Source organism: Phacochoerus africanus, chromosome 2, assembly GCF_016906955.1.
Source record: "Phacochoerus africanus isolate WHEZ1 chromosome 2, ROS_Pafr_v1, whole genome shotgun sequence".
Lineage (NCBI taxonomy): Eukaryota > Metazoa > Chordata > Mammalia > Artiodactyla > Suidae > Phacochoerus > Phacochoerus africanus.
In genome coordinates, this window is record NC_062545.1 from 256,432,030 (window position 1) to 256,715,867 (window position 283,838).

The 283,838-nt window shown below is 49.4% G+C and overlaps 3 protein-coding genes and 1 long non-coding RNA gene across 17 annotated transcripts; 2 read left to right on the plus strand and 2 right to left on the minus strand.

Annotated features, from left to right (window-relative positions):
• Positions 1 to 16,017: 16,017 nt before the first annotated feature.
• ZNF618 (zinc finger protein 618) lies at positions 16,018 to 215,345 on the plus strand. Of its 9 annotated transcripts, XM_047768221.1 has the most exons (17): positions 16,054 to 16,143; positions 118,980 to 119,023; positions 126,383 to 126,644; positions 137,992 to 138,251; positions 147,696 to 147,791; positions 151,529 to 151,606; positions 152,231 to 152,269; positions 157,384 to 157,473; positions 158,365 to 158,400; positions 158,494 to 158,571; positions 167,357 to 167,416; positions 167,939 to 168,028; positions 182,865 to 183,104; positions 186,985 to 187,068; positions 190,180 to 190,257; positions 206,657 to 206,758; positions 207,441 to 215,345. In XM_047768221.1, exons 3-17 carry the CDS (start codon positions 126,622 to 126,624, stop codon positions 208,955 to 208,957), a joined length of 2,871 nt encoding a protein of 956 aa, XP_047624177.1. In that variant the 5' UTR covers positions 16,054 to 16,143; positions 118,980 to 119,023; positions 126,383 to 126,621; the 3' UTR covers positions 208,958 to 215,345. The 9 variants fall into 9 exon arrangements, with proteins under 9 accessions (XP_047624178.1, XP_047624184.1, XP_047624176.1 ...); XM_047768228.1 differs by lacking the exon at positions 126,383 to 126,644 and having other exon boundaries at positions 16,037 to 16,143; XM_047768220.1 differs by lacking the exon at positions 126,383 to 126,644 and having other exon boundaries at positions 16,044 to 16,143; positions 186,988 to 187,068.
• A 4,713-nt stretch (positions 215,346 to 220,058) lies between these two features.
• Positions 220,059 to 234,819, minus strand: AMBP (alpha-1-microglobulin/bikunin precursor). Its single transcript, XM_047769585.1, has 10 exons — positions 234,098 to 234,819; positions 232,757 to 232,899; positions 230,916 to 230,992; positions 229,688 to 229,804; positions 228,807 to 228,908; positions 228,016 to 228,062; positions 222,820 to 222,901; positions 221,646 to 221,813; positions 221,220 to 221,393; positions 220,059 to 220,161 (listed from the first exon to the last, which is right to left on the minus strand). Exons 1-10 carry the CDS (start codon positions 234,212 to 234,214, stop codon positions 220,130 to 220,132), a joined length of 1,059 nt encoding a protein of 352 aa, XP_047625541.1. The 5' UTR covers positions 234,215 to 234,819; the 3' UTR covers positions 220,059 to 220,129.
• A 13,034-nt stretch (positions 234,820 to 247,853) lies between these two features.
• KIF12 (kinesin family member 12) lies at positions 247,854 to 256,106 on the minus strand. Of its 6 annotated transcripts, XM_047768232.1 has the most exons (20): positions 255,771 to 256,106; positions 255,551 to 255,579; positions 255,414 to 255,479; positions 255,237 to 255,315; positions 254,979 to 255,106; positions 254,800 to 254,875; positions 254,029 to 254,163; positions 253,729 to 253,864; positions 252,811 to 252,902; positions 252,472 to 252,643; positions 251,681 to 251,799; positions 251,494 to 251,598; positions 250,819 to 250,921; positions 250,645 to 250,735; positions 250,374 to 250,460; positions 249,908 to 249,998; positions 249,732 to 249,836; positions 248,783 to 248,883; positions 248,570 to 248,688; positions 247,854 to 248,250 (listed from the first exon to the last, which is right to left on the minus strand). In XM_047768232.1, the coding sequence occupies exons 2-20, from the start codon at positions 255,574 to 255,576 to the stop codon at positions 248,111 to 248,113; spliced, it is 1,971 nt and encodes a 656-aa protein (XP_047624188.1). In that variant the 5' UTR covers positions 255,577 to 255,579; positions 255,771 to 256,106; the 3' UTR covers positions 247,854 to 248,110. The 6 variants fall into 6 exon arrangements, with proteins under 6 accessions (XP_047624188.1, XP_047624191.1, XP_047624190.1 ...); XM_047768235.1 differs by lacking the exon at positions 255,551 to 255,579 and having other exon boundaries at positions 255,771 to 256,096; XM_047768234.1 differs by lacking the exon at positions 255,551 to 255,579 and having other exon boundaries at positions 255,237 to 255,479; positions 255,771 to 256,096.
• A 3,393-nt stretch (positions 256,107 to 259,499) lies between these two features.
• LOC125121342 (uncharacterized) lies at positions 259,500 to 261,165 on the plus strand. The gene is made up of 2 exons (XR_007133439.1): positions 259,500 to 259,649; positions 260,893 to 261,165. It is a non-coding gene; the product is annotated as an uncharacterized LOC125121342 (long non-coding RNA).
• The last annotated feature ends 22,673 nt before the right edge of the window (positions 261,166 to 283,838 follow it).

Sequence of the window (283,838 nt, forward strand, 5' to 3'; positions counted from 1 at the left end):
CCCCCACCCATGGTTATCCACCCAGGGCAAGGCCCCCTCATAAGATTTGGATGGATAAGGGATGCACCTTTATTTTGTCAAAGAGGAGAAGGGCAACCAAGACAGGGAAAGTGGGAAAGGAGAACCAGGTTCATGCCTTCACATTGAAGGTGAAGGCAGGTCAGTTGTAGGAAATCATCACCCAGATGGCGGTTGAGAATCTAAACATCGATTCTCTTAAACCCTCTCGGTCAACTATTCCTTGGAAGTCGGACCTCAGTGGATGTGCCACCTACTTTAAAGGGCATCCCTGAATGGGAGCTTTTACAGAGTTTATAGTTTAAGAGGCCAGTTCTGGAGTCAGACAGCCTCAGCACCCATGTACTGTGTGACATGGGCAACCTCTGTTACTGATGCTTCAGGCCTCAGTTTCCTCGTCTCTAAAATGGGGGTGTGCACAGCTCTACCTCATAGGGATTCTTCAAGAATTAATTGACGGGAGTTCTCTGATGGCCTAGCAGGTTAAGGCTCCTGTGTCTTCACTGCTGTGACTCGGGTCACTGCTGTGGCACAGAATTGATCCTTGGCCCAGGAACTTCCACATGCTCTGGGCGTGGCAAAAAAGAAGGAAGGAAGGAAGGAAGGAAGGAAGGAAGGAAGGAAGGAAGGAAGGAAGGAAGGAAAGAAAGAGAAAGAAAGAGAGAAAGAAAGAAAGAAAGAAAGAAAGAAAGAAAGAAAGAAAAGAAAGAAAGAAAGAAAGAAAGGAAGGAAGGAAGGAAGGAAGGAAGGAAGGAAGGAAGGAAGGAAGGAAGAAAGAAAAGAAAAACAGAGAGAGGAGAGAGAGAGAACCTGAAATAAATGTTTCAACTCTCATTAAAAAAAAATTAATTGAGGTGATAAGTGTAAAGCAGGTGGAATATGGCAAATGGTCTATCAGAGAAGAGTCAGAGGATGGTGGAACTTCCTCTCAGTTCTGACATAGTCTGCGAAGGGGCCTGGGACCCACTGAGTGTGATCTGTTCTCTTCTGCTGAACCTCCAACTTTACATAAACAAGCTGCCATTGTAAGTGTCCTGACGTCCCCGAATGAAAAGCAGAATACTCCAGGCTTGTTAGTTCTGCTTTTGGGGTAACTTTTACTATGGACTGAGCCTTTTCCAGTATTTCCAAAAAAGCATCAGTCAATCTTTACCCCAGAGCTCCCATTGTGGCTCAGCAGTAATGAACCTGACTAGTATCCCTGAGGACTCAGGTTTGATCCCTGGCCTCCCTCAGTGGGTTAGGGAAGGATCTGGCATTGCCATGAGCTGTGGTGTAGGTCACAGATGAGGCTCAGATCCCGAGTTGCTGTGGCTGTGGCATAGGCTAGCAGCTACAGCTCCAATTCGACCCCTAGCCTGGGAACCTCCATATGCCACAGGTGTGACCCTAAAAACAACAACAACAACAAAAAAAAAACCCCAAAAAATTATACCTTATGCTTTGACCTTTGCCATCCCAGGGAGGGTGAGATTTCCAGTGCATTCTCACAGTGGAAGAAAGGGCCATTGGGCTGTAGATTTACATGCTCCCCTATTTCTCCAAGAAATAATCATAATCAGGCTATATGCAGGTGTGCAAGCCCAGAAAATGCCAGCTGCTCCTGCTTTCCAAGAGCGGTATAAAGTATGCTCTTGCTTGTACCCCCCTAGAGAAACTGGGGTCACTCAGGGGGCCAGTTTTTTGAATCAGACCAGCCAATATTTGAGCTTTCTCTGCCAGAGAAAGAGAAAGAGACATTGATATGCTAAATAGTTGCTAACTGAGTCAGTTTTGCTGTCACCTGCTCTGATGTGACTTTTGTGCAACATTATTGCTCAGACACCAGGCCTGCACAATGCTCCCCTGCTGACTGCCACTTTGCCACGAGAATGCGCCCCCCAGCACCCACCTCACACACACATCAGCAGGCCGAGTTCTGAATTCTCAGTTTCACTTCCCACTGATACAGAGCAATGCTGCTATTTTCCCTTTAGAAAGAAACCATTTGTGCCTGTTGCCCCTGGTATGGTTTCCTTCTTCACCATCTCTCAGAGCCCAGCTTTAATTTATGGAGTCTTGGGCAGCTTTCTCTAAATGAAGTTTTATTCTGAAATTTAATTGTGTCCTGACATTTTTTTTTTTTTTGAGAAGAAAGAAAATTGGTGATAAGGGTGGGAGATTGATGGCATTAATGGCCCTAGTTCACCGTGTGCCGCGTGACTGACTGTGCAGTATTCTGCTGCTGAGACCCTGGGCCCAGCTGTGTGACTTGCTTTGGCTAATGGGATGCTCACAGATGTGACTCAAGCAGAGGCTTGTAAGGTGCTTACACGGTTGGGCTGGTCTGCATTTCCCCTCTGCCATTACCAAATGAAAGTGCCTGGGCTAGCCTGCTAGAGGATGAGAAACCTGTGGAGCCGAACCACGTGGCCCTCGTTGTCCCAGCTATGGCCACCATGGAACAGCCAGGAGCCAGCCAACCCCAGCCAGGTGGACAAGGCCAGCCAAGATCAGAAGAACCTTTCAACTGACCAGCAGATTCATGAATTAAATCCATGCCAATTATCTGAAACCACTGGGTCTCGGGCTGTTTGTTAGGCAGCATTGCTATGGCAATAGATAGCTGATAGAATAAGCATATTGGCAGACTTGCCCTCCAGGAACAATATTCAAGGGAACACTGAGCCCACAGGCAACACGTCTCAGGGACTCTGGAAATTGTGAGAATTAGAAGAAAGGAATCTGACCAGGGAGACTCAAATGCTCCTACCATACAGGTGGGGACCTACATCAGTGAGATTCTGGACAGCAAAGTGCCTATGAGTACAGGATCCCTGGTTCCCAAACCCAGATACACTTAGGAGCTCTGTGTCCTTGGGCAAGTTGCTCTACCTCTTTGTGCCTCAGTCTCCTCCTTTATCAAATAGAAAGGATAATAAACAGTCCCTACCTCATCAAGTTGTTACGAGGATTGACGGTTCTAATGCACTTAGAACAGCTCTTTGCTAGCCCTAGGTAAGTCTTTGTTAAATAAATAAATACATGTGACCTCATTTATACCCACAGGCTAGTAAGGCCTGGGAGTCTTCTGGATTACATTTGTCTTTTGGTAGGAAGGATACATTTAGATCATGGAAGGGCTGTTTCTCATTTCACATAGTCAAACATTGACCTGTGAAGAGCTGAATGCATACTCAACGGCTCTCAAAAATCTGGGGGAAAAAAAAATGTTTTCCTTTAGAAAATTCACTCTATTGTGTGAATATCCTCAGCTCAGTTAATTCACCTTACCAAGTTCTGGGGCAGTGCTCCACTTGAGGTTTTAGGAAGGATGGCAGAAATGGAGCGATCCATTGTTTAAAAGGCTGGGAAGGATTTTCGTTACAAATCATTGAAATACAAGTTTTGGTGCATAAACAAGGAATCCTCAACATATGTTTATTATCTCACAGTTTCTGTGGTTCAGGAATCTGCTTTTGGGTCTCGCGTAAGGCTGCAAGCAACAGCTGGCATCTCATTGACGGCTGAACTGGGGAAGGATCTGCTTCCAAGCTGGCTTAGCTGGTTGTCCAAAGGACTCAGTTCCTTCTGGGTTGTTGGACTAAGTACTGAGTTCATCAGTGGAATTGGCCAGAAACTGTTCCCAGTTCCTTGGTGCCTGAACCTCCCCTATGTGGCAGTAAGCCCTGGTCTACCAGACAGAAAGAAGTTATAGTCTTATGTAACATAATCATGGAGGTGATAACCCATAATTTGCAGTATTCTACTGATTAGAAGCAAGTTTCACCCTTACTCAACTGGAAAGGGTTATGCCAGGGCATAAATTCCAGGAGGTGGGGATAGCTGGGATCCATCTTAGACTCTGTCCACCTGGCTGCCCACCCAAGTGGTTGCATGTAGCTTCTCAATGAATCTTAGCTTCCTCACAATATGGCAGCCTCAAGGAAGTTGGGATTCTTACATGACAGCTCAGGGACTCTGGAAATTGTGGTCAGATTCCTTTCTTCTAATTCCAAGTATGAGCATTCTAATGAAAAAATGGAAGCTGTTCTGTCTTTCATGCTTCAGTCTAGGAAGTCACTCAGCATCATTTGCATGGTGGTTTGAAGCAGTCACAAGTTCCCCAGATTCAAAGTGAAGAGAATTAGATTCCAGCTCTTGAGGCAGAGAGGTAAAGTCACACTGTAGAAGGGCACATGGGATTGGAGATGTCACTGTAGCCATCTGTGAGCTCTGTCATACATCCTTTTGTGTGTGTGTGTGTGTGTGTGTGTGTGTGTGTGTGTTTTAGTGCTGTACCTGCGGCATATGGAGGTTCCTGGGCTAGGGGTTGAATCAGAGCTACAGCTGCAGGCCTACACCACAGCTACAGCAACACCAAATCCAAGCCATGTCTGCGACCTACACCACAACTCACAGCAATGATGGATCCTTAACCCACTGAGCAAGGCCAGGGATCAAACCTGCAACCTTGTGGTTCCTACACGGATTTGTTTCTGCTGCGCCACCATGGGAACTCCTGTCATATATCTTATGTTGTTATTTCAACCCTTTGGTAAAGTGTGAAAGTAATGTTCAGCTTGATGTAGGGGGGTAGTGGAGAATCAAGGGATAGCATAATACGGAGTTCCTGGTGTGGCACAGCGGAAACGAATCCAACTAGGAACCATGAGGTTGCGGGTTCGATCCCTGGCCTTGCTCAGTGGGTTAAGGATCCAGCATTGTAGACACAGGTTGGATCCCTGTGTTCCTGGGGCTGTGGCACAGGCTGGCAGCTGCAGCTCCTATCCAACCCCTAGCCTAGGAACTTTCATATGCCGCAAGTGCGGCATGAAAAAAAAAAAAAAAGCGCATGCACGCACACACACACACAAGTAATCATTCTGTGATGACAGGCATAAATCAGAACTGTTAGGAGTTCCCATGGTGGCTCAGTAGGTTAAGAACTCAACTACTATCCACAAGGATGTGAGTTCAATCCACAAGGATGTGGGTTCAATCTCTGGCCTCACTCAGTGGGTTAAGGATCCAGCTTTGCTGCAAGCTGTGGCATAGGTCACAGATGAGGCTTGGATCTGGTGTTAATGTGGCTGTGGCTTAGGCCTACATCTGCAGCTCTGATTCAACCCCTAGCCCAGGAACTTCCATATGCCACAGGTGTGGCCCTAAAAAAAGAATAAAAAAACAAAAAACAAACAAAAAAGAACGGTTCAGGGCAAAGTTTGACACTTGGTCAGCCCAGTCCTGCCCTCATTCTCCCTGCTCCTAGAGTCTGTATGGAAGAATAATCATCCTAATGGGTAGACTTTTCCTGAGTGTCTCAGGTGGTGACTGGCAGTGATAAACACAGTGGCTCTTCACAGCAGTGGGGCTAAGAACATTGTAGAGGAACCCATGATGATTAGGAACAAAGTGGTCAGAAAGGTGACCCTGGAGGAATGCAACACAAATCTTTTTTTTTTTTTTTCAGTTACAAAACCAACCCCTAAAATGGGTATAATAAAACCAAGCCCTAGAAAGGGTATAATTGACACATATAATGAAAAATTCAACGATATGTATAGCTTCAGGTCTGGCTGGATCTAGGGGTTCCAACTCTGTCATTAGGACAGTTTCTTCCCACCTCTGGGCTCTGTTTTCCCCTGTTAGGTATCTGGAGGCAAGCTTTTTCTTCATGGTAATTCCTGGATCCTCTAGACTTGAACTGCATCTCTTCAGTAATCTCAATGGAAAGGGAAACTTTGCATTCATATTCTTGAAAGTGAACCACATTGGCTTAGCCTACCATGTGACCATTCCTGAACCAATTTGGGGCCACAGGGGTAGAATACATTGATTGGCCAGACTTGGAACATGTGCTGCTGGCACTCAGGGGTGAGTAGAGAAACTTCACCCAGAATACATATATTAAGCATGGTGGGGGTCTTGTTCTCCAAGGAACATTGAGATTCTGTCACTAGAATTAGGGGAAATGGAGAACAAATGTCTTTTAGCCCCCTTTCAACTGTAAACTAGAGGAGGGTAACCTTTAAGAGAGAAGAGAGAAATAAGCCTTTAGATTATAACTTCCATAGTTGCCAGACCTGGACAATTCTGGCATTTACTTCTCGTAACAGCTCTGTAAAGTCAGTGAAATCAGTGGTCTCACCCTTTGAGAGATGTGGAAACTGCAGAAGATTGACAGAGGAAGGAAAATGTATCAGTTGTCTGTTGCCACCATAATACTGTATAACAAACCACCCCCAAAACTCAGTGTTTGCATTGAAAATTGCAAAAATTTGAAAAAAAATTCTACATGGTAGGAAAAAAGCAACAGGAAATAAGGCTGACAAAGACTAAAACTGTACACGTTAAAGGTTGTTATTGACTAAAAATTGATGGAAGACCCGAAATCTTCCTGACAAAATTTAGATCACAAAATTTGCTTGGGAAACTGGAACGTGGTAGGAATAACAGTCACAAAAGAAACCCTATGTTGGTAGAAGAAAAATTAGCAATTTTTTGATGTGGACACACCACTGATCAATGAATCAAATTTTGTTGTCAAACATACATTGAAATGAGATCATTCTTATTACAGAAATGTCAGCATAGACTGCTCTCTTTTCTGGTAATTACAGATACATTAATTATTTTAATTTTTTATTTTGAATTTCAAAGTTATCTGGACGAGTTGACAGAATAGTACAAATAACCCTTACGCTTGTTTTATCATTGTGTATTTTTAAGTTTTATTGGCATAGAGTTGACTTACAAAGTTGTGTTCATTTCAGGCACACAGCAAAGAAAATCAGTTATACATACCCATCTATCCATTCCTTTTCAGATTCTTTTCCCATCTAGGTTATTACACAGTATTGAGTAAACTTCCCTGTGCTCTACCCAGATTCGTAATTGCTAACATGCAGTCACATACTATTGCTTTAATTTCATATATATGTGATATATTACACATATAGGCATATGTGTAGGTATATATGTGCATATTATAAAAGATGTATTCTCGAATCATTTGAAAATTGCTGACATCATGTTCATTTACATCAAAAGTGTGTACATTGTAAGGCAAGAAATCATTTTACACAACCACAGAATACCTATCAAGTCAGAAACTTAACATGAATGAATCCTATTATCTGACATCTTACTATATTCAGATTTCACCAATTGTCCCCATATTGTCTTTTATAGCAATGTTTTTTTCCCCTCTGATCTAGGGTCCAATTCTAGATCGCACTTTGCTTTTATTGGTCATATTGCTTCCGTCTCCTCTAATTTGAAACAGTTCCTTAGCCCTTCTTTGTCATAACATTGACATTTTTGAAGACCATAGGCCAGTTGTTTTGTAGAATGCCTCTTCCTCTGGCTTGGTCTGATGTTTCCTCATGATTAGATTTGAGCTATGCGTTTTTGGCAGAAATTCTATGTGAATGCTGTTGGTTCTTGGAGCCTCACATAAGGAGGTCCTTCATGGTCATTTGTCCTTTTACTGGTGAAATATAGATTCCGTTTTACCTTCTGTGTCTCACTCTCCTCACCTGTCCCTGGAGATAACTCAGGAGCAAAACAGTGCCATGGCTGAGCTGTGGTTTCAGACATGCTCCACCCACTGGACAGTTTTGCAATTACAAGCCATTGAGGTCATGTCATGATTGGTTACGATCATCCCTGACATCTACGGTAGCTACTTGTGCTGTCATACATCTTTTTTCTAAGCTTCATGTGAAATATGAAGGTATGTATTATTATTCCCATTTAACGGTTAAGGAAACTGAGGCTCAGAGACAGTAGTGCGATGTGCTCTGGTTCTCGTGGCTGGAAACGGGCTGAGCTGGGATTTGAGCCCACTTTGGTCTGGTCTGGAACCTGAGTCCCACACAATGCCACACTGTCAACTAACCCCAGTCACAAGTGTACCTCAGGGTAGAAAGGATAGATTAAAGCCTCTTTTGGGGACCTCCAGATGGCATAAGAAAAAAAGCAGATGGACCAGCTCCTGCCATCTTTGTCCTTCTTCCTCCTTCCCTAGGCCTAGGTCCTCCTTCCTTCTGAGATCCAGCAGAATTAAAGTCAGGATTACTGCCAGAGGTGGAGGGCATAGTCTGCTGTCTGATAGGAGACGGCTGCCTCTCCAAAGCTGGCTCTGTTTCCTTCTTGGCCTGATAACGCTGCTCAAATGAGGTGACCCCGTCCTGCCCCTGCCCCCAGCAAACAGAATTTCCTTATGTATGTTAAGGTGGAAATGAGCTGGGACTAGTAATACTAACTACTGTGTGTTGGGTATAACATGAATTGATGCTTTCAATAACCCTGTATGTTAGAAACCTCATTTTGCCCATTTTGCAGATGAGGAAACTGAGGATGTTATGGTGGCTCCATTCAGTGAGTACAGAGCAGGGATTCCAACACAGGTCTAACTACAGAGACGGAATGAGATCTTCGCCAAGATGGTAGACTTTCTCTAGGCTTTACAGGACAGCAGGCCCATGGAATAAATTTTGAAACCCACAGTCCATTCCACTGTATTTGCTGTTGAATCCATGGATGCGCTACTCAGATTTGGCCTTAATTCTGATTCTTGGTCTAGGCCATGAGCTTGAGCTCTCTGTTTTGATTTGCCAGGCTTGTGTCCTGGGTCTCTCTTCTTTCCGGCTTTTCCTCCTGGACTCACCTCCCCAGAGGACTGCAAAAGCCTCAAGTACTGCCTCTCTGGAGGCTTCACCATGACTCCCAAGGACCTCTCTTCAGGAAATAAATTGATGCCACGTCTTCCTACCTTCTTCCTTTGTGGGGGAGGGGAGGAAGAGGTATGAAAGGAAGGAAAAGAAGAAAATTCCAGAGTCAAAACAAGATGATTTAATGAATCTGTTGATTTTGATCCCAATCACCAGAAATTTCTATGGGACAGCTGAAGCACCATGGGCAGACCACTGCATGAGAGTCAGACTGGGCTGCTACTTGCTGGTTTGGCCAAGGCCTTGAACCTCAAATTCCTCATCTTTATTATTTATTTATTTATTTATTTATTATTAATGATTTTTATTCTTTTCTGTTATAGCTGGTTTACAGTGTTCTGCCAATTTTCTACTGTGCAGCAAGGTGACCCAGTCACACATACATGTATACATTCTTTTCCTCACATTATCATGCTCCATCACAAGTGACTAGATATAGTTCCCAACGCTATACAGCAGGATCTCATTGCTTATCCATTCCAAAAGCAATAGTTTGCATATATTAACCCCAAATTCCCAGTCCATCCCATTCCCTCTCCGGCCCCATTGGCAACCATAAGTCTGTTCTCCAAGTCCATGATTTTCTTTTCTGCGGAAACTTTCATTTGTGCCGTCTATTAGATTCCAGATATAAGTGATATCATATGGTATTTGTCTTTCTCTTTCTGACTTACTTCACTCAGTATGAGACTCTCTAGTTCCATCCATGTTGCTGCAAATGGCATTTTGTCATTCTTTTTGATGGCTGAGGAGTAGTCCATTGTGTATATATACCACATCTTCCTAATCCAATCATCTGTCAATGGACATTTGGGTTGTTTCCACATCTTGGCTGTTGTGAATAGTGCTGCAATGGACATGTGTGTGCATGTGTCTTTTTCAAGGAAAGTTTTGTTCAGATATATGCCCAAGAGTGGGTTTGCTGGGTCATACGCTGTTCTATATACAGTTTTCCATACTGTTCTCCACTGTGGTTGTACCAATTTACATTCCCACCAACAGTGCAGGAGGGTTCCCTTTTCTCCACACCCCCTCCAGCATTTGCTATTTGTGGACTTATTAATAATGGCCATTCTGACTGGTGTGAGTGGTATCTCATGGTAGTTTTGATTTGCATTTCTCTAATAATCAGTGATGCTGAGCATTTTTTCATGTACTTGTTAGCCATCTGTATATCTTCTTTGGAGAAATGTCTATTCAGGTCTTTTGCCCATTTTTCAATTGGGTTGTTGGCTCTTTGCTCTTGAGTTGTATAAGTTGTTTGTATATTTTAGAGATTAAACCCTTGTCAGTTGCATCATTTGAAACTATCTTCTCCCATTCTGTAAATTGTCTTTTGGGTTTTTTTTTTTTTTATGGTTTCCTCTGCTGTGCAAAAACTTTTCAGTTTTATTAGATCCCATTTGTTTATTTTTGCTTTTATTTCTGTTGCCTTGGGAGACTGACCTGAGAAAACATTTGTAAGGTTGATGTCAGAGTATGTTTTGCCTATGTTCTCTTCTAGGAGTTTGATGGTGTCTTGTCTTATATTTAAGTCTTTAAGCCATTGTGAGTTTATTTGTGCGCAAAATTCCTCATCTTTAAAATGGGGGTGGGAGTAGGGTACGGATCTAGTATTGTCACTGCTTGGGTCACTGCTGTGGTGCAGGTTTGATCCCTGGCTCAGGAACTTCCACATGCCCTGGGCAAAATAAAATAATATGGGGGCAACCATACCTTCTCTACCCACCTCAGAGAAGTAGTGGATCAAATACAAAAAGCCTGCCGTCTTGTTTGGTAAATTGCTAAGAGGTTATAAGACTGGATTCTGCAGTTCTCTCTCGTTGTGTAGAAACTTAGGTTAGCCCAAGTTTCCCTGACAGGGGTTTTACAAAGGAGAATTATTTAGACTTGAAAAAGAAACCCAGGAGTTCCTGTTGTGGCTCAGTGGGTTAAGAACCCGACGGGCATCCATGATGATGTGGATTCGATTCTTGATTCTTGGCCTCGCTCAGTGGGTTAAGGATCCGACATTGCCATAAGCTGCGGCGTAGGTTGCAGATGCAGTTGGAATCTGGTGTTGCTGTGGCTGTGGTGTCGGCTGGCAGCTGCAGTTCCAGTTCAACCCATATGCCACAGGTGAAAGCATAAAAAGAAAAAAATTTTAAATAATAACACAAATCAAAAAGAAACCCAGCCTGAGAAGGGAGACACCATTTTGTGAAATCCCTGCCTTCATTCTGTTCCACACCCCTGAGAACCTACTGTTCCACTCTAAAGGCATCTTCCACACCAAGATCTACCCACAAGATTTTAGCCAAGACTCAGTTTCTGTTTCAGATCATTTCTGGGGCAATTCCTGTCTCCTTGTTCCCCTCACTTGCCTGTGACAGAAGCTTGACATCTACCTGGCATGCCCCACTGGACAAAAATCTCACCATTCTCAATCCCTTGTTACCTTGAAATCTTCAGACTCCACCAGGAGGAAATATACCTTTCGGTGTGTTTTTGTGTCAGCCCTGGGCAGAGCCCTTGAGACCCCAAGTCTCAGCAAACAATCACCATCCTCAACAAGGTTCAATATTTGAGGGATCTGCCCAGACCGCCATGCCCCCTTCCCTCAGAGGGGGGTCCCCAAAGTCTCTGTGCCTTATGCGACCGTGTTCCCCTTGCTCATCAGTGATTGGCTCCTGGTGGCGTTTGGGTCAAGCTTGGCCAACTGCGTTCTCTGACCTGAGAGTCTGGATTGCAGCACAGAGAGGCCAACCCAGCACCTGTTGGGGCTGAGGCCATTTGACTGTGTGTCCAGAGAGGAAAAAGAACCTACCTGGAGAGAGATGGGAAAAGCTGGGGGTGGGGGCGGAGAGAGAGACAAGGAGAATGAATTCGGGCTGAGATGTTGAGAGAGCTGTGGCGCAGAATGATGGCGAGCGTAAGCCGGGTTCCTGATTTTCTAGTTCCTGACTCCAAATCTCTGGAGGCTTCATTTCATTTCCTGCCCTTGGTACCATGATTTAATTTAATAAAATAACACCTTCCTTTTTTTTTTTTTTTTATAAGTTTAGCATGATTTCGTTCCTACTGGTTACATCTAAAAGAGTGTTGATAAGACTGGTAGGTTTTCGGATCCTCATGTTACAGAGGCAGAAACTAAAGCGTAGAGATGAAGCCACGAGCCCAGGGGCACAGAGCTAGTCAGTGGCAAAGGCAGGAAACATATCTCTGAGAGTCCAATGGCTGATGTGCATGGGGTGCTTTCTTTATATGAGGCACTTTCTAAAAGCTTTATATGTATTATCCCATTTCACCCTCAAAACACCCCTAATTGCCAACACCATTTGAAGGATAGGGAAATAGAGGCAAGGGGGAGATTGGGTTGTCTGCTCAAGATCAGGGAGCATTCAAGGGCCAGAGCCAGGTTTGGCTCCCAGGAGGTTGACTCCACAGCCTGGGTTCCTAGTAGTTAATGCAGCACTGGTTTTGGAAGCAGTGGGGTGGGGATAAGAAGGGTGAGAGGTTTCTAGAATTTGATAAACACAGGCATGTTAAACTGAGTCATGGACTCTTAAAAGTATGGGCCATCCCTTGGCGGTCCCTACCGGACTCTGTGTCTACTTAGTGACAGTGCCTGTTCTCAGCAGCTCCGATCGATGGTCATTGGCACCTGTTCCATCACTGAGCAGGTCTTGTCACTAAATACTCCCTGTCCTCCCACCTCTCATCCCTGCTTGTAGTGAGCCTCCTCTTGGGTAACTCCTGAAAGGGATAAATAAATCATAGCTCTGGGTGACTGTGTCATTTGGGGTGTGTGCATGTCCATTTAGAAAGCGGATTTTGTCGGGAAGACTTCAAATTCAGCCTTCATCCTCTGAGCTAATACCCTCCGTGATCCAGGGGGGATGGAGTGAAGAAGGGACAGACCTTCCAAGGGCCAGACCCCCGGGGGAGGACAGTTCCACCTCCCACCCCCCTGGCCGGGTGGTGTTGAATGCACTCTGTGCTCTCAGTTGGGATGTGCTGACAGAAGAGAAGGCCTAGTTCCTGTGGCCCTGGGTGGTAGTGAAGCAGAAAGGGCTTGCAGTGATTCCAGAAAGAGAAGAGGTGCCTGGAAACAGGCTGTAGGTCATTCCAGGTAGGGGTCACTGACTCTTTTGTGAAGTCCATAAAAGCCAGAGATTTTTCTCTCCCAAAAAGCACATGTAGAGATATACTTATTTAAGACATAAAATTTTGGAGTTCCTGTCGTGGCTCAGTGGTTAACAAATCCTACTAGGAACCATGAGGTTGTGGGTTCGATCCCTGGCCTCACTCAGTGGGTTAAGGATCCGGTGTTGCCGTGTGCTGTGGTGTAGGTTGCAGATGCGGCTCGGATCCTGCGTTGCTGTCTCTGGTGTAGGCTGGCAGCTACAGCTCCAATTTGACCCCTAGCCTGGGAATCTCCATATGCCACAGGTGAGGCCTTAGAAATGGCAAAAAGATAAAAAAACAAAAACAAAAACAAAACCAAAGACATAAAATTTCTTAGTTCATGGTTCCCCAGACCTACCTACAGACACTTGAAGCATCCTTCATCTAGAGAGATCCTAGATTAATCTTTTTTTTTTTTTTTTAACGATGCACCTGTACCATATGGAAGTTCCCAGGCCAGGAGTTGAATCAGAGCTGCAGGTGCTGGCCTATGCCACAGCCACAGCAACTCAGGATCCAAGGCACATCTGCGACCTATGTGGCATTTTGTGGCAACATGGGATCTTTAACTCACTGAGCAAGGCCCCGCATCCTCATGGAGATGACTTTGGGTCCTTAACCCTCTGAGCCACAAGAGGAACTCCCCTAGATTAATTTTAATCACCTGATGAAGACCCAGAGAGGAAGGATGCTTCTACCCCACCTTCCCGAAGGATGTTACTCCTCTAAGAATCTTCACCAAACCTCTCAGGGTGGGGTTGGGCCCTTTCTCTTTCTCTTGTGCCCGTGCATTTTGCTGTTGGCGTGGTATTACAATGATCTTGAACATGTGGTCCTCAGATCAGCAGCGTCAGCATTACCTGGGAATTAGAAATGTGAATTCTTGGTCCCTATCCCTGACCCCTGACCAGTTGAATCAGAAGTCCGGGTAGGACTCAGCAGTCAATGTTGGAACAGGCCCTCCCCCTGATCCTGAAGATCGTGCAAGTTTGAGAAGGGCTGCCTCAAGCAATCCTCTTCTGACTGTTGTGGCTGCACTACACACAACATGCCTGGCACATAGTAAGTGCTCACTGAGTATTTATTGTATCACGTTTTCCTGACTTCCCAGGCAGGGTACCCTGCCCCCCTCCCCCCCCCCCCCCCCCGCCGGTACCCTATATCTCTGAGCTATGATGACTGCGACCCAGTGTTACTTTGGATTCACTTTTTTTTTCTACTCCAGAGTCTAAGGTCAGGCTTGCATCCATTAAGCAGAGGAGGGGGCTTGGTTTTGAGACAGGTGCCCAGAAACCTTCACACAGAGATGGAGCCACAGAGACATCAAATATAGAGCATTCTCTGGGTAACAGGGCCTCAGGCGTCCAGTGGATGAGGAGCAGGTGGGCAGGGGGCTGCCTGGCCTGCACACATGCCCGGCTCATGGGAGCCCGACACTGCTAAACTCCACCAGAAGCCCTGCTCCTTTTTTGGCGCCTGCCCTACACCAGCTTTGGCAAAAGCTGCCAAACCTTTGCCTGGGACATACTTGCCAGGCTGGCAGGGAGAAAAATGGCCACCTTTTCATTTCAATGACTCTCCAACTTTTGGGGTGGTGGGGAATGGTTCAAAGATCCCTCTTAATCGTGTATGTGTGCCTGGCCTGGAGAAGATTGTCTCAATTCTCTGCTTCCTACATTGGGCTAACTTGTCACATTTTCATTCTTGAGGGTGAAACAGTGTCTTCTGCACAATCCTTAAGTTTCCGGACATTTAAAAAAGAACTTTTCTAGGAGGTGCAGGGAAAAACTTTCTGTAACCCTTCCTGTTTCATGTTGACCCAACTCCTTAAATATTAATTTTTCTTTTTCTTTTTTAAGGTAGTTTCAGAGAAAAGATACTTGTTTACCCTTAATTTCCAATGCTTTTATTTTTAAAAAAGTATTCTTCTCCTTTTTCTCTTGGGGAGGGGTGAGGAAAGATTTTCTCCATCTCATGTATGTGCAGTTCTTCAAATTCTTATTCTAAAAATCAATCGTGGGCCATGTAGCATGGCTCCACTGATCCCTTTAGTCTCCCATGGGGCACATCCTTCACACTTAATTTTTAAAAAAATCTGCAGGATAAAAATATTCTTGTTTATCATTTATTTCACACAGAAACAGTTTCACAAATTTTTTTAAAAATCAATTTGATTTCGCGGGCGTGGGGGCAATCTAACCCCCCTTAACCTTTAACCCCTCTTGTTTGACATGGGGCCAGTTCTTCAAACTTTTATTTTTAAAATAAATGTTCTTTTCAAAAAAAAAAAAATTGACAGAGGTAGAGAGAAACATTCTCTTAATGCCGCATTTCACATAGAAGCAGCCCAAGTATTTATTTTTAAAATCAATCTGATTGGGGGGCTAGAAAGAGGCCCCTCAGTCCCTGCCATCTGGCACAGGGCTAGTTCTTCAAACTTTTATTTTTCAATTACATTAGATTTTTTTGGAGGGGTGGCGGGGGCAATAGGAATATACCCATTGAGCCTTCCCATTCTTCCGTAAGGCCAGCTCTTCAAACTTTATTAAAAAAAAAAAATCAATCTGATTTGGGGGGGGGGTGAGGGGGGAGCCGAAGAGCTCCCATTAACCCCTTGTGTTCCGTCCAGAGGCAGCTCCCCAAACTTTTTTTCCAACGTGAAAATGACCTTTCCGAGGGGCTGGAGAGCGGGGGGAGAGCAGGAGGGCGCCGGGGCGCGGGTGCGGGGGGCGCGGGGAGCGCGGGGCGCGACAAGGGAAAGTTTGGGGGGCGGGTGCGCCGCGGCCCGGTGCAGGCGGGCGGGCGGGAGCGGCGCGCCCGGGGGCCAGCCGGCTTTGTGTGCGGCGCGGAGGCCGGCGGCGCGGAGGCCGAGGCCGAGGCCCGGAGCTCGCGGGGACGATGCGGCGAGGCCGCCGGGGCGGGAAGGGCGCGGGGGGCGGACTCGTCCCCGCGAGTGGGGAGGAGGCGGAGGGCGGACGGAGGACGGCGGCGGCGGCGGCGGCGGCGGGGGTGCGGGCCGGGGGTGGGGGCGAGGGCCGGGCGCCCCCCCCCCGCGCGCCCCCAGCGCCCCCGCCCCCCCGGCCTGAGCGGGGCGGGCGGAGGAGGGAGCGGCGGCGGCGGCGGCGGCGGCGGCGGCATTGTGCGCGCACCAGCAGCCCGGCCCGGGAGGAGCAGGACGCGCCGGGGCCGCCTCCTCCCGCACGGACCCATGAACCAGCCGGGCGGCGCGGCGGCTCCGCAGGTACGACGGGGGGCCGGGGGCATGCACCGCGCGGGGGACCCCGGGGGGCCGGGGCCCGGGGCGCTGCGCCACTTCATTGCAAGATTTGCAAAATGCAAAGTGCCTGAGCACGTTTGCGGGGTTTTTGTGGGCGCAAACCGGAGGGTCGGGGTCTGGAGAGCCCCCCCGGACGCCGCGGGGTGTGAGGAAGGTGAGGGTGACGCGGGGGTCTTTTTGGGCCCCCACCCGGCGCCCCCTCCAGCCCCGAGCTCGGACCGGAGCCCAGAAAACAAAGCGGCGAGAGAACAGAGCAGCCATTTCAGTTTGGACAATTCACATTTTGCAAAAATGCAACCCCTTCCAGCTCTCCCCCCTCCCCCCCAAATTTACAATTTCCCCCTGACCCTCAGTGCGCTTGGGGTCCCTGATGACCCCCCGGGAGGTCTTTTGCTCCTAGTCCCCTGTCTTTGCAACAGTCTTTTTTTTTTTAAGGCCATATTTCCCTTTCTCAATTTTTTTTTTCTAATTTTTCTTCAAACGGTAGTTTTTTCCCATTAAAACGACGCCACCTAGAGGATACTATTTTGTAAATAAAAAAAGAAATTAAAATTGAAAAGAAATATTTTTTATTTCTTATTTTTTCAAAAGTTTGCTCTATAAGGCAGTGGAGGGGAAAGAGATTCTTTTTTTTTCTTTTTGGGGGTGACAGTTTTCACTTTGATCTTTCCAGAGGCATGGAGACAATTTTTATTTCTGAAGCCAAATCCAGATAATATGTAAATGAAAATTAAGCTGAAATTTGAATGAATTCAGTTTTTGAAGGGAAGACAGCAAAATGCCTTCTAAAACCAAAGTCAGTTTGGCTGTCCAACTCATTTTAGTTTGAGAAAAAAACTAATTGGGATGAAGAAAGGAGGGAAATTGTTGAGTTTAGGGGAAACTGGGAGAATTGGCTTTATTGAAGCAATTAGAAATTGTACTTCATTGTAATTTGGAACTTGTTTAGCTCATCGGGCAAAAAAGACTAATTTCGCCATTTGGCGATCTTTAAAGTTTTTCTGTTTTCAAGAAGGAAGGATTTCAAAGAGAAAATAGACCCTAAAATGTTGGCTTTGGACACACCCAAAAATTGTAGGTTTTTTTTTTTTTTAAATTTTCATTTACATTTTACTGCATTTAAATCCCAAGGTTCTAAAGAAAAACAGAAACTGGAAAAGTTAGAGGAAAATACTGCCTTTTTTTCCCTGCATTTGTTGGGTTTTGTGGGTTTTTTTTTGTTTTGATGGAATAATTAAGACTGTTTTCTGATTTTGTTTCCTGAAACATCTAAGCATTTCTTTTTTTGTTGTTGTTTTATCCAGAAAATGTCAGGACCCTTTTCTGAGCAATATTCATTGGGAAAAAATGTAAATTCATTACATTATATAAATTGAGTAGCCCACAGATTTGTAGGAGAGACCGCCATTAAAATAAGATATGCATAATTAACATTATTATGAAAAAACTAACAGTGGATTCACAGAAGCTCATTTTTTATGACATGCTACTGAATCAGTTGATAAAGACAAGGGTTGAAGAATCCTTGGTAGGAAGAAAATTTTCCTTTCTGTGTGTTTGCTCAATCTTCTTCCAATCTGAAAATTTTATTATTTAAAAAAAAAATCCAGATTGGTTTCAGGCCTCTTTGATTGTGATGTGGGGTTGGTAGTTTATTAACATTTGATATTTTTCACAAATTTGATTACTTTCAAAGGGGGAAAAAAAATCCACTAACCTTGATCATTTGTGTGGGGGGGGCATCTGTGATTTTTTTTTTTTTTTTTTTAAAGCACAAATTTTACTGACTTGAAGGATAAAAGAGGAAAGGACAGAAAGGAGATGAGAATTCTGATTTTTATCCATCTCATCTAGTGGAATACTTACTTTGCTGGAAAAATGAGGTAAAACACCAATTCAGCTGATTCTAGCATCAAAATTTATTTTTTTTTTTTAAAGAAAAAAATCAATATAAACAAAAGCCAAACCCAAAGGTGCTTGTCTTTGGAACATGAAAGCACATGTGCAAACAGTATTTGATGTAGTTTTTTGGCCTTCAAAAGAATCGAGTAAGATGAAACCCAAAAAAAAATTTTTTTTTGGGGGGGGAAGACAAATATTGACTGAATTGAAATTTAGCAGAGGAAAATAAGGAACCCACCCAAAGTTGAAGGGTTATTTATGATAAATTAGTATCTGAACTTGCTGGGGATTTTGCACCAAAAAAAAAAAAAAAAAAGTTCTGATTTTTCTGTCCGAAATGAAGGGACAGAAATGTTAGCATTTGTAGGATGGGATCTTGTAGGACCTGATGGTGGCACATTGCCACAGGGCTAGGACAGGAAACCCTGAGCCCCTTTGGACAGTGATCAGCTGGTGTTGGAAGAGATGATGGTCCCAGTCCATGGATTCACAACCCCTGTTTTGTGGAAATTCAGGTTTCTAAGGGGACACGAATTCTGTGAAATATTTTTGACAGGGGCAGAGATTCGACATTTCCCATCATCGCCATTGCATTTGGGAGATTTTTTACTTTTTTAGTAACAAAATCCTTCAGGGCTGACTGGCCACATTCTGACATATTTGGAATGAGCTTTTTTTTTTTTTTTTTTTTTTAAGTAGCATAATTAAATTTTTTTTTTTTCTGTTGAATTATTTAGGCCGATGCCTAGGACAGTCAAAGAATTTATAATTTCCAAGGGCTCTGGAGGCCTCTTGAGACAGTCAGGCCAGTTTAGCAAGTGATGAAGGAAAGCTTACCCTGGACTGGGGAGGAGAGGGTGGGCACCCCTCCCTGGCATCTGAGAAAAAGTCAGGGTTGTAGATAACAGGTTATTTCTGGTGCAAGGAAGGAAAATATTGCAGCACGGTCCCTTTGTGTGTCCTAGATCTCCTGACACACCTGCTGAAATTTTGTTGTGTTGTCTACAATTTAAAGGGAACCCCTGGGTAGAAATTGAAAATCATCTCTGTTTTGTGGACCTGTTTTTTCTTTTTCTTTTCTTTTTTTTTTTTTTTTAATTGGCTATTCTGATCATGTTGGTTGTAAAGGAAATAGAGGTGCATGATGGTACTGATGGGGGCGGGGTCAGTTTTCTTTTGTTTCTATTGGCATCTCTAAGGATTGAGACCTGACCTGGGTCTTGCCTCTCGCGCACCACCTATCATGGATGGAAGTGTGACCAGAAATGGATATCTCAGCTAATTTTTATTAGCCCCTGTCTGTTCACCAAACCCTCTTATAATATTGAGCAAAAAAATCTGGCAAATTGGACTTGAGGGGTGGTAATTTGATGATGGGCTGAGTTATTTTGGTGAAAGATCATTTATGCTCAGTTTCACAGAGGAGACTCTTATTACTTAATGTTTTGCTTTTCTGCCTAAGGAGTTTTTTTTTTTTTTTTTCTAATTAGGTTTGAAATTTCAAGGGCTTGCTTTATAGCTTGACTTTGGACCAAGCTAAGAAAAAGGGTTTGCTTATACTTTCAGCCCCGCAAAGAGGTGAACTTGAACAAGGGCTCTTGTTTTTGCAGAAGGAAAGCAACAAAGATGGCTGGTCAGTATAAGGGTGACCTCTCCCTGGTCCTCGAAAAGAAACAGCCGATGATTTGTTTCGTTCAAGAAACAGAGTTTAAAAACTCCTCCATTGTCAGATACAGTTTTTTCCCCTACCTTTGACTCAGCTCTTGGCCTGCTGCTTCCTCTGACCTCAGAATCCTCCTGTCTTCTTCTTGGTGGGGTGATAAGAACTTCCTTGTGTGTTTCACCGGCTGCATAAGCTGCGTTTTCATGGTCATGGTGAAATTTTGAAATTTTTCCATGTTCTTGTGATGTTTCATGTCAGTTGTGTCTCCTCCCTGGTGATGGAAAGTGAAGTGGCTTTATGGGTACATAGGAACCCTAGCTCTCCTAAGGTCTTACTGTATGACCTTGGACAAGCCACTTTTTCCTTTGGAGCCTCGGTTTTTGCATTTGTAAAATGAGAGCTTTGAATCAAAACAAGGATATTAAGGAATAATTTTCTCCTCTGATTCTGACTCCAGGTAGCTGCCTGGATCACTGGGTTTGAGAAGGAGTCTGAGCTTACACGTTGTGTTGTGTTGTCTACGATTTAAAGGGAACCCCTGGGTAGAAATTGAAAATCATCTCTGTTTTGTGGGCCTGTTTTTTCTATATGGAACTCATACTCTAGAGGGTGGGGTGCAGTGGTCAAATAGCAGTACCCATCACAGAATGGGGGGTGAACTTCTTATTCATCACACCCAGGCTAGGCTGTGAATCATGGTCATGATCGGCATGATAAAAAAAGAATAGGAGTTCCCGTTGTGGCTCAGTGGTTAACGAACCCTACTAGCATCCACGAGGACGCAGGTTCGCTCCCTGGCCTCGCTCAGTGGGTTAAGGATCCAGTGTTGCCGTGAGCTGTGGTGTAGGTTGAAGACGTGGCTCCGATCCTGCGTGTCTGTGGCATAGATCAGCGGCTACAGGAACGATTTGATCCCTAGGCTGGGAGCCTCCAGATGCCCTGGTGAGGGCCTAAAAAGACCAAAAAAAAAAAAAACCAAAAAAAAAAAAACACAGAAGCGGAGGCACAGCTGTATATCGAAGGTTAAGTGCTGTCTTGTGCAAATTAACTTTACTTAGATGTGCCCATGTATGTGCACGATAAAGCCAAGTCCTACCACGAGTCCCGGTTAAAAGAGTTTGCTAGGCTCTGGATTAGGTGATCCACCATGACATACTCCAAGAACTGCTTATACTTTGTTATTTATTATCCCAGTCGATTGTCTCGTGCACCCTGTGGGGTGAGCATCCTAGGCCACTGGTTTTGTCCCCTGGTTGAGCCTTCCTGAAGGGCCGGCTGTGAAGAAGTCTCAGCTGCGTAGCAGTCAGGCACACCCCCAGCTTATTGGCCTTGGATGAGACTGGAGGGACAGGTGTCCTTCCTGAGCGAAGCAGCATCTTGGCCAGGTTCTCTGGCTGGAAAGGAGAGTTTAGGTAGGCTGGGGTCCCTGTCTTGGTGGTGGGTGGGCAAGCAGCCCCAGTTCCTTTTCTTCCTCACTTGCCCTTCAGGTTGCCCAAAGAGTTTTTGTGGAGTTAGAGAGCTCCTGTTTGTGCTATATTTATACTCCAATCAGACTCTTGAGTGAATTCTGTATTTTCGCGTACATGCACTGCCGAAGAACTTCAGGACTGCTGTCTTGGTCTCCTCATCTTTTAAATGTGTCAGACCGGTGCTGTCCAATCAAACTATAATCCAAGCCACAAATGCAAGCCACATATGTTGTTTTAAACTTTCTGGTAATACTTTTAACAAACGAAAAAGAAGCAGGTGAAATTCATTTTAATGATATAGTTTATGTAACCCAGTATATCCATGAGACTGTATCATTTCAGTATTCATTAATGTAGAAATTATGAATGGGCTAGTTTACATTCTTTCTTGGGGGGGGGTATTAAGTCTTTTCTGACTAGCCACATTTCATGTGCTCAGTAGCCACACGTGGCTATACACGTGGCTTCTGTATCGGACAGCGCAGGGCCAGACCCTTGTTCCATCTAGTTGTTACTGGGTGGCCTCAGAAGGTTAGTGACACATCTTTGAAAGCTCTTGGTTTTGTTGATGGGACTTCCTTCCTGAGCCCTCTGTTCTGAGGCATTTCAGCCTATAGTGGTGATGCATTCCATCCATTTGGCCTTTTCTGGCTAAAGTGGCCTTTTCTGGCTATTAAATAAAGGCTATGCCTTTATTTAATAACTTGTCCCAAAGCAGTCTTCTGCCAAGGTTAGGCCAGAACACTTTAGTGAAAAGTAACAAATGGTGGCTAGAAACTCCAGGGTGCTGTGTCTTAGCATTGAATGCCATTGAAGTTGAGAAGTGCAGGAGGCTGTCGTAAGAGGGCTTTAAATAAAGTATTGCCTGAAAGAAGGATGGAGATGGAAGATGACAGCAGGTGGGTAGGACCAGGGCTGGAGTCCAAGGGCTGGGAAGGGATTTGGGGGCAAAGACAGTCTGTCAGTGAAATCCATTTCCGAACCCCACGTGGAACCACCAAGAAATTCCTCCAGGATAGGCCTGAGGTCCGGAGTATAGAAAATTTCTGACATCTACCCAATTGGTGAAATAGGAAGCTGGGTTTGAGGTCAGCCAGACCCGAGTGTGAAATCCAGCACCACTGCATGGTTTGCTTTGTGTTATTGGTTTTGGAACCTTAGCTTCTGTATCTGGAAAAGGGAGGGTACTAATGTTGACCTTGAAGGGTGGTCCTGTGATGAAATGAAGCAACACGTGTGTTCCATCCAGCCAGTCCTTAGAAGGTGGTCACCATATGTTAGTAATCTCCTGACCATTTGGGGAGATGGAGTCCCAGTGACAACAGTTTTGGTAGTTCTGGAGACTTGGTGACTCATCTTTAATAGGCAGAGTTGAGTAACAACAGAAAAATGTACACTTTTTTGGGGGGGATTTTAGGATGAGACATCCCCTAGACCTTACACGTCTTTCTTGTCAAAAGTGTCCTCAGTGCTTTCATTGCAAGGATGTTGTGGCTCCTCTGAATATTCCTGGATTTGTCTCAGAGCCTGTGGCAGAGTGTTTAAAAACATGCATCTTAATTCCCGGTGAACTGTCTACCTCTGAGCTTCTGCTCACCCTGGGCCTTCTGCCTCTGGTACTCTTTCCCTCTTTGGGCTCTGTTCTTTGAGGACCGCCCCCCCCGCCCCACCTTGAGACCTACCTGCCTGTTCTCTGTGGACCTCCCCAGCCTACAGTACTTTCCAGATACTCTGGGGCCACAGATGAGAGTTGGTTGTTCACATTTCTGTTTCGCCAGCCAGATCGGGAAGTCCTGGAGGGCAGAGATCATGGGTTATTCATTGTAGGGTCTAGAACAGAGTAGCAGCTCAATAAAGGTTTGATGGCTTAATTTGATTTTTCTTTTGGAAAAAGCTCAGGTCATTGGGATTTGGATGGAGTGAAGAGTAGGTGACCGATTTGGGTCTGGCCATGTGGTCAAAACCAGTGTTTTGTTAGGGAGCCATAAATAGATTTTCTTAGACCCAGCTCTGAAGCCCTTGGCTCCCTTGGAACAATAAATCAGAGAGGGCTCCTTGGATGGGGATAGTTCTTGGACTTTACATGATCTGGGGAATTTTTCAAAAGCTCCCCATCCCCCTTCACTCCTTCGTATAAACCATTTCCTTAACATGGCTGGGGAGGGGGAGCCTCTAGGGTTATGGTCCAGATTTGCAGGTGTGGTGAATGGGACCCAGCGTGTCTAAGGAGGGGGGAAAGGAAGGGACCTGACAGCACCCCATGTTGTCGTAGGAGCCGATCTGGGCCATGGGCCCTAGATCTGGACGTCAGGGGATTGTTTGCAGGACGCCAGCTCATTTGGGCCCCTTAAACGTGAAGCAGCTAAACATGAGATTTGATGTTCAGCCAGACCCTGTCTTTGGTGGGACTCTCATTTGTCCATGCCGGAGATTCAGGGAAGGTTTATGGGAGAAAACTGAGAACATTCTGTGTATTTGTTTAATTTTTTTTCCCTGTAAGGTTTAGAAGACACTGTCAATTTTAACACTTTGTGGCCCCGCTCGGCAGATGGGCACAGGATCCCATATTTCCTCAATGGTCACGTTCTCACATTTTCACATTTCTGAGATTGGGATGTGTCTTAACCGTGGATGTGTTCTGTTAGCGCACTGATTCTTGCTTTCTTTTCTTCTCAAAAAGCTGTTATACAACTGATGGTGTGGGAGCACCCTTGTGGTACAGCAGGTTAAGCATCCACCAGCATTGTCACTGCCACGGCCTGGGTCCCTGCATGGCATGGGTTTGATCCTTGGCCGCAGAGCTTCTGTGTGCTGCAGGTGCAGCCAAAAATAAATAAATAAATAAAAATGAAATGGATGCTGTATATAATAGTTTCAGGCACCTTGGACTTGAGGATGTAGTGTCCTTTTCCTGGTGGGGTGGACTGTGACATTAGGGACTTCCTATTCTGCTCTTTTTTTTAACCTCACTTATCTCCGGGCTTGGCTTCACCCGTATAGTGAGGACCGAACTTCACCTTGGGAAGAGGCATCTAGAACTGTGAATTAACACCTCTTTCCTTCCATGTCTTACCGTGGCCCCTGCTCTAAAAGGCGGAAGTAGCCAGCGGGAGGGAGGCAGAGCCTTGCGAATGGGTGGTCCCTTCGGTACGGCCACATGGCTGAGCTCGCCTCCCAGTGGCAGAACACCAGCTCGGACATTTGCACAGGGAGAACAAACAGATGGAAATGGAAGGGACAGGGTTCGGCTCTCTTCTCTGCTCCACTACTTAATCATCTTTGTGAACTTGGCCAAAGGATTTCACTTCCCTGCAGTGTGTTTTCCAGTCTGTAAAGGGGTGCTCACCATGGTGATCACAACGATAAAAGCGTGGCACGGGCTTCTTGTAAAAAGTTCCAAGGGAGGTGAGAAAACTTCGTGAGGGCAAAGTGCTTTTCACTTGCAGTATGTTTTGTACATCGCATCCAGGGCTGGTAAATGATATACATGCCCTCACTCCCCATTTTTAAGCCTGTGGCAGACATTGCTAATCGATCACAACAGTCTTTTCCATGGAGTCTGTCCAGTGGCCTCTGAGTCCTTCTCAGTATGATGCCATGAAGCCAGCTTGGCATTTCTGATCTAGTGATAGGCGCAGACACACACAAACACACAGGCCTGGGAAGAGAGGTAGAGATAGTTGCCCCAAACCTCAGTGACTAGGCAGAGCCACTTCAAGCCTCAGCTTTCTTAACTCCTCAACTCACTGCTTTCCCTACTCTTTGCACATACACTGTGTCAAAAGGAATTAGAGTTAATTTGGTCTTGAGAAATAGTGAGAGGTTCCTGACTCTCCCTTCCCTGTTATAATTAGATACCTTTGGGGTTGTCATCAAAGCAGGGCTGGATGACCTGCTTCTCTGATGCCCAAGTGATCAGGTTTCAAAGGGGAGATGGTGGTGGCTGGGCCACTGGACTGGGTGGTGTTGCTGCTTGCTCACGCCTGTGGTATAGATGCCATGGCAGAGGAACAGGGCAGGTCCTGGGGTTCCTGGGTGACGACCTAGGGGTATGATGATGACTTTGCTGTTTACAGGCTCTAGGACCACATGCTAGTTCCTCAGTCCCTCGGAATCTTCATTTCTCCATCTGGGACCTGGGGTGGAAATAGTCCTTCACAGGAATGACATGAGATAGCATATTTGAGAAAAATATACCTTTAAAACTCTGAAGCCCTACAGATGGATTATTTTTGTTTTTGTTTTATGCATGTTAATTTTTATAACCAGCACCAGTCACTGATTCTTGGTGTCCTGTTGGGGGAATTGTATAAACCCAGAGTCACAGGTGAAAGTCCACAGATTGAATTGGTCCCTTGTTTTTTATTTGATTTGCTAGCCTAAGGTTTAAGACGTTGAGAACTTTTAGGCTTTTGCATTGTATGTGTTCTGTTTGAGTCAGTTCCTCCCCTCCTCTCATTTCAATCCTGTATGTGACCTGCTGGCCCTGGAAGGCCCCTGGGTCTGGACACTGCCTGCTACCCCCGGCGCAGCCTCTGTTTGTTGATCCCCTGAGTGGGAGAACAGCCCATTCTGCTACCTCTGATGGACTTCCCGCAAGCATCCCACGAGTTAGTGGACTCAGCAGTGCTTCCTAAACAGGGAAGCCACTGGAGAAACATGTTGGCGACAACTCCTTTCTTTGCTGAAAAAGGAAAGGAGGGAGGCTGAGGTGAGGGTGGTATTGAGTCGACAGAAAAATGATAAAAATATTTCGGCTGACGAAGCAGAAGGAGGCTTCACATATAAGCTAAAGAGAAAAAAATGGAGTCAGGTGATGTGCCGCTTCCCCGGTCTGCTCTGGAAAACACAGGGACACTTGGCATTCTAGGGAAGCCAGTTCTGTGCCCGCGGTGGGATCGCCAGGTCCAAGGAGGGACCCAGGGAGAAAGGAAATCTGCCATCTCTCCCATGGGTGGAAATGACTTCTGCCAAGCAGAGGAGGTCCAAGTGTCCCTTGGCAAGCCCCCTGGCTTGCGGTTTGCTGGTAATGTTCAAAGTCAGAAGCTGTTTTGGCTCCCTTTCTGGCTGTGTTATTGTCCAAGACAGCACGCCCAAGGGGCTAGCCATTCTGCTTCTCAGCTTTGAGCCTCTGCCTGGATGAATTCCCACCAGCCCCAACATTCTTGTAGAGAATTGAGGATGGGAATTTTTATGGGGAGAAATTTGGGGGAGAACGTAGATCTTGTTGTATTTGGGGCTCAGAGTTTTACCTGACATGTGGACATAGCCAGGGCCCTTGGAATACCCAGAGAGAATGGAGAAAGATGGTTTTGGAGGCTGGAGATTTTTTTTTTTTTTTGGTTTTAATTTCATCAGCTGGGAAAAAATACCTATAAAAACTTAAGTGCATTTCTGTGGGTGTTTCTTCTAATGTATGCTGGAAAGGCAGAAAGTGAAACTGATCTGAAATAAAACTGAAACTGGCCTGAAATGAGGCCTCAGGGAAGGCAGGCTTCCCTGGGGTGCTGCTAGCTGAGGTGGTGGAATGTGTGGTGAAGCTAGTCTTTCTGGATCAGAGGGCTCTAGTGCTAAAAAGGTTCATGGGGATTATCCAAGTCTGTGCCATCCCCTATGTGTTGGTAACCACTAGCCACATGTGGCTGTTGAGCAGTTAAAATGCGTGGCCTGAATTAAGATGCACTGTGAGTGTAAAATTCACACTGGGTTTTGTTAAGTTAAATTAATTAATTAATTGATGGAACTATAATTTTCTCTTCTCTAGGTCTGGATCTTAAAGACTTACTAGGTAAAAGTATAGACGATCACAGTCCTTTTTTAAAATACGGGTTGACATGATAGCATTTTATATATTGAGTTATATATACAAATATATTGATATATTGATGGCATTTTATATATTGAGTTAAAGGAGATGGATTGTGAAAAGTAATTTTGTGTGTTTTTTAACTTTCATTTTTTGACAGTGTGGCTCCTAGAAAATCTGATATTGCCCATGGGGCCCATGATATTTCCATTGGACAGTGCTGATTTAAGGCCACCTGCATGCTCCAGAGAGCGGAGTAGCTGGCTCAGGGTCACAGGGCAGCTTCATCTGGTCACTGGATAGACCACAAGGCTCAGAGTTTGGGATCGAGCAGGAAGGATGATGTTGCAATGTAGGCATCAGCATAACTAAATGGTTAAATGGAGGCTTAATGGGAACTTGAGAGGGGGATGGACAGACAGAGAGAAAGACATATTAGTAATTCGGGGGAAAAAATTACCCACTTTGCTTATCCATTGTCCTAAACACGAGTTAAACACTCTGGAAGAAAGCAGACCTAACAAGATGAACAAAAACAAATCGAAAAGATTACCCCTGACAATTACTCTGCTTGCCGAAAACAATTTCAGTCTGCTCAGTCTTTAACTAGGGTCCTTTTGAATCAGAGCACAGTTCAGGGCTGGTTCGGCATAGAAACCCAGGTCGCATTAAGGGCTATGGGTCTGGGGTCCCAGAGGGCTGGAAGCCATTCTCTTGTAAGTCGTGTCTACTCCTTGTAATGATTTGGGAGGCATGCCTTCTAGAAAACCCAGAGGGCATCTAGCCATAGTGGACAGAGCTGGCAGGTGGGGAGGTCAGCCAGCTGCCCTGGCGTAGAGACCTGGAGGAGGGTGACTAACCTTAGGGAGAGCTGCAAAGTTAAGCTTGAATCCGGGTCTGACTTTCCAGCCTGGTTCTCTTGCTTAGTGTTTTGAAAGGATTTTGAGCGGTGTGTTGGAAATTCAACCGTACACATTTTTGTTCTTTAATCAGGAACTTTTTTCCATCAGAAGGCTCGAGTTTAGCATTCCTATTTATCTCACTTGATTTTTTTACAAAGTAGAATTTGTCTGCCTTGAACTATAATCATTGCACAGTTGTGGGCTTACTATATGTCAGGCACTGGGCTAAGCATTTAACATCTGTTATCTCATTTAATACAATCACCCTGGAAGGTAGAGATTTTTCTTTTCTTTCCTCTTTTTTTTTTAATACGCGAGAACTGAAATTCAGAGGTGAATGGGATTGCCCAAGGGCACACAGCTGGTAGGGGGCAGTTGGATTCAAATTCAGATGGACATCGAATTCCAGGCTCACCCGCAGCCTCAGCAGCCGCTTTGAGGTGAGGAGTCATAACCATTCTTGTTTGACATTTGAGGAAGGTAAACTTGCCCAAGACGTGGAATTGGTGATTGACTGGGACCTGACCCCAGCTCCTATAGATGCTCTGCTCATGCCCTAAACTTCGCCGTGGTGTCAAGGGAGGTTGCCCTCCCCACTGGGGGGCTTGGGTATGGTGCTGGCCGCCTCCGTTCCCCAGCTCCCTGCTCGCCTTGGTGGACCCGGGCTGTGTGTTTCATGCACACAGAGCCTGTAACACCACGTTTGAAAACAGTTGCAGAAGGTTTGCTGTAATTAATTACATTTGACATACTTGGAATCGGGGCCTCCTGGATTCAGAATGCAAATTTATGCCCAGACAGATGTAAGGTATGCTTGGAGCCAAGAGCTCTGGCACGTCCCAGCTACAGGGCTTGCAGCATCACTCGCTGCCCTGATGGGACCGCCGTCATAGCATGGAGTGGTGGAGGCAGGACTCAGACTTGGGGGATACCTGGAGCCCACAGGTTGTTGGGGATCAAACAGCCCTGGGCTTCAGGGCAGGACCTGTGGTCTCTAGTCTGAGCCCTGCTCCTAACTTAGCCATGCTCAGCCCTCTTTGGGCCTCAGTTTCCCCTGCTATTCAATGTAAATACTTAGTCTGGGTGGTCCCCTAGGTGGTCTCAGAAAGCATGTGCTATTAGTTCGTTCAAGGGCAGGAGAGCAGTTAAGCAGAGAGTCAGAGCTTGGAGTGCTGGCTTTTGGAAGCACGAACAGTCCAGGTGAGAAAGGCTTATGAATACATAGGTAAGCAGGAGGCTGTTGGAACAGAGAGGGATACAAGACAAGGCCTGATATCTAGCACAAGATGTTGCTAATTTCCAGGGCTCCACACAGAGAAGTTATTTATTCTGCAGTCCTCCTCCTACCCACGTATACGCATCTCACCATCTGTATTAGATATCTATTGCTGTATAACAAGTCACGCCAAAACTTAGCGGCTTAAAACAACAATGAGCATTTATTGTCTCTCATGGTTTCTGTGGGTTGGGGATTTGGGAGAGGCTCACTTGTCAGTCTGGTTCAGGTCTCTTTGTGGTTGTGGCCAGGTGGTGGCCTGGGTGGGGGTCATCTTAAAGGCTGCTCCACTCTCATGTTTGGTGCCAGGGCTTGGAAGACTCGAAAAGCTGGCGCTCCTGGAGTATCCATCCTTCGTCTCTCCACCTGCTCGGCTATCTCTCTATCCGTCTGTCTGCCTCGATCCAATCGCTCTGTCCATCTGTGGATGTAATCTCTATCTAATCTGTTTAATCCATCTATCTGTTTTTGCACTTATCTCCCTCCAGCCTAGAGATGCTTGGCTGGACTTCCGCATGGCACCTCGAGGTCCTGAAGACATGTGTCCTAGGCAGAGAGAGAGCCAAGCAGATGCATTGAGTGATTTAGCCTCCTTGAATGATTTAGCCTCCGAAATCATGCCTCATGCTTTCCACGTCAGTCTCTTGGTTGAGGCAGTTATAAAAGTGTGCCCCAGTTCCAGGGGAGAGACATAAACTCCACCTCTCTGTGGAGTTGTGTCACTGTCCCATTGAGCATGTAGGATGGGATAGATATTGATGTGATCATTTTGGGAAAACAAGGCTGCCATTCCATCTGTCTGCTAAAATCCATCTGTCTAGCTAGCTAGTCACCTGTTCCTTCTTCTCTCTCCTGACCCACTCATCCACCCATTTCATTTTTCCATCATTCAGACATGTCTTTCTTTATCCATTGATCCCATTCCATCACCCAACACATTTTGAGTACCGCATGTGAGCCAGGGACATCCAGGTGCTTTCAGTAACGAACAGAAAGGGAAAATGAAACTCATGTTTGTTGAGACTGTACTCACTGTTAGTCTCTGTATCCTCAAAATCACTCCGTAATGTAGAATTACTATCGTCTTTATTTGTCGGTGAGGAAACCAAGGCACAAAGAAGTAACTTGTCCAAGGTTGTTCCGCCAATTAGTGTCAGAGCCAGAATATAAACTCAGGACTTGCTGACCGCACTGTCCCAGGCTGCCTCCATTCTGTTTCGGAGTATGAAATGGCCATCCAAGAGTTGGTTCCATACTTCTGTTTTTTTTTCTAAATGAAAATAAGGGTTTTTTTCCTCCTGATTTTAAAAGTAAATTACAAAAACATTCAAATGATTTCTCTTTAAGAAATCACCTCAAATCCTACCACTGTTCACATTAAACATATATACATTTTTTTTTTTTGGCCACTCTTGCAGCATGTGGAAGTTCCCAGGCCAGGGATTGAACCTGAGCCACAGTGGTGACAATGCCAAATCCTTAACCGCTAGGCCACCAGGAAACTCCACCACTGTTCACATTTTGATGAACGTTATTCAAGTTATCTCACTGCATATTTAAATGTTAGTGTTTATAGAAATGGGATTATAGTCATGCTGTTCAGTAGCCTGCTTTCTTTTCTTTTTTTTTAAACTCATTGATAGCTTTTTAAAAATCAATTAGTTATTTTACTGACTGCACTGTATTTCCATTGTGTGTATGTCCTCAAATTCGGTGCCTGTAGGATTTGGGTTCTTTCTAATCCTTTTACATGTGATGTTTCATTTGTATGGTAATCTCCTTGGTATCACACACTGAAAGACTGAGCACTGAATCATAGCCTGTTCACATTCTACAAGTGGTATACAGTTCACTTTGTGTGTGTGTGTGTGTGTGTGTGTGTGTGTGTGTGTGTTTGTCTTTTTGTCTTTTAGGGCCGCACTCACGGGGTTTGGAGGTTCCCAGGCCAGGGGTCAAATTGGACCTGTAGCCACTGCCTACACCACAGCCACAGCAACTCGGGATCCGAGCCGCATCTGCAACCTACACCACAGCTCACAGCAATGCCAGATCCTTAACCTATGGAGCAAAGCCAGGGATCAAACCCACACCTCATGGTTCCTAGTTGGATTCATCTCCACTGCGCCACGATGGGAGCTAACAGTTCACTTTCTACCAGGAGATTGTGAGTGCTTATTTATTTATTTTTTTTATGGGAAGGTATGAAATTTCTTTAATTAAAAAAATCATAAGCAGTCATTTATCAATTTGTCTTTCACCTTATTTTGAAGTCGTAATTTACAAAGTAAAACAGTAAGCCCACAAAGCTAAAATTAGAGAAAAAATTATTCCTACAACCCTATCATTATACCAAATATAAGTTTTACATATTCTTTTCCAAGCTTTTTACATATTCATGTGGAAAATATGTGAGTGCTTATTTTATGCATTGTGGCCATCACCTTGTATTGCCAATATTTTTAATCTTTGATGTCCTGATGGGGAAACGAATGAGGATAAACATTTGTAGGGATATTTTTATTATTTGCTCGTGTTTCTTTTTTTATGCATTGCCTGTTCAAGCATTTTGCCCCTTTTTCTCTTTAGGTATTTATTTTTTCCCTTATTTTTTTTTTTAAAGCTGTTTGGATTTTAGAGATACTGGCTCTTTGCTATTTAGATTCCAAGTATTTCATTTTCCTTTTTCAAGAAAATACTATTTAGTGGCAGTTAAATAAAATGTTTACTTGTAATGTTTACATTTTGGCGTTTTGGGTTCTATTTTCTGTGTGTGTCACTCTGGAAAAGACTTCCCCACCTTAAGAATTTATAGTGAAAAGGCAGCCTGTGGCCTAGGAGGAAATATTTACAAATTCTGCATCTCATAAGGGATGAGTTTCCAGATTATGTAAAGAACTCCTACAACTCAACAACAACAACAAAATACAATTTAAAAAAGTGGGTAAAGGACTTGTAGACACTTCTCCCGGGAAGATATGCGAATGGCCAACAAGCCATTGAGCATATGAAAATATGCTCAACCTCACCAGTCATGAGAGAAATGCAGTATAGAACCACGATGAGTATCATCTTACACCCGTTAGGATGGCCTTTATCAAAAAACCAAAAAAAACATGCTGGTGAGAATGTTGAGAACTTGGAACCATCATTTACTCTTGGGGCAGCTGCTACGAAAAATGGTATGGCCGTTCCGCAGAAAGTAAAAATAGAGTTACCATGTGATCTGACACTCCTGCTCCTGAGTCTATATCTAAAGGAATTCAAAGCAGGATCTCATAGAGGCATTTGTAATCCATTTGTGGCAGCGTTATTCACAATAGCCAAGTGGTGGAAGTAACTTCTCTGTTCTTTAATGAATGGATAAACAAAATGTGATTTCAACAGAAGATGGAATATCATTCAGCCTTAAAAAAAAGACAGAAATCCTGGTCATCTGCTACCTCGGTGAACCTCGAGAACACTATGTGAAAGGAAATAAGCTGATCTCCAAAAAACCCAAATATTGTATGATTCCACGCATGTAGGGTATCTAAGGTAGTGGAGTTCGCAGAAACAGAAAGTAGGGTGGTGGTTGACAGGGGTGGGGGCGGGGGGAGGGGGAAAGGGGGAGGTGATGGTTAGGGGGTATAGAGTTTCAGTTTTGCAAGTTGAGAAGGTTCTAGAGATCTGTCGCACACCACTGGCAATGTACTTAGCACTGTTGAACTGCACACTTAAACATTTATTTAACTGCATAGATCATCCGTTTGTCTTGTAGGAACATACGTACAAGAAGTACTTGTGCCTGTGTACCAATGGAAATACGCACACGTGCTCATAATAGAATTGTTTATAATATTAAATACCTGAAAACAACAACAAAGAGTTTATAGAAATAGTCACCCCTGTTTCTTCTATTATTTTCTATGGGTTTTGTTTTCTTACATTTCAATTGTTTATCCATGGAGAATGTATTTGCTTTAAAGGAGGAGCATAGGGATCAGGCTCTATTTTTTTTCCAGATGGTGAGCTGCATTTTGTAATGTCAGTAATTGAATGATCCATCTTTTCCTCCTGGATTTGAAATGCCATTTTAATCTTATATTACATTTCCGTAGACTTAAGTCTATTTCCGGACTCTGTTACTTTTTCTGTGTATACAGGTATAATACTGTTTTAATTTGATCACTTTAAAAATAGGAGTTCCCATTGTGGCTCAGCAGGTTAAGAACCTGACATAGTGTTGGTGAGGATGTTGGTTTGATTCCTGGCCTCACTCAGTGGGTTAAGGATCCAGCATCGCCATAAGTTGCAGCGTAGGTCACAGATGCGGCTTGGATTTGGTGTTGCTGCAGCTATAGCTCCGATTTGACCCCTATCCTAGGAACTTCAATGCACTTAAGGTGCGGCCTTAAAAAGGAAAACAGACAGACAAAAAAAAAAACCCTTTCATCATGTCTTGAGAACAGACTTATAAACTAGGATATAACATTGCCACCTGCAGTGCTTACCAAGTTGGGGCAGTTTTCTGGTGGGTGTCTTCATTGGACACACTCTCCTTGGCACCCATACTGTCATCAGTGCTGTTATAGATATGGAAACCGAGGTTCATTGAGGTTTAGTACCTTGCCATAGGTAGGTAATTGGTGCTCTCATTCACATCTGGGAAGTGGCAGAGGGGAGATTGCAGCCTGGGTCTGAACAACCTCAAATACACACATTGACCCCCATCGTATCTGGCATAGGGTGGTGCTAACAGGTGCTTCCTCAATTGGAAGGGAAGCAAATGTCCTGTCTTATCTAAAACAGATATGAAATGGATTATTCCCTGGCTGCAGTTAGATGTATGCTGACATTTGTTTTAATAAGTTAATTTTTAAATAATTAAAGTAACCTAATGATATTACAGAGAAATCAGACAATAGAGAAATAAAATTTGTGTTAAATCTATTCTAGCCTCCTTCTATTCACTATTCTGGTGCATTTCCTTCTAGTGATTGGATAAACATATTTTTGTTGTTTAAATCATAACGTGTGGGTTTTGTCTCGTGTCTTTTCCTTGTCTTTGTCTTCATCATCTTTCAAGATTGCAGAGTGTTCACAGAAAAGAATGAACATAGTTTGTTTATTTCACCCATGCTCTGTTGCTGAACATTTAGGTTGGTCCTGATTTTTCTTTTATAAAATGACACTGCAGCGAACATCCTCATATATTAAAAATTCTGATATTTTAAAGCCATCCCCTTTGGATATATTCCCCAAGAGAGAGAACTGGGTCAAAGGTAGATAGTAGGTTTGGGCATTTATTGTTACTAAGCTCTGTTGATTTGGAAAAGAACTATTTAGTAAATTCTTTAAAAATGTTTTACTGACTTTTGGAGTTCCCGTCATGGCGCAGTGGTTAACGAATCCGACTAGGAACCATGAGGTTGCAGGTTCGATACCTGGCCTTGCTCAGTGGGTTAAAGGATCCGGCGTTGCCGTGAGCTGTGGTGTAGGTTGCAGATGCGGCTCGGATCCTATGTGGCTGTGGATCTGGTGTAGGTCGGCGGCTACAGCTCTGATTAGACCCCTAGCCTGGGAACCTCCATATGCTGCAGGTGCAGCCCTAGAAAAGGCAAAAAGACCAAAAAAAAAAAAAGTTTTACTGACTTTATTATTATGAAAGGAATTTATGTTCACGAGGGAGCCTGGAATATGTATGAAAAAAAAAAAAAAGATTCCGTAATTCCACCTTTTCCCAAGATGATCTCAGGTAATTTTGTTTCTATCCTGGTATTATTTATTTATACAAATATTTATTTTTCAGTAAATTATTTCAAATTTCATTTTTATCAGCCAGAATTCTCTAATAATTCATTTTTCTGCATATGTTGTAAATCCATTTTTGGATGAAGATCCTTTGAGTTTCGAGATGCTCAGTACGTTTTGCATTTATCCATTCATCAACCATCCATTAAATATTTTTCCCATCTGTGGGTGACAACCTTTGATAATTGCCAGGGTACTGAATCAGTATGGGTTCTGTTCACAGCCGTCTATAATGCACTGTAGAATGTGTTGGGTGCTCTAAGACTGCTTGCCAAGGGTGTTTAATGGAGGAAAAGATGAATCCTGGTAAAGAAAATCCAGGGCAACTTCCTGGAAGAAGTGGCATTGGAGCTTAGCTTTGAAGGACATGTAGGATTTAAGGGTCTAAAGAAGGGCCTGTGAGGGGAAGGGGATGGAGCAGTGCATTTTGGATCTATGATAGAGCATGAATCATCAAAGAGAGATGAACTTCAGTGAATTTTTAGTGTCAAGTATATCTTATTGTAAATCTTAAAATCTTAATTCTTTCAAAGCTGATGAGTTGTAGAATTCTGCCCAAATGTGGGTGGGCTCACAAGTTTTTTTTTTTTTTTTTTTTGCTTTTTAGGGCCACACCCGTGGCATATGGAAGTTGCCAGGCTAGGGGGCAAATCGGGGCTGCAGCTGCTGTCCTACACCGCAGCCACAGCACCTCAGGATCCAAGCCCGGTATGCAACTTATACCACAGCTCACAGCAACGCCGGATCCCTGACCCACTGAGTGAGGCCAGAGGTTGAACCTGCATCCTCATGGGTACTAGTCAGATTCATTTCCACTGTGCCACAATGGGAACTCCTGGGATGTTCATTCAATCAGTACTCTTGTCTGAGGGGGTGGGGTCAGTGGGGGCAAGAAAGGAAGAAAGCCAGTCTTTGGTAGACTGGCCTCAGATCAGAATAGTATTTTAACTTTGCAGAGTTCTTTTGGAAATACAGTCTCATTTTTTCCGTCCTGATATCATGACAGGACGGACCTCTGCAAGCCTGCGACTTGTTCAGAGTCTCAGAGCTAGGGAGGAGCTGTGCTGAGCAGTGGCCCTCAAATGTTCATGACTGACCCTCAGGAAGAAATATATTTTATATCACCACTGTATACACATAGGCGTACACATATAAATAAAGCAAAAGCAGAGAACGGTGCTTACACTTAACCACTTTCAGTGCATTGTGATACTTCCTATTTTCTTCTGTTGTTTTTTTATTATTATTATTATTTTTAATGCTGGCTGTGACCCATTAAATTGATTTCAAGACCCAACAATGGGAGTTCCCATCGTGGCTCAGTGGTTAACAAATCTGACTAGGAACCATGAGGTTGCAGCTTCGGTTCCTGGCCTTGCTCAGTGGGTTAAGGATCCGGCGTTGCCGTGAGCTGTGGTGTAGGTCGCAGATGCCGCTCGGATCCCGAGTTGCTGTGGTTCTGGCGTAGGCCAGCGGTTATAGCTCCAGTTAGACCCTTAGCCTGGGAACCTCCATATGCTGCAGGTGCGGCCCTAGAAAAGACAAAAACAAAACAAAACAAAACAAACCCAACAATGGGTCATGACCTGCTGTTTGAAAACCGCCAGCCTAGAGGTCCCTGAAGCCTGTCAGGACTTCCTAGCTGTCTGGAGCAGGTAGAACCCAGAGTCCATTTCCTCCTCTTGTCCAGCAGCTAAGAAAGAGATCAGGTATGTTCTGCCTGCATGGCTCCCCCATCCTTGTGATAAATATTGATCTTCTTCGCTTCCCTTTGAAGATGTGAGTGCGTGAGACAGGCTGCTGTGGAGCTCTGGAATTGGTGAGCTGAGTTTGAAGATGAGCTTGGACCAGTTTCCCACAGGTGATGAAAGGGGTTCCAGTGAGACACAAGGAACAAAATCATGATCGGAGATTATCTATGGTATAGGATTATATGCTTTTTCCCCCCTCTTTTGGATCTATATTGTAAGTTTCCTTCATTAAACTTGAACCTTTTCCATGGTAATGAAGTGAGTCAACAAAACACTTTTTGAAGAATGTAGTGTGTTTTTCCAAACCAACAGAGCTTCCCAAAGCTTAGTACCAATAAATGCTTATGTGGGGAATGACCAAAACTCTGTATGTCTCTGTGTGTGTGTACGTGTGTGTGTGTGTCTTATGGACATGTGTTAAACTAATATCTATCCTTGACCCAGTAACCCCTCTTTGGGAATACATCCAAAGGAGAGGATTTTAAAATGTCAAAATAGGATATTTTGGGTATAAAGATGCTCATCACAGTGTGATTGTACAAAAGCCAAGCATGAGGTCTGGTAGAATGTGCGGTGTGGGACCAAGTGCTGGGGCTCCTGGGGCTGCTCTGGCCCGAGAGAACCTTACCTTAGGTGCCTGCTCTGAGAAGCAGTACAGCAGAGTGACCGAAGGATATACACACTTTGTAGTCAGACTCCCTGGACTTAAGTCCCAGATCTGCCTCTTCCAGACCACACGATTCTGGAAAGATGACTTAACCTCTCTTTACATCAGTTTCCTCATCTGTGAAGTAGGATACAGTGAGAATTACATGGGGAAATATTAAAAGTGCTAGAACAGTGCTTGAGATAGAGGAAGTCCTATGTAAGGATTAGCTGGCTGAAATTTTTTTCTTTTTTTCTTGCACAGAAGATGGCAACTTGGTGTAGGCCCACTTGTCATGTCCATTTGGGGTATAGGACATAGAGAGTGGAAGCTCCATAGGGTTGGAATTGAGATACGTAGGGTTGAGGGCTCTGGCCCTTATTAGGCCTTAGCTGAGTTGGGGGTGTTATTTTTTCCCCCTCGGAAGCATTGTCTAGAATATGAGATAATAAGGTTTTTTTGTTTGGTTTGGTTTTTTTCTGCTTTGCCTTGCAGAATTGTCATGAGGGTAAAAAACACATTCATCCATAAAAAGAAAGGATTGGATTTTAGAGATGTCTGAGTGGTTTTATTATGAATTCCATCTGTGGTTGGTTATGGATTCTGAGGATAGGCCATAGTGGGAAAGAGTTGCTGAGACTGATTAGTGATGTCTGCCACTGAAAGGCAATGTGGTCGTAGCCTAGCTCCCCTTTGCACCTCAGGCATATGTGGCTTCATGAGCCCCGTCTAATCCATGGCTAGGGGTTCTAAGGTTATAAAAGGATTAAGGAATTGATTGGGTAGTACCATGACCAGAAGTAATGGGTGGTCATATTTTCCAAATAGATATGTTAAAATATCTTAAAGTTACACTAATTAAAAGTGGGTGGAAATTCTATATTTAGTTTTCTGAGGTACCTCCACACTGCTTTTCATAGTGGCTGTACCAATGTACATTCCCACCAGCAGTGTAGGAGGGTTCCCTTTTCTCCACACCTTCTCCAGCATTTGTTGCTTGTAGACTTACTAAGGATGGCCATTCTGACTGGTGTCAAGTGGTACCTCATTGTAGTTTTGATTTGCATTTCTCTAGTAATTAGTGATGTTGAGCATTTTTTTCATGTGCTCGTTGGCCATCTGTATATTTCTTTGGAGAAATGTCTATTCAGGTCTTCTGCTCATTTTTCAATTAGGTTGTTTTTTTTTGCTGTTGAGTTGTATGAGTTCTTTTTATATTTTGGAGATTAAGCCCTTGTCAATTGCATCTTTTTTTTTTTTAATAGTTTCCTTTGCTGTGCAAAAGCTTGTAAGTTTGCTTAGGTCCCATTGGTTTTTTTTTTTTGTTTTGTTCTTAATTTTTTTTTTCTATTACTTTGGGAGATTGATCTAAAGGAAAACATTTGTATGGTTGATGCCAGAGAATGTTTTGCCTGTGTTCTCTTCTAGTTTTATGGTGTCTTGTCTTATATTTAAGTATTTAAGCCATTTTGAGTTTATTTTTGTGCATGGTGTGAGGGTGTGTTCTGGTTTCATTGATTTACATGCAGCTGTCCAGTTTTCCCAGCACCACTTGCTGGAGAGACTTTTCCCCATTTTATATTCTTGCCTCATTTGTTGAAGATTAATTGACCATTGGTGTCTGGGTTTATTTCTGGGTTCCCTGTTCTGTGCCATTGGTCTGTATGTCTTTTTTTTTTTTTTTTAACAGTACCGCAGTCTTGATTACTCTAAGCTCCAGAAGTCCCACTCCTGACAGAAATTATAAACCAACTATAATAAAATTTTTTTTAAAGAGTGGGTGGACCTGGCTGGCATAGGTATGGACAGGCAGACATATGGAGTAGATTACAGTCCAGAAATAGACCCAACAGACCCTGCTATGTATTAACTTTAGTTCTAGTTCCAACCAGTTTTGGTTAATGTTGCTTTTGAGATATTTTAATATTTGGTAAACAGCTCTCCTGATTGTTTTATTTCAAAATCCTCATTAGTCTTGCTCATCTATTGCCTTGTGGTTTTAATCGTATTAAATAGATGTATGCATTGAATCGAGTAGGAAGGATGTACTCACGATACTGTGTTTTTTTACCCAGTAACGTGGTTTGTCTATTCATTCACATTCCCTTATACGACCTACAGTAACATTCTGTACTTTGCTGCTCAAGTTTTGGACATTTCTTTCTTTCTTTCTCTTTTGGCTTTTTAGGGCCGAACCCGTGGCATATGGAGGTTCCCAGGCTAGGGATCTAATCGGAGCCACAGCTGCCGGCTTACAGCTCAGCCACAGCAATGCAGGATCCAAGCCACGTCTGCAACCTACACCACAGCTCATGGCAATGTCGGATCCTTAACCCACTGAGCGAGGCCAGGGATTGAACCTGCAATCTCATGGTTCCTAGTTGGATCCGTTTCTGTTGCGCCACAGTGCGAACTCCCTGGACATTTATTTCTAAATAGATTCCTAAGTATTTGATGTTTTTGACTGCAATTATAAGTGGGATAATTTCCCTCATTGTATATTTTGCCTAATTAATGCAAGTACATAGAAGAGCTACCAGTTTTTATGTGTTGATTTGTTGTTGTTGTTGTTAGCGGATAACCTACTATATTGTCTTCTTAGTTCCAGTAGTTTCTTGTGGTTTTTAGGTAGGCAGTAGTATATGCAAACAGTAGTCATTCCCCTTCTTTTGCAGCATTGTCCTCCCCCCCTCATGTTGTGGGTTGGCTAGACTGTCTAGAGCAATTTAAATAATAGCAGGGATAACCAGTATTCTTCTATTGTCTTATTTCATACTTTAGTGGGAAGCAATCTAGAGTTTTATAATCAAGTATGAAGTTTTATTTTGGTTTCTGATATGTATTTTTTTTATCATTAAGTATCTTTCTGAGTCACTAAGAGTGTCTTTTTAAAGAAATTTATCAAAATGGAGGTGAATGGTATGATTTAGGGTGATTTTTACTTTTTCTGTATTTGAATTTTTCTTTTGCAGTGGAGCATGAATCATTCCCTCCCCCACTATGGAGCTGTGTAGTAATAAGAGGGGGGAGGATGATGAATTTTTAACAAATGCCTTTTCATTACATACCCAGATGGCCATATGGTTTTCTTACTTTGATCTGCTGATGCGATGAATGATATTAATAGATTTCCTAATATTAAACCATTCTAGAAGGAACCGATTTTGTTCCTGGTGTTTCATTATTTTAATACATCCTGAGTCCATTTTGCTGGGTTTTGTGTCTGTATGCATTAGTGAGATTGTCCTGCAGTTTTATTTACAGTGTGCTGTTTTTGTCATCTTTTTTATGGGGGTCTTGCCAGCACAATGGGTTGTCAGTTGGACAGCTTTCCATTGTCTTTAGTGATCTGGAACAGGAGGGTAAATACATCTCAGATTGAGTCCCTGTTGGTGGTGGTGGCTGCAGAGATCACTGTGTTGAGAAGGATTCTGAGGCCTTGTCATGTGTAAACAATTTAGTGTTTTGTAAGAGTGTCGGAAATGAGAGTTTAAGCATGCATGCCAGATGTTTATTTGTGGTCCCTGCCAGGAATGATTTATATTACATAGGAATTATCTATCTTTTGAAAGATTAAAAGGACTTGCCTTTAAAACTCTATCTTTTTAGACTTTTGGAGATGATTTTTTTTTTTCCAATTGTAATCCTTCCTTTAATAATTTTTTGGCTTTTGCTCTTGGTGATATAGTCTTAGTCATTTATATTTTCTTAGAAATGAATTTATTTCATCAAGAATTTGAATTGTATTTGGAGAGAACAGAATACATATATATTTTAAAATGTCTTCTGTTTGGTTTTATTTCCTAATCTGATTTTTTTGTGTGTTCATCTTTTTATTTTTTGGTTGAATACTAGTATCTAGGCCTATTTTTATTTTTACATCTCACCTCTTAAAATTGTATTTATCAATTCTAACTACTTAGTGCATTTCTAAAATATATATATGTTAAAGCCACACTGCTGCGTTCTTCAGATTTTTAAAAATCTGTATCCTTAGCTCTCTTTTTTTTTTCTGTTTAGCAATAAACAATGTTTAATCAATGAATTTTCCTCAGAGTACCTTTTTGGTCACATCCCATAAATCTTACTGTGAAGTATTGTTACTCTTTTCTCCCCTAAAAATTTCCACAATTTTAGTTTTGATGCTCTGTTTAGCCTAAAGATTATTTAAATTTATAATTTAAATTCTTATGTGATTCTTTTTTTTTTTAACATTAGTGTTTCTGTTTATTCATTGCTAGTTTATTGCAAGAGGAGGTTGCCAGTGATAGTTCTGCTTTTGGCAATTTATAGACATTTTGGGGTTCCTTTTAAAATATTAGTTTGTGTAAATGTTTCATTTTGCTTGCAAAAGAAGTAATTTCTGCTTTTAGGGTTTATTGTTTGCTATATACACATACTTCTCAATATTATATATCATCAGCAGTATTAATTACATTTTTCAGACTCCCCGTAGGGCCTTCGTCATATTGCTTTTCCATTTTTTATTTCAAGAATTGGAGAATGTGTTAATGTCTTCCCAATACTATGTTTCTTTTGATTTTACCTTTTCTTTATATTTTACTTTATATATTTTATTGCTAGGTTATTTAACAGAAATTTACCTGCCTACTACATTTTATTATAGGCTGTACTCTTTATCTGTAAAAATAGGCCCTCCTTGACCTATTTTGTGCTTTCTACTTTCAGGTCTAGTTTTTCTTATTTTTATAATGCATTTTCTGCTTTCACCTTTAATTCCAGGGATTTTTATAAAGCACTTCCTACTTTGTGTTTTTGGATTTTACCTGATAAAATTTTATGTGTTTATTTTACTTCTAACCTTTGTGTGCCCTTTAAAAAATGGCTCTTTCAGATAGCATGTTGTTTTTTATATTGAAAAACTCAGAGCCTCTCGGTCTTTTAATACAGAACATACCCCGTTTATATTTATTATGATAGCGAATTTTTTCTAACGTCTTTCATCTAGTTTTCGTTTTCTTTTTTTAAAGTACTTGTGTAACTAAGAAAATATTTTTGATTCATTCTTATGAAAATGGAAACTTGGATGACTAGAGCATTAGGGGTTCCATGTCTTATCTCTCAATACCCTATAGATGTTCTGTAGTCTTAGGTTGTTAACACTGCAGAAGATAATTCAGCCACCACATGGTGTTTGACTTCTGTGGTTGATTCCTGTGCCCTGCTCCCAGCCTTTCTGAATGCCTGTCATAGTCCTTTTTTTTACTCTTGGAGATCCAGGGTTATTCCAGTCAATATCTGCCTTCGGCGCCTCTTAATTCATTTGCCGGGTGGATGGTATGTGCTTTCCATCTACAGGTTTAGCTCTTAGTAACAGGAACATTTTAGTTCCATATGTTCCACTGATCTCATCTCTATTTGGAATGGCATTTTATGCATTTATATCCAAATATCCCTCTTGTTTGTTTTCCACAATTATCTCTTCTCTTGATTATTTTAATCCCTTTTTTAAAAATTTTCTCTGCATTTTACGAGTGCTTCTCAAGCTTATTCTTCGTGTCGCCTACTCAGTTTTCTGTGCTGACAGTCGTGCTGTTTACTGCTTCAGATGCTGGTTTTACTTTCTCCAGTGGTGGTATATGATTCCTTGCTCTCTCTTCTTAATTCCTTGAGTTTCCTTTTCATTTCATTCTGCTCTTGGTTAATTTTATTGAGGGGGCAGAGGAGAGTGTGTCCAAAATTTATTTCAGCTTCCTAGAGTTAAAACTATGTTTCTTAAGTCCCTTCTCTACGTCTTGAGTGGAAGGCTTATCTCCTTGTTTTGCTGCACAGTTTTGTTTCATTTGCCCTTCCCTCATTTGTATCATTTACTCATTCTAAATAAGGCAAGGTGTGTTTTGGTCTGATATATACCTTAAAATGATATCAGTGCTGCATCCTCAGATCTTGAGTTGAAAGAGCAAGGCCAGATAGCAGGCGTTTTAAGACAGGTGAGGGATGCAGCAGCCCGAAGTCGATGGGGCTGGAGGTTTTCTCCATCAGTGGGGGTTCCCTTGTTGGGTTTTGTGGAGCTATGCTGGGTTGCGTCCAGATTGTGGGCTGTTTCCAGATTCTTTCCTGATGGATTGGGGGTTAAGCTGAGAAGCTCTACCTGGGAGAAGCTTAGCTGCCACTGGGATTTCCGTGTGGAAATACCATGAAGGAGGGGTCCCAGGAGGTCCCGTCACACCCTCTCCCTGACTCCACAGCTGCTTTTGGTTTTCATCTTAGCAGTTCTGTGATGGAGTCTCGAGGAGGGTGGCTGTGAAATGATCCACTCTGATGCCCTTTGATTTGTCCCCCTGCCCTTCACATCTAGCATAGTCTTCCGTGGGTGGCTTGTATATATATGCAACTCTCTTCTGATTTTTAGGACACTCTTTCAATTTTTAGTTGTGGTGAAATATACATAATATAAAATTTATCATCTCCACCGTTTTTACATGTACAGTTCAGAAGAGTTAAGTACATTCATGCTACTGTGCTGTCAATCTCTAGAACTTTCTCATCTTGCAAAACTGAAACTTCTATTCATTAAACAACTCCCCCATCACCCACTTCCCTTAGCCCCTGGCAACCACCACTGTACTTTCTGTCTATGAGTCTGACTGTTCTAAGTATCTCATATGAAAGGAATCCTACAGTATTGGTCTTTTTGTGACTGGCTTATTTCAGTTAGCAAAATGTCCTCCAAGTGCATTTATGTTGTAGCATGTGTCAGAATTTCTGTCCATTTTAAGGCTGAATAATACTTCATTGTCTGTCTGTACCAAATTTTGTTTATTTGTTTATCTGTCATTGGACACTTGGCTTGTTTCCACACTTTTTTTTTTTTTTTGTCCTCTCGTGGTCAAACCCATGGCATGTGGACATTCCTGGACTCGGGGTCGAATTGGAGCTACAGCTGCCAGCCTACACCACCAGCCACAGCACTGCTAGATCTGAGCTGCATCTGCGACCTACACCACAGCTCATGGCAATGCCAGTGATCCCACTGAACGAGGCCAGGGATCGAACCCGGGTCCTCAGGGATATCAGTTGGTTCTTAACCTGCTGAGCCACAACAGGAACTCCCTGCTTCCACACTTGGGCTATCATGAATAATGCTTCAGTGAACATGAGTGTACTATTATCTCTCCTTCGAGATTCTGCTTTCAATTCCTTGGGGTCTATACCCAGAAGTGGAATTGCTGGATCATGGAGTAATTCCGTGTTTCATTTTTTGAGAAAACGCCATGCTCTTTTTCCTCCCCTTTAAGAAAATGACTATGGAAAATTTCAAAAGCAGGCAGAGTAAACAGTGGCACCACAACGCCGCATGTCCCCTGGTCCAGCTTCAGCAGTCCTCCACGTGTTGCCACTCATTTATCATCTCCCCCTCCACCTAAGCTCCCCACTCAATGGTGGTGATGGTGGTTGTGATTTGATTACAGCTGTTGGAGGAAAACCTTTCATTAAGTAAAATAGACAATCATCACTCAAGGTTTGATCAATGGATCTATCCATCGATAACTCATGCGACTCCTGCGGTGTAGACCATTTCCGCCTCCCAGAACATCTCCTTGTGTCCTTTGTCACTTGCCCCCTGTCCAGGCTGTTCTGGTTGTCTTCATGTTAGGCTAGTTCACCTGGTCTACATATACAGTTTATATAAATAGTGCCTCCTGTTTTTATATTCCTGTGGTCCATCTCTTGAGGGCGTTGACGGTCCTTGTGCCACCTGCCTTGCAGGGCTCTCCTCTTTCACCCTGTGGCGGGTCTGGGGGTCCATGTCAGATTGGGTCACCACTGCCTTTGGTCTTTGTTTTTATTCTGTCCTGCTAGTGTTGGAACTTTGGAACCCAAAGAAGATGCCTCAGCATTTCCCCAACATTTAAAACTCATTGTAGGGAGTTCCTGTCGTGGCTCAGTGGTTAACGAACCCAGCTAGCATCCATGAGGACGGGGGTTCGATCCCTGGCCTCATTCAGTGGGTTAAGGATCTGGCGTTGCCATGAGCTGTGGCAAAGGTCGCAGACGCAGTTCAGATCCTGCATTGTTGTGGCTGTGGTGCAGGCCGGCAGCTGTAGCTTCGATTGGACCCCTAGCCTGGGAACCTCCATATGCCTTGGGTGCGGCCCTAAAAAAAAGAAAAAAGACCAAAAAAATAGAATAAAACTCATTGTATTTAACCCCTCTTTTTGTTGCAAAAGCAGTTATTTATTAAGACTTTGAAATATAGAAAATTAAAGGAAAATAAATCCATCATTGTGATGTCACTTCATAGTCATGATGAGGGGTTCTCTCTGTTAAAGTTTGTCTTTTTTCTAGGTGTCCTTTTTTCCTTTGTTTAATGTAATATCATTGTAGTGCAATCTTTTTTTTTTTTTAGGGCCACACCCACAGCAAATGCAAGTTCCCAGGCTAGGGGTTGAATTAGAGCTGTAGTCGCCGGCCTGCACCACAGCCATAGCAATGCAGGATCCAAGCCGTGTCTGCTACCTACACCGCAGCTCATGGCAGTGCTGGATCCTTCAACCCACTGAGCAAGGCCAGGCATCAAACCTGCATCCTCACGGATCCTAGCCAAGTTGTTACCACTGAGCCACAATGGGAACTCCCACAGTGCAGTGTTATATCTTGCTTTTTTCACTTAATGCTGAAACGTCAGTATTTTTCTAGCTAGCTGCATGAACGTGGCAGTGGTTATTTTCTGTTGGCTTCGTAGTTGCCTTGGAGGGGCTGTCATTTGAGCACTTACACTGCGTCTTACACTGTTTTCAGTCTTATTACCTCACTGAATCCTCACGTCATACCTGTGAGGTATGTCCTGTGCCTCCCATTTTACAGATGGAGAAATTGAGGCCAAGTTAAATGAGTCACCCGTTTGGTGAGCAGGAAAGCTGGGAACCAAACCCAAGCATTCTGGGCTCCTCTCCCCAACACTTAGGTACAGTAAATAACTTCATCATTCCTTTGAGTGGGTTGTACTGGCGTCTTTTACTCCGTTTTATGGATGAGTACACTGAGGCACAGAGAGGGAGAGTGACTTATCTGAAGTGAGGCAGCAAGGAAGTGATAGACCTGAGGCATCTGCTGGAACCCAGGCATCTGCTTCCTAGCACCATCCTCTCTCACTGCTTCCGGAGGTCCTTTGTTCTCCCTGGGGGCGTCCTGCCTTGGTTCCAGTTCTGCTGCAGGGTAGACTCTCTCCTCCACCCCTTTTCTTCCAAGCTTCTGGTTTCCCTTTCAGTCTCATTCCTTGTCATCCTTCCAGCAGCCCCTAGGTCCCCTCGCCTCTCTGGGCCTCAGTCTCTTCATCTTTAAAATGGGCATCTCCTTTCTCCCACACTCTGTTCTGGGCTGGCTGTCGCTTCAGCCCTACTCTCCTGGGCCTGGCCAACCCGGCGCTTTTCCAGACACTTGCGGGGAGCTGTACTTGCGACTGAGCTAGCATCTGCTTCCCCATCTGGTCCCAACTTTTTCCTTAATTACCCACTGAATTGGCTCTAACAAAATGCTGACAACTTGAATGAGACATTAGCTGATACATCAGCACCCGTGCCAGGGCCTCACGGGCTTTTCCAGGATGTGACGAACCCAGGCCCAGCAAAGCCCCTTGTTCCCTGGTCAGGGTCCCCCCTTGCAGCTGAGAGACAGGCCTTGCCAAGGTGCAGGGTCCTCATGGGGCCTTGGTGCTCATAAATGCCACCTTGCAAGGGCTGGACCCCAGGCTTTCCTATTGTCTTTGCGGCTGGGTCACAGGCCTGGAGGCACATTTTTGTCCTCTGTCCTGTCTCTCCCTAGTCCTTCATGTCTTTTGTTCCAGGTTACTATTTTTCAGACCATTTTCATTTGTTTTCTTCTCAGCGTTTCCGAGCAGTCTTATAACAGTGGGACTAAGTGTGCCATGGAGGGAGGGACCTTGTCTGGGTTTTCCCAGCCTCAGGGTGCATCCCGCATGCTCTTTTTTGGCACCTGTGTTTGCATTTAGAGAAGGGATCCAATGAGGTGTAATGTAGGCTCGAATTCTAACTTTCCTGTGCTTCTGAGAAGACAAGCCAGAGCTTCCGTTTTCTCATTGAAAGGAGGGTAGGTAGAGTCTGTGGCTGCCTAGGTGAGGGGTGAAGAGTGCGGGTTCCGGGGCCAGCCAGCCTGGATTCAAGTCTTGTAGCTTCTTCCTTCCTTCCTGTGCAACCTTGGGCAACCTGCTGAACCTCTCTGTGTCTCAGTTGCCTCTTTATAAACTGGAATCCGAGAACTCCATGAGAGTTGCTTATGAAGATTAAATGAGTTAATACCTACAAAGCACAGGCACATAATGAGCACTCAAATGTTACCCGTTTTCACCCCCTCCTTTTGAAGCTCATGTGCAGCAGGTAAAGTTCATTATACTCAGTTTAGGGTGCTTCATCAGTTTTGACTCATTGCAGCTCTTTCATGCTCTGTTTAGTTATTTCTTTGTATCCTGTTGCTCCCCTCTCCTTCTCCTTTATCTCCAAGCCACTTATTCTGCATATTTAACATGTTTTATTGGGGGGGGATGTTATATGTGTTCTTACAAAAATACATGCTTTCGTTTCATGCACATGTTTGAAAAATTGACATCAGTGCTTTAGTGTCTGGATCTCATTCTGTTTCTCAGGAGCTTTTGTCCCTCAGCTCCTAGTTCTTGAAATGCGTCACATTACTTCTAGCTTCTGGGAGCAGGTGCCACATTTTACCAATCCCCCTTTCAGTGGTGGACAACCAAGTTGCCTTAACTTCCCCCAGGGCCCAGATAAAGCTGCAGTGAGCCTCCCTGTGCATGGTCCCATGCGGGTCTTCTGTAAGACCTTTGTTAGGATGTGTCCCCAGGGTGGGATTTAGTATAGAATGAAATGGAATTTTTTTTTTTTTTGCTACACCTAAGGCATGCAGAAGTTCCTTAGGGGCCAGGGGAAATAGAGAATTTTTGAAGGAAGCAAAAGGTAGGGTCTTTTCATGCCCTGAATTGAGTAAATCATAAATAGCAATTGGCCACTTAAGAAGCTGACTCTCTGTTGGGCTTGCTTTGACTCCTACCTAAGGATTTAAAAATTTTTAAATTTAAAATCAGATGAATGTATGTTCTTTGAAAACAATTCAGATGAATTGTCATAGAAGTAAGTAGAGGAAAGACTAAAAGTGGAAAGGGCCCCTTCACATTGCTCTGCATCCTCCTAAGTCCCTTTTCCAGGAATTGAGCATTGGTGACAGTGGAATAGCTTCTGCTGGGTCTCTTCTTATATATTTACAGGCGCAAATGTGAACCTCTCGTACTGCTTTACAGCTTGGCTTTTCTCATTTAATAGGATGTTGTGTGTTAGCTCCAACAGCTCTGTCTCAGTTTTTATCAGTGCTCCGTATTCTGAGGATCTGTCATAGTTTATGTCATTAGTCCTCTTCCGATGGGCATTTTGAATATCACCAGTTTTCTGGCCATATTGTGACAGAACCAGCACTTCTTGTGATATTGGTCTGCTAATGATGAATTCCTTTAGCTTTTGTACATCTTTATTTGTGAAAGCTCTTTTTGCTAGGTATTGAATTCCAGGTTGACGGTTTTCCTTTTTTTTTTCTTTCAGCAGCTTAAAGATGTTGTTCCACTGTCTTCTGTTTTAATTTGTTTCTGATGAGACGTTGGCTGTAATCCTTATCTTTGTTCCTCTGTACCTTATGTCTTTTAAAATTTCTGACTACTTTTTATTTTTTGTCTTTTTAGGGCCACACCCAAGATTCCCAGGCTAGGGGTCAAATCGGAGCTGTAGCCACTGGCTTGTACCACAGCCACAGCAACGCCAGATCTGAGCTGGTCTGTGACCTGCACCACAGCTCATGGCAATGCTGGATCCTTAACCCACTGAGCAAGGGATCAAACCTGCATCCTCATGGATTCTAGTCAGATTTGTTTCTGCTGAGCCACAATGGAAACTCCTCTGAGTACTTTTTAGAAGTTCTCTTCATCTCTGGTTTTAAGCAATTTGATTGTGATATACTTGAGAGTAGTTTCCTTTGTATTTCTTCTGCTTGTGAACTTCTGGGTTCTGGGGGTTTATAGTAGTTTGCACCAAATTGGAAACTTTTGGCTGTTATTTATTCAAATATTTTTTCTCTCTTCACCCCACACCATGTGGATGCCTTGGTTATTTCTGTCCATCTTTGTTTCTGTGTTTTATTATTATTAGTTTCTGTGGTCGGGTCTTCAGGTTTATCAGACTTTTTCTTCTTTAATCCATTCTTCATGCCAGGCATTGTATTCTGCATCTCTAGAAATATGATTTGGGTCTTTTTTTCTTCTTTTTTCTTTTTAGGTCTGTACCCACATGCAGCATATGGAAGTTCTCAGGCTAGGGGTCAAATTGGAGCTGCAGCTGCGGGCCTATGCCACAGCCACACCAGATCCAAGCCACATCTGCAACCTGCACTGCAGCTTGCTTCAGTGCTGGATCCTTAACCCACTGAGCAAGACCAGGGATTGAACCCTCATCCTCATGGATACTAGTCAGGTTCTTAACCTGCTGAGCCGCAATAGAAACTCCAATGTGGGTCTTTTAAAATGCTGCCCTAGTCTTTCTCTAACATGCTCCTGTTTTTCCTTACTTTCTCGACTTTATGGAGTGCATTTAGGATAGCTCTTTCAATGCCCATAAAGTCGTCATCTCTGTTATTTCTGGATCTCTTCCTATTAATCAAATTTTTTCTGCTTCTTTCATGTCTAGTAATTTTTGATTGACAGGTATGGTGAATTTTACATTGTTAAGTGATGGATGTGTTGGCATTCCTTTAAATTGCTTTTGTATTAGGTTATTATTGCTACTGTAACAAATTATCACAGACTTAGTGGATGACAGCCACACAAATTTATTTTCTTATAGTTCTGGGGATTACAAGTTCAAGATGGGTTTCACTGGGCTAAAATCAAGGTGTTAGTAGGGCTGTGTTCCTTCTGGAAGCTCAAAGGGAGAATCTGTTTCCTTTTCCATCTTCTAGAGGCTGTCTGCATTCCTAGGCCTGTGGCTCCATTTCTCCATCTTTGAAGCCAGCAATGTTGGACAGAGTTGGGCAGTGTTGGGCTGCCATCTCTCTAGTTCTCTCTCTTCTGCCTCCCAGTTCTACTTAGACGGACACTTGCACTGGGCCAACCCAGACAATCCAGGATCTCTCTATCTCAAGGTCATCTGATTAGCAAGCTTAATTTCTTTTACCCATATTCCAGCCTATTCACAGGTTCTGGGGTTAGGGTTAGCATCTTTGGGAGGCTCCTCTTCTGCCTACCACAGCAGTTAAATTGTTGTGTAGCACCAGAACTGTCTTTAGAGCAGAGTTTGGCTGACTTACAGTAAGTCCATGGGGCAAATCTAGCCTACCCCTTGTTTTTGCAAATAAAATTTTATTGGGACACAGCTGTGCTCATTTGTTTACATATGGTCTATGGCTGCTTTCATTCTGCAGTGACCCACAAAGTCTGAAAAGTTGACTTTCTGTCCTTTTATAGAAAAGGTGTTCTTAGAGTTCCCGTCGTGGTATGGTGGTTAACAAATCCGACTAGGAACCATGAGGTTGTGGGTTCGATCCCCAGCCTTGCTCAGTAGGTTAAGGATCCGGCATTGCTGTGAGCTGTGGTGTAGGTCACAGACGTGGCTCGGATCCTGCGTTGCTGTGGTTCTGGCATAGGCTGGTGGCTACAGCTCTGATTAGACCCCTAGCCTGGAAACCTCCCCATGCCACGGGAAGTGGCCCTAGAAAAGGAAAAAAGCCAAAAAGAAAAAAAAAAAAAGAGAGAGAGAGAGAAAAGGTGTTCTGACCCCTGCTCTAGGGCTCAGTTTTCCCCACTACTGAAGCCATACCTTTCTGAGTACCCTCCCCGATGCCCTTGTGTATTAGGAGATTGTTCCACTTTTGGCAAGTGGGAACATGAACTCTTCTGAGCCCTGTGTGAGCCCAGAGAATTGTTCTTCTGGGTTCTCTCTGGTTCTTGTTCCAGCCTCAGGTGGTTTCTTTATATGCATGTGCTGCCAGCACTTCAGCAGCTGGAGAAATTGGACCTCATTCTCTGGGCACCCCTCTCTGCCCCGATTCTCTACCTTGCGTAGTCTAGCTTCCTTGTCCTCCCTAGTTCTAAACTCAGCTCAGGGGCACGCACCCCTGAACTCTGCTTGGGCTCCCCGCCCCTGCACTGCAGCTTAGAAATTCTCCAAACAGTCACCTGGGACAGTCGTGGGACCCGGCTTCTCTTATGGATTCCTGTCCCGTGCTGCCTGTTGCCCAGTGTATAGAACTAGTTGTTTCATCTGTTTCATCCAGTTTCTTGGTTGTTTAAGGTGGGTGGTACATCTGGCCCCTCTTAACTCCTCCATAACTGAAAGCCACTGGCACTTCTTATATCAGTATTATTTTATATTTATGAGGGTACTTTGAGAAGATAACAAACTGGAAGAGGCATCGTGGGGTCAGAGAATGTGCATTTTTATGATACTACCAAATTGGCCTTTGAAAAGGCTGTGCCACTTTATACTCTGAGAGTCTCATTCTAATCACAGAGGTTGTGGAGACAGATGATGATATGACACTGCTTTGAGCTCCGTAAAGTGCTGGGAACTTGCCAGAGGTTATGGTTCTTAAGAAATGGCTTCTCCTAGCTGTTTTCTCTTTCGACTTGGGTCCCTGGTGGCCATTTTGCCCTGCCAAGCCATCTTCCAGCTGGGCCTTGTAGGACTAATATTATTTCCTTAGTAAGTGGGGGTGCCTGGGGAGGGGGAGATTTTCTGTTAGGCTGCTGCTTTCTTTCCTGACATCTGTTGAGCAACTACAGATGCTAAGTAATGTCACAAGTGCTTCATGTAGTCATTGTGATATAATTTAAAGCTCTATCGCAACCTTGGGGGCTTGGGAAAAAACAGAAACCTAGAGAGGTGGCATGGCTTGCCCAGGGTCACACAGCTGATTCCCAGGAGAGCAACGATTCTTTCTGCCTTTAAGCCAAATCTGCCGGTTCATACAACTGACTCTCCACTTTAGTCAAGACTCCTTAGGCTGGCATTCCTGTTGTGGCGCAGTGGTTAACGAATTCGACTAGGAACCATGAGGTTGCATGTTCAATCCCTGGCCTTGCTCAGTGGGTTGGGGATCCAGCGTTGCCATGAGCTGTGGTGTAGGTCGCAGATGCGGCTTAGATCCCACGTTGCCGTGGCTCTGGTGTAGGCTGGTGGCCACGGCTCTGAGTCGACCCCTAGCCTAGGAACCTCCATATGCCACAGCAGCAGCCCAAGAAATGGCAAAAAGACCAAAAAAAAGAAAAGAAAAGAAAAAAAGACTCCTTAGGCTGCAAGTGACAGAAAATCATCTCAAACTTGCTTAGACCAAACATCTATTGAGGTACCTACTGAAAAGTTTATGGCCAGGCTGGTCACTTAAATGAGGTTGTCAGAAATTGCCGTCTAGGAGTTCCCACGATGGCACAGTGGGTTAAGAATCTGACATAGCAGCTCTGGTTGCGTGGAGGCATGGGTTCAGTCCCTGGCCCAGCACAGTGGGTTAAAGGATCTGGCGTTGCTGCAGCTGTGGCATAGGTCGTAGCTATGGCTCGGATTCAGTCTCTCAGCACTTATTTGCTTGTGTTGACTTATCCTTCATGTAGGCCCTCCCCAAGTGGTGGCAGAAATGATGGTAGCATCTCCAGGCTTATTTCTTACCCCAGTGGAATAGTCCCAGCGGAAAGAGAGAGGCTGTTTTCCAAGGGTTTCAGCCAAAGTCCCAGGGAAGGCTCCTATTGGCCCAGCTTGGGTCATAGGCTTATCTCTGAGCCAATCACAGTATAGGAAGGAGTGTTGTTCTGATTTTATGGATGTGGGTTATTTGATTCTCCTGGAGTTGGGGGCTAGGACTGTGGGTTCCTGAAAAGACAAGATAGCCTTTATTGGAAGAGGGGATGCTGAATAGGCAGAAACAAAGTGTGTATGCCCCCCTCTGGCTCTCAAAGCTCCATCACCCATGGTGCTCCTTCACCTATTTGGCACCTGCAGAGTGACTTCTCTTGTCTGGCTTTGATTCGACAGTGGCATTCCACCAGTGCAGGTTCTGACCATCAGTTGTTCTCTCTGGCCACTTCGAGCAGGTGAGGCTTCCTGGCTGTTACTCCCACTTGGGCAGAGTTGACTCAAGCCCAGAACTGTATCATGTTGTCACTGGGCAGATTAGGGGAGATGCAAGACCTCAACTTTTGAGTGCTGGAGCCCTCATTCTTCAGTCCCAGGATGGGGATGAGCCATTCCCAGGGAAGGTAACACCAGGAGAGCAGAGGAATTGCGTGTTGTGTGTATGTGGGGGGCGGGGGGTGGGAGTGCATGTTGAGAGAAGCCCACTACACTGTGCCCATTCCACTCTGAGGCTACTCAACAAGAGGCCCTGTGGGGCCGAGCCTTACCCCTCCATTGGCACCAAGAAACAAGCCCCCTTTCATCATTAGTAGACGAGCACTTTCCCAAGGGCAGTCTGGGACTTCCTGCAGTAAAGAAAGCAGCTGGCAGGTTCCACTTCCCCCTCCTGCTTCTGAATCTCCATGGGGGTGGGGGATGGAGCATCTGAGATTTTTGACAAGCTCCCCACGTGGGGCTTTCATACACTGCAGGTTGAGGTCCCCAGCTAGATGATCATTTTTGAATTGGCCGAGTTTTATCTGGCTTAGATTTTCCTCAAAAGGATTCTCCTTTCTCCGGATGTGACTGTTCACCTAGTTTACCCGTTTGAAGGATTTCCCTCCTTCAGATTTGAACTGCCCCTTTCCGAGCTGTCCGTCTTTGTTCTTGGGAGAAAGTTCCCAATGTGAGATCCCTTTCTGACGAGATCAGCATCTACTACTTTCTGAGTCTCAAGACATGCATTGGAAATAGCACGTAAAGAGAGAATGACGCACAGCGAGCCTACATTCTTTTTAAGAAATGCTGACATCTAAAGCCAGTGACACATCAGGACTGGTCAGGGGAACTGGGAGGCACAGATGTGTCAGAGGAATGGAGCCTTTGGCCTGGAAAAGCTTAGTGACCAATATGACACCATGTTTCATTGGTTTATAAGTTAAGACCCTAACACTTGGTCAAGTGAAGCATTCTTTTTATTCACTTGGAGATTTCAAAAGTCTTTTTAGCCCAAGAACCCTTTCACAAATGAAGTCCTTCAGAGGAGCTCAGAATATTAAATAGATAAAAGCGATTTTTAAAAAAGTGGGGCAAGAGGGCCACATTATCACATTGACAGGCCCCGGGTACTTCATGGGCTCCTTCCTTCATAAAAAATACTAAAAATTACATTTTATGACTGTCTTGGTATAAAAATGAGCGTATTGATATGATTTGGTAAACATTTTTCTGACTTAAATGTTCAGTCCCTATATTCTGATTTTAAAGAAATTAAAGCATTTGGTGGGTCCTGGGCACTGTGACTCCTTTGCCTGATGGGGAAGCCAGCCCTAAGGGAACAGGTCCTGGCCTGGTCACCCGCTAGGTGGCCCCTGAAGCAGGCTGGAGAAGAGGCACTCAGTTGGAAGACCATTGCACAGACTTATCACTTGCACCTTATCAGACACTGTTCTGCCTTACTGGGGAGGAATCATAAGCTATTACAATAAGGACAGGATGTCAAAGTCATTCTCTTCCTCCTTGCAAAACACCCAGATCTTGGAGTTCCATCGTGGCGCAGTGGTTAACGAATCCGACTAGGAACCATGAGGTTGCAGGTTCGATCCCTGGCCTTGTTCAGTGGGTTAAGGATCCGGCGTTGCCCTGAGCTGTGGTGTAGGTCACAGATGTGGCTCAAATCCCGCATTGCCATGGCTCTGGTGTAGGCTGGCGGCTACAGCTCTGATTTGACCCCTAGCCTGGGAACCTCCATATGCCACGAGAGCAGCCCTAGAAAAGGCAAAAAGACAAAAACAAAAAACAAAATACCCAGGTCTTGTCCTTCAATCTCTTAAGCATCATTCCTACCAGTCAGAACCCTCAGTCTTCAGCCCCAGGATGGGGGTGAAGTGAATTCCTCCAAGGGATCATCTCTCTAGCCTCTGCTTGAATCCCTCTGGGGACAGGGAGCTCATTCCTGTGAGTTCTTTCTGGTCCACTTCTGTAGGACTTCCTGATAATCTAGCAAGCCCCTGGCTGGGTCAGCATTCATCCCCCAAGCCAGTGACTTCTGTCACACCCATGCCACTGTGGAGCTGGGGTAGAAGTCAGGAGTCTGGGGTCCAGGGTGCAGCTCTGCCCCTCCGTTCTGTGCGCCAAGCGGGACACTTCCTCTTGGAGCCCGAGGTGCCTCATTTGGGAAGGGCGTGGGTTGGACATAACATCCTTTCTTGTATCGCTGTTGTGTGATGCTCAACACACCTGGCTCGTCCTGGGCAAGTGTTGCCTGCAGCCCAGAGTCTTTGGGGATATACAGGGCTTGTTGGCTCTTGCTCGGAAGTCAAGGGTTGTGTGTGTCCCTGTCCCCCGTGGTCCAAGCAGGGCACTCTTACACAACAGGTGTAGAGAAAATTTGGGGAGGACGTGGGAAGGCTCAGGATGACCGCTCCACTCCTGGTCCCCCCGTCAGCTGCTGATTGACCTTTTCCTGAGATTTAGGAACATTGGCCACCCCAGAGCCCAGTGGGCAGCCGTCCAGAGCCTTATGGCGCCCTCTGCTTGCCCACTCAGGCTGATGTGATGTGCTCTCCCCACCCCGGGGCTTGCTTAGGAGCGAGCTGTAGCTCTGAAGGGTGGGAACGTTCCTTCTCTCCCCTGCTCCGTCCAGCCTCTCCCAGCCCCTGGTGTTTGGAAGAGGGATGCTCCCATCCCATCCCGTGCCACCCACCTCCACCCGTGGCCCAGCCCCTCTTCATGACCACGCCTCCTCCATGCCACCCCTCGTCCCTGCCACACTGAGTGGGTCTCCTGGACACACACATGGTTTCTCACCTCCATGCTTGGCTCCCTCTGTCTCTCCTGCCAGGGCAGTTGGTGCAGGGGCTTCCCAGCCCTCAGAGAGTGGGGTGCAGGGTGAGTCTCCATCCCGGCCTCTAAGGGAGGGAGCATCCTGCCGGCTCAGCTTCTCATCCACGCCTGGTGTTTGCTCACCTGGCTCCTGCTCAGCACTTTGTAATTATTGATTCCTGCCGCGTCCACTTACCGTGAGCCAGCTGGGGCGGACTTGTCCTCGAGCTTAGAAGTTCCTGGAAACAGTGACTTATTACTTGCTTAATGAGCGTGTCTTCCAGCCAGGTGTGTCCAGGAGAACGCGCGAGTGTGTGAGGTGCTGGGCAGGACATCTTCCTGGACACTGGGTGAATTTTCCTTTCTCTGGGATTTGGCTCTTCAGGGCTGTTTTCTCTCCAGCCATTGCATTTGTGCTTAAATAACTCAGCGCGTTGTATGCCAAGGGAAAAGTCAGTTTCATAGGGCGGTTCATCTGAAACCATTTTTCTCCATCCATCCGTCCCTCCCTCCCTTCACACCTGGTGTGAGCAGGGCCCATCCTCCTGTCCTCCTGTCCTCCTGTCCTCCTGTCTTCCTCTCCCAGCCGGCAGGGAGCTCACGGTCCAGTGGGAGAGGGAGGAAGTCCACTGCTGTGTGAATTCCACATTCGGGCAGAGCATCCTGGTCCCCGAGCATGTTTCTCCCAGGATCTTTCTGGTTTGTTTAAAACAAAGTTTGTTTGACTTCGTTATAAAAAGTAGCAAATGTTCTTTGTAGAAAAAGTTGGAAAGGGAGTTCCCATTGTGGCTCAGCGGTTTAAGAATAGAATCCGACTAGTATCCATGAGGTTGCAGGTTCAATCCCTGGCCTCGCTCAGTGGGTTAAGGATCTGGCGTTGCTGCTTGTGGTGTAGGTCGCAGACATGGCTTGGCTCTCGCATGGGTGTAGGCTGGCAGCTGCAGCTCCTATTCGACCACTAGCCTGGGAATTTTCATATGCCGCGGGCACTGCCCTAAAAAGCAGGAAAAAAAAATTTTTTTGAAAACACAGAAAAAGTCTGAGGAAGAAAGAAAAATCACCTATAGATCCTTGCCAGGTGCTTCCACCTTTGACACTTTGAGCATTTTCCTTCTTTTTTTTCCTTTTTTTTTTTTTTTAAACCAATGGGTGCAATAGATACAATTTCTTTCCTACTTAGAAGAAAAAAGCTCAGTTTGTAAGATTGGCATTTCCCAACTGTACGGTAAACCCCTCGGTTTCGGCTGTACGCTCTTCCACGAAGTGGCTGTATCCTAGTTTATCCAACAGTGTCCTGTTTGGGGGATATTTTGCTGTTTCTGGTCTTCCCCTGCTATAAACAATGCCATGAAGAATATCTTGTAAGTGAATTGGTTTTCGTGTTTTGGATTGTTTCCCAGACTTTGTCATCTAGAAAGAATCTTAGAGATCACCCCGACCCCTTCTCCAGCTTTAGAGTGTGTTAGCATCACCTGGAGGGCTTGTTAAAACACAGTTCCCGGGACCTCACCCTCCGAGATGCTGGTTCAGTGCATGAGGGTGGTGCCAGAGAGTCTGCATTCCTGCAAGCTCCCCGGCGGTGCTGATGCTGCCGGTACCTGGACCACACTCCGGGTGGCATCCATCCACCTCTCCTGGGCAGTGAGGGAAGTTGAGGCCAAGGAGAGGGACAAGTGGGATGGGTGGGTGGCCACTGCCCAGACCAAGCTAGTGTGTGGTTCCCAAGCTGGGCCACTGACCCCAACCAAGTCCCCACGGCCTGGGGACCGTGGGGAAGAAGGCAGCGTTCATCCTCTTGAGGGATCTCCTCCCTCAGAGTGTTTCAGCCCCTCTGGGTAGGCAGATGCCAGCCAGGCTCAGATGTGTTGGCATACAGGCGGGGCCAGGGTAAGAGCTAGTATAGGAAAGAAACCGGCAAAGACTCTGGTGAATCGTCTTGAGCGAGAGTGAGTGACAGCCCCTCTAGGATGCGAGGGGTTAAACAGGCGGCTGGCACAGCCTCCCCGGAGCCAAAGGGGGAACTCAGGAGTGAGTCGTGACTGCCTAATTAATTCAATTAAACTACTTTATAAGCTCCACTGGTGTCAGTAAATTGTTAAAGTCTATTAAAAAATCAGTGGAACGTGATGAGGGTTTGGGGACGCTGCGTCACCTTCTTAGAGTTCTTCCTTGGTCTTCCTCCCCCGCTGTGGATGCGGGCAACCTGTCTGGCATCCTTGCCCACCTACCGTGTGTGCTGAGGCAGGTCCCGCCTGCCTTGGGCCTTGGTTTCTCCGTCTGCACCGTTGAGTGATGGACTGGCCCTCGATCACCGCTTCAGCACCAGAGTTATTAAGATTTTCCAGGCCCTTTGGTCGGAGGCCATGATTACTACAGATGCACTGGGCAGTTTCTGGGGTGCCTGTGAGGACAGGTGACTCAAAGGGGAGCTGTGAGCTCTGGAGAGAGAGAAGTGAGCAGAGGGGGTCTCACCAAGCCCCTCAGCCCTGCTCCAGCAGGGTCGGGGGCTGCTGGCAGGTTCTCATTCAGCACCCCCTCCCAAAGCTGGGAGTTTTACAGGGAGGCGACGGAGGCTCCCAGGAATCAAAATGACCTACCCAGGAGTACCTGGGGGAGTTGAGATTTGAACTCAGGGCTGCCGTGGCTGACTGCTTTCCTCTGCAGACTTATGAAAATAAACCTGCACCCATCCCCCCAGCCAGACCCTACAAGGTGCAACATTTGCAGTCACGGGAAGGAAAACGCCAGAAATGTTCTTTTTCTCCGGCTAGCATCCAGACATGAGGGATCAAGAAAAGGGAGTGACATTCCTGTCTGGAGGTATGTAAGCAGTGGATGGCTGACTGCTTAGGCCTCTTAGAACCAAGATCATGCAACCCTGGGCCCGTTTGTCTTACATTTTTTGAGCATTTTGTTAAGGACAGGCTGGGAATTCAGCAGGAATTGCTCCCTCGTGCATGGGCACTGGGGTTCCTATCTTGTCGTCTGTCAGATCAGATCTTGTTTAGCCACTAGGGCAGGCAGTGCTGGTCTCAAGGATGACTCTGGTCCTAGGTTTGAGGGGAGCCTTTGTCTTTAATTAACCAGGTATGGCTCTTGGGCATGTCCTTTCCTCTCCTAATCCTAGAAGTTGAGGGTTTTTCCCCTTGTCTCTGAAAGGGTGGTCCATGGGGAGAGGGGGATGAGGAGGAGGAGGAGTTTAGGGCCAGGCATACCTGTGAATGGAGCATGCTCGATTTTAGAGGGTCATGGCAGCCATTGGACCTTTAAAGGCTCTGAAAAGTCCCGCAGTAAAGTCTGGAGATGCATTTTGTTTACCAAGCCTCCCCCAACCTGGCCATTCTTTCTCTCTCCAAGCACACCCTTAGTTTAATGACCCGAACAGACATGAAGACTTAAATATTACCCTAGAGAGAGCGCGGCTTTTTAAGATGATCCTTTTTTGTTGTGAGAACACCCTGCCTATAAACTGTATAAACCAGTCCTGGGCAAGGTGGTGTCTAACTCCCCTAAATTGGATTTTCTTAAACCAAAGTCCATGTTTATTCTAGGATCCTGGAGGCCTGCCAAGTTCTAGGAGCTTCTCTTGTTTCCAGGAGCCCTTGAGTGGCCAGGCCCTGAAGATCTGGACTATACCCTGCTCGGGGTTCCTTTGGTGAGCGAGTAGCTGTTGGACTTGGCATGGAGGGGGAACCCCTCTGCCTTCGTTCTTCACACCACAAGGCAGAGGAACCCTTTGGGGGAGGGGGCTCGGGAGTTGCCCAGACGTGTGCTACAAAATCCCAGCCACTCGGAGCTGCCAGTTTTAAGAATTTGTGAACTGCAGCTGACCTTTCCAAAAGAAGGTTTGTGAAGGAAAATGCTCGTGTAAACAAGATCTTCAAGGGAAGGACTGTAAGGTGTGTAAGGAATCAGTCTATTTTTAAGCCTTTTGAAAGCTCCCATTGGAACATAAACACTACACTAATTATAAAAACACCTTTTCTGTTCAAAACTGGCGTAAACAAGAGGGGGGCTGGGTGGAGGAGGGGAGGAGGGTTTGAACAGAGGTTAAACACCAGAGATTAAACCGAGGTCTAATTGGCACAGCAGTGTACATCAACGATAAGAAAACAAGAAAGAAAAGAGAAAAACAAACCACAGTCTGGCCACACTGCTTGATTTCGTTGCTTATCTTTAAAAATGCAGACTCCCACTTGTTTTGACAACCTGGATACCCAGGCAGCCGTGGACATGTGCTCCTCCTGGCCAGCGGTCAGCAGGAGCGGGTGCGAGTGGCCTCCTGATCTTCCCCCAGCTTGGCTCGCTTGTGGGAGTTCCCTGCACTGCCCTGACCCCTGGAAATGTACACCCCCGCCTTTCTAACAATTTCCCCCAATATTTTAAGAGCAAAGTTAGCATATCATTACTCATTTCCTCTCCATTGCCCATAGAGGAAGTCTTCTGCCTTGTTCAGCAAAACTTTCAAAGATAAACAGTTTCAAGAACAACCAAGCACTTTTTTTTTTTAATTGAGCATCTACTATGTATCGGGCTGTGTGCATGGTGCTGGAATTTGGGATTGCGGAAATAAACATCCCCCAGCCCCGCCTCTCCAGAGCCTGCTGGCCATGGCATCGGGCACTGGAGGATGCTGTGCAGCCCCCGGCCAGGTGTCACCCAGAGCTTCTGCCGTGCATGCCCTGAATGGGGGCAGAGGACTCTCAAACGGTGGGTGAGCTCCTTGCCCTTGTCCTGTCTTTGTCAGAGAGATGAGGCGAAGGGCGAGGGGGACCCCCGAGACGTCAGGCTGTGGGCTCCCTTTGAGCTTTGGGGATGTGAGGTGGGAGGGGGGACAGGTGAGGGGACACCTGCTGCAGGGGGTGTGGTGTGGTTGACATCGAGATGGGCAGAGGGGAAAGAAGAGACCATCCCGGGCTGTGATGAAGAGAGAGATTATAATTAGCAGAGGCTTTATGTGCGAATGGTATTTGAAAATGCTTAAAAATATCTTTTGAGGAAGGCTGAAAATAGCAGGTGGTCTACTTGAACAGAGTGTATTTGAGGCGTGGTAAATGGGTTGGGGGGCTGAGGAGGGGGAAGAAAGAGAGGTAGATGGGTGGATGGACAGATGGATTGATCAGGAGTCCTGGTGTAGGACCCTGAAAACCCATTGAAGAATTTTGCTAACTAAGGAAACGTATATAACAAATCGTGTGTGTGTGTGTGTGTTATGGTGTTGGGAGGAAACACGGGGACACCAGAAAGATTTTTTGTTGTTGTTACAGCACTGTGAAATATTGATCAATCTGATTCCATTGTATGACCCAGGGACAATTTTACTAGCAGAAAATATGACCGTGTTATATGGCTACAATAAAAAAATCACAGCCACGAGCCCAGGCCCAGAAAACGAAGCAAGCTGACAGTGGAGGCAGGACTCATTGACTCCATGTCTTTCTGCAGACGTGTTCGTTTGTTCTTCCTGTCTCCCCGGTGCCCGTGATGAGCTCCGTTGCAGATAGGGGGTAATACGTTCCCGCAGAAAATTTAGAGAAGAAAAACTTAACACTGAATTCAGTTTGCAGTTCTCTTGCCGTTCGGAAATGTGCAGTGTTGTTGGGTTGTAGGGGGAAAGCGTACCAGTCTGGCCTGAAAACTGTCCTGTGAGAAGGTTTGGCAGGAGGGACGTGATTTGATGAACGGGTCTCGTGAGTAGTGGAAATGCACTTAACTGTGGAGAATGCGAGTTGTGCAGGTGGCAGATGTCCAGGGGTGAGATGCCGAGGAGGTGAGAACTGCTGAGAGCGGAATGAGAGCATCTTGCCCCGCTGACTGTGGTTGTTATGTTGCAAGTTGTGTGTCTTCCACACAACACGGTCCTTTAATGCTAGCCAGCATCTTCATCGGACGCTCAACCAGAAAAGCATTGCTTTGTTCTGACTGTGTAGGACAGACTGGCCATTGGTTTCTGTAAAAAATGGGAAGACAGTTTCCAGCATGGTGCCTTCCTAAGAAGGAGTTGATGAGAAATTTAAACTGTAAGATTTTAGGTTTATGTACTGGCTTTGGGACTTAACCTCGCCTAAGATGTGACTGCCTTGACTTCAGGTGGCTGACCTGGCAGCTTGTCCAGGAAGAACGGGGATGTGTAGGGAGAGGGCGGCGTTGAGTGGCCACCTCCCCTGGAAGCAGGGATGGAGCTGAGAGATTTGCCCCCAGGCTCAATTGGGCCGTGTTTTTCCTCTGTAATACACCAGGCTCTACAACCTCGGGGCCTTTGCACTTGCTGTTCCTCTGCCCAGAATGCACTTCCCAGTTATTTTCTTGGCTCATTCTCTCACTTCTCACATAGCCTTCTCTGACCATCCTGTCTAGTTATATCCTCCTGCCATGGTCCCAGCCTCCTTTTTTGTTCCATTTTTCTCCATAGTAGTTACCATCTAATAGTATATATTTTACCTATAGAAAGAAATTATACTTCCTTTCTCTTGCCTTCCTTTGCTTTCCCAAGAATGTAAATTTTGTGAGGACAAGGCTTAAAAAATTTTGAAAAACAAAACAAAACAACTTTTCACTTTGAAAGCATTTCAGGCGTTAAATTTGGCAAACAGTAACGGAGTTTCCATATACCTTTCACCCAGATTCCTCAAATGGTAGCACCTTTTATAACCATAGTGTCATACTCCAGTTATATCATGAAATCCGTATTAGTACAGGGAATTCATAGTAGTGCAATGCTGCGAACTATGTACAAACCTTATTCAGATTTCACCAGTGATCCCCAAATGGTCCAAGATCCAATCCAGGGTCCCCCGTTGCGTTTAGTTGTCATGTCTCCTCAGTTTTTGCCAGTCTGAGACAGACCCTTGGCCTTTCGTGGGATTCTATGCCCTTAACCTCTTTAAAGAGTCCTGACTAGTATGCGCCTTCTAGGTTTGCGGGATGTTTGCTGGATCGCTGATGCGGGTTACGCATTTCTGGCAGTAGTAGCCCCAGGAGTGATGATGCCCCTTCTTCAGTGCATCACAGCAGGAGGCACAGGATGTTGATATGATTTATCACTGGTTCTGTGAACTTTGAACATGCGGTTTAGGTGGCGTCAGCCTGGTTTCTTAAGTTACTCTCTTACCCTTTGTGTTAATAAGTATCTTATGGCAAGGTACTTCGTGACTCTGCAAACATTTTGTTTCTCATCCTCTTCTTTGTCCACGATTTTAGCATCCTTTGATGATTCTTGCCCATAACCATTACTATAGTGTTTGCCAAATGGTGATTTCCTATTTCTGTCATTCCTTCTACATTTATTAATTGGAATTCTACTGTAAAAAGAGCTCACCTTTCTCCTCCATTTATTTATTTATTCACTTATATATTTACACCAGTTTAGACTCCCCAGCTGGTTCTTTTTCTGTGTTTTTGTTGGTTGTTTGTTTGCTCATTTGTTTGTTTGTTTGTTTGTTTGCTGCACCCGTGCAGCATGCAGAAATTCCCAGGCTAGGGATCACACCTGTGCCACAGCAGTGACAACACCAGATCCTTAACCAGCTAAGCCACTAGGGAAGTCCCCTGGGTGTTTATTTTATGGGCTGTAACTACCATTATTCTGTGACTCAAGTTGTCCCGGATTTGGCCACCAGCAGCCCCTTCATGCGGGCTCCTCTGCCCTTTTGACAAGTGCCCATTATTCTCTGGGCGCATCCTACTACTCTGCAAGATACTCTGGGCTCGTCTTGGGCTGTCCCTGCCCCAGTGCTGGAAACCTCTCTTACTCTCTGAAGGAGGGCAGTGAATGTCAGCATCCCTCATTTTGCTGTGTTCTTAGTGCTCACTGTGTCTAGCACACAGTAGGAGCCCATCAAATAATTTTCAGATGAATGGATGAGTAAATGACTCCTGGAAAGAAAGATTCCATAGGACTGGTAGAGAGGCTCCAATTCATACTTTTACTAGCCTCCTCCTGGTGAGCCTGAATTAGTGATGTAGAGGTGAGGGGGCTTTCCCTGTTGCCTTTCCTGTGTGCCTTAGGGGCTCTGACAGTCCCGTTTTGTGCCTTTCCGCCTGTTCTCAGCTCCGCGTGCAGTCTGAAAAGGAGCCCAGGGCATCCCCAATCTTGTCAAGTAGAAAGAGCCAAAAGCATGGAAAGCAGCCAAGAGGAGCCGGCTGGCTGGAGACTTAGCTGGGGCTGGCAGGGCCCGGACCCTCTCACTGCTAATGACTTGGTTGAACACCAGCCATAGCAGGCAGGATGCTCTAGCGGTTGACGGCAGAGGTCCTCGGACCCCCGCTGGCATGTCTGTAGCTGGGGGCTGCCGAGAGCCACTTCTAGTCTCCTGAGATGCACAGGCCTCGCTTGAATATTTTATGAGTTTTTCTTTATAAAAGATTAAAACTCAGTCACATTGGCTTTGGAAAAGCTTGTGATAATCAGATTTTTATTTATGAGTTGGATTGTGAGTGTGTGTGTGCCCCCCTAAAGAGGAAAGCTGGCTGCCAGCTTTTCTTGCCGACCATTCTGGCTGAGTTTTATGCCAGGAGCAACCTTGGCAAGTGGTAGCCTTCTCAGAGTCGGGAAAGGCCTGGCTGGCTCCAGGGTTGCTGTCGCCACTGTCCTCTGAGACCAACGCTGGGGTGGAACCTTCTCCGATACCGCCTTGATTCAGCAGTTCAGGTTTGCAGAGCACCTCAGCATCTGTGTTCTTGCTAATTCTGCATGGTGGTCCCCGGAATCAGGCCAGGCGAAGGGGATTGTCCCGGTTTGCAGACAGAGAAACTGAAGCCCAAGAAAAGGGAAATGACTGCCTCTCTGCAATGCTAAGGGGTCTGGAAATCATGAAAAATTAGAAAAATGTCACAGTACTCAGCTAAAGCCTTCCCATCATCACAGCCTCCCTGACTTCTTGTGAATGGAGGTGAAGGCAGTGAGTGAGGATGCTGGGGACTGTAGCCAGGGTCCTGTCCCATGTGGACCAGGCAGGGGCTTGATGCCTGGTTGGAGGTGGGGAGTGAAAGGAGCCCTGGGCTGAGCGTGGGAGCCTCTGCAGCTTCTGGTTCCGGACTGGAGAATCTCTGCTGGGAGAACTCTCAGGCCTGGGTTCCTCCCCCAGGGTTTTCCTCCCTCAGGCACCCCCCCCCCCATTCCTGACAGTCTCACTCAGCCAGTTGCCATGGTGATACAGAAGTCACCTGGTCTCTGAGAACTTTCCCTCTAGAGAAGCAGTTAGTGTGGAGCCTAGGAGGCCCCTCAGCTGTGATGCACGCGCGCGCGCGCGCGCGCGTGTGTGTGTGTGTGTGTGTGGTGTGGGGGGTGGGGGCAGACCTGCAGGGGCAATTCTCTGCAGTGGTAGGAGAAAGTTCTATAAGAGAGAAAGGGAGTTCCCGTCATGGCTCAGCGGAAATGAATCTGACTAGCATCCATGAGGACGCAGGTTCGATCCCTGGCCTCACTCAGTGGGTTAAGGATCCGGCTTTGTTGCGGTGAGCTATGGTGTAGGTCACAGATGCAGCTCGGATCTGGTGTGACTGTGGCTGTGGCTGGTAGCTACGGCTCTGATTGGACCCCTCTCCTGGGAACTTCATATGCCATGGGTGCGGTGCTAAAAGGACAAAAAAAAAAAAAAAGAAAGAGAGAGAAGGAGATTTTTCACTTATTTTCAGAGTTTCAATTTACTTACCTGTACAATGGGGATGAATGAACTCACATCATAGGGTGGTCATGGGGATTCAGTGAAGTATGGGATATGCAGTGCCTAGCACAGTGCCTGGCATGTGAGAGGAGCCCCCATGGCAGTTTGCAGCAGTACAAATAGGATTTGCTGCAGTTTGCCATGCGGCAAGTTATTGTTTTGCTTAACTGTGTTTACTTTCCTCCTGGCTGAGGGCATGAGCTCTACCCGGGTGGCCCCTTTCACAGAAGTCACTTGTGTGGTTATTAGGAGTTGTGTGATGGGTGTCTCTTGCTAGCATGTAAACTCCACTGGGGCAGGGTCAGTGGCTCTCCTGTTGGTGGTCCTAGTACAGAACCTGGCACAGATCAGGCACTCAGTTCTTTGGCCTTTTAATTTTTTTTAGGGCCGCACCTGTAGTATATGGAAATTACCAGGCTAGGGATCGAATTGGAGCTGTAGCTGCCAGCCCACCCCACAGCCACAGGAATGCCGAATCCGAGCCGCATCTGTGACCTACACCATAGCTCACAGCAACACTGGATCCTTAACCCACTGAGTGAGGCCAGGGATTGAACCTGCATCCTCATGGATACTAGTCTGGTTCATTTCCACTGCGCCACAATGGGAACTCCTCTTTTGCCATTTTAATTTAATTTAATTTAATTTTTGCTTTTTAGGGCTGCACCCATGGCATATGGAAGTTCCCAGGCTAGGGGTCTAATTGGAGCTACAGCTGCTGGCCTACACCACAGCCATAGCAATGCAAGATCTGAGCCACCTCTGCAACCTACTCCACAGCTCACAGCAATGCTGGATTCTTCACCCACTGCAAGGCCAGGGATTGAACTGGCATCCTTGTGGATCCTATTCAGGTTCGCTAACCACTGAGCCATGAAGGAAACTCCTCTTTTGCCATTTTTAAAAGTTACTTGAACATAAAGCTTTGTTTATTGTGATTGAGATTGGAATCCTGAGTCCTATTTCTTCTACATAATAGCTGGGCGGCTGTAGGTAAGTTACCTTTCTGATCTGTCTCTTCATCTCTCAGATTGGGTGAGTGTTGTACACCTGGATTCTGCTCTGCAACCAGAGAATTTCTTTGGCATTTTGCCTGTCAGGCTGAGGATGTTCTGTCTCCATCCATTCAGTCGAAGGTTTCTTCCTGGTTATAGCAACTGAGTATCCAGTCTGTTTTCCCGGAGTCACAAAACATCCGCATCTGAAGGCTGATGGGGTCAGGGGTCACTGAGCTCAGAATTGATGAATTGGGATGTGCTGTGACCTCCTTTGAGGTGAAAAAAAGGAAAGAGCACGTGGCTGGAAGAATGAAGAAGGAACAGCTTCTTCATTCCCCTCCAGGGAAACAGGACTTTCTAAACGTCACACCGCCCTGAAAAGTTTCCTGCAAATCAAATCCTTTTTTGAACTGTTCCCTGCATAAAGGATTCTTATAACAAAGCTTTTTTTACAAAGCAAAAGTGCCTTCTGTAAAGTGAATCACTGTTCCTAGTGTTGCCTTTGTATAAAACTGACCTTTCTTTCTTTCTTCCTTTTTTTCCCCTTTTTACAGCCACACCTGCAGCATATGGAAGTTCCCAGGCTGGGGGTCCAATCAGAGCTGCAGCTGCAGGCCTATGCCACTGCCACGGGAACACCAGATCTGAGCCACATCTGCAACTGTCACAGCTTGTGGCAGTGCCGGGTCCTTAACCTACTGAGCAAGGCTCACATGCTCACCAGGGATCGTGCCCACATGCTCACCAACACTATGTCGAGTTCTTAACCTGCTGAGCCACAAAGGGAACTCCTAAACATGACCTTTCTTATGTTGTTTTCTTGCCCCCCCCTTTTTTGCTTCTATTATTACTTTTACTAACCAAAGTAATACATGTTCACTATTGAACAGTTAGGAAGTCCAGATGAACAAAAAGGAATAAAAAATCAAAATCACCTATACCTGGGTGTTCCTGTTGTGGTGCAGCAGAAACAAATCTGAGTAGGAATCATGAGGTTGCAGGTTCAATCCCTGACGTTGCTCAGTGGGTTAAGGATCCGGTGTTGCCATGAGCTGTGATGTAGGTTGCAGACACGGCTTGGATCTGGCATTGCTGTGGCTGTAGCTGTGGTCGGCAGCCGTAGCTGTGATTTGACCCCTAGCCTGGGAACCTCCATATGCCACGAGTGTGGTCCTGAAAAGCAAAAAAAAAAAAAAAAAAAATCACCTATACCGTTCTTGGAACCCAGAGATAATCTACTCCAGGTGTTGATATATTGATATTTTGGCATGTTAGGAGACATGTGACATGTAGAACATAAAAAGACACTCATTTAGGAAGCATTTTCTGAGTTTCTACTCTCTGCCCAGTGCTGGACCAACAAAGTAGATAGATTTCCTCCAGGAAGCAATTTTTGTAGACAAAAGAAAGGAAAGAAATTGGAGTGGAAATGAGACTGAGGAAGAGATCTGAAATTGAAGGTAAAACTCGCCATGAGCTCTGAGAGTTTTGCCCTGATTCAGAAATGGTTGGCATGAAATGGGCTGGATGGGGCAGAGGGAGATAAGTTGGCCGCTGCCAGGCGAGCTGACACATACTGCCCAAAGGAAGTGGTCGTGGCTGGTGTCTGTATGCTGGGGAACAAAGATGGGACTGAGAAGGGTTTTCTGATATTGTTGGTTTTTTGTTTGTTTTTATATTTTTTTGGTAAGGGACTGTCTGGTTATTCTAGTACCATTTGTTGAAACACTATCCTTTCTCCATTGAATCACCTTTTTCAAAGATGAGCTGTCTGTATATGTGGATGTTTTTGTGAGTTCTCTATTCTGTTCCATTTGTCTATTTGTCCACTTTTTCACCAATACCACACACTTGATAACTGTAGCGGGTTTTATTTTTATTTTTGTCTTTTCAGGGCCACACCCACAGCACATGGAGGTTCCCAGGCTAGGGGTCTAATTCAAGCTGTAGCTGCTGACCTACGCTACGGCCATAGCAAAGCCGGATCCTTAACCCACTGAGCAAGGCCAGGGGTCAAACCCGCAACCTCATAGTTCCTAGTCGGATTCTTTAACCACTGAGCCACAGCGGGAACTCCCTGATAACTGTAGTTTTTTAGTAAGTTTCAAGTGTGAGTTTTCTGACTTTGTTCTTCTTCAGTGTTGTGCTGGCTACTCTGGGTATTTTGTCTTCCATATGTACTTTCCCATCAGTTTGTTAACATCCATAAAATAACTTGCTGGAATTTTGATTTAGATTGTGTTGATTCTATAGACCAAGTTGCCAGAAATCGACATCTTAATAGTTAACTTTGAGTTTTCCTTCCATGGAATATGGAGTATCTTTTCATTTATTTAGATTTTCATTAATTTCTTTCATCAGAGTTTTGTAGTTTTCATATATCCTTTACATATTTTCTTGGATTTATACCTAAGTAATTCTCTTTTATTGATGCTAATGTAAGTGATATTTTTTTTAAATTTCAAATTCCATTAACCCATTTTTTGTATGTATGAAAGCAATTAACTTTTTAAAAATATTGACCTATATTCTGTAACCTTCTTATAATTACTGATTCAAGTTATTTATATCAGTTTTGGGGTATTTTATATGTAGCAATCATGTTATCTGTGAATAAAGACAATTTTATTTCTTCCTTCCCAAGTTATATACTTTTAACTTTCTTTTCATGTCTTATTGCATTAGCTAGAAGTTCAGTGTGATATTGAAGAGGAGTGGAGAAGGGACATCCTTGCTTAGTTCCCAGTCTTAGGGGGAAGGCATCTAGTTTCTCACCATTAAGTATGATGTTAGCTGTAGGTGATTTTGTATGCATTCTTCATCAAGTTGAGGAAGTTCCCCTTTATTCCTAATTTTCTGAGAGTTCTTATCATGAACAGGTGTTGGAGCTTGTCACATGCATATCTATTGATATGACGATGTGAGTTTTTTTCTTTAGCCTGTTGATGTGATGGATTATGTGAATTAGTTTTCCAGTGTTGAGCCAGCCTTGCATTCCTGGAATAAATCTCATTTGGTTGTGGTGTATATACTTCATTCTCTACGTCATTGGATTCAGTTTGCTAATATTTTGTTGGTGATTTATGCATCCCTGTTCAGGAGAAATAACGGTTTGTGGTTTTCCTTTCTCGTAATGTCTTTATCTGGTTTTGGTATTAGAATAATGCTGATCTTGTGTAACAAGGTAAAAAGTGTCCCCTCTGCTTCTGTTTCCTGGAAGAGATTGTTGAGAGTTGGTATCATTTCATCCCTAAATGTTTGTTAGAATTCGCACACAGAAACCGTCTGGGCTTGGTACTTTGTTTTTTGAAAGAATGTTAATTATTGATTCAGTTTTTTAATGTGTATAGGCATATTTCCATTATCTGTTCCTCCTTATGTGAGTTTTAGTAGATTATATCTTTTAAGGAGTTGGTCCATTTCACCTAAAGTATCAAATTTGTGGGCAAAGAGTTCATAATATTCCCTTACTATCCTTTTAATGTCCATAGGGTCAGTAGTGATGGCCTCTTTCCCACTTTTGATATCAGTAATTTGTGTTTCTGGTTTTTTGGGTTTTTTGTTTGTTTGTTTGTTTGTTTTTGTCTTGGTTAGTTTGGCTAGAGTTTTATCAGTTTTATTGATCTTTTCAAACAACCAGTCTTTGGTTTCATTCATTTAGTCTTGATTTCCAGTTTGCAATTTCATTGATTTCTGTTCAATTTTTTTTATTATTTCTTATGATTGCATGGTTTACATTGCTTTACTTTCTCTAGTTTCCTAAGGTAGGTGCATAGATTATTGATTTTAGGTCTGTCTTTTTTTTTCTAGCATATGTACTCAGCTTTATAAAATTCCCCCTAAGCACTGCACTCACTGCTTTCCACAAATTTTGATAATTTTAATTTCATTTTCATTTAGTTTAAAATATTTTAAAATTTCTCTTGAGACCTCTGCTTTGACCTAAGTGTTATTTAGAAGTCTTTTATTTAATCTCCAAATATTTAACTTTTCCAGCAATATTTCCAGGAAATATTTGGAAATTTAACCACAGTTTTCAGTTATTTCTAGTTAAATCCATTATGGTCTGAAAGCATATTTTGTATGGTTTCTGGCTTTTAGCTTGTTAAAGTGTGCTTTATAGCCTAGAATATGATCTATTTTGGTGACTGTTTTATGTGAACTTGAGAAGACTGTGTGTTCTGCTGTTGTTGGATGAAGTACTCTATAAATGTCACTTAGATCTGGTTGATTGATGGTGCTGTTCAGATTAACTATATCCTGACTGATTTCTTTGGCTTCACCTTGCAGTTCTATCAGTTTTTGCCTCACATATTTTTATGTTCTGTTATTAGGTGCATACACATTAAAGATTGTTATGTCTCCTTGGAGAATTGCCCCATTGTCATTAATTCCCCTCTTTATCACTGACAATTTTTCTTGCTCTGATTTCTGCTTTGCCTGAAATGAATGTAGCTACTCTAGATTTCTTTTAATTAGTATTAGCATAGTATGTCTTTCTCTGTATGTTTATTTTAATCTAAATATATCCGTGTCTGTGTTTTTATATTTCGAGTGGATTTTTTTGTTCACAGCATGTAGTTGGATCTTGGGTTTTTTTAATACTCTCTGATAGTCTCTGTCTTTTAAGTGGTTTATTTAGACCATTCACATTTAAAGTGATTATCGATATAGTTGTATTAATATCTGCCATATTTGGAAGTGTTTTCTATTTGTGTCCTTGTTCTTTCTTTTTTCTTTTTTCGACTTCTACTTTTTTTCTCCCTTCTCTGGTTTTAATTGAGCATTTTATATAATTCCATTTTCTCCCTTTCATAGCATCTCAATTCTTAAAAAAAATTTTTTTTTGGTGATTGCCCTAGACTTTGCATTATACATTTATAATTAATCTAAGTCCATTTTCTTTTTCTTTTTCTTTTTTTAGGGCCACACCCATGGTTATGGAGGGTCCCAGGCTAGGGGTCAAATCAGAGCTGTAACTGCCGGCCTATGCCACCACCACAGCAAAGCCAGATCCAAGCCGCGTCTGCAACCTACACCACAATTCACGGCAATGCAGGATCCTTAACGCACTGAGCAAGGCCAGGGATCAAACCCACAACCTCATGTTTACTAGTCAGATTCGTTTCCTCTGTGCCACAATGGGAACTTCTAAGTCCATTTTCAATTAACACTGTACTGCTTCACAGGCAGTGCAGGTACCTTATTACAGAGTATTCCTAATTGTTCCTTCCCATCTCTTATAAAGTTGCTGTTACTCATTTCATTTAGTCATAAGCTATAATCATCCACTATATTTTTGTTCTTATTATTTTGAATGAGGTATTATCTATTAGATGGCTTAACAGTAAGAAAAATAAAATATTTCATTTTACTTTCATTTATTCCTTCTCTACCACTATTTCTTTCTTTATGTATATTTTCCTTGTCTCTGAAGAATTTTTAACATTTCTTGAGGAAATATCTACTGATGACAGATTTCTTTAGGTTTTGTCTGTATTTCTCCTTCACTTTTGAAGAAGAATTTGACTGGATACAGATTTCTAAGATGGTGTTTTTTTTTTCTTTTAGCATTTTAAATGTTTTACTCCACTGTCATCTTGCTTGCATGGTTTTTGGCAAGAACTTTAGTGTAATTCTTATCCTGGTTATTTTATAGGTAAACTGTCTTTTTTCTCTCTTTCTCTATCCTCTGGCTTCTTTCAAGATTTCCTCTTTGCCTTTACTTTTCCTGCCATTTGAGTATGATATGCTGGTGTAGATTTTTTTTGTTATTTATTTTGATTGGTTCTCTCTGAGCTTCTTGGATCTGTGGTTTGGTATCTGTCAATAATTTTAGAAAATTCTCAGCCATCATTATTTCAAATATTTCTTCTGTTCCTTTTTCTTTCTTTTCTTTCTGATATTCCCATTATATATATGTGTGACACTTTTTGTAATTGTCCCACAGTTCTTGGATATTCAGTTCTGTTTTTAACATTCTTTTCTCTCTTTGCTGTAACTATAGGTGTCAGAGGCTAAAATTTCCTCTGGTGTCCTTGTTTTTGTCTCACTGTCATCTTTGGGTTTCCTTTGAGACTCCTTAAATAGAGTCCGAACCGTGTAGGTCTATCAGCCATAGTCCTCCATTAATTTTTCAGGAGCCTTACCGATGTGGTGGTAAGATGTGGGGGGAGGAGAACAGTTTAGAATCTTACGATTAGGTCTCAGTCTTTTTGTGGCCAGGGTCCCTGGGCTGTGACCTTTGCAAGTGCTTCTCCAATTTTTCTTTTCCTTTTTAGGTCAGACAGGAAGGCTAGAGGGGACTGGAGTTGGGTATTTCCATTCCCTTATGTCAGTTATTTCCTTGTAAAACTCACTTTGGTTAGACTCCATAAATATCTTCCCTTAAGGGTACACCTTTGTTGAATAGGACAGAATGTTCTGGGTGTATTTCAAAATTGTTACTTTCCCCTCCCTGCTGGAACCAAGAGGAGAGTTTTCGTCCATCATAAATCGCTAAGAAGCTGGTAAGGCTCATGGAGGTAAAACTCAAGAAGGAGTTGGGCCCCCAGGAGTTTTCTCTCTTAAGCTCATGTACAGTCCCTCAATCTCCACAATTACCCCAAGTGTTCTACCAGTTACTGGCTTCAGGGGGCAGTTTCAGCTCATGGTAAGTTGTGGTTCTCGTTATTCACCTGTCTTTCCAGTTTTCAGGGCCCTGTGACTTCAATTCTCTGATGGTCTAAGTTAAGTTATTCATTTTTCAGTTTGTCCAGTTTTTCTCTTGTTGTGAATTTGTTACAATTTTAAGTGGAAACAAGAAGTTCATATCATCTCATTGTTTTATCTGTTTGAATTTCAGATGGGATAGTTCCAATTGACCTACCTTCCAGCTCAGTGATTCTTTCTGCAGCTGTGTCTCATCAGCTGAGGAGCCTGTCAAAGATATTTATCATTTTTGTTGCTGTGTATTTGATTTCTAGCATTTTCTTTTTAGAGCTTCAATCTCTCTGCTTATGTTATCTGTCTGTTCTTACATATTATCTATTTTTTCTATTAGAGCCGTTAGCATATTAATCATAGCTTTTAAAAATTATATTCCAAAATCTGTGTCCTACCTGAGTCTGGTTGTGATCCTTACTTTGCCTCTTTGGACTGTTTTTTCCTTGCCTTTTAAGATGACTTGTAAATTTTTGTTAAAAGTCAGATATGATGTATTTAGTAACAGGAACTAAGGTTGTGAGAATTTTAGTGTGCAGCTTTATTTCTATGGCTATGCGACGGTACTGGGCCACGTTTAATGTTTATTCTACTTGTAGGTGTCAGAGGTTTCGGTTTCCTCCTTGTTTGTCCTCCCTTTCCCTTTTCCTGTTGTCCTTGGGTTTCCCTATGAACTCCTCCTTAAATAGAATTTGTGTCTTGTAGCTCTCAGTTGTGATCCACTGTTGTTGTACCTCTAGTCTTTTTGATGTGGTGGTAAGACATTAGGGAGAGAAAGGAGTCTCTACTCTCAGGATTAAATCTTAGGCTTTCTAAGTGGGCCTGAGTCCCTAGGCCCTCTAGTAGCATTTCTGAACCTTTTGTTTTCCTCTAGAAGCATTTCTGAACCTCTTCTTTTCCTCTCCTTATGTGAGACAGACGGCTGCCATGGTCCAATTGCCCATCCCCCAGGTCAGATAGGTCTGTGAAAAATACTGTCTCTTGAGGACAGGCCTTTGTTCTGGAGAATAAGTGTTCTGTGCTGTTTCAAAATGGTTACCCCCCTTCTCAAAGCATGGTTGAGGTTCCCACAGAGTGTAGTGGCTCCCCTAAGACTGGATCCCCAGGAGTCCCAAGCCCCTGGACACAGCCTCCAGCAATTAGGCAGTTATGACTTGTGTTCTACCAGTTACTGGCTCCAGCTCTGTGCTGTTTCCATGAAGCTCTACTTCTCTGTTCACCTGTCTCTCAAGTTTGTCAGGGTGGTGGTTTGCTCTGTGACTTCAATTCTCCAGTCAGAGAAAGTTGACTTTCAGTTTTTTTTAGCTGTTTGCTGTTGTCGTGAGGATGGGAGACGATTATATTTGTGCTCTTTACAGGTGAAAGCTAAAACCGGAAGTCAGCTCTGGGGGGATTTTGATGTTCTTTTATTTGGTGATTGTGCTACAGGGCTTGGTACCCTTACATTTTCTGAGGAATGGGGACACAGCCAGGACCTGGACATGTCATAGTACTGCTGCCTTCCCCCTTCCTCGTAGCCCTGCCTGGCCCAGCTGGATAGACTAGAGTCCCTGGTTTGGCTAGTACTTCTGCCTCTCTTTGGCCAGGGCAAGTGATGGTGAACCAAGCTGGGCCGAGAGTTCTGCATTCAGGTCTGAGCTGCACTCTCTGGGCCTCCATTTTTCCGCCTGTGTGTGAGGGGGGAGCCCCTGTGGGGGGCACAATGTGTTCCTGTGAGATTAGCACCACCCTTAGTTGACACATCACCAGGGATGAGGAAATGATTTTGTAAGGAGTGTGGGTTTTATGGAAGTATTTCCAGATGCCAGCTTTACCTTTGGTGTTGCTGTTAAACAGAATAGGAAGAGTGGAACCTGAAGTCACATATGGGCGAATAATAACCAGTAACTCAGAGTGTCTTTATCTTGGACGTTTCTTCCCATGATGAGTGTTTTTTAAAAAGCATTTCCCCTGATAACAGGCCTGGCTTACAGGGCTTCCACGCCTTGTGAGAGGAATAGGGTGTTTCCAGGGTGCGATAAACCAGTGGCCTTCATTCATTCCTCCTTGTTTGCACAGCAGACGCAGTGCTATATATACATTCTCTGCAGGTTCTTAAGCCAAAACTTAGAAAAATTGCTTTCCTTTAGGAAAACTGAAATTTTGGAGGGGAGGGGTGGAAATATATGTTGGGGTTAACTTCTGTTCATTTTCTTAGATATGATGTCACTTAAGGCATTTGAGGTGTGGGAAAAGCATTGCACATGTCCTCTTTGCTCCTAAAAAGGTTTATGTCTTTTAAAAACTGCAGTTAGTTTAAGTCATTATCTCAATGCTACTCCCTATGAATTCCCCTTAAGATTTAAAAAAAAAAAATTGGACATGCATTGAACCTCATGATGGTGAACTTCATAGGTTCAGGAGTTCCCTATGTAAAAAAAAAAAAAAAAAAGGTCAAAAAAATCAGGTTGGGCCCTGCATGGACAAGAAACTATTGCCATTTTAGCAAAAGAAACTCAGGTGTAATTTTCATCCCGCATCCCAGTACCTACAAAGAGGAAATGCTCATTAGTGTTTGTTGAGTGAATTACTGACTGCAGCAACATGCCTGCATTTCTGTCGGTCAGAGCTTGACAAGAAGATGCACACAAGCAGAGAAGGGCTCTGATTCCTTGCCTTCCTCACTCAGATCTCTCATCTTTCTCAGCTGTGGGCAACAGTGGTAGCTGCCAGGGCCTGTGGTGTCGGTATTGAGCTGCCGCTTTCCTGGGCTGGGGGCGGATGGTGAGCTGACAGGATCAGCTTTCACATAGTTATTTCCTTTGCCTGGGTTTTAGCCTTGTTTGGGTGGGGAAGGGAAGTAAAGGCCAGAGAAGCCCAGGCACGTATTTGACATTGCAATGTATGTTCATCCTTGCTCCCCAAGTCAGAATCCTGGGGGAAATATAGAATTTTGCTTTTATAGGATAACATTCCACAAAATTTATTGGATTTAGAAGGAATACGGACAGTTGTAGAGTTGGGAGCATGACTCTGCTCTGTTTTTATGCTGTGAGTAAGCTGAGAGATGGAGTGAGCAGAAGTGGACATGAGTTATGCCCTGATTGGCAGGGAAGCCTTGTTCGGTCATTAATTCAGCACATGGTCGTGGAGCATCTGCTGTGTGCTCAGCGCAGATGAGCAAGGGGGTCCCTGCCTTTGGGGACAACACACAAGTCGGGGAGATGGGCAGTTTGGAAGCATGAAGGAGGGGCACCTCCCCCAAGCTTAGGATGTCAGCAAAGGCTTCCTGGGTCAAGGGGTGTTGAAGATTGAGTGGGCAATTCTAGATGAATAGGAAAGCAGCCTTCGAGACAGCAGGAACAGCATGCGCTAAGGCTCAGAGGTAAGTGAGCAGATGGCACATTCAAAGATCTGAAGGTGTGGCTGGTACAGGGAGCAGCTGTGCAGAGTAAGTAAGTAAGACACCTTTTGTGCCTGGTGGAGTAGCTGGGACTTTATCCTGCGTGCAGGGAGGTGTCAGGGAGGGGTTTGGGTTTAAGAGTAACTGATCCAGATCACGTTTGAGAACTGTGCTGGCTGGCACAGTAGCCACTTGCTAAATGTGGCCATCGAGCCCCTGAAGCGTGGCTCGTCCAAGTTGAGATGTGCCGCAAATGCTAAGATACACACTTGTTTGCGGAGACTTAGTATGAAAGCGTAAAATAGCTTATGAATAATATTTTCAATATTGATGTTGAAAATAACATTTGAAACATGTTGAAATCACATTTTGGATGTAGGGGTCAAATTAGAAATATATTATCAGAATTAAATTTGCTGTTTCTTTTTCAGATGTCGCTACTAGAAGATATAAAATCACCTGTAATAACATGTGGGTTCACATTATATTTCTCGTGGACAGTGCTGTTCTCTATGGGCCGATGGGAGGCTATTTAGTGTCGCGGTTGATTCATTTGTTTGTGAATTCATTTATTCAGCACATTTGTATCTATTTATAGGTTGCCTACTCTGGGCCAGGGATTATTGTGAGAATTGGGAATATGGCAGTGAATAAGACAAGGGCCCTGCCCTCACACAGACTTAACAACTAATTAAGTAGCGGAATTCAGGTAATATTAAGTGGCATGAAAATAAATGGAATACAGTTGGGATATAGTGGTAATATACAGGGAATGAGGTCTAGGGCTCTTTGAGATTGGGAGTCAGAAAAGGCCACTGCTAAACAGAGGCTTGCATGGAATGAGGAAACAAACCTTGTAATTGATGGGGAAGCAACTACATGGAGGGAACAATGAGTGCAAAGGCCCTGGGGTAGGAATGAGTATGGTGTGTTGGAGGAACAGTCAAGGCTACTGTGGCTACTTGGAGAAAGTGAGGGGTGCAGTGAGATGACGCAGCCAGATAGGGAGGGTCAACCGGATCCTGGAGGGTCTAGCAGGAAGGGGTGGAAGATTTTATAAGGTTTTAGGCTAGGGTGTTCACAGGATCTGATTTACATCTTTAAAAGATCCCCCAGGCTGCTGGGAGGAGAAAGAATGGAAATGAGAAGGCCGGTTGGGAAACTTAGAGGTAACCTAGGCGAGAGGAGATGCTGGTTGGGAGAATGGGGGAGAGGTGATGGAGAGATGATGCTCAGGAGGGATCAGAGGTAGGATGAATCTCAGAGTCAGAGCCAACGGGAGTTACTACCAGGCTGGACATGGAAAAGGAGGGAGAGCGGAGTGCGTCAAGGCTGACTCCAGCCTAGGTGTTTGCTTGAGTGCTGTGCGCTTGGTAGCACCTCTCCCAGATGGGGTGCGACTTGGGGAGCAGCAGGTCCTGGTGGAGTGAGCTTGGGAAGTGGAGCTTAGACCTGTGAAGTTGAAGTTGCCTCTGAAACAAGGAGGCAGTGGGATATTAGAGTCCGCAGCTCAGGGGAGCAGTGGCCAGATCTGAACGTTGAATCGTGAGTCCTCGGCATGTAGATGGCACTGAGCTCCGGGCCACTGGCTGAGGTGCCCTGGGAAGGGCGTGTCGGGACAGGGGAGTCCCAGAGCTGAGCCTCTGGCTCGGGAAGAGATGGAGGAACCAGCCCTGGGGACGGCCAGGGAGGCGGGGGCAAAACCAAGAAGTGAGGGCTCCTCAAAGCCAAGAAAAGGGTTTCAGGAAGGAAGGAGAGATCAACCGTGTTAGCCAAGATGAGGACTGAGGGATGGCCTTTCGACGTGGCGACAAGAGGGCCAGTCTCTGGTCACCTTGGGGGGAGCAGTTTCAATGGCATGTTGAGGACGAGCTTGGCTGATTAGAGTGGAGTGGACTCAAAAGAATGGGAGTGGGCAGTTTTGCTCCAAAGGGTTGGGGTGGCCGGGTGGGGCGGGGGGGGGTGGGGGTGGGAGGGGGAGTTAGGTGGAGCCTGGGTGCCGACGTGACAGCCTTTTCTGTGCTCTGGGAAGAGCTGGTGGAGAAGGGAAAACCTTCATTCAGGAGGGCGAAGGGGAACTTGCTGGAGCCGTGTCCTCGGGGTGGACAGAGGGGGTGGGACCCAGCCCCTGAGAGGGGGCTTAGCTTGGTGGAGAGGGGTGCCTTTGGGTGTAACAGCAGGCGGGGGGAACTCATCGGTACCAGTGGAGCAGCCTGTTCGATTTGGTGGTGGCAAGAGGAGGCGTTTCTTCTGATCGCTCTTACTTTCTAAGGGAAAGTAGCCATCAGCACAGAGAGCGCAGGTTGCTTGAGGTTTGAGGAGAAAGGGGCAAGTCTTAAATACTCATCCAGGAGAGTGAGTCGGGGAATGAAACGGTTGGGTGGTAGGAAGGACCCCCTTGCGGTTTGTGGTCGTCCGTCTACAGTGAGACAAGGCGGTTGTGTGTGTTCCTCCAGCACAGGGTAGGCGAGCCCTTGACTTGGCGTTTTGCCAGGAGTGAAAGGCTAGAAAGAGCTGGCGAGTTGCATTATGCCAGGGTTGGGGGCGGGTAGGAGGGTGGTTGCCATGGGCCTGGTCTTGGCCAGGGGAGTTGGAAGAGGAGGGGGAGACAGGGCAGTGGGTGGGAGGACCCACTGAGGCGGAGACTGGCGGCAGGGTCCTGGATGCTGGAGTTGGGACTCTCGTGTGGTGTCACTGGTGAGGACAAGGTATAGACGTGAATGCAGGAGTGGGTGGTTGGGCTGGTGTTGGGGAAGTGAGAGGGAGGCCACTGGGGCAGAGGATTAAAGAACCAATTGGCCAGAGTCACAGGGGCTGTTCTGAAGGCAGAGTAATGGTGGAGGGAAAGACAGGGCTGGCCTCTTCAGCATGAGGTGTCTCCAGATGATGCCCCTAGCAGACGGGTGGCAGGGGCTGCCTGGGCCGTGCGCTTCAGTGTTGCTGCCGTTTTCCAAGGAGGCTGGAGGAGAAATGCTCCAGAACTGGCAGAGTAGTGAGAGGAAGCCCACAGACCGGTCCAGCCCACCGCAGTGACTCAGCACCAGTGTTTGCCATTGGGTGGGTGACTTCCTCATCTGAAAAGTGGGGATGAGAATTGCACCAGCCTTGTCTGTCCATTGCAAGGATTAAATGGACAGAATACATGGGGCACGGTTAAGCCCAGTGCTTAGTTTATGGTAAGCGCCCAAAGACTGCTCACTCTTTTCACCAAAGCAGAACTGTCCTTACATGCGGAAGATTTGTTCCCAGAGAGGGATTTGCGGATGTGTTCCCCCAAATGGGATTGTTGGAATGAGAACAGAGCCTCCCAGGGGCGCTCTGAAGGGGACTCACCCCTTTCGGTCATATGCATTCAGGCCCATTGGTAATGCATCATTCTTTAGGCATATAGCGAAGAAACAGATCATGGTACCAGCTGGATTAAGTTAATTCCTGAGCTGCGTGTGACTCGGGCAGACATGAGGAGTCGGGGAGACCTTGGCTCTGAGGATGCTCTTGGCCTTGGCTGGAGCGTGGAGAAACTGGGGCTGCCAGGGTATCCTATTCGTAGAGCCCTTTATGCGTTATAAGCTCATTTGCTATGGCAACTCAGTGAAAGAGCCGTGGCAGGATGAAGAGGGGACTGGGGCCCCAAACGGTGGAGTCACGCTCAGGATCCCTCCCAAGCCCAGCCCTCTCCAAGTGCAGGCGTGAGCCGCCTCAGACTGGGGTCTGATTTTATGAATGGCCGTGAGGCCAGCTGGCCGGTCAGAGATGAGGGGATGGTGCATGCATGTGGGTGCCTGGCTGAAGCCCCCTGTGGCTGGTGTGGGGCTGCAGCCAGTGTCCCCTGCCTGGTGGGAAGCTGCCCAGGCCCCGGGAAGGAGAGACTTCCTGTGGCTGCTTTGACCTTTCCAGCCCATGCCCCTGTGAATGCAAGTTGCCCTTTCCTCCCAGGCTACCCCAGGGCCAACTGCAGCAGGTTCGTGAAGGCGGGCGCCTTGCCAAAGTCAAGTGTGCCATTTTAGGAGCTGAAGTGGGAGCTGCCTGTCCAGGGGCAGGCCCAGGAGAGGGCACAGCTCAAGTTCTCTGGACGCCTTCCCACAAGGCATTGGGATGACAGCTCTTTGCAGGGACCACCGGCCCCTGCCTATCACTGAAACACCTACCACTGTGCCCAGAACATGTCTGCATGTCGCTTCACCCCAGAGAAGGAGCGCAGCCCCAGGACTGGGGTTGCAAACCTTGAATTTCAGTCTCCCACTTCCTGGCTGCATCACCTTTGAACAGAGTTCTTTCTGGGCCTCTGCGCTGCTTCTGGAGGGGGTGTTGGGGCCTTACCCCTTACCTCCTCCCTTCTCCCCGCATCAAGTCAGTGTTAATGCTTTCATTCTTAATTGGGCTGGATATTGAGTTCTCTGGACCTCCGGCTCTTTGAGGATGGGGTGAAGTCTCTGACACTCCCCTCTGTGTCCCCAGGACCAGGCACATAATCTGCTCCACAGATGTTTGCTGAATGGACCACCTTCAAGTTAACTTGCATCCCTCGGAGGCTTGGCTGCTGGAGCAGAAGCACTTTGGGCCTGTTCTTCCTAAATCCCAGGGGAGGGAGTGGTTGGCTTGAACCCACAGGCTGAGATTCTTTCTCCTACTGCAGGGGAAGCTGCTCATGCAGAACCTGGCACACTGAGCATTCTCTAGAATAGGCAGTACAGCTGGGTGGTCAGAGACCAACTTTGGAGGCAGACAGACCTGGGTTCAAATCCCAGCTCTGCTGGACCAGCTGTTGCCTTGAACAGCTCTCTCCCAGAGTTTGAGCCCCAGTTAGCTCAAAAACAGGAATAAAAACCTACCTCGTGATGGTGGTATGAGAATTAAATAAGTGAAGTGCCTACTACAGAGCCAGGAGAAGAAGATACCTTTTCTTTTTTTTAATGAGTCGTAAATATTTGTTGAGAGAGTGAATGCGCATCTCTAGAACCGTCTGGAATCTGGCTACTCCTGGATTTTCTTCACTTTGCTGCATGGGATTTGCAAAGAACTGGGGACCTTCTGCCATGAGCAGCAAAGAAGGGTGGAGATTGGGGCAGAATTTGGAGTCTGGGAGGTGTCTTGGACTTGTGACCAAAGGTTCTCTCTGAACCTCATCCATGTCCTGGGAATAATAGAACCTGTATCATTGGGTTGTTCTAAGGATCAGCTGAGATAATATGTGTATAAAATGCTTAGAATTTGGCATACTGGTAAGTATTATTTTTTGTCATTGTTTTACTCTGCTTTCGGTAGATGCTTAGAAATACTTCTTCCTTCCAATATTGTTTTTTAAATTCTCGTATATTTATTTAGGGTTTTTTTTCTTTTTAGTGTTTTTCTTTCCAATTTTGCTATTTAATCCATCTGGCACTTATTGTTGTGTATTTTTCCAGATAGCCCACTCTTATCTATTTCTAAATTTTGTTTATTTGTTTTGCCACATCTCTTTATTTAATCAAACTTTGCCGAGAGAGTTGGAACCCTCCCCTGCAGCCTCAGTGCCCTCCCTCCCCAGAGGTACCAGCAATCTAGAATTTGGTGTTTATAATTCCCAGACATGTTTTATAATAATACTGTATATGGATGAAACCACAACTGTCCCAAGGGATTCTTGCAACTTACATTTTGTCCTTTAAAAACTTACTTTGTCAGAGTTTCAGGCTTACAGAAAAGTTGTAAGACTAGTACAAAGAATTCCTATATCACTTTCATCCCAATTCCCCAAGTGTTAACATTCCCATGTCTGCTTCCCCTACTCCCCCCCCCCCAACTCTCTACCGAATTCCTACCATTTGAGACAAAATTGCAGGCATAATAGATCTTTACCCATAAATATCTCAGGATGTATTTCCTAAAAACAAGGATATTTGCTTATATAAGTACAGTTCAGTGATCAAAATCAGGAAATTAACGGGGGGGGGGGGGTTTACTATTCGCAAGTCTCAAACCTTATTCCTGTTTCACCACCTGTTTCAATAATGTTCTCTATACAAAACGAAACCCCTGGGTCACAAACTGAATTCCACCGTCTGTCTCTTTAGCCTCTTTAGGCTGGATCACTTCTTCAGTCTCTCCTCTGCTCTCCTCCCCTCCCCTCCCTTCCACCCCTCTCCCCTCTCCCCTTCCCTCCTCCCCTCTTTCTTTTCTTTTCTTCCCTCCGCTCCCCTCCCCTCTCCTCTACACCTGTGGCATATGGAAGTTCCCAGGAAAGGGATCAAGCCAAGCCGTGCCACTGCAGGGACAACGCTGGATCCTTAACCCAGTCTGCCACAAGAGAACTCTGAGTCTTTTGTCTTTTGTGACTTTGTCTTTTAATTAAGTACTTATTTATTTACTTATTAGCATGGACTGATTGTTGTGTAAAATATCCCTCCGTTTGAGCACGTCTCATGTATCCTTGATACTAGATTCAGGTCAGGCCATTTTTGCAGGAATACCTACAAGTGACCGTGGGACCTTCTCAGAGCACAGCAGCAGGAGGCATTACTGTCAGTAGCAGGTAGTCTGTCCTCTGCCCACTGACTTGAAATGACATGTTCACAGTTGTCTAAATTCTCCCTTATACATAATTCTGCCTCTGAACTTCTTTTAAATTGATCAGTTCACCTAATTCTCTGCCATCACTCCCCCCCACCCAGTTATTTTAAGTACTGTACCTTCCAACTATACTAGGTTTGCTTCCTGGTCTTTTATAACTTTTACTCGTGGAAATGGGATTCTTCTTTCCATTATGTTTTCATCTTTTTTTGTTTTTATCCCATTATATTTTCTAATTGATTGTTGTTGGTGTGTAAGAAAGCCACTGACTTGTGAATATTTATCCTGTGTTTGGTGACCCTGCTGAATTCTCTTTTATTCTAATAGCTTTTCGGTGATTCTCTCGTTTTTTTTTTTTTTTTGGAATGTAGACAGCCGTTTCTGCAAATACTGGCAGGTTTGTCTCTTCCTTTTCTATATATTTACGCTTTTATTTTCTTTTTTCCAGCCTTTTTACATTGGCTAGGATCTCCAGAATAATTTTAAATAATATGATAGTGACACTGGGCATTCCTGGTTATTCCTGACTTTAATTGGAGTAGCTCTGGCATTATATTAGTGTTTGAGGGAGGTTTTGAAGCGATATCCTTCATGTGGAGGTTTTTAAAAAATTCCTAGTGAATTATGTTGATTTAAAAAAAAATTTTCAAAATCCAGATCTAAGTTGGTACTTATTTTTAGAGTTGCGTTTTGTAATTTAGTGCCACGTCTTATTTGCTAACATTTATGTAGGAATTTTGGGTCTGGATTTCCATAAGATTTCTCTGTAATTTTCTCTTTTAAATGATCTTTGCCCAGGTTTAATAGCGTACGTTGGCTTTGTAACAAGAACTGCGGTGCTGCCTCCCCCCCCAAAAAAAAAAAAAATTCAGAGAATATAATCTGTTTATTGAGGATTTGGTAGAATTTGCCAGTAAAATTATTTGAACATTGCCAGTAATTTTATAATTGAAATTTCTTCCTCTGATTCTTGATCTCTTTTTCTCTTTCCTCTTGAGTCAGCTTTGGGTCATTTTCATTATTTAGAAACATCTATTTTGTACGTGTTTTAAATATATATAGTAATAAAAAGTCTTCCTTCCTTTTAACCTTTTTTATCCCTCTTACTGATTCTGTACTTACAGTCACCTTCTCATTTCTTAATATTTTGTGTGTGTGTGTGTGTGAGAGAAAGAGAGAGAGACCCTGTTGCATATGGAGCTCCTGGGCCAGGGATCAGATCCAAGCTGCAGTTGCGACCTACGCCACAGCTGTAGCACCTCTGGACCCTTTAACCCTCTGTGCCTGGCTGGGAATCACACCTGCGTCCTGGTGCTGCAGAGACACTGCCAATCCTATTGAGCCACAGCGGGAACTCCTCATGTTTTAATATCTTAAGTTTATTTTTTATATTCTTGGCCAGACACATGGAGGGGGCAGATGGGGTTAGCTATTTTATTGCCAATTTCAAAGGACTTGCCCTTGCTTTTCTTGTCAAGTCTTTTGTTTTCTATTTCTTTAACTGCTGATTTTTTAAAATTCATTTTCAACTTTCTTTTGGTCTCTTTCAGGTTTTTTTCATCACTTCTTTTTGAGGACTGTTTGGAAGTATCCCATGGGTTTTGCTATATAGTACTCTCATTGTTCATTTTTAAACAGTCTGCAGTTTGTTTTAATTTCTTTTTAAAAAATACTCCTGTAAATAACCTTTGGGTTACATTTCCAAGTAGTTAAATTTTTTGTGGCTCTCTTTTTGTTTAATTTTTAGTTTTATTGCTTCATGGTCAGAGAATATGGCCTGTGTAATTTCTAACTTAAAAAAAAAAATTTGTTGAGGTTTTCTTTGTGGCCCGTCACATGATCAGGGTGTAATTGTTCTATGGATTTTTGAAAAGATGTGCATTGTTTTATAAATACATATAAAAGTATACTGAACTGACTAATTGTTTTTCAAGTCCTTTCGTGCTCCTCCCTTTTGAATCCTCATGATCTGTCCATTTCTGGGAAGTGTGCTGCAGTCTCCTAGTATAACTGATTGGTTTTTTACATTTCTCTTTGTATCTTCAACAGTCTTTGCTCTGTATATGTAATGGATATGTACTATTCTTTTAGTGGTTAAGTTTTGTATCCCTTAAAAAAATCTTTTTGTCCTTTGTAATTCTTTCCCCCCCCCCCATGGAGTCTGTTACCATTTCTGCTTTTTATTGACATATGCCTGGTGTCATTTTGTTAATTCCTTATTTTTTTAAAAAAAGCTTTTTTTAAAAAAAAATGAGTGACAGCTTCATGCAAAGTGGCAAATAGTTCTCATGTGCCCTTCCCCAGCTTTCCTCAATGATAGCCTCTCATGTCATCATAATCCCTTCTATTTTAACCTTTCGGGGTCATTTTGGTTCAGCGTCCAGCCTGCCCTGCGTCCTCCCCTCCCCCATCTGTGATACACTGTTTTTTAATAGGGGAATTTATGGACCATGCATATTTATCATGTTTGCTTAAGTTTCAGTTTCCTTCTGCCACCTTGTTTTGCTTTTGGTTTTCCATGATGTTGTTTTTCCCTCATACTGTTGGATTGCCAGAGTTTTCTTTAGTCTCCAATTGTCCTTATTTCCATTTTTTATTTTTTCCCTTTCTACTCCTGCTGCTTGAAAACCCGCCACCCCGATCCTTTCTACCGATTCGGAAGTCCTCGTCGTACTTCTCATTTCTTACGCTTAAGTTTTTAACAAACATATTTAAACTTGAGCAAGAATGAATTAGTACGTCTAATTACCCTCAAAGAGTCCCCACCCACACACAAATATTTGACCTTGAAATGTTCTTATACTCTCCTTATCCTCTCTCTATCATCTGTTCTTGGTTAATATGATATGGAATTTTATTTCCAGCTTTAAAAAAGTTCTGCATCGTGTCTTTGGGAATTACACACGAGCCGCCTGGAGCTTCACAGCTACATTTTCAGTCGCTCTTTAGACTTAGCTCTACTGTGTTGCGTTTCTTTCTCTTCCTTTTAAAATTCTATCTGATGTCTTCTTTCTTGGATTCATTTTCCTTCGTGATTTTCCGAAAAGGTGCTGGGGTGGCCCCAGAATCTGTGTGTGTCTGAAGAGGTCATTCTCTTTCCTCTCACTCGAGCAATGGGTTGGTTTGCCGTTGAGTTCTAGGTTTGAAGTCCTTTATCACAGAACTTTATAGGCCTGGTACTCTTGTTGTCTGCCCTGGATCTTGCAAATGAGAAGTCTCATGCTAGCCTGAGTCTTGTTTCTCTATAGGTTTTGTTTTTTTGTTTTTTTTTTGTTTTTGTTTTTGTTTTTGTTTTTTTTACCCCTCTGTGGAAGCATTTAAGGATTCCTCTTTATTTTGAAAGTTGGGAAATTTCATCAGGGCGTGTCTCAGTATCTTGTTTCATTCTCCTTCTCAGCACTTGGCTCTTTCAATTGGAAAACTCCAGCCTTTATTTGTCTTTTGTCCTTCACTCTGGGAAGAAGAGTGCACGTTGGATCTCCAGGGTGGAGAGATAGTGAGGCCCTGGCCATCAGATGGCTTGGGATGTCAGCACAGCTGGACAGCTGGTCGACCCTCTACCGTTTCTCAACTGGAGAAGGCAGGTGAGAACAGCTCCTGTCACACAGAGTTGTTGGGAGATGACATCAGACCCAGCTAGAGAAACATTTGGGAGTGTCTGTTATGGAATAAGTGGTCGAGAGTGGGAGATGCTCTTTGTATAATTTCCTGGAGGTGGGGGAAGGATTGGGCTGTTGAGCTGGACTTTGAAGAATGGATAAGGCAGGACCTTCTCTGAGCCTCTGTCTCTCTTGTTAAAATAATGGATGGAGTTCTCATCAGGGCTCATCAGAAACAAATCTGACCAGCATCCATGAGAACTTGGGTTTGATCCCTGACCTTATTCAGTGGGTTAAGAATCCAGCATTGCCGTGACCTGTGGTGTAGGTCGCAGATGCGGCTCGGATCCCGAGTTGCTGTGGTTGTGGTTTAGGCTGGTGGCTACAGCTCTGATTCGACCCCTAGCCTGGGAACCTTCATATGCTGCGGGTATGGCCCTAAAAAGACAAAAAAAAAAAAAAAAAAAGATGGAGCTTGATAAGTTTATAGGTAATTGTTATTCTTTTTTGAAAAAAAAATTTACATAGAGGAATGGCTTGATGGTAGATCATTTCTCACTTTGGGATCTTCAGTATCTTCGTTCTCCTCGTCTCTCTGTCTCCTCCTTCTTTCTTGCTCTTCTTTACTTTTTTTCCATTGTATTTGGTCTTTCTAGTTCTTGTGACCTAATCGAAGGCAGAATCCAGGGGTTCAAAGAGCCTTTAATTTGCTGAAGAGAAAGGACTTCAGATTGCCTACCAGAGCCTGTTTTGATGGAACACATGAAAAGTTGGAGGTCCTTGCGCATGATCTGTCTCTGACATGCCCTCCGATGCCTCTTTGTTCTCTGTTGCCACTTTGCTGGGCTGTGAACTGACCTGTGTGCCCCCCAAGCCTTGCATACAGTAGGCGCCTAGCAAATGCCTAAGGCGCAGACAGTCAGTCAGTGCTCCACTTTTCCTGCGTGGAAAAATGGTGGCTTCTCGCTTCACTGGGCAGGTGCCCTTGCATTTGTTGTTTTATGAAAGATTTTATTTGTGATTGAATGACAGACAGTTCTTTCAGGAAAACGAGAAGAACTGGTTTGGGACCATTGTGAAATTCCATTTTAAGAGCAAGAAGACAGGGCTCTGGCCACTTCAAAAAGGGTGATCAAGAAATTCTTGTTTGCTCAACAGAAAGAGCTATTTAGGGCGGTTCCATGGGTTCAGAGTCACTCCAAACTCCATATAATTTTCAACTTCTGATGATCTGGGGAGCCTTTAAGGTAACTGGTGAAAGTGTAATTAATTCACAGGAATATTCTAGGTTGGTTTCGCCAAGTTGACGGCTGTCCCAGGCACCTCTGGAAACATCACAGGACACGCTGCGAGGCGACGAGGGGAGGGTATGATGTCCAGCCAGTTTTCTCTGCTCTTGGTGTGGTTCACAACGCAAACGTTTTTGAGCATCTCTTCTGTCTGGCACTGGTGAGACAAGCGAGGGATGCAGGATGGGAATGCATTATGGCTGTAGAGGGGGCTAAGTGCAAACTCTGCGTTTGACTCAGGAGAGCTGGAGGCTGGGAGGACTGTTGGGTAAAGAGGGCTTAGCCAAGGATGAGGGAGGGAAGTACATTCTGGGCAGTGGTTTCTGCATGAGCAGAGGTTCTCAAGCAAGTGCTATGCAGGTGCGGGGTGTGTCTGGGCTGGGTGCAGACCCACGTGCAGTTACGGCTGGGAGCCCCTTGTGGTCCATCTAAGGGGGAACCGCTGCCACTCAGCTACAGCTCACTGTGGCCATGTCAGAACATAGGCCCAGCGTGGCCAAAGCTTTGGATGTTTTTAAATGGGAAGCTCCTACATCTAGAGTTTTATGTAAAATTTCCCAAAATTCAAATTATGGCAATTCATTGAAGAACATTTTTAAATAATGTAAGACACACACCACCACCCCCGCCCCTGCAGACTCATTCCAGGCCACTAGTTTGTGAAACCTCTTTAGGGGATGGAGTGAGGCAAGGATGAAGAGGGACTCAGGTCCCCTGACCTGTGTGCCATCCGTTGCTAGTGTCAGGAAAGAGAGCTTGGCCTGGAGTCCAGGAGACTCTGGAGAAGCTTGATCTTCCTGTGACCTTCTGACTTGGAATGGGAGTCAAAAATTTTAGGTTTTCTCCTTTTTTTTGCTTTTTAGGGCTGCACCTGCAGCATATGGAAGTTCCCCGGCTAGGGGTCGAATCGGAGCTGCAGCTGCCAGCCTACGCCACAGCCACAGCAGCACAGGATCCAAGCCGCATCTGCAACCTACCCCACAGCTCACGGCAATGCCGGATCCTTCACCCAATGAGCGAGGCCAGGGATCGAACCCACATCCTCATGGATGCTAGTCAGATTCGTTAACCACTGCGCCACGACGGGAACTCCATTTTTCTTTTTTTCTTTTCTTTTTAAAACTGGTTGGGGAATGTGATGGTGATAGTTGGGGCTTATTTGCCCCTTAGAACTTCTAGTGTCCTCTTGCCCCCTGTTCCCGCCCTACACAGGTCTGATCTGATGTGGCCTCTCTGCCATTTCTACCCTCCTTTCCTGAGAGAACGAGAGGTGGTTTGAGAGACGATGGAGCGAAAGCCAGATAAATACGTTTTGGGGCCCAAACTAGCCTCAGTAGCCATGCAGGCTCACCTTCCCTCTTAAAGCAGATGAATAAATATTTATTTAAAATTCTTCTTAGGTATGTAACAGAGCTACATAACACTAGCAATGTAACGCAAGCCCCAAGTGTAACTTTAAATTTTCTAGTAGCCCCAGTAAAGGAAAAAGAAACAGGTGACGTGAATGTCAGCAATACGTCTTCTTTAGCCCAGTATCTCCAAAACGTTACCGTTTCAGCACATAACCAATATTAAACTTTTTATTAAGCTGTTGTATGTTTTTTATCGTACGAAATCTTTGAAATCACTGTCTGTTTTTCACATGGAGCCATCTCTCTTTAGACTTGCCACATTCAGATGCTCAGCCACATGTGCCTAGTGGCTGTCGTATTGGACAGAGTGGCTGTATCAGGTGCATGGAAGGTGGTGATATTCCAAAGACATAGGAGTATACAGGCCAGTTGTGAACCAGTTATGTATGTATGTATTTATTTATTTGTCTTTTCTAGGGCTGCACCCACAGCATATGGAAGTTCCCAGGCCAGAGGTCCAATCGGAGCGTACACCACAGCCACAGCAACTCGGGATCCGAGCCGCGTCTTCAACCTACACCACAGCTCACGGCAATGCTGGATCCTTAACCCACTGAGCGAGGCCAGGGATCAAACCCGCAACCTCACGGTTCCTAATCGGGTTTGTTAACCACTGAGCCACATCGGGAACTCTTGAACCAGTTATTTAAAAGGACATGTTAGAAGTTCCCGTTGTGGCTCAGCGGTAACGACCCCAACTAGGATCCATGAGGACTCAGGTTCCATTCCTGGCCTCGCTCAGTGGGTTAAGGATCTGGCGTTGCTGTGAGCTTGGATCTTGTGTTTCTGTGGCTGTGGTGCAGGCCGGCAGCTGTAGCTCCGATTTGACCCCTCGCCTGAGAACTTCCATATGCCGTGGGTGCAGCCCTAAAAATACCAAAAAAAAAAAAAAAAGAGGGACATGTTAGATCATGCTTTTCCCCTACTTGAGCCTTGGTCAGCTCTCCCTTCCCTTCAGAATGGAATTCTACCTGCTTTGTCCCCTTTTCAGCCCCATCTCTCACCTTCCCTCTCCCTCTCTGCCCCCACGAGACGGACCTCTTCTTCCTTCCTCAACATGCCAAGCACCTTCCAGCCTCTGAGCCCTCACACATGCTGTTCCCATTGCCTTCCACCCCCTCCCTTTGGCTGGCTATGCCATACCAGTTTTCAGGTTCATGATCAATTTTCCAGGGAGGTTTTTCTTGATCCCCCAACTCCAGGCTAGATGATATTTCCCTGTTCATTGCTGTCATGGGGAAGAGAGGGGTCTCTTTCTTCTCAGCACCTAGCACAATCATAATTATCTAGTTATTAGTGAGATAATCATTGAACGCTTCTCTGCCCCATTAGGCTGTGTGCCCTAAGAATGAAGGACCATGAGTACTTTGCTTATTTTATGCACAGCAGCTCCTGTCGTGGCCACAGAAAATAGATGATCAGTAAATAGGAGATGGGAGTTCCTGCTGTGGTCCAGCAGGTTAAAGATCCAGCGTTGTCTTTGCAGTGGCTCCAGTGGATGCTGAGGAGCAGGCTCGATGCCTGGCCTGGCGCAGTGGGTTAAGGATCTGGCGTTGTGTGGCGTAGGTCACAGTCGTGGCGCAGATTTGTTCCCTGGCCTAGGAGCTAACTTTCATGTGTTGTGAATGTGGCCAAAAAGAAAAAAGAAAAAAAGAAAGAGAGAGAAATGAACGGTGTGGGGCTGAGATTCAGTCTTGTAAGGTAACAGGGCACAGACCCCTGACAGTGAGGCCAGAGCTGAATCTCCTGCTTTCTCACCGATAGAACCTGCCACTCCCTGTCCCTCTCTTGATGGGCTTTCGGTTGCCTGTAAATTATATTTTTGGTGGCTGTTAATAAAAATATAGGGCTGGGGGAAAAAAAAAAAGACTTCTCCTAATAGAATTTTATTAAATGGCACTAGTTTAAAAATGTCTCGTAAAAAGTTAATTAATTTGGGATTTGGGGATGAAAGGCGTGATATAAATGTCAGTTATTATTATTACAATTTCAGCCTCACGCTTATGCTCTTGATCCAGCCCCTGATCTGGAGTTTCTCCTACACCCGGGGACTGGCAGCTCCGCTGAAATGCCAGAGGCAAATTTGAGCTCGGGGGGGGGGGGGGGGGTCCATCAGGGACAGAGGGACTTGGCCAGGTTAGGCTGTCCTGCCTTTTCATGGAGGATAACGCCAGGCCTCGAGAGCTGGTGCTCCTGAGTCAGGGTTGGGAGTGGTTCTGAGCAGGCTGGTCTTGGTGCTGCACGAAGCTCCCAGCCATTGAAGCAGCCGTGAACCTCAAGGTCATGTGCCTAGCCTGAGCCTGGACACAGACTCCTGTCGAGCTGTTAGGGCTCTGAGAGATTAGAGCCCACTCTCACTTTATTGAAGGGGAAACTGAGTTTGAAGAGGAGTGGAGGCTTGCCTAACCCATGGTCACAGAGCAGGTTAATTAAATTTATGGAGAAACAGGCAGTGAAAGCAATTAGTGAAGTCGGGGAAACCTTCCAAAAAAAAAAAAAAAAAGAGGGATTCAGGCAATTTCTAGGTGACAAGTCTAGAAACTGTTTTCCAAGGAAACAGGGAGTCCTGGGACTGCATGTGAGTTCGGAGAGACAGACAGCCCTCCGCTCCTTCAAGACGCCCCGTCATCACTCCCCTGATTGCAGACACAGTACCTAGAGGGAGGGACTCCAGACCTGACCCAGTGTGTAATTACTTACTCGAGGTGGGGGGCAAGCTGGGATGTTAATCATCACCACAGCCCCTTGCATCTCTCTACTGATTATGGGCCAAGGAGTGAGGCTCGCTGGGCCTGTGCTTCCTCGAGTCTGCGGCGGGTATGCGAGGAGCCCTTGCCGGGGCGTGATGGGGACCGGGTGAGTGGGAGAGTGTGTGCTGGTGTGCCGTGTACGTGGCACTGTGCAGGCCGGGGCCTCGTGCTCTTCAACTCATCTGTAGTCACAGAGCTGAAGGGGAGACACGGGCCGGCTGTGGGTTATCCAGGGGAACCTCCTCAGAGGCCTGTCCCCGCCACAGGATCCCCAGCCAGGTGGTACTTCCTGTTCCCAGGGATGGACTTCACCCGATTCTCCCCTGCAGCCCAGCCATCGTGTCCTCTTTGGCTGTGGGAAGGCCTGTCATCTCCTGTCTGTGGCTCCCTGACCCCTGTCCTGTTCTGAGGCCTTCAGGGAGTTCCCATTGTGGTCAGCAGGTTAAGGACCCAGAGTAGTCTCCGTGAGGATGCAGGTTCCATCCCTGGCCTGGTTCAGTGGGTTAAGGATCCAGTGTTGTCACAGACTGGCATAAGTTCCTCTACTGCCCTTCCCTCCAACCCTCTAGGGAGGGTGTCTGGTTCTGACAAGGTGTGGAGAGCAAAGGAAGGAAGCAAGCTCGTGCCCACCTGGCTCTTCAGTGAAGAATCTGTCCTGGGGCTTGAGTGCCTCCTGTACCAGTTGGTTGGGATCATCCAGGGAATTTGGGGATCAGAGTTGGAGCTGAACCTGGGATCGTCCTGCTTCATCGTGGTGGTTCTCTGTTTCCTCATCCGGGCAGTTGAGATGTGCAGTGCCTACATTGTTAGGTATTATGATAAGGATTAAAAGAGCTGGTGTGTGGCAGGTACTTAGCACACGCCGCACACACAGTGACACGGTGTGGTATCAGGGATTCGAGGACACTCATGGCGTTGATGTGATTTCCATGGGGCACCATCTTGGCCCCTCTAGATAGCAAGTTCCTTGAAGTGTCCATCAAGTCCAGCACAGAGCTTGACACAGAGACTCCTTCTGGGACCTTCCAATTCCCACGGGTTGAGTGGAGTTGAACTGAGTTGAGAGTTCTGGCCTGTGTTAGAAGATCAGGTTCAGGTCCCTGGTTTGGGACCAGGCCTTCCATGTGTCCCGGGCTGTTCTCTGCAGCTGGAACCAGCCCTGATGTGGAGGCTTCTGAGCAGGTAAAGGTCTCCTTGCCTCTTAAGAAGTGAAAACAGCCAATGATTGTCCCCACTAGAAAAACAAATGCCATGCCTCTGTTTTTATGTTTTATTAGAAATAAAATTTTTTGCTCTTGCTCCCCATCCCCTCCCCCCTCCCCCAGGAAACCACACCTGCCTCAGACTTTTGAAGGCCTTTATTTTTTAAATTTTAATTTAGTATTTTTTATAGCTGCACCTGCAGCACATGGACGTTCCCAGGCTAGAGGGCGAATTGGAGCTGCAGCTGAGGTCGACACCACAGCCATAGCGACGGCAATAGCGGATCTGAGCTGCATCTGCAACTTATGCCAATCTGTGGCAACCCTGGATCCTTAACCCACTGAGCCAGGCCAGGGATGGAACCTGCATCCTCACGGAGACTATGTTGGGTCCTTAACCTGCTGACCACAATGGGAACTCCCTGAAGGCCTTGATTTTGAAGGCTTGTAGCAATGTGGGGGAGAGGGATGAGTCCTGGACGTGCACTTGGCCACCATCTTGCTGCCCTTGACAAAGTGCATCCGAAAGGTTGCCTATCTTCCCATCTGTCAGTGGCAGAGTTGGGCAGGTGGCGTGGCCGGAGATCCCGGTGGCTTCTCCAGGAAGAGCATCTTCCTCGGTCCTCATCTTTATTGGATTTCAGTGAGTCTTTCTGCTCTGGGTCCTGTGTGTGGTGCAGATGATGCCGTGGAACTCTTGCTCCCTTTGTAAAGAGGGCCTTGGTCACCCTCCAGCGCCATTGTCAACCCTGAATGCAGAACATGCAGAAAACCCAGCAGAACTCACTTCTCCCAAGCAGCCCTGCGCTTTGGAATATGACTGTTCTCATCTCAAAGGCACAGATGAGGCAGGAGGTGAGGGAGGAGAGCAGGGAACTGCCTCTCCCACCTCCGTGGCGCCTTCACCCCAGACCTGAATCCTCACATGCTTCAGGGGTGTTTCAGGGCTTTAGGAGAATTTCTGAACACACGCCTACCGCACCCTGACATCACAGCTTTGCAGTTGTCACATCAGAGAGATCCGAGGAGGCATGTGGCCTTAGGAGTTGAAAGGTTCTGGAAGGAATCAGGAAGCCCTCTCTGACTGCGAAGCTGAGATGTTTTCAAACAAACACTTACTGGATTAAAAAGGACACATGTCAGAGTTCCCGTCGCGGCTCAGCGGAAACGAATCCAACTCGTATCCGTGAAGATGAGGGTTCGATCCCTGGCCTCATTCAGTGGGTTAAGGATCCGGTGTTGCTGTGAGCTGTGATATTAGTCGCAAACGCAGTTCTGATCTGGCATTGCTGTGGCTGTGGTGTAGGCCAGCGACTACAGCTCCGACTGGACCCCTAGCCTGAGAACTTCCATATGCCGTGGGTGCAGACCTAAAAAGACAATAAAAATAAAATAAAATAAAATAAAATAAAAGGACACATGTCATTTCATCAGTTGTGGTTGCTGGTTGAGTGCCCTTTGTCCATCCGCATAATCATCAGTGCCCGCTCCGTGACAGGCATTGTGCTGGGAGCCCCAGGCATTGTGGCAGTTACGGGTGTAACAACTTCACAAGGCGGTGACCTCCTATGGATAAGTGTCTATACAGCCTCAGGTGTGTGTGGTGGGGTTATCTGTGCACTTCCTGGCTTGAGAGAGGCTTGTCCTGCTTTCCTGCATTTTGGAACTGGCAGGGCAGGGGGTGCTATGAGAAGATCCATTTTCCCCCTTCTCCCCAAGATGGGAAACTTAAGGACAGTGGAGCAGTGGATCTCTGCCTATTTTCTCAACCTCAGAGTGGCAGAGGTTGGCTTAATGCAGGCTCTCCGGTCCCCAGTCCAGACGTGCTTGTATCCAACTGGAATGATGGAGAAGGCCCTGGAACAGAGTGAGGCTCTTGCAGTGGCCATGGCTGCACGAGATACCTTGTTTTTCTCGTCGGCAGTGGATCTTCACTTTTCCACGCAAAGGTAGCTTCTGGTTACTGCAAATTGCTGCCTATGTTTGAAAAAAAGGAAAAAATAATAATGAGAGGTGCATTTCCATTGCTTCCCAGATGTGAGGGCTGGGTCTGCACCGTGGTGTCCCGTAGCTCAAGAGGTCAGTGGCTGGAAGGCAGGAAGGGTCCTTTGATGTGAAGAAACCCTTTCTCTCCCTCCCTGTCCCGGCAGACCCTTTGCGCCTCTGCGGTCTGGAGACAGGAGGGGTTTGTACAGTCCCTCAAAAGTATTTGGTTCTTCCTCCTGGCTGATTCCTCTGCATCCCTACCCCAAGCTCGCCCACCTTGAATGCCTCCGTTGTCTGTGTGCTCACTTCCTCGCAGTCATCCTCTTTCCCTGGAGGAGAAGGTTCCTCTTCAGCCTGCCTGCCTCTGATTTCTGTCCCCAGGGCTCCCCCTGCCCAGGACCACCCTCTCGCAGGGAAGGCAGGGCTCTGGCCCCACGCAGCCCAGCTCCGCCGGCCGCCACCACGCTGGCTCCGCTGGGGAAAACACTGCCCGCCGATGTGTAAGTGTGTCACTGCCAATAATAGTGCAAAGGCTCCAAATCCGAGGGCCTTTCTAGGATCGTTTCCTGATTAATTAGGTCAGCGTCTCCAAAATCAATTTCCAGTGAAGTCGCGCCGCCTGGTAGCGCCGTCCCCCCCGCCCAGCCGGGCCAGGGAGTTGGTGCGGGAGGCAATTCCCCGGCCTCTGGCGCAGTTCAGGCCTCGTCTCTACCTGGGAAGAAAGTCACATTCCACATCTCTTCTGTGATTATCCTGACTTTTTATTTTATCTGCCCTCCCCCTCACATCTTCCATTAAACCCCCGTAGATCCTGCTTCAAACAGGCAATTAGACTAACAACGTAATTATATCCCTCAATGCTAATTGTAACTGGTTTAGGGGAAAAACAAAGAGAAAGAGGCTTCAAAATCTCTGGAAACTGAAAGCAGCTGTTATAATTTCCAGGTATTCCTTGTCCCCGCATGTTTCTTTGAGAGCCCTGGTTGCTGGCCGGCTGGTGTCTGCGTCCAGGAGCTCTGCCTTTGGCCCGGATCCCCCTGAGGACACACTTGAACCTGTCCGCACTCTCCTGCACACGTGCTTGGGGCCCCCTGGCCCTGTCCTCCCGCGCTTTGCTGCCCCCCTCTGCTCCCTCTGGCTCACACTTCCCTGCCTCTCTATCTCAACCATCTTTATACTTCTAGAGCTGCTGAGCAAAGAAGGAACAGGCGAGGAGGTTGAAGGTTTGGAGAAAAGGATGTTTCTTCCTGCTCTGGGCAATGCTTCATTGTCCCCAAGGACCGTGGGCTGCTGGTCCGGTGATTCTCCCTGGGGGAGGCTGGGGAGGGCTGGGCAGAGCTGGATCTGGTTCAGGGTTTGAGCCTATTGTGTGACCAGGATGCTATAGAGAGACATCTCCTGCCACCCTGCCCGTTTTTGGCATTTTCTGGGTCTGTCGTCTGGGCCAGGCCCTGTGCTCAGAGGTGAACGAGCATCGGTCCCTGCCTGGGGGCCACCCTCAGCCTGGGGAAGGAGGCAGGCAGGTAGGTAATTGATGAGCGGGACCATTAGGAAGAGTGTGTATCGGGGGATCCAGCCCTGCCTTGGGCGGCAGGGGAGGTGGAGTGGGCAGGGTGGTGGAGGCAAGGTCTAGGAGGAAGGATGGGGATGAGGGTTAGCCGGGCAGTGAGCAGGTGCAGGAGCCCCGATGTGGCCGGAGTATGAGGTGTGAGGGCTCTGGTGATGGTAGCCAGGAAGGAGCCTGTTTTTCTCTTGGCAGGAGGAGAAGAGCCTATGAAGGGCTTCATTGGGAAAGGCAGTGTCATGCTTGTATCTTATAAAGACCATGCATGGAGTTCCCGTCGTGGCTCAGCCGTTAGCCAACCCAGCTGCCGTCCATGGGGATGCGGGTTTGATCCGTGGCCTTGCTTAGTGGGTTGAGAATCCAGCATGCCCGTGAGCTGTGGTGTAGGTTGCAAATGCGGCTTGGATCTCACGTGGCCGTGGCTGTGGCTGTAGCTGGCAAGTGTGACTCCGATTTGACCCCTAGCCTGGGAACCTCCATGTGTTGTGGCTGCAGCCCTAAAAAGACAAAAGTCAAAAGAAATTTAAATTTAAATTAAAAAAAAAAAATGTAGGCTGCAGGTGGAGGTTCTTAGATTGGAAGGCTTTGAATAGAGGCCGAAGGCCTGTTAGTAGCTTTTGAAGAAAGCCTAGAGGATTTTCCTTTGTCTTTTTAACATTTTATTTTGTTTTGTTTTATTTTATTTTATTTATTTTTTGAGTTATTTTATTTTTGGCCACCCCACAGCGTATGGAGTTCCCAGGTCAGGGATCAGATCTGCCGCAGCTGCAGCAATGCTGGATACTTGAACCCACTGTGCCTGACCGGGGATCCAGCCTGTGTGCTGGTGCAGCAGAGATGCCACCACTGATCCCATTGTGCCACAGCAGAAACTCCTAGAGGACTTTGCTTGAGTGCTGACTACTCAGGTACCTTGCTGCTGCGATGAGGATGCACTAGCTGTGTTGCGTGACTTTGAGATGGTCTCGTCACGTCTCTGAGTCCCCCTCCCCTTGCCAGATTAAAGTGAGAGGAGCCCCTTTCTCCGGGGTAGGGGGCCTCTGAGAAATAAAGTCTGTAAAGATTCTGGCTGTATGCTTGACGCAGTATAAACATCGAAGCGGCAATTTTGAATAGGGAGCAGGTACCAGGGTGGCCTGGGGCTCTTTTTGCAAAATACGGGTCCCCCTCTCCTGTCAGTTTGTATTTCCAGAAGAGGGGAGCTCAGGCAATTATATGTTGATGGACTCTTTGTGGGAACCAGCAGCACGCGATGGCTTTTCCGTTATCCTGACCTGCCCCATCGCTGGAGTCCAGTCCTGAACCTCAGGCCTCTGAACAAATTCCTGGTGCTGAGCCATTTTCCTTTTCTTAGCAACAGGGACTTCTATTTGATGATTGGACGTGCCACTGACGTTTTCCCCTAGGGTAGATGTAACCCACGCTGCCACCGGAAAGCTTGGAGTGGAGGCTTTTCTTTTCTCTCAGCCTCTGATGAGCTTGGAACCACATTCTTTCAGTAGATGTTTCTGGGCTTCCAGGGCACCAGTCTGGACCATGAAGTCCCAGGTATTCCGACCCCAGGTTTGCCATCACTTATGCGAATGGGGTGTTTTCATTAAAATTTCCATTAACTGGTTTTTTTTTTTTTTCATTTTTTTTCAAGCCAGTGAGCAATTTATAGATTCATTAACTTTTTACTACACGTGTGAAGCCAGGAAGAGGGAGAAAAAAGGAAATGAAATATTTGGCTGGCAACATTTCACTAAAAGATGGTAACCCTTAAATATGGAGGATGAAAACACTGGATGATTACAGTTGGCCCGAAGGAGTGTTAGGAGGGGCTGAGATCTTCTGGAAGAATCCAGAACTAGAATATCCTGGCTGGGAACACCGTCCCTTTCATCTTCTCCGCGCTCCCCAGAGCTGATCCATCCTTTTGCTTGCAACACTGGTTATTTTTTCACCAGATGACTGTCCTCCCTCTGGTGACATACCTCCCCCAGGGAGCTCACCACCTCTGGGCAAACTCCATGGCCGTGAACATTATTTCCTTGTGTGGTGGTGCAGTCTGACTCCTTATAGCTCTCTCTCTATTTCTTTGGTGGGGGAGTTAGGTTGGCGTAATGGTTGAGTGTCTGGGCTTTGGGGGCCAGATAAATTGGCTTACTAGCTGTGTGACTTGGGGCAAGTCACGTTACCTCTCTGAGCCTCAGTTTCTTTATCTATAAAATCGCAGTCGTGTTGGGAACCCTGGGAAGACCTGGAAACGTGGCAACAATATTCTTCACTGTACACTTAAGTGGCAAGGATGAAATGGGAGGATTTACGAAAGGTGCCTGATTCTCGTCCGTATTCCACACTGTGCCGGGCGGCTGGACCTCTCGGCTCCGAACCTTCTCACTTGGATTCAGTTCCCGGCCACAGCAAGTCACTTTGCCTCTCAGAACCTCTATTTCCCCAGTTGTAAATGGATGAATGATCCCTAGTTAATGAGGATGTTGGATGACTTCACACACATGTATTGAGCCTTTTTGAGTCGCTGGCACATCATAGTATCTCACTACATGCTAGCTGTTGTAGAGTTTTTGTGGCTGCAGTTACATACAGTATAAAAACATCACTCTCAGGGTCTGCTGTTAAAAAGGCAACAAGCTTAAAGATTACCTCCCTCAAGAGCCTCTTGGAGAAAATCTGAGTGCTTAAAGGTACTCTCCAGGTGATCTTGTTCAGCTCCCAGGTGGAGCTTGAATGCCCTGAGTGCTGCCCCATGGATGGGTATGAACCTGGGTCTAAACACCGTGTCTGCTCAAGTGGCCACATCCTCAGAGGACAGAGTGTAGACACAGATCTTCAATCTGGAGAAGGGTGGCATCCTAGGAAATCTCTTTGTCCGGATACCTGCCTTTATAGATGTGCAACCTGGGTCTTTTTAAAGTAGAGTGATGAAAAAGTAGTAATGATTACAGAGCTTAGCAGGAAGGAGGGAGAAAAATCATCTATTTTTGAGGCATCCCGGGCTGGCACTTTTGGGAGTGTTATGTGCATGTAGTGTTTATATAAAGTTACAAATAGAGCTTTTATTCTGTTCTTGTCGTTTCGCTTTAGCACGTAAGCGTTTTTCATGCAGCTCTCCACCATTCACGAGCATCCGTTCTCATGGCTTTGATATTTACTGACAGTGTTGTGCCTGTAGGTCGTTGCCTAGTTTTTATTATAAAGCAGTGGACATCTTTGTGCATGAACCTTTTTCTTTCTTCTCTATGATATTGATAGAATCTGTCCCCCAACATGGTCACAGGATATGAGGGTTGGCGAGTTGGTTGTGACAATATGCCAGGCTAAAATTAGAGAAAGGCAGCAGTAGATGTGACAGCTGAGGGCACACAGCTGCTTTAGAGATTCTTTAGAAGAATCCATTTGGGAGAGTTGACATGGCCAGGATGCTGCCTTTTCATCCTTTGTCCTTCCTGGGGTTGGTAGCACGTGACTTGTTTATTTGCCCAAAGACTTTGGCCCAAGCCATGCACTGGTGATTGGAATATTGATTTTTACTTGCCTGGCCTAAAACGTATACTCAGTGCCCATGACTGCAGAGTTCCACTCTGGGCCTAGCAAAGGACTAGGCCTGATGAAGCTGAAACCCAGGAAAGGGACTTGCAGGTTGCATTAAAATACATGCGGCCTCACACATTTTACTTCCACTCCGGGCCTTTATTTTCCCCATGTAGGGTAACAGGCCTTCTAGCTTTAAAGACTCTGTATCAGTAAGGAACTACTATGGAGTTCCTGTGTGGCTCAGTGGGTTAAGGATCCACCGTTGTCACTGCAGGGCCTCGGGTCAGTACCATGGCATGGGTTCAGTCCCTGGCCTGGGACCTTCCGCATGCTGTGGATTTGGCCAAAAAAAAAAAAAAAAAAAAAATGAGGAAGCACTATACTTTATGCACTGAAAGTGCTCCCTAGTGCAGTCAATAGAGTCAGACTTAGTTTTTTGTTTTTGTTTTTGTTATTGTTGTTGTTGTTGTTGCTATTTCTTGGGCCGCTCCCGCGGCATATGGAGGTTCCCAGGCTAGGGGTTGAATCGGAGCTGTAGCCACCAGCCTACGCCAGAGCCACAGCAACACGGGATCCGAGCCACATCTACAACCTACACCACAGCTCACGGCAACGCTAACCCACTGAGCAAGGGCAGGGACCGAACCCGCAACCTCATGGTTCCTAGTCGGATTCGTTAACCACTGCGCCATGACGGGAACTCCCAGACTTAGTTTTGAGTAAAGCGTTGGTGGTTGCCTGGGACGGGGAGGTCTGTGCTTTGAGAACCGCACAGTGTCTTTAAGTGCTCCCTCTTAACGGTTAAGTCATTTGACTGTCTATGGTTTTTTTCAGTTTTAATGAAATGAAGGCATTTTCCATATTCTGCTGCTTTGGCTGTCGAGTATGCGGAGTGTAGATATTGGGGGGGGGGGGTGACTTTTTGAAGTGAGTTTAATGGAGATGGAGAAATAATAGCAATGGTGACAGTGAAGACAATGGTAGCCATTACTTACATAGCACTTAGTCTGGGCCAGGCCCTGTTCTAAGTATCTTACATTTATTAACTTTCATCACTTAATGATTTCATTAAATCAATTCATGTCATGAAAGAGAAGCAAGGCATGGGATCTTGGAAAGAGAGACTGGAGCCAGGAGATGGAAGGAGCTCAGTATTTGTTCCAGAAGAAGACTTGGGTTTGAAGTTTGGCCCTGCCAGTAACTAGTGACTTTGGTCAAAGTTCCTTAACCTCTACTCTCTCTTGCCTGCCTCTTTTTTTTCTTGTGGGGTAGGTCGGGGGTAGTGCTGGGGTATTGCGTTTCTTTCTTTCGTTTCTTCGTTCTGGCTGTGCTTTCTCTTGTCTATTTCTTCTTGTCTTGGCTTTATTCTTCGTTTCTTTCGTTATTCTTCGTTCATTCCTTCCTTCCTTCCTTCCTTCCTTCCTTCCTTCTCCTTCCTTCCTTCCTTCCTTCCTTTTCTTCTTTTTCAGCCACCCTGCAGCATATGGAGTTCCCAAGCCAGGGATCAGATCCAAGCTGCAGATATAGCAACCACAGATCCTTTACCCCACTATGCCAGACTGGGGACCAAACCTGCGTCCTAGCTCTCCCAGGACGCTGCTTATCCCATTGTGCCACAGTGGGAACACCTCCTCTCTCCTTTCTGAAGTGGAAATCATGGCTCCTACCTTGCAAAGAATTAAATAAAGTAATGGATGTTAAAATCCCACCAATCCCTAAACAAATATGGACATTGATAAAAGGTGTTGTTCCTGCAGACTCAGGATTCTGGCACCTGGGTCATTTCCCCCTTTAAGAATGCTGTGCAGATGCTTTCTGTGTGTTGGGCTGTATGGTCGGCGCTGGGGAATCCAGAGGCATGCCCCCCTCCCCCCCGGGGAAGATGTATGGTCCAGCTGGAAAGACAGGTCATAAAAAGATGACTGAGTGTACCAGCTGCTTGATCAATACTGTGTGAATGGCTCAGGCACTAAGTGCTTTAAGAAAACAGGAGAGGGAGATAAGCCCTGTGGCTCGGGGCAAGTAGGAATGGAGCCTTCGGTGAAGGAGAAGGGCCCCTTTCCTTCTTTCTTTCTTTCTTCTTTTTTTTTTTTTCAATCGTTTTTGTCTTTTTAGGGTCGCACCCACAGCAGATGGAGGTTCCCAGGCTAGGGGTCAAATTGGAGCTGTAGCTGCCGGCCTACACCACAGCCACAGCAATGCGGGCTCCAAGCTGTGTCTGCGACCTACACCACAGCTCACGACAAAGCCAGATCCTTAACCCACTGTGCGAGGCCAGGGATCAAACCCTGAGTCCTCGTGGATGCTAGTTGGGTTTGTTAACCGCTGAGCCATGATGGGAACTCCATGCCCTTTCTTTCTTTGCAGAATGTGGTTTGAACTAAGCCTCCATCAACAGCCAGCACAAAGACGGTCACCGGGTTGCATCTGTGCCCCACAGGACAGGAACACTCTTGTGATACGGTTCAGAAACCACCACCACAGAGTTCCCAGTACAGATCTGGAGTGGCCCTGACATTTGGGGGCCGTCAGAGTGCTTCCCCCTCGGCCTGCCCAGCTGGCATGAGGCTTGGGTACCTCAGAGCCTCTGCTCCTGATCCCATGAGCACAGTGCTCTAGATCTGGTCAGGAGATGCTTTTAGTGTGTCCACCGGGGGCGTGGGTCTTCTGAGCTGGGGACATCTCGCATTCCGCGTTATGGGTTTTCTGTCAATCGTAGATTCTCAGTAAAAGCTGGAAGCAAGAATCTGGTGGAAGGCTGTTCAAGCATCCCTCGTGTTGGGGCCCTGAGAGTGGATGGCCAGGCTTCCATTCCTCAGACATTTAGGGTCCTTTCAGCTCTGGAGCTGTGACTCCTGGATATTGTGGAAGACAGTGCAGTTTAAGGGAGGACAGCCCTTGCCTGTGAGAGACTTAGAGTGTAAACATGGAAATAGAACCCAGGCGGACCCTTAGTGAGCTCTAAAGGACGCGGCCATCGAGAGGCTTCAGCCCTCCTGGAGTATTCTAGTTGGGATCAGCTGTTAGTTTGACCTCAGCCCCATCCCTTCCTTGCCCCTCTGTGCTCTGAATCACAAGGAACTACATTTCCCAGGTGCCCTTGCTCTCTGGCCTTCACTGGCTTGGCCAGGAGGATACACAGCAGGGACATTGGAAGGTGGGAAGAAAGGAAAAGCCCAGGGTTATTTCTCCCCACTCCTTTTCGGCCTCTTGTCGTCTTTTTGGTGTAGCTCCAGCCCCTCTCTTTCTGAACCACTCCCATTGGGCAGCTCTTGCTGAACTGCCCCAACTCCAGTAACACCATCTGTTCCTGTCTTTCTTCATAGCAGCACCTCCTCATCTGCTAATCCTTGGTTGCCTGTGTCCCCCCCTGTATAGCTTCTCAGCCCATGTATCACCTGAGTACTCAGATCCCTGTATTAAATTGCTTCTATTTTAAAGACCCAGAATGGCTTTCTTTTTCTGGTCCAGACCCTGAAGGATGTACCACCCACAATCAGGCCCCATGGAGGCTTGGGCTGTTCCCACCCTGCAGAACCCCATGGAAGCCACTGTAAGATAACGGCTGCCCTGATGAATTCAGGGTACCAGATTTTTTTTTTTTCCCCTCTGCCAAGAAAACAGAATTGTAGAATTATTTCAAAGTAGCCTGGCTGCCTAGGTTTCTCAGCAGGTGCCCATTGGGATGTGTAGAATTATAATCTTTCTTTTCTTCATGGGCCTCTCGTTTTGTAGGATAATGGGTGACTCCTTCCTTTCCAGCTGTGAGAACTATTTTGATTTTTTTAAAAATTCGTGGAGCCATTCTCCCCCTCCCCCCATCTGCCTGAGCTGTTGATCTTGTGATATATTTATAGAGCTTGTGGTTGGCTGACCAGGAGTTATTTTGCAATGGGTATTTCTAAGATTTCTACTTTGAGCATGCGTTCTGGACTTTTCCTTCTTTAAAAAGAAAAAAAGTCTTTCTTAGAGCATCTACTTTGCCCTTCTATAATTATTTCTCTTTCACAACCAAAGTAAGCCCTGTGTTTTACACTTTTTTCCCCTTGTGTTACTTCTTTTGTCTCTGGTTTTTGTCTCTGGTGTCTCTTTTTACTCCAGATTTTAAAAGGCCATGGCTCCTCCTACATGTAGGAATGTTTTTGCGAGTGAGAATGTGGTGACCAGAAACGGGTGCTTTGGGGATGAGGAAACCTCAGTTTCTCTAACTGTAAAAGGAGAGTGTTGGACTAGACTAGAGGAGGCAAGCTGGCTGCTGTCCCCAGCTTTACTGTGCTCACTGCAGACATCAATAATCAATCACAGCACTCCTCCTAGCTGAGCTCTGATGTGGCCCCAGAATCCTTAACACATTGCCCCAAGCAGCCATGACTAATTGATTAGAATTGGAGCTGAGAATAAAGCCTGTTGGCCATTCTTGATGATTCCTTGGATCCCATTCACTGCAGTTAAGTATTGGCAATACAGTTCTTTTTCTTTCAGTCAATTGACTTACTACACTCCTTCTGTGTGCCACGCAGCCCTGGGTACCGGGAACCACAGAAGCACGCTAAAAGCTAGCTGCCCTCGCAGAACTTACAGTTTGGCAGGGAGCAAGGCTGCAAGGAGTGACCATACTCCCAGCACCGCCTTGGGTGCTATAGGAGGTTGACCCAGTGGTCAGGGGAGGGCTTCTTGGAGTAGGGCCTGGGGTCCAGCTGGTCAGAGTGGAATGCGGTCTGGGTGGTGGGACAGCCTGGGGAAAAACAAACAACAGAGTCAGCAAATTGCAGAACTAAGAGGGTCCTCTGAGCTCATCTGGTTGGAACTCTCCCAGTTTCTAGCTAGGGCCACTGAGGCTCAGAGGAGGAAGGGGACTTGCCCGAATTTTAATAGATGGTAATTATCTAGCTAAAGTTTAATAAATGCTAAATCATTTTAATACATGATAATTATTTCTGCAGTTAATGCTTATATAGCACTATGTGCCAACCATTTTTTTTTATGTTTTTTTGTCTGGTTTTTGTCTTTTTGGGGCCATACCTATGGCACATGGAGGTTCCCAGGCTAGGAGTCCAGTGGGAGCTGTAACCCACTGACCAAGGCCAGGGATCGAACCCGCGTCCTCATGGATGCTAGTTAGGTTCGTTAACCGCTGAGCCACGATGGGAACTCCCTGCCAGTCATTGTTTGGAGAGCTTTACATGTATTAACCGATTTAGCCCTGCGTGTCACCTTGTTAGGTGAGGACTCTGTTGTCCTGTTTGACAGACGAAGAAATTGAGTCTCAGAGGGTTAAGCGATTTACCTAGTGTCACATGGCTTGTAAGCGGTGTGGAGTCAGGATTTGAACCTAGGCCATCCTAGATTCTCTGCTGGGAATTGCGGAGCCTAGTAGATCCTCCTGGAGTCATCAAAACATGGTGTTCTTGGTTTTTTTTTACTGTATTCATTTTACTCACCGCCATCCGTGGAATCATGATGCCCTCATCCAGATCTGTGGCTCGTATCGTGCCCTGAGCCCTAGCTGAGAATGTCACAGGCTTCCTAGCTTCCTGTCCACCCAGCAGCTGTGTCCCATGGGGACTTTTCTCTCTTCTTTTGCCTCCCGGGAAACAGGTGGTGAGAGGTGATGTGCCCTGGGGCAGGTCACAGAGCTATTTCGTGGCCCAGGCACTAAGTTTGCAGTCAGGTCTGCCTGACTCTAGATGTCAGAGTTGAAAGGTTCCTGAGAGGCCATCAGTCCAGCCACCTCGCTGGGCAGGGGGGCAAATGGAGAGTCAGAAATCACCTCTGCCAGTCTGCAGAGAAAGCGGGCTCCTGCTGTGGGGGCTGCTGCTCTTCCCTGCAGGCTGACCTGGCACTCCCGCCACCACCTCGGCCTTGTCCCTGACAGCTCTAGCCCTTCATGGTCCCCTTGAAGAGGTTTGATGTCCTCTTCCTTCCCGCCTTGTTTTTAAAAAGCTACGGGATTGACTTTTAAAAATTCCGTCCCCCAATTTTCCAATACCGTATTCCCTAATTTGAAGCTTGCAACCGTCCATGTTACAGTAGGTTTTGTTTTTCCCCCCATGAAGCAAAAAAAAGTTTTTCTTTTTTTTTAACCCCCCTCCCAACTTCCTGCTGATCTGAAGCGAATATTTATCACGTATTTAATGAGTAATCTGAGTCTTGGCTTGGTGAGGCTGTACCAGGACATGGTTTATGACTGAGCTGGTTTTAACTCGCTCCAGGCGGTTTTCCCTGGAGTTTTCTGTAAAATCATAAACCTGGAGAGAGAATTTTTGTGGAATCCAGTCACATGACCTGCTCTTTTGTAAATTGCGAGATTAACTGTATAACAGTAAAGAAGCGAGATACATTTCTTTTTTCAAAAGAAAACAAACAGAGCAGCATTTATGCCCCGAGAGGAGCGTGTCCTCTCCTAAACAAGGGAAAACCGCTCGCCAAGGTCACCCCGCTGCGACTTGGAGCAACGTGGCACAGGGTTTGAGAACATCTGGGGTGGAGGCCTGGCTGAGCCTCTTCCCAGTTGTTCCCAGCCCCCTGCAAGCTTCTGGGTCCTTTCCTGGACAGCAGGGCTGGGGAGGGTCCCTGCCACTTAAGAGGGTTGAGGAGATTAAATGAGATGGTGCACACGATGCCCACGCCCTGGGCTGGCGTACAGGAGATGCTCAGTAGGTACTGGCCGCTGGAGATTGCTGGCATTATCCTCGAGTGAGGCCCTTTATGCTGGATGAAGAATACAGGCGGACGCTATGATGTAAAGGCCCTGCTCTAAGCAGGACTGCTTCACTCCCTTGGTCCTCACAGCAGCCCAAGTGCTAGCATCTCTCCCCTTTCCAGAGGAAGGAACTGAGGCGCCGAGAGGTCAAGTCACCTGCCCAAGTGACACCAGTTAGCAAGTGGCAGGGCTTGTGCCCCACCTGACTCCCGGTGCCTACTGCTCATTCTGCTGGGGTCCCTCTTCATGGTTTACTCTGAGAGCCTAAGGGCTTTTGACTGCTGGTTCTGGGGAGGGACCTTGCCTTGCTTACTCGCTCAGGCCTCAGCTGACCCTCAGCTCAGGCAGCAGCTCCCCAACTGGTCTTCATGCTTCCGTGTGCCCCCTCCAGCAGCCCTTTTGTGGACAGAATCCCTATCGTTTCTCTGCTATAGCTCTAAGTGTAAAATGATTTTAGTATAAAAAGTTAAAAAAAAAAAAATTCAGGAACCTTACTGGACCTGACCCTAGGAACAACCTCATGCTTTTTGATGCAACTTTAGAACCTTCTGTGATCCAGATCAGCTGGACAAATAAAATCTATACCCATTAAGCAATCAGGACCTGTTCTAGATCCACATAGAGACTGTGGGCTCCCATTGTGATGGCATCCAGCGCCCTGGGATGAGAACGAGGCTTGCGGTCCGGGTGGCGAGTCTCACACGGCAGCCCAGAGGAGGCTCCTGTCCCTGCTCCCTGAGGCCAGGACGCCTGCCTTCTATGGCCCATGAGTCAGCCACGGGGGTCGACGTGGATTCATCTTTTCCTCCCGTCTCTCCCAGGTGCCGAGGTGTGTGCAGAGGAGACCCAGCCCTTTGCACATGGTCCCAGGCTGACAGCTCCTCAGCAGCTGCAGGGGTGTAGTTATTTTTAAACCTGTCCTTTATTGAGCAACTTTTGTGTGCCAGCTCCACCCTGGGTGCTTTGCGATGCTCGTTCAGGGGATCTTTGTCACTCCCAGTAGCTCCAGGTCCTGGAGCTTCCTCTCCTCCGCTGCCATCCCCCAACCATCATCATCTCTTTCCCGGAAGATGACAGTGGCTTCCATGTTGGGCTCCATGCCTCCATACAGCAGCCAGCAGGTGCTCTCAGAGGTTGCACGTGCCTTTCAGGTGGCCTATGCTGAGCCTTGGAGCGAAGCTGAACTTCCTGAGCCTGGGTTACAGGGGCTCAGTGATTGCCTGCTGTTGGTGGCAGTGACAGAGGTGGTGATGACCATGATGGTGGCGATGCTGTCAGAACTGGTCCTGCTCCAGTCGGCCCTGCTGCCCACCAGAGAGGGAATAACCCGCCGGGACCTGGAAGCGTGTATGAACCAGACAAGGCCTGTGCTGGTTCCCTTCCTAGGAAGCGTGATTTCTTGACACTTGTTCTCAGAGAGCAGAGGTGCGGGGCGGGCAGAGGGGCTTCACAGCCAAGGGGAAGAAGGACACTGGCATTTCCCGTGGGTTTCCCTTGTAGCTGGAAACGTGGCCGGTCAATGAGGGGCTTCCCTCAGCCTTGGGGGTCTGGTCAGGAGCACCCCTGCCGTGTGAGCCTGGCCATGTGAGCAGGCTGGTCCCTTCTTCCAGAGGTGGAGGCCCTCAGAGAAGCCTGCACCCTGGCAGGCTTCAGGGACCCAAGGCTTCCCACCTGGGCAGGATGGCACTCTTCTCCTTGCTCCCTGGCACCAGCTTGCGTTGCTCCATTTGCAGTAGATTTTGCATTCCCTCCAGTGAATAGGCGCTTTCTGTGTGCCCTGTTCCAGCATCCTTCCCTCAGGAAAGTCCTTCCTGACCCTGTAGTCTCATTGGGTCCTCTTGTCAGAGATGCTTATGGAACCCAGGCCTTTCTCTTCAGAGCACATGTCTCATTGGTAGTTAGAAATTGATGGCATGGAGTAATTAAGTAGTCACAGCCTGTCTCCCCCACTGTTCTTTTTACTGTTGTATTTGCAGGAACCACCCTGGTGCCCAGCACATAGTAGGCACGTAATGAGTAGTATTTGGGTAAATAAATAATGAACCATGTCTGATTCATCTTCGTATCAGTTCCCCAACGCCTTGCCCAGAATCACACATCTAGTCTGAACTCTGTAAATAAACTTCTATTGAAGAATGAGCCCCCTGAGTTTCCATGGGTTTTGTTTGTTTTGTTTTGTTTTTGCTGTGCCTGTGGCATACAGTTCCCAGGCCAGGGATTGAACCTGTGCCAGAGCAGCTACCCAAGCCACAGCAGTGACAATACCAGATCCTTAACCAGCTGAGCCACCAGGGAACTCCGAGTTCCAGTTCTTGTAACCCAGAATATTCTCGGGCAGCCTCCAACTCTGCCTCTCTAGCTTGAAACCCTGAACACTTGTACTCAGTGGCTTTGAGAAACCCTGTTCAGTTGGGAAAATAAATGCAAAATTAAAACCAAGTACCACATGCTAGAAGCATATCACTGAATGTGATCTAAGAAGCAGGGTCTAATTAGGGAATTTGTAATATGTTTACTTCTCCAGGAAAGGAATCCTCTTTTAACTTGCACAGCCCTTGTTCGGGGTTGCTCTGGTCTCCCTTGCTGGATCTTTTTCAGGAATCGCTGGTCAGTAAAAGTGGGGGCTGCCTTTGCTTGAGTTGGGACCCAATGGTTAGATAGGAAAACAGTTGAGTTATTTTGTTTGGAGCCAGCTTTGATTCTTTGGTTCTAGAGATGAAAGGCCAAGCACGTAGAGGAAATGGCCATGGACTTGGAGTGAGATGCGTGTGTGAGCCCTGGCCAAGCCACTGGCCAGCTGTGTGACCTTGGGCAGGTCACTTGCCCCATCTGGGTCCTTGGTTAATTCTTGGAGAAAGGGGAATAAAACTGCAGTGCCTTCTTCACAGGGTCATTGAGAGGATTCCGTGTAGTGTAATAATCTGTAAAATGCTATGCTGATGGCTAGTATTCTCACGCAACAGAGAGACGCAATTCTGCTTTTCTTGGTGCAGAGGCCCAAGATTTTTGGACTCTTCCCTGCTTTTTTCTCTCATACCCCAGACCAGTTCACAGCAAGACCTGTTGGTTCTCCCTTCCAGTATTTTCAGAGCCCAATGCTTCCTCAGTTCCCCGCTCCTGCCACAAGCCAGGTCTGAGCCACCTTCATTTTTACCTGGACTGCTACACTCCTCATTGGTCACCTGCCTTCCTCCTCCATCCTTGCCCCAAGGTCCGTTCTCGGCGCCCCAGCCAGGATGATCTTTTTTAAATGGAAGTCAAATTGTGTGACTGGCAAAACCTTCCCGTGGCTCCCCAGAGTAAAAGCCGAAGCCCTTCCGTGGCTCAGAGGCTCTGCATAGCTGACCTCCTCTCGTCCTCACTCTGCCCCGACTTACCGGCATCCTTTCCATGCATTGAGCACCCCAGGCACACTCCCGTCCTTGGGTCTTCCCAGTGGCCAGTCCCTCTTCCCCAGTCACCACATGGCCAACCCCTCACCTTCCATTGTTAGCCCAGAGGCACCAACTCTGATCCCCTTATTTAAAATTGCAGCCCAGAACTCCTCCCTTGGCCCAGCATTCCGATTACCCGCTGCCCTTCTCTCTTCGCCCTCCAACCCCCCACCAAACAGGTTCCTTTCTAGCATACGGTGTATCTTGCTAATTTATTACCCCAACACTGCCGCCACTTGAATATCATCGTCATGAGGACAGAGATGTTGTATCCCAGTTGTCTGATACCTAGAAGGAGCTCAGTAAATGTTTTGTCAGATGAATGACCGACTGACTTTCTCCTGACTTGGGTCTTGTGCCTCAATGGGACAGATAGAAAGTTTAAGTTAAACTTGGGGCTCCACTGGCTGTTGGAAAGGAAAGAGATGTATCAGTGAGGCTTGAGTTGTTTCAGACCCACTTGTCCTCCTGTCCTCAGTAAATAGTCGGGGACACAGAATCATCCTCTGGGCAGGTCCTGGGGCTCTGGCAGGTGTTTCTTGCAAGTTGAGCGCCTCCTGCAGGTCTCCAGGTCAAGGTCACTTGGTCTTGCTCATCCCTGAGGCTGAGCATCTTCCCGCAGGGTCAGTTGGACCAGTTGGTAACTTAAAACAACTTTTACCTTCATACTAACATACATACCTGTGTATGAAGTACACAGACGTATTTTGGAGTGATATGCATTTGATGCCTGTGAATATAACATTCATGCGAATTCGTAAGAAAGAATAAACAACGTCAGAGACATTTGAGCCTGCAGAGGATGTCCCTCCTCTTCTGGGTTCATGCTCACCCAAGGAAGCCGAGACGCAGTGGACAGCAGTGGAAAGCTTGGGGATTTGGCATTGTCCACCAATGGCTTTGAGGTTGTCCATCCAAAGCTGAGCCCAAGTCAGGAGAAAGTTGTTTATCTGACAAGTATTGACTTGACACATAGTAGGCTTTCAAGAAATCTGTCAAATGAATAAAAGAATGATTTAAGATCAATTGTTGCATTTTATCCGAGTACAATGACAGGGCAGTTCCTCCCTCAGGACCTCAAGATCGGCGTTTCCTGAGAAATAATACTTCACATTTGCTGAGTATTTGCCCGGGCTGGGCAAATATTGGGGGTGCTGGAATCAGAGTCATGTGTGGGGTGTGATCTTTATCCTGGAGAAGCGCACAATCGCGGGAGGGGGGGACACAGGCCCTCCAGGATCTGTGGCCCCCGCCAGTGGGGTTGGCGAAAGGCACTGGTAGTGGTGTGTTAGCTGCGTAGGCAGAACAATGAACGGGGACTAATCCAGTCGGGTGGGGGGAGGGGAGAGTCATTGAGTCTCCAGGGAGGAAGCAATTTTTGCGTTGCAGTGGGGGAGGGCAAAGGCAAGATCCTAATTATACGGCTGCAGCAATGTGCTGCCCTAGGTCGGGCCCGGGTCCGACTGGCCGACGCGCCATCTTGGAGGTGCCCTCTCCAAGATGGTGGCCCCTGCATCCTCCCAGAGGCCCTGAACCCCTACAGTCGCAGTGGCCGCTCAGCCTCCCTGAGCCTCTGGCTCTGCACGCTTATCGCAGAAAGGCATTTCATTCTTCAAGATCAGGCAGCCAGGACCCAAGGAGCTGTTTTCCTCCATTGTGCAAGCATGACAAATCATTAATTTTTGATTGATTTGCTTAGAATTATGGGCGCCCCAGCATTCTTTCCGCCGCTGAACAGCTGTATAACAAATGAATATATCAGTGTGCACAAAAGATTGGCGATCTAAGAGAAGCAATTACATTGGCCACCCTCCCCCACCCTCGCCCCTTCCCGGGCAATGAAGGGAGGAAATTTTTACCAGAAATTCCTCAAGTGGCTTTAAAAAAAAAAAAAAAAATGCCTTTTTATAATTGAATTAAATCTTTATCTCTTCATCTTTCACAGCAGATTTCCAAACACACACCAGTTCCCCATGTGCTTGGGTTCCATCCATCTAGGAAGAATCTGTAATTCACAAATTTCAACTTGTGAATTAAAACCAAAATGAAAAAAAGGGAAAAAAAAAAAGGAGCAAATTCTACCCCTCCTTTTTGCTTTTTTTTTTTTCTTTTGGTTGCTGCTATTCCTTTAAGATTTTGGAACCGTACCAGTGCACTAAATGTGACCTCCATAACTTTTAAATTAAGAATTTATGCTGGCTTGAAATTTATGAAATATTTCAGCATGAAAGAAAGCCTTTTTCCCTCAGGAAAATTGAGCAATAAATCACAGCACTGTGGATTTACTGCCCTAGAGCCAGCGAGAGATAGGATTTTTTTTTTTTTTTGCTTCATTCTGAAAAAAAAAAAATGTAATCATATAAGACAGCTTAGCTGCTATCCTCCCACTCTCTAGAATTTTTAATTTCAGCTGTTTCTGCTTGGATTTATTTCCAATATTCCTGCTCGGCTTTTCAATTTCCTCAGTTATTAAATTTTAATTCAGTGCATTAGCATTTAAATTAAAAAAGGGTTTATTTTATCGAAATCGTTGGCCAGCCCCCATCCCGTAGCACACGAATTGCCTGTTTCTGCCATTTGCACAAAATGTGAAATGCAGCTAATGTCTTACAACTTGCATTTGCACAAATTTAGAAATAAAATTTCTGGGTTTGGAATAATATTTTCTTTCCAAGAAAATCCTTAATAAGAGGACGGAAAAGAACAACTTAACGTTCATTTGGGAGGGAAGAGGAGGGTCAAATGGAACCACGAGTAGCTCGCCCAGGTGCTGAGAAGAAGCTGGAGTGTTAAGGAATGGATGGGGCTGGGAGAAGGGGCAGGTGCCTTTATGGGGAGCGGGGGGGGGGGGTAGGTACCTTTACCCCCCCCCAAGAGTGAGGAGGAGGGTCTCTCATGAGCTTGCTTCCCCCACCATATTTCATTTACCCTTGAGGGGTTTACAGTTGGGGCAGTTGAAGATGAGGGGGAGATGATCTGGATTTCGTGCATCTTATCCCGGTTTTTCCCTGTGCGAGCCTCAGGACCAGGGAGAGGAAAGAGCTCGCCCAAGGTTCAAAGCGAGACCCAGACAGAGCCGGGCGAAGCAGCATCTTCAGGAGCACATGGCTCGGGGGCAGCAGCCATAGAGTTTCCACTGCTTGAGTGGTTACTTCACACACCCGGCCCCCTGCTTAGTCCTTTACCTGCATCGCTGCATTCAGCGTCATTCTGACCAGCCCTCTGGAAAAGGCCTCTCGGGGCGGTGGGGTCTGGTGGGTGCTCGTGACCTGCTGACTTGCAGCCCAGGATTCAGAGCAGGTCCTCAGACAGGCTGGGAAGATGCCTGGCTCCGTCCAGGCCTGGCTCTGCCTCTTGCCCATCTGCTCTGTAATCTTGTACGACTCACTCTGTTTTTCTGGGCCTCCATTTCTTGGGCCCAGTAAATGGTGGCCTTTATAGCTGCATCCGGGGTTGTGATTTTGCTGATTATTGTTATAGCTGAGCTCACGCTGAGGACTTTTATAGATGTATCTTATTTACCTTGTTCAAGTCATACTCCAGTCCCATGAGATAGGATTGGCGCATTGCCATTTTGTGAATGAAGAAACTGAGGCCTCAGAGTGCAGATGTCTTGCCAAAGACCATACAGCTGGAAAGTGGCAGAACCAGGACTTGAACTTGGACCATCTGACTCTAAGCCCCGTGTTCTTGAACTTTGGTTCAGATTTAGAATCAGGTCAGATTACACTGGAAAAAGGTGAGTTTGTGGTTTAGGTTGAATCTAAAGAAATTGCTGGCCATAGACCACTGGGGCCTAGGAAAATGGCAGAGTCAGAGGTTCAACTTAATTTGTTTTTTATTTTTTATTTTTTTGTCTTTTCAGGACTGTACCTGTGGCATATGGAAGTTCCCAGGCTGGGGTCAGATTGGAGCTGCTAGCCTACACCACAGCCACAGCAATGCCAGATCCAAGCCACGTCTGCGACCTACACCGCAGCTCATGGCAATGCCAGATCCTTAACCCACTGAGCAAGACAAGGCCAGGGATCGAACCTGCATCCTCATGGATACTAGTCAGGTTCATTAACCACTGAACCACGACAGGAACTCTGAGATTCAATTTAATTTAGACCCTAGGTATTGCTTAGACATCTCTCCAATGAGGACACAGACAAAGCTAGTCTGGTACCTTAGGGATCTCTGCCACCAAGAATCGGTGCCCTTAGCCCAAGAGGCTGTCCCTTGTCCTTACAGTGACTCAGCCACACCCAGGGGCCAAGACTGACAGGTGCGGTGATGTTGACATGTGCTCCCCTGGGCATTTCTCACTGTGCCCATTGTCCATCTTTATCCCCTTCCCATAGCCACTCCTCACACCTGCCAGTAACTGAACATTCCCACCCTTCAGAGAGACAGCACCCTTCCCTCCACCCGACCATTTCCTCAGTCATACCCTAGGTTTCTGCAAAGGGATTTATCTAGACAACTCTTTGAACATTTTTAGCATTTTTGTCTTTGTTTTATAAATATGGGTGGAGGAGTTCGCATCATGGCTCAGTGGTTAACAAATCCGACTAGGAACCATGAGGTTGTGGGTTCGATCCCTGGTCTCGCTCAGTGGGTTAAGGATCCGGCGTTGCCGTGAGCTGTGGCGTAGGTTGCAGACGTGGCTAGGATCTGGAGTAGGCCGGTGGCTACAGCTCCAATTAGACCTCTAGCCTGGGAACCTCCACGTGCTACGGGTACGGCCCTAGAAAAGACAGAAAGACAAAAAAAAAAAAAATATGGGTGGAAAACAAAAATGTGTGTAGCTCCCAGTGATAAGAAGCTTGGGAGTTCCCATTGTGGTGCAACAGAAATGCATCCGCCTCGTATCCATAAGGATGCGGGTTCCTGACCTCGCTCAGTGGGTCAAGGATCCAGTGTTACCATGAGCTGCGGTATAGATCATAGACACTACTCTGATTTGGCATTGCTGGGGCTGGCACCTGCAACTGCGATTCGACCCCTAGCCTGGGAACTTGCATGTCCCATGGGTGCAGCCCTAAAAAGCAAAAAAAAAAAAAAAAAAAAAAAAGACAACGCTCAAATATCCTAAACATAACAGGAAAATGGATGTAGATGGTCAGGCGTCCCGAAAAGAGAGGCTCTTTTCCCCGTCCAGGCCCAAGGTCAGTGCACTTGAACCCGTCCACTCTGTGTGAAATTGTGATGGCAGAGAACAACAGCAACAACTACAAGACAACATTATGAAATTTTAGAACTACATGCCCAGAGTTGCGTCTGAAAGGTGAGAGGTCATTTGGGATCTTACAGTTTTTTTGAAGCTCTCTGGGGCAGAACTTCCACCCCTACCACTCTGCCTCTCCTGATAGGAACATTAAAACTTCTTCCCATTTGCTTTCCATACAAGTGCGAGGAATGCAGGATGTCGCAAAGAGGCTGTAATTGATCCTCTTCTTTTGCTCCTAGTGAAATGATATGCAAACCATTTTCCACTTTCTCGTTTCTTCTGTGGAAATAATGCACTGGCAGCCCATGAACTTCTCCCTCCCAGGCTCCACGTTTCTGCCTCCTTCTTTGTCCTCCTGGCCATTTCCCTCATGTGAGCAGTGGGGGCTGTGTGCGTTCACCGAATGTCCTGATTGGCTCTCCTGAGTGTCAGGGTGAGAGAATATTCCAGAGTGGGAGTTCCTGTTGTGGCGCAGGGTAAACCAAACTGACTAGTAACCATGAGGTTGTGGGTTCGATCCCTGGCCTTGCTTAGTGGGTTAAGGATCCAGTGTTGCTGTGAGCTGTGGTGTAGGTCGCAGTCGTGGCTCAGATCTGATGTTGCTGTGGCTCTGGTGTGGGCTGGCAGCTATAGCTCTGATTGGACCCCTAGCCTGGGAACCTCCATGTGCTGTGGGTGTGGCCCTAAAAAGCAAAAAAAAAAAAAAAATTCCAGAGTGGAGGAAGGCGGGCATTGGAGTGACCCAGACTTGGGCTTGTAGCTATGGGGTGTTGGATAAATGCCTTAAACTCGCTGACTCTCAGAACCTCACCTGTAAAATGGGGCTATTGAGTGTGTATGTTGGGTGAACCAATTGAAAGGATTAAATGAAAGGCCTTAAATGCCCTTATTACTAGTGCCTGATGGGACATTAACTGGGGGCATGTGTCTGGATCCCCACAGGGCCTGGCCCAAGGGCTGGGAATTAGGCAGGAAGGCATGGGGGGGATTGTGGCGAACCAGGTGTGGCATCTCTAAGCCGATGGTCATTGAGACTGTGTGTTGCTTTCAGAAGCTGCAGTCTGGCCTTTTTTGGGTGAAATCCCTTTATTTTTAATGTATTGACTGTTTCCAAGTCCACCATCTGGTTTTGCCAGTTTGCAACTTCTCAAAAGTACTCATCAAAAGGTAGCTGCTGCTGTTTTTCTTTTAGGCCCTCCGTTCTTCAGCTGCAACCCTGAAACTGGAAAAGCTTGAAAACAAAAAGGTGTTTTGTTACTGGTGAAGCGGCAGAACTTGACCTGAAGGGAGAAGAGGCTAGTTGCTGGCTTCATTGAGTTTCCGTAGGGCGGCCTGCACTACATTTCGCTATAGAAATATCAACATGCTTGAGGACTGGGGGCTCCCCAGTCCTTGGCAGGGTCATTTCAAAATATAGAACATGGAGTTCTCGTCTCGTCGTGGCGCAGCGGAAACGAATCCGACTAGGAACCATGAGGGTGCGGGTTCGATCCCTGGCCTCGCTCAGTGGGTTAAGGATCTGGCGTTGCCGTGAGCTGTGGTGTAAGTGGCAGACGTGGCTTGGATCCTGTGTTGCTGTGGCTGTGGTGTAGGCCGGCAGCTATAGCTCCGATTAGACTCCTAGACTGGGAACCTCCGTATGCTGCAGGTGCGGGCCTGAAAAGACAGGAAAAAAAAAAAAAAGAAAGAAACAAAATATAGATAGAACACGAGTGCCACATTACCTTCCTAAAACTGGAAAAGATTCTGAATTTGGAAACACACATGATCTAGAGTTTTGAACAGCATTTATTTCTACCCGTGATTTTTAAAAGTTATTCAAATAAGTTAATATACAGCATTGTGTTAGTTTCAGGTGTACGGTTATTGTCCGTGTTTTGACCAAGCTAAGGAAGGCATTTACAGCCAAGGGTGCTGGAGGATCCAGGAGTTTTGTTTTTCCCATGTCCCTGGGCTCCACATGGAGGTCTCCCCAGCATTGGCCTATGAGTCGGGGTCCCCGGATTTTGTCACTCGGCCCTCATGAGACTTCAGGCAGCTCCCTTTTCTCCCAGGGCCTCAACTCTCTCCCTCTGAACCAGAAACCAGAATTGTATGATGTCTGAAAATTCCATTTGGTCAGCCTTATCTCCCCGTGCCCCACCCCCAAATAAAAGAGATTATTCCCTGGTGCTCTCTTGCCTCCCCCCTGCTTGCAGGGTAGGGGGATGGACTATTTTAACATAATAGGATTATCCCCCTCCACTTGGTTGGGATAAATCTGCGGCTACTGTTTTATTGGAAATCCCAGCTGAAAATAAAAATGGTGCAATTCAATCTCAGATTTAGCTGGTTACTTACTTTTCGCCGAGTCCCCAGGGCTCTGCGGTTGCTGGGTTTGTGTTGGCAGTGGGTGCTCAGCTGGATTTCGAGGGCCGAGCAAATTTGAGGCGGGCAGGGCAGCAGGAGGGCGGGGGGAGGGGGGTGGCTTTCCCAACTCCCTCTTACCACTGGGGGCAGATTTTTCCAGCCTGAAGGAATGGAGCAGGGGCTTGTGGCCAGCTCACCCCCATGAAGGCTGGTGTTGGAGTGGGAGCTTGTTAGGGTGACAGTGGGTAGGATCTGTCTTGCCCCTTGGCTGACGGAGCTGTCTTGGGGTTTCTTTTGCAGGCTGACGGAGCCAGTGCAGCTGGGAGGAAAAGCACGGCAAGCAGGTATGCTCCCCTCCCTCTGCCCTCTTCTGCACCCCCGTCCCCCCTCTCCTTCCTCCTGGTCTCATGACCAACAGCCACCTCTCTCCACCGGCAAAGATGGATGGTCCACCTTTGCTGAGAAGTCTCCATACGTCCCTGGAGGATGTGAGGTTGTGGGTAGCAGTCTCCAGCGCTCCTGGTGCCCTCTGTGGGCACCTGTGACTGGAATCTAAGGATGACTCAGTCCTGAACTGGCCTCGGCTGCTCAAGTTGGAGGAGACTCAGGGGTGAAACACGAGACTTGGGCAGAAGGACCTGGGCTTGAATCCCATTCCAGCTGCTGCACTGTGAACTCCAGGGGCCCCCATACTAGTTTGGACTTCATTGGCCTGGCTTGGGTCCTGGCTCAGCCCCCTTACCCTGCCACTCTGAAGCAGAAGGATGGACTATTCTGCTTAGCCAGACCTCACCCCTGGAGCTGGCAGGAGATGAGAGAAGGGTGGTCGCCAAAGGAGAGCTGGGGTGTTGTGACCAAAGATGGGGGGAAGTGATGCTGGACAGACTCATGTAGGAGATGTCCACCGCCAGGGGCACGGGCAGGCACTGGTGTAAATATTGGCGCTACTGCTGCTGTTCTTTTAGGTAGAGGGGAGCTGGGGGTGGCCAGATGACTTTTATTTAGGGTATTGGAGGCAGGAAGAAGGCAAGGGACAGCCTAGAGAGATGGTTCTCCAGGCCACTGCCACAAAATCTAGACCAGGCTAGAGCTGGGCATGCCAAGCAGAGGAGTTTGCCCCTTAGCCCATGGAACACTTGTTCTTTAAATGTTAATCAATTTTTTTTTTTTTTTGGTCTTTTCAGGGCCATTCGTGCAGCACATGGAGTTTCCCAGGCTAGGGGTTGAATCAGAGCTGTAGCTGCTGGCCTACGCCAGAGCCACAGCAACGCAGGATCCGAGCCACATCTGTGACCTACATCATAGTTCACGGCAATCCTGGATCCTTAACCCACTGAGCAAGGCCAGGGATCGAACCCGCACCCTCATGGTTCCTAGTCAGATTCATTCACCACTGCGCCACGATGGGAACTCCAGATGTTAAACGATTTTTGTGGACAAAAAGGGTTTTATAGCCAAATAAATTTGAAGAGCAGCAAATTAAAGTCAACAGATTTCTTTGCGGTGGGACTTTGCAAAGCATTTCACATACTGATGCGCTTCCTTGAGAGCATCCAAGATGGAGAGAGAGGAGAATGACGTGTTTCTCAAACTTACCTATGAGATGCTTTTATTGAAATTTATCCCATATTCCTCGGAACATGCTGTGGGAAACCATGGGGGCGGAAGAGTGAGGTGTTCAGCTCTGTGTTTCCGGGAGATCACACCAGGCTCCGTTTGAAGGGTGGATTGGAGGTGGTAGAATGGAGGTGACGACACCGGGCTGGAGGTCATTGTGACCCACCCAAGCCAGCTTCCACCCACCTCCCCAGTCTCCTAATATGTCAGTCTCCCCCTTGCTCAGTCCTTTTTAGCTACCCTGACCGTCTCTTATTTATCTAACACTATAAACCAGAGGCCACCCAACTTTAGCCATTAAGGGCCAGACAGTACGTATTTTATACTTCGCAGGCCATAGGTCTCTGTGGCAACGTCTCAACCCTGCCAGCATAACTCGAAAGCAGCGATAGATAATTTATACATACACAAATGGCTAGAGTTCGCCAACCCCGGGCCTGAGAGCTTTTGCAGCTGCTGTTCCTTTGCCTGGAATGTACTTTTCCCTGATCGTCCCCTGATTAGTGCCTTTTCATCCTTCGGGTGCCCCTGCCGTTCTCCCCTCCAAGAGGCCTTCCGTCCCCACCTGTGGCCTGTGGCCCTCACAGCCTGTTTATGCTCTTTAATTATCCCACGTATTTGTGTACTTTCTCTGTCTCTTGAGCGTCCGCTCCACAGGCAGAGGCCGTGTCTGTCCTGTTCACTGCTGCGGGCCGGCCTCTTTTCACGGGATGGGAGAAGATGGGAGGAGGTAGGGGCTGCGAGGATGGGCTGGAATCGAGCGCTGGATGGCCGGCCTTGGGTCTGGGAAGCTGGACAGTGACCCACGTGGGTCTCTCCTGAGCCCCTGGTAGCGGGATTTTGTGTACGATCAGTGTATGAGGCTATGGCCTGTGTGGGACAGTGGGAGTGGTTAGTGTGGCAGTGCCTGGAAGTCTTCCTGGACCTGAGTGTCTGGCTCCCGTCGCCCCCATCCTTGTATACCTGGGGAGGAAAGGCCCTGCTCAGGGTCACGTGCTCAGTGAGTGGCTGTGGCAGGCCTTGACCCTCCCTAAGCCAGTGCTTTCTCTGCTTGGCGATGCGGAGAAAGTAGCCAGCGCCCCTCCTGCCTTCCTGTGTTCACTGAGCACTTGCTAGGTTAGGCCCAGCGCACTGTGCTATGGACTGAGGTGGGTTAGATGCTGATTTATCCATCCAGGAGGCAGCTGAGCATCCACTGCGTGGCAGGCTCTGTTCAAAGTACTGGGTCTACAAAAGTGAACAGAGACAGATTTCCCTGGACTCCTCTTCACTTGTGTGTGGATGTGGGCCTTGCCCTCGCTCTCTAATGCATGAATCTCTCCCTCACCAGCATCTCTGCCTGGTGATCAGGGAACAGCAGGTAGGTTTCCTGACTATGAGAATGGGTGCCTGAAGCTCTGAATCAAGTCTTATCAGCCCAAGGCTATCATCAGAGGGAGAAGAGTGCTGAGATAGATTAGTGATGCCTGCTCAGGTCAGGGGAGGCGAGGATGATATGTGTGCTGTCTCTTTACTCTCGCTGACTAATCTAGGTTTGCATAGACTCAGTGATGAGCCCCATGTTGTTATGACAGTGCCAGAATATATACCAGGAAGGCCAGCCCAGACCTTAGTGTGTGATTTGAGGTGTAAAGGAAAAATTTCTGACAATAATAACTACCATTTAGTCATACTTACAGGTTGGGATCTGTAAGTGACTTACATTTCTTAGTTGATGTAATCTTTATAGCAGCTCTGTGAAGGATGCTCTTACTGTTCCCACTTTACTGATGGGGCAGCTGAGGCACAAAGAGCTTTATAGGCCTCAGGATGCCCATATGGATCCTGGATTCCTGCCCGGGTCTGACTTCGCTGAGACAGGTGTTTCACCACATGCTCACCGGTTTCTCTGTAGGAAGTGATTAGTTCACAGAGGAGAGGGGAGCCTGTTAGGGACCTAGGGCTGTGCCATAGGCTGGGGGCTTGTCCAGAAGGCAGGGCCTTGGAAGGAGCTCACAAGTAAGTGTATATTGATTCTGTCATTAAAGTGAATTAGAGCATCTTTGAAGGATCAAAGCAGCCTTTTTGTAGAGGGACCCAGCCTTCAGTGCATGACGTGAATTCTGCATTAAATATTCAGAGAACATTAACCTAGTCCTGAGCTGATGCCACTGGTGAATTTGACCCTGGCCTTGGGTGAGACTGGCCAGGTTGGGTTTGGAGTCATAGATACTTTATGGAGCATTAGACTCATGCAGTTCCCGTTTCCAATGGGGAGACAAAGGCCCAAGGCTCCCCAGAGTCCGAGTTAGGCTGGATGGCCCTAGCCTGGAATGACCTTGAAGGACCTGCGACCCCCTCTGACACGGGCCCCCGCTCCCAGGTCCCAGCTGTGCCACGCACCCTCTGTTAATACCCCAGGGCCTGCTTTGGCCCCTGTGCCTTCCTTTTGGCCCAGCACACCTCATTTTGTTCCTTCTCCAGAGGGCCTCTGGCTAAACCCCAAAACCAACAGCATGGGCTGCTAAGGAATTAGCAGTGTTAAATTGAGGGGGACAGGGAGAGATGGTGTTTCTGATCCTAGGAAACAACCGAATGTGGTTTGGTTTACTTCCCTGTAACCCAACCCAGGTCGATTTTACAAGGCCAGTGATCCAAGCACTTGAGGTTAATGCTAATGTGGTGTGCAGGTTACCAATCACGTAACACGACTGCAGCCAAACCTCGCTTACTTGAGGCAGCACGGGGGGGCTGTGGGGCCTTAACTGTGGAAATTCTATAGGAAATACGGTTTTTATAATCAAGGAAATGTAGCTACAGGCTTTCAGTAATGAAGAATTATGCCTTTTTTTTTTGGTCAGTTGAACGTTTTCAGAGCTGGAAGGACTCTAGATAATCTGGTCCAAACCTCATATTTGGAGATAAGGAAATCACGGGTAGAATTGGTGTTGTGTACAGTTGCCGAACAAGTGATCAGGGTTTTGTCGGAAGATTGGGGTGGGGAGAAGGTATTGAGACCAAGTCTCATTCACTCCACAAACACTTTCTGAGCACCCACTAAGTGCCAGGGTCTGACCTAGGTGCTGGAAATGCAGTGGGGAACAAAAAGAAAAAAAGAAAAAAAGAAATCCCTGGTCGTATGGAGCTGATATTCTGTTGGGGGTGGGGGAGACGTAATAAATTCTTAAAACACAAGTGGAGGAAATGTAAGAAATTCTTTTTTTTTTTTTTTTTGTCTTTTTGCCTTTTCTAGGGCCGCTCCCACAGCATATGGAGGTTCCCAGGCTAGGGGTCTAATCGGAGCTGTAGCCACCGGCCTACAACACAGCCACAGCAACGCGGGACCCTCAACCTCATGGTTCCTAGTCGGATTCGTTAATCACTGCGCCACGACGGGAACTCCATAAATTCTTAAAATACATGGTGTCATATGGTAAAAAGTGTCAGGGCGGGGGATTGGAAGAGCCAAGAAGGTAACATTGGAACAAGGAACTGAAGGAAATGAGGGCCTGAGCCAGGCCGTTGTTTGGAGGAAGCATGTTCTAGGCAGGGAGAACGGTAGGTGCAAAGGCCCTGGGGCAGAAGTGTGCACATGGTGTTGGAACAACCACAAGGAGGCTGATTCAGCCACGTAGGGCCTTAGAGATTTTTGTCAGGGCCTTGGCCTCCACCCTGTGTGCGATGGGGAGCCATTGGGGGTTTTTGAACAGAGGAGTGATATGAAATGATTTGGTTTTAAAAGGATCATTCATCATTACAAGTTCAGCTTGGAGTGTCTGAAAGGCTATTTTTGGGGGGGGGCGGGGTGCTGAGGAATCCAGTTTAGCAAAGCATTTTGTGAGTCCTGCATCCAAAATGCACAGCCTCCTGTTTGGTCCTGGGAAAGCCCCAGAGTGGAGCAGCGTGGTCCCTGTGGCTCCCACTCGCTAAGCCTGGTCTGCTGGGCATCTCACTCACCCCTTCTCCGAGCCCAGACTGCCTGGCTTCAGATCCTGGCACCATCTACTGCCTGGCTGCATGACCTTACCTGACCTCTGATTCCTCAGCTGTAAAATGGGGATTATGTTTGTACCCCCCCCCCAATTATAGTGGTGTCAGTGAGGAATAAGTGCCGTAATAGTGGTAGGTATGCGCTTAGCACACGCACAATGCCTGGTCCCTAGTAGGTGTTCAGTAAGTCTTGTTCTTGTTGCCACCATCGCCGCCACGCTGGGTTCCATTTGTAGGGGGAGGGAACAGTGAGGAGCAATTAAAATCGCCTGGAGCCTGGACTTCAGAGAGAGGCTGGAGGTAGGGATGGGGTGGGAGTGGAGCTCGTGTTTGTCGAGGGCCTCCCATGAGCCACCTCCTGTGTCATGCAGTTTAGACATCTTGTTTGACTGGCATCCCTCCTCCTCAGAGGGAACCGAGAAGTAGACCTGTCTAAGGTCCTCTGAATAATCGAATGGCTTTGGGCCTAGCTGCGTCTTGTTCGTTTTTTGGGGTTTTTTTTATTGTTATTTCCCCAATACAGTTTTTTTTCTACTGTAGAGCACAGCGACCCAGTTACACATACATGTACACATTCTTTTTTCTCCCATTATCATGCTCCGTCATAAGCGACTAGATATAGTTCCCAGTGCTACACGGCAGGATCTCATTGCTAATCCATTCCAAAAGCAGTAGTTTGCATCTGTCAACCCCAAGCTCCCCAACCCACCCCACTCCCCCTCCCCCCCACCCCCCACCTTGGCAACTACAAGTCTGTTCTCCAAGTCCATGATTTTCTTTTCTGTGGAAAGGTTCATTTGTGCTGTACGTTAGATTCCAGATATAAGTGATATCATATGGTATTTGTCTTTTCTCTAGAGTTTTGTTCTTTATGCCAAGATTTTTCACCAGTGGACAGTTTAATCTCATAACCACACGTGTACGGCTGCATAATTGTTTGTTTTTTGGTTTTTGGGTTTGGTTTTTTTTTTTGTCTTTTTGTCTTTTCTAGGGCCGCTCCTGCAGCATATGGAGGTTCCCAGGCTAGGGGTTTAATTGGAGCTGTGGCCACCAGCCTACGCCAGAGCCACAGCCACGTGGGATCCGAGCTGCGTCTGCAACCTACACCACAGCTCATGGCAACGCCGGAACCTAACCCACTGAGCAAGGCCAGGGATCGAACCCGCAAGCTCATGGTTCCTAGTCGGATTCGTTAACCACTGAGCCACTATGGGAACTCCAATTGTTTGTTAAATAACATCTTTTTCTTGTTTAGCATTTTGGTTTTCAGTAGTAAAATTAAAGTAGTCTGGAACAAATGAAGCTTTACACAAAATTCAGTAGCACCAGTAGAGCCAATGCTAGTCAATGACCAGTACGGTCTTAGCAGAATGGATTGTTCGAGAACGAGTTTGGGGTATATTTTAGTCAGGCTGCATCTTCATCGTGACTCTAGGTTTATGTTCCTCTTATTGGAGTTCATTTGATTTCCAGAAATGTGTCTCCTTACCCTACCAAACTTGGAGCAGAGTTTGGCTACAAAAATCATAAATTGCAGGCTGACTTGGGATTCACAAGCTCACTCTGAAGGGGCCACTTGCCTTTCTGGTGGGCAGAGTTCACTCTCTGCTTAGTCAGTTACTATTAAACTTGGGCTTTGCACAAAAGGGCAGATTCTGGAAAATTCAGACATGTCCTCCAGAGACTCAGCCATAGACATGCAAACTGCAAGTCATATGCATCGAAATTGGTGACTCCTTTTTCCAGAGGGCTCTGTGGTTCTTGAGCTTGGGGAGGCCCAGCAAAGGGAAGTGATTGGGGTCTCCAGGGAACCTGGGCTCAGTCCTCCTGCCCAGCTGGAGTTTCCCACCTGTACTCCTTGAGCAAATTAAGAGCCTTCTCCTTGTGAAGCTGCAGCTCCCAGTTCAGAGCATCCAGAATACTTGTCCTGACCTGAAGAAGCACAGTCTTGAGAATGAAACCAGGAGGATCTGACCTGCTTGCTTCTCAAGCCCCTGACTGACAGAGGCTCCCTGATCCGAGAAAGCGCCGCGGGAACCGTCCACACCGCCTCACTGTCTGTCTGGCTCTGACAACAGGAGAGAAAAATCCTCACCCACGGCTTCTGCTTCCTCCAGGTTCCCTGCAAACCGTCACACCTACCATCGTGACCCGCCCACCTTCCTGTCCTGGAGTGAACCTGCCGACGTGCGAGTCCCCACCTCTCCCTCCTCTTCATCGCTGCTGCACGTCGGGGGCTGTGCCTTCCGTGGCTTTGGTTTTCACAGGAGCTAACGCTTCCTCTGCTGCCTTCATCTGCGAGTACTCCACCCATGGCCTAAATGCTCATCTTTTTCATAGTGTGACCAAACTTTTCATGTTTTGCCTGGCGAGTGCTTGGTAAGGACACGAGAAGAGAACTAACCTTTATCGAGCCTCCCTATGGGTGCGGTGCTGTGCTGGGTGCCTTACGAACGTCTCTGTGCTTTAATCTAAACAGGCCTTAGCAGTTAGTGCTTACACATCACCAAAGAGAGGTGTGGGCAGGTTAGAAAGCTGGGCCCTGGTCCATGCATCTCGTTTATCACCCACAATCCCCTTGGGAGAGCTGGGCTGTGTAGCGAGGCATCTCGATTGTGTGTCCGGAAGCCGCCTGCCTCTGCGCAGGGAGGGACCAGGCCTGGGTGCTCACATTAGAGCGTGTGGACGGAGCTGGAGGTGCATTCCAAACCTCAGTCTGTCTCAAGGACTGGTGGGGTGGGGGCGGGTGGGGGGACAGAGGCCAGATGTGATGCTGGAATGTGGCGAGCAGCTAAGCACCTAGGCAGCTCCGGGTATCACTTGTCAGGGTGGGCAGGATAGAAGGGGAGTGGTCCTGTTGGGAAGCTCCTTGATGTTTCATTCCAAAGACGATGGCCAGAGGAGTAGGGCATCAGAGAAAGGCCTGGTTGCTAAGTCACAGTCTCGGCAGGAAACGGCATTGATGGCAGAAGGGATGTATTTATCCTCCATTTATACATCCCGAGTGAGACCCTAGATAGGGCCTCAGTCTTCATGGTTGAGTTACACGCTTTCTGGGGTCACAGGTGCCCTGGAAGATGCAGGACAGTGGGCATCGCCTCCTCCGTGGCCTCCTTTTCCTCGCCTGCCTGTGGAGGGCATTCTAAGTGGGGGAGCTTTCCTGAGTCTGCAGGGTCCCAGTAGTTGTGTGAGGGGAGACACAGCGAGGTGGGTCTTCAGAGATCAGTGCCTTCTGCTAGCTCATGTGTACTGTACCGTGGCCGGACCCCCTGGAAAATAAAGGCAGTGCATCCATTTAAGATGCTGTTCCCGGGAGTTCTCATCATGGCTCAGTGGTAACAAACCCAACTAAGCATTCATGGGGACTCAGGTTCAATCCCTGGCCTCATTCAGTGGGTTAAGGATCCCTTGTGGCCATGAGCTGGGGTGTAGGTCGCAGATGTGGCTCAGATCTCGTGTGGCTGTGTCTATGGCATAGGCTGGCAGCTACAGCTCTGTTTCGACCCCTAGCCTGGGAACTTCCATAGGCCGCGGGTGCGGCCCTAGAAAGACAAAAAAAAAAAAAAAAAGAAAGAAAGAAAAAAAAAATGCTGTTACTACTAACTCCTTTCCAGCCAGCCTTCTATGGGCCTTAAAAGATGCTCCCAGCCTTACCTGGAGGGCTCCTCCCACTAAATGCTGGAGTTGGAGTGACTTGACAGCACTACTCAAGACTCCTGCTTTTCTCTATTTTAGGTTTAATTAACCAGGGAATTAACTTTTCATATTTAAGTCTGCATGCTGTCTTTCCGAGCTGCAGTATTACCCAGCACTGAGACTGACACCATACATCGAAGAAAAATTAAGTGCCTAAGAATCATCTCAAACTAATGATGTATTTATGCATCGTAGATTATTTTGAATTTCTAGACTGTTAAGAGTTGTTTAATAGGTTGATAGTTTTAGTCTATTAATCTAATCTTGTCTCCTTGACTATTGATTAAAATATATCAGTGTTACGTGACAGGAGTGGAGGTGCAGATAACTCTGAGGGGTGCGAAGGCAGGGCTGGGGGTGTGAAGGTTTGAGTCACGGGTGAAGTGCTAAATACGGACCCAGGGTTTGTGGTGGAAACCGGGCTTTTGCTGTAGGGTCGCTCTTTTGGCCCTTCCAGGCTAGTGGTGAAGCTGCGACCTTCATCCCCATTGTGATTTCTGTGCCTGTGGCTAAAAACAGTAAATTCTTTGCCTCCAAAGGACAGATGTGAGCACAGCAGCCCTTCTAGGAGAGTTGAAGGTCAATGGTAAACACAGAGCCCATGAGCTTTTCTCTGGAGCAGTGATGGGGCCTCCACTCCTTTGTTAGGTTGCATTTCTTTGTTAGTGTTTTTTTTTCTTTATTTCTTTCTTTTTTTTTTTTTCCGTCTTTTGTCTTTTTAGGGCTGCACCCTCGGCATATGGAGGTTCCCAGGCCAAGGGTCTCATCGGAGCTACAGCTGCCAGCCTGCACCATAGCTCCCGGCAACGCCAGATCCTTAACCCACTGAACGGGGCCAGGGATCGAACCTGCAACTTCATGATTCCTAGTCGGATTTGTTTACGCTGCACCACGACGGGAACTCCTGTGTTAGTGTTTCAGGCATCTATCGTGTGTCCGTCCGGTCAGGATGCTGAGGAGACAATAGGAGACAGGGGAGACACATGCGTCCCCATCTCTTGCAGCTTCCGGTCGTTTAGTCACTTATTTATTCACTCATTCAACACGTGTTTTTTAGTCTTTTCTCTTTTCTTGAGAAAAAAACAGAAGTCATCCAAATGATTAAAGGGGTTGGAGTCAGGCAGACCTAGATGATTCCTGCTTCTGTCACTAGAAATCTGTGTGACCTCTGATGCTGGGTTTTATTATCTGTGGAGCAAAACTATCTGCCGTGTAAGAGACCGAGGAGCAGGGCGACAGAGCACGCATGCGGCCTGACTCATCACCGTGGCCACTCAGTCCGCCGCAGCGACCCCGTCCTCACTCACCCTGTGATTGGCATCTCCTCCTCCCTGTGTGCTGGCGTTTTTACACCTGGCTGTTTTCTGTTTGTATCGTTCAGCAGGTGTTAGCTGACATTGGCCAGGGGCCAGGCACAGGAAAAAACAATCAGTGGGGTAGAGCCCTCGCCTCTGGCAGTTCCCAGGACCACATGGAACTGGCAGGCAGATTCAGAGCAGGGACCTGTTAGAAGCAGGGGGAACCTTCCCAGAGTCACTGGTAGGAGGCTGCAGGCTCCCAGTGGGTGTCACCCTGAGACCTCAGCACCTCACCTCCACCCAAGGGCCTGAGCCTGCTAATTAATGGATGATGTAATGGTAACCCTGCATCTTCAAGAGTTGGTGTCATTTTGGGAGTTCCCGTCGTGGTGCAGCGGAAACAAATCTGAGTAGGAACCATGAGGTTGCGAGTTCAATCCCTGGCCTCGCTCAGTGTGTTAAGGATCTGGCGTTGCCATGAGTGCCGGCAGCCCTAGCTCGGATTCAACCCCTAACCTGGGAACCTCCATATGCTGTGGGTGTGGCCCTAAAAAAGCAAAAAAAAAACAAAAAACAAAAAACCAAAGTTGGTGTCATTTTGCAATATCAGATCATCACCTTGTGTGCCTTAAACTTACATGTTATATGTCCGTAGCATCTCACAAATACTGGAGGTAAAAGCTGAGCCGGTGTCAGAGCATTATCAGGCAGCTCTGTTTTGGCATTGCAGAAAGTAGGAAGGGTGGGGTGTGTTGCATTTAAGGAAATGTCTACTGGAAAGGACGAAGATGAGACTGTGAGACTCTAGGAATACGCTTCACCCATTCAGAAGGTTGGCTCCTGTGAAACATCCAGCGCATGTGAATCAAGGGCTGGATGGGACGGCGCTGCCTTCAGTTCTGGATATCGACCCAAGCAGGTCAACCCCCACGGTTCCTGTGGGGATGGATGGAGGGAGCTGCCTCAAAGGCCATGCTGGCATTGACCTTTACAGGGCTCGTTCTTGGCTCCTCCAGTGAATAGGTGCTTACCGATCACTTTTCCCGTGCCTGGTGCTGCTGTAGGTGCTGGTAGGTGACAGTGAACCCAGGAGACAAGTCCCTGCCCTCTCATAGCTCTCGTTCTAGTTGGGGAGACAGACAGTGAAGAGGACGAGAGGTACCAAGTGTGTTAGACGAACGCAGGGCAAATACTGAGCAGAACATACGGAGCCAGGAAGGGATAAGATGTGCCGAGGCTCCGGTGGGGGTGAGATGGGTGACATTTTGGATCGGGCAGCCAAGAAGCTCTCGGGCAGCCCTGGGACATTTGGGTGAAGACCTGGAGGAATGGAAAGCTAGCTAGGGGGCATCTGGGGAGAGGGGGGTGAGTATTTCAGGCAGAGCCAAGAGCAGATGCAGAGGCCTGCGGCAGGAGCTTCTCTAGGCTGGTGTGGCCAGAAGGAGGAAACGGGAGGGGCCGTGTGAGCAGATGAGGTCAGCAGGTGCATGGGCCACGTTGCCGGGAGCCCTGAGGGTCGGGGTGAGGACTCTGGGTGAGACATGGAGCCAAAAGTGAGTTTTGAGCTGAGGCGTGACCCGACCTGGCCTATTTGAATAGGATTGTTCTGGCTGCTGTGTTGACCATCAGTTCTGGGGCGCTGGGCAAGGGAGGGAGCAGGGAGATGGGTTCTGGGGTGTTAGGAGAAGACAGGAGCAACAGGAAGGCAGCTTGGATGAGAGTGGTGGTCGTGGGGCAGTGAGGAGTGGTTGGGTTCTGAAGGCGGGGATGGTAGGATTTTCTGCCAGATTCCTTCGTAGGGAGTGAGAGGGAACAGGCAAGGATGTTCCCAGAGTCTGGGTCTGAGGAGCCGAAGGGGTGGAGTTGTATTAACTGGAATGGGGAAGACGGCCAGTACCTGACAATAGCATTTTAGGCTGCAGCGTTTAGCAGGAAGAGCAGCGGGATTGGGGTCAGAAGAATTGTTTGCTTGACTTGGGAAGGGGCGCAGCCCCGGCTCAGTTCCGACCTGTGAATGTGGGTGCCTGTTGGGCATCCAGGAGGAGGTGTCAGTGGGCAGTTGTTCATGTTGGTCGGGGGCGTTAGAGGGGATCCAGGCTGGAGATTTGATTTGGGATTCATCACCCCGTAGTTAATATTTAAAAGCATGGGAGTTCCCGTCGTGGCTCAGTGGTTAGCCAATCCAACTAGGAACCATAAGGTTGCGGGTTTGATCCCTGGCCTCGCTCAGTGGGTTAAGAATCCGGCGTTGCCATGAGCTGTGGTGCAGGTCAAAGACGCGGGGCTTGGATCCCGCGTTGCTGTGGCTCTGGCGTAGGCCGGCGGCTACAGCCCCGATTGGACCCCAGCCTGGGAACCTCCATATGCCGAGAGTGCAGCCCTAAAAAAGACAAAAAGACCAAAAAAAAAAAAGTATACACACACACACACACACACACACACATACATACATACATATATATTTAAAAGCATGAATCTAGGTGAGATCACGTAGGAAGTGAGTGTGGATAAAAATAGAAGAGGCTCTGGAACTGATCCTGGGGGCAGCTCGTCATATAAGGGCTGGGCTGGTGAAGAGGGATCAGCGGAGACAGAGGAGTGGCTGGAAGGTGGGCGCGCTCCCACCTCCGCCCCCCCGCCTCCAGACAGGCCCAGAGCATAAGTGAGAGAGGGAGGAGGAGAGAGGGGAGCTCCTCAAAGGCTGCTGATAAGAGAATGAATTCAGTGAGGACCAGGAAAGGGCCTGTGGGGTCCAGGAGCCTGCAGGTCCTGGGAGGCCTTGAAAGAACAGCCCTGGGAGTTTCCGTCATGGCTGAGTGGGAATGAACCCAGCAAGTACCCATGAGGATGTGGTTTCGATCCCTGACCTTGCTTAGTGGGTTAAGGATCCGGAGTTGCTCTGAGCTGGGGTGGAGGTCGCAGACATAGCTCGGATTCTACGTTGCTGCGGCTGTGGGGTAGGCCAGCAGCTGCAGCTCCAATTTGACCCCTAGCCTGGGAGCTTCCATATGCGGCAGGTTCAGCCCTAAAAAGCAAAACAACAACAACAACTCTGGTGGAATCTGGGAGGAAAACACCTCATTGGACCTAGGAAGCATTGCCAAGGAAGAGCCTGCCCGCAGCTATGAATCTATAATTATTTGCACTCAGATCGTTGCTAGGTGGGCAGATGGGTGGGGTTGGAGAACTAGGTCAGTGGTTAGACTCTGCCACAGGGTAAAAACGGCTCCTGAAATCATGGCTGGATGTGTGTTAATTCACTTGACACCCCATGCATCCACGCATTCATGGAGAGTGTATTTAAGCTCAGCTTGAGGCCGTTAACCCTCATTCATGATGAGTGGCGTCTTTTAATGAAGTTTTATTCTAGAGGGAGTTAACCAAGTCATTACTTACACACTGTGATTAGAGATCGCCCCCCTCCACCCACCCCCCCACCCCTGAACATTGTTTCCGGTGGCTAAAGTACCAGAGGAAATAAGCAGTAGCCTTTGGAGCAGGTGGAGGGGCCCTCAGGCAGTGTCATGGGGCCCGGACAGATGCACTGCTGCCCATCCTGTGCGAGGAGACACGCACCCGAGCTGGGTAGAGGTCTGGGCTCCATCAGGGCCTTCAGCATCTCAGACTCTGGCACATTCATCGTCGTGCGGATGGGAAAATCCAGTCAAGCAGGGGCAGGACCAACGTCTGGCGTGCTCAGGACTTTTCACGATCTCTGTGACTTGGTGGAACGTGGTGGAACTTCAAGCCTTCGCATTTTTGGTGGGGTTGATGTAGAAGCTGGATCCAGAAAGAGCATTGTCTGACTGCCAGGCACCTGGCATCACGGGAACCCTTCCTTCAGCACTTGTCTTTGGGCCTCCAGTGCACTGAGAAGTTGTTTGCTTGCCTTGTCTTGGGCTGCATGCAGGGCTTAGTGGGAATGGTACCAGAAGAAGAGTTGGAAGAGTTGTTTTCACACCAGCCCATTGGTGGAGGTTTTGTCCCCTTGGGGACACTGTTTATTCTCCGTGTTGACCGAGTTCCTGTGTGTAGCAGGCCTCAAGCTAGGGCTGGATGTGCATGTAGATGCAGACGGATCAGGCACGGGCCCTGTCCTATGTTTGGGTTCACCATCAGGATGCTTGCGAGCACCAGAGGTGATGGGGTGGGTGTAAGCGCCAAGACATCTGGTGAGACCCAGAGGAAGAGATTTGCTTCTGAAACCTCCCCAGGTGGGCACCTTGGATTGGTCAGATCAGATGCGGTCATGGGGCTGGGTAGGAACAGAACACAAGAAAACTTGGGGGGAGGCTTGGAGGTCAGTGGTTTGCAAAGGTGACTGCTTTGGAGCTCTTCCTTCCAGTTTAGTCACAAGTAGTGTATCAGTTTCCTGCAGCTGTTGTAACAAATAGACCACAAACTGGGTAGCTTCAAACAAGAGACATTGGATCTCTCACAGTTCTGGAGACCAGAAGTCTGAAATCAAGGTTGTAGGTCAGGGTCACCTGCCGTCTGGAGGTTCAGGGGAGCTCCTTGTTTTCCCAGCTTTGGGCGGCTGCAGCATTCCTTGACTTGTGGCTGAGCTGCTCCAAGCTGTGGTCGTGCTGCCTCCTCATCTTCTCTGTATTGTCCCCTCTTCTGCCTGTCAGATCTCCCATGTGTCTCTTATAAGGACGCTGGTCATTGCACGTGGGGCCTGCCCAGATCATCTAGAATGATCTTATCTCAAGATCCTTAAATGAACTACATCTGCAAAAGAGCCATTTTCCAAATGAGTTCATACTCACAGGTTCTGGGGATGAGGTCATGGGCCTGCCTTTTGGGGGGGGCCATTATTTACCCCACTAAGAGGAAAAGAATCCCAAGTATTTAAGCACCTCAGGCTAAAAGCAAAACTCAAGGTATCAAAGACAGAAAGAGTAGGGCTCTGAAGAGGCCTGCTCACCACCACCCTCCTCATTCAGGCCTCATGGGTGCTTCTGGGCCATCGCTGTGGAACCCCTAGGCCTTCAAGGAACACACTTTGAGAACCATTGCCTTAGTGCAAGGCCAGGGCTCTTAGGGAATTCCTTGGGCAGGGACTCCCTGGGTCTGGCTTCTCTCCCAGCATCCTGGCATGAGCAGTAAGCAGTGACCACAGACAGCATGTACTTACTGAGAAATATCCTTTTAGTGCCCGACTTTAGATTTTATGTTGAAGTGTGACTCGGGTTAAATATAAAATTCATAGCATATCTTGAGCAACTATTTTGTAGTTATCTATATATAAATCTATTTTACAGCGACACAAATAGAATAGATTATGGAGTGTCAGCATGTAGATAGATTCCGAGTGCTTTTTCACTAATATACCTAATGATTCGTGCTGAGAATATCCAAGGGCTCCACTGTACATTTAAATGGATATAATTAAAATAATGAGCTCTATTTAAAAAAATGATATATGAAAGAAAAAATTTTTTTAAAGAAGTTAGAAGGAGCTGCGCCGCTAATTCAAAGTGATATAAGTACTTCTGCAATTCCATTGTTATTAGGGCACCTAATTAAATGCAAAGCAGCCAAGAAAAGCAACATCTGGGCTTTAAATCTTCAGTGTGAAGCCGGGAGAAGTCACCCTTGTCCTCCGCGCAGCAAGGGCTTAGGGGGTGTCACATTTTAAGAGCGTGGATGATCACGTGCTGTTGTGCCTGGGGGTGGGAGGGATGGGGTGGTGGCTCATGTACCTCCTGGTGTTAAGAGTCACCTATACGGGGCAGATGGGGCATTCACAGAGGGGGTCTGACTCCATCTGGAGCAAGCAGGAAAGGCGTCCCAGAGGCCCAGGTGTCACTGTGGACCCGTGTCCTCATCCTGGCAGCTGCCTTCCATGGAGGTCCACTCTGTGCAGCTCTCTGGCTCCCCTCCCGCCCTGTCCTGGTCCCCCTTTAGCAACGAGGAACCTGAGACTCAGACAAGGGAGTCTCTGACGTGAGGTTGCGAGGTTTGCGTTCACCCAGCCTGTCAAACTCCAGCAGCCCGTCCCTCCCATCGGGATGTCAGATGCTAATAAAGTCCTGAGGGCAGGAAGACGGGATGGCCGAGTCCTCCCAGGCCGTGGGATGAGGGTGTTCCGGGCAGGGGGCTCTTCTGTATCATCCCTGTCCTGTGACCTCAGCTGCAGGGAGCACCCACAGGTGGGCCACCTCTGCTCTGGTGGGCCGCTCTGTTGGTCCTGGGAAGCACATCTGCCCTGAGCAGGACTATCCAAGCCACGGATAGTCCTCATCTGCCCGCTGGTCCAGCAGCCCCCCCGGACCTGTGTGTTCTTGGTCGGGCAGGGAGGGTCGGATGGGGTCCCCAGGTTCCATCTCTGTGCCCCACAAGCCTCAGGGTGGGCAGGACTGGCCAATTGTAGCACCCACTGGGTCTTAGCTAGGAAATAGGGATTTCAGCAACTTCCATCACCAGTTTCCCTCCGCAGGTTCTTATCGGCAGACAGCATCATCCTGGATGTATGTTTTTGATCCTTACAAGGCCTTCTGAGTAGCTGTGGTGCCCCCTGCCTCACTGGTGTAGAAATAGTCTCAGAGAGGGTCAGGACTCACTCAGGGTCCCCAGCTGGGAAGTGGCAGTGCTGGGATTTGAACCCTGTTGATTTACCTCCAAGGCCCTGCACTGAAATCTGCGCCATGGGAGACCCTTTCCTTGCCCCTTGTATGGTCGAGCGGTGCCTATGGAACATCTCCACTGGGGCCACTGTTCTAGGTGCCCTGCAGACATTGGCTTGTGTCTGCATCATGGTGCTGTAGGGTAGGTACCATGTTTGTCCCCATTGTATGGGTGTGAAGGCTGAGGCTTAGAGGGTGGGTCGGGGGGTGAAGTTACTTTTGCAGGAACCCCCAACTTAAGAGAGGCAGTTCAGAGATTTGGCCCTGGGTTGATCCAGATTCAAAACCCAGTGCTCCTCTCATCTCAGTTCATTACATCCCCTTGCTTTCAGGCTGCCACACGCAGCTTCTGCTCCCTCCTCCTGGCTTGCAGACAGCCTCCTCGCTGTGTTCTCAGATAGTAGGGAAAGAATGAGAGAGATCTCTTTGCTTCCAAGGCCATGGTCCTATCAGATAAGGGCCCCACTGTCGTGATCTTATTTAACCTGAATGACCTCCTGAAGACCCGATCTCCAGACACAGTCACACTGGGGGTATGAAGTAGGGGGTGGGGGACTCAGCAGTCCGTAGCCCCCTCCTCATCAGCTGGGGCCTTCCTTCTCCCTCTCTCCTCGATGCCCCAACCTGGGAGAAAGCTGAGAGCTGGGAGAGACATGGTAAAACGTATGCACTTGTGATAGATGGAGGTGGAAGCCCAGAGAGGGGGAGGGTCTTGTCTAGGGTCACACAGCAAAGCCCACTGCGGATCCATGATGACATCATGGGTCCTGCCCCTCAGCCGGGCACCCCCGCTAATCTCCAGCTGGTATGCTAGGTGGCCTGGCCTGAGCATGCCTGGGTCTCGGCCTTGAAGTTCATGGTCAGCTGCTTTCTGGAGTCCTGGATAGAGCTGGACACGGCCAGGGCAGCAACCCCAGGCCTGGAACATGACTTGCTTCCCAGTTTGTGCACACCTCGACGTTGCCACCTCAGGCAGGGTCATCGTGGCAGTCCCCCTGCAGGAAGGATGAGGAGCCCTTAGGAGTCTCGTTGAAAAGAGAAAAGTTCATGAGTGGATGGCAGAGACCTGGCATCATGCCTTGACCTGCCACCAGTCTTGTGTGTGGCCCTGGGCAGGTCACAGCCCTGCTCTCAGCCTCAGAGTGCCCCCCCCATGAAGAAGATTGAGTGACAGAAGCCCTTGTCCCCCTCAATAGTGAGCATATTGACTTGAGGTGGTTTCCTCCTATTTAAGAGCCACCGAGAGGCCAGAATGTCGGGGACCAAGTGTTGGCCGTTTGGCTGGTCTGTTCCTGTCTGTAAAGAGCTCCGCAGTTCTTCTGCCAGCAAGCCACACACTCTGCACACATGGAGCCACTGAAACGCCGCTGCTCAAGGTGCCCTTGAGGACTCACAGCACCAGTCTCTAGTGGGCGCTTGTTAGAAACGCAGAGTCTCAGGCCAGACCTCAGGCTGCTGAACCACATCTGCATTTCACCAAGATTCTCAGCTGATCCATGGGCATGTGGATGCTGGAAAAGAGCGGCTTTCAACCCGCCAGAGCTTTCCTCCTAGCGCCAGTTAACAGGAGTTACTGGGTACATTTAGACCCCAGCTTCCTCATCTGCAAAAAGGGTGGCAATGGAGCCCTACTAGCCCAGTGATTTCCCCCCCCCCCCCAGGGCCACACCTGCAGCATATGGAAGTTCCCAGGCTAGGGGTCGAATCGGAGCTGCTGCTGCCGGCCTACACCACAGCCACAGCAATAGGGGATCCAAGCCAAGTCTGCAGCCTACACCGCAGCTCATAGCAGTGCCGGATCCTTACCCCACTGAGCAAGGCCGGGGCTCGAACCCACGTTCTTAGGGATACTAGCCTCGTTTGTTACTGCTGAGCTGCAACGGGACCTCCCTAGCCCAATGATTTTCAAACTGCGTTCCTTGGAGCCCCAGGGTTCCCTCAAGGACCTTTAGGGGCAGCCATAGGGGTGTGTGCTTTATGGGGAAGGACATGAGAGCGGGGTGTGTAGCTCAACATTTTGCAACCGCCTGGGCTGGCAGGTTCCCGGTCGGTCAGTCTGGGGTGGGTCTGGGGCCACACTGAGCAGCCTCTCTTCTTTGGCAGGGAGCGCTTGAAGCGCAGCCAGAAGAGCGCCAAGGTGGAGGGGCCAGAGCCAGCGCCGGCCGAGGCCTCCCTGAGCGCCGAGCAGGGAACGATGACGGAGGTGAAGGTCAAGACAGAGCTGCCCGACGACTACATCCAGGAGGTGATCTGGCAGGGCGAGGCCAAGGAAGAGAAGAAGGCGGTCGGCAAGGACGGCCCCGGCGACGTGCCTGCTGAGATCTGCGTGGTGATCGGCGGCGTCCGCAACCAGCAGACCCTGGGTGAGCACCTGTCTGCGGGGTGGGGCCGGGGTCAGGGTCCTGCGGAGCGAGGCCTGGGATCCCTGCCCCTCCCTGCTGAGCCCGCCTTTGGTGGCTCCTGAACTGGCCTTTGCCTGCTCGCTTCTTCTCTGGAGCTCTTCCCACTGGACAGGGCAAAACCCTGCCTGTCCTTTAAGACTCTGCTCAGGTCAGAGACTCTGCCTGGGACTTTCTGCAGTTCGGTGAACCCCTCAGGCCGGGGGTCTCCCACACCTCAGGAGGTTCTAGCACAGCCCACATTACTCTGTGCATTACTTTCGCCTCGGCTTCCCCTGGGGGCAGCTTCCAGCGCAGGTCCTGCTCAGGCTGGATGACCAGTCCAGATCGAGTAGGTGGCCATCTGACCCCTTCCCCTGCCTCTTCTGACCTGGGCCAGGCTCAGGGATGCTTAGTAGAAATCAGCTTCTTAGAAACCATCTCTCCCCCGCCTTTACAGCGTAAGCCAGGGGATACCCCTCAGGGGCTGCCTGTATTGCTGCCAGGTTTGCAAACGCAAATGCCCACAAGGCCCAACAGATCCGTTTATTTAGCATCATGGAGATGAGCCAGACAGGCAGGTGGCAGGGCCCAGGTCCAGCTGGAGAGCACCCGCCTCATGTACGGTAACTAGGTGGGGAGACATGGCCAGATCTCTGGCCACAGCACATGCCAGAAATGAGCATTTTAATGTAAATTCTTTTGGCTTTAAATGTGGGTGACTAATTTGACTTTTAAAATCTGCCAAACGAAACATATCAGTGGGTCAGAGTCATTCCACCGGGCACCAGTTTGCAGCCCTGGTCTGTAAAAGAAAATCCATGTGCCTCAACCTGGCATGGAGGCCTTGCCTGGTCTGTTCCATCCGTGCCCTCCTCCTTAGTCCTCTGCTCAGCGTGTTCTTAGAGACGCAGCCACCTCGCTCCTCCCTGCCTGTCCATCCTGCGGCCGCTCTTCCCACCTCCTGCTGACTTCCAGGTTCCCATCCCATGTGTGCCAGACAGGGCCTGGAGAAGAGGCTCCCCTCTTCTGCTCCCCCAAAATTAGACTCAAGTCCTGTTGCTGCCTTTTGTCCCCAGCCACTGGGATTCAGCCTCACAGTCCCTTTCCCAGCGGTTCCTCTGCTGATTGTGGCCGCTGTCAACCCCTCCTAGGTCACCATGGTGTCCCAGTCACCACCAAGCTTCTGTGTCTCTCTGCCCTCTCCTCTGGCTATCAGGGGCCTTGACAAAACCAAGGCACTGACCATGTCACGCCCCTCTGTGTCTAAGGTCAGGACCTGAGACCTGTAGCCCCCTTTGGTTTTTATTTCTCTCTTTCTTATCTCTCTTCCTGGTCCTTTTATTCCAGTACAGTCTGCTCTTCAGAGCATATCCTGCCCTTTGCTCATGCTGGTTCCTCTCCCTGGACTGCCTTTGCCAAGACGCAGCCCAGCCTTCAAGGCCAGGTCCAGTGCCCCCTCTTCCCAGAAGCCTTCCTTGATTGCTTCTGGTCAGAACTGGTCTGTTTCTGCCCTGCCCCTCAGTGGGCACGTCCCGTCATCCACTTGAGATTAGAAGGGACCTGTCTGCATCTGCCTCTGCTGCAAGATTGGCAGCTCCAGGAGATTAGAGCTCCAGGATCTGTCTCACCTGTGTCTCTGTGCCCCCTGCTCCCAGCCCACATAGCCAGGTACTGGCCTCTAGGAAGCAGTGTTGTCCTTGGTGCTATAGCTGTCAGGATGGGGCTAGGTTATGCTACAGTAACAAAAGACCCTAAGAAGTAAAGAGATCTTGGGAGCTCAGACCCACAAAGGTTTATTTATTTCTTAGTCCCACTGCATTTCCATTGTGGGTCTGTTGGGGGCTCTGCTCTGATCTGGACCCAGGCTAAAAGCAGTTGTTATCGGGTGTGCTGCCAGCCAAGTGACAGAGGGAAAGAGACCTCTGGAGAGACTGCTACATTGGCTGCAGTCCCTTCACAGTCATTGGTCAGATTCATCAGGTGGCCCCACCCATCCTCACTCAGGGAGGCCAGGAAATGCCATCCTCTCATGTGACAGACAGGGGATGAACCAGAAATATTTGCCAAAGAGCACAAGTGACTTAGCCCTGCGTCTGACCTCCCTCCCAGCATTCACTCCCCGAGGCTAAGGATTGTGTTAGCCACTAGTGGAAGTCCTCGTTAACCGAGAGAGGACCTGCCCTTGCTCACCTTGGTCGGGGGTATATTTTAAGACTCACTGGACCTAGGAGCGATTTATGCCTTTCACCGGGAGATGCCCGGGGAAGGGTAGTTGAATCTGAATCTTGAGACAGGGCCAGCAGTCAGGATTCAGCGGGGAAAGCCTTGAGCAGCCATGCTAGGGAAATGCTGGAAGCGAAGTCCTGCCCGGGGCCAGCTGCCTGCACAGTGCAAGACCCCGGGCCTCATGCCAGCTGTGGATGCTGGTTTCCAGCTCAGCTGCTACTCAGCAGCAGGGTCCTTGGCCTTGCCGTGCCTTGGGGTCCTCTCCTGTGAACGGAGGTGTGCTCCCTGTCCTGGCCACCTTCCGGGTGTGGGAACCCAAAGGGACAGTGGAAGGACCTTGGCTCCTCCGATTGGACATGAGTCGAGGCACCCTGAGTCAGTGGCTGGTGTACCATGGGCGTGCTGCCTGACCTCTCTGTGCCTCAGAGAGGCACAACTGCCAGTTTATGGTTGGTGAGGATTTAGTAGGCTAATGTGTTTTGTAAAATACTCAACATTGTGTTTAGTAAATGATTCGCTGCTATGAGCAGTAATACTAGTATAAAGCACCTGTTTGAGAGGAAAGAGTAATAATAGTTTCTGCCTTTTTCCCAAGTCTGAGAGCTAAGCCACTGTAATGGGGAGGAGAAAATGGGACGCAGGAGAATGTTGGCCCTGGATGTGGTTCAGAGACGTGGGTTCTAGTTGGTCTTTGGTTTTTTCACCTGAGCTCCTAAAGTACCACCCCCACCCCCACCCCCAGAATCCAGGGACATTGAGGATGTTGTGAAATTTCTGAGTAACTTGCTTTTGGAAGAATCTTGTGGAAAAGGTTTAAACACCAGTTGGAAATGGAGCCGCTATTTTGGAGCCAGCACCAAAGCAGGGCCAGGGTGCTCCCTGCTGGCCTCACATCCCTCAGGTCAGACTTCCCTCCCTGAGAGTGTGGTCTCTGCCAGGGGTCAGGCCTGGAGGAATCTGTCTTGGCCTTAGCACCAGAAAAGAAAGACAATTAAAAAAAAAAAAATCAGAGTTCCCATCGTGGCTCAGTGGAAACAAACCCAACTAGTATCCATAAGGGTGTGGGTTCGATCCCTGGCCTTGCTCAGTGGGTTAAGGATCCAGCATTGCTGAGAGCCGTAGTATAGGTCGCAGATGTGGCCTGGATCTGGCATTGCTGTGGCTGTGGTATAGGCCAGTAGCTGCAGCTCCAATTAGACCCCTAGCTTGGGAACCTCGGTATGCCACAGGTGTGGCCCTAAAGAGACCAAACAAAGAAAAAAAAGTTAGAATTGAACCTTTCAAACTCATCTTATCTCGAAATGGCAAATAAATTTTGTCTCACGGTCCAAGTCCAAGCAGTTGCTGCTGTTTGGGAGTTCTGTGTTGAAGGTTCTGCAGGATGGCATGATTGATTATTGATGTCTGCCATGGATGTGGCTGTGGTCAGTGTGGCTCCACATGCTATGTATCTGACACCCCTGACCCCCTCTTTTTATAGAGGGGCAAATAAAGACCTAGGATGTGGAAGCAGTTTGCCAGTCCCCCTCACAGCACCCCCCTCTCACCTGCTTCTGGAAATAACTAAAGGAGGGAGAGCGTTCCCAGGGGTCTGACGGGGGTACAGAATGCTGATTGGAGCCATCCCTCTGTAAGAGTTTGTGCCATACTGTGCTTCTGTGCGCCGGGGGCTGGGCATTGTGGAGTTAATGTGTTCCCAAGCCTCTTGGCAGGGGCATGCAGGGCTCTGGCTGGGCACTGTTGCTGAATAGAATAGCGTTCCTGTTCCGTCACCCAGTGCTGTGCCATGAGGGAACCTCCTGTTTGCCTTTTCTCTGAGCTCCACCCCCCCTTGTCCCCACCCCTGAGTCCTCACTGGCCCTTTAACAGCCATCAGACAAACAGTGTTCCCAGTGACACAAACATTATCCAAGGCACTTCCCTTTGGAGGGGCTTGGGTCATGGCCACATGGATGGCATTTGGCAGCTTCTCAGGCTGGGAGAGTTGGGAGGAGCCTCAGTGCCCAGGAGACTGGCTGCCAAGCTTGCAGCAGTTATTGCTGCTTTTCTGCTGCCCAGAAATTCTTTGTGCTAAAGAGGGTATCTCTTACTCTTAAAAGGACATCCCTGCCACTGGAGCCAGTGTGGGGCTTAGGGGCAAGATACCAAGCTTCCCTTTTTAGCAAGAAGAGCAGAGGTAATACTGACCGTGACAGCTTTGTGGGATAAAACCAGAAGTGAAAGGCGTCCCTGACTGATCACTGCACACTGTCCCAATAGTACACCTCAGAATCCTTCTCAACACAGCACGCCAAGAATTCACTCGCAGTCAGCTAGAATTGAAAAATCTACAATGAAAACCTGCTCGTCGTCCTTGTCCTAGATGATGAAGACACGGCAAGCTGGGTTTGCAACAAAAAGGCATCCAGCCTGTGGAGCGTTGCCTGATTCTGGGAGATAAGGACGTTTCGGTCCCATCATGGTGGCCAGAAAGTACCAGTACCCCGTGGGTGCTCGTCTCTGTGCCTCGACACCATTGGTCCTTAAACCAAGGGAGGCTGCACGTGAGGGACCTGGGAGAACGACAGGCGCCTGGAGACCTTGTGGTCCCAGGCTTCCCCAGCGGGAGTACGGGCCCCCTTGGAGGGAGCCAGTGACCCAGCTGGGCTCCTTTTCAGTTGAGGGGCATGGACCGACCAGGCGATTTCCAGAGAGTTAACTCTCAGTGTGGGGAGGAGCTCTGAAGAGCTAAGGGCTCTTTGGCCTGGGGATGGTGCAAGGGAGAGGGTGGAATCGAAGAGCATTTTGATGGGAGGGGGTGGAGCAGACACATTCCAAATCCCCCAGCCAGGATGGGCACGTCACCAGGAGGTGATTGCAACTCAGTCGAAGGGAGGACTCTGTGATCATGGGAACTGTTTGGTAACGGAATATAAGCCTGCGAGGGAGAAAGCTCCCATCCTGGAGGTGGGCGAGCAGAGAGGGTCCCTGGACAGGGTGCAGGAGGGAGAGTCAGCCACCCGCTGGGAGACTGGATCCTGCAGGGATGTTTCTGGGCTCCGAGCTTTGAACACGCAGGCCAGGCTCGTGGTGTTTTCACACACATAGAGCTGCGCAGGGAGGAGGGGCGGGGAAAGAGGAGGCGGGAGCCCGGCCACTGCGCCAGAGCGAGCAGCGGAAGAGCAGACGGCCATTCAGACACAGCCACGTGGGTTTTGGTGTGTTATAAACCCGGGCAGTGAAGGTGCCAGGTCGTGCTTCGTAGTGCCAGCTGATAGTTTCCTGTTTCAGTCGCTGTTGGCAGGGCCGTGTGCCTGAGCCTGCCAGAACCAACACTCAGCTCTTTGCTGCAGCCACTCAGAAAGGAGGGGTTCTGGCCTCTTCCCAGGCGCGTCTTGTCTCCGCTGCTGAACTCTTCATCTGGTCCAAGGTGGGATGGGGTTCCCGGTGGGCGGGTCTCCATGGGAAAGGGCCCCTGCCCTGAAGCTAAGAGACCCAGAGTCCGCCCTACTCTGGGGCCTTGGACAGGCCCCTTAACCTCTCTGAGCCATGCTGCCTTCACTGATCAGGTATAATAAAATCTGCCTGTCTTTCCAGGAGGGAGTGTTGAGGTCAGAGTGAAGTAATGAGGACAGAGGGTATGAAAGCATTTTGATTTTTCTATTTTTTTTTCTTTTTAGGGCCACACCCACGGCATATCTAAGGTGCCAGGCCAGGGGTGGAATTGGAGCCACAGCTGCCGGCCACAGCCACAGCCACAGCCACAGCCACGCAGGATCCAAGCTGTGTCTGCGACCTACACCACAGCTCACGGCAACACCAGATCCCCGACCCACTGATCGAGGCCAGGGATTGAACCCACATCCTCATGAATACTAGTCGGGTTCGTTGCTGCTGCGCCACAACAGGAACTCCGGTATGAAAGAATTTTAGGGGGGGAAACAAAAAAAAAAAGCGCAAAACAGGTGCCAATGGTATTAGCCAAAGCCCTGGACCTTGACACATGCGGGTTACCTCTGGAGCAATAGGAGCCTGAAAGGTGAATGGCTTCAAATTGTTTTCCATCAGTACCTCCTAGGAGAATTTTGAGAAACTGTATTCTCGTTCCCATTTTTGCGTTGACACCTAACATTTTTATCCAGAGTTTAAGGAGTTGCAAAGGACATCATTTCTGTGATATTGTGTTTTTAAAATGTGGCGTTTTGGAAATAAAACCGCGAACCACTTTCTTAACTGTTTTCAGGGGCATCCAAACCCCACCTCTTTGGATACCCGCCATCATCCATTTAAAAAACATATGAACAAGCTCATCTTAACAGTCAGAAATTTTCCATCTTTCCTTTTTCTCCTTGAACTCATATTTCCAGTCCGCTTCCCTCACAGGGAATATATCCTCGTGTGATATATTTTTTATGCTTGAGAGTCTTTTATTGATCACTGTTTCACACTCATCGCCCAAAACAGGATGTACATAAATTGAAATAGAAATTTCTAAAAAAATTTGTTGGGATCATAAAGCGCTACATTTTAAAACATTTTTCCCCCCGATCGAATTGTTATTAGCATGCAATTTGTCAAAAACAAATTTAGATAAATAGCCAGCATAAAAGCAAAAAATTATAGAAAGTGCACCTCTTCATGGAACGGATGGGGCTTTATTTCTTTTTCATTTGGCTCATGCTTCTGTGAATTAATATTTCCTATTGTTGAGCCAGACAAGATTCAGCACTAATTTCATTCCTTTTTTTTTTTTTTCATTTTCTTAAGTGTAAGTGCTTAGAAAGCTTGATCACCTAACTAAGGAGCCAGGGCTGGATGGAGTCTTGTTTTGGCAGTGTCACTCAATTCTTTGAACTCCTTCCAAGTGGTATGCCAAAAATCTCACAGGGGTCTATCATCAGGCATTATTTTTAATGGTCTCTTCACTGACAACTCCATTAGATCCTTCTTGGGTTTTGTTGAAAGCAAAGACTTGGAAATCACCCGATGGACAAAAGGAATTGTTCCCAGTCGTTGGGTCCACCTGCTTCCTAAACCCAGCAGAGCCTCTCTCTGCTTGGAGCCTCGAGATGGTCATCCACCATGGAAGGCAACCCACTGGGATAGGGTGGGTGAAAGAACCACCGTGTTTGTCATGTGGGGAAGGAGGCGGGGGAGAGGAGAACCAGCCCAAGGGGACCTCCCTGCCCACCACGTTCTCTAGCCCCTTGGTTTTAGGAAGAAATGCATTGGGAAGTTGATGATCGGGGATTGAGTCTCTTAAAACTCCCTGTGCTCACATATCCCCAGCGGATTATTTGTACTCCACTTGGAAGGCCCTGGGTCTGAGGACATTCGGCCTCAGTCCAGACCCCAGAGAGCCTCGGGAAACCCACTTGTCCACGACTTACCTCTTCAGGCACCCCCCCCCCCCGCCCCCGCCCTGCCCAGCCCCAAGCAGGTCATGGGTGCAGCCCCACTGTATTTTAGAACCAAGAGGGCAGGGTGCTCCTGAGCACGTGATCTGTAAGATGCTCTGAGCTAAATACGGGACTTCCTGGTGTAAGGAGACGTCTCTGTGACCCTCCCACTCCCCACCTTGGCTGTTTCTTCTCTCCTTCGCCTGCTCTGGATTTCCACCTTATTGTATTTTGTGTCTCCTGCGGGTGTCAGAGCGGGTCAGGAGCTCGCTGGGTGCACGGGGTAGTTCCGGGTGCTGCCCACGCTCCTCCTCTGCCTCCGTCTTCCCACTTTTTCTTTTGGTGGTTTCAGGAACTCGACCCAGCTGCTCTCACCCGGCCTCGCCTGGACTGCCGGTGCTCTCGGGGAGGGAGCTTAAGCCAGGCCCTCTGCCAGGTGGTTACAGAGAAAGCCAGATAGATGCTCTGAATCCATGCCTGTGGATTCTTACTGTGTCACTAGAGACAGCAGGACGAGGGAGAGGAAAAGCCTTGCCGGTGTGTCCTGCCAGCGTCCCTGGCAGTCGCTCAGGGCTCTTAGGGCACCTTGGGAGTCCTTAGGTGGTACCAGACAGACATGGTAGAGGGTTCTGCTGTCCTGCAGTATTAGGGGGAGCCCAGTGACTGAAGGGGGTGTCATGGCTCTCTTGGCATCCGGAGGTGACCCAGCATGGTGGCATGAGGATGGCTCTGGGTCCCTGAAAGCTAGCTTTGAGCCCAGTTCCTCGCTAGCCACTAGCAGAGTACCCCAGCCCTGGACCACCTGGCCCCTCGAACTTTCAAGTTCCTGGTTGAAGAGGGTGTGGTGTTGTCCTCAGCACACGAGGACTGCTGGGAGGATGGAGGGTGGAGATGAGACCTCGGTGTCCTCAGTAGATGGTGACCATCGGCTGGCACCATCTCTTCTCGGCGCCCTCTCAGAGACTGCGTGGTGGTCCCACATGTCGGCTCCGGAGCAGGACAGATCAGGAGACTCCAGGCCAGATGTTTTGCCCCTCATCTGAAAAATGAGGATAATAATTGCCTTTTTGCACCGGACTTGAGAGGGTGAACTGAGCTGACGTGTGAGAAGCCCCCTAGCTGGCTCAGTGACGTGGGCAAGTTCCCGCGCACCTGAGCAGTGGGGTCAGAGGCCAGCCCATGCGTAGACGCTGGAGAGGTGTAAATGAATGAGTTACAGTGCCTGCTAAGCAGGGAGAGATGAGACGAAGGTCAGAAGGAAAATCAGGGCACACAGCCGAGTGAGGAAGTGCGCAGGGCAGTGGGTCAGGCAGCAGGGCTGGGCTGAGAGCCCCTGAGAAGGCTCTCCAGGGCTCCACCGCCCCAGCCTGGGGCACATGGTGGCCATGGGTCAGGGGGACAACAAGGCCACAGCACATATGGGCACATCCTCCGTAGAAGGTCATTTTGCTGGAAGACGTCCGGGGAGAAATGTTTATAACCACACGATGGATACTTTCCTGTCACATCCATATCATGAATCGGAACACGGGAAACACAAAACTTGAGTGGACTTTGCGCCTGCGGCTGCTGCCTTCTGCCACATCCCAGCCTCCCTCACCTTTCTTGTGAACGTGTGGCTGCCGTTAGCAAGCACAGGCTCTTCAGTGACAAAGTAGTCAGCGGGATCTTGTCCTCTCTGTGTGGAGACGGGGAAACCGAGGCGCTGAGAGCTCGGGTGACTTGCCCACCCTATATTCGGAGCCCTCCTCCCCGGGCCGCTCCCCATCCTCCCAGGCTGCCCCATCTTTAAGGGCTCTTTCTGATTTTTCACGTAATTCAGATGGAAAAGCGCCGGAAGGCAGCCCCCACGGCGGATCTGGGCGAAGCCGGTATTCAGGGACCTGGATTTTTGACCAAGCGTTGAGATATGCATCTGGTAGGTGACGGCTGAGGGGCAGGAGGACCTGATTGGGGCCAGCATGAGGGCGGGGGCACGGCTAGGTGCAGCCATCAGCTGCAGACCCCCAAGCGAGCAGGGCCTGCTAGCATCTGCAGGGACACGGCGGGCCACCTCCTCCCCCCATCATTGCCACCCGTCCGCAGATCTGAGCCTGCCCGGGAGCCAGGCAGACGTGCCCCTGGAGCGGTCATAGAGCATGTGGGAATCTGGACGTTGGGAACATCGGGACTGTTTTCGGCAGCACTCACTGTGGGCTGCAGCTCTGAAACAAGCCGAGGGGGTAGGGGAGTTCGTGCCAGGTTTGTTGGGAGACCTGGGTTAATAGGCAGCCGGATTCCTTCGGCAGAACCTCTCCGAGCCCGGCACAGCTCCCATGCACTGTGCCTCCCAGGCAGGCCGTGCCCCCACTTACTTGATCACGGGCCCCTCTCCCTGGGACGCATTCAGGAAGTTGGGTTGCAGAGGACTTTTTTGGGGCGAGATAGATGCTGGCAGTAATCACACCTCTCCTATATTGAGCATCTGCTATGTACTGGGTACTGTGCTGAGTGGCCACAGTAGGATTGCTCATACCCTCCCGCTCACTGAGATGGGTAATGGGTAATACTGTTTTACTGTGTCCTTTTTACAGAGAGGAAGCCTGAGGTGTGGGCAGACACGTGGTGAGCCAGGATTTGAACCCAGGTTTGCCGACGTCGCTGCCCTGCGGGGCTGCCGCTCTGTCGCACTCTCCCACACCCCAGCCCCCACTTCTCTGCCCTTTCTGCAGACAGGGCACCTGAAGTCTTTGGTCTTAGGGTGAGTGGGGGCAGGCAGGGCCTTGAACTCAGGTGTCCTTCCTGCTAACACACAGTGCTCCATCCCGACACTCGGGGAGTGGGGCACGGGGCCCACTCTGCCCTGGGCTCAGCCGAGGACCCGTGGCTGACGAACTGGGCCCCAGTGACTCTCCAAATGGGTTGACACCTGTCCACAAAGCTGTGTGTACCCTGGCTATCTGTGGGTTGAGGGAGAAGCCAGTGGGATGGGCCTGTTTCTAGACAGTGTCAACTGGGTGGGTGAGTCGGGGGCTTTGCAGCCTGCAGACTCTGTCCCCCAGCTTACACTCTCTGTTGGAGGAAAGACCTTAGGTCATGGAGGGCGGCTGGGGAGACTGAGGCCCAGGTCTTGTGGCAGCAAGGGGCAGAGCTGGGGCTTCCTTATCCAGAAGTGGAACAGTTCTCAACAGCTTTTCCTTCATCACAAGCTACGGCCTCTCTCCTTTGGGGAGAGCCTCCCCTTTCCCTCTGTCTCCCCCCGCCTTTCCTTCTTCTGCCGGCTCAAGGCCCCTGACTGTGGCCCCTTGCTGCGTCCGGGTCAGGGTCCCGCATCACGCCATCAGGTCCTGCACGTGGCTGTCACAGCCACCATCACCCCCGATGGCCCCTGTCTGCTTCCCATCAGACGGAGGACAGCCATCGCATCTTGCTCGTGGTTGGGGCCTCAGGGCTGGGCACATTGAAGATACTCATAAACCCTCCATCGGTTGAAGGGGAATTAGCACAAACTGTTGAAGAGGGTGCAGGCACAGGGAGGGAGCCCGGGTCTTTATTACTCGGTGACAGACACCTAGAACAGCAGGATGCTGTGAATTTACCGAGCCCCCGCTGTGTGTCAATCACAGGGCTAAAGACAAGGAAATATACACCCTAACCTTTGCCTTCCATGCGTTTATATTTTCCCAGTGAGACAAGGGTAACGCATATAAAACTGCTAAAAAATAGGCTACTAAATTCTGTGCTGGTTTGGATGACAGGGTTCCCTTGAATTTCCCACAGTAGCCAAGTGGCACTGCCACCGGTGCCCCCAGCTGACTCATGGGTCGTAGCTCATTCATCCTGACTTCAGTCCTGAGACTAAGAATCCTGCTGTACGGGTGAGGAAGCTGAGGCTCGGCCTGGAAAAGGAGTCTGCCTGGGATCAAACAGCCAGGGGGTGGCAGAGCCGAGCTCCCAGCCAGGCTCCAGGCCCAGTTCTCTCTGATCTAATCTGGTGTCTGGAGTTCACACCCAGTAGCCAGGCCTCAGCCCCCCCGCCCCAGGCAGGACCGCAGGCAACAGGAGTTGGTGATGCCCCGACCCACGACTATCTGGGCTCATGGTAGGAACACCATTCCTGCTTTATTCAGTCTCGGCATCAGTGCTCTTCCACGATCCACATTTTTCAAATAAGGAAACTGAGGCGCCACCAGTAGATGGTTGAGCTGAGACTCCATCCCAGGGCTGTTGTCTGACTTTAAAACTGGGGTTCCTAAGCCTGTTGCTGGGCATCAGAATCCTCTGTGGACACTTTGGGAAAAGGCAGATGCTAGGCCCCCAGCGCCAGCCGTTCTGGTACATTTAGCCTGAAGCGGGGCCAGGGACTCTGCATGTGTAAGCTCCCTGGCCATCCTTTTAGGAAAGATGGGGCCTGGACCAGGGGGTGGGTGGCCTGTGTGAGGGAGGGGCAGGGCCTCCAACTCCCTGGGCCTCTGCTAGGCTAGGTCTGATGGGCTCTGCTTGCCTTCCTGCTGTGGGCTTTTGCCCCCTACTCTGCATAGGTGGCTCTGCCTTTGACCCGTCTGAAAAGCCCCCTGGGAACTCAGCCCATCTTAGTCTACCTGCCTCTGGGAAAAGGGCCTGCCCGAGAGCTGGGGTCAGGCTTTCATGCGTATCTGAACCAGGCGGCTGCTCAGCAGACGAGAGGGGGCCTCTCCTTGTCAGGCACATCACATCCGTAGTAGGGCCTCCTCCTGGCACGGGCCCTCGGACAGGTGTCTGGCCAATCTGAGCCTCGAGTCTCCAGAAAAGGTAGTGGGCACGTGGGGCCTCTGCTATGAGGTGGATACTTTGAGCCCCATTGACAGATGAGCAGACAGAGGCTTAGTGCGTCTAAGGAAATTACCAAGGTCTTGCGGCTGGTAAGTGGCAGAACAGGGACAGAGACACAGATGTGTCTGGCTCAAAGCCTGTCCTCCTAACCTCTGACCATCCTGGCAGGGAGGAGCAGTAGCTAGACATAATTCTGTTGCGTCTAAGTGACGATTTCCTTACATGGATGCAGCTTATGTTTTATTCTGAAATTCTTTTACTTTCATCTCCTTTCTCCTTTCAAGGAATAACTATGCATTACCTAAGAAGTGACCCACTCTGTCTTCGAGATTGGGAAGATGAGGGCCCAGAGATAAGGGAAGTGACTTGCCCAATGTCACTCAGAATTGAGATAAAAACCTGGAATAAGAGTTCCCTCCATGGCTCGGTGGGTTGAGAACCCAACTAGTCCCCATGAGGATTCGGGTTCGATCCCTGGTCTCCCTCAGGGGGTTAAGGATCCAGTGTTACCACAAGCTGCGGTGTAGGTCACAGATGCAGCTCAGATCTGGCGTTGCTGTGACTGTGGTGTAGGCTGGCACTAATCAGCTGCAGCACTGATTCGATCCCTAGCCCAGAACTTCCATATACTGCAGGTGCGGCCCTAAAAAGAAAAAAATAAAATAACCTGAAATAGATCTGGGCCTCCTGGCCTTCTGCTCAGCTCTGTCTTCACTGGTCCTTGCTGCCTCTTTGCTGCCAGGGGACAAGACAGCCCATTGGCACAGAGGTAGCCTTACCTGGAGCGTCATGGTGGGTCCCGGGGCCTCGTGGTTGCACACCTGGGATGCCGGCTGACCTGTCCCTTCCTTTCCTGTTTTCCAGGGTCCTATGAGTGTGGAATCTGTGGCAAGAAGTACAAGTATTACAACTGTTTCCAGACCCACGTACGGGCGCACCGAGGTGAGTGGCAGGTCCCCAGGGCAGAGCTGAGAGGCCAAGCCTCCCCATCCTCTACCTTTTTTTCCACCTGGGCCCCTTGAGGGTGACCCCAGAGCCCCCTGAGCTCTTTCTGCAGTAGGAGTGGGAACCTGAGGGGGACAGGAGATGCCTCCTTAACTTGGGGGAGCCCCCGGGGTGGGGGTGGGGGTGCAGCGGGGCATGCCAGCCGGCTTCTGCCGCCAGTGCTCCATCTACCCCACACGGGCCCGCTTGTCCCAAGATGCTTCAGAGCGCTCTGTGTCACTATGTCACCTTGTGTGCTGCTCATGACAGCCCATGGGGTGGGGCGAGGGCACTGTCTCCATTCTGGGCTTGAGAATGCTGTGGCTGAGGGGCCAGGAGGGGTGGCACTGTCCCTCCCTGAGCCTGACCCTGATGGTCATGGACGAAGGGCACCGGGTCAGGGCCTGACGGACAGCAAGGGGCACGGGGAAGGCTTTCTCCTTGCCTCTTGAGTGAGAGGAGAGCATCCTGGGCACTCAGTCGTGGCTTCTCCTGGCCTCCGCCTGCCCAGCTTTTCTCTCTCGGCAGCAGCCCTTGCAGCGATCCAGTCTGCTTACCTCCTTCTCCTTCTCTCCATCACAGACACAGAAGCCACCTCAGGGGAGGGAGCCTCCCAAGGCAGTGAGTATTTCTCCCCCCTGGTGGGCTGAGGGACCGAGGGGGCCAGGGGTGGGAGGTGGAGGGAGAGCCAGGCCAGGGGTGATTCTTTCAAGTGCTCACCCCACCCCAGGATGGCCCCAAGCACATGACTGTGGTCCAGGCTTCCGCTCTGAATGCAGTACCTCAGAAAAGCCTTTCCCAAAGTGTGTTCCGTGGCACAGCCATCCTGGGGAAATTAACAGGCATTCTGTCAGGAAGGACTTCTCTGGCCAAAGAACCTGGAGGTCTTGAGTTCTGCTAAGATGCACGTGTTTCTTGGAGTCCCCCGTTGTGGCGCAGTGGTTAACGAATCTGACTAGGAACCATGAGGTTGCGGGTTCGATCCCTGGCCTTGCTCAGTGGGTTGGGGATCCGGCGTTGCCGTGAGCTGTGGTGTGGGTCGCAGACGCAGCTCGGTCCTGAGTTGCTGTGGCTCTGGTGTAGGCCGGTGGCTACAGCTCTGATTAGACCCCTAGCCTGGGAACCTCCATATGCTGTGGGAGCGGCCCTAGAAAAGGCAAAAAAAAAAAAAAAAAACACGTGTTTCTTGGCTGTAGGCTTCTCAGGGCCCTTCACTGGTAAATGTGCACATGCATTGCCAAGAGGGCCCCAGTGTGTACACCACTTCCTCTGTTCTTTGGATTCCCACTGGGGGGACTGGGGCTCCATAGCTGATGTTGGGGAAATGCTACTTCAGAGACGTTAGCTCAGGAGCACCCCGGGCACTAATCCTGGGGTACAGCGTCCCAGAACTTGGGACACACAGGGTCTTGGCATCTGGGGACCGTGCTCCGCTTAGCTGCTCGTGGGCTCTGCCTGTCCTCCCTCCAGATCTAAACTGGTAGGCAGCCAGCCGAGTGGGTGTGGGCTGGGGTGGAACCTCTCTGCACACCCCAGACCTGAGCTTCGGAACCCTGAGCCTGACCCTGACCACTCCCAGCTGGGTCCCCAACAGGAGTGCGTGCACACGTCCACCCAAAAACGTGAATTAGGATGTTCTCAGCAGCAGCACTGTTTGTCACAGCTTCAAACCGGAAACCACCCGAGTGCCCAGCGCTAGTGGAATTGATAAGTCACGACGTGTTCCCACAAAGGACCACGGTACCGCAGTGAGAAGGAAAGGCGGCTCCACACAGCAGCATGGGTTACCCACAGACAGAGGGTTCGCAGAGGAGCCCAGCCCTAAAGAGTTGCTTCTCCAGGAGGGGAAACTAACTCAGGCTGGGAGAACTCAGGGTCCCAGTTACCCTTGGGAAGGGGCTTCTGGGTTCTGTGATTTGAGCCGGATGCTGGGTTACACAGGTGTTTTCCGTTTCCCAAAATTTAATGAGCGGAGCATTTAAGATTCGTGTATTTTTCTGCATCAATGGTCAGCTTATTTTTTATAAGGCACCAAAGAGTAAATATTTGAGACTTTGCAGGCCAGATATCTCCATCACAACGGCTCAGCGTGGCCATGGAGCACGAGCACAGCCAGCAATGCTCTGGGAACGAAAGTCTTACAGAAACAGATGGTGGGCAGGCCGTAGTTTGTCAGCCTCTGTTCTGCACGGTTGGTGTATCACCCCAAAAGATTTCTTAAAATAATAAATGAACATGATTCCCCCCCCCCTTAAAATCCAAAACAGAGGAGTTGGAGGATGCGTTGGGGGCCAGGGCAGAGCCTTAGTTGCACCGGGTCCTAACAGCATCTCTTCTCGGGTGCTTTGTCACCCACTTTCTCTATAGATTCTTACACCATGTGACAGGCCGGCAGGACTGAGGCTACCCACTACCTTTTCTGGAGACTCGAGGCTCAGAATGGCCAGACACCTGTCCAAGGGCCCATACCAGGAGGAGGCAAGGTCCCGTGCCTCGTCCCTGAGCCCCGCCCTGCCCGGCCTAGCCCCCGGCTCCTTCTCCCTCAATAGCTCCCTTCTCCTCCGGCTCCCATCGCCTGCCTGTGGTCAGCCGCACAGTTAAAGCACTTCCCTATTTATCTTTCCTTCCTTGGCTATTCTGGGCCCCAGCCTCTCCAGCAGGCAGCCCCTCAATGATCCGTTATGCTCCATCTGGCTTCCGTTGTTCCCGGAGGCTCCCTGGTGCTGGAGGACTTCATGACTGGGGGTATTTTTAGTCCTTCCATCCCTTTTCCCTTCCGCCCTGAGGAATTCTCTCCCCGCGGCCAGCGTGCTCTCTTTGAGTCTGAGCCCCGCACCCTGGCCCTGACCTGGGCCAGCCACGCCTGCTCAGAAAGCCTGGTGTCCCCACACACCCGCCTCAGGACAAGAGCCTGGCTGCAGAGTCCCGTGGAGAATGTCCAGTCCAGCCTTGTTATTTTGGCAGATGAGGATGCTGAGTCCCAGGGAGAAATCATACAGCTCGTTAGGGGTGGAAGGGAGCTTAGAAACCAAGCCTCATACCCGTCTAGTCTGGGGATCTTTCATTTATTTGTCAGAAAAAAATAGTACAAACAGAGGCCTATACAGGCACCCATCTCTCAACTAAGAACATAAAAGATTGTCTCCACATCCAGCTCCCTTGCCACTGTCACACTGATTCCCTTTGCTTAGCGATAACACTAGGTAACGTTTACCACGTATTTATCGCATGTTGGGTATGATGCTCATTTATTCTTTATTACAATTCTGGGAGATGAAGGAACTGTGCTTCCTGTTTTACAGATGAGAAAATCAAGGTGCAGAGGGCTTAGGGTGCACACATGTCCAACATTCATGGCACCTGTAAGTGGTAGGGTTGCATTTGACCTTGTGCATGCAGCCTGACTCCAGAGCCTGCCTCCCACAACCGATTCGCAGTGGCATTGCTGGAGACCCTGAGCTCTCTTGGGGTTCTGAAGACGTGATCTCACTAACCAGAAATCATTTTGCCTTCCTTCCTTTGGGGGCATAACCGTCTTGTCCTAGTGCACTCCTGCATTATATGGGCCCGGAAATGTGGCCCCACCCACGTGGAGGAGATGCAGTGACATGGGCCTCGGCAGAGCAGGGCGGGGGCGCTTCTCAGTGGCAGAAAGCTGAGGGTTCACGTTTTCTTGGAGGTGGCAGGTGTACGTGGACCAGCTGGTAGAAGAGGCCGTGTGGGCAGAGATGAGACAAGTAGGATGCGCAGCTGGGGGGGCGACCAGCACTGGCCATTGTGGGAGAGGAATTCAGGAGCAGGACCCTGTCTGTTACCGGCAGACCCCAGGTGGCCTTGACTTTCCAACTCTGTTCCCTGATGGCCAGCACCAAGAAGGATTAGGGTCCAGATGGGACAGAACGTGGGAGGTGATGGTCCCTGCTGGATTTCTGGCCTCGGGAGAGGATAGAAGCCCGAGTTAGGCTTGGGCTCCTGGAACCGCCAGCCCGGGAGGGGCCTCAGAAATCATCTCATTTACCACCACCTCCTTAATTAGGGGGAAATGGGGACGCTGAATGCAGAAGTGGGGTTGGCACTTGCTGGCAGTCTGGACGAGGCTGGCCAGGACCAGGTCCCTCCTCCCCACAACCCCGCCGCCTCTCCCCCTTAACTCCATGGCTGACTCAGGCAGGGACATGGAGATGGCATGCTGGCGGCATGCCTAGGCCCCACACCCTCAGACTGTCTGTGTGTGTCGAGGCCGTGTGTACTTTGCTCACAGACCAGTTCATCCCTGTGGGCCTCCATCCTTCAGGGCGCACTCAGGGACTGCAGGTGCCATGGAAGAAGTGGAGGCAGAGGCAGGGAGATAGCCAATGCCATCCGTGTCCCTCAGTTCAGCTCAGTGGGGGCCAGAAACCCTCCCACAGAATGGCCTGGCATTACCTCCTTGGGATGGAGGAGTCTCATCAGATCCTGTGTTTGGGTGCTGATGAGCAGAAGAGGGGTCAGCAGACTGGTACCCCAGCCCAGGAGTAGAAAGTGATTTATCCAGGCAGAGAAGGGCCATGTGCCCTGGCTCACTGTGGCTCAGAGTGAAGTGAGTATCTGGATCCTGGCTATTCCCTGTCCCACTGGGCAGCTTGGAGCAAACTGCCCAACCTCCCTGTGCTGGGGGTGAGGGGTGGGGGCTGGGGAGGGCTGTCCTTAGGTCAGCCCCAGGAACACACACACACACAGGGTCTTTGCTAGCACAAACATTAGAGGGCTTGTCAGTGTGGCAAGGGCAGTGTCCTCCATGAGTCCAGCCTCAGACTTTGGAGAGACCTGGGGGTCATCCAGACTCAGGCCCTGCCCTTGTTTATAGCTGTGTAACCCAAATGTGATGGCTTTTAAAGCAATAAGCATTGATTATGTTATTACTGTTTCTGTGGGAGAATCTGGGTTTGGCTTCACCTGGTCCTCTGACTTTGGGCCTCTCGTGGGGCTACAGTCAAGCTGTCGGCCAGGGCTGGGGTCTTATCTCAAAGCTTGAGTGGGGACGGGGCTGCTTCGGTTCTCGCACTCGTGGTTGTTAGCAGCATCCACCCTTTCCAGACTCTTGGGCTGAGGGCCTCAGTTCCCCACTGGCTGTTCAGCAGAGGCAGCAAGGGGGTCTCTGTGAGGCAGTTTACAGCAGGGCAGGTAGCAAGATGGTGTGAGCAAGACAGAGGTCACAGCCTTCTGTGACTTCATCTCAGAAGGGCATCCCGTCACCGGATAAGAAGCATCGCCCTTGGTTAGAAGCAGGTCACTGGATCCAGCCCAGACATAGCCCAGGATGGGAATGCCAGTAGCCAGGGTTGTTGGGACCATCCACAGTGGGCCGGAGCTGTGGGGCTTGCAACAGGCCCCTTCTGTCCTCAGCAGCCCCAAGTGTTAAATGGGTTATTACTTCCAATGGAGGGATCCTCCTGGCCTGGCACCTAGCAGCACCCAGGAAGTGGTCGCTGCATTGGCTGTCATTCTCACATAACTTTATGAAAGGGGGGGGCAGTTATGAACCAGACCCGTAGGAGCTCAGCTCATATGCAGTGGGACTGGAGTGGGTTTGAAAGTCACCTCAAGGCTCCCCGGTCCCCTTGTGTAAAAGACGCCTAACCACCCCCCCCCCGGGAACTGTTCTCCACGGGGTCACCATTTGGACCCAGTCTGCAGGAAACCACCTCCCCCAGCCCCAAATGACTTGTAACCACGTGTCCTTCCACCCCCGGCAGACAACTTCAGGTACACATGCGACATCTGCGGGAAAAAGTACAAATACTACAGCTGTTTCCAGGAGCACCGAGACCTGCACGCCGTGGATGGTGAGTCAGGCCCCTCACTCCTCCAGAGCAGAGGCACCTGAAAAGACCCCCCTCCCCACTCCAGGGCGGCTCATTGGGCCCCCACCCCCTCCCATGGCGTCCCCTCCCTCCTCCTACCCAGGGAGGGTCAGGCAGCAGCCCGACCGCAAGCAGGGTGACCAGCCTCCGAGGATTCCAGGTGCGAGAGGGTCCCCATCATCCTCCATCTACACCTCCGATTAGGGTACCCCAAGTGAAATGGCTGCTTCTGTAGGTCAAAATCAGTCGACTGTCAGCAATTTCGCATCCATTTATTTTCCCGTTTCACGTTGCAGGTTCGCATGCTCTGGCAAAATTAAACCAATTTTTTAAGATGAAGGATGATGTTTTAGCACCTTAGATTATAGAGCTAGAAATTAGAGCGATAAATTTAGGTAATTTATTTTGGGAATCTTAAGAATCCTAGAAATAGGGTGTTCGACTGGGAAGACATCTCGAGGGCTCCCTCCCTCTCCCGCCCCACACCCCCAGCCCATGTCAATCTGTGGCAACCAGTCCGTGCCACCTACTGCCACCGGCCATCCCTTCTCTCGCCTCCTCTTTCTTTCCCTGCCCCCATCTCTTCCTCTTTTTCTCCTGCCCCGGCCCCTCGAGCAGGTGGCGGTGATCCAGAAATAGGCCAGGCAGAGAGTATCTTCCTGCCTGGGGGCGGGCGGGGAGGCCCTGCCCAGGGGCTTGAGGATAAGGGTCGGGGCATGGCCCCTGGTTTTCTGGGGCATCTGCAACGGCTGAGGCAGCTCTCCGGGGCCCCAGAGCCTGGGAGCATCGGGCAGAGGCGGCTGTGGGCAGGGACTAACAGGGCTCCTGTTTGCTTCTTTCCTTCTGCGGCTGCCGCCTCCCGCCCGGACGCAGTGTTTAGTGTGGAAGGGGCCCCTGAGAATCGGGCAGGTAAGTCCTTTGTGGCTGCCCACCTCTCCCTGTCTCCCGCGCGGCACTGAGACCTGGTTACCAGGGCACTAAGGGCCGTGTGTTCTCCCACAGACCCCTTCGACCAAGGTGTCGTGGCCACTGACGAGGTGAAGGAGGAGCCCCCGGAACCATTCCAGAAAATTGGGCCAAGTATGCAGGCCTCTGTCTGGGGCCCGGGCTGGGTGGGGAGACAGGTAGGGGTGGCTGGGCGGCAGGGCAAGTCCCACCACTGGAAGGGGGTGGCACTGCTCATCCTGCAGCAGCGGCTCTGACCAGTGAGCCTCTGGCCTCCTTGTACCGCACTTTGCCCACCTGTCAAATGGGTCAGTCACTCTTAGGATTTGAGCTTTGGAGGGCCAGCAGGACAAGCACAAGGTCCATAGCAGTGAGAATAGCACAGGCTTGGTGCCCAGTCTGTGAGCCATCCTGAGCCTCGGCTCCTCACCGATGGAGTTAGAGTGACATTTCCCTGCAGGTTTGTTGGGGGATTAAATGACATCATGGATGTAAATCACCTATTAATTAGCACAGTGCCTGGTACATAGTAGGTGCTCAGAAAATAACTGGGTATTGTCATCTAAAGGGTTTATCAGCAAATGAATCTGTCCAAAGGAGCCACATGCAGGTGCTCTGTCCTTGTCCTAATAAACCTCTGAAGACAGGAACCATGCCCTTGACCTGCCTGTTTGCAGCACACTTGTGTTGAGTGTTGTGGGGACACAGCAGTGGGCAAAACAGATGTGGCCCTGCTTTGCGTGGTTCACACAGGGAGGGGCAGCGGATCGCTAAGCAGTTAGTTACACCAGTAAGCTGGAGAAGCACAGGAAACAGCAGGGACCAGGAGGCATCTGCGTGGGGACCAGGGTAGGGACAGGCCCCTGTGTCCCACATGAAGACAGAACAGCTGTGTTGTTGCAGGAACTAATAGGCAAATCGATTCTGGGTTCAGGTCTTAGCCTTGACAACCAGAAGAATGCAGTGTGACTTCATCCTGAGGGGCCTGTGCCAGAGAGTTGACCCGGCCGAGATGGGACTTGATTGGATTTGCATTTTAGGAGGACGTTTTGGCTGCTGCAAGGAGAATGGATTTGGGGGGTGGGGGAGGTCTCACAGGCGAGATTGGGCCAGCCTTTGAGGAACGTGCATACTCGCTTCTTCCTTTCTGTTTTCCGTGCCTCTCTTCCTCCCCAGCAAGAGGAGACCTCTGTTGGCTCTGCCTCTTGCAATAAGGATTCAGGCAGCTTGAGAAGATACGCCCATGAATGTAGACGGAATGGATGAGGAAGTTGAGGGCAGGAGAGTCCGGGGGGCTGGAACTGTGAAGCCGGGGATCAGTCTCAGAGGGCAGACTTTGGTCCCAGCCCCTGGATGGACCCCAAGTACATTGTCAGCCTCCTTCCTCCTAGAGGATGGGTCTCTCCTTTCTTTTACCTCTTCAAGCACTTAGGAAGCTGGAGATATGGTAATATCTGTAAAGCGGTTACACAGTGTTTGTCCTATGCATGGTAACCGTGCAGTAAACAGTAGCATTAAAGCAATCTCGAAGGCAGGAAAATGATGAAATCCTCAACACGGAAACTGCTAGATGGTAAACGGTGGGAAAACCCAGACACGAATCAGACAGGTTCCGTGATGGGCATTCACAGAGCACCAGTACAGAACAGGCGTGTTGAGAACTGTGACACTCACCACCCCAACTTCAGTGCTATCTGCCAGCAGCCCCAGCAGAGCACCCCTCTTCTATCTGTAACATCATAATTATGAAAAGAGGCTATGGAGTCCCTCAGACCTGGGTTTGAAGGCTGGCATCACCCATTTACCAGCTCCTCAGCCCCTCTGAGGGTCCTTTGACTCATCTCTACGCTGGGGACCAGAACATCTCTCTGTTCTGCGGGGCTGTTGGAGGACGCCTGCCTCAAGTGTCTAGCCCAGCGCTTGGCTCACATTCAGGGCTTAGCTAATGAGCGATGTTGCCGAGATAGTCAAGCGCTAGAGCTTTAGAGTCACCCCAGAGATGAACCCCCAGCTCTGCACTTAATGCCTGTGTGACGTCCTGCGAGTTTTATAATCTCTCTAATCACAGTGATGACAATACAGCGCACCTCTCAGGATTGTCATGGAGATTAGATGAGATTAGATTTGTAAAGGCATTAGCATAGTCCTTAACATCTACATGGAAAGCATTAAATAAGCAGTTCCTATTAATTACCCAGAAAGGTACAGAGCAAGATGAACCGGGGTCTCTGTAGCAGCAGCTAAGGCTGACAGTCGGCGGGTGCTAGGACCTGGGAGGAATTTATCACAGATGAGGGGGAGGAGGGATTTCACTGAGAAAACTGAACTGAGCTTAGCTCCCAGCTTGACGCCCTGCAACTGAGACGTCTTTCAGAGTGGGAGGCTGTCCTTCGTGACCACTCCAGAGCTGCCTTGGGAGAGAAGAATCCTACCTCTTGGACTTCTGCCACTTTTCGAAAGCTGGCCCGTGCCGCAGAAGCCTGGTGGCGATGAGACATAGAGTAAGGGGAGCCAGTCGAGGCACAGCGGAGGGACTCATCCCCGCAAGCAGAGCTCTGCAGGTCACAGAAGAGGAGACACCATGGTAGCAGCGCATGGTAGGAAGTACACTTTCCACATCCACATCAACGGCGCAGATCGGAGAATCGAGGACTTAAAGAGGAGGAAGCCAGAGCCATGACAGGGCTGAGGAATTCTTCTAGAAGGAGAGAGCTGGTCTGGGAGGCCCTGTGTCAGCTTGCTCCTCAGCTGCAGGTCTGAGACGTCCTCCCACGGGCATGGTCTACCACGATGATGGCACCATCGAGGACAGTTCATCCATGTCCATTGAAAGAGAGTACGTCTGCATTTATTTATAGGTTACTTGATTTTTATACCTGGATCAGGACAAGTGACTTGAAAAAACCAAAAACAAAAACGTGGGAATTATGAAAATTCCGCATGACAAGAAAAGGAATTTAGGAGGCTCCAAGGAAGAGTATAGCTCTGAAAATGATCTACCACCGTGTCTCAAAGAAAACTCTGTTTGACAGCCATGGTCCAGTATGAGAAAATATGACCTGTCTTAGGTCACTTGGGCTGCTATAACAAAATCCCGTAGACTGGGTCCGTATAAATAACAGAAATTTATTTTCTCACAGTTCCGGAGGCTGGAAGTCTGAAATCAGGATACCAGTATGAATGGGTTCTGGTCTAAGAACCGTCGTTCTGCCTGTATTCTCACATGTTGTGGAGAGAAAAAGAGCTCTCTGGTGTCTCTTGTTCTAAGGGCACTAATGCCGTCATGAGAGGCCCCCACCCCACAGCAGCCTCATGGCCTCATTTAAACCTAATGACTTCCCACAGGCCCCATCTCCAAATCCCACTGCATTGGGAGACAGGACATCAACATCTCTTTCGAAGATGGGGCATCAGCATCTGAATTTGGGGAGGAAATAATGCCTTCCATGGCATGACCTCTGTGCAAATGGAAGTGGTACAGTGAGAAAGCAACCAGATGAGACAAAAAGGCAAAGAGAGAGGCGTGAGATGAGAAGAAGTGGAGAGAAGTAGAAAATATAAGAACAGAATTAAAACCTACCCTGTAGATAGGAAAGAGCAGAATCGATCTGTGGAAATGAAATTGAGGATGTGAAGGATGAACTCGAACAGATGAGCCGTGATGAGAGGAAGACCTGCTAACGACGCACAGTGGGGAACCTCTTCCAGGTAATTGGTGGTGTTCTACCAGTGGGACAGAAGCCCTCCCCAAAGATATAGGAGGAGAAAAAATGGCTCAGCTAAAGGAAGACCTGTGTGTGTCCATTTAAGGGCTCGTCCTATGTCAGGTAGGGTCAATATACAGAGAGCGAGGAGTTCTGTTGCGGCTCAGTGGGTTAAGAACCTGACCAGCATCGATGAGGATGCAGGTTTGATCCCTGGCCTTGCTCAGTGGGTTAAGGATCCAGCATTGCCGAAGGCTGAGGTGTAGATTCCAGATGCAGCTTGGATCCTAAGTTGCTGTGGCTGTGGGGTAGGCCGGCAGCTGTGGCTCCGATTCAACCCCTAGCCCAGGAGTTTCCATATGCTGCATGTGTGGCCCTAAAAATAAAAAATAAATAAATAAGAGGTCCATAACTAGATCTTAGTGACTTTTGAAACTGTAAATATAAGGGGGAAGACTGTACAGGCACCTGGAGATTTGAAAAGCAAGTTCCCTGCAAATGACTCCGAGATGGACTTGCCTCGTGCTTCCCTGCAATATTAAATGCTAAAAGATCATGGAATAAGTTCCGAAGGGAAAAGATTGTAATATGGGCATTTTATATTTAGACAAATGGTGACTTATTTGTAAAGAAAAAGGCAAGTGCTCAAAACCATGCTATTTCTCCTGTGTATTCATCTTTGAAAAATTACTTGAAGATAGACTCCAGCAAACTGAATGGTAGAGGACATTCAAGGGCTCAATTACCAGGGGTTAAATTCATGGTACAAGAGGGCTGGTGGGTTGGAGTTCCCATCATGGTGCAGCGGAAACAGATCCAACTAGGAAGCATGAGGTTGCAGGTTCGATCCCTGGCCTCGCTCAGTGGGTTAAGGAGCCATGAGCTGTTGTGGTGTAGGTCGCAGACGCGGCTTGGATCCCACGTTGCTGTGGCTCTGGTGTAGGCTGGCAGCTACAGCTCTGATTAGACCCCTAACCTGGAAACTTCCATGTGCCATGGGTGTGGCCCTGAAAAGACAAAAGAAAGAAAAGAAAAAGAAAAAGCAAGAGGGCTGGTGGGTGAATCGTGAAGCCAGGTACACTAGAAGTAAGTTTAAACTATTGCAGATCTGATTATAAGATTGAAAGTGACAGTTCCCATCATGGCTCAGCAGTAATGAACCCAATTAGTATCCATGAGGACACAAGTTCTATTCCCTGGCCTCCCTCAGTGGGTTAAGGATCCAGTGTTGCCATGAGCTGCGGTGTAGGTCACAGATGCGGCGTGGATCCCGTGTTGCTGTGGCTGTGGTGTAGGCCGGCAGCTGTAGCTCTGATTAGACCCCTAGCCTGGGAACCTCCATATGCCATGGGTAGGGCCCTAGAAAAGACAAAAAAAGAAGAAATAGAAAAATGCAACAGACAGAGATCATTTTAAAATATTTTTAAAAAGAATTTTAAAACCCAAGAAGGAAGGAATAGGTGAGGGATACAGTGTAATTGGCTAAACCAGTCCTACTCACAGTGTGTCCCCAGAACAATAGCATCAGCTGCTCCTTGAAGCTTATTAGAAATATAAATTCTGGAGTTCCTGTCATTGGCGCAGCGGAAACGAATCCGACTAGGAACCATGAAGTTGCGGGTTCGATCCCTGGCCTGGCTCAGTGAGTTAAGGATCAGGCGTTGCCACGGGCTGTGGTGTAGGTCACAGAGGTAGCTCGGACCCAGCATGGCTGTGGCTGTGACATAGGCCAGCAGCTACAACTCCGATTAGACCCCTAGCCTGGCAACCTCCATATGCCTCGGGTGCTGCTCTAAAAAGACAAAAGACAAAAAAAAAAAAAAGAAGTGTAAGTTCTCAGGCCCCACACCAGACCTGTGGAATCAGAATCTCTGAGGTGGGATGCAGAAGTCTGTCTAGATGAGTCTTAATCAGCCTAAAGTTTGAGCAGCGCTGAGTTAAAGGACGCTTCTTGATAGAAACAGGTAGGAAACGATCCTTTCCCGCTTGACTGTAAAAATGAGAGAAGGGTCTCTGGTATACAATCTAAAACAATGGAGAATACTGGAAAATGATGGAAAGTTGGAGACTAATGGAAAGACAAGAAAGGAGGTCCGATATCAGACAACCGAAAATTGAGGGAAGGGTAGAGTGTGAAAAGAAAGCTTAAAACAAGTAAAACCAAGTCAGTCATAGCGGTCAAAGCAAATGACAGAATTTCCTTTATTCGAAGAGAAATTTTTAGGTTTACTTAAAATAATCCCATGATTGATGGTTTATTGGAGACATGCCTAGTTATGGCCTCATTTTATTTTACTTTTCTCTTTCCCACGGAGCTCTTTGCTTACTCCCTTAACCAAACGGAATTCCCTGCTAGGATTTTCATAGCACTGTAAGTGTCTTCTTAAGAGCACCCCTTGTGGTTGCAGTTTGAAATTTGAGTTGATTTTTCTTTCTCCTTTTCCAGACTCTAAGCTCCTTGAAGGCAGGAACCAGGGCAAGTTTTTGCTCAACATTTTGTGCTGCCATGTACCACGGTGTCTGTTTGATCAATGAAAGTGCAAGAAAATTTAAGGAAATGGTTTTAGGCACATGTGAACAAGTAGGAGGAGAATGTAACAAAGGAATTATCAAGAGTTAATAACACTGGGAGTTCCCATCATGGCTGAGTGGTTAACGAATCCAGCTAGGAACCATGAGGTTGCAGATTTGATCCCTGGCCTCGCTCAGTGGGTTAAGGATCCGGCGTTGCTGTGGCTGTGGTGTGGGTCGCAGACGTGGCTCGGATCTGGTGTTACTGTGGCTCTGGCGTAGGCTGGTGGCTACAGCTCTAATTAGACCCCTAGCCTGGGAACCTCTATATGCTGAGGGAGCGGTCCTAGAAAAAGCAAAAAGACAAAACAAACAAACAAAGAATTAATAACACTGGGAGTTCCCGTCATGGTGCAGCAGTAACAAACCCAACTAGGATCCATGAGGATGTGGATTCGATGCCTGGCCTCACTCATTGGGTTAAGGATCTGGCATTGCTGTGAGCTGTGGTGTAGGTCTCAGATGTGGCTCGGATCTGGGATTGCTGTGGCTGTGGCATAGGCCAGCAGCTGCAGCTCTGATTCAACCTCTAGCCTGGGAACTTCCATATGCCGCCAGTACAGCCCTAAAAAAGACACTCCCCCCCCCCCAAAAAAAAGAATTAATAGCAGATGAACTAATAAAACAGTGTAGTTATATGTTAGAGTGGTGGTTCTTTCCCACACTTCAGGATTTTCTATGGGACCTGTTAAAATGCAGTTTGCAGGATCCCACCCCTAGGGTCTTTCTTTTGGTATGTCTTAAATAAGTCCTGAGAATTTGCATTTCTGACAGGTTCCCAGGGGATGCTGATGCTGCTGGACTAGGGACCACACTTTGAGAAGCTCTGGGTTAAAAAATAGTTAATGTTAACAAAAGATACAGTGTATAATGAAGGTTTTGATCACATGAGCCTCTCTGCATCAAATAACATTGTAACTAAATATACAAAACAAATTCAGAAATATAATAAAATAGAAGGATCACAACATTTAGTCTTTGACAGAGAAAGGAGAGAAACAAGATTATAGAGTTTAAATAATACAATGAATACAGTTGATCTAACAATTTCGAAGCCTACCAGCGTTCATGAATCAGTTGCAAAAGTTATTTAGCTACCAGAGTTCCCATTGTGGCACAGTGGTAACAAATCCCTGGCCTTGCTCAGTGGGTTAAGGGTCCAGCATTGCCCTGAGCTGTGGTGTAGGTTGCAGACATGGCTCGGATCCCAAGTGGCTATGGCTGTGCTGTAGGCTGGTGACTACAGCTCCAATTGGACCCCTAGCCTGGAAACCTCCATACGCCACGGGAGCGGCCGTAGAAATGGCAAAAAAAAGACCAAAAAAAAAAAGTTATTTAGCTACCAAAATTTTTAAAGCTGTGTTGTGAGAAAAAGCTATAAACAGACTGGGAAACCAGTTGAGAAAAGAAATAACTCATGGAGTTCCCATTGTGGCTCAGCAGGTTAAGAACCCAATGTAGTCTCTGTGAGGATGTGGGGTTCGATCCCTGGCATTACTTGGTGAGTTAAGGATCCAGCGAGGCTGCAAGCTGCGGCGCAGGTTGCAGATGCGGCTTGGATCTGGTGTTGCCGTGGCAGTAGCTACAGCCTCACCCTCAGGTGCAGCTCCGATTCCACCCCAGGAATGGGAACTTTGGTATGCCACGGGTATAGCCGTTAAAAGAAAAAGAAAAGGGAAAAAAAATAGTAATATATAGAAGAAAATGTTGATATCCTTAGTCTATAGAGTTGTTAGCAACTTAAGGACAATTTTAAAATAAATAAATAAATGGGTCACAGGAAAAAAAAATACATAGGGTAAACATACCTATAGAAATATTGAGTGTAAACACAAATAGGAAAGTCACAAAAGAAAAACCATGGTTTATGAACCCTGAAAAATAGTCAACTGTCTTAGAACTCAAAGAAATGGAAAATAAAAGCCACAGTGCACGCCGGTTCTCCCTGTCAGGCACAGTAAGATGATGGTAGTTGAAGTACTTAGTGCTGGCGGTAGTATATGGAAACTGGCATTTTCCACTTCTCTCTGATGGGGATGAAAACCGGCCCAAGCTTTCAGTAAGTAGTTGGTGCTGTGGTGATCAGGAGCCTTACCAAGGCACATCCTTCATTTATCCCGAGGAAATACTGTGCAAAGATTATGAGCCATCATCTTTATTTTGCAGTGATGTGCAAAAATAATGAGCAGATGTGCAAAAAAATGTCTATGAGGATGTGGGTCACGGCTTTTTTTTTTTTTTTTTTAATAAGGGAAAAAAATTTTCCGTCTAAGTGTCCTCCTGGTTTAGGAGACTGGCTCAGCAGATTCCAGAGTCCACTGGGAGCCAGGCAGCCAATAAATGCAGTGGAGATCGATGGTTATTGATTTGAGCAAGATGTCCACGGAATATTGTCGATTGAGTGCACCAGGTTACGGAGAGTGAATAGATCAGGGCTGGCTGGGTCGAGGCCTGTAGGAGCCAGTGGGCTGATGTCGGTGAGACAGGAGATGGGCGTACGGGGGCGGGGTCTGGGGCAAGTGGCCAGGTCCATGCTCCACCCCCAGGGGTAGCTGCCACTCTTTGGGGATTATAGATGATTGAAGTTTCTCTTATATTTAAACTTTTGTATTGGTATTTATCAATATTTTATAATTTTCCCCCAGTGAACAATATTACATCAGAAATTTTTAAGAAGAAAGAAGTTAGGCAGTGCCAAAAGAGAGGTAAAGATGAAGTCCGGTGGGACCCAAGAGGAAGACGTGACCCCTTCTGCCAGGGGGCGGGGGGCTGCTGGGGGGCACGGAAGGTCCTAGAGACGAGGGGACCCAAGCGTGGCCATTGTGGAGGGGCCGATAGAGAGGTTGGCACTGGAGGTCACCTTAGGTCACCACACATTTCCAAAGCACCAGGGCCTGGGGGTGGTGTGATGGAGGAGGACAGCGTGTGCCAGGTACTGTTCTAAGCACGTGACAGACAAATTTAATCCTCACAGCAATCCTATAAGGTGGGCCTGTCATTACCCCCATTTTGCAGATAGGAAAACTGAGGCACAGAGAAGTTAAGGCATTTGCCTAACGTCACACAGCTCAGAAGAGAGGAGCTGGGATTTGAACCCAGGCCATCTGACTCAAGTGGGCTCCTGGTTCTAGTTGGTGGTCCCCGAAGGAGGCGGAGTTTGGAGGGCGGGGGAGCACACTGCTGCTTCCGAATGGGAGCCATTCCCACACTTCTCTCTCCTTGGACAGAAACCGGCAATTACACCTGTGAATTCTGCGGAAAGCAGTACAAGTACTACACGCCCTACCAGGAGCACGTGGCCTTACACGCCCCCATCAGTGAGTACCTCCTGTGGTTGGGGGAGAGGGGCCAGCCATAGGCTGAGGCTCTGGAGTTTTGCCAGGGGAGAGTGAAAGAAAGGTGCACTGGCCTGGGGCAGTGTCCAGGTGTCCCCGTCTGACCTGGGGCCACCTGACTGCAGGAGCCAGGAAAGCCGCACCCTTAGCCGGGAAAGCCTGAGTCCCTGCCCGAGGGATCTGAGGGGTCTGGGGTCCCTGTGGATTGGGGGTTAGGCATGGTGGGTATCACTTGTCCTTCAGTGGCCCTGTCCCCCACCTTTCCTAAGCACCTCCAAATCAATGGGGTTCCTGAGTCCCCACCCCCAAAGCCAGCACCGCGTCATGCAGCTTTAGTCTGAACCAGCGCAGGGCCTAAGCTAGGCTAGGGGATGGTCCGCTAGCAAGACGCCTTTGCCCTTGGAAGTTGAAAGGATAAGAAGGGTCAAGAGTGCCAAGCTGAGACTCAGAAGCCCCGGGCGATAGTCCAGCAGAGTCCTAGGCTTGCCTGTGGCCTTGGGCAGCCCCCATCCTGTCTCAGCCCCAGTGTCTCCCTCCTCCCCTGGTCTGGGAGGGCCAGAGTTCCAAATATCCTTCCCACAGGGGCATCCTGCCCTTCCACTCTCCTGGCGCAGCTGATGTCCCAGCTGCCCTTCTGGATGTCACGGGGCTTGGCTACATCCTTAGATTTGGCGTCTGAGGGAGGCCCTCAGTCCTCAGCCAGAGTTGCTGACAGGTGAGGCTTAACCAGAGTTGCCGGGCGGTAGGGCGGCAGGTTTCAGAGGTATTTGGGAGTATCCCTGCTTTTGTTTGTCACAGCAGAGCTGCAGGGATCCTGCTCCACAGTCCATGGATGGGAAGATTTAGGTCTGGGGTAGGGGTGGGGGAGGATTATGCAAGGTTGTCAGGGTTCAAGCAGCCTGAAGTGTGGGAGGCCCGGCTCTCCGCAAACCCTGACAGTAACAGCACAGGCACGTGGCCCCTGAGGGCTCAGAGGATGGTGGAGGCAGCGTCCCTAGGAATTCCAGCCTACTGGTGTAGCGGCAGGGCTGGGGGGTCCCCTGTGGATAGGAGCACCCATCCTCAGATGGAGCCCTGGAGTAAGATTCTCACCCTGTTTGACCCCTGACTGCTGGGTGACCTTGTGCCTGCCACTTCCCTTCTCTGGGTTCAGGCTTCCCACCTGTAGGACCCTCTCAAGATCCTTTCGGCCCAGGGGGTCTAGATTCCACGCATCTCCAGCCTAAGGAGACCTGCAGGCAGGCATCTGTGGTGGCCCAACTAGAGGGGCCTTCCCACCCTCCTCATGCTAAGGTTGTATGGCTTACTTAGTACCCATCACATGGCCAGGTCCTGTAGGAGGCACGGGGAGAGGACACAGCTTCTGCCAGGTGGGCACTGACCCATCCGTTTGGCCCACCAATGGTGCTGGTGCTGAGGCATCAGGGCTATGGCTTGAGCTCCATGGCTCAGACCCCTCTGGGGATCCTGCTTTCTATGGGAAGGGACAGAGGCACCTGCGTGTGGGCACCTGCTTACCTGTGCTCTCCAGGGAAGCAGCTCCCGCCTGCTACCCAGGGAGGATGCTCCCCAGAATGCACTTACAGTTAGGTTTTAGTTACAAAGCCAGCTTGCAACTTGGGTTTCAGTCTTTGGAGGAGACCTTCAGTGCTCCTTCTGCTTTTCCCTTGTCTGGCTCTTCCAGGAACACGCTAAGTAAGATCATGGAGTTAATTAGAGGGGGAGCCTGGCTTTGAACCCTCCAGGCCCGTACTCTGAACCATGAAGTTCTGCTGCATCACGTGTCAGACGGTACAGCAGGACAGGGTGTTTCGTTTAACCCTTGTTTCTTCCCTAACATCCAGGTGCTTCTCTCCTGAAGTGCCTTCTCCTCTTGCTCTGTTTCTCACTTTCTTGTTCTCTTTGTTGGGGACTTTCTTTGTCTTTCTGCAGCTATTTGTTGAGGGCATCTTGTCTTTATTACTGAAGTCTCAGGACTCTATGATCCATCTGTGTTTAAAGTACAGAGAGGTTGAGGCTATATCCAACAGAAGATTGATTCTCCAAAGCTAGAAAGAGCCCCTCCAGTGGCCTTTGGATCTAGAGGTTTATGGGTTCCATGTGGAATTGGAGGCTAGACTTGGTGGCTTCATCAGGTGGTACCCAGGGCCAGGCCTTGAGAGCCCCCGGGTCTGGTGAGAGCGTCCAGAAAGACCCAGGCTGACTGTAGAAAGGTGTCTTACGAATGGAGTCGTGGCGTCACAGCACATGTACTCTTGGGGGTCTGGCTGCTTTTCACTTAGCAAAAATGTTTTTAAGATTCATAATGTTGTATATATCAGTTTATTCTTTTTTTAACTGCTGAGCAATATTCTGTTGTGTGAAAATACCACAGTTTGTTTAGCCATTTGCTTGTTCCTTTGAGTCGTTTCCAGTTTTAGGCTATTATGAATAAAGCTACTATAAAAATGCTTGTCCCGGGCTTTTTGAGGACATATGTGTTCATTTCTCTTGGATAAATTCCAGAGAGTAGACTAGGGTCATAGGGGAGAGTCTGTTTACCTTTTTAAGAATTAACAATCCTTTTCCCAAGATGACTGTAGCATCTTACACTCCCACCAGCCACGGAGTTCTGCTTGCTCTGCATTCTTGCCAACATTTGGCGGTAGGAGGCTCTTTCAGTCTAGCTGTTCTGGTGAGTGTGTAGTGGTATTTCAGTGTGGTGTTAATTTTTATTTTCCTGATGACTAATGAGGAACACTTTTTCATTTGCTTATTGGCTATTTGTGTGTTTTACTTTGGAAACTGTTTAAGTCTTTTGCCCATTTTTTGGGTTGGGTTGTTTGTCTTTTCATTGTTAAATTGTAGGTTCCAGCTTCTTTATCATATATATAAATTTTTCCCCATCTTTGGTGTGCATGTGATTTTCATGCAAGATCTTTTTTTTTTTTTTTTTTTTTTTGCCCTTTCTAGGGCTGCACCTGCGGCATACGGAGGTTCCCAGGCTAGGAGTCAATTGGAACTGTAGCCACCGGCCTACAGGCCTACACCACAGCCACAGCAACGCGGAATCTGAGCCGTGTCTGCGACGTACACCACAGCTCACGGCAACACCGGATCCTTGACCCCTGAGCGAGGCCAGGGATTGAACCTTCAACCTCATGGTTCCTAGTCGGATTCGTTAACCAGTGAGCCACGACGGGAACTCCCTCATGCAGGATCTTTTAATGAGCAGTTTTTTTTCATTCTGATGAAGTCTAATTTATCAGCTTTTATGTGGTTGGTGTTTTCTGGGTCCTATCTCAAGGTAAATATTCTCCTTTATTATCTTTTAGAAACTTTTCATTTGAAGTTAATTTTTGTGAGTGATGAGAGGCATGATTTGAGATTCACTTTATTCTATATGAATACCTGGTCGTTCCAACACATTTGTTGAGATTATCCTTTTCCCATTACATTGCATTGGGACTTCTGTTGCAAATCCATTGAATGCATAATTTAGTGTGAGTTTATTTCTGTCCCATTGATTTGTTTGTCTGTGTTTATGCTAACATGGTCTTATTTACTGTAAGTCTTAAATCAGGCACTCGCGGTGTTTCATCTTTGTGTATTTTTAATATTTGTCTTAAACAAAGAACTTTGCAATATAAATGTTAGTCTTTTTGCCAGTTTCTATAGAAAATACAACTGGGATTTTGTTTAGGATCACACTGAATCTATAGACCAATCTGGGGAGAATAAACATCATAATAATTTTAGATCCTTCCAATTCATGAACATGGTATTTCTCTCCATTGGTTTAAGTCTGTTTAAATTTCTCTCAGAAGTAGTTTATATTTTTCAGAGCAGAGGTCTTACACATATTTCACTAAATTATATCTATGGGGTTTTTTTATGCTGCTATGATTTTTTTCCAGTTTTTATTGCTATTACATATAAACAGAATTGAATTCTGTACATTGAATTTGTATCTTGCAGCATTGCTAAATTAACTTGTTAGTTCTGTTAGCCTTTTAAGTTTCTTAGAATTTTCCTCGTACATACTAAAGCCATCTACTAATAAAGACAGCTTTACTTCTTTTCTTTCCAAACTGTATTCCTTTTATTATCCTGTTTCTTCCTCGTTTTGCTGATCAGGATCCTCTAGTTCAATGTCGAATAAACAAATCGAGTGGCTGTCTCTGCCTGGTTCCCAGTCGTAGGGTCCAGTTCTTCATCATGAGGTATGATCATTTTCATCATGAAGTATTGTGTCTGCTGAAAAAGGTTTTCATAGATGCCCCTTTGTCAGTTGAGGAAGTTACCTTCTATTTCTGGTTTACTGAAAGTTTTCGCCATAAACTGTGTTATGTGTTTTTTCTACGTGTATTGAGATGCGCCTCTGAGTCTTATCTTTTATTCTGATAATGTGGTAAATAACATGGATTGATGTCTTTAAAAAAACTAAGTCACCAGGCCTGTCCTTTCTTTAAATACATTAAGACTATCAGAAAACCGTGAAATGAACTAAAAAACATTACAGTGTTAGAGTGTTTCTTCTTTTCCAGAAGAATGACTTCTTTCTTTGAGCTTCTTTTTCTTGGAAAGGCGTCTGAGTAAAGTTAATTGGCTTCCAAGCACGTTTTCTAATCACGTCTATCTAAAATTCCCGAGGATTTTATCTTGCATTTAATATCACCCTCCAAACTGACCCCTCAAGGGCAGGGAACTGTAGTCCTAGGACTAGCAGAGCGCCCCACATTCAATCAGTGGTGTGTGAATCATGGTCAGAATAAAAAATATATATATATTTCTGGTGTTTTTTACAAAACATTTTTATTAAAGTATATTGTCATCCAATAAAAGTGCCTTATTTAAAGTAAACAGTTTGATGTGGTGGCCAGGGTACATACCCATGAAACCATCACCGCAGTCAAGATAATGAACGTATCTTGCCAAACGCTCTTTCCTGATGCCCTCCTCGAATCCCTCACTCACCACTTTCCCATCCCCAGGCAAGCACGGATCTGCTTCCTATTCCTGTAGATTAGTTTGCATTTTCTCAAACGGTGCAGACATGGAATCTTATCTATGCTTATTTTGTATATGGTGGGATCTGGCTTCTTTCACTCAGCATAATTGTTTAAAGATTCCCCCACTAGTTCCTTCCTTTTCGCTGATGAGTAGTGGTGTTCCATTGCTTGGATATAGATACCACAGTTTCCATCATCGGTTTCCATATGGATGGACATTCGGGTTGATTCCAATTCAGAGCTCATACAGATAAACCGGCTGTGAACTAGGTGTACGTGCTTTCCTGTGGACAAACGCTTTGTTTCAATTCTCTTGGGTAGATGCCTCGGAATGGAATGTCTGGATCATATGATGGGTGTATGTGTAACTTTTAAGAAGCAGCTAGTCTCTTATGCTGTTTTACATTTCAGCCGGCAGGGGGCCTTTCCTTGTAATGTCCTTGTCTAAGTTGGGTATCAGAGTGATGCTGGCCTCACAGAGTGAGCCGGGAAGAGTGTTTCCTTGAGCATACTGTCAATTAGATTAAGTTCATAAGTGCCTCAAATCTCTATACCTTTTCCAAGCTTTGTAGGGAAAAAACCCTGCTTATTCTGTTAAGTAGAGAGAGACGCATTACCATCTGCTACTGGGATTGTGGCTATGTGCTTTCTCCCTTGATTTAGTTCTGCTGGTTTTTGATTCACCTATTCTAGAATTTTGTTTTTAGCTGCACACATCTGAGGATCATTAGGTCCTGATGAATTGACCCCTGTAAAAACTGTGCAGTGCTTGTTTTAATCGCTGATGATACTTCTTGTCCTGAAATCTACTTTTTTGATGTTAATATAGCCACTACAGACTTCTTAGGATTAGGATTTGTGTGGTAAATCTCTTTTCGTTCTTTTCTTTTAAGCTGGCTTCCGTATATATGATGTGTGTACATATCGTTGGTTCTTGCTCCTTTTTCCAGTTGGGCAATCCCTGCCGTTTTTAAAATTAGATTTTATTGTAGTATAGTTGACTTCAAAAGTTGTATTAGTTTCAGGTGTACACTAATATGAATCCGTTATATATTCCCATCTATCCGTTCCTTTTCAGATTCTTTTCCCATATAGGTTATTTCACAGTATGGAGTAGATTTCCCTGTGCTATCCAGTAGGGCCTTGTTACCCATCTATTTTATGTATAGTAGTGTGTCTGTGTCAATCCCAACTCGCTAATTTATGCCCCCCTCCGCCACGTTTCCCCTTTGGTAACCATAAGTTTGGTTTCAAAATCTTTGAGTCAGTTTCTGTTTTGTAAGTTCTTTTGTATCATTTTGTATCATTTTTATTAGATTCCACATATTAGTGATCTTATGTGATTATTTATCTTTCTCTGTCGGACTTAATCCACTTAGTATGATAATCTCTGTATCCATCCATGTTGCTGTAAATGGCCTTATTTCATTCCTTTTTATGGTTGAGTAATATTCCAGTGTGTATGTGTATGTACCATATCTTCTTTATCCAGTCCTCTGTTGATGGACATTTAGGTTGTTCCCAAGTCTTGACTATTGTAAATAGTGCTGCAGTGAATCTTAGGATGAACGTATCTTTCTGAGTTACAGTTTTTCTGGATATATGCCCCAGGAGGGGGATTGCTAGATCATATGGTAGTTCTAGATTTAGTTTTTTAAGAAACCGCCGTACGGTTCTCCATCGCGATTGCACCGAATTACATTCCCACCAACAGTGTAGGAGGATTCCCTTTTCTCCACACCCTCTCCAGCATTTGTGGCTTATAGGCCTTTTGATCATGGCTATTCTGCGTGGTATGAGGTGATACCTCATTGTAGTTTTGATTTGCATTTCTCTAGTAATCAGTGATGTGCATCTTTTCCTGTGCTTTTGGCCATCTGTCTGTCTTCTTTGGAGAAAATGTCTGTTTAGATCTTCTGACCATTTTTTAAAATGGGTTGGTTGTTTGTTTTTGGTGTAAAGCTCTATGAGATGTTTGTATATTTTGGAGATTAATCCCTTGTAAATATTTTCTCCCATTCTGTGGGTTGTCTTTTCGACTTGTGCATGGTTTCTTTTGCTGCGCAAAAGCTTTTAAGTTTAATTAGGCCCCATCGGTTTATTTCTGTTTTTATTTTCACTATTCTAGGAGGTGGATCAAAAAAGATAACTGCTGCAATTTATGATCAAGAATGTTCTACTTGTGTTTTCCTCTAAGGGTTTCATAGTATTTGGTCTTATGTTTAGGTTTTAATCCGTTTAGAGTTTATTTTTGTGTATGGTATTAGAGAGTGTTCCAATTTCATTCTTTTACACGTAGCTGTGCGGTTTTCCCAGCTCTACGTATTAAAGAGGCTGTCTTTTCTCATGCTTGCGTTCTTTGTTGTAGATTAATTGACCATAGGCATGGGTTTATTTCTGGGTTTTCTATACTATTCCACTGATCTACATTTCTATTTTGGTGCCGGTACCTTACTGTTTTGATGACGGCAGCTTTGTAGTAGAGTCTGAGGTCAGGGAGCCTGATTCCTCCCACTCTGTTTTTCTTTCTCAAGATTGGTTTGGCCATTCTGGGGTCTTTTGTGTTTGCATGCAAATTTAAAAACTTTTTGTTTTAGTTCTGTGAAAAACGCTGTTGAGAGTTTGAGAGGGATTGCCTTGGGTAGTAGATCCTTTTGGCAGTGTTGATTCTTGCAGTCCAAGAGTATGGGATATCTTTCACCTGTTTGCATCATCTTCTGTTTCCTTCATCAGGGTCGTACAGTTTCCAGAGTACAAGTCTTTTGCTTCTTTTTGGTAGGTTTATTCCTAGGTATTTTACTCTCTTTGATGTGATGGTAAATGGGATTGTTTCCTCAGTTTCTCTTTCTCATCTTTCATTGTTAACATAGTAATTTTGTATCCTGCAGCTTTAACAAATTCATTGATGAGCTCTAGTAGTTTTCTGGTAGTATCTTTAAGATTTTCTGTGTATATTATCATGTTGTCTGCAAACAGTGACAGTTTTACTTATTTACCAATTTGGATTCCTTCTATTTCTTTTTTTTTTTCTCTGATTGCTAGGACTTCCAAAACTATGTTGAATGAAAGTAGTGAGAGTGGATATCCTTGTCTTGTTCTTGATCTTATAATTGAAGTGTTTAATTCATTTACATTTAATTATTAATTACATAATTTATTGGTATTGTTGGTTTTAAATTTACTATCGTTATAATTTTTCCTGTTTGTCCCGTCTGTTTTTATTCCTCATTTTTTCTACTTTTCTTGTCTGCTTTACTATTAATCAAGAATGTTTGGAGTTCCCCTCATGGCTCAGCAGAAACGAATCTGACTAGCATCCATGAGGATGCAGTTTTGATCCCTGGCCTCGCTCATTGGGTTAAGGATCCGGCATTGCCGTAAACTGAGGTTTAGGTCACAGACTCGAGTCAGATCTGACGTTGCTGTGGCTGTGGTGTAGGCTGGCAGCTACAGCTCCAATTCGACCCCTAGCCTGGGAACTTTCATATGCTGCAGGTGTGGCCCTAAAGGACCAAAAAAAAAAAAAATTCTTTTTGGTTTCCTCTGTTAGGTTCCTAGCTCTACTTCTTTTTTTCAGTGGTTACCCTGTGGTTTATAACATTCATCTTTAATGTACTGTAGTCTGTCATGAGTTTAATTATAACACATTACACATAATCCAAGAATCTGATAATAGTATACTTCTGTTTACTGTCTTCCTGTTCTTATGCTATTTTTATCATATGTATGCATCTACATAAGTTATAAACCCAATATTCTTTTTGCTTTAAATAGTATTTAAGAAATAAGAAAATGCCTTTTATATTTATCTGCATATTAAAATTTTCTGTACTTTTCTTTCATCTTTGTAAATCTGAATTCTATTATGATTTTCTTTTATTCCTTGAGCACTTCCTTAAACATTTCTTAAAATTGCAAGTCTGTTGATGAAAGATTCTCTTAATTGAAGATTTACCTTTTCTCTTGAAGGATATTTTCTTTGGATATGAAATTCTAGGTTGAGGAATTTTTCTTTCAGCTTTTTTTTTTTTGCTTTCTAGGGCCACACCCACGGCATCTGGAGGTTCCTAGCTAGGCTAGGGGTCTAATCGGTGCTGTAGCTGCTGGCCTCCACCACTGCCACAGCAACGCGGGATACAAGCCACGTCTGCGACCTACACCACAGCTCATGGCAATGCTGGATCCTTAACCCACTGAGCAAGGCCAGGGATCGAACCTTTTTCCTCATGAATGGTAGTCAGATTCATCCACTGAGCCAGAAGGGCAACTCTTCTTTCAGCATTTTAAAAATGTCTTTCCTTTACCTTCTGGCTTAGGTTGTTTCTGATAAGGAGTCAGAGATCATTCTGATTGTTATTTTATATTTAATGTGTCTCTTTTCTCTGAATGCTTTTAAATATTTCTCTGTACACTGATTTTCAGCAGTTTGATTATGATGTATAGTTTCTTTGTGTTTATCTTGTTTGCAGTTAACTAAGCTTCTTAGATGAGTGGGTTTATAGTTCTCGTCAAATTTGGAAAATTTTCAGCCTATTTTTCTGCAGATACTTTTCTTTCCCAATCTCTTTCCCCTCCTATTGAGACTTTAATTTCATGTGTTTGTTTTATAATGTTTACAGATCAACTGAAGCTCTGTTCAGTTTTTCAACCTTGTGTCCCCTCTGTTTCAGTTTGGACAGTTTCTAGTGTCTTGTCTTCAAGTTTACTGATTTTTTCTTTTACAGTGTCTAATTTATTTCATTAGAAATATCCATCAAGTGAATTTTTCATTTCAGCAATAATATTTTTCATCTCCATACCTTCCACTTGGTTCCTGCATTGTTTCTTTTTCATTATATTTGTTATCTTTTAAATCTTTGAGCCTTTTTTTTTTTAAGGCCACTCCTGTGGCACATGAACGTTCCTGGGCTAGGGATCTAATCAGAGGTGCAGCTGCTGACCTATGCCACAGCCACAGCAATGCAGGATCTGAGCCATGTCTGTGACCTACACCATAGCTCAGAGAAACACTGGATCCTTAACCCACTGAGCGAGGCCAGGGATCAAACCTGCATCTTCATGGATACTAGTTGGGTTCGTAACCTCCTGAGCCACAATGGAAATTCCTCTTTGAGCATATTTGTGATGGCTATATTAAGGTCCTTGTCTGCTGATTTCATCATCCCTGTCATTTCTTTATGTTCCTGTTGATTTTTTTTTCTCTTGATTATTATTCACATTTTCCTGCTTCACCTAATGAATACTTTTTTATTCTGTGCTGCACACTGTGGATGCTATGCTGTTGAGTATCTGGATTTTGTTGTTTTCTTTTAAAAAGTGTTGAATTTTATTCTGACAGGCAATTCATTTATTTACATATCAACTTGATACTTCAAAGGCTTGTTTTAAAGCTGTATTAGGGCAGTTCTAGAGCAGTCCTTATTCTCGGGTTAGTATCTTTCTGAGGCATGGCTTTTCTGGGTCTCAACTGAATGCCTGAGGTATTCAGCAAGATCTCTCCTCTGGGAGTTTCTGCTGTGGCGAAGCGGTTTAATGATCTAGCTTATCTCTGTGGAGGTGTTGGTTTGACCCCTGGCCCGGCACAGTGGGTTAAGGGCCCGGCACTGCAGCTGTGGTGTAGGTTGCAGCTCTGGCTCGGATTCGATCCCTGGCCCAGGAACTTCCATAGGCTGAGGGAGTGGCAGATGGAACACAGACATCTCATCACCTGTGCACCCTCGAGTCCACACTCAGCTCCCTGCCCCTCAGTAGCTGTTGGCTGCCAGTCTTTGCAGCAGCTCCCTCTGCACAGCTTGATCTGGAGCCAGAGACTTCCAGGGGCCCCTCTGCACATGTCTGGAGTTCCTTTTTTTACACGATGTCCTCATCCCTGTTATTCCACCCTGCAACTTTTAGACACCTCAGAAGCCCTGCACTCTGTTCACTGTCTGTCCACTCAGTGAGACTGCAGTGCATCCTTCAAGCTCCACCTCTGTGCTGTGGTCTGTCCTGGCCAAGAGCTGGAGTGATCACGGGCTCACAGCAGCTCTTCCATGAATCACAGTCCCACCCCATCTACCCTTCAAGGTCTGACCATTCTTGTTCCATGTGTTTGGTCCAGCTTTACAACTGAATCTAGAGGAGGGCTAGTCCTTTGCCAGGTATCCATCATGGCCAGAGTGTAAGGTCTCCAGTTCTTATTCTAAGACTAAAATCCGTGAGCAGGGGTGCTCAGTTCTGTTCCTCTTGCATCACATCTCCCATTCATTCCCTCCTCCAGCCTTTTTTTGTGTGTTTGTCTTTTTTTTTTTTTTCCCTTAGGTCCTCACCTGTGGCATATGGAGGTTCCCAGGCTAGGGGTCAAATCAGAGCTGTAGCTGCCAGCCTACGCCACAGCCACAGCAACGCCAGATCAGAGCTGTGTCTGCAACCGACACCACAGCTCAGGGCAATGCTAGATCCTTCACCCACTGCAGGGATCGAACCTGCATCCTCATGGATGCTAGCTGGATTCGTTTCCGCTGAGGCACGATAGGAGCTCCACCCCCTCCAGCCTTTGAACCCTATTCCCTTTTGCCTCCAGTGCAGTTCCAGCCCCTGTACCGTGTAAAGGTTTCAGGGGGATCCTCTGGTCTTTCCTCCCTCTCAGATGCCTGGTTACCTTTCTTGAATCCTTATGTTCTCTGAAATTTTTTTGTGTGTGTTCCAGTTAAATTTTCAGCTTTACAGAAAGAAGAGACCCCGTCTTATTTTCAGATATCTCTTATGTGTAAGTATCTCATACGTTTCTTCCTAGAACAGTCAATCGGTCTATCCGAAACGCTTTCTTCCTTTCTCGCTGAGAGCCCTGGTAGAAATCCCATCCTGAAAATATTCCGTGTGGGAAGGTCAGCACATGGAGCAAACTGTTAAGTGAAATGACTTAGGACCCTGGGATGTGCATCTTGGCTCAGCCCCGACCTGCTCTGTGACCCCAGAGCAGCACCCATACCTCTCTGAGCTTCTTCGTCCCTGTCTGCTTTACACCCTTGCGGCCGGTAGGGGGATAACACGCCAGTGAGCTTCTTCTGTCTTCCCTCGGGTACCCCATCTTTGCTGTGCTCAATTTAAGCAGTTCTGACCCATTCATGCCTTGACCCCTGGTCCCATCATATCTTTCGAACATTCTTCCTCCGTGTCAGGGAATATGCCAGGCACAAGTGCATGGTTGGGCCAAATTGGCAGGATCCCTACCCTCACAGAACATACAGGATACTGGCGAGAGAGGCGCCCATCACAGGATCACACCCTGTGTCCTTCGTGGTGGCTGTCAGGTCTTGGAAGGGCAGAGAGGAGGGCCTGAAAGATGAATGGCCACGTGGGGTGTCAGGAAGGGCTGCTCGAGGAAGTGATGTTTAGGCGGAGGCGTGTAGGCCCAGCCGTAGTGATGGAGGCAGAAACTGGAGGGAAGGCTATGCGGGCGGAGGGAGTAGCATGAGGAAAGGCCATGAAGCTTGAAAGCGAGCAGACGCTGTGGACTGAGAGGCAAGAGGTAGGCAGGTCCCAGGCCAGAGCAAGCAGGAGGAGCCCTGGGGCTTTTTGTATCCTGTGTATCTTGGGGGTCCTGAGCTCCCTGCCAGAGGGAAGGAGGGGCCCTCCCACACAGAATGCCAGAATTGTGGCAGCCGGATCACAGGCCATGAAAAGACCTGATCTGGAGGGTTGCCTAGTAAAGCTGGGGGGAAGGCATCGTGCTCCGTTCATTGCTCAGAAATTCTCGCTCCTTGTGCCAGGGACTCCAGGGTGTGTGTTTGTCCCTAAGGGGACTGCCTGGCCTTGGGCAAAGGCCTCCTTGAGAAGCTGGCAGGCTTGAGCCCCTGTCCCATTCCGGCACTAAGTTTCTGGGTGGTTCTAAGCGTATGAACCATTTAGGGGCCTGGTTTCCTGATCCCCCCAAAATGCCGGTCATAACCACTTACCTTGGAAGAGTGGTTTACCATGCAGGGCACTTCCATGATTTGTGTGGATTCTCACAAAACCCCTGTGAGGTGGGTGGTGCAGGGATGAGGGGGTCTCGCTTTTATCAGCAGAGGTGAGATGAGGTGCGGGAACGCAGGCCGAGAGGAGAAATCAGGAGTCCAAGAGCCCGGAGGTGAGAGGTGACAGATCCAGGACTCGGAGGTGGGTCGGCCTCACTCTCGAGCTCCGTGCTGGCTCCGTGACCGTGAACCTCAGGCTGTGATTCCCAGGCTGTGCTTCAGGAGCCAGGGGAGAGCTCAGAGCTGGGATGCTGGAAGCCTCCCTCAGAGTTTGAGGTGTTGGGTCTGTTCTCTGGCTAAAAACAAAAAATTGGAAATTGTGAGATGAGCCACCCTTCTGGTTGGCCTGGGGGCCTTCCAGGCTCTTGGCTCTGAAAGGGAGGGAGGGAGGGAGGGGGAGCAGACAGAATGCCCTTCTCTCCAGGGCGCCCCTTCAGTTCAGGATTGAGACTTGAGAACTGGGGCATGAGGAGAGCCTCAAGGGACTCCTGTGTGCCCCGCAAACCAAGCCTTAGGGGATCCTTCCTGGGGCTGGGGGTGGCAGGTGGGGGGCGTGCGTAAGGGACCATGCCCAGAGGACTCCCCATCTCCAGCTCCTGGCATCCAGACCCCACTGTGGTGGAAGGCAGTGACCCCCCAAGAGGGAGAAGGGGCCAGTCCAAGGATGCCTCAGGCCCTGTGAGACCCAGGCCAAGGCTCTGCCTGCTGCGTCTCAGGACCCGGGCTTCCCCCCTGCCAGGAGTGGGCAGAGGCGGAGGGTTGGGGAGCGGCTGTTTCATTTTTGGCTTTGAAAGCCGTGTGTGCAATGTCCGATGCCCAGGATGGACGTTGGCCTGGGAGCGAGGGTATACGGAAGCCAGCAGGGCAAGGTCTTTCCCAGGCTCAGGCCAGGCTCTGCGGCAGGATGGTTCCCGATGCCTGTGGGTCCCATGGGTCCCAGTCACAGTGATGGGATCACTTCTCTCGAGGCCTGGCCCGCTCACACCTTCAGCGAGAGTTGCAATTGAAGGAGGCCACTGCCCCCCACCCTTTGGGTTGAACGTGGGACCATGACCACATTGAGGGGCTTGCTGCCACTCGTAATGACATCTCTGAGCAGCATGAAGGAGGCCACCCAAGCTGAAGACCCAAGGGTTGGCCTGCCCCACCCTCTCCCCGGCTCTCAGTGACTCTAGAATTCAGGTGAGGGAGGCAGGAGGTCTGAGAAAATGTGACACAAGCTGCCCCAAACACCACCAGGGAGCTGCTGCCCCTATTTCCTTTAAAGCATCAGACGTTGGGTTGAGCTCTGTCTCCTGAGAATATCGATTCCCAGGCAGCGCCCAGGTGCACCGCCAGCCCCCTCCCCTAAGACCTTGGGGACATGGGGCCCTCTGCCATTCCCCTCCCCCACCAATCAATCCCGCACGTCTCTGCCTGGCTGTTGTCACTACTTCCGAGCCAGCCTGCCTTGGAAGGAAAAGGGGCTGATGGACCAAACATCTAGAAAATGCACTTGGCCCGGAGGTGACAAATTCAGGTGCCCCAAGCATGGGTCCCAGACTGAGTTCTTAGACACTTAGAGCCTGGGCTGCTCAGGGGTTATGGGCGACCCACCCAGTGGGCTGGTCAGTGGCCTCCAGGTGATACTGCATGTGAACTGCCAATCAGGCTTTCCTCGAGAAGCTGGAGAAGGTTCTAGGCTCCCAAACTTGCTTGGGCTCCTGGTGGGAGCCAGAGCCTTTGCTCTCAAGAAATTTTGCCCCTTGAGCGTGGGGGTCTGTGACCCGAGAGGCCCCGTACTCGGCCAGCTCCGAGGGCCCTCGGGGACTGAGAGCGTGACCCTCTCAGGTACTGCCCCCGGGTGGGAGCCACCGGACGATCCAGACACGGGCTCTGAGTGTTCGCATCCAGAGGTCTCCCCGTCTCCACGCTTCGTGGCAGCGAAGACCCAGACGAACCAGTCGGGGAAAAAGGCTCCGGCCTCCGTGGTCCGATGCGCCACACTCTTACACCGCACTCCTCCAGCCACCCAAACCCAGACGTTCCGCACTCCAAATTCGGGATCTCCAGCAAGCAAGGCGACCGCAGGTACCAGTGGCCTATGTTACTCTCACACCTCCTCCACTCCCGCCCTTCTCCCCACCTGCCACAGCTGTGCCCGGGGTCATTGTTCCCTCGCGAGAACGAGGGTGGAGCCCCCCTGGCTCTCTGGGACACATCTGGGTCCCGGCTTTGCCTCTGATGGGCTCTGTGACCATGGCAAGCCCCCTAACCTCTCTGAATCTAGGTTTTCTTACCCTCAATTGGAGGGTTGTACCAGAGGATTTTGCAAACCAATATTTTTTTTTTTAAGCAGGAGACTGTTTTTTCCCCAAGTCATGGCCTAGGGGTGTAACTCTTTTAAGTGAACTGCCAATGTTGGAATATTAGGAGCTTTTATATGAAACTTGATCTGTAGCTGACATTGAAAAGTCAGATCCAGCGGTCCTGGGCCCACCTTCCTACAGGACAGCAATTGCCTTGGGGCCGAGGCCCCGCTGCCCGCTTCAGTACAGCGGGTGCTCTCCAGTTTCCCGCCGTCCCCGTCGCTCCCTCCTGCCCCCCAACACAAGGGCCATGTGGCACGTGCCATTTCTCATTGTGATCACACCGTTGTCTGTCTCACATCCAGCCCAGTCCATCCATTCGCATCACCTGCCGGGACTCTCTTGGCATGAGCGCGCATCCCCCATCCTTCAGAAAAGCCCGTCTCAAAACTCACTTCTGCGAAGTGCTGCTCGCCATGCAGAAGAGTGGTTGCCTGGGAGCCTCCCTCTACCTAGTGCTACTCATGAAACCCCTCCATGAGCCATAGCCTCGTGGGAAACCAACAGAGGCCAGCTCCAGGGCCTTCTGAGTTTATGCAGAGAGGGGCTCAGGCTCCCAAAGGGTGAACAGCAGCCATTTCTTCTCAGTTATCCGGGAAAACTGTAGAGACATACTGTGTGCTGAGTGCCAGCTAATCAGGAATCCTGATGTGTGCCTGGATAAAAAGAGTCTTGGGCCTCCTCCCTAGATGTGGGGGGTGAGGGGTGGGGTGATGACATGGTCTTTCTGGGACTCCAGGCCTTTCAGATGCCCTCAGGAGGCCCCGAGCCACTCATTACATGTATAAGCGATCAAACTGAGAACTCAGTTCAATGAACGCAGAGGCTGGACCGATGACAGCCAGCTGGTCAGCTGTGTTTGCCTTTACCCTGGTTCGGGACGCAATCAGGAGCGAGGACGTGGTTTGTAGAAATGCTCAACGCTATGCTTACTGTGCTTGGATCTCCCAAAAGGAGAGTAAGTAGTTCATCCGCCTTGAAGGTAATGCTTTGCAGGTACTGTGTAGAGAAGAGCCAGTAGCCATTGTTCTGGGGCAAGAGCCATCATAAATTAGTTAGAAAGAGTCTGGGCATCATGGGCTCCTTGGTGGTGGCTCAGCTAAATAATGGGATCGGGGCTTTCAGGTGTTGCTTTTACTCTGAACCTTGTGGCTGCTTTTTGCATCTGCGGTTTCCGCAGAGAACTGCCTACAGGGGCTGTGTGGTCTGTGGCGACTCGTGGAAGCCTGTGTTTCCAAGCAGGCATCCAGCCAGTGATGGGGCCTGCCTCTGGCTGCCTTTATGTGACCCGGGAGGCTCGTGGTGGGTGTCACTCCTGGGTTACCAGCTGCACAGCACAGAGGGCACCAGGTTGCCAGCCGGAGCCTGCATGTTAGAGCCGGAAATCGTTCCTGCCCCCATCCTGCTAGAATAGGCAGCGCCTCCTGGGTGTGTGTGCGTCCTGTCGGGGGGGGGGGTCCCCTATGGTGCCCTCACTGCTTTACAGCCAGAGGAGCCTATGGCAGGGAAAGCTGGTCAAAATCTGCGTTAGCAGATGAGCCATGGGAAACTAATTTTAAGAGTCTGTGGAGTTCCCCTGTGATCCAAGGGTAATGAACCCAACTAGTATCCATGAGGATCTGGGTTAAGGATCCAGGGAGCTGCAGTGGAGGTCACAGACATGGCTCAGATCTGGCGTGGCTGTGGCATAGGCCGGCAGCTGTAGCTCTGATTCAGTCCCGAGCCTGGGAACCTCCATATGCCGCACCTGCCGCCCTAAAAAAGAAAAGGAAAAAAAAAAAAGGATTTGTAACCTCAGTTGTACCAAATTCCACCCATATACTTACTGGTCAGGCGGCACCAGAATCCTCCACAGATGGGTAACCAAGCCCCTGCATGCATGAGGATTCAAATGGAGAAAGGAGTTGCTTCCCTGGCACAGACCTTGTCAAGGAGGAAGCATCTGTCCCACGAATGAAATCTCCTTATTCTGCCGGCTTGAGAGGGTTAGGAATGTCGCCAGCCCCAGAAACTTGGCAGCCTCACTTTCCTCTGGGTTTTCGCCTGTAAGATGAGAATGACAGCAGGGACCTCGTAGGGCTCTTGGGGATTAAGAGAGACCATGGATATAAAGCATCTGGACCAGCGCCCGGCCCGTAGTAGGTGCTTCATAAATAAGAGTACCCCCCTTTCCCCTAGACAAAGAATTGAGGGGCTTTCTCTGCCAATTTACAGATGCTCTCTTGAAGAGGGCAGATGCGTCCCTCTCGGTCCAGGCATTTCACAGACGCAGAAAGGAGGGTCTCGCTGGTGGTGTTGTCAGCAGCCTCTGCGAAGAGCAGGCTGCCTCGGAGGCCTTGCTGGGGTTGGGGACAGGGGACCTGAGCAGGGTCTATAGGAGCCACCTCTGGCTGCCTTTCCCATCACCCCGATGACTCTCTGGAACCCCAGCCCCCACAATCAAAGCACTGCCCTCCTGGCATTGAGTGGGCTGGGGGATAGTGGCATACCCCACAGTGGGTTCCAAGGATCCCCATCTTTGAGGGATATGAAGGAATCTGATTTGTTTTTAAACAGGCTTCAGTGGCCGGTTAATTATACTGGGGGAGGTTGGGTTAAATCGAGCAAAATGGGTCTCTCTCCAGTCGACCTCGTCGGAGTCTTTGACACCCTCATGCAAGTTGTTTCTCCTTAAGAAAGGGCTGGGGCACTGCTCACCCCAATTGACTTGTTCCCGGGAACCTTTATCTCCTGGCACAGCCGGCGTCCCCACTGTGCCAGGAGCAGCCTGGAAAAGCCCTTTGCTTCGACTCAGACATTCTGTCCTCAGTACTTTCTGCAGGAGGGGGTGGGGACCACATCGGTGTTTCCCACCTGGGTGGAGCCTGTCTCTGCACTCGGCGTTTATGGCAAGTGCTGGGAGAAGGTGAGCCCCTCAGAAAGGCGCCACCCCACCAGCGGAGACACCCCAGAAATCGCTCAGCGAACCAGCCCCTTGTCTCAGTTGAACCCTGACCAGCCCTGACCTGGTCTTTGGCCTCCCAGAGGGTGGGGCTGCCCCAGTTTGCCTGTCATGACGTCTCTGCCACCCAGGGACACCTGTCAGCTTATGGAGCCGGAATCAGCTCTCTGGCTCTCCTGTTCTGCCAGAGCCACCATCAGAAAAGAGTCTGTCACCCTCCCTGTCCCTTTGCAGGGCCTATGGCAGCAGAATCCGGCAGGCCGGGTAGTGAGTGGCGGGTCCAAACTGCTTGATGTCCCACGTGGCTCCCCAAGGGCCAAAAATGGGAAACCCTACCCGTTTGCCATCTGCTCCGTCACCTGGATCTCGTGTGCGCTCCCAGATCACACACACATCCACCACCCTGTGCCTGGACTAACACCCACTCTGGGCACTGTCAGGGGTAGGGGGTTGTCTCCTGGGGTCCTGCCAGGGTATCAGGCAGTTCAGGAGAGCCTGTGTGGTTTGCGGTTCTCCAGCATAAAGCCCGGCGCCCACCCAGCCCAGCGGCCCGGGCAGTGCCCACGGACCAACCTCTGAGCCCTCTCTGGTGTGCCCCTCCCTTTGGACCTGGTGCTGACCAATCACCATGGTTTTTCCTTTCTCTCCTGTCCCCACCCAGCAGAAAGCGCTTTCAGTCGGAGGGTAGAAGGCAAAGCACAAAACCACTTTGAAGAGACAAACAGCAGTTCCCAAAACTCCAGCGGTGAGTGTGGCCCACGAAGCCTTGACCTGTGCTGCTGCCTCCATCTGCTCCGGGCTCTTTGTGGGGTGTGATGGGTGTGGTGTTGGGAGGAGGCTGGAAGGAACGAATTGGAAGGCGGCCAGGGCCCGGCAGATGTGGGAGGGTTCTTTTTCTTCCAGGGACATCCCTTGAGGCCTCAGGAGCATCTCGGCAGCTATGGCTTCTTTTGTCTTTTTCTCATGGAGAGAGGAACTCCCCCGTCCTCATGGCTTGTGATACATGGACTTGGATGGCGCCCTTTGAGCCATTGCCAAGTTTGTAAGATGAACGTCGCAAACATTTTTTTTCCAAGAGAGGCAGAGCAGGTGCAGTAGAGACAGCTGTGCCCTAAGAGCCAGAGGCCCCGAGTTCTGGCCCCACTTCGGACCTGGGAACCTGCAAAGGTTCCCTTCTTATCCTACCAGCCCAGATCGGTTTGCCTGAGGTTCTCGGTGATGTTTTGGCGCCCCCTGGTGGTCGCCTCCTACAGAACCCTGATGGAGCCCTAGAGCGCTTTAGAACACAGCAGCTGAAGGCCACTGTCCCCAGCCAGACCTGGGGCCAGCCTGGCAGGGCCATGGGGGATCACAAGAAGCCTCTGTCCAAGAAAGACACAGCAGACTCTCTGCATGGTGTCAGCTAGGGAAAGGTATGAACAGAATTCTGATACTTCCATTACACTAAGGTAAGGCATCACTCATTTTTTGGCTCAGTGGAAGTTTAATTCACCACAGTCGGTGTCAGTCTGTGCTCAGCACCATGCTGGGCACTGCCTGGCTATAGACAGATGATGGACGTGGCTTGACCACTAGTCAGGGGCTTTAGGAAACACCCAGGGGCACAGTCTTGAACATGGAAGCTTCCACACGGTGATCTAAGCTCCAGACGAGGCTCTACCCCAGCTCCACCGTCTAAAGGCTGGTGACTTGGGCTTGCCTCTCCAATTTCTTGTCCGCTGTAGAGTGGGAATAGCACATGTGTCCTGTGTAGATTACACACTCACGTTGTAGGCCCTTTTGGTGGTGGTTGCTTTTATAAGTAATCCAGGTGCTTGGATGAGTAAGTGCCCCAAAAAGGGAGTGAACTGCATCATGGGCGCCCCAAGAATGTTGACAGACTCCTTTAAACCATAGAGGGCTTTTCCAAACTGCTTCATCCTTTTCCAAACTGCCTCATCCTTTTGAAAACTGTAACCCACTCAGCCCCTCCACAAGGCCACACAGGAATACGCAGCAGCACCCGGACTAGAACTCTCCTGGGAGTCCTTGCTCTCAGCCAGCCGGCTGGCACCCCCCTGCCTCTCCTTCCACCAGAACCAGTGTTCAGAATTGGGGATGATGGTGTGATGTGCTGTTCCCATTGGCAGCGGCCATTTATTGAGCGCTTACTGTGTGCCTGGCACGTGTTCAGAGCTGTATGTGTCTCACCTGTTTTCATCCTTACCACAGCCCAGTGGGGGTCGGTGTTACTGTTAACCCACCTCTTGGATAAGGAAACTGAGGCTCAGGAGAGGTAGATTGTTGCCGCAGGTCCCCAGCTTGTTAATGGTAGAGCCAGGGTTCCTGGTGTCATCTCTCTGATCCCATTCTGCTACTTCCTGCCAAGGCCAGGAAGTGTGGGATAGCTGCCAGCAGACAGAAGCCCTCCCTTGGCTGCTCGGATGTTTGATGCCAAACACGCCCACCCCAGTGCCAGGACCTCAAGCAGCTCCCAGCTCCCTGTCCTAAAGCGGGCAGCCATGCAGAGAGATTTTCTCATTGGTGCTCTGGGCTCACTTTGTGAGCCGTGAGGGTATCCTGCAGGGATGGCCGTGGCTGGTCTCGCCCTGCCTGTGCCCTAGCACCCCCCCCCCGTGCCACCCTAGAATGGGAGCCTGCCTCCCAGATGCCCTCTCCGTTGAGAGCCCACCTGGCTTGCCACCTTTTAAGAACAGAAAATAAAGACAGTCATCTCCGAGCACCAGAACCGGAAGAGACTGAGCTAAACTGTTTCTCTTTTGCAGAAACTGCAAGTCCCCTGATTTCCAATCCTTTCCCTGTCCTACAGAGTAAGTGGTGGTCCCCTCGGGGGGCTGGAGAGGGCAAGGCAGGGCAGGGAATGAACTCGGCTGGCCACATGCTAGAGACCTCCCAGAGCATCTGAGCCGGGTCGACCCCAGCTGTCTCAGGGCAGAGCATCTGTCCCAGGCAGACCCAGCAGCTGGTAGAAGCAGGAGGAGGCCCAGCCCAGGCGGGTGGAGGCATTTGGACAGGGGACGGGCAGAGTCGTGACCATGGTCAGCCTGCCTCGGCCACCCTGCTTCCTGCTCATGGCAGGGAGCAGCCTCAGGACCCCTCTTCCAAACCCCATCTCCGCCATCCTCCTGCTCTCTTTCCCTTACTCGTCTTGGCTCCCTTCTCTCTTTCTTCATCCTTCCTTGTCCTTAGGCCGGGCACCGACTTGAGTGCTGGGCGCACTGAGGAGAACAGATCCCCAGTCCTTGGCACCCGTGCTCGGTTCCTGCGTCGCTGTCACTCACCCTTCCCGCCCTCCTGGCCTCTCCTCGCCCCTTTCCTCGTCTCATGCTGGCTTCTCCCAGCTCTCCTTCAGTGCTTCTCCACTTCCTGCGCTTTCTCTTGCCCCCTCTCCCCTTCTCTTTCCTGCCCTCCATGTCCATTCTGTTGTTTCAGCTCATTCCTACTTTTGTTCACGTGTTCACGCAGCAAGCAGTGCTGTCTGTGTGCTTCCACCGGCAGAGAGATGGGCCATGGAACACATCACACACGACTGCTGTCCTGAGAGAGCTCTTGGTCCATTGTGTCATTCCCCCCACCCCCACCCTCCCCCGGTGCCCAGAACAGTGCCCGGCACACAGTGAGCACGCGCTAAATGCCGCTCGGTTGCCCTCGATGGTCTTGATCTGCTGTCTTCCTCTCTCCCTCGCTGCTTCCTCCCCCGCCTCTCCCTCGCTAACTGGTGACGGGGGAGCAGACAGGCCCAGTGCACCACCCCGGTGTGTGTTTGGTTCCCAGTTCCAAAGCTGCCTGCAGCCCAGCTGAAAGGCACCCGGGTGTGAGCTGCTCCTAAAACGACTGCCCCGTTTCTCCGCTGCAGAGCCCTACACGTGCGGCGCCTGCGGGATCCAGTTCCAGTTCTACAACAACCTGCTGGAACACATGCAGTCCCATGCGGGTAAGAGCCTCGTGGTGGGTGGGGGCGAGGGGCCGTGCAAAAGGCAGGGACGGCCAGGGCCAGCCTCAGGCCACTCTCTCAGAAGACATGAGAACCCCAGTCCGTGGTCAGTCCAGTGTAACCCAGGCGGTCTGTGCCCTGTGGGGGCAGCTGGCTTGTGGGACCACAGCCAGAGATTGGGGGAGGAGGGTGCTGACAGCTTCCAGAAGTTGTGACTTCTGCCCGCAGCCTAGAGGCCAGTTGGGAGCTGAGTGGGACAGAGACAAAGCAGTGGAGGTTGAGTGGTTTGAGATCCAGGGGCCGGCCGTCTCCACTGCCGGGAGCCTGGGGCGAGCCGCACCGCTTTCACTGTAACCCCCAGTTCCAGTCCCACGAAGCAGCATCCTCCAACGTGGGATGGAACATGCATCAGCGCCACCAGGCAGGCTCATGACAGCACAGATTTCTAGGCCTCACCCTGAATTCCAGATTCCTGGGTCTGGGGTGGGGCCTAGGAGTTACATTTCCAACAGCTCCTCAGGCCACACTCCCGCTGCTCATCCAGGGGCCACGCTTTGAGAACCCCTGCCCCAGAGCTACAGCCAGGAGTCTGCAGTCCAGACAACTTGTTTATCAGCTGTTGCCCTCTGTTCCGCTTCTAATATCAGCTCCCTCCCTAGACCACCCTGCCTCCAATTTTAAGTTTTTGTCATAGTAGCACCGACCTCTGATCTAACCTGTGTGTCAGGCAGGGTGACGCTGCTTTAAAAGATCAGTCCCCAGTTTTCAGCGGTTTAACCCCCTCACTTCTTTCTCAGTCACAGCACAGCTTGATGCAGGCAGTCTTCCACGTGGTGATTCAGGGATCCAGAGCCCTTCCTTCATGTGTGGCCACCCTCTCCTGGGTCACAGAGTCCCCGCTCTCTGCCTGGCGGGCAAGGAGAGAGGCACACTTCTTTACCGCTTTCGACCACAAGTGACACACATGGGCTCAAGTTCAGGGCACGTCCAGAGCACTGCCCAGGAACGGCCTGACACTCTGCCAAGGGAAACGGGGATGTGGGGGCACAGCTCGCTGGCCCTGCCACCCCTCCTTCAGGATAATCCTCCGGAGGCCTTGGAGATGCTGTGAGAACAGCGCCTGCCACAGAGGGTAGTTCAGTAAGGACCAAATAGGGGTGGCTGCGGAAAGAAACGTCCAAGAGGAGGCTGAGTGTGTGTTAGCTGCTGTTAGCTCTGCTGTTACTCAGGTTGTTATTGTTCGCTGTTTGCTTGTATCTCTCTTGGGTTTGTGACTCTTTCACAGCGTCTTCCAGGGCTAGACGCGCTGTAGGCAAGGGCTGTTCTGTCCGTGGGACCCGTGCTCATTCATTTTTCATTTGTTCGTTTATGCAGCCTGAAGCTATTGCATATCCGCTGGACTCTAGGCACCCGCTCGTGTGATTTGGGGTTGGGGGCGCAGATGATGTCTGTTGAACACACTCATTAAAATCTGTGCAGGGCTGGGCTGGCTGCTGTGACCCTCGAGTTCCAGTCCTGCTCTAACCCGGGTGTCTCCATACCGTGTGGCCTCGGGCAGGAAGCTTTGTCTCCTTGGCTGGGCGTCTCTTTCTCTAAAACAAGAGCATGCAGACCCATGATCCCCCACCGTCCCCTCCTGCATAGTTTAGTCTTCATCTGTCTCCTGCCTCCAGCTTGCCTTTGCCAGCAGCCAGCCTGCACCAGGAAGGGGCTTGAACGCAGCTCAGAGTGTTTAGACTTGACCGTGTGGGGAAGCAGTGGCGAAAGTTGAAAGGCCGCCAGGGACCACTGCCCCAGGACACCCCTTGGGTCCAAGCCCCCTTAGGGCCCAGCCCCACTCGAGCCTCCTGTGAAACCCTCTGCCAGCTTCTGGAAGCTGAGCCCTAATGAGGGAAGAATCTGGGTGCCCGTGCTTCTGTCCCTCAGGCAGTTGGGCGGAGGCCAATTAACATGCAAACCAAGGATGCCCCCGCGGGGGCCCCACCTCCCCAAACATCCCGACGTGTTTTCCGAGAAGAGCTTTGGGCTGCTTTGTTCTGGTCCGGCGCTGGCAGAGAATGCCTCGCCGGCAATCCAGTGCAGAATCAGGCTGAATCCCAGCCAGGCTGAGTTGGGATTAAAGGATTGACTCCGTAGAGAGAAATTAAGCGTCATGATCTGCGCAGTTCACAGGGCTGCTGATAAGGGGGATCAGCCTCGAATAACACCAATCTCATTAAGAGGCTGCTGAATGGCACAGGGTAATTCCCGCTAATAAACTTCCTTTCTGCCATGTAGGAAAACCCGCCCGGCCCCTGGCAACCGTTTAGGAGCAGGTTTTGGCAGCAAGGCTGCTGAAGAGAGGAGCTCCCGTTTAGTGAGCGAGCAAGTCCTGCGTGCTGGGCCTGGTTATTGCACTGGGGCTCCTGAACAAGCTGGCTGCTGTCCTCTTCCCCATTATACAGATGAAGAAACTGAGGCTCAGAGAACAGAATCGCTTTTGCCCCAAATTGTGTGGCGCTAAAAAGGACCCAACATCCTGAGTTCTAACACATGGGTTCTTACAGACCCTCAGAACATCGCTGTGCGTTAAGTGTGCCCATCTTAGCTCCACTTTCTATAAAGATGAGGAGCCCGAGGTTCTGCAGCCGCAGTACCCGACCAGGTTGCAGAGCTCCCGTGAACTGCAGAGCCTGTGCTCTCAACAGCCACCGTCTTCAGCAGGGTAGGTGGGGTGGAGGATGAGGGAGCAGGAGCCCCCCTCCGAGGTCCTCCCTTCAGGCCTATTTTCAAGTGCATTCGGGGCACCGAAGCTAAGTGAGGCCCAGGGATGCTCCCAGGTAGCAAGCCAGTTGGCAGCTCAAGAGTGGTGGGGTTAAGGAATGGCCATGCTTGATTTCCCGTCCCTTTGAGAGGCCCCTTCACCTCTCTGGCCACCAGTCTTCTTGGCTGTAGAATGGGCTCATCTCCGCTGCCCACCAGCCAGGGGAGGGTTCCAGAGATGTAGTGCGTGAAGCATTAAGGGCTGAGGCACATTCTGAACTAACACCAAGGGAGTCCCCATCGTGGTTCAGTGGTAACAAACCCGACTAGTATCCATGAGGATGTGGCTTTGATCCCTGGCCTCACTCAGTGGGTTAACAATCCAGTGTTGCCATGAGCGGTGGTGTAGATCGCAAATGTGGCTCAGATCGGATCCCGAGTTGCTGTGGCTGTGGTGTAGGCCAGCAGCTGTAGCTCCATTTTGACCCCTAGTTTGGGAACTTCCATATACTGTGTGCAGCCCTAAAAAGCAAACATAAATAAATAGGAGTTCCCATCGTGGCACAACGGAAACGAATCTGACTAGGAACCATGAGGTTGCAGGTTCAATCCCTGGCCTCGCTCAGCAGGTTCAGGATCCAGTGTTGCCGTGAGCTGTGGTGTAGGTCGCAGACGTAGCTCAGATCCTGTATTGTGGCTGTGGCGTAAGCCGGCAGCTGTACCTCTGATTCAACCCCTAGCCTGGGAACCTCCACATGCCACTAGTGCAGCCCTAAAAAATAAATTAAAAAATAAATTAAGACCAAAGTAACGCAGGTTTCTCCTTTTCCATCCCCTGCTAGAAACAACCGCCTTCTTTCTGCACCTGGTCCCTCCCTGGGAGACGGCCTTTTATTCCAGCTTTGCATCCAACCTGTTTCACATGTCTGCGTATCTGTTCGTGTGCGTGAGCACGTGCATCTGTGGTCCACAGGGAGAGCCACAGGAGGAAGCCTTGTCTCCCGAGCACCTCAGCCATTCCTCAGCGCTATATGCGAGATAAGAAGGAAAAAACCTTTTTTAATCGGCCATACTAGACATTATCTAATTCAGGGTTGAGTCATCTTGATTCTAGGTCCTGCAGAAAGGCAGAGAATGAGGGAGCCACCCTGTAGCTTTGCTCTCCAGCCCCAGCATGTGGGAGGAGGGGAAACTGAGGCCCAGAGAGTGGAAGTGACTAACTCGAGGTCACACTGCATGGCCACTCAGAGCCTGGTTCAAATCCAGGGCTTCCATCGCTCCATACTCTATTGGAAAAAGTTAACAATGGCTGGTTTCCATTTTAGAATGTGTGTTTGTTTAAATGTGAGATCTGTTCATTAAAGGACATTAGGACAATACAGAGAAGTCAGAAAAGAAAGAACTGGCTATAATCTCATGACTTAAAGCTAACCACTGTTACCTCTTTTAGTGGTTTCTTTTTACTCTATTTTAAAATCAGATTTATTGAGCTATAATTTACATAAGTAAAATTCACTAATTTTAAGAGTACAGTTTGATGGGTATCAACAAACATATAGTCGTTTAACCACCATCACAAGCACAATGCACAAGGCTACCTTCAACCCCCAGAGTTCCCTTTCGTACCAAGCTTCCCAGACCCCCACCCTGGCAACCGCTTGTCTGCTTTCTCTTGTGGTTTTGCCTTTACTGGAATTTTGTGCAAATGGTAGTCTTTTGTGTCTGACTTCTTTATATTTGTCTTTATTTTTTGGTCAAGCCCATGGCGTCTGTAGGTTCCCAGACCAGGGATCAAATCGTGCCATAGTAGCAACCCAGGCTGCTGCAGGAACAGCATTGGATCCTTAACCCGCTGTGCCGCAGGGGAACTCCTATGTCTGACTTCTTTCTCTTAGCATACTTTTGAGACTCATCCATATCGTTCTTGATATTCATAATTCTTTTTTTTTTTTTTTGCTTTTTAGGGCCACATCCACAGCAGATGGAGGTTCCCAGGCTAGGGGTTGAATCGGAGGTACAGCTGCCGGCCTACACCACAGCCACGGCAATGCCAGATCCAAGCCGCATCTCTGACCCTCACCACAGCTCATGGCAACGCCAGATCCTTAACCCACTGAACGAGGCCAGGGATCAAACCTCATGGTTCCTAGTAGGATTTGTTTCCGGTGCGCCACAACAGGAACTCCCATAATTCTTTTTATTGCTGAGCTGTATTCTCTTGTTTGGATATTCACAATCTGTTTATCCACGCACTGACCAGTGGACCTTTAGGCTGTCTCCAGTTTGGGGCTGTTAGGAATAAAGCTGCTCTGAGGGGAGTTCCTACTGTAGCACAACAGGATTGGCAGCATCTCTGCAGTGCCAGGATGCAGGTTCAATCCCCAGCCCAGCATAGTAGGTTAAAGGTCACAACTGCAACTCATCTGATCCCTGGTCAGAACTCTGCATCAGGGCAGCCACAAAAAAAAAAAAAAAAAAAAAGCCGCTATGAGGGTCCAGTTACAAGTCCCTGTGTGGCATGTGGGTTTTGTTGGTTTTGTTGGTGTTTTGGGGGTTTTTTGCTTGTTTTCTTTTTTCTTTTTTCTTTTTGGCTGCTCTGTGGCATATGGAATTCCCAGGCCAGGGATCAGATCCGAGCCATAGCTGAGACCTAAGCCTCAGCTGCAGCAACACCGAATCCTTAACCCACTGTGCCAGGCTGGAGATTGAACCTGAGTCCCAGTGCTCCCAAGATGCTGCCAATCCCGTTGCACCACAGTGGGAATTCTGACATATGTTTTTAACTATTAAGGAGGTACCTAGGCATGAAAATTCCGGTCACATGGGCACTCTGTGTTTAACCTTTTGAGGACCTGCCTCTGTTTCCTAAAGTGGCTGCACCATTTCACATTCCCACCAACAGTGTCTGAGGAGTCTGATTCCTCCACATCCTTGATAACACTTGTTAGTCTCTGACGTTTGGATTATAGCCACTCTAGTGCATTAAGTTCTACCTCATTGTGATTTTGATCTGAGTATTCCTGGTGACTAGTGATGCTGAACATTTTTTCATGTGCTTATTGGCCATTTAAATGTCTTCCTTGGATGCAGTTCCCATTGTGGCTCAGTGGGTTAAGAACCCAACATAGTGGCCATGAGGATGCTTGGTTCAATCCCTGGCCTCACTCATCCCTGGGTTAAGGATGTGGCCTTGCCACAAGCTGCAACATAGGTTGCAGATGTGGCTCAAGTCTGCTGTGGCTGTGGCTGTGGCTGTGGCTGTGGTGTAGGCCTCAGCTGCAGCTCTAATTTGACCCCTAGCCCAGGAACTTCCATATGCTTCAGGTGCAGCTGTAAAAAGAAAAAAAAAAATTAATAAAGAAGTAAACATCGGAGTTCCCGTCGTGGCGCAGTGGTTAACAAATCCGACTAAGAACCATGAGGTTGCAGGTTCGATCCCTGCCCTTGCTCAGTGGGTTAACGATCCGGCGTTGCCGTGAGCTGTGGTGTAGGTCACAGGTGCTGCTTGGATCCCACATTGCTGTGGCTCTGGTGTAGGCTGGTGGCTACAGCTCCGATTAGACCCCTAGCCTGGGAACGTCCACATGCTGCGGGAGCGGCCCAAGAAATGGCAAAAAGACAAAAAAAAAAGTTGTAAAAAAAAAAGAAGTAAATATCTTCCTTGGAGAAATGTCTTATCAGATCCTTTGCCCATTTATTTATTATTTTTATTATTGAGTTGTAAGAGAGCTTTATATTTTTAGATACAAGACCTCCCTCTATATATATATGATTTATGAATATCTTCTCCCATTCTGTGAGTTATCTTTTTTTTTTTTTTTTTTAGGCAGTATATGGAGGTTCCCAGGCTAGGAATCAAATCAGAGTTACAGCTGCTGGTCTATACCACAGCCACAGCAACCCGGAATCCGAGCCACATCTGCCACCTACACCATAGCTCATGGCAATGCCAGATCCTTAGCCCACTGAGTGAGGCCAGGGATCAAACCTGTGTCCTCAATGATGCTGGTCAGACTTTTAACCCCTGAGCCACAGTGGGAAATGCACTATTCACTTTCTTGATGCTGTCTTGAAGCACAAAAATTTTTTATGAAGACTATTTTTTCTTTCATAATTTGTACTTTTGATGTCATGTGTAAGAAATCATTGCCTAACCCAAAGTCACTTAACTCCTCTTTTCTTAATGAGAGTTTTACAGTTTTAGCACTTACATAGTTTTATAGTTTTAGCTCTTTTCTTAATGAGAGTTATAAGCTTTAGCCTATAGTCCATTTTCTGTTAATTTTTATATGTGGTATGAGGTAGGCATCCAACTTCATTCTTTCTTTTTTAGGGCCGCACCTGCAGCATATGGAAGTTCCCAGGCTAAAGGTCAAATCAGAGCTGCAGCTGCCAGCCCCACCCGAAGCGACACCAGACCCGAGCCACACCACGTCTGTGACTTACGTCACAGCTCACAACAATGCCAGGTCCTTAACCCGCTGAGCGGGGCCAGGGATCGAACCCGCATCCTCATGGATACTAGTCGGTTTCATTACCATGGAGTCACCACAGGAACTCTGTTTTTGGATTCGGAATTCTGTTTCATTGATCTCTATGTCTATTTTTTGTCCCAGGACCACACTGTCTGAATTACTGTGGCTTTACAAAAGCTTTGACATCAGGAAGCCTAAGCCCTCCAGCTTTCTTCACCTTCGGGAGTGTTTTATTTATTCTGCCTCACCTTGCCTTAGGATCCGCTTGTCAGTATCTGCAAGAAAAGTCAGCAGGACTTTTGATAGGGATTGTGTTGAATCTGCATCCCTTTGGGAGTATTGCTCTTTGAACGAGCTTGTCGTCCAGTCTATGAACATGGAATATGCCTTTCCGTTATTTACGTCGTCTTCTTTCAGCAGTGTTTTTAGTTTTAAGTGTACCAGTCTTATACTTCTCTTGTAAATTAATTCCTAAGTGTTTTATTCGTTTAGGAGCTATGGTAAATCAAATTATTTCTTAATTTAATTTCTGGAGATGTTCCCGGTGGTCTAGTGGTTAAGGACTCGACATTGTCACTGCTGTGGCTTGGGTTCAATTTCTGGCCTGGAAACTTTTGCATGCCCTTGGGTATGGCCCCCCACAATTGGAGTGTTCATTGCTAATGTAGAGAAATATACTTGATTTTTTAATATGTTGATCTTATATCCTGAAATCTTGCTGAACTTATTTTTAAGTTCTAATAGGTGTGTGTGTGTGTGTGTGTGTGTGTGTGTGTGTGTGTGTGTGTGTGTGGATTCCATAGGATTTTCTGCACACACAATCACGGCCTCTGTAATCTGTAAATAGAGATAATTTTACTTCTTCCATTCGTCTAGATACCCTTTTTTTTTTTTTCCTTCTTTCTCTCCCTTCCTTCCTTCCTTCCTTCCTTTCTTTCTCTTTCTCTCTTTCCCTCTCTCTTTCTTTCTTCTGTGTTTCTGTCTTTCTTTCTTCTGTGTTTCTGTCTTGTCTGTCTCTCTCTCTCCTTACTTGCCCTGGCTAGAAGCTCTAATACCTGTTGAATAGAAGAGAGAGGGGACATTCTTATCTTGTTTCTAGTCTTAAGAGGAAAGTCGTCAGTGTTTAACCATTAAGTGTGATGTTAGCAATGGGTTTTTCATTGATGCCCTTGGTATCAAGTTGAAAAAGTTCCCTTCAGTTCCTGGTTTGTTGAGTGTTTTTAATCATGAAAGGGTGTTGGGTTGTATCCAGTCATTTTTGTGCATCTGTTGAGATTATCATGTGCTTTTTGTCCTTTATTCTATTAATAGGATATTGATTTTTGTATGTTGAATCAACCTATATTCCCAGAATAGGTACCACTTGGTCATGATGTATATAACCTGTTTTATTTATATGTTGCTGGATTTGGTCTGCTGTATTTTATTGAGGATGTTTGTGTCCATATTCCTAGGGGATGGTGGATTCTGGTTTCTTTTCTTGTGATTTCTTAGTCTAGTTTCGGTATCAGAAGAATACCAGGAGTTCCCGTCGTGGCGCAGTGGTTAACGAATCTGACTAGGAACCATGAGGTTGCGGGTTCGGTCCCTGCCCTTGCTGAGTGGGTTAATGATCCTACCGTGAGCTGTGGTGTAGGTTGCAGACGCGGCTCGGATCCTGCGTTGCTGTGGCTCTGGCGTAGGCTGGTGGCTACGGCTCCGATTAGACCCCAAGCCTGGGAATCTCCATATGCCACGGGAGCGGCCTAAGAAATAGCAAAAAAAGAATACCAGCCTCATACAATGATGTGAGAAGTGTTCCCCCCTCTTCTATTTTGGAAGAATTTGTGAAGAGTTGTTTTAACACATGATAGAATTCACCCGTGAAACCATTAGAGCCTAGGCTTTTTTTTTTTTTTTCTTTTGTAAGGTCAATGTTTTGATGACTAATTTCATCTTTTTCTGTAGGTCTATAGACATTTTTTTACTTCTCTGATCAGTTTTGGTAGTTTGTGTTTTTCTAGGAACTTGTTTCTGGAAATCAGGAAGTCAAAGCCCTCCAGCTTTGTTCATCTGAGTGTCCCATTACTTTAGGATCCACGTGTCACTCTCTGTAAAAAAAGAGAGCAGAGCTTTTAGTAGGGATTGCATTGAATCTAGATCAATTTAGGAAATATTGCTGCTTTAACACGTTGTCTTCCAGTCCATGAGCATGGAATGCCTTTTCATTAGGTAAGTCTTTCAGCAGTGTTTTTAATTTTAAATGTAAAAGTCTTATACTTCTTTTGTAAATTTATTCTTTTAGGAGCTATTACAAATGGACTTATTTCCTTAATTTAATTCTTGGAGAACTTCCCTGGTGGCCTAGCAGTTAAGGATTCAGCGTTGTCACTGCTGTGGCGTGGATTCTGAGTCATCTAATTTGTTGGAATACTACTGTTCATAGTATTTCCTTATAATCCTATTTATTTCTGTCAGATCAGTGTACTTAAGTTTTCGTTTCAATGTCCTTTATCAGGTTGAGGAATTTTCCTTCTCTTCCTGGTTTGCTGAGATTTTGTATCATAAGCGGGTATTGAATTTTGTCACATTTTAATATGCATTTATATCTATGGAGATAATTTTTCCTCCTTAGTATAGGAAATTACACTGATTGGTTTTTCTGTGATTATCACATTTCTGGGATAAACTTCATTTAGTCGTGATGTATTACTATTTTTATATATTACCATATTTCATTTGCTAATGTTTTGTTAAGGATGTCTGTATATATATTTATGAGGGATATTGGTTTGTAGTTTCTTTTCTTGTAATGTTTTTCTCTGGTTCTGGATCAGGGTAATGCCAGCCTTATAAAATGAATTGGGAAGTGTTCTTTCCTCTTCTGTTTCATAAAATAACTTGTTTAGAATTTGTATCATTCCTTCCTTAAATATTTGGCCAAGTTCACAGTGAACCCACATGGGAGTTTTCTTTACAAGAAATGATGTCAACTGTGAACGGAATTTGTTTGTTTTGAGTTTTTGGCTTTTTTTTTTTTTTTTTTTTTTTTAAGGGCTGCACTCACAGCATGTGGAGGTTCTCAGGCCAGAGGTCAAATCGGAGCTACAGCTGCTGGCCTATGCCACAGCCACAGCCACAGCAACGTGGGATCCAAGCTTGGTCTGCAACCTACACCACTGCTCACAGCAACACCGGATCCTTAACTCACTGAGCAAGGCCAGGGATCAAGCCTGTGTCCTCATGGATACCAGTCAGATTCATTTCCGCTGAGCCACAACAGGAACTCCTGAATTGAATTTTTTAACAGTTATAGAACTTAACAGATTTAAGGTTACCTATCTCTTCTGGAGTGAACTTTGGTACTTTTTTTTTTTTTGTCTTTTTGCCTTTTCTAGGGCCGCTCCCACGGCATATGGAGGTTCCCAGGCTAGGGATCCAATAGGAGTTGTAGCCACTCGCCTGTGCCAGAGCCGCGTCTGTGACCTACACCACAGCTCACAGCAACGCCGGATCCTTGACCCACTGAGCAAGGCCAGGGATGGAACCCACAACCTCATGGTTCCTAGTCAGGTTTGTTAACCACTGAACCACGACGGGAACTCCAACTTTGGTACTTTTTATCCTGTAGGGTTTTTGGTTTTGTTCTTTTGCCTCACTTGAGTGGTTGAATTTACTGGCATAAAGTTGTTAATACCTTTTTTTTTTTTTTTTAATCCGCATCCACTGCATGCAGAAGTTCCAGAGTCAGGGATCAAACCTGTGCCACAGTAGTGACAACACCGGATCCTTAACACCGATCCTGCACCATATGGAAACTCCCATAATCACTTTAATCCCTTTAAAATGTGTAGCATCTGTAGCAATGTTCCCCTCTTTTATTCCTGTTTTTAGTAATTTTTGTCCTCCTTTTAAAAATCTTTCTTGTTAGAGGTTTATCAATTTTGCTGATTTCCACAATGAATTCACTTAGGTTCATTGATTTCTCTCTTGTGTTTATCCATGTTCTATTTCATTCATTCTGTTTTTATCTGTAGTATAAGAAATAAAAATTTCTTTTTACATTAGACTCAACTTACTCTTTAGATCTCCCAGGGTAGAAGCTTTATAACACTGATTTTAAACCTTTCTTCTTTTCCAGTATAATTATTTAATGTTATAAATAACACTTATTTAAATATATCCCACAGATTTTGAAATGTTATGATTTCAATTTTTTTTTGTTCAAAACATTTTCTGGGAGTTCCCATCGTGGCTCAGTGGTTAATGAACCTGACTAGTATCCATGAGGACTTGGATTTGATCCCTGGCCTTGCTCAGTGGGTAAGGGATCCAGTATTGCCATGAGCTGTGGTGTTGGTTGCAGATGTGGCTTGGATCCTGTGTTGCTGTGGTGTAGGCCAGCAGCTACAGCTCTGATTCGCCCCCTAGCCTGGGAACTTCCATATGCCACAGGTGTGGCCCTAAAAAGACAAGAGAGAAAAAAAAATTTTCTGATCTCCCTTAGATTATTAATAAGTGTGATGTTCAATATTCAAATAGTTGTAGTTTTCCAATATCTTTTTGTTAATTGATTTCTAATTTAATTCATTTATGGTCAAAGACTATATTTTATATGATTTTGATATTTTGCTGTGGTGTTCCCGTCATAGCTCAGTGATTAATGAATCTGACTAGGAACCATGAGGTTGAGGGTTCGATCCCTGGCCTCACTCAGTGGGTTAAGGATCCGGCGTTGCCATGAGCTGTGGTGTAGGTCACAGACACGGCTCAGATCTGGCGTTGCTGTGGCCCTGGTATAGGCCAGCAGCTACAGCTCTGATTAGACCCCTAGCCTGGGAACCACCATATGCCGTGGGTGCAGCCCTAAAAGGACAAAAGACAAAAAAAAAAATTTGCTGTACCACCTCCTTTTTCTGGGAGTCTAATTATATGTATATCAACTGCTTGATATTGTCCACGCTTTGTTCATTTATATTCAGTCTTCTTTTTTTTTTTTTTCTTTCCTCATGAGAGTAACAGTTACTAAGAGGAGAGAATTGAAATTTCTCGTAGATTTGTCTGGGTCTTACATCAGTTCTCTCAGCTTTTGTTCCATGGGTTTTGATGCTCTGTTGTCACATGCATACACATTTAGGATTCCTATATATTCCTGGTGATTTCACCCCTTTATTGTTATTCAGGGTCTCTTGTTACCCTTGATCATATTTTTTGTTCTGAGATCTGTTTTTTCTCTAACACCGTCACATACATCTTCAGCTTTCTTTTCATTACCGATTGTGTTGTATACCTTTTGTAGCCTTTTACTTATCCAGGTCTTCATATTTAAATAGGTTTCTTATAGATAACATATTGTGAGGTCTCTCTTTTGTTTTAAGTATGACAGTCTCTTCCTTTTACTTGGAATGCAGAGGCCATTTACATTTAATGTGATTTCAGTACCATTGGGTTTAAATCTACCCTTTTGCTGTTTGTCTACTAGCTGTTTCCTTTGTTCTTTGTTCCTGTTTCCCTAACTTTTTGCCTCATTTTGCACTGAGAATTTTTTAGGATTCCACTTTTATCTCTACAATAGATTTATTAAAATCTTCCATTACCCCTTTCTAGTCTTTCTGCTATTGTTGTCATATAGTTTACTTCTACATGTAATGACCACAGTTCATGGTTATTATTTTCCAATGCCCAGTCAGTTTTCTTAGTACAGTGCTCAAAAATTAGGGAAATCATTTTTTATATCCATACATGTACAGTTTCCAGAACTCTTCATTTCTTTCTGTAGATCTAGATTCTTATTTGATGTCATTTTTTTAAGACCCAAAGAACTTCCTTTCACACTTCTTACAGTTGCAGGAATGATTTTTTTGTCCTCATTTTACCTCCATCTATGAAAGATATTATCACTGAATTTAGAATTTTATATCAATATTTTTTAATACTTGCTCTGTTGCCTGCTGGGTCTGTTGTTTGCTTATTTTTGTTCATTTGTACTTAATTTTCCTCTCTCTATGGCACCTTCTAGGAGGCATTGGTATTTAACAGTTTGGTTATGATGCTGTGCCTTGATGGTGTTTTCCTTATGTTTCGTCTGCGTGGGGTCAGTCAACCTTTTAGAACCTGGGTTTATATGGTTTTCATCCAATTTGGAGAAATTCCGGCCATTTCCTCAAATATTTTTTCGGCCTCACCCCCTCTTTCTGGGACTCCAATTACATGCATGTTAAACTGATGAATATTGTGCATGCTCCATTTATCTATTTTCAGGCCTTTACCCTCTCTGGGTTTCATGTGGAATATTTCTTTTACCATGTCTCCAGCTTCACTGATTTTTTTCTCCTGCAGCATCTAATCATCTCTTATCTTATTTAGTGTAGTTTTCCTATACCATTTATTTTTATATTTAGAAGTTCCACTTGAGTGGTTAATTTTAGTTTAGCTTTTTTTTTTAACATCTTCCGTTTCTGTCCTTATAATATTCATTTTTCCCTTTATAACTCTGAGCATATTTATGATAATTACAATAGCTCTTATAAGCTCATTGGCTAATTCCATCATCTCTGTCCTTTATCGGTCTGTTTCTATTGATTGGTTTTTCTCCTGGTTATAGGTCATATTTTCCTACTATTTTGAATGTCTAATACTTATTAAGTCATTGACACTGTGAATTTTATATTGTTAGGTGCTAGATTTTGTGTTTTTTAGAGTCTTAAACTTCGGCTTACAGGTTGTTACGTGGGATCACTTCAGTACTTTGGAGGCTTGCTCTTAAAATGTATTAGGGTGGGTTTGGTTAGCCCTTAATCTGTGGCTAATTTAGCCCCACAGTAAGGGGACCCTATCCAAGTTCTCATGCATTGAGCTCTCTCTATTCTGATTGAGGGGACGCCGGTCATCTCCCCCATGGGGGAGCCCTGGGAATTATCAGCCTACTGCATTTTAGTGATTCTTTCCCCGGTCCGGTGGAATCCGACCCTAGACAGAGTCATTTCAGCAAAGACTTCAGGGAACCCCTCTGTAGTCTCTAGCGTACTTTCTGTAACTGCCTCCTCTTCAGTACTTTTCCCTGTAAATTCTGGATGTCCTGGGCCTCCCTGAACCTTGATCTCCGTCTCTTCAACAGGCTCTGTTCAGTCCCCTGCCCCTTTGCTGCAGCTTGAGGACTGCCTCCAGGTAGTAATTGGGGCGGTCAGAAAGCTTAACAGCATTTGTTTCTTTTTCTGGGCTCACACCCTGGGCTGCCTGTTGGAAAGCGGTCATATCATGATTCATGGTTGTTTGCATCTGGATATGGTGGGCAGTTCCCACAGCAGGCCGGCCTTAATGGGAACTCCCCCCTCTATTTTTGATGCATAGGTTTGTGCATTATTCGTTCGTTGAGTTGTGAGTCTAAAATACATATATATGGAGTTCCCGTCATGGCTCAGTGGTTAACAGACCCGACTAGGAACCATGAGGTTGCGGGTTCAATCCTTGGCCTCGCTCAGTGGGTTAAGGATCTGGCGTTGCCGTGAGCTGTGGTGTAGGTTGCAGACGCAGCTCGGATCTGGCATTGCTGTGGCTCTGTATTAGACCCCTAGCCTGGGAACCTCCATGTGCCACAGGTGCGGCCCTAGAAAAAGACAAAAAGACCAAAAATATATATATAAATAATACGTAAGAAATGATTAGAGCTTGCTTTTCATTATCTTACACATTTTCCCATGTCACTCCAGGGTACATGACCACCTTAGTAGTGGCCGCAAAATATTCCTTGGCATGCACATCCCAGATGTTTCTGAACTTGCCTTGCAGGGCTGACTGGATGTGTCGACACTGGGGAAGTCTCTTCTCTAGATATGGAAAGCGTGGCCTTGACCTCAAAGGCCTGATGCCTTTAATTGAGAAGAGTGCAAGAGAGCTGTCTGGCAGCCCTGCGCAGGGGCCACTGACTGACCCATTCATATCCCCAGGTTGTGAATTCTACCTGTAAGATGACGTCTTAAGGAGATACACCCACATCAGCAACAAAAGAGCACAGAGAAACAATAGTGGAATATTAGACAAGGAGGTACAGAGCAGAATGGTAATGTTGGGAATGACACAGTCCAGAAACTCCGGACTTGGGGAGTTCCCATTGTGACTCAGTGGTAATGAACCCAGCTAGTATCCATGAGGGCACAGGTTCGATCCCTGGCCTTGCTCAGTGGGTTAAGGATCCAGCGTTGCCATGAGCTATGGTGTAGGTCGCAGACGCAGCTTGAATCCCATGTGGCTGTGGCTGCGGCGTAGGCCTGTGGCTGCAGCTCAAGTTCAATGCCTAGCCTGGGAACCTCCCTATGCTGCAGGTGTGGCCCTAAAAATACAAAAAGAAAAAAAAAAGGAAACTCCGGCCCTGGAGTATAGTTAAGCAGTCTGTGGAATATCGCGTGATAAAAAGTTGTGTGGCAGTTTGTGATGACAAACATGTAAGGCAGACCATCTGTCCTAGGAATGATTCTACAAAAATGTCAAGGAGTGACCGAGTAGAGGGGAGACTAGGCACAGGCCCACCACCTAAACTGAATACAATGGCGCATGTGCACCTCAACAAAACTTAGGGCGATGCATGGCATGGGCATCTAGGAACCAGGAGACCTGGGAGGTCCATCCCAGCTCCACTGCTGGTGTCCTGTGTGATCTTGGGCAAATCCTTTCCTGTGTCTGGACTTCAGTTTCCATTTCCTGTATGTAGTGAGGGGGTTGAGAATTTTATACTTCATGTCCTAGAGGGCTTTGGTTTTGTTGTGTTCATTTAATTAAGTTTCTAGTAAATATTACTGAAAAGATGAGAAAGCGTTCTTTAAAGATACGAGAGTGTGAGATGCTGTTGGCCTCTTGGGGTGTAACAAGCACGTCCTCCCCAGTCTCAGAGCTAGAATTTTGTGCTTATGGCGGGGTGGCGGGGGGGGGGGCCCTCCCGGGGTCGGGGCTCCCAGCCAGACTCAGTGGTTCCCATTCACTGAGTGCTTACTCTGTGCCAGACTCTGTGCCCAGCTCTTTCCCTGTACAGTCTCTTGTTGGTCCTTCCTGCTCTTGTGTGATTATCTTCATTTCTCCAAATGATGAGAATGAGGCTTTGCAGGCATCAAATAGTCGGCTGAGGAGCCAGGACTTGAACCCAGGCCTGAGTCCCAGAGGCCAGGCCTCTGGTGCTTCAGGGAAGCACACTGTCCCCTTTGTGCCCGCAGCGGACAATGAGAACAACATCGCCTCAAACCAGTCCCGATCGCCCCCTGCCGTTGTGGAGGAGAAGTGGAAGCCCCAGGCCCAGAGGAACAGTGCCAACAACAGTAGGTCTTTCCGGGCTTCTGGACGCTGGACCCTGGGAAGAGTCTGCCCCGCCCCCATGCACCCCTTGACCCTCTGCCCAGCCCTGCTTGTTCCCCTCTGCCCCCCATCCCCACCCCTGGCCCTCCCATGGTGACGTAAGACCACACAGAACAGTTTCCAAAGCACTTGACCTGGGACCGTGTTGATGAGAATCCTGACCTCACGGGATGGACAGAGGAGGCCTGGGGCGAGGTGACAATCTGTGGTCAGAGAACACAAAGTAGTGACAGAATCAGATTTAGGATCCACTCTCCATAATTTCTCTTGTCTGTTTTTTCCCTGACACTGTGGCCTCATGTATTTTATTCTGTAGGGGCTCCTGTATTAGAGGCCATTCATATCATGAGGAAGAGGTTAGACTAGTTGGCTTCAGAGGTCAAGGTGAAGGACACATGCAGCAGGCATTTGCACACATGCCACCACCCTCCATTCCCGTACCCGTGATAGGCATTACTAATCAATCACAGCACTTCATTCCCACGAGACTGTCCCATGTTAAAGATGGCCAGGACTGCAAATTTGTGTGCAAGAAGGAATCTATTCATAATTCCTAATACTAGATGCTTGAGGACTAGGCCACTGCCAGACCAAGAAGTCTTGAATGCCAAGATTAATCACACCTCTCTTTGTGTCCCCTGCCAGCCACGGCCAGTGGTTTAACACCCAACAGCATGATCCCCGAGAAGGAGCGGCAGAACATTGCAGAGCGGCTGCTGCGGGTCATGTGCGCCGACCTGGGCGCGCTGAGTGTGGTGAGCGGGAAGGAGTTCCTGAAGCTGGCCCAGACGCTGGTGGACAGCGGCGCCCGCTACGGGGCCTTCTCGGTCACCGAGATCCTGGGCAATTTCAATACACTGGCCCTGAAGCACCTGCCACGCATGTACAACCAGGTGAAGGTGAAGGTGACGTGCGCCTTGGGCAGCAATGCCTGCCTGGGCATCGGCGTCACCTGCCACTCACAGAGCGTCGGCCCCGACTCCTGCTACATCCTCACGGCCTACCAGGCCGAGGGCAACCACATCAAGAGCTACGTGCTGGGCGTGAAGGGCGCGGACATTCGTGACAGCGGCGACCTGGTGCATCACTGGGTGCAGAACGTGCTGTCGGAGTTCGTGATGTCAGAGATCAGGACAGTGTACGTGACGGATTGCCGGGTGAGCGCGTCTGCCTTCTCCAAGGCCGGCATGTGCCTTCGCTGCTCAGCCTGTGCCTTGAACTCGGTGGTGCAGAGCGTGCTGAGCAAGCGGACGCTGCAGGCCCGCAGCATGCACGAGGTCATCGAGCTGCTCAACGTGTGTGAGGACCTGGCCGGCTCCACCGGCCTGGCCAAGGAGACCTTCGGCTCCCTGGAGGAGACCTCGCCGCCGCCCTGCTGGAACTCGGTCACAGACTCGCTGCTGCTGGTGCACGAGCGCTATGAGCAGATCTGCGAGTTCTACAGCCGGGCCAAGAAGATGAACCTCATCCAGAGCCTCAACAAGCACCTGCTCAGCAACCTGGCCGCCATCCTGACGCCTGTGAAGCAGGCGGTCATCGAGCTGAGCAACGAGAGCCAGCCCACCCTGCAGCTCGTGCTGCCCACCTACGTCAGGCTGGAGAAGCTGTTCACGGCCAAGGCCAACGACGCGGGCACCGTCAGCAAGCTGTGCCACCTCTTCCTGGAGGCGCTCAAGGAGAACTTCAAGGTGCATCCAGCGCACAAGGTGGCCATGATCCTGGACCCACAGCAGAAGCTGCGGCCCGTGCCACCCTACCAGCACGAGGAGATCATCGGCAAGGTGTGCGAGCTCATCAACGAGGTCAAAGAGTCCTGGACCGAGGAGGCGGACTTCGAGCCCGCCGCCAAGAAGCCCCGCTCGGCCCCCGGCGACAACCCCGCCGCTCAGGACGATGACCGGCTGGGGAAGAACGAGGTGTACGATTACCTGCAGGAGCCCCTCTTCCAGGCCACCCCGGATCTCTTCCAGTACTGGTCGTGCGTGACCCAAAAGCACACGAAACTCGCCAAGCTCGCCTTCTGGCTCCTTGCGGTGCCGGCCGTGGGGGCCCGGAGCGGGTGTGTAAATATGTGTGAACAAGCACTTCTCATCAAAAGGAGGCGACTGCTCAGTCCAGAAGACATGAACAAACTCATGTTTCTGAAATCCAACATGCTTTAAGACTTCCAGACGGGGAAATTTAAAAAAAAGAGAGAGAGAGAGAAAGGACAAGGAAAAAAAATAAAAATAAAGAGAGAAGAGAACGTTAGAAAAAAAAACAAAAAAAAAACAAAAAAAACCCCCACAACACTGTCGCAAACAAAGAAAAAGAATTTAAGTTCTAAACACTGTGGACCTCATTATAAATGCCCCCTGGAAAACTTAAGTGCTTTTTTTCAGTGTGCGTGTGCATGTGCGTGCCCATCTGCGTGGCCGCAGAGGTGTCGCACCCGCGTGCACACACACACACACTCCCCTGGTGCATGTCCGCACGCCTGCCTGCTCGTGGGCGCGTGTGCATTAAACTGGGCGTGTCAGGAAAGCTGAGTGTTTGGGAAAGAGGGAAGATGCTTCATCTCCTTTTCTCAGTAAGGGGGCTTTAAAAGACTCCATTTTCAGGTGTGCAGATTGGTAGAAAACTGATGTAAATTTTTCAGGCAGCTGAGATCTGAAGTGACTTGACGCTCTCTGTCCTTCACCCCGAGGTCCCCCCCTCCCCCAGCCTCCCTCGGCCCTCTGTCCTCTTCCCCAACCTTCCTGACCCTCCCACCCCACCCCATCCCCCGGCTGCCCTGCCATGGATTCTCCAAACTGCATCAGATGGACGGCTTCTGCACTGGACTTCGTTCTCGTTCACCTTCAGGGCATTGAGCTGCTGCCTTCCTGACACCCTTGGGTGTCACGGGGCAGCCGCCTTAGAAACACACCTATCTATCTCCCCAAATCAGGAAAGGAGACTTTAAAAATATAAAGCTGACCTTTTGCTTTTTAATATAATATAGGGGGGAAAAAAAGACATTTTTCAAAGAAGTTTAGATACTGTCTCCACTCCTTAATAATTTTTTTCCTAACGTTTTAGCCGTTTTTACCTTTTTTTTTTTTTTCAAATTTGATTTAGACTCTGCTAGGAGGCACTGAATGTCTATAACTTATGTTTTGGAGGGTTTGGGGGTTTTGTTTTTTATTGCCCTTTTTGTTCCTCAAATCACACTGTAAACTAGCTCATCTCAGTGGTATAGTCAATATCCTAAGGTTTTTATTAGCCTTCCCTGTCCATGTATTCCAGCAGCCAAGACTGTGAACTTGGCTGTGCTGTGCGGAGACCAGGAGTGGGGTTGGAGTCACAGGTTTCGCAGATGTGGGGTGAGGCGGAAGCCATAGGGAAGCGTGTGGCTTAGGAGTTCTGAATGTAAGCAGCAGACTGCCCTCCTGGCTCGCTGTGTCTGGTCCTGCGAATGTCTGATTTCTATACCCAGAGTGCATTACACTACTCGCCACGTCCCAGACGCTCCCAGCTCCGCAGGGGCTCCTGCGTTGATCCACGATCACATCCATCACAGCCCAGGCCCACGCCCCCGGGGATTCCGGTGCCCGCAGCCCTGGGGGCTCCCCCCACGTGAGCCTCAGCCCTCCTTCTGGGACAGTCGTTGAGCACGGTGCCTTGTGGGCCAAATGACAGATGTTTGGAGGGTGGAATGGCCTTAGGCTACGTTCAACGTGATGCTGTGAAAGATGTTTTTAGGCTTTTCTCTCCGTGAGCAATTTATAGAGTCCACACCCTCAGCCCAAACGCCCACAGGGAGACCCTTTTCCCCCTAAGAGGTAGTCCCATCAGGATCAGTGCTCAGCCACCCCCCACCCCTGACCCCACCTCTCCGTGTATAAGGTGCTGGTGGTCCCATGTGGTCCCCACCCCCTCCCGGTGCCCTGGCTGTGGAATAAGAGCTGGTGACCCCCAGGGCTTCAGGCTGAGGATGACCGCCACCGGGGGGGCCATTTGCAAAGGCACCTCCGGCCATGCTGGGGTGACTTCGTCCACTCCATCCCTTCCTCGTGATAAAACATTGTTCAACTTCGAGATACCTCGACTACAAAAAGCACTGTACAACAGCCCTCTCCCCTGGTCCATGGCAGTCAAGGTGGGGGAGCAAAGTTAATTGAAAACTCAAGGCTTAGGATCATGGACCAGAACACTGTCCCAGGTGCCAAGCCTGCTCACTTTGCCTCATGAGAACTAACCCTCGAGTCTCGGACACACTGAACTGCATCAAAGTGGGCACTTTCCACGTTCCCTCCAGCAAGCCATGGTCTCAGGAACCACCATGCCACTTCCTCTCCCGGAGAAGTTCTCATATTTACTCTACAGCATTTCCAACTGGGGTCGTGCCATCAGAAGAGCCTCCGTCCACTCTGGACAGTCACCTGACGTCGCTTCCTGGAGCGTACAGGAGCATCCACAGGCTTTTCCTTGAGACCTTTGGGGACATTCCCGAGGGTGGCTGCAGGGCTGCTGATGGGTGACAGATGCCTACAACAAAAGGCCTCCACCGTTGCTTTGCTGCCAGGGAAGGGTCCGTGACCTGGCATTCTGAGCCACGCCAGGAGGATAGGAGCTGCCCCTTCTGTGTGGTTGGTAGGAGCCAATCCTTGGAGACGTATCCTGGCTCTCCTTAGAGCAGAGCTGTGCCGGTGTTGCCTGATTAGTGGGCCACTTAGTTAGAAAAGAGGCATTTCGCTTCCTTGCAGAGCCATCAGGACCCAGCCCAGAGATAAGCCTCCTCCTCGGAGCTCTGTGATGTCTGCCCTCCAGCACGAGAATGTGAGGAAGTCTTACTAAACCCCTGGAATCTAGTCGTATGTGTCACCTCCTGTTGTCGTCCTCCTTTCCACCTCATTTCAATCCCTGGGGCTTTGGCTTGCTCTTCAGGTTTGATGCGAGTGCCACTAGGTAGCCCAAAAGCTGTCTCCCCGGGCCGCCTCAGCCAGATATGGGAGCAATGTGGCAGCTTGTCATTTCTCCCCTGCAGCTTGTGGTTCTTCAGAAACTGTCATCACCAACAGGAATGGCTGCACCAAGGAGTCCCCCCTCCCCGTCTTCTTTCCCACACAGGCATCTTCCCATAGTGCAATGCCCTTGCAATGAACAGCTTGATAAAACCCAAAGATCTCACAGGTCCAGCCACTGGCCCCTTATCTCCAGCAATATCCACCCTATCCAAATTCTAGCTCAGCCAAAGGATCGAGGTTGGCTCCTCCCGTGCATCTCCTAGCCCCCAGCCTGGCATTGACCTTCAGAAGGATGTTGTCTTCTGTTACCCAGTTCTGTGTCCACACCAGGACTCTGCAGCTCAAGTGGTTGGTTGCCTGCTGACTTGGACATAACTTGCCTGAAGCACGTGATTCCAAGGACAGGACTGGCCTTTGTGTGGACGTACACAGCCCCCCGAGGGAAGATGGAGAAAACACACCTCCCCTCTGCAGGATTCCCCCTCATCGGAGGTCAGCCGGCTCCACCACCAAATCTCAAGCCAAGGACCACAGCCTCATGGGGGCGGGGGTCTCTCAGATTTGAAGTCACTGAAGTCCAGTTCCACCGGGAACAGCAGTGCCAACCAGTCGTCGTGAGGGCCCTTGTGCCCACGTGGTTCTCCTTCCCTGTGCCCAGGTCCACCAGCAGAGCCTCCCTCCAGATGGTGTTTGGAAACCAGGAAACAAGACAGAGGGGCCACCGGGTAAAGCTCCTTTCTGGCTGCTCTTCTTCTTGGGGTTCACGGTATAGAAAGCCCGCTACTGCGTCTGCGAGCGAAGACATCGTGCCCCCAGGCCACCTGACAGCCTCGTGCTGGGCGTTCAGGGCTTGACTCCTGGCTGGGTAAAAGGGGGCTGAGGTTTCCTGGTGAGGAGATGCCAGTCCGATGGCGCAGCAGAGAAGGTCTGGGTCTCCAGGTTTCTAGGAAGGACTCTTGACACGATCTCCGCAGGGTGGCAAGCGTCCTCTCTTTCAGTTGGCTCCTTTCTCTCCTGCACTTTCACAACACACCAGAGAAAAACTCTGTAAGGCACGTTTTCCACTGTGAAGCTGACCCTCTACCTTTAGGGGTTCCCTAAGCCTGCGCCTGGACTTAGACTAGACTCCCTGGAAAGTGGGCACCCGGAGAGCTGTCACACCGTCTCGGGGCCACAGGTTCACAAGAAAGGTTTGGAGTGAAGCAGGGGTGCGGATGGAGAAGGGCGATCCCATGAGACGTGGCCCAGGAGGGGACCGTGCCTGGATGTTGCCATCACGATAGATGCGCTCGCTGAGACGGGACGAGGAGGCACCCAGGGCACGGCTGGCAGCCTCCTCCTGCCCCGCTGAGCCAGGGCAGGTGCACAGCTCTGTCCTTGCCTTGGGAACGGCAGCAACACCTCTGTCCATGGGACATCTCTGATGGAGGGCTTCTAGAAAGGCTGCTGGTTTCGACAAAACCAAGCAGCTAAGTAAGGCTCAGGCTGTGCCCTGGAGACAGTAGGTGGAGGGCTCCAGTCTCGGGCCTGCAGCCCCGCCCTGGCCCTCTGTATCCAGCTGGGCCAGTGGGAGAACTGGGAAGGGGCCCGCCCCCTCGTCACTGTGGCTAAAGTTTGCTAGGCCAGTTATGGTGAACCAATGATGCGGTGTTTTTCCCCCGTGTTTCCCTCCCAGTTTGCCCTTTGCAGGGTTCTCTGGAGGATTTTGTTGTCACTGTTGTTGTTGTTTCTTCCTCTTTTGTTTGGGTTTGAGGATCGTGGTCAGTGGAGCCCGGCCTTTCCCTGAAGGGGCCCTGTGGTTTCTGGGCAGAGAGGCACCTGCTCCCGCTTTGATGAGGGTGAAGGGCGTCGGGTTGCTGTGTGGTCTGTTCATGTCCCATCACCGCCACGGGCGTCGCTTTAACGATCCAACTCCTGTACAGAGAAGGATTTGCTAGGTTGGCAGCTGGGTGTCAGCATTAGGATCCCAGGGGTCCTTCCCCACCCACGCATCCCACCTCCGGGCACCTCGACTCTTCGAACCAAAGTTCCTTAAAGGGGCACAGCCCAGCCTTGTCCGCAACCTCAGGGGCCCAGCATCCCTGTGGCACTTCTGGAAGTCCAGGGTGGCAGAGACCGAGGGGGCCTGAGGCCATCCGGAAGTGGGGGGGGGGTCCTGCCACAACCCAGGTGCCAGCCGGTCCCCTCTCGGGACCCTTCCCTCCCACCCCGCCAGGGTGGCCGGGTTCCACGGTAGTGGGCGAGCTCGTGGACTGGCATGGGGCCGGGGGCGCGCCAGCCAGGAGACAGAGGGACCCGCCGGGCAGCGCGTCCAGGGCCATTCAGACCCCAAGCATCAGGAAATCATTTTGTACAACCACCTGAAGCAGAGATATTTTTTAAAAAGCCTAAATTATTTTCAGTTGTTCGGTGATGATCCTGCCTTTTTCTTTTCCCCACAAACGTCATGTCAGTGATTCTTTCACATCAGGTAAATCTCGAGAAAGCCTTGGTGCCCCTCCCTCCCAGGCCCCCCTCAGTAACCACGTGCGTGCGCCCCCCCCATCCTTTCTCAGTAGTTACGACGTTCTAGGCAATACCATAGACACACCTGACTGTGTCTCTCTCTTCGAGTGCAAGAAACTCAAAGTCATCTTAAAAAAAAAAAAAAATACAAAAAAAAATTTACAAAAAAACAAACACAAAAAAATATCTTTTTTAGGCCAGAGTTTTCTACAGGTATTAATGAATATTTTTCTTAATCCTTATAAGTTTTATGTGTTTAATATTTCTTAATACCGGTAGCATTAATTTATACTTTTGTAGCAACACAATATTTTTATAAACAGCCAGTGCTTGGCTCAAGTCTCCACAAGGGGTTTATACAGGGTTATCTTGTGACCCTGTGAACCATGTACTGTATTTAAAAAAAAAAAAAAAAGTTACCTAGTGTCACCCTTGCTGTGTTAATTAACAAAAACATTGTTCTCGGTCTCCGGTGTCGTTGGTGTGGATCCAACAGTTATCTAAGGAGTCAACATTGCATGGGGGTTGAGTTGACAGTTCTCGTGATGTGTAAACCCCCGAGACCCACCTGGAGGGTTTATTTAGGGCTTTCTGTTTGTCCTTTGCGTTTCCGGTTTCGTTTGGTTTGGGTACCGTTTCTCCATTTACAGCCAAATGAGTTTTGTGATGTCGAAAACTTTTACTGACGTCAAATGGAGGAAAGGAACAGAAAAAAAAGAAAAAAAAAGATTTTTACAAAGTAATAAAATTGAAAACTGAGCTGTTTAAATGTTGCTGTTCTTACCTGTCTGTCCTTGTCCGGAAGTGGGACGTTCCCAGGGAGAAGAGGAAGGTTCCACTTGGTTTCTTATGTTGCCAAAAGCCCCATCCCAGGATTCAGCACCCCCTCCCCGCCCCCCCACCCCGCCCCGAATTCTCGCAACATTATTTCCCGGTTGGTTGATGCCAAGGCAGAAAGACATTCTTTTAATGGTTAGAGAGGATCAGTTGCCTAAATGATTTCATGTCAGTGTTGTATTTATGGTTTTACAATAAAACGACCTTTAGGAAGATGGCAGTTGTGGTGTTGTTTCTTGGGTTTGGGGTTGGGTCCCCGTCATCCAGGTAGGAGCGGGGCTCTGATGAGTAGAGATGGACCAGAGGGCAGAACATCTGGGGGGATGACAGCTGGAGTCCATCCCCAAGGGACAGCACGGTGTGGTCGGGGTTGTCAACTCCTTTGAGCTCACTGCTCGCCTTGAGCACCAGACCTGGGTCAGCAGCGGCGGCATCTGCTGAATGAGAGACATGGCCACAAGAAGATGTGGCCTCCAGGAACCTTGCTGTGTCCTTTGGGAGAAGGGATGGACTTAACCTGAGTCCTGCAGGCCCAGCGCCTAAGGGACTCATCCAAGTTCACCTTGCCCAGAGGTCATTCATGTGACGTTGTATGTTGTGTGGACTGTCTGGTTTTGGGGTAAGAGTGTCGGTGGCTCTTGTCCAGTTCCTGATGGCATCTGTGACTTAAAGTTAAGAGTCAGGGGGAGCTATGGAGACGCATTTCAGCCCGGTGACTGGACACATTGTCCCCAACACAGCCTGGAATGGAAAGCCTGCCTTGCAAGGAAAGGCACTCTCCACCCCAGGAGAGATTCAGGCAGGGCCCGGATGCCGGGTGTGGTGCAGACCCAGTGCCTGGTGGGTCCTCCGGGCAGCTGTGCCAGGTTGCTCTGGTGTCCTTCCTCTGCTGCAGCAGCTCCAAGCAGCGTCCCGATGCGCCAGCCCACCTGGTCCCCCTGGGAACTTTCCCACAGTGTCCCCTTCCCTGATGCTCCTTCCCCATCCACTGGCTGCTGAAACGCTGCCCTCCTCTGAGCCAGCGCCCCCATCCACCCTCCCACTGCCTTCACGGACTTCCCCACATGCATGGAGGCCAAGCACCTATCTCCTAAGTAAAGCACATGTCCACGTTCACCTTGTCACTTGTAGGCCTCGTGCCCCTTTGCCCCTCGGCCTTGGCCTCCCAAACCATGTGCATGAGGTTTGTAGCGTTATTGGATCATCCTCCGTCTGGGGGGGAGTGTGGCTTTGCCAAATTTCCGATGCACTCGCAACTCTGGTCACATTAAGAATTAGCACCCGGAGTTCCCGTCGTGGCTCAGTGGTTAACGAATCTGACTAGGAACCACGAGGTTGCGGGTTCAATCCCTGGCCTTGCTCAGTGGGTTAAGGATCCAGTGTTGCCATGGGTTGTGGTGTAGGTCGCAGATGTGGCTTGGGTCCTGCGTTGCTGCGCCTGTGGCATAGGCTGGCAACTCTAGCTCCGACTCGACCCCTAGCCTGGGAACCTCCATATGCCTTGGGGGTGGCCCTAAAAAGCAAAAAAAAAAAAAAAAAAGGATTAGCACGCCCTCCATGGGCGCCCTCCAGCGGGGGCACAGCCTGGGTGGACCTGCCCCTCTGCCATCCTCAGCCTCAGCCTCACGCTGCAGACACGCACACAGATGCATGGCTTGGAAAGTCGACTAAAGGCAAGTCCTGGAGAGAAGATGCCACCAGAAGACAGCTGTGGCTTGAATGGATGGGGAGGCAACAACTTCTCCTGAAGCAGGTCTGCTGCTGCCAGAACAGCCATTCAGAGGTAAAACTGGGTCTGGCCTCATCCCTCTCCTCCACCAAACACAGGCGCTCTCCTCCAGGAGGACATGCTGCTTGATCAGCTGAGCAAATTCCATCAAATCGCACGGCTGAGGGCACGAATCTGCAGTTAAGTGTGGGCCAGCCCCCCAGGGGCATCGGCCCTGCACCCTGAACTGTGGGAGTTTCCTGCTGTTCAGTGTACCGAGTGGACATTCCTGAGCCAGGGGTTGAAGTTTAATAGAGGAGTTGTTACTGGATCTCAAACAAAAAAGTCAGGAGTCCTGCTCCAGCTGGGCGGCCCCTCCCCCACAACCTGGGACCGTCGCCATCCAATAAGGCCAGGGTGTGGCCCAGAGCCTGTAGAGGCTGAAGGGCCAGCCTCTGGATTTTAAAAAAAAAAAAAAAAAAAAAAAAACTTACGTTTTTTTTTCTGCATGTATATTTATTTTTTTAATTTTTTTATAATGATCATAACAATCTAATTTCACAGGATTTCCATCCCACAGCCCAAGCACATCCCCCCACCCCCCAAACTGTCTCCTCTGGAGACCATAAGTTTTTCCATGTCTGTGAGTCAGCATCTATTCTGCAAAGAAGTTCAGTCTGTCCTTTTTTCAGATTCCACATGTCACTGAAAGCATTTGATGTTGGTGTCTCATTCTATGGCTGATTTCACCTAGCATGATAATTTCTAGGTCCATCCATGTTGCTAAAAATGCCAGTATTTCGTTCTTTTTAATGGCTGAGTAATATTCCATTGTGGTACATATACACAATGGAATATTACTCAGCCATTAAGTATGTTTCTTTATTAAGCAGCCACATCTATTTTGTAACAGAGATGAGCATGACTAGTTATTATCTTTAAGGGAAAATTTGAGGCAAGACTATTTAAGAATCAAATGAGTCACCAGGGCAGCTGCTTGGCTAAGAAGGATTCTGGTGCCTTCTGGGATGAGTGGACTCCTGACTGGGGTCCCAGATGGGCTTCCACCCCTTCCTGCCCCTGAAGGAAAAGATAGGATCCAAGGGAATTTTTTGGAGTGAAAATTTTAGCAAATGGCATGGAGAGAAATGTCCCCAGGACCAGGCAGTGTGGCAGGTGGGACTGCTGACCCGCAGGGGAAGCCTGGTCTAGGTGGGGGGGGGGGGGTCTCAACTCAGGTGCAGCATGCAGGCCCGGGGCAGCAGGAATTTATTTTCCAAGAAAACTTAGAAGCCTAGGTTTTTCTATGGATGGCCCATTTTTTTTAAATGTGGGGTTGTTCTTTTTTCTTTTTTTCTTTTTGCCTTTTAGGGCCGCACCTGTGGCATATGGAGGTTCCCAGGCTAGGGGTCGAATTGGAGCTACAGATGCTGGCCTAGGTCACAGCCACAGCAGGATCCAGGCTGTGTCTGCAGCCTACACCACAGCTCACTGCAACAGCAGATCCTTAACCCACTAAGTGAAGCCAGGGATCAAACCCGCAACCTCATGGTTCCTAGTTGGAACTGTTTCCCCCGCGCCACAGTGGGAACTCCGGAAGGTCCGTTTTTAAATGGTGAATTCATAACTGTGCAGGATCCCTGAGTCAAACATCCCATCCACCGACTGAGTGGAGGCTAGCCAGCCCACCTGTGGCTTGTACCCTCTGGCTTAGGCATTTATCCTTCAGGTCACTTTAAAGTATCCCTCTTCAGAGCAGCACCTTCAAACTGCTAGGCGTGAAGGGGGCAAGGTATTGACACAGGACATGATGCCATTTGTTAGTTCCAGGCTAAGAGGGCCTGTCGCTTGAGCCCTTGCCTGGGTCCCTGCCCCTGACTCCGCCCACTTCTGCCCAAGAGTCCAGGCCAGGCCCACAAATTTGGTGGCTTTACATCTGCAGAGCATGGAGGACGAGGCTGACTTTTTGAGTGGACTGAAACTGTTTCATATTGTAGTCTTAGTTTTATGTTGACTGTACTCCCTAAAGTACACCTTAATAAATATTTTATGACCAGAAAAAAAAAAGTCAAACCCTCTCTGTTGGAACCTGGAAGCCTGACGCTCCAGACTTTAGGGGGAAAAAGGAGGGGCGTCTCCGTGGTCTGATCGAGAGGGGTGCAAAGCTCGCTATACCCAAATCCTTGCCTCCGAGTTCACCTGCCCCCCCAACAGGAGATGGGCCAGACTCTCCCTTCCTCGCTCCTGAGGGTGTCTTAAGCAAATGGGCTAATGGCACGAAAGGGACCCTTGACTGAGTGAGCCGCCAGCCCCAGCACGCTGGTCACCCCACGGAGAAGAGGCGCTGGCCCCAGCTGGGTTTTTGCTGCCAGGGTCAGCCTTCCACCTCAGAACACGCCAGGCTGGGGTTTTCACTGTCTGCAGCGGCAGTGGTGGCAACAACCATCAGGGCTCCGGGCGGATAGAGCGAGCCAGGGTATTGAGAAACCCGATGTTTGTGAATCTGGTGAGTGGCAGCTGGAGGCTCCTGGAGACGTGCGCCTGGGCCAGGTCGGTGCCTGAGCCACCCTGGACAGTCCACCTGCTCTCTTCTCCGGGGGAGGAGAAACCAGGCCGACCCAGGGCTTCTGGCTCCAGCCCAGGGCCAGCTGATAATCCCGGATGCGGAGCAAAGGGCAGAGAACAGTCTCCTTCCTGGGCAACGGGCCAGAATGAGGATCCCAGGAGACGGGATCTCCAGGGCCTCGTGGAAAAAAGGCCCAAGGCTTCTGAGAAAAGCCCCTGGCAGCTACTGCTGCGGATGTGGCTGTGAATAAAGTAAAGCATTGGCGGGGGCAAGGGCGGGGGGGTTCCACGTGGCCCGGGACGGGGCATTATTTCAGGCACTTGTTGGCATTGACCCCGAGCCGCCTGGGCTCACACAAGGGCCCGCGATTTGTTCTGACCCTGGGTCGCTGATGACCCCTGTCAAACCTCTCTCGGAAACGCGCACCCAGAGTGCTCCCCTCTTTCCCTCTCTAGTTTCATTAAAACAAAGCACAACCATCCCATTTTATACAGAAGGGTGATTTATGTTTCATAATTTGCATAGCCAATTTCACGTACGGAGGAGAGTTCTATTACATTTCCAACACAGACATTTTTCACTTCTGGGGATGCTGGGGTTACTCGGGCCCCCACCCCAGCTTGTCCCCCCCTCCCCTCCCCCATCTCATTATACTTAATGATGAACAGTCAGGACGTGGAATTTCAGGAGGCTATGATTTGGCAGGTTCCAATAAAAACCAGCGGGCTGGTCAGTTGGAGGAGCGCAGCAGCTCTTCATCCTCTGTGGATACAGAGAGGCTCAGGGAGTAGGTGTAGAACTCACGCAAGGGTCTGGGGGTGGGGACAGCCAGGGGATGGGGGGTGGGGATGTCCCCCAGAGGAGGGAAGGCTGCTTGGGCTGAGTCTGGACCTGAGTCTGAGGCCAGAAATTTGCACCTACAAAATGACTTGCTATCTCCAAGGTGCACCCACAGAATGATTTTGTTTGCTTGTTTTTTTTGGGGGGGGTTGTTTGTTTTTGCCTCTTGATTTACTTTAGGTACCATTTTCCCAGCAGAGAGCTAAGGCATAGAAATTTTATATTATTATAATTTTTTGTGTGTCTTTTGTCTTTTTAGGGCCCCACTCGCGGCATATGGAGGTTCCCAGGCTAGGGGTCAAATTGGAGTTGTAGCCGCCGGCCCACTCCACAGCCACCTGAGATCTGAGTTGTGTCTGCGACCTGTACCACAGCTCATGGCAATGCGGGATCCTTAACTCCATGAGCAATGCCAGGGATTGAACCCACATCCTCATGGATGCTGGTCGGGCTCATGAACCCCTGAGCCACAATGGGAATTCCAAGGCATGGGAATTTTAAATGGCTGCTCTTCCCTGGAATGCTATTCCTGTTAGCATTGCAGCATCACCAGTGTTATTAGCAACGGCTGCCGCTAGATGAGCGTGAACCGTGCTGGGCACTGTGAGGTCTGGCAAGTAGGGACTTTGTCTCATTTTACAAAAGAGCAAACTGAGGCTCACACTGGCACGCACCCAGCGCGGCCAGTCCGAATGTGCCAGTGCCAGGCTTGGAGCCCACCTCTGCCCGACTCAGCCTGTCCTGGCTTCCCTCTGCTGGGCCCGGCCAGCCCCTCCCCAGGGGCCGCAGCCCAGCTAGGGTGAGGCCTCAGGCTTGGCCCCATTTCACAGGTGGGAAACTGAGGCCCAAAGGGGGGGACAAGCTGGTCCCTTGGTACAGAGCTCAGGCCTCAGCTCTCCAGACCCCCACCTCCTCTCAGGGCTCTCCCACCTGGACCCCAAAAGTCCCCAGGCCCAGCCAGGCATCACAGGGCCTCCTACCTTCACCGGGGACGCCGCAGTACTCTTTGCACTCCTTCTCCGAGTAGAACTGGTTGCCATTGCCCTGGCAGCCCCCATAGTTGAAGAGAACACACTTCCCCTGCACGGCATCAAACGCCCAGAGCTGGAAAAGACCTCGGCAGGGGCCGGAGACGATGGGGAGACTGCAGGCCTCTGCGGCATGGGAGGGAGGGCAGAGCGTCAGGAAGCCTTCCGATCACCGACCTGAGACCAAGAGCCTGGGCCAGGGACCCTGCTCATCCAGAACACCTAGTCCCCTTGCCTAGGGTCACCCATACCCGAGTGTGCAAGTCCGGTGGCTTTAGGAGGCTCGCCCTGCAGTCCCACCGCTGGAGCCTCCTCTCATAGCTCCCTGATCAATGGGCAGGTGGTCTGTGGGGAGGACAGGGCCGGGGCCGCACTCACCCACAGTCCGGCAGGTCTGCAGACACTCCTTCTCCGAGACAAAGTTGTTGCCGTTCCCCATGCAGCCTCCATAGTGGAAGGTCTCGCAGGCCATGGATGAGCCGTTATAGAAATACCTCTTGATCATGCCTAGGCAAGGGCCTTGGGAGTAGCCCAGCTGGCAGGAATCTGGGGAGGGGCCAGAACAGCAGCGCTCACCAGGTGCTGCCTGTGTACCTGTCGCCAGGCTGGGCACCTTAACGTGCATCCTCTCATTTAGCTTTCATCTCTGCATTTAGAGGAAGGATTCTCAACGTGTTCTCAGGGTGAGGAAATTGACTCCCAGAGAGGCCACGCAACTTGCCCAGAGTCACATAGAGCTGAGATTCAAAACCATATCGGTTGGACTCCAAAAATCCATGCTCCTTCCATTCTGTAACATGGGACTGTTCCCAGCGACCCACAGACCCAGCATCCCCTGTGTCTGTCGTGTCTGCCCAAAGGCTCTGTGAGGTTAATAGTTGATGATCTATTCACCAGCCCCCAGGCCGGCCGGCCTGACCTCTGCCTGACATCCCATCCCTGTGCCTTTGCTCTCATCATTCCTGTCCCTAGCATGCTAGGATGGCTTCCTCCATAAAACCGTACCTGGATGCAGCATGAATTCCCCTTCATCCAGGAAGTCCTCCTTGATCACCTCACCCCTCCATCCTCTGAGCTCCCCAGCCCTCCCATTTGGGTCCGTCACTTGGTTCCTTGATGGCCCCCTCTACTAAACCAGAAGTTCTAAAAAGATGTGGGTTGTCTGTCTCCGTGACCCCCACACAAAGCATCCTTATGTCCTTCCCCACATGCTCCCATCAGAGCCCCTGAGGTCAGCTCGGCGGGCTATTATCCCATTGTACAGATGAGAAAACCAAGGCTAGGAGGCCACACAGTGTAGGATACAGACAGGCAAAGAACTCGCTTCTCATCAGGGAGCAGAGAGCTTTTAAGCTCAACGACCGTGCCTTAGTCTGCTCTCTCCTGTCCCACAACCCCCGGCACAGTACAAGGCACTGGATTTTCCTTTTCTAGGCCCAGTCCATGATTCTAGCAGAAAAATAAGAAAGAGACTTCATGGTGATGAGGGCAGCCAGGGTGAGCCCTTTCTTTCAGGACCGTGACAGAGGGGATGAAAGGGCGCGATCATTACCTTCTTTCTTGCTGAAATCTGCTACTGGTTGTCCAGCTCCTGATCCTTCCTCTTCCTGGGGCAGCACGGCCCGCCGGGCTCTCTGGGGGAAGAAAGAGAAGAAGCTGTTGCAGGGACTAGCTGCTGTTGCACCCCTGTACCCCTGGACTGTATAAGCAAACCATTTGTTTTGGGGATCTGAGCATAGACAGAAACACAGCTATTAGACTGGTTAATAGCCTGGTTTCCCAAAAACAGCCACCTGAATTCCAGAATAGGCCTCACAGGAGAAATTTCTGGTCTGAAATGAAAAATGAGAACAATACCTAGGTATCCAACTTCTAATGGAAATGCCCAAAGGAATATAACACGCGGAAAAGTAATCTATCCCAGGCTGGGAACCACGGAAGGGCAGCATTCCCAGCCTAGAAACTGGAAAGCATTTCTACACAACGGAATATGAGTGTGACCGGTTTGCAGGAAGGGCAACCCCCGGCACAGTACAAGGCACTGGATTTGCCTTTTCTAGACCATCGGCAGCTGCTTGCAAAAGAAAAGTCACCCAGAGAGTAAGAAGGAACCCCCAGATTGACCCTAACCCTCCTAGCTGTGGTGGTGGGGACTGCAGAGCAGGGCAGCCTGCCTAAGCTGTCAAAAGGATCTCTGGGGGTAGAGTCCACTGAGACAGGGTCCCAGGACACTCAGAGAAGGATGAACAGGGAAACTGCCAGCAACCAGGCAGTCTTTCTGCCCACAGGTGAGACCTGGAATCTGAAAAGGTAAAACTGTAGTAATCTTCAACTTCTTCCTCCTCCTTTTAAGATGCAACCAAAGCATCAGGGACTCCCTCTGCTGGAACCCATCTCAAGCTGATCACACATAGGTCCTTTTTGGTAGGGATGGAGGAAAAGAGAAAAATCATGGAACACATTATGCAACTCGCTCAGAAGAATCAGAGCGAGCTGAAGAACCACCTCCACTAAACACACGATGTCAGTAAGAATTAGGAGAAAACGTCAACCATCAGTGAAACTGGAGATGACATTACCTCAGTATAACAGGAGCCCACTGTTAGGTAAATGAATAATATGAGAGAAGCAGAAAGTTACTGGAGGTGGAAAAGTGTTTGTGGAACACAGTTGAGATAATAAACTGCCATTTAGAAACTATAAGAGAGAAATTCACAGGGAGTTCCCATCGTGACTCACTGGTTAACGAACCCGACTGGGAACCATGAGGTTTTGGGTTTGATCCCTGGCCTTGCTCAGTGGGTCAAGGATCTGGCGTTGCCGCGAGCTGTGATGTAGTTTGCAGACGCAGCTCAGATCCCGCCTTGCTGTGGCTGTGGTGTAGACCCCTAGCCTGGGAACCTCCATATGCCATGGGAGCGGCTCAATAAATGGTAAAAAGACAAAGAAAAAAAAGGAAGGAAGGAAGGAAGAAAAGAAAGAAAGAAAGGAAGGAAGGAAGGAAGGAAGAAAGGAAGAAAGAAAGGAAGAAATTCACAGAATAGGAATTCCAGAAGGTGAAGCATCAATATAGAAATAGTAGAAGAAAACTTTTACAAGTTAAAGTCTTGAGTTGTCCAAACATAAGGGCTCAAAGAGAATGAGGGGAAATTAATGAAGCACCTACATAGACCTTTCCTAAAGGCAAAGAATAAAGAGCCAAACGTGGCCCGGAGAGTAAATGACAGCATTTAATGGCAGAAGCTACAGAATAATATCTGAAGGTTGGAAGACAGAAAAGGTTCTAACCCAGAGATTCTTCACTCAACCAAGCTGTTGATCATGTATATAAACACAGAAAGACATTCTTAGACATGTAAGGATCCGGTCGTTTTTCCACCATGTCTTGTCCCAGAAAAAAATTACTCATAGAAATAGTCCCACCAATTGAGAAGGGAATTTAAATGCAAGAAAATAGATGATGCGGTCTCAAAGAAATGATGGTAAACTAGAAGGCAAAAAAAAAAAGAGAGTTGAGGCTTAATTACTGTTAAAATGGTCATACAACCTGATCTAAATGTTAAAAGTAATTCCCAAAACCAAAGGCAGGCAATACAAACATCAATCTCAGATTATTTCCACAACAATGAGGATGTGGGAAGCCTGGAAGGAAGAAATAAATGTGGGGAGCATTTCTCTCCATCCTGCGTTGCTGTGGCTCTAGCGTAGGCCGGCCGCTACTGCTCTGATTCGACCCCTAACCTGGGAACCTCCAGATGCCATGGGAAGCAGCCATAGAAAATGGCAAAAAGACAAAAAAAATTTTTAAAAAAAGGAGCATTTCTCTCTTTTACAAAGGACGTCATCAGTTATTGTTTCACACTCTCTCTCTCTCTTTTTTTTTTTCCCATTTTAGGGTCACATCTGTGGCATATGGAAGTTCCCAGGCTAGGTGTCGAACTGGAGCTGCAGCTGCTGGCCTGATCAAACCCACATCCTCACAGACACTGTGTCAGGCTCTTAACCCCTGAGCTACAACAGGAACTCTGATTGTCTTACTCCAGACATGGATGAAGAACACAGATTCGGTCTGAGAACTGAATTAATTTGGAAGACTGAAATTTCCCTCAAAATTGCCCTCCCCCACACCTGACCTTTAGCAAAAGATGAATTCAGGAATTCCCATTGTGGCTCAGTGGAAAAATATCTGACTAGCATCCATCGAACTAGGATTGAACTAGGACTCAGGTTCGATCCCTGACCTCGCTCAGCGGGTTAAGGATCCAACATTGCTGTGAGCTGTGGTGTAGGTCGCAGACATGGCTCAGATCTGACATTGCTGTGGCTGTGGTGTAGGCTGGCGGCTAGAGATCCAATTTGACCCCTAGCCTGGGAACCTCTATATGCCTTGGGGGCAGCTCTAAAAAGAAAAAAAAAAGATGGATTGAGAAATCCCAGCACCCAGGTATTCATCACCATCACTCACATGAGGACAGGGGCATAATTTAAAGCGAAAACTGAACTCTAGCCGATAACCTGGAGGTGAAGAGCAAGGTTAGGATTCAGCTCCCAGCCCTGCCCTCCAACCCCAGTCCTAGCAAGTCACCAAGTTTCTTTTTTGTCTTTTTTTTTTTTTTTTTTTTAGGACCGCACCCACAGCATATGGAGGTTCCCAGGCTAGGGGTCGAATGGGAGCTGTAGCCGCCAGCCTACACCACAACCACAGTAACGCAAGATACGAGCCACGTCTGCGACCTACGCCACAGCTCATGGCAACACCGGATCCTTAACCCACTGAGAAAGGCCAGGGATTGAACCTGCATCCTCAGGGATGCTAGTCACATTTGTTTCCGCTGAGCCACAACAGAAACTCCTCATCAGGTTTCCGACAACCCTCTCTAACTCTCCCAAAAACTGAGAGGAGCCAAACTTTTTCCTCTTCTGACAAAAAAGTAGTGAAAATGACATCCAGGGGCGGGGATGGGAAAACAGACTAGAGGCTGACTTTAAGTGAAGGTTCTGGAGCCATATGATCTAACGCTCCAGGGGGTCCGGGAGTGTTGCCACTCTATGTGAGAGCAGGTGTATCTCATGGCCAGTTCTGACCAGGTGGAAGGAACCCACAAAGGATCTTTATCAGTCCTTCCAAAGAGAAAGCACTGCGAGCACATGCCAGCCAACCCTGGACCTCAAAGAAATGGATGGCACACAAAATACCCAGACCTTGCACTAAATGGGGGGCGGAGGGTGAGGACTAAGCTCAAATTTGTGGCAACAAACACCAGATCTGAGCTGCATTGGTGACCTATGCCATAGCTTGTGGCAACACTGGATCCTTAACCCAGTGAGTGAGACCAGGGATCGAACCCTCATCCTCAGAGAGGCAGCATCAGGTTCTTCACCCCTTGAGTCACAACAGGAACTCCTATTTAGAACATTCTTTAATAAACTATCTTGGAGTTCTCTCATCATGGCTCAGTGTCCATGACGAGCATCCATGAGGATGCAGTTTCGATCCCGGGCCTTGCTCAGTGGGTTAAGGGTCTGGCTTTGCTGTGAGCTGTGGTGTAGGTGGCAGATGTGGCTCAGATCTGATCTTGCTGAGGCTGCGGTGTAGGCCAGCGACTACAGCTCAGGTTCGACCCCTAGCCTGGGAACCTCCATATGCCTCAGGTGCGGCCCTAAAAACGTTTTTAAAAGAAAAGAAACATATCTCTTGGCAAGAAGAAATATTTATTTGAAAGGGTTTTTTTTAAACCTTCAAACCTCTTTTTTTTAAAAAAATTCAACTAAAACTAAAATGAATGCTTTTAAAATTTAGAAATAGAATGTGCATGATAATCCCATTTCATAAGAGCAGGTCTAAATCTATGCCTCTTTGTGGCCACACTTCCTTCTCTCTGTCCCTCTCCAGGTGTATACAGGTCAAGATTCCTGGAACAATGTGAATGCTGGTAGTTTGGGTGTAGTAGAGTTTTTTTAATCTTATTTTTTTATACTTTTATACCGCATTGTTTCAATTCTTTATAATGAGTGTATGTCAGTTTTATAAAAGCAGTGGCAATTTTTTTAAAATATGAAAGCATACGATGTGTTAACAGGGTTAATTCTATTATTAAGGACACATTATTTTGCTTCATTGTATTTTTTAAAATTTTAAGAATGTTTCTAAAATACACATCGCGTATATATATGTTTATATGTGCATACACATATATAAAAGTATACCCACACAACAGAAGGAAATGTAATTTCCAAATAATCTGAGAAAGAAGGATGCCTTCATATGGCAAAAGGCAGGAAAATAAAGCAGGAGAAGGGAGCCCCCACCCCCCAAAATCAAAAGGCAGCATAGGAGAGGCATTGGTTTGAAAAGCTGCTTGCTCTTAAGTTTGTGTTTTTTAGGGGGAGTGATTGACTTTATTTTCATTTATTGAAGGTCGCGTATCGTTATCCCCTTACTGAGTATGTCCCTGATCTCAGGCACTATGTGAACAGCTTTGCCAGCACATCATTGAACTTGAGCGCAGGGAAGGTACGGGTAATTACCCCATCTCACAGAAATGAAGAAAGGGAGGTCCAGACGGGGCAGCATCTAGCCCAATGGTAAAACCGAGACTGAGCCCAGGTGGGTTTGGCTTCAAAGCCCACGCCCATCGCCCATCACTGCCTTCCCCCAACCACCCCTCCCACCGGGACCGTGGGGCCTAAGCAATGGTGGCAAAAGTCGGGGTGCGGGGCAGGGATGGGCTGGGGCAGAGGTACTCACCGAGAGTAGGGTGGGCTCAGGCTCCTGCTCCCCAGGGACACACTCCCCTAGGTCAGAGAACAGGAGAGAGGGAGTAAGACCCAGACATCCCAGCCCGTGCAGCTAATGGCCATGTGTCAGGCAGGCATCGTTCTGGGACTGTCTTGTGCATTATTAGCCCACCTCGTGGACGGCTCAGCCACATGGCTTGCTAATGTCATTCACTGGAAAAGTGACAGACCGGTGGCTGCACCATCTCCCCCTCTTCGTTGTCTCCATCCCCAACCAGCATCTCACAGCTGACATCTACTGAGCACTTAACCAGATACCATGCAGGCACGCAGCGCTACTGTATTTAATGGCTTCACCTCATTGATCCCTCCCAGCGACTTCTAAGGAAGCCATAATTATTCCCATTTTACAGATGAGGACATGAGGCTCTGGGTAACCAGCCAGAAGCCACTCAGCTCCATCAGAACCTCGGTGCTCTACCTCCGGGGCCCATGCTCCTCACCCCAACACGCTATTGCCCCCCAAGAGGTAGCTGTGGATTCTGGCCATGACCCCACTTAGCAGGCGGCAGCAGAGTGAACAGCGGCATTAGGTCCAGTCTCGGTTCTGCCAGAAACACACTCTGTGACTTGGAGCAAATCCAGGAGCCGGAGCTGCCTTTTCTATAAAGAGGGGAGGGGGACTGTAGCCCCACTTATCTCAGGTTACGGGAAAGACCTGGGGGCTGGGAAGATGGTCTCTGGGGGCCATGAAGGATGAGGAGGGGACAGAAACGTGCGGGGAGTTGGGGTGCCGCTTACCTTTGTCGGGCATCGTAAAGATGGAGTCCTCCGGGATGCCCACGCCCAGGGCAACCTCCCTGAACTCCTCCAGCAGGCTCTCCCGAAGCTGCGGCTCCCGCCCTGCGAGGGGGAAGCAGGGGTCCCCTAGAACCACACGCATCTGGGCCGGCAGGGCCAGAGCTGCTTTTGCCCTGGGATTTTCGTTCCCGGCAAGTTTGAAAACAATTGGCCCAATTCAGTCGCTTTGAGACACTGATGGAAAGATCAGGCCCGGAAGAGGGACAGGTGTCCCTCCCAGGCTCCCGTCCCATGGCCTACGGAAGCTCCCGCCCAGGGATTGAATCCGAACCGCCACAGCTGCAGCACTGGGGGATCCTCAACCCACTGGCGCCGTGGGGGATGGAACAGGCAATGCCTTGGAGACAAGCTGGATCATGAACCTGCTGCGCCACAGCAGGAACTCCCTCCACTGGTTCTTTTAAGGGCCTGGAGGTTCTGGAATTCTCTGAGTCTGGGATTTTTGAAATCAAAAGAATTCTACCTCAAATGGGAGACTGGGCTCTACCTCCTCCAGGGAGAAAAAGCAGGGCTCCCATTGTGGCTCAGTGGTTAATGAATCCGACTAGGAACGATGAGGTTGCGGGTTCGATCCCTGGCCTTGCTCAGTGGGTTAACGATCCGGCATTGCTCAGATCTGGTGTTGCTGTGGCTCTGGCGTAGGCTGAAGGCTACAGCTCCGATTTGACCCCTAGCCTGGGAACCTCCATATGCTGTGGGTGCAGTCCTAAAAAAAAAAAAAAAGAAAAAAAAAGAAAAAGCTACACTCCCTCCACTTCCCAAAATCATGAGTCTCCTCCCACCTCTACCTCCAATGAGCTTAGCCAGTTCCAGGCCTTTACCGTAGAGCTTGGCAGTAAGGGTGGGTCCGTGGCGGCGGCTGAACTTCTTGGTCAGAAATATGGCATACTCGTCATAGTTGGTGTGGACCACATAGGACTCCATGGTGATGTTCCATTCTTCACGGATGATGCAGGGAGACAGAAAGACCAGTGGTCAGAGGCTCTTGCAGCCTGAGATCCTTCACTGGTTCCCATACACATCATCTCTGCAGCCATCCTTCTGTCCACCCCTCCCTTCTGCATGTTCATTTAGCTATGCATCCACCTTCACTCATCTCTCTAGCCATCCATCCCCTCCAGATGGTCATCATTAATTCATCCTCCCTCATTCTACCCATCCACCCTTTCCATATACTGATCCATAAATTCATCCCTTTTCCTTGCTTCTGCTTTCCTTTCTTCCTTCCCTCCATCCATGAAGCCATCACTTTATCAAATGACTAACTCACTAATCTACCATCGTACATGTATTCGTTTTTTAATTCTCTCTCACTCATTTATCCAACCATCCATTTACTCAAACATTCAACCTGGAGGTGTTGTCGTGGCTCAGTGGAAATGAACCCGACTAGTATCCATGAGGATGTGGGTTCAATCCCCGGCCTCGCTCAGTGGGTTAAGGATCCAGCGTTGCTGTGAGCTGTGGTATAGGTCACAGACCAGACGCGTTTCAGATCCTGCGTTGCTGTGGCTGTGGCACAGGCTGGCGGCTGCAGTTCCAATTTGATCCTTAGCCTGGGAACTTTCATAGGCCACAGGTACAGCCCTTAAAAAGACAAAATAAATAAATAAAAATTTTAAAATAATATGAAAAAATCACCCTGACGATGATTTGAGGGATTAATGCATAAATTCATGCCCAGTACCTCTGTCACTTAGCACTATACACCCTGTACATGGTAGATGCTTTGCAAATTTGCAGCAGCTGACTGCAGATGCCTACCATGAAGACTGATGCAATCTTGATGTTGTCTTTGGCATTCGGCACCATCCCTGGAATTCTGGATGAGCACGTGCATAGGTGGGGAGGGGGCGAGAAGGAGAAAGAGAGAAGGAAAAGGAAGAGGGGGAATTTGGAGGAAGGCTAGATGACATCTCAGAAAAATGGGAGGAAAGGTTGTAGGGGCAGAGCTGAGGCAGAAGGGACGAGAGCTTAAGACATCAGATACTTAGCTTGCTTGCTTTAGCAAAGGAAAGATCTGTGGATGTCTCCTTCGACTCAACTTACTGGATTTGTGATAGAGGAACTTTCCATCAGTGCTTGTTTTCTCATAAGCCCCAGAGATCACCTCACAGATACCTTTCCTGGAAAGGGACAAACCAAGAGAAAGGTAACTTCTGGCAGAGACCACAGTCCTGACACCCCACTTTCCTGCAGGTCCTTCCAGATGCCTTTTTTTTTTGTCTTTTCTAGGGCCGCGCCCGTGACATATGGAGGTTCCCAGACTAGGGGTCTAATCAGAGCTGTAGCCTATACCAGAGCCACAGCCACGCAGGATCCAAGCCGCGTCTGCAACCTACACCACAGCTCATGGCAACACCGGATCCTTAACCCACTGAGCGAGGCCAGGAATCGAACCTGCAACCTCATGGTTCCTAGTTGGATTCGTTAACCACTGCGCCACGACGGGAACTCCTCGAATACCTGATTTGATTCTCCCGCCAGCCTTGAGAGACACCCATTTCACATGAAGGAACAGAGGGACTGAGGAAAAAGGAAGGAGGTAATCCACGCCACCCTCTTGACAAACCCAGCACTAAAAATCCTTATCCAGATCTACACATTGTATTGATGGACCAGGAAGTCAAAATGATGAATTAACACAGTCATTCATGTATTACTCTGTGTCTCTCTTGCCCTCTAAGGAATGGGGACAATGACAGTTTCTACCTTGCATGATGATTGTGAAGCTCTGCGTATCGGATTTTATATGCAGAGCTTGAGTCAACACTAGGCACGCATTAGCTATTATTGTTACAGTGATGGTTATTTATCATATTAATATGTATTGAGCAGCATCTATGTGCCAAGCACTGTGCATGTCGGGGATGCAGAGGAGGGCAGGACAGACCCTGTCCCCTCATGGAGCTTACAACTGAGTGGGGCAGGTGAGGTGGGCAGGTCAGGGGCAGATGCAGTCAGTGTGATAAGTGCCATGAACGGAGCACAAGGGAAAGCACGCAACCTGAACCTGGTGGGGTGAGGAGGAGTCAGGGAGGACTTCCTGGAGGAAGCAACAAAGAACCTAAGTCCTTGAAGGCTCCATAGGAATTAGTACAGGGAAGCGGGAAAACGTTTTCTGGGTAGAAGAAACATCTAATGCCAAGGTCTGGAGGGTGGAGGGTTCCAGGACCTGAAAGAGGGTCCACTTGGTTGGGTCACAGAATGCCTGGTAGAGAATGAGGCAGGGAGTGGGGGCGGGGTGAGCGCTTGGGGGCAGGGGGCACTGGAAGGCCACGGTGAAGGAGTTGAATTTTCTTCCCAAGGGCAATAGGGAGCTAAGGAGTTTAAGCAGATTTGAGTTTGTGAAAGGTCTTTCTGGTTGTTGCGTGAGGAATGGGTTAGATGGAAAGCCGGAGATAAGCGGGGAGAAACACAGAGAGACTATTGCAGACAACCAGGCAAAGAAGGGAAATGGCTTGGTCCGGGGTCGGGGCAGTGAAGAGGGGAGAAGGTTGGAGGGATTCAGAAAGAGCTCGGGCAAGGCTTGATGATGGATCGAATGGTCTTGGCAGCGCAAAGAGCAGTCCACGAATCCCCCTCCCACCAGGTTCCCAGGTTGCGGGGCGGAAGTGCCCTTACTGAGGTAAGGGACGCCCAAGGAGCAAGAGCAGGTTGGAAAAACAGGCATAGCGCTGGGGGCGTTGTCCTTGAGGTGCAGGCGGGACAGTTACAAGGGACGCCCGGGTGGGGGCAGCAGAGAGGTCTGGAGCTCAGAGGCCGGTCCTGGCCGGAAGGAGGGATCTGAAACCTTCCTGGACAGGGTGGGGGTGGGGCTGGGGGTGGGGCTGGGGGTGGGCCCCGGTGCCTCTCGCCCCTCCCACCGCACCCCCTACCCCCCCGCTCACCTCCGGTGAGTCTTGGTCACGCTGATCTCCCTCTCCGTCGCCCCCTCTCCCAGCATCAGCGTGCCCATCGTCATCTTGTCCTTGAACCTCTTCAGCCAGGGGCAGGTGGAGCCCACGGCCACGTGGAACCATTTCCCGTAGATCTAAGAGGCAGCCACAGGCTCTGAGCATCTGGACCTTGGGGAAGGCCTGGAGGACGTCTGTCCCGTTCCCTTCCCTCAGTGACCCATCCTCCTAAGCGATCATGTCTTATAGCTAATTAAAGGCCATGGAGCCCTCCTGGTGGAACACTAGGCATTGGCAGCCTGTGCGGGAAGATGTGGGTGCGCCCTGCCCGCCGCCAGAGGGCCAGATTCCCTGAGTCACTGCATCTGGATCTGGGTCCAAATCCCCGCGTCCTAAGGTCATCATCAACCCCTGCTCCCCAAGAGCGGGCGTCCCGTCTTGTACCCCTCCTGGGACAGGGTGCTCACCACCTTGCAAGCAGCCTATACCTCGTGTTAGAAAGTATCTCCTTTCCTTAGGCGGAGTCTGACCCAGGGCAAGCCTGCCCCCTCTTTCTCCTGACAGGGCCCTCAGGTCCCTGCAGACCCTTCGCCATCCCAGACCACTACAGGCCTGCTCCTCAAGCCCCTCCCCACCCCACACTTCCTCATCCCACAGGAGCCACAGCTACAAGGATCTGACTGAATACAGGTGGTGGCAGGGGCAGGGCCAGGCCCTGTTCAAGGTCACTCAGTGATTTGGGCCAAGCTGAGGCTGGAGGACAGTCCTAGGACCCCCAACCCCCAGCAGCCTCTTGATCTCACCAGCCTGACCTCTGTCCTGCTTCTCTTCTCCCCATGCCGCCCTGTGCCACCCCAGGCCTGGGAGGGCAGGGGACCCAGGAGGGAATAACAGAGTGAGCAGTTAAAGGATGAAGGGCTGCAGGGTGGGTGCAGGGGGGTGGGGGTGGGAATGGGGAAGAGTCACAAAAAGCTAGGCGCCCTGCATGGGCTGTAGGGGCGCAGTCAGCACCAAGCCTTCTCGGCCCGGGGTGGGTTCGAATCCAGGGTTCGAATCCAATCACAGATTCCCCTTGGAGCCCAAGAGGATAGGTTCACCCATGGGGCCCTTGGACTCAGAATGTCAGCCTAAAGACCCACGGAACCATGGATGCAGAGCTGTAGCTTCAAAGAATCCCTGATCTCTCAACAGCAGGAAGGGCCCTTCCAGACCCACCCCGGGAGCTCCGGATGAGGAGCCTGAGACCCCAGGGCAGATAGGACCCGTCCTTCTCCCCCCAGCAAGGCCCCTGCTGCTCGGACACCCTGCCATGGCCGCCAGAGAAGCCAGCCTTACCCTAGACAGGTCGAAGTTCTCCTGCACCTGGATGTCATTGGGCAATGTCAGCACAGGGCTGGCGCTCACGGCCAGGCAGGCGGTCAGCAGCAGGAGCAGGGGCCCGAGACTCCGCATGGCTCCAGGCTCCTCTGCTTCGGGTGTCACTCACGGGCTCAGTCGGGGACAGGACAGCCACCACCTCCCTGCCTGAGGTAGCTGTGAACTGGAGCTGGGGAAGGGGCCTGTGGCTGTAGATGACTCTGCTGTTTGCCCTGCTCAGTAGGGACCAATCAGGGCCCAAAGGCCAGGGCTGATCGATCCCTTGTGGTGCCCTGGCCGGGTCAGCGGTCTCGAGGGGCCAGGGTGGCTGTTCCAGCGGAGCCACTGGCCAAGGGCAACCGGGTCCAGGGGCAGCCCCGGGCTGGGTTCAGCCTCTGCAAAAGCTTCTCCAGAAACTCCTCACCTGCCCCAGGAGGGATGGGAGAGACAGGTAGCCCCTGGCCCTCCCTGCTTGGGTGATTCCATCTGTGAGTCAGGAGGACAAGCCTGATTGGCCCATTTCTCACATGAGAAAACTGAGGTCCGGGGAGAAGAAGTGACTTACCAGAGACTATGGGGTGGTCTATGGCAGAGCCAAGACTAGAATTCAGGTGTCCTATCCCCAGAGTTCCTTCTCTGACCCCTGCCTTCCCACAGCCCTAGCAAATAGTAGTAGAAATAGGAGTTCCCATTATAGTTCAGCAGGTTAAGAACCTGACTAGTATCCACGAGGATGTGGGTTTGATCCCTGGCCTCACTCAATGGGTTAAGGATCTGGCATTGTTGTGAGCCGCGGTGTAGGTCACAAATGCGGCTTGGATGCCGTGTTGCTGTGGTGGTGGTGTAGGCTGGAAGCTGCACATCCAATTCTACCTTTAGCCTAGGAAATTCCTTATGCAGCAGGTGTGGCCCTAAAAAAAAAAAAGTAGAAATAATGAAGAAGACATTAACAACCTCTGTTCACTGAGCACCTGCTGTGTACCAGCCAGGTACCAGCTCCTTACACCAGTCATGGAACTGAATTCATCCCCACAACATCCCCATCAAGTGGGTGCTATTTTTCCCCTTTATAAGACAGGGCGTTTGAATCTCCAAAAGGTGAAGTGACTTGCCCAGGGTCTCCCAGCTAGGAAGCAGCAAGGACTGAGGAGGCAGACTGCTTTCTGTGCCGCTTACTGACTGTGTGGCCTTGGGTGAGTGACTTTACCCCTCAGTGCTTCTGTGTCCTCATCTGTCAATGGGGATAACAGTAACTCCTGGTTCAGAGCCTTGTCTCGAGGCTGGAAGGAGTTAATGTTGTAAAGTGCCCAGATGGTAGCTGGCCACGGTAAGAACTGAACGTTAAAAAAGAAAAAAAAAAAAAAAAAGAAAAAGGAGTTCCCATCCTGGCTCAGCAGTTAGTGAACCAGACTAGGAACCATGAGGTTGTGGGTTCAATCCCTGGCCTCACTCAGTGGGTTAAGGATCCGGCATTGCCATGAACCGTGGTGTAGTTTGCAGACGCGGCTTAGATCCTGCATTGCTGTAGTGGTGGCATAGGCCAGCGGCTGCAGCTCCAATTAGACCCCTAGCCTGGGAACCTCCATATGCCGTGGGTGCAGCCCTAGAAAAGACAAAAAAAAAAAAAAAGAACTGAACGTGTTCGTAGCAGGTGGGATAGCATCTCCCCCAAATTCAGGTGCACCCAGGACCTCAGATAGGACTTTATTTGCATATGTAATTAGTCCAGGTGAGATCATACTTAGGGTGGGCCCTAAATCCAAGGACAGGTGTTCTCATAAGAGAAGGGGACGGGAGATTTAGACACAGACACACAGAGACCCACAGGAAGACGGCTATGTGAAGGCAGAGGCAGAGGTTGGAATGAAGCAGGTGCATGGCAGGGAATGCCAAGGGCTGCCAGGAGAAACCAGGCACAGCAGGGAAGGGGTGTTCCCCAGAACCTTCAGGAAGAATGTGCCCCTCCTAATAACTTGGTGTTGAACTTGTAACCTCCAGAACTGTGAGCTGATACACTTGTGTTGTTTCATGCCACCCAGTGGGTCAGGCTTTACTAATGGCAGTCTTAGGAAATGAGATAGCTTCCTTACCTTAGAATATTTAAATGGGAATTTTAAAAAATCCAGGTCTATTTGCCTCCTGGATAAACTCTTAGCAGGAATCCCGCAGTGGTCAGAACGGCCGTCCCTCCTCCTCTCTGCCCTGGGCACGGAACTCTCCATACAAATGGGAGCTCCCCGCTGCAGCGGGGAAGGACCCCTTCAGACGGGCGGTTCCAAAAGCAAGACCCCTGCTCACATGAGGATCCAATCCGGGAGTTCCCATACACACGGTCAGTGGCACCAGCAACTGGTGTGTCATGTCCCTCTGCAAGAGCCACACAACGCATTCCTCCTCCACCAGTATCAGGAACAATTGTGTCTCTGCTCGTTATAAGTGAATGCATTTCCTTTGCTCCATCACTGACAGCTTGGCCCTTTTTGCTTTGACTGCCAGGAAGCTCAAAGCCAATTTACAAGTTGAATCACAGCAACCATCTCAGCTTAGATTTCTTTTCTTTCTTTCTTTCTTTCTTTCTTTTTTCTTTCTTTCTTTTTTGCTTTTTAGGGCCACATCCAGGGCATATGGATGTTCCCAGGCTAGGGGTCAAATCAAAGCTGTAGCTGCTGGCCTATGTCACAGCCACAGCAATGCACCATCTAAGCTGTGTCTGTGACCAGCACCATAGCTCACAGCAACGCCGACTCCCCAACCCACTGAGCAAGGCCAGGGATCAAACCCGCATCCTTATGGATACTAGTCGGATCCGTTTCTGCTGCGCCACAACGGGAACTCCTCAGCTCAGATTTCTGAGACAGTTATCTTTCCTTTTGTTCACAAAGTTTCTCGATCGTTTATGGCTTGGTTGGTAGTGGCAGTAAGGAGGCAGTCTGAATTAAGAAGGGTGCAAAGAGCTGGGAGCAGAAGCCTTGACTCATTCTGCATGACTGTGGGGATGGCCTTCCCTCTCCAAAGCCCACTTTCCTCACCTGTAAATGGAAGATAACAGGCTTTGATCTGTCTGCCAAGAGGTCAAGTGAGGTGACGTGTGTGAAAGTGCTTCTTAAACAGTTCACTGCCTCTCCTCTGTGTGGTGGTCTCAGGGTGTCTGTCTTTGGAGAAACCAGGCCGGGTCTAAGAATGAAAAAATAATGACGAATCAGTAATAGGAACAGAGCCGTCCTATGACAGCTGCCTGCAGGGTACCACGGTGGCTCATCTGACCCGCACAGGGTCTGCATTACTAGGGTCGCAACTTCACTGGCCCCACGGGAAGCCTGAAGCCCATGAGGGTGTAGAAGAAGCCCGGCCTCTTCGGGATGGGCCTGCTCATGCAGCCCACGGCCTCGCCTGGGGAAGGGGGGAGGGGAGGCCCGGAGGACCGGCCCGGGATGTTGATCGCTCCTCCGGCCTCCAGAGGTGTTTGCTCTCCTGAGATTATTAACCAGAGCAAACAGAACAAACTCAGCCCAAGCCCACCTGGACTTTGGGCTGCTTTTTAAAAATTAACCTCCGGCCACAAGGATGAACAGGTGGGAGTGAGTGGGGGCGCAGGGTGCTGACCCCTCTTCTCCCTCTGGCCATCAATGTGGGAGGAGAGAGGATCTGGGGCCTTGTAGGGGACCCAGGGGGACAAGAGTCCACTGAAACTGGCCAGGTTCCAGAACCATTTCTAGGGGAGGGCAACAGCCTGTCCATGTAGAAGGCGTCAGAGCCCCAGAGGTACCCAGTGCCATGGGGCATAGAGGCCTGATTCAGATGAACTCTCTGGGGCTCAGAGAGGGAATGGCACCTGCTCAAAGTCAGCTCGGGCCCTGAGCTGGGAGCCAGATGGGCCTGACTCCACCACCCAGGCTTTACCCCGTCACTTATTCCTTCATCCACTCATTCATTCACCAAACACACACTATGCTGGGTGCTGGGGACAGGACAGAGCAAGACAGACCCCCCAGACCTCCCTCACCTCCAGGGGTGCAAGGGAGTGAGAAGATAATAAGGCAGGCTGGTCCCTGCAGTGATGGGGGAAGTAGAGGCCAAGGGGAGGGAGTCTGACCTGAGGAGGAGTTAGCCAGACAAAAGTGCACAGGGTGGGGTTTGGGGGGGGGGAGAAGGGAAGGGTGTTCCAGACAGAGGGAACAGCAACAGTGAAGGCTCAGAGGAGGAAGATGGAGAAAAGAAATGCATTCGGAATGCAAAAAAGCAAGCAAGAAATACCATAGGTCTGGAGCTTGGGAGACAGGGATGTAGGGAGAGCCAGGCTGGGGAGGTGGCCGAGCAGGAAGGACTGTGATGCCAGGCCAGGGGACTTGCTTGTTACCCGACGTGTCTGCCTGGGGGGTGGGGGGGTGCTGGCAGGTTTTCAAAAGCATTTTCAGATGTATAACCAGGAAGGATCAGTGAGGAAGCCACACCAGTGGGAGGCCCAAGAAAGCAACTCTCTAAGAGGCCTTCTAGGTGGAAGGAAGGGGCTGGGGCGCTCACATTAGGCAACTGGACCAGTAGGGACATTAAAGATACGGGGTGGATGTGGTCAAGGTTATGGCCTTCCTCTGCTAATGGCAACAGTAGGGGATGGCGGGGAGACCTCCCCCACCCCCCACCAACAAGGAGGTGTCCAGCTGCAGGCCTCGCCCCCGCGTGACTCAGAACCACAGTCCACCGCTTCGTGGGGGAGCTGGAGGTGGCAGCACCCAGGACTCCATGACAGTGATGGGGGACAGGTTGTTCTCACTGCCCAGCTGTGTCTAGATCTTGTCACTCACTCCCCACTGTCCCAAAGAGCCAGGCCACCCAGGGACTTGAGTCCCAGCTCTTGGGACTTGCTGGGTGACTGTGGGGCAGTCCTTTCCCTCTCTGGCCTCAACCTCCCCTCCTCTAGACCTCCATGTGGGGTATAATAACTCACATGACAGGGCTGAAATAAGCACTGAATGAGGGCTTCTGCGGCAGGGCCCACCGGTGTACACTCTGAGGGGACCAACGTCATCACAGGCACTTAGCACAGCTCGTGATACCAGGTAAACGCTCAGCACAGGGCAGAAATTAAGCTGTGAGATGGTGGGAGTGTCCCATGTCCACTAGAGGGCAGCAGAGAACTCCTAGAAAGCCCACTGGGGTTTGTTCAGCCCTCCAGCCAGAGACCTAGATAGAGCAAAGGCCTACAGAAGTGGTTGAACCAGGGCTAGAACCCAGCCTTCCTCACCCCAAGCCTCCTTATATGCCCCTGGTGAGTGTAAAACACTCAGCTTCTGCTTTGCTTCGCCTCACTCCAGCCTCAGAGCTGGATGCTTAGATGGGGCTATTTTATTATTATTTTTTGGCATGCAGAAGTTGCCTGGGCCAGGGATCAAACCTGCACCACAGCAGCAACTTGAGCCACTTGCAGTGATCGCTGGATCTTTAACCCATTGTGCTACCAGGGAACTCCAGATGGGACCCTTTTAAAAATAGTTCCCTATCAGAGTTCCCATCGTGGCACAGTGGTTAATGAATCCGACTAGGAACCATGAGGTTGCTGGTTCAATCCCTGGCCTCACTCAGTGGGTTAAGGCTCTGGTGTTGCCGTGAGCTGTGGTGTAGGTTGCAGACGCGGCTTGGATAGCACATTGCTGTGGCTGTGGTATAGGCCGGCAGCTGTAGCTCTGATTGGACCCCTAGCCTGGGAACCTCCATATGCCGCAGGAGTGGCCCTAGAAAAGGCAAAAAGACCAAAAAAAAAAAAAAAAGTTCCCTAGCCAGTGAATTAAATTCTCCTGGGGGGAATTCCTGACATGGCTCAGTGGTTAACGAACCCAACTATTATCCATGAGGATGCAGGTTCGATCCCTGGCCTCGCTCAGCGGGTTAAGGATCCAGCATTGCTGTGAGCTGTGGTGTAGGCAGGCAGCTGCAGCTCCTATTCAAACTCTAGCCTGGGAACCTCCATATGCCATAAGTGCAGGCCTAACAAGACAAAAATAAAAAAATAAATAAATTCTCCTGGTGAACCAGAATAGGGTATTGCTGCTATGGACCACCAAGGCTGCAATAACCTGTAACCCCTTGATTAAGCACATACTGTGTGCCAGACCCCGTGCTGAGCACTCTACAATACGTCTTACGAATCCTCCCGTTAAGCCTCCATCATCTCGCTATGACAACAGCCCTGTTCTGCAGATAGGGAAACTGAGGCTGAGAGATCACGTGATCTAATGACAAAGGTTGCCCAGCCAATGAGTAGTCATCCCAGCCCAGACATGTCTCCCTGACACCCCGGTCACTCTGCTGGCCCCCGAGACCCTTGTCCCCTGATAAACAGCATGCCTTTGGCCATGTTCTTTCAGACCGCTGGAGCAGAGGGGTGGGTGTCCCCCTTCACTGGACCCCCTCACAGCAGGAGTCCGCTTACCTGAGCCTGGTTCTCCCTTCCCCAGGCAAGAGCGTGCTCGATCTCTGCCACACCAAGACCTGACCCTTCTCTTCTTCCTTGGGACCCAACACTGTCCTGGACACTTAATAGGCTCTCAGTGACCACATGCTGATTGACTGACTTAGAACTGGGAGGCAGAAATGTAGGTCAGATCCCCAAGGACCACCCACCTAGAAGACACCTGGGGGAAACCAGGGGTTGAAATCATCATGGCTAAATCCTTGAATGAGGGAGTTCCCATCGTGGCTCAGTGGAAAAATGAATCTGACTAGCAACCATGAGGACGCAGGTTCGATCCCTGGCCTCGCTCGGTGGGTTAAGGATCTGGTGTTGCCATGAGCTGTGGCGTAGGTTGCAGACGCGGCTCAGATCTGGCATTGCTGTGGCTGGGGTGTAGGCCGGCAGCTGCAGCTCCAATTCACCCTCTAGCCTGGGAACCTCCATAAGCCACAGGGGTGGCCCTAAAAAGAAAAAAAAAAAATCCATGAATGAGTGTGCAGGTGCATGAGTGACTGGGATAATCAGTGGCACAATTTAAAAAGCCAAGAGCCCCGTTCCCTTGCATCAGCAATTTTGAATTAGTCTGTGTAACACAGCTGGGGGTCCCTAAAGGTTGATGCAGCAGAGTCATGGTCAGCAGCTGAACTTTGCATCCGGGAGTCCCGAGTTCCAATTATGGCTTTGACCCCTTTCTGCCTGTTTGGCCTTAACTGACTACAACTGTCTCAACCTGAGTCTTTTCCTCTGTTAAATGGGGTTCATAAGAGCTCATAGGAGTGAGGTTTTTTCTTTTCTTTTCTTTTTTTTTTTTTTTTTGTCTTTTTAGGGCCGCACCTGCAGCATACGGAGGTTCCCAGGCTAGAAGGCGAACTGGACCTGCAGCTGCCGGCCTACACCACAGCCACAGCAACTCAGGATCCAAGTCACGTCTGCAACCTACACCACAGCTCATGGCAGCACCGGATCCATAACCCACTGAGAGAGGGCAGGGATTGAACCCACATCCCCATGGATACTAGTCAGATTTGTTTGTGATGAGCCACGATGGGAACTCCAGGAGCAAGAATTTAATGATGAGAAACCTATCATGTTCTTGCTCCTTGAAGAGAGCTTAGCAACTAACAAATGTTAGCCCTGGGTGGAGGGTACCCTTAGATGTTGTCCATTTAGCCTCCTGGTCGTGGGAGTGGGTGCCTTAGCCTGGAGAAGCAGCTCCAAAAATGAGTCACTTTGGAGCTGAATGTCCCTGAAATCCAGTCTCCTTTTGTACCCCGGAAGAAAGGAAATCCCAAAGGAATAAACTTTCGAAGGCCTGTCTGCACACAGGAAGATGACACAGGAGCTCCCCTGCTCTTTGCAGGCTGGTCTTATCTGGCCTGCATTAAACCGGACCTCCAGAGGCCTGCCTGACTCCTGGCTGAGTGAGTTGACGTCACCCAATATCCGTGGAGGGACTAAAATAGCTCTTTCCTGAAATTACGAGGCAAGCCAGACTCCCTGGAAAGTCCCACTGGCCTTTCTTCAGTGAAGAGAGATGCATCTCTTGCAATCAGCTTCCCTGGACAGGCAGTGGGAACCCTTCTCTGGATTTTGCATTGGGTGACAGAATCCTGAAGGGACACCCTCTCCCTGCAAGAATCCGTATGTGAAGGCTCACCTTGCAGGAAGAAGCTGGCAGAGCTGGACGTCAAGTTCATGAGTCTGTATAACCTGAGTCCAGATGTCAATGCAATCCCTCTCCCGGAGACAAGGACTGGTAGAATGTTTGCGCTGAAAGCATCCATGAGTAATAAAAATAGTATTAACAATTAGCATTTATTTAACACTGACCACAGGCCAGGCTCTGTGTCCTAAACGGTTTACATGGATTCACTTTCTTAATCCTTGCAAGATCCCCTCTGTGCCCATTAACTTCTCTCAGCATAAACCAACCGTATCCCTGCTTTGCAGAGGAGGACTGAGATTCAGAGGGGTTAACTACCTTTCCCAGGCTCACACAACCATATGTTGAGCAGAGAGGCTGAGAGTAGCTTTGCCAAAGTTCTGCAGCCTGGAGGCCACCCAGATCGCCCTGCTCAGCCCACAAAGGTTGGACTTGAAGGATCCATTTCTAATTCTCTAGGTTCTGGAAAGGCTGCACAGAACCTTCCTTCGTTAGGTTGTCCTTACCTCTGGGGGTGATGACATCTCCTCCATGGGGGAAAAGAGCTTGGGACGTCCCTTCCTCTACCTCACCAAAGACCTCTCTGTGGCCTGGCTTTGCTGGGTTGGTACTGGGTTTGATGGAGCCCAACTTCTTCAAGGAGGCTGCTCTCCTCTGCTCACTGGTTCCTGTTCAGATAGAAACTGCTCCTCTATTTTTCCTTCCTCTGTGGCCCCACTGAGTGGCACCGGGCATGGCTGTCGAGATCACCTATTCGAGAGCCTGACCACCCTGGTACAAATCCCACTTCTGCCACCTGTGAGCTGTGGGACCTTGGGAAAATTCCTTGGGGAAAAAGCCTTGGTTTCCTCACTCATTACCCAAGAGAGCTGTACAGAGCAATGAATGCATTAATACATGGCCAGTGCTGGCAACGATGCTTGGCACCAGATAGAATTGGTAATTGGTATTATTTATTCCATTGCATATCGTGGTCACTTTTTTTTTTGCCTTTTCTAGGCTTGCTTCCCACGGCATATGGAGGTTCCCAGGCTATGGTTCTAATCAGAGCTGTGGACACCAGCCTATGCCAGAGTCACAGCAACGTGGGATCCCAGCCGCATCTGCAACCTACACCATAGCTCATGGCAATGCTGGATCCTTAACCCACTGAGCAAGGCCAGGGATCCAACCTGCAACCTCATGGTTCCTAGTGGGATTCATTAACCACTGAGCCACGACGGGAACTCCCAAGCATCGTCATTTTGGTTGTTCTTTTCTCCCACCTGGCTGGAAGCTCTTTGAGAACAGAGCAGTGGCTCAAGGTCATGCCTCTGTTCCTCATGCCTGGTCTTCAAGGACTTAGTCAATGTCTGATAAATGAGAGACAGTGTGATCAGAGCTGAAGGAAGTTTCTAGAGCAAGACACCTACGGTCAGCTTTGAGAGATCTTTCTTGGCTGGCCAGCAAGAGGCTTAGAACCTAGGTCTCCTGACCCCAGAACAGTTCTCCTACCACAGCACCAACCTCTTTACAACTCCCAGGAGTTGCTGCTCCTTGTCTCGTAGCAAAACCCCTGCCACCTGCTCCACCCTGCTCCACCATGTATGTTTGCTTAATATAAAGGAAGACAAGTCTTTGTAAGCTCAACAAGGAGAAGGAAAAAAATAATCTAAGAGGGCACAAAATATCCCTCAAAGGGACTGAAATTAACCTGTTGTGTACAAAACTGAATGAATATGAATTGGGGTAGATGTATCATTAGACAAAGGCAAGAAAGACCCCGAGTGAGAGAAAGCAGAGTACATGTGGGAGGCAGAGAAGGCTGATGCAGAGAGAGAGAGAGGGGTGAGATTCTCTGGACAGTAGTGTCTTCCCAAACTCTCATGTTCTCTCTGCCTCTTGGGGGCTATCTTGGGGTTGGTCACTGAGATGAGACCTTATAGCCTTTTAAACACGAGCGTCCACAGGAATGCTTTTCCTGAAGTTTCTGTTGTCCTCCGGTCATGCTTTCAAGCCATGCTCCCCATTCTGCACTGGTGAAGAGCTGGAGTCCCCAGGGACCGGGAGAACCCAACCACGGTTCCAGACAGCAAGGTCGATCCCGAGATTTGCCAGCATTTTCGAGACTCGTGAGTACTGGCAAATATCCCCATCCCCACCCGAAGATTCCAGAGAATCCTACTCAATTTCTACGCAATGTTTTACAATTTCAGAGAGTTCTTTTAGGAATGTGGAATTCTGGGAAATTCCTACAGAGCTTCAGGATTTCCAAGAGCTGCCCCCAATTCGAATGTACCAGAGACCTTCTTCTAAATGTTGACTGTTTGGAAAAACGCTACCCTGTTTCATGGGGCCAGAGAGCTTACGCCAGTTCCAGGGTTCTGGGGAATGCCAGCCAGCAGTGTCCCGTGGAATCCACAGCGCTCGGTAAAATAAACTGGATTTGGAAGAGTCTTGATACATCACTGAGGTCCTATGGAATTCCTCCAGGGTTTAAGGGCTTTGGACAAGCAGTCATTCTAGAGTAAGGATGCTGATTGGGAGATGGATACGTGGTTTATGAGATGGGGGGAGTGGAGACTTAGTTGCCTTGAGTCCTGTGTTTCTCCCTCTCTTTCTGAGAAAGGAAGTAGGGCTTTTGCTGAGCTGGAACTAGGAAACTGGAAACTCCTGGCTGGCTCCAGCTGGAGAAGGAATCGTCCAAACACGAATGAACCGCCAACAGCCAGGGTCCCCCTGGGTGGTCCCTGTCCATTCTTCCCAAGGCGGTCAAGGAAACTTTTGGCGCTTGGTGCCAGGGGCCTCCTCTGCCTGAGGCTGGAGACCTCCCAGCAAGCAGGGCCCCAGGAGAGGAAGGGAGATAAGGGCTCCAGGGAGAGGAGAAGCCCAGGATCAAACCTGCAGAGCCACACAAGCTGATGTGGCATCAAAATTCCTGAGAGCCAGATTTCCCGTCGTGGCACAGAAGAAACAAATCCAACTAGGAACCATGAGGTTGCTGGTTCGATCCCTGGCCTCACTCAGTGGGTTAAGGCTCTGGTGTTGCCGTGAGCTGTGGTGTAGGTTGCAGACGCGGCTTGGATCCCACATTGCTGTGGCTGTGGTATAGGCCAGCAGCTGTAGCTCTGATTGGACCCCTAGCCTGGAAACCTCCGTATGCCATGGGTGTGGCCCTAAAAAGACAAAAGACAAAAAAAAAAATTTCCCCGAGAGTAGGAAAAAGTGGCTTTCGGGCATTAACGAGGCTCACCCTCCTTCTACCCCCTAGGTCTGCAAACAGGGCACCTGCGGGGACTTTTTCTAAACCCTTATTTAGAATTGCACCCATCCTGACAGACAGACCTCCCTGCTCTATTTTGCTCCATGGCCTTCATCACCGTCTGACTTCCTGTGGATGAGGCCCATTCTCTTGCTTCTTATCTGTTTTGGAGGTAAGGCTTCTTGTGCTTTGTTCAGTGCTGGCCCAAAGTGGGTTCCCAATAAATTCTTCTGGAACCCAGATTGTCAACTCCATCAATTGTCACGTTGACTAAAAGCTGCCTTTGCCTAAATGGTCTGCAACAGGCGAAGCCTCGTGCTGCAATCTTTCCATATGTCTTTAATCCCCATGGGTGTCCTCTGAGGGGCTATTATCCTTGTGCCTCTTCCGCAGATGAGGTGACTTGGGCTCAAAGCAGTGAAGTTACCTGCCCAGGATCACGCTGGGTAGATGATGCTGCTGAGACTGGAACTTGCGTTGTCCAGTCTATGGACTGAATCCCATCCACCCTGCCTGGCCTGGTGCCCGGTGTCTGGCCCTCACCCCACCTCCCCCGGTTCTGCCTCGGCGGTCTAGCCTGCCACAGACACCTCGATTCTCAGGCCCAGGTCTTGCCTGTCAATACCTGGCCACTGGGGGCTCCAGCATGGGCTGACTCTGCCTGCCCCAGCTTCAGGGACAAGCTCTGCAGGGACTCAGAAGTCCCAGCCATGGGGGAGGCTTAGAGAGGCTCAGAGAGGCCCACTCACCTGCCCCAAGTCACAGCACACAATTGAGTGTAGCCTGAAGGCACCCTGCATTTGTCTGCAGGTCTTTACCTCCCTGGGGAAAAGAGGGCCTAGTTAGGGACAATTCCCAGGGCTGCTTTCCACCATGGTGGGTACCAGAGGGCTGGGTTTTTCCTTGCTTGGTCTTGCACTGGGGGAGCGGCCTGGGGGCAGCTGGACTTCATTTTCTCAGGCCAGGTCTGTGAGCAGGTCTGAAAATTGCTCCAGAAGATGCCTGTGATCCTGCCCCAAGGTGTCCCCAGGCTCCCTGACACTCCCCAGAGCTCACTGACTTGCCCTCCAGCCTCGGCCTGGCCCTCCCCCAGTGCTCCCCAAGCCCGTGGCTGAGGCTGGCCTGCCTGGGGTCTGGCCAAAGCCCAGGTTTTAAGGGATGCCCAGCTCAGGTACCACCGGTCGAGGCATCGTCTCTCTCCCTGCACTGGTCCCCCACCTCCAGCTCACCCTCACTGCTCAGTCCACCTGCCACAGTGGCCAGCATGACCTAGGTGTAAATCTAGGCTAGTGACTCCCCTTTGCCTTTGGGACAAACCCAACTCCCCCCGTGGCCGACAAGGCCATGCACTTCCTGGCCCCAGCAACCTCTGGAACCCAGGGGCCCCTGAGCCTTTGCCTCTGCAGCCCCTCCACCTGCCCTTGGCCATTGGCCTTTCACTCTCTGAGCCTTAATTGTGGCCTCTTTGGGAAACCTTCCCTGACTCCCCCAGCAATTCTGACTGGGTGACCGTCCATGACTCTGGCGCCCCGGGCCTCCCGCATCCAAGCCCATGTGTGAGACCGTACATGTCTGTCTGTCCCCCACCAGGCCACGAGCTCCCTGGGCAAAGCCAGCTTGTCCCTTGTTGGTCTTCTTTGCTACTCCGATTTACAGTTGATGCTAGTGGTGTTTGTTGACTGAAAAAGTGAATGAATGTATGAACAAACAAAGGAATGAGCCATGTGGGTCTCAGTTTCCCTAGTGAGAAAATAGGAGAGTTAGAGCAGCCCTGTGGCTCTTTCTGTATTGAGGTCCTCCCACTTGAACTCCAAGTTCTCATGTGATGTTTGGATTTACCCCTAACTGTAGACCCCCTGTGTCCTCCTGGGCGCTGTGCTGGGCCTCAAGATACTTCTGAGCTCCTTGACCTTCACGAGAGAGCAACTGACCAGGGAGCCATGTCCTCCATCTAACTGATTGGAAATCAGAAAGTGGTCCAGGGAGAGGGTGCGGTTTGCCCAGGGACTCAGAGCAAGCCTGTGGCATCAGAACCCAGGCTTTGCGATCCCTCCAGCACCAGGGCACATGCAGCTGGCACAGAGAGTGCGAGCCCCTCGGTCCACCACCTGCCCCAGTGTAAGGCCAAGTCTGTTTCCCCCAGGCCTCCCTCATGGAGATGCTCGCCATTCAGTTTCCCCATACCTGCCCCATGGCATGTAGTAGCTGCTCAATTAAAACCTGTACAATAACTGAAAGACAGTGGGAACCCGGAATATTCCTAATCAGAAGGGGAAGGGCGCACACATCTCTTCCAAGAGTCCCTGCCTCCTCTTCCTCAGGCCGCTCCGGGGTTCCCCCAAGTGCAAGTGACTGACCAGTCAGAGGACAGGACCAGCCAGACTTGAAGCTGATGCCTCTCTTTATTCATAAATGTCATCGCCTGCTGCGTGATTTCTCCGGAATCCAGTCTCACTTCATCTAGCTCGGGGTGGCACCCTCCCTTGGCTTCCCCAAACTGCCCACCGGCCCTCTCCCCCAGCCCGGCTGCAGACTGGAGCAGCGGCTGCTACCCCATGCAACAGACGGGGAGACTGCAGCCCAGGAGCACAGAGCCCAGCCCAAGGTCGCACGGTGGTCTCCTGGGTTCCCACTTTGCCCTCAGCAGGGAGGGAGGACTCGGCTAGGGCTCCGTGTGCCCTCACTGGGGGGTGGCTGGCTCCGGCCACGTCGCAGGGAGCTGCCGATCTGGTCTCTGAGGGCCTCCAGCCTCCGGGCCAGGTTTGGAACTGCAGCCCCACCTAAGGGTCATGGTGAGACTTGAGGCCGGCGCTCCCTTGGGTCCCTCCCCACCCAGGCCCACTGGGGTCCCAGCATCCTCTGGTGCTATCCATGCCCCTCCCCCCGCCACTGCACACCAGATGTAGGCTCCAGCATACATCTGGGCATGCAGGGGACCCTAGCAAGAGAATTTCAAGTTTGGGAAATAGAGAGATCTTAGAACTCTCACCTCTTAATATGCTCCCATCTCAGAGATGGGAAGACTAAGGTTTGGAGAAGGTGGGTTTAGCCCAAGATCACAGAGAACACTAGGGGTCCTTCCCTCACTCCCCACTTCACCTCTTGGCACTGGTGATGTGTTCAGGGGCCCCGCGGGCAGTGGGGGTGCAGAGGGTATCACTTCCTCCTTGGTCAGCATCTCTGCCAGGACTCGGGTCTGAGTCCAGCCGCTGTGACTCCTGGGCCCGGGTGAGTTGGAGGGTGGGAGGTGAGCCTTCAAGTTCCAGGGCCTCCTCCACCACCCCATCCCCAGGATCCCAGGGCCGGGCCCACCTCTCTCTTGAGCACTTGGCAGAGCCAGGGCTGCATGGGGGCGCCCAGGGTGGGGGCCGAGCAGACAGGGGCACGTCACCTGGGGCCTTAGAGACAAACATCTGCAGGAAAGACACGAGACCATTCTGGGTGACCTCAGCCCTGCCTCTCTGTGACACCCCATTTCCATGGTGCCAGCCTCGACACCACCATCCCTGCCACACCTGCCCCATGGGGCACTAAGAATGTCAAGTGAGCATAAAGGAGCAGGGTCATGGTCACTTTTTCCGTGGGCAGCGGGTGGCCCTTATGATGTCCTCTCTGGAGACAAGGAACTCTGTGGGGGCAGGGGCCACATCTGGTCTATGAATCCTCAGCACCCAGAACAGGGGCTGCTGGCACAAAGCAAGGAGCTTAAAGGAGAGTTACTGAATTGAGTAAGCGAACATGTGATTAAGCAAATGCGTAATGAGTGACGTGGAGTTCCCGCTGTAGCACAGTGGAAATGAATCCGACTAGGAACCATGAGGTTGTGGGTTCGATCCCTGCCTTTGCTCAGTTGGTTGAGGACCCGGTGTTGCAGTGAGCTATGGTGTAGGTCACAGACGCAGCTTGGATCCTGCGTTGCTGTGGCTGTGGTGTAGGCTGGCAGCTACAGCTCCGATTTGACCCCTAGCCTGGGAACCTCCATATGTTGCAGGTGCAGCCATAAAAAAGCAAGTAAATAAATAAATAAATACATAAATAAATGACGTGTAAGTGAATGAATAGACAAGCAAACAGCAGAGTGAATTCCTAAAGGAAGGCAGGATGTGTGGTAAACAGCTATTTCGAACCCTGGGCAGAAGGAACTCAAAGCCGCCACTCCTTGTTGTGAGCCAGCGCCGGGTCCTGCAGTCCTTCCAGACTGCAGACCCCCAGATTCAGGTCCTCGTCTCCAGCCTTCCCTCCCCAGCCTCAGCCTGCCTACCTGGGGCATGTGGAGCTCCCTCTGTGGGCAGGCCCAGTGGGCCAGCGGTGCTCGGCACAGGGGGCAGAGGTGGCAGCAGGAACAGGAGCAGAGGGGTGGCAGGGCCTGCAAGAGGTCACGTCAGTGGCTCCGTGACATCCCTGCTCCTCCCCTCCCCATGCTGGCTGGAGACTCACGTGGCAGGGGGGAGGTGGCATCATCACACAGGGACACGGTGGGGCTGGGCCAGAGCCTGGCTGGTGAAGGTAGCAGGCAGAGAGGAGGCGTCTGGAAGGAAAAGTGGGGTCTGCCTGCAGCCCTCAACGCCACCACCCAGCTGGCCCCCAAGTCCCTGCTTTTAACAAACACTAGTGCCAGGCACTTACTATGTGCCAGGCATGGTTCTCAGTGCTTTACATCTGAACTCATGCGATCTGATCTTTAAAATAACCCTGAAAGGCAGGTGCTCTATCATCCCCATTTTATAGAAGAGGAAACCCAGGCAGTGAGAGGTTCAATGAAGCACCCACGGTCACACAGCTGGGGACAGAGCTGGAACTGAACCCAAGGGGTCTGGATCCAGAAGTCAGACCTAGCCATTTCACTGAGCCGCCCCTTTCCCACCGGCCCTCTGTCTAGAGGCCAGGCTGCTGTGGTGCTCACCTCTCGAGCTCATGGACCTGCTGTGCCAGGACGCGCTGCTCATCCCGGGCCAGATCCCGGCTGCTCTGCAGCTGCCTCTTTTCTTTCCTGAGAAGAACCCAGGACAGTGACTGGAGGCAGGGCTGGTGGGGGTATCAGTCAGCTCCTCTTTACTGCAGCAGAGAAGGAGCCCCAGGAGGCAGGTGGGGACAGAAGCAGAGCAGGCTTGACAGAGGAAGCCCTGCAGTGAGGGGCGGGCCACAGAGTCCCTCGGCTGGGGGCAGGGCCCTACCTGAGCCTCTCATTCTCCAGCATGAACTCCTGCAGCATCCCGTAGAGGTTCCGCTGAGCCCAGGCGACCCGGGCCCCAGCGAGGCCAGAGGCTACAAGGAAGAGGGAGGTGGCTGGGGCCCCAGCAGTCCCAGACCTTATTCTCATCTCACCGCTGCCTCCGGGGAGCTCATACCCTTGGGGTCCATCTGGCCCAGTTGGGACCGCAGGCGACAGTTCTCCTCTCGGAGCTGTAATAGCTCGGTCTCCAAATGCAGGGGCGGCTTTGCCAGGGGGGACTGCAGAGAAAGAGGCCTAGAGCTGCTGTTTATGGTTGTACACGTTTCGCACTGCACAAGGGCTCCGGGGTGGGGAGTGAGTGGAGCCTCGAATCCAGCCCATGTGCCACCAGCCAGCCCTGAATCCTGGCCCAAGGCTATACCCACCTGGAGGAGGCACCTTGTCCTAAGGCCATCAAAGTGCCTCGTGGCCTCAGCCACATGCCAGAAGGGACAGCTCTAAGCTGGTCCTTGCTCCCTGTCCAATCCCAAACTCAGTTCTGTTCAAACCTTGGCCCAGATTCTGACCCCAAACAAGTCCCCACATCAGACTCCAACCCAGACTTAATCACAGTACCAACTGGGATGCTGGCCAGACCCTGAATCAGATCCCCAGTCAGACTCCAACCCTAGATCTGCCCTAGCCTGGACCTGACCCAACCCCACTCCCACCCAACCATAACCCCATCATCAAGACTCCAACTCTAATCTCAACTCTGACTCGGTCCTAGACTTAACTCAGGCTCCAGCTACTGCCTGATTCCCCACCATCTCCCCTGCCCGGCGCTCTGTCTGCATCTCGCTTCACTCACCTTGGGGGCCTGCGGCCGAGTGGTGACCCGCTGAGCTCGGCTTGCATATCGCAGGGTGCTGAGAGTCTCGGGAAGGCACTGGGCTGAGGGGGACACGCAGGCCACCTGGGGAGGACTGCCCCTGAGTGCTCCTCTCTGGGAGCCCTCCCTCGGGACCCAGGCCTCCCTGCCAGCCCCCCTCGGGTACCATCAGGGTGACCCCGCGGCCCCCCAGCGAGTCCGCCAGCAGCTTGGTGAGCTTGCTGTCTCGGAAGGGGATGTGGCTCTGCTTCCGCTGTGGATCCAGCAGCAGGGAGATGCAGTGACCTGGGTGGGGAAAGCAAGGCCGTGCAAGGTTATCCTCCACGTTCAAGGTCACCCAGCTGGTATGCTGCAGAACCAGGATCTCCGCCCGGCCTATGTGTCTCTAAAATGCCTCTTTCCACACGATCGGCTTCTGCCACCAGACTGGGGCTCCTGGAGGGCACAGGTGGCCATGTCCATCCCTGATCCTCAGGGCCTTGACCTTGGTGGGGGTTCGAGAAATGTCTGAGGGTTGAACTGAATGAAGAGGCACCCCCTAAGCATCTCCCTGAGCAGGCACAGAGGAAGGCCAAGGTGCGGCTCTTAGGGACCTCAGGGCCCAGTGACCTGCAGGGTCTGGAGGTGGGAAGACAGTGCCCTTCCCCTCACTGGGCCTCAGTCTCTCTAAATGGGACAAGGGACAGCTTGCATGTCTGCGGGCTCGTCCTCTGCACTTGGACCTTTCTACCTCCCCAGTCAGAACCTAACTGTATCCTCGGGGTTTATAGATTTGTAAACAAAGTTCAAAGCACGGGACAACAGCAAGCTGCAGCCAGAAGGCCGGTGGCTTCGGGATCCCAGCTCTGGACCTCTTTTCCACGCATTACACCCCTTCTGGTTTCCCCCACTGTGGACAACTACAGTCAGGCACAGAGGAGGGGCTCGGGATGTCAGTCCAGTGGCCCCAGACCTCACCCAGGGCCAGCAGGCTGCGGTTGATGCTATTGGCCTCAAGCATCAGCTCCCCACGGGATCCTGTGGCTGCCACCTTCTCACTGCCGGCCAGGTCTACAAAGCACAGCTTTCCACCAGCAGGTGGTTCCCCGGGATCCACAGGAGGCATCTGCTGGGGTTGGGGGATCAGGGCCTGATGGGGATGTGGGAGGGGCTTGTCCCCATCAAAGTCACAAGGCCAAGGGTTTCCACCAGTACCTGTTGTGCACACCCAAGTTGGTTTAAAGATCCAGAGGCAGACCCTTGCTGGGTCTGCTGGGTGGCCCAGGGTCAGCTCCATCCCCAAGCTGGGGCACTCACAGTTTGCTGGCTGATGTAGAGGGTGAGCAGGGCATGGCTTCGGCTAGAGGCCTGGTTCAGGGTGTGAGCGGAGCTCCTTCGACGGCTAAGACCTGGAGGGGAAAACACGTGGGGCTAGAGGTGGTGGGAAGAGCAGATGGTCACCAATGAAGAAAAAGAGGCAAAGGCATCCTGGTAGAGGGGCCAGCGCATGCGGAGGCACAAAGGTGGGAGCGTGGACTGATGGGTGTTGGGTTGGGCTCTGGCACAGATAGGTGAAAGGGGGCTGGAGAGACCTGAATGGAAGAATGTCAGTCCGATTCATATTATCTCTACACTGCTCCTACTGCTATAATACACATTGTACCAAACCTCTTCTACTGCTGTGTAGACAGAGAGCAACTCAAGCAGAGAGATCATCTGGGTGGCACAGCACAAGGCTTGGCTGGAACCCGGAGTCCCAGGGTCTCCGGGGCTGGCCACAGGGTGGGTGCTCAATAAATATTTGATGAATGGATGAATGAGGCTGGAAAAGAAGGGCCTTAAGGCTAGACTAAGAGGTAAGATCTTTACGCTCAGGGGAAGGTCTGGCAGGGAAGAGGGATGTGGTTTGCTACACAGAGTCGCATGGACTGAAAGGGAGAGGCATTGAAGTGGGGAGACCCCTCCTGGGGGTAACACTGAAGCCTGACAGGCAGAAGCCCAAGGCTGGAGAGAAGCCGTGGGAAGAATCTGGAAGGCAAAATCAGCAGGCCTGAGGGGTAGGGATGGGAAACATCCTCGGGCTGTGTCTGAATTGTTCGTTTGCTGGCCCAAGCTCCCACAAGGGTCATCTCTGAATCCACAGCTCCAGCCTGGGGCTCCAAGGGCACTCAGTGAACAGGTGGGGAAAAAATGGGCGTCCCTTGTAATCCCAGACTCCCTGGAAGTAGCACCCACCCATTTGCAGAAGCTCCATCAGGGCCTCCAGATTCCCAAACTCCACTACCCGCAGCTGCTCCACATAGAAGCCCCGGGTCTTGTTCCAGCGAACAGGGAGGGGCCGGGGAGACCCCAGGCTCAGCAAGTCTCGAACCTGAGGGATGAGGATGGAGGGTGAGGGGGCAGCCTCTCTGAGTCCCACCCCCAGACCTCATGGTCCATAGTCCCCCACTTATTCTACCCCTTGACCCAGGCTCCTTGGAAAGAAATGCCTCCTTTTCCTTATAGGCTGTCTTTCTGCTCATCTCAGTCCCCCACCTGCTCATTGTAGATCTCCAGGTAGGAGGCATGGAGAGTGACAGGGGCACCCAGGTGCTGCACACGGTCTAACAGCCAGGCGAAGGTCCTCTGCATGATGCCAGCCAGGCTTGGGGGGACCGACACCCCCTCCCCCTGAGGGCAGAAATAGCTGACCTGGGGCTGGGTTACCATCACCACCACCAATTATAATTACCCTTTGTGGCATTCCCATTGTGGCTCAGTGGTAATTAATCTGACTACCATCCATGAGGACACAGGTTTGAGCCCTGGCCTCACTCAGTGGGTTAAGGATCCAGCCTTGCCGTGAGCTGTGGAGTAGGTCTCAGACGTGGCTAGGATGTGGCATTGCTGTGGCTGTGGTGTAGGCCGGTGGCTACAGCTCCGATTCGATCCTTGGCCTGGGAACCTCCATATGCCACCGGTGCGGCCCTAAAAAGACAAAGTAATAATAGGAACAATTACCCTTTGTAAACACTGTGCCAAGTTCCCATACATCTCATTAATTCTCAGTCAGTACTATCAATTCCATTTTACAGATGAAGAAACTGAGAGCTAGTAAGCAAAGGGGACACGATTTGAACCCAGGTGTTCTATATGGACCAAGTCCCTTCAGCTCTCTAACCCCCGGTTTCTTTGTCTGCAAATAAACGGGGCTGGGCTGCACGGTCGAAGCCCCTTTCCTCCGGGAGTCTGCGCTGCCCGCGGCTTGCCAGGGCTTCCAGCCCACCGACCCCTGGACTGCAGAGACTCCGCGTGTGCTCGGCCCACCTGGGGAGGAGGTCCGGTCAGGGTGTAGGTCTTCCCGGAGCCGGTCTGACCGAAGGTGAAGACGGTGCAGGAGAAGCTGGGGGCGGCAGGGATGTGGCTTAACCCGGCGACGCCCCGAGGGGGTGGGGCCTGGGGCGGGGTCGTGCGAGAGGGGCGTGGCGTCACCGGGCCTCACTCACCCGCGCAGCGCCAGCTCGCCCAGGCGCCGCACGCCACTCGCCCGGAACACGTCTTCTTGCGTGCGCGTCCCGTCCAGCACTGCGCCGAAGCGGAACGCCACGTCTGGGCCCCCGCCTGGGGGACTTACCTGGGGAAGGGGGCGGTGGAGAAGGAGCGGGGGACTCTGGGGAGGGCGGAGCCTGGGGGAAATTTGCCCGGAGGCAGCGACCTGACGTCTTCCGGGTAGGTGTTTTTTGGGGAGCGGGTGGGATCTTCACCTGCAGAGTCCGAGTCCCTGAGCAATGCAGCGCGCTCTGTTCCCCTCGACGCAGCTCCGCCGCGCTCATGGGACGCACCCTATGGTCCGACGGGGCGCGGAGGGCACGGATGGTCCACTCTGAAGTCTCCATCAGTCCCTTCCTCGCTCCGACCCCTCCTCGCCAACTTGTACCCACCTTAGCACCACTTGGATAGGCGTTTCAGGCCCCTCTGGCCCCTGCTCCAGGTTCCGCGCGGGGTCTCTATGGCAGCAACTGTGAGTTAACCATCCCTGCGCCAGCGGCTCCTCGAACCTCCCTAAATCTGTACTTACCCGTCCGGGGATCCGCGTTCCTCCATGTCCTGCTTCGCACACAGAGTTAGCTCCGCCCGAGTCTCCTTCTCTCCCCTCCTCAATACCCTCCCTTCTCCACCACACTGGGACTGGCTCTACACACCTTACATCCCCCACCCTCATCCCCCACGTCCCAGGCAGCCATCCATCCGGAAAGGCTTGGGCCTGCCCAGGGCTAGCTAGTTAAAGATTTACACACCTCCACCTCTGTGGTGGAGAGAGTCTGTAGCTAGGAGGTTCTGGGACCGAGGATCACTTTGCCCTTCGCCAGTCCCTTCCGGAGGGACCACCTAGACTAGCCTCTGCACAGATGCGGATACTGAGGCTGGGATGGGAAGGACTCAGCCAAGGCCACAGGGCAAGTCTGGGCAGAACGTGGACCAGGCTCTTCCCACTCTGGCCACATGCTCCTCCTCCAGTTTTGCAATCTTCCTCCCCAACCTAATCCTCCCCAGCTGTTCCAGCTTCTTCCAACTCAGAGCCCAGGGAGGGCACAGGGGTCTAGAACGGTGGGAGGGGCCCAGGTCTCAGCTCCAGGAAGATGTGGCTGGGTTGAATTCATGAGCTGAGCTGACAACAGGCTCTGCAGCATCTGGTTAAACCCTGGGCCACCTGCCTCACCAATGCCTCAGCTGAACCAAAGCCAGGGTGGTTGTTTAACCCTCCCCTGCTCTGGCTGATGAGAGCAGCAGTGATGTCTGTGCATTTGCTGGGGCAGGGCAGTCACCGGTTCAATGCCAGTCCCCATGCAGGGTCCCAGGGAGGAGAATCACATGCAGATTCTGACCCTTTCAAGCTCATAGTCTTGCTAGGGAGACAGGTAAGTACAACCTAGTGTGCATGGGCTTGGGGGGCGGTGTGTGAATTCAGAGGCTTGTAGGAGGTGAGAGTGGTGGGTGAGTGTGTTCCAGGCAGAAGGAGCATCCTGCAAGAAGGCCGGGGAGAGGTGTGGAGATGTGTGTGGCCTTGAGAGGTAGTTTGAGGTTGGACTCAGCTCGTGAAGGGCACATCAAGAATTCTGGACTCAGGAGTTCCCGTCGTGGCTCAGTGGTTAACGAATCCAACTAGGAACCATGAGGTTGCGGGTTCAATCCCTGGCCTGGCTCAGTGGGCTAAGGATCTGGCATTGCCGTGAGCTGTGCTGTAGGTTGCAGAAGCAGCTCAGATCCTGCGTTGCTGTGGCTGTGGCGTAGGCCGGCAGCTCCAGCTCCAATTAGACCCCTAACCTGGAAACCTCCATATGCCGTGGGAGCAGCCCTTGAAAAGGCAAAAAGACAAAAAAAAAAAACAAACAAAAAAACGCCAGAATTCTGGACTCATTCCTCAGAAAATCTGGAAGCCATCGAAGGGGTACCAACAGGGAAGTGACACCATCGGTAGGTAGTAATTGTTATTTTTTTATTGTCATTCTGACTATTTCTGCATTCTCTGAATACTTCTATAAAGTCCTCTTCCCTTAAACACATTAAGATGAAATTGCTCCCCGATGTAATACGCTCTACACCACCACAAATGACAGCCAGCTATCAGAGCCACCCAACTAGCAAATGATTTATCATGGGTGGCAGTGAGATGCGCATACACTGGAGGCATGCAAGCAAGAGCCACTTGACATTTTGGTTTGATAGGGCTTTCTAGATGAATCTGTAGGGAGAGGTAGGTAGAGCAAAGAGGCCCTGTCTCTGGCTCTGCCAGCAGCATACTGCAGAGCCCTGGGCAAGTCATTTCCCCTTTCTTAGCCTGTTTCCTTCCCATGAAAAGAGATGCATGATCCTGCCCTGGTGTTATATAGTTCTGTCATTTCAGTGAAACAGTGTAATTGAACATGATTCGTATATTGTAAAGAATTACTTAAAAGCAAAAATAGGGTTCCCATTGTGGCTCAGCAGGTTAAGAACCTGACTAGTATCCATGAGGATGTAAGTTCGATCCCTGGCCACTCTCAGTGGGGATCCAGCCTTGCCACAAGCAGCGGGGTGGATTGCACATGTGGCCTGGATCCCGTGTTGTGGCTGTGGTGTAGGCCTGTAGCTACTGCTCTGATTTGACCCCTAGCCTGGGAACTGCCATATGCCATGAATTTGGCCCTAAAATTTTTTTAAAAAAATAAATAAAAGTCCCCAGGTGATCTCTAAGATTCTTTTCAACTCTGAAGTTCCTTAATCTGTTATGTGTTTTGAATCCTTGAGGTGGATAGGACAAGAATTACTGTTCCTGTCTTTCAAATTAAAAAAAAAAAACAAAACAGCAAACAGGAAAATAGAGGTAGGCAGGGGAGATTGTCTAAGGAGAAAGCAGCTGTAAATGGCCAAACCAAGTCAACCTAGAACCAGGAGCCCTAAGTCCTGTGCTGTCTGCTTCAGGGTGTTTTTCAGTTGTAAACCCAGTAAGTGAACACGCTGCTCCTTTAAATGCCCTGAAGAGAGTTAAAGGCTATGGATCCCTCACATCATAGTGGGGGTTGGTTTGAACAGATTGCCCTGCTGAAGGGATTTTGAGAAACGTGCCAAGACAAAGGACGTGTGCACATTGGGGTGTGAGGAGCTGTTCGGTAGGGACTTTTGCACCAGGCTCCCCCGCACCCCCGGGATCAGACTGTGTCCCTCACTGGATGTCCACAAGCAGGAGCAGAGGTCTGGTTCTATCCTCTCGTGGTGACTGCGAACATCCGCCTCCCTTAAACCGAGCATTCATTCATTCAGCCAATTTTTATTAAGTCTCCTCGGTGTGCCAGGCTTCTAGGCACCTGAGCTACATTAGCAAACCGAATGGACACTGCTTGAGTATCTGTGGGGATGCGGAGCATCTGGAAATCATACATTACATGTAAATACAACCTTTTTTTTTTTGAAAGCTGTTTGGCACCATCTACTAACACTAGACGTATGCCTGTCCTGTGACCTGGCAATTCCACTCCTGGGTCTGTGCCCAATAGAAACGAATGCACACTCCCACCTATAGACGCACACGAGAATGTTCTTCCCAGCTTTATAGTCACATTAGCCACAACCTCCATCATTATCATCATTACTGCCACCATCACCATAACCCCATCACTATCATCACCAAAACTCCCACCATCACCACCGATACCTACATAACCAGCAGTGCCCGTAATCGTATAGTCACAGCACCCACTGTGTCCGCCATCATCGTCACTGTTACCATTGTGTGTAGCCTGTGTTTATTCACTTAGAAAATTCAGTACCTGGGCCCTTCCAAGCTCCTCCTGGGCCATGATGCTGCCTGTTCCCGCAGATGGGACTGGGTGCCTCCGTGTCCCCTTCCCTTCTTTACCCTGTTTTGAGCCTGTCCTCTACCCAGAGGCTGCTCCTTTTCCTCGGGAGCCGTGGGACCCCTGTGGATGAGGGAGGGATAGAGAGAAGACGTGTAGGGAAGCCCAGAGCATCTCAGCAGCATCTCAGTAGCTGCCCGGACCCTGCAGGGGCGCATCTCCAGGCCTCACTAGAGGGCAGCAGAGCATCGTGCCACCATGGCCCCAGGCCTCATCACAAAGGAGGCTTTGTGCAGCACGGGTACCTTCTTTCTATATGTTTTCTCCTGAGCTTGTGCACTGGGCAGGGGCTGGCCAGCCTGGTACCCGGAAGAGGGGAGAGCAGGCCCTCAAGAGGTACTCCACGAGGGACTGAATAAAGCAGCCTTGCTGTGAGCAATCAAAGGACCCTCCCCTACACACCCTGCTCCTGGTTCCAGCCCAATCAATTTATTCTCCTCCCTTCAGCCCCAGACACCACCCCTGAGAAAACCCTCCCTGACTCCCTGGGGCCTCCGAATAAAGTCTGAGGTCCCCCAATGGGACTCAAGACCGCCATTCAGATTCAAGGCCATTTGAGCACCCTCTCCTGCAGAGCCCTGTGGCTGTCCCTCTCCACTCCCACCGCCCCCCAACCCTGGCCTCCTGTGCTCCAGCCCTAAGCTTTCCCAGGCTTTCCCTTGATTTTTTAAAACCTTTGCCCCTGCTGTGCCCTCTTCCAGGAGCGCTCACTTCTACACGGTGGATTTGTCCTGCAAGCCTTCGCATCCTTAGATCACCTTCCCAGCGCCCCCTACCGAGCAGGTCAGGTTGGAACCTTGTCTGTGTCCCCACAGCCCCCGGGGCTTCCCTCTCTTACAGTGCTGATCACATGGGAGTGCTCTTCCTGTCCCCGAGCAGGGACTGTTGACTGCATTGCTGGGGTCTCCAAGCTGAGCCGGCACTCGGCCCTGCAGTCAACAAATGGTGGAAAGAAGGGAAGGAGCTGGGAAGCAGGAAGGGAGGCTGGCGAGAGGGCTGCTGGAGGCATCCTCGCCTCCCTCCCCGCCGCCAGCCTCCCGCCCTCCCTTCCTCCCTCCCTCCCTTCCTTTCAAGGCAAACCGCAAACTCACAGCTTCTGAAGTAAGGATTCATTTAGGGAGCCATTTATCATGGAGCTCATCAGCTCCTGCCACAAAACTGCTCTCAAATGTGCCCAGAAGCCGGGTGACACTCTCCCAGCTCCCAGGCCAAGCCAGCTGCTCGGACCCAGCCATGTGCTGCAAATTTAGAATTCCCAGAGGATGCAAGACAGGCGCCAGCCAGCCCTGGTAAGCCCAGGGGTCACTGTCCTCTGCTCCTCCTGACACACACATTGCTCAGAAGGGCTCGTCCCATTTGTGAGGTGCCGAGACTGAGGCCCTGGGGGAAGAGGCCGAGCCCAGCCCAGGGCTCACCCTGCCATATAGCCTTGCATTGGGCTGAGGTGGAAGAAAGAGGAGCAGGAAGACCACTGAGGGCGACGGTCTCTATCACGTGACACTCAGCTGTCATCGTTTTCCTTGTACTCCCTGCCCGCCGCCCCCCCCCCATTGGAGGAACAGCCAGATGGGCCCAAGGCCTGTTGTGAAATTTTCCAAAAAGAACTTGCTGTAATTTTTAATTAGAACATCAATGTGGGCCTCGGGACTCATTTCACAAAATTCTCCAAAGCAGAGAACTTCAGGGGTCATTGGATTAATGTACTTCTGGCCACTTAGCCCATTTTACAGATGGAAAAACCGAAGGGGCCAGCACACAGAGCAGCAGTTGCATTCATGGTAAAGAGTAATGACTTTAGACTTTAAGAGTCACAGAAACCCCCTGGCACCCTCAGGCCTCCACTGTTACCCCTCCTGGCTCTTCTCTTCTGAGGCCACACATGGCTTCCGTGCTATGTATGGTGGGCACTGGAAGCCATGCCAGGCTTCCCACTAGACAAGGAGTTGGGTGAGGGTAGGGGATCCCATCACCAGCGCAGGGCCTGGTACAGAGGTGTACTCACTGTCTGTCTGTCTGTCTGATGAAGGCATGGAGGTCCAGCCAGAGGAAATGAACCTGCCTGAAGCCAAGCTTCATCTCTCGGTGAAAATGAGCCGCTATAGGTGGTTGTGAAATCACAGGACCTGGGTTGTTGAAACTCCTCTTGTTTCCGGGATCTCAGCTCTTCTCTTTAGAAACAGAAACAACTTTTCCCTGAGTCAATCCACCCACTGCTCCCTCAGGAATGACTTACCCTCTAAAAGCCATAATGTTCATGTGTACGAATGTTAAAGTGTAATAAGGACCCTCTCTTGCACAATGATGCCTCCTGTGTCTGGAACCCTCTGGGTCAGAGGACTGGGAGTTAATATTTATGGAACACTGGGTGCTTTTTCGACTTTAATGGATTTTTAAAGCAACCTCAGGTTGGCACCTATGATTGTTCCCATTTTACAGATGAAGAAACTGAGGCTCAGAGATGTTCTGTTAACTTCCCAAGGTCAGGCACCCACTCCTTGGTGGGGTGGGGATCTGCCTGACACCAGAACTTGTATTCTGTCCTCGACTCTCTGCAGCCTTTTCCTGCAGGCTGTTCTGCAAAACTGGACTCGGGTAACTGACATTGACCCTTTATGTACACACTTTGCCTTATTTTACTGTCCCTCTTGCAACACGCTCCCCTCTGGGCTTCAACACATCCCTGCCTTCTTCCCCGCAGAAATCCTGAGTGATACTTTAAGGCACTGGAGCTCCACCCCTGGCATCAGAATCACCTGGAGACTCCAGGCTCCACCCACAGGATTCTGATTAATGGGTTCGGGGGTGGGGACCAGGCATCCGTGCTCCAAAAGCACTCCAGATGGTTTCGATGCACCGCCAGGACTGACAACTTCGGCTTTCAATGTTTCTTGGTGACCAAAATTGTCCTACGCAGTGTATGTCTTAGGCTACCTTCTGGCCAAGCAATTCCTTGCATCCTGAAGGGCATTTTAAGACCTCGCGTCTACTTTATCAAGAACATCCACCTTTCTCTTGGGACCAGACTCCTGAACGAGCCATCTTATTGCAGCTCGAGGTCCCTTCTTTTCATTTCTAGCTTAGAAGCCACTGAGAAATCATAGACTGAAAAGAGCAGAGCTGCCCACAGGCCCTGTCGGCAGGGCCCTTGGGATCCATTAAGGGTTTTTCAGATTTTTTTCTTCCTTTCTAGAGTTCTTCCACACAGGGTGACAGGAAGCTGTCCAATGTGTAAGGCGAAGCTGCACATTCCATTCAGATGTTAATTGGGTGCATCCAAAGCACCCGCTATGTGCCAGGTCACAGACGAGGTGCTAACAATGCACTATGTCATTTGTGCTGTTTGGTTGAGCGTAGAGATGCGGCCTCCTCTCCTGGGAAGCCCTCCTGGATTGGCATGAGAGCCCTCCTCTAAGGACCCACACCCTCCCACCCCTCCTAGCCCCATGACCTGAACCTGTTTGGTGGGGGCAGGAGTGGGGCATTGACATCTGTCTGCCTCAGAAAACTCTAAGCTCCCTGAGGGCAGGGACTCATTGGTGAATCAGGGCATGACTGTTAATCTGAATTACTCATAGCAGCTGGAACCGAGTGCCATGGGAGCACAGGCAAGCAAAGCGCATCCTTACTGGAGAGGAAGGATTGGAAAATCTGGGAAGGCTTCCTGGAGGAGGTGGCATGAGCGGCTTTAAGAATGGGTAGAAATCGAGGCAGGCAGAAGGAAGAAGAAGAGCATTTCAGGCAAAGGGAACAGTATGAGGAAAGGCCCACAGATGGGACAAGGGGAATAGCAAACTTGCTTAGTGGGATCAAGGGCTGGGAAGTTTGGTGGGCTCATTCTACAGCAGTTTCTGTAGAAGCCCTGGAAATGGTACTGGCTATGAAAACTTGTCTTTACTCACTCTTCCAGATGAGCAGATCCTGGGGATGCCCAGGGCCCCTCTCTGTGATTATTCAGGCTCTTCCCAGGAAGCCCCGCCCACCTTATCAGCCTGAGGACTCTGAGTTCCCATCTGGGCAGGTGCCAAGCCCTGCTGCTGACTCGCCCCTCTGGCAGCTGAGGATCTGGAACACGAAGCTGAGGCTTCCACATAAGTCCAGCTGCCAAGCCCTCAACGCTGGTCCCGCTGGAGCAGTAGGAAGCACATCTCCCCAGCCCACAAAGTCATCATTCTCTGCTCTGTGACCCAAGGGAGAAATACACACACACACACACACACACACACACACACACACACACACACAGCCTCAGTGTATGAGGAGAACGATGGACCTAGAAACACCCAGGACCCTGCCCCTCCAGGGCTCTGGAATTTCTAGGGACACACACTGTCCCTGCCTCTCCAGGGGGAGGGGGAGGGGAGGAGACACAGCTCTAGCAGCCCCAAGGCTCTGTCCCCAAAACAGAGTCATGCTCTCTCACCAAGCCTGGGGGGATTTGATTAGCACCAGTTTCTAGGGCTCTGCACCACTTCGTTTCTTCTTGCCACCTTCATCTCTCTGGAGCCCTCTCCCTTCCCATTTCCATAAACTAGATCCGGTCCCGACTCCCCAGAATTAGAAGGGGCTGAGTTTTCTCAGCCTTCCCTCTTTCCTTTGGCACCAATATTGCTACTATCATACTAGTCCGTCCACAACCACTACCTCTTCTGCTACTCTTGCTACCCCGGTTCACTAGCACGGCTCGTACTTCTACTGCTACTATTACTACAGCCAATACTTCTGCTACTGCTGTTATTAGTACAGGTATTTCTTAATACCACCACCACTGCTACCAGTACTCTGCCTACTATTACTATTATTCCTTCTACTACTACTACCATCCCCTCTACGGCTCCAATGAGTATTTATCCTACTACTATTTTACCGCTGTTGCTACTCCAACAATGAACTCCTAGCTGCTGCTACTTCTAATAGCAACAGACATGATGAATTAAGCACAGTGGGTGGAGAACTGAGCTAAGCCCTGCAATGGATGTAATTTAATCGTAGCCACAGCCTGCTGTGGTTTTAGTATTCCCCCTCAGTTATGGGTGGGGAAACTGAGGCTTGTAAAGCTAAGTGACTTGGCCAAAGTCTCCGTGCCAGGAAGAGAATGAGACAGGATCTCGACCAGCAACCTGACTCTGAGGGCCACGTTTGAGCCCCAGAAGCCTTCTCCTCTCTGCCCTCTGTCTGGGCTCCTGAGTACATCCTTGGATTATCTTGAGGCCTCAGGAAAGGACTCCTTCAAGCTGGAGAAGGAAAGGGACTTCCTTCTGCAAGATGTCTAGGATGCTTTGAGCAAGGGACAAAGGAGGCGCTCGGTGCCTATGCTTGAAGTCATTGGACCTTTTGCGGTAGGAACAAGGATCCAGATGTTCCAGTCAGGGAGACTGACGCTCTCAGAAGGGCTGCGATTTATCCAGAGGTGAGTTGAGACGGTACACTAGAACTGTCTCTTCACCACCTCGAATATGACACCAACGGCTCACCCCCACCACCAACTCTTCCGTGTGCATTGCACTTTACAATTTACGAAACTCACGCACCTATTATATTATTTCTCACAATGGCCCTAGAGGGCGGGATCGGCTCCATTTCCTGGATAAGGAAACTGAGGCTCAAATTGCTAAGGCAGCTTTTGAAGCTCTCGGGAGGAGTCGGGACAAATCCCGGATATGAACCAACTTCCATCCGCACCCCCCACAGCCCACGAGCAGGGGCCTCCCAGCTGGAAGAATCCAAGAGGCGTCTCTTGGGACAACCCTCCTGCCTCGCTCCAACCAGCCACCACGGCCCCTGCGGTGGGCGAGCCCACAGTCCCGAGGGGTGGAGAGAACTGGTTATTTCCAGCCTGGTACTTAAGGGCTGGCCAGGGAGTGGGGTATGGGCTGGCCAGAGGGCTCTGTGTTCCCAAGAGGGTCTGGCCTTTGGCTGCTGAGACCTAGGCAGGGAGTCAGGGATTTCTGTCCAAGCCATCAAGGCTAGCCAGAGCCGGGCAGGCCACCCCCTCTCCCAAAAGGTAAGATGTAGGTAGCCAAGATGCATACAGGCAGCTCGTTCAACCCCCTCCAGCTCAGCTGACCCTGCCCTGGGCCGTGGCCCGGGCTGGGCACTGCCCTGGCTGCTCCCAAGAGATGCAAAGAGCGGGCAGCAGTCCTGATAGGGGCCTGAAGCAGCCACAGGGGCCTGAAGATCAGTTAAGAGCAAACACATTATGCTCCGAGCACCTACTCTGTGCCATCCTCCCTCCCAGCAGGCCTGCAAAGTGAAATGACCACCCATCACGGGGCCCTCTCCCCCTCGTATGAGAAATGCTATTGCTACACTGAACCCTTGCAAAGCACCAAACATTTCCTGCCTCAGGACCTTAGCACATGCTATTCCCTCTGCTAAGAGCACCCTTCCTTCAGCTCCTCCCATGGTTGCTTCCTCTGTCTTCAAATTTGAACGTCATTTTATTTTATTTTTTAGGGCCATGCCCTTGGCATATGGAAGTTCCCAGGCTAGGGGTTGAATCGGAGCTGCAGCTGCCAGCCTACGTCTTAACCACGGTAACACCCACACCAGATCCAAGTCCCATCTGCAACCTACATGGCGGCTCATGGCAATGTTGGATCCTTAACCCACTGAGCAGGGCCAGGGATCGAACCCAAGTCCTCAGAGATACTAGTTGGGTTCATTACCACTGAGGACACGATGGGAATTCCAAATTTGAATTGTAAAAGTCACCTTTCAGCAGTGTCTCCCCTGACTCCCCCAGCTAATAGAGTCCCTCCAACACCCCTTTGCCCCACTCCTCTGCCTTCTCCTCAGCATTTGTATTTATTTTTTGGGTCTACTTACTGAAGGCCGCTCTTCCTGATTAGGGCAAGGATGAAGTCTATTTCATTGACTCCTAAGGTCCAGCAGAAGGCCAGACACTTGGAATAAACGTTTGTCACTTAAACAAATGGAAAGGAAGTGAAGGCATTTGCCCACATCTTGGCTGGGTCATCATCCGCACTGGAACTCAGGTCTCCCTCTCTCCAAGGTGCCACTTTGCCCCGTGAGCGTGTGCAGTGATGACGCCACATTCTTGAAGGGTTCCTTCCTCAGCCCTAGAGGTATGTCCTTTACACATGGGGCTCTGCTCCTTCTCTGCCTCCCCTCACAAGCCCTCCAGCCTCTGCTTGCATATCTCCAAAGGACAAGGAGCTCACCCCAGCCATCACCATACTAGAGGTTCCCTTTCAATGCCATCTTCTCCTATCCCCGGATTTCTACCCTGCAAACTGTTACTCAGACACATAAGAAAGAGCCTGAAGGAGTTCCCGTCATGGTGCAGTGGTTAACAAATCCGACTAGGAACCATGAGGTTGCGGGTTCGGTCCCTGCCCTTGCTCAGTGGGTTAACGATCCGGCGTTGCCGTGAGCTGTGGTGTAGGTTGCAGACGCGGCTCGGATCCCGCGTTGCTGTGGCTCTGGCATCGGCCGGCAGCAACAGCTCCGATTCGACCCCTAGCCTGGGAACCTCCATATGCTGTGGGAGCAGCCCAAGAAATGGCAAAAAGACAAAAAACAAAACAAAACAAAACAAAAAAAAAAAAAAACAGGCTGAAAGGGTCAGACTCTCGATCCACCCATCTCACCCAAGGCAAAGTCTGGGCTCAGAGAAGCCGAGTGACCAACTCAATGTGTGACCTTCCCAGTGACAGAACAGGCTGTTCTTCACAAGTTCTCCGTTGCTGAAGAGGAAGAATTTCTGTCCCTAGCACAAGCCTTTGGGCTTTGACAATGCACTGTTCTGTTTGTTCATTTATTTCCTGAGCCCCAGCCACGGGCCAGGCCTGTAGTCACCAAGGAGATAACACAACAGCGTTAATGGCCCCCTCAATGATATCGAAGGACTGTGACGGCCCTGGAGCCTTGGAACAGCCCCCGTGGTGGTGGAGGGGCACGTGCTATAGCTCAGATGCTTCTAAAACCTCATCATGCACACGCATCACCCGGGGATCTTAAGAGGCCGATGCTGGTACAGCAAGTCTGGCCAGACAATCCGCATCTCTCAAGCAATGCTGATGCTGCTGGCGCATGGACCACTCTTTGAGTGGCGTGGTGTAGACCCAACTGACAAAGAAGGACCGTGGGGCCCAGAGTGAGTAAGGGACATGCTCAGGGTCACCCGCCACGGCAGCAGGGGCTGAGAAGGGACTGTCCGGCTCCCCCCGGCCAGGGCTCTGGAATTCACGGTGCAGGCTGGGCTCAGTGTGTCTTTGTGAGACGCGGCATACCTGGACTCACCCGGGCTGCCCGCCCCTGCCCATGAACACTGGGCCTCTTTCCTTCCTGCACCAGGCTGGCAGGCGCACGCCCACAGACGCCCCCTCCCCTGCACACACACTCACACACACTCACACACCCTGGCCGGCCCTGCTGCCCTCCCTGTTTGGGGAAAGTCAACAAGAGCATTTGAAAAGTCTTTCTGTGTGGAGAATCTGTTTGTATAGGGGGAGGAAATGGAGAGCTGGCCAATAGGTAGAAATATTAATGAAGCTTGTTATAAAGGGCCCATTCACGGCTCTCCGGGTAAATAGGGCTCTTGTCGGGCTGCCACGTTATCTGCCAAGTTCAAGAATGTGGTTTGAAAAAATAGAATTTAAAGGGCTGAGGTGGAGCCTTAAATGGCCAGCCTGCTGGAGCTGGAGCCAACGACAGACGCAGCCTCTGCTGAGGGGCTGGGGCCAGGGGCGCTGGGTGAGGGGCTGCCCAGGAGGAGGGAGGGGGAGGAGCCACCGGAGTGCGGGGCTCAGAGCGCATCTGTCCACCGGCCACCATCCACCGGCTGCCTGGTCCATCCCTGCCTCGCCTCCGTTTCTGGCCCAAGGCTGGCTTTTCTTTTGTTCAGGGCCCAGCACGGGTCAGGAGTGGAGCGGGGCTGCCGGGGCGTTTCATTCCCAGCTACCTTAACTCCTCTGGGAATGTTGACTCTTGGGGTGCTGGTGAGGGGGTCTCTGAGTGGCAGGAGAAGGACGTTTTAGTAACTCAGCCGTCCTACAGAGCCACTCCACAAAATGCAGCCACCTTCTCCCATGCCCTAATTTCTACTCGGCAAATTGTTACTCAGACACATAAGAAAGAGCCTCTCGATCCACCCATCTCACCCAAGGCAAAGTCTGGACTCAGAGAAGCCGAGTGACCAACTCAAGGACCCTCGATCGTCTTTCGCGGGATTGGGACTTGCTACCACCAGCTTCTTATTGGACCAGGTCTCCAGGACTGCCGATGGTGCCTGGCCCAGAGGAGGTGCCTTGTCGTTTCAAGTCCACAATGGATTATTTTGAGCCCTTGACTTAAAGTCACTTATGAACAAGGGTCCTGTCTTATGCCCAATTTGCCCCTGGCCAGCTGTGTGACCTTGGGCAGGTGACTCTGCCTCTCTGAGCCTCATTTTCCCTTTCCATCATAAAATGGGATTATTGAGACCAAACCCTCCTTAAGAAGACTCAAAAAGAGGGTGTTGGTGAGGTGCCCAGTGCTGCGCCAGGCCCTTGGTGGGTGGCCCAGGACAGTGGCTGTGGGTGTTTCTTTTTCTGTCCCAGCCTGCGGCACAAGAATAGAGTCTCCAGAAAGACTGCGCCTTGGCCTCTAGGTTTCAGGGCGTGGTTTCTACTTGGGTCCTAGAAGGCTGCCCAGGACTGAGGGTCATAGGAAGCTAGTAAACTGGGAGTCGGGGGCTTCTGCCACAGATGACCTTGGGCGGCACAGCCACACCTGTGTGTGAACTATCTCGAGGGTCCGAGAAAAAGCCCTGCCGGAAGCCGTGGCAAGCTACCCACCCTCCATCCTCTCCTCTTAATGGATGCCCAGAAGCTACCTCTGTCAGACCAGGGTTAACCTGTGCGGGGGGAGGATATTTCCACAGGCTTTTCTTTACAAATAAAAGAGGGGACATTCTTATAAAGCAAAGAGGAAATAATCAATGTGAAAACTAAATGGAAACATTTTTTTAAGAGACTCTGCCAGGACCTTGCTCTATGACATTGATGAGTGGGGACTTAAGGACACATGGAAGGCAGGAAGGCAGCAGCATCCCTTGAAGGGGAGTTGATGTGGGCTATGGTCACAAGCACAAGTTTTGGGGCTCACAGCCTCGGGTTCAAACCTGAACTCTCTTCTTCATCCGCTGTTCAGTCTCAGGCAAATGCCGGACCTCTCTGGGCTTCCATTTCACTGATCTGACAAAAGAAGAGAAGAGAGGGTTAAAGTGTGTGGAACCCTGGCACATCGTGGATGCTCATTAAATGTCAATTTCCTTTCCTTTCTGGGCCTCTTGGCAGGCCAGCGGGAAGTGTCTGACAGGTCTCACCAGCCAGGCCTGAGAGAGACCCAGGTCTGCAGGTCTCGGCGCCCGCACAACAGCTCAACAGCTTCTGCTGGTTGTGTTACACAGCAGCTTACGGTGTGCAAAGCACTTGCCTCTTCACCATTAGAGACTCACAAGAAGAGGGAAGGGCAGTGCTCACTACCTACTGCGATGAGACTGGGAGAGGGTCTTAGACTTGAACCCAGAACTCTTGGGTAGGGTCCAAATTTGTCTTCCTTTCTTCACTCCTTCAGCAAAAAATGGTTCAGGGTTATGTGTCAGGCACTGTGCTGAGCATGGTGGATACAAGAGTGAGTAAAAATAGATGGGTGATGGTTGGATGGATGGTGAATGGATGAAAGATGGATGGTGGATGGATGAAGGATGGATGGTGGAGGGATGAAGGATGGATGATCCTTAAGGATGGATGATGGGTGGATGGATGATGAATGGATGAAGGATGGATGGTGGAGGGATGAAGGATAGATGATGGATGGATGGATGGTGAATGGATGAAGGATGGATGGTGGAGGGATGAAGGATAGATGATGGATGGATGGATGGTGAATGGATGAAGGATGGATGGTGGAGGGATGAAGGGTAGATGATGGATGGGTGGTGAATGGATGAAGGATGGATGGTGGAGGGATGAAGGGTAGATGATGGGTGGATGGATGGTGAATGGATGAAGGATGGATGGTGGAGGGATGAGTGAATAGAAGAAGAATGACAAGTCCCTTAAGGGCAGGCCCCTTTTCTATTCTGTCCACGACGGGGCCCCCAATACTGAGGATGGTGCCTGGCACAGAAGAGGTGCTAGAACTTGCCACATGATTTCTCCTTTGGTGGCGCGGACTCAAGAAACAAGCGGTACACCTTTCTAGCTGTGTGATGGAGGGGAAGTTACTTAACCTCCGGGTACCTCTGCTTCCTTATCCGTAAGATGGGACTGACAATCCTTTATAGGTTGTGGTGAGGATTAACTGAATTAACCCATGAAAAGCCCTTAGAACTGAACTGTCTCTCTGATGCCCAGTAAGTACCACGTAAGCATGGGTCATTATTATTTTTCTGGTTTCTCTCCTGAATTCCCTACTGTCTTAGGAAGATGATTAAACTCTGAGGGCAGGGCTCTGGGTGCCCCACGTGGGATGTCTTAGTAGAAACATCTGTTGATGCTGTGGTTCAGAGAGGCGAAGGTCTTGAGTCCCGATCAGGGTCGGAGAACTGCATGCTCCACTGGGGTCAAGGGCAGAGCTGGTCCTGGCTGAGGGAGGCAGGAGGGCAGAATGGTCAGAGCTGCTTTGGGCTGGGAGATGCAAGGTCACGTGTCCACTCTGGCCCTGCCACGGTCCTCCCCCCTGGGGCCCGGCCTCCTTCGAGCATGGGTCTCCCCATGAGACCTGCAGGGGGATAGTCTGCCATGAGCCAGTCAAGTCGGCGCAGACTGAGGAAACTCGCATTAGGCTATCTTCGGCTCCTCATCCTCAATTTTCCTTTCTTTGAATGGATTTTTCCGGATCGGAAAAACTGAGCCTTTGCTAGCCTTGGAACACACACGCACTCTCGCGCGCGGCCGAAGTGCTGTGTCAGCGTCAGCTAGTGGTTGAGGATGGCACCAGATGGAGGGATCATTAACCCCCCGAGCGGGGCCCTGGGTCCCCCCGGGTCACCTCCCCGGAGCACACAGGCTGAGCTTTCTCTCTGAAGGGTGCCAACAGTCCCACCTTGTCCTAGCCCTGCGATTTACAGGAGCCGGTGGTTGACACAAGTTCCCGCTCGGCGTGGGCTCGTGGGTCCGTGGGCTCCGCTGGATGCCAAGAGCCACAGAGACAGCTCCCGCCCGCCTGCCCCTCACTCTGTAAGTGAGTCACTGGGGTTTGGAGTGGGCCACCCTGGGGGTGGCTCCTGGTTGGAAGAAGGCAGTCACCCTCAAACAGAGCAAGCAAAGAGGGCATGCCAAACCCTTAGCTTGGCAAAGCTTCTGCCCAGAGGGCACCAAGGCACCTCCTTCCAGCCAAGGAATTGCAGGCACTCGGGCTGGCATGGCCCTCTGGGAGCCTGGAGCCCAACTTCTCCAGATTGGGACAGGGAGATGGAGGCTCAGCCCAGGAGGGGAGGTGACAAGGCCATGACACATAGCAAGTCAATGGCAGAGCTAGAACTCTGGAGACCAGGTTCATGGGCATCTCAGGCTCCCCTGAGGTTCTTCCTCTAAAGGAAAGGGAGCCACTGAGGGCCTCCCTGGCTGCTATAGCTGACCCCTCACTGGTCTTCTGGGAGCCAGGTGGGTGCCTGGACATCTGATGTGAGGAAGAGATTCCTGGGTCTCCCAAGCTTCCAGGGAAGCCAATTTGATGTCCCTTTTGTCTGACAGGAAGAGAACAGGGTGTGGCCTGGAAGAAGGGCCTGGGCCTTGCCATTGGGCTCAGCTGGGTCCTGATCTTGTCTCTGTCAGTCATGAGCAGGATCAGCATAGCCCACTTGCTGGACTCCTCTGAGCCTCAGCTTTCTCATCTCTGCAATTGCTAACTTATCACCTACGTGGTAGGCCCTAATGTCAAGTGTAGGCACTTAATAAATGGGAGCTACAGCAATGGCAATACGTTCTGCTCCAACCGCCTTGGGCAGCCAGAGCGGAGGGCATAAGGGGGCAGGACCCGGGCTTTTGAGGTGTTGGGGCGCTAGGAGACAAGCAGGAGGGGGATGACTGTCCTTTAAGTACAGGAAGGCGAGCCCTGGGGCTGAAAGTCTGGGTCCCCACCCTGCTGGAGAATAAACAGGTAAGGCTCGGCACTCTCTGGGACTCAGTTTCCTCATCCGTGCAATGGGTGTTGGAACAGCAGTCATGGTTGCTGCTGCAAACTCCGGGCTGGCCCAGCTGGCAGGGTGAGGACGGCACCCGCCTTGGGCCTGCTTCCTGCCTAAATGGATGTTGTCTAAGGAGACAGAGACTCAATACAGGACATCTGGGATAGGAGATGTGTAAGCAGGTGGGTGGAAAGTAAGGGATCAGGTTAGGCTGGGTCTGGCAGAAGTGGATTATCCCAAGGGCTGTGAAGACCACGTCTTCTTGGGCTGGGCCCAGGCGCTCAGGACCAAGGGTCCTTGGCAGCAAAGAAGAGAGAGCCTCAGGCCCTCCCTCTGATGCTTAGCACCCTCGGCTGCAGCCACCCTGGCTCAGGGCACAGACCTAGTCTTTTGCATCAGGTCCAAGCAGCCTGGCAGGGTCTTCAGGAAGCAAGGGATGCTCTGGGAGATCCTGGGCCTGGTGAGCCAGGCTGCCAGAGGCCTCTCTGCCACACAATTAAGGCCACACTGCTGCGGAGTCACCTTCCTGCAATGCAGCTCCAAGTCCGCCATCTCCTCAGCTCAAAAAACCTCCATGGCTCCCCAGTGCCTGGAACCAGCTTCACATCCTGGGGTCTCCACGGGAAGAACTTCAGAGGGTCCCAGAAGCCCTGCCCTGGGTGCCAAACATTGGGCACATACTTCTGTCAGGGAGAGTTCTGGAGATTCACATAAAAAGCCATGGCCCCGGAGTTTCTGTCGCAGCGCAGCAGAAATGAATCTGCCTAGGAACTATGAGGTTGCAGGTTCGATCCCTGGCCTCACTCAGTGGGTTAAGGATCTGGCATTGCCATGAGCTGTGGTGTAGGTCACAGATGAGCCTCGGATCCTGCATTGCTAAGACTGGTGCAGGCCAGCAGCTACAGCGCTGATTCGACCCCTGGCCTGGGAACCTCTGTGTGCCATGGGCGTGACCCTAAAAAGCAAAAAAAAAAAAGCCACGGCCCCACAGGTTGAAGTCCAGGCTCTTGGTCAGCATTCAAGGCTCTCCCCAAGCTGACCCCAGGTCTCAATGTCTGCCCCTTCTTGTCCCCAAACTTCACGCCCTCCCTCCCTCATCTCCTGTCCTGGAAGTTTTCCTGGACACTGGCCCCTTCTCCCAGGCCCCACAGCATCATCAAGGCCCCATCCTTTGTGGACTTTCTCAGACCATCGTCTCCTCCACCTGTAGTTTGTTGGGCCTTAGACCTTCCCCTCTGCTGCTCGGACTGGTGCAGTAGCCTCTTGTCCACTCACCCTGCTCGCCCCTCCTCCAGCCGACCTCCCAGCCCTGCCTTGACCTCTCCCACCCCTGATCCATTCTCTCTCCCAGGTGAGTTGGATCCTAAAGCAGGGGGGAAACGGAGAAGGAGGAAGAGGAGCAGACAGAGGAAGGGGAGGGAGAGGAGGAGAGGCAGAAACAAGAGAGAAACAGGGAGAGAGAGGAGGGCCTTGGACAGGAGAGAGAAATGCAGTGAGAGCAAAAGAGAGGCAGAAACGTGGTGGGGAGATGGACAAGAAAAGAGAGGGGGTGAACCAGGGAGCCTGGCTGTAGAGACAAAGGGAGATTCATAGTGAGAAACAGAAAGAGGCAGAGAGACACAAACAAGGCCAGCAGAGACAGAGACGTGCAGAGACTGCAGCCAGAGGCCCGAGCGAGAAGCAAGGCAGAGAGAGAGAAGAGACTGAGGTGGGGAGAGGCCTCAGCCTGCGCTGGAGAAATGGCTTTCCAGTGCTTTCCATCCCTGGAGTCCTGGCCCTTCTCCCCTCCTTCGAGCAACTGATTCTCACCAGGGAGCAAAGGAGCAGGGCCTGGTACCCGATCCTGCCGCCCGATGGCTCCCTGCCCTCCCCACGCTGGAGACCCTGGCATGGCTCCCTGTCTAAGACCCCCTTGAGAGGCTCCCCTGTCATCGTCCCCCATCCCTAAAGAAGTGACCCTGGGCTGGGCTGGGGGGCATCCCAGAGTTTTAGAATTTAGGAACCTCCAGTTCAGATAGTCCAATTAGCTGCCAGATAAGCTGTGTGATACTAGCCTAAGACCTCAACCTCTCTGGGCCTCTGGGGAAGTCGAAGGGCAGATGCAGTGTTGTCTGGGAGGGACCTTGAGAGGGCTTGTGTTACACCCCCTCAAACCACCTCCTCCCAACATCCTCCCAACCCCCAGTCCCACTTGAGACTGATCTCATTTCACCGTATCTATGACCACTGCTCTGGGAAGTGGGAGAAGAAAGAGCTGGGGTGAGAGCCCCGGTCATTTCACTGGGGAGCACACGGCCCAGGGCTCATCTCACATTCCGGCCTCACCTCTGCGCTGGCCTCTGCCTAAGCATCTGAGATGGGAATTAAGTTACCTGTCGCCAGAAAGAGCCTGGTTAACTGTTCTTCCCCCGAGAGGATAACCTGGTCCTTGCAAAGCCAGGATCCTATTGGGAAACTTGGCAGGCATCCATCGAGCTCTCTCCTGGTACTCTGCTGAGCCTTGTACATCCTGGGCTCTGTCACAAGACCATGTGACATGGGCGCTCTGATTCTCCCCGCTGACAGTTAGGGAAACTGAGGCTTGGGGCCAATAAATGGTGACACCCGGATTCAACTCCAGGCAGCCGGACTTCAGTGCAGTCTTACCCCATTAAAAGGTACGACAAGAGTGACACCCATCCAGGCAACTCTCCTCTGGGCACAGACCCAAGGGTGGGAGGCAGGAACCCGCAGCCCCACCCTTGAGGTGCTCCCCCTCACAGTGGAAGAGAAGACAGCTCCCCAGGGAGCAGAGGACTTGCCCCTTAATGAGCTTCTACTACGTGCCAGGGTCTGCAGGGTGCAGCTTGAGTGCCGGCTGCTCAACACTTTGCCTGGTTTTGAACTTGTATCAACTGTTAAAAATAATAATAATAATAATAAAATAATGACCCCTAGCCTGGGAACATCCATATGCCTCAGATGTGGCCCTAAAGTAAAAAAAAAAAAAAAAAAAAAAGACAATAAATAAATACTGTGTGACCTTTGGCAAGTTCCTTAACCTCTCTGTGCCTCAGTTTCCTCATCCATAAAATGCTTCCTTGAGTTGTTGTGAGGACAGAACATCCTGATGCTCAGAGGAGGTTCAGAGCCGTGCTGGGCACGTGCCAAGGGCTTAGACACGTTACCCACCTTCTCTCTCACCACCACCATCTTCTTCATTGGCACTTTTTAGAGACCATTCCACTTGATTGTCTCAGTATGATTATCCCCATTTTACAGATAAGGAAACTGAGACTCAGAAAGGTAAGAGGACATACAGCAAAGTAGTAAAAGGCCGAACCAAGATTTGAACCCAAGGTCGTAGGCACATGACCTGTGTTTTGAATCATCTTGTGTGCCAAGGAAAAAGAACCTTTCTTTCTTCCTTTTTTTTTTTTGCTCTTGTGGACCACACCTGCAGCACATGGAGGTTCCTAGGCCATAAGCCGAATCGGAGCTATAGCTGCCAATCTACACCACAGCCACAGCAACACAGGATCCAAGCCACGTCTGTGACCTACACCACAGCTCATGGCATCGCAGGATCCTTAACCCACTGAGCAAGGCCAGGGGTCAAACCAGCCACCTCCTGGTTACTAGTCGCATTCGTTTCTGCCACACCACAACGGGAACTTCTATTTTTTCCTTTCCTTCTTTTTTCTGCCTTTCCTTCCTTCCTCCCTCCCACCCCTCCCTTCCTCCTGCTCCCCCCCCCTTTCCTTTTCTCTTTCGCTCCTTCTCCCTCTCTCTTTCCTTCTTGCCTTTACTCCAGGAGTATTTATTGAGCATCTCTACCCGCCAAGTTCTGTGCTTGGGTTGGAATACCTGTGCCGACCCCAGGGACCAGGGAAAGGTTTCCGGCTCCCCCGTGCCTGGCTGGACCTGGGCCTCCTCCCACCACTCTGGCTGCAGCTGCTAAGGGAAGAAAGCTTTGCTTGGGCCCCGAAAGGTGGGAGCTGGGCGCGCCGGGGAGGCACTGGGTTGGGAGGCGGGCTCCCTGCATGTGACACACTGCCTTCCTCTGTGTCCCACTGGCTCTGTTTACCTTCATGAGAAAGTGCACTTGTCCAGGCCTGGCTTCATGAACTAAGACTTGATCTAGCGGAGCCTGTGAAAGGCCGTCTGTGGGGAAAGTGCAGGCCACAGGGGGCCCAGAAAAGAGCGGACCCGAAGAGCTGCCAGGAAGCAGACGCCTTTACCAAGGTCTCCTTGAGCCCGTGGGGTCCTGGGGCCCAGTGGGGCCAGAATGAGTACAGCCTGGGCCAGTCCTCCGTCCTCTGTGGGGTGGGGAGTATATGAGAGGAGTTGCCAAGACCGCCAATGTGGGCCGTCTCCACGCCAATCATCAGCCGTCTGCTCACATGTCCTTTCCTTCTAGAACCTTCTCAGAGGTCTCAGGGCCCTCAGCTCTGCTCCCACAGTCTCTTGAGCCCATACTGATTGCTTGTCCCATGGACTGGAACTGCCTGATTATTTATTTGCCTGTTCCATTCTCACCTCTGGGCTTAACGCTCTGCCTCTGCTTTGCTCCCTACCTCATCCAGGCTCTCTTCACATAATACCTCCTCCGAGGGCCCTTCTCTGACTACCCCATCTCAACTTGCCCTGTGGTGATGTTAAAAACATGGCTTCAGGAGCTCCCATTGGGCTCAGTGGTGACAAACCCACCCAATATCCATGAGGACATGAGTTCAATCCCTGGCCCCACTCAGTGGGTTAAGGCTCCGGCATTGCCATGAGCTGTGGTGTAGGTCACAGACGTGGCTTGGATCCCACGTTGCTGTGGCTATGGAGGAGGCCTGCAGCTATAGCTCCAATTCAACTCTTAGCCTGGGAACCTCCATATGCTGCAGGTGCCACCCTAATAAGAAAAAAAAAAATGGCTGCAAATTCCCCAACCCTCTTCCTAGCGATTGGTGGGGTCTCTGTCCCTCCCCTTTGAATGGGTGGGCTTGTGACTTCTTTCCGTAGCGTGCAGTGGAAGTGATACTATGGGGCTTCGGAGGCTGGCCTGTGAAAGGCCATGGAGCATCCGCATGTTTGCTGGAACACTTGTTCTTAGAGCCATGAACCCCCATGGAAAGTCCAGCCCCTCTGAGGCCACCATGCGGTGAGGAAGGCCAAGAGACACGGAGAGGTCGTGCGGGGGTGATCTGGTCAACTGCTCTGGCGGAGCCCACTTTTTCGTTACCCAGCCAAGGCATCAGACGTGTTGTTTTCACTTCTTATGGTTGCTCTTTTTTCAAATTACCATAAACTCAGGGGCTTTGAAACAATGCAAATCTGGAGTTCCCGTCGTGGCGCAGTGGTTAACGAATCCGACTAGGAACCATGAGGTTGTGGGTTTGATCCCTGGCCTTGCTCAGTGGGTGAAGGAGCCAGCATTGCCGTGAGCTGTGGTGTAGATTGCAGATGTGGCTTGGATCCCGCCTTGCTGTGGCTCTGGTGTAGGCCAGTGGCTACAGCTCTGATTCGACCCCTAGCCTTGGAACCTCCATATGCTGCAGGAGCGGCCCAAGAAATGGCAGAAAGATAAAAAGAAAAAAATTAATTAAAAAAAATAAAATAAAACAATGCAAATCTGTCTTGACACTTCTGCAGGTCAAGTCCCAAATGGGTCCCTTTGGGCTAAAATCGAGGTTCTAGCTGGGCTGCATGCCTTCCAGAGGCTCTGCGGGAGCACCTACTTCCTTGCCTTTTGCTGCTTCTGCAGGCTGTCTGCACTCCTTGGCTCAGGTTCTCTTCCTCCAGCGCTAACAGGGTAGCATCTTCTAAGCTCTCCTGACTGTGTCCCCTGCCTCTGTTGGCACACCTCTGACTTTCCTGCCTCCTGTCTTCCCCTTATCAAGACTCTCATGATTCCACTGGCCCTGCCCAGGGAACCAAGGATACTTTCCCTGTTCAAAAGCCTGAATTTATTTTTTTTCTTTTTTTTTTTGTCTTTTTGCCTTTTCTAGGGTCGCTCCCTTGGCATAAGGAGGTTCCCAGGCTAGGGGTCTAATCGGAGCTGTAGCCACAGGCCTATGCCACAACCACAGCCTCACAGGATCTGAGCCACATCTGTGACCTACACCACAGCTCATGGCAACCCCGGATCCTTAACCCACGGAGCAACCTCATGGTTCCTAGTCAGATTTGTTAATCGCTGAGCCACAGTGGGAACTCCCAAAACCCTGAATTTCATCACATCTGTGGAGGCCTTTTACCACGTAAGGTAGCATATTCACAGGTTCTAAGCATTCGCCTGTGGACATTTTTGGTTGGTGGGGAGGCACCATTCTGCTTGTCACACACCTGGATGGAGATGCTGCCAGATGTTTCCAGACCCCAGTTTTTCGAGCCCCCCCACCCCGCCACCACCCATGGCCATTTGCATCTTCCCAGCCGAGGCCCCAGACCTCAAGGAGCTGAGACAAGCTCTCCCGCTGAGCTCGGCCCCAATTCCTGACTCGAAGCATCTGTGAGCATAAAAATGGTTGTTGTGTGAGCCACTGAGCTCGTGGTTGTTTTTGACACAGCAATGGTCAACTTTAACAAGCCTCGTCATTCTCATCATTCAAACCACTTGGTCTACTTCGATTTTTTTTTTCATGGTACTTGTAAAATTATCTTACACATTCATGGGTTTCCTTGTTTATTTTCCGTCCCCCAGCTGGAAAGTCAGGGAAATCATTGCTTGTTGCCATGTCCCGAATACCCAATTGTGCCTACCAGATCTTTGTTCAACAAACAAATTCATATCACTCCCATCAGACCATAAGATCCCCAAGGTTAAAAACCAGCCTGTCTGGGAGTTCCCGTTGTGGCTCAGCAGGTTAAGAACCTGACTGGTATCCACGAGGATGTGGGTTCCATCTCTGGCCCCACTCAGCAGGTTAAGGATCTGGCATTTCCACAAGCTGAGGCATCGGTCACTGATGCGGCTCAGATCTGGCATTGCTGTGGCTGTGGCGCAGGCCGGCAGGTGCAGCTGCAGCTCAGATTTGACCCTTAGCCTGGGAATTTCCACAGGCCGTAGATGTGACCCAAAAAACAAAAACAAAAACCAGTCTGTCTTGACAATCACTGGTTTTCCAGAACCCCAGCTGGCCCCTAACACAGGGCAGGGGCTCAGCACATGAACAAGTGACTCTCTTTTCTCCATCTAACCCCCTCTTCCCTGAGTATCAGAAAGTCAGAGGGGCTTGAAAGTCACCTCTGAGGTCATCTTTCCAGGGTCACAAACCCCATTGCCTAGAGGGGCCAACTGGGAACGTATGTAACCTGGGCCAGCTGAACTGTAAGGCAGTTGGGAGCGCTGAGGACTGTGGCTAACTGCAAAGTGCCCTACCACCGAGGTATTTAAAAAAAAAAATGATGGACACGTGGACAACCAATCAAAACACATATCCTCTTGTTATTTTCTCCTCCCCCTCTCAGGTCCCTCCCTCCACTGCCTGCCCTTCCTTGCCCTGCCCTGTGCCCCAGGAGGCCGACCTCTACAGGCTGCCCAGCTCCCTCATCCCCTAACTTCTGAATGCGTTTGGTTTGTGGGGGGCACTGCTGATCAGAGGGCAGGAGGGGAGAGAGGCTGGGGTCTTTGATCCCTCTCTGCCCTGCGCTGCTGTACCTTTATGATGGCTGCAACTCTGCTAACTCACTCCCTCTCCTCCCCCCTTCAGGCTGGAACAGCAAGGACTTCTTACTGCCCCAGGGTGCTCCCCAGCCCTGGCTGATTTCCTACAGCCTGCCCAGGCCTCTGTGAATTCTTTGTGTTGGATCTTTCCATTGAGAAGTTCCACTCTAATTTGTTGTTGCTGTTAAATCCCTGTCACTAATAGTAGTATCATTATTTATCAGCTACTTGGTCTGTGTGCCTGGAGCATTAAATGCTCTCTCTGTTGACCCCTTTAGCGTGTTCTGCCTCCTGCCAGGATCCTGAGTGTGACAACATCTGTAGACCTCATTTGGCCCTGGATTCTGATCCAGGCTCCTAACCAGGCCAGAAGTTTCTCCTCAAGCCTCTGCCAAAGGGTCATTTATTTCTGCGTGTGCTGCCCCGCCCCCTTCCCTGCCAGGCCTGTTCGTTTACCCCCCGACACCCCATTTTGACCCGTGCCTTGTTTGAAGCTCAAGTTCCTTTTCAGTGTGGGGTGAAATCTCCCTCTGACCTTCCTCCGAGGCCACCCAGACCACATGGACTGTCCTACAGGACAGCCCTTCAAGTGGCTCTCCCCTCACTGAGATGACACTGCTTCAGGTCAAACCCCCCTTCTATTTTTGCCTGGGCCTCAGAGGCGCCCCCCCCCACGCCCCGTCTCTCCCCCACCCTGGTGTCCCACCTATGCCCCAACCAACCATACAACATCAAAGGGAGCTCCCGCTGTGGCTCAGTGGTTAATGAACTCTACTAGTATCCTTGAGGATGCGGGTTCGATCCCTGGCCTGGCTCAGTGGGTTAAGGATCCGACATTGCCGTGAGCGGTGGTGTAGGTCACAGATGTGGCTCAGGTCCTGCGTTGCTGTGGCTCTGGCGTAGGCTGGCAACTACAGCCCCGATTCGACCCCTACCTAGCCTGGGACCCTCCACATGCCGCAGGTGCAGCCCTAAAAATACAAACAAAAACAAAACAAAAATGGGAATACCGGGCTCTTCCCCACGGACTAGGTGGGACTGGGAATGCACATGAAGTCGCTGTTGATTGTGTTCCTGGGTATTAGAGGCCAAGAAGCAGATGAAACATGTCCTCCCTTGGCCTGGATTGGATTTTTTGGTACCCATTCTCCATTAACAGAGAGATGTAATGAGTTTAGGAGACGTGTTCTTCTATATGTGGCTTGCATTGATGGCAGTCAGTAAGTTTCCTTTACCCTAATTTTCTTTACATTTTCCCCCAAGGTCAAGGGCAAGGCTGCCAGGATCCCACCATTGTCCATGCTGTTCTGCCATAGTCCAGCCAACGCTGGGGGCATACAGCTCGGGACCCTGGTACCCTTTGTGGGTACTTTAGGGTCCTTGTCCCTTTCCGGGCCTCTTTTCCTTCTTGTGAAAAATGAGACATTTAGATTGAGTGGTTTGGAAAAAAAAAAAGCCGAAGTCTGACACTGTGTGTAGCTGGGCCTTCTTTTCCACCGTCTTTATCCAGGTGCTACGTGTGTTTTCACACGCGTGGTTGCCTTCTCCTTAGCAGGCCGAGGGCTCCACCAGCGAGAAGCTTTTGTTCCCTCTGGGTTTGCTGTGTCACCTGACAACAGTAGATACTCAGTAAAGGTTGGCTAAATGAACGACTGCCCGGTTGAATTTTAAAATATCGTCTTCGGTTCAGGGTGTGTAGAGTCCAGCTCAGCTCCGCAGATTACCTGGGGACTCCGTGCTGGCCCTCAGCCCAAAATGAAACCCTAAAGACCTTCCTTGAAAAAAATGGTTTTTTTTTTTTTTTTCAGTTTTGTTATTCACTTTATTATTCAGTCAAGATACAGAAGTGTCTTATAGAGTGGGGGCTGCGAAAAAAAATTTTTAATTAAAAAAAAAAGGTTATTCTTTTTTTCTTGGGGTCTGCCTGGCTTCCAGGCCCCCTCAAATGCCCCAGGAATATTCTCCGAGGCAGCCCTGATGGAACAGCCCAGAATTCTGTGAGGAGCTGCATTGGTTTTGCCTTTTTTTCCCTGCTGCCTCCTAATATTAACCTGGCGCTGGGCCCCCGGCCCCCACGCAGTGATGGGAGGCCCTAGATGGAGCCAGAAAACAGATCCATCTGGAAATAGAAAAATAATCCCAACACTAGCGGTTTTGTCTGGCCTCCCCAGTGGGGTGTGGAGCAGGCCCATGAAAGGGGCTTTGAGGGCCGGTGGGTGAGGGCCGCGGAAGGGAACGCCCATGCACACGCATCAGCCGGGTACCTGTGCCCAGACCCCGGGGCCGAGGGGCAGAAACCAAGGATCAGGGCCTGTGTCGCAGCTGACTCCAGGACCAGCCAGGATTCCACAGTGTTCTGGCCCAACCTTGAATCTGCATGACCTTGAGCGAATTGCTCGGTCTTTCTAGGCTATAGGGCCTCTATGTTTAAAAAGGAGGTAATAGCAGTTCCTGTTGTGGCTCAGCAGGAACAAACCTGAGGAGTATCCGTGAGGATGCGGGTTCGATCCTTGGCCTCTGCTCAGTGGTTTAAGGATCCAGCGTTGCCCTGAGCTGCGGTGTAGGTCGCGGACGAGGCTTGGATCCAGGGTTGCTGTGGCTGTGGCGTAGGCTGGCAGCTGTAGCTCCAATTTGACCCCTAGCCTGGGAATTTCCATAGGCTGCAGGTATGGCCCTAAAAAGCAAAAACATAAAAATTTATAAAAGGGGGGCCATAATACCTATGCCCAGGAATTGATCCCATGGCCAGAGCATTCCGCCTTGGGGTGGAGAAGGGGCTGAACAAATTGCAGCTGCTGCAGTTACTGTAATTTCTGACTTCAGGAGATGTGGTTGCTGAAGGCCTGCGCAGAATCACAGGATGACCTTGGGGGAGCCCCGCCCATGCCCCCCTGCCCCGATGCCTCTGTCGTCCCATCTGGGCCATGGGCTGTGGTCTAGGTGAGGCGAGGTTCAGCAGCCGTGGGCCCCAGGACAGAAGGAGGCACCTTCCTCCCGCAGGGAGCCCACCTGTGTGTACAGTGCCTGCGCAGACGCCTCAGAAGTGTCTGGGAGCTGCCCGTGGCCCATCGCCAGCCCGTGAGTGTTCTTGGGCTTCTGCTGGGGCTGCTCACTATTTCCATGACTCGGGAGGCCAGGCATTGGCAGGAAGGGGCTGCTCCCAGAGACTCAGAGAGCCCGGGATGGGGGCAGATGAGTCCCAGGCTGGCCCCCAGAAGCTCCCACTGCCCGCTCAGCCTATAGGAGGCTGTGAGGGCAGGAAGCCGGGGTCTGGGTTTGTTCTCGCTCCATGTGTTCTTAGGCAAGTTGTGTCCTTTCCTCGTTGCTGTTTCCCCCTCCCTCCCTCATCCATTCATTCCTTCACTCGTGCATTCGGCAGACATTCAGCCTTGAGTATCACCTCTATTCCAGGCTCAGTTCCAGTCCTTAGAAACATCAAGGACCAAGGACCAAGTATCTACCCTCCTCGGGGGCAGGAGGTGGAAGGGGAGAACTGGAGGGGAAGCAGGTCCGGGTCCGGGGAGGTGACAGTTTGGGACAGCGTGAGTTCGCAGTATCCATGGACAGCCAGGCTGGACCCATAGGGAGGCGGATAGATGGGCGTGAAGCACCCGAAGTAGAGCACTGAACAGAGGAGGGACCCGCCTGGCTTCTGTCCCCCCACTTCCCCGCACCCTCTGTGCTGGTGACGGTGGCGGTGACGAATGTGATGAAGGTGCTGATGACAACAAGCGTTTATCAAGGGCTTGCTCCATGCCGGGCAGGCCCCTTATCAAGCGAATGGCGTATCGCCTTTCATTTAATTATCAGAACCACCCTGAGGAGTGCGTCTGATGAGCCCTATTTGCAGAAAGAATTGAAGCTGAGAGGTGTCTTTGGCCGGCTTTCCTAGAGACGAAGCCTGAGACGGGGAGACTAGATGTGTGGTTTCGTGATAAATCCTGGACAGGAGTGAGGGCAGCCGAGAGGAGCAGGACAGGGAAGGGGAGGGAGTATGGATGGGGGCGCTGGGGTGTGGACTGTGGACAGGCACCGCCAGGCTTCTGGACCTCTGTCTTGGACCTCGGCCTCCAAGGACGGTGCTGTGCAGGAGGCCACGACTCGCGTGGCCGGGCACACAGCAGGCCAAGGGAGCAGCCTCACGCTGCTGCAGTCCGGGTGCACTGAGCTTGCTGCATCTGGGGCTTCTGAGGGGCCTCCA

Coding starts and splice junctions, on each gene's coding strand:
- ZNF618 (XM_047768228.1), top strand. CDS start 16,111: ATGAACCAGCCGGGCGGCGCGGCGGCTCCGCAG. Junction 138,252..147,695: donor CCGCAACCAGCAGACCCTGG/GTGAGCACCTGT, acceptor CACGTAATTCAG/ATGGAAAAGCGCCGGAAGGC. Junction 183,105..186,984: donor AGCAAGCAAGGCGACCGCAG/GTACCAGTGGCC, acceptor GTCCCCACCCAG/CAGAAAGCGCTTTCAGTCGG.
- AMBP (XM_047769585.1), bottom strand. CDS start 234,214: ATGCGGAGTCTCGGGCCCCTGCTCCTGCTGCTGACCGCCTGCCTGGCC. Junction 230,993..232,756: donor GTGACCAAGACTCACCGGAG/GTGAGCGGGGGG, acceptor GTCCCTTTCCAG/GAAAGGTATCTGTGAGGTGA. Junction 221,814..222,819: donor AGATTTCAGCAAGAAAGAAG/GTAATGATCGCG, acceptor GCCCCTCCCCAG/ATTCCTGCCAGCTGGGCTAC.
- KIF12 (XM_047768229.1), bottom strand. CDS start 255,694: ATGAGGGTGGGGGATGTAAGGTGTGTAGAGCCAGTCCCAGTGTGGTGG. Junction 254,876..254,978: donor GGCGAGCTGGCGCTGCGCGG/GTGAGTGAGGCC, acceptor TGCCGCCCCCAG/CTTCTCCTGCACCGTCTTCA. Junction 248,884..249,731: donor GGGAGCTCCACATGCCCCAG/GTAGGCAGGCTG, acceptor TCTTTCCTGCAG/ATGTTTGTCTCTAAGGCCCC.